This window comes from Dermacentor albipictus, chromosome 8 (assembly GCF_038994185.2).
Source record: "Dermacentor albipictus isolate Rhodes 1998 colony chromosome 8, USDA_Dalb.pri_finalv2, whole genome shotgun sequence".
NCBI classification, from domain to species: domain Eukaryota; kingdom Metazoa; phylum Arthropoda; class Arachnida; order Ixodida; family Ixodidae; genus Dermacentor; species Dermacentor albipictus.
The window spans coordinates 52,533,478-52,772,830 of NC_091828.1; the positions used below are offsets into that span (position 1 = coordinate 52,533,478).

Sequence of the window (239,353 nt, forward strand, 5' to 3'; positions counted from 1 at the left end):
TTGTGCCAGGCATGCAGAGAAGATGGCTTCGTAATCAGGATGAATTTGTGGTTTTGCATGCGTTTCTAGCAGCTTATTCTGGCTCTGCTCTGGTGCCCCGACAGTGATAGTTTCATGGATTTGTCCATGAATACGTGCACCTTCATTTGCTGAGAGTGAGGCGGGGACAGACTGACCTGTAATTTTGCTGACTCGCATTCGCGTGTTCTAGCGCTTCGCTGTTAGCCACCTTGACGACATTAGCAAAGGCATGTTTGCCGTGGTCGAAAAGCGGTTTATTTTCCGGCGGTATCGCAGGAGTTGATGGAGCGCGGGGAGGCCCAGTGTAAGAGTTGTGTCTCAGGGTCACTGTCTTTTGAGGGCGCTCATGAACTTGCGGTTGTCACCCCATGGAGTTCTGGCTTTGCTTCTGAGGGCGTTTTGACTTCACGCGCAGCTGTTTGTTGATCTTTATGCGCTGAGGGCAGTCTTGAGCCGTTGCAAAGTATTTACCCCCCCCCCCCATTTGCGGCATTTCGGCCCCTGGTTGGGACAGACCTCGCCACTGCCATGCAGCTTTCCGCCAGCCACATGTGGCACAACGCGGTCAAAATTCGGACAATGCTGTTTTCCGTGTCCTAATTTGTGGCACGTCTAACCAGTGTAGACCTGCGACTTGAGAGGATAGACTAGTATTCTGAAACACTTGGGCCCGATTTTGTAGGGAAGGCTAGTCCCTTTAAAAGTGACTGCAGCGGTGCCTTTCTCCCCAATGGGGCGAGCGCTGATAATGTCGCACTTCCGGCAGTGCAGGTTCATGGTAAGCTGCTCGGCAGTCATTCCTCCTGCGTTGCGGATAATGCCCCACATTTGATCCTCTTCTATGGCCTCGTATGCTTGAAATACAGTTGGCTTGCCATTTATTGGAAGCTGTATTAAAGACAGAAGGGCATTTCGTGTCGCGATCATCGATGTCAACAACTACTTGATTACTCCTGTCCAAATATCTGACCTGAACGATCGGGTCACCTTCCCTTCAATGTTTTGAGGGAGCATTCTGCATGTGTATCCAAAGTGCCTCAACAATAACAATGAAATTTTTATTTATGATTCTGCATGGCAATTGAGGTTTTAGGATCACAGTGTGAGCATATGAACGACGTGTAGTGAGCGTTCGCTTGTTTCTTCGCTGGATCGGGGCGTTTATATGTAACGGTTTTCCATGCTCCTTGTTCGCTGTCATCTTCGCGAGTAGACACCGAGTTCGAGTCATACGCATTAAACTATGGCGTTGCGTTGCCGTTGTAGTGAGAGACGCCATGACGAAACGCAGCCTTGGGTTTAGCTGCTGCAGCTATCGTGGACAGTGTTGCGCGTTTCTGCCCATGCTTGGCGGTGGGTACAATGATTAGGTTTGAGACGAGTAAATCATCGTACTTGCCTTTGCGCCCTCTTGGTGGCTCAGGATCAGCAAGTGAAGCGAATGGATTCACGTATGGACGCAGCGGCGTCTTTCTCGGAGCGGTGGTGTTCACCATGGCGTCGGTCGAGGTGCTCGTTACGGTTGGCGCATTCTCTGGCGTGAGGGCGTCCTCAAACTGCTGTAACTCCATGTCCTCGGGTAATGGGACATTCAAAGCTGCCTCTTGGTCATCCATGACCACGGTCGATGCGACTTTTGGGCCCTAAGGCCCAAAGTAACAGGACGAAGACAGTGACTGTCGGAGATGAAAATGCACACGTCTGTTCAACTCGGCCACCCGGTGGCGAGTCTCCTATGCCCATGGGGGTGACATTTATCATACTTTTGCTTCAGTTTGAGGTTTATTTCTGTAAACGTATTGATTTAAGTGTTCGAAGGCTATTAGAATATAGTTGTATTGACAAAGTGCCTGCTTTAACGTATCAAACATTTGCACGCCCTTAATCGAAACAGTGAACACTTGTATTTATTATCTCAAAAGCATGTCCTGTACACAATTTTGTCGGTGAGGAAATTCCTGATGAGAGACTAGTACAACTGCAATGCAGAAAGCATCTTTTTCAAATTTCGAAAAACAGGATTGCCTCAATTTCATGGCTTCTGCACACAAATGTATTACACAGTGCAGGCTTATATTTATAAGCCCAATTCAATATATAATGTTTATACAAATATTTCTACAAATATATGTAGCACTAGTCAGGCACGTACCCAGGATTTTTTTTCGGAAGAGGGGGGGGGGCACCACCTCCATCATCATCATCATCCTGTTTTATGTCCACTGCAGGACGAAGGCCTCTCCCTGCGATCTCCAATTACCCCTGTCCTGCGCCAACCGATTCCAACTAGCGCCCGCGAATTTCCTAATTTCATCGCTCCACCCAGTGTTTTGTCGTCCTCGATTGCGTTTTCCTTCTCTTGGTACCCATTCTGTAACCCTAATGGTCCAACGGTTATCTAACCGGCGCATTACATGGCCTGCCCAGCTACATTTTTTCCTCGTCATGTCAATTAGAATATCGTCTATACCCGTTCGCTCTCTGATCCAAACCGCTCTCTTTCTCTGTCTTAACGCTATGCCTAGCAATCTTCGTTCGATCGCTCTTTGCGCGGTCCTTAACTTGCTCTCATGTCTCTGCCCATATGTCAGCTCTGGCAAAATGCACTGATTGCATGCACACCTTACTTTTCAATAATAATGGTAAGCTTCCAGTCAGGAGCTGGCAATGCCTGCCGTATGCGATCCAACTTATTTTTATTCTTCTGTGAATTTCCTTCCGATGATCAGCGTTCCCTGTGATTAATTGACCTAGGTAAACGTACTCCTTCACAGTCTCTAGTGGCCGACTGGCGATCCTGATCTCTTGTTCCTTTGCTCGGCTATTTATCATTATCTTCATCTTCTGCATATTAATATTCAACCCCACTCTTACACTCTCTCTGTTAAGGTCTCCAATCATTTGTTGTAACTCGTCTGCATTGTATTGAATAGAACAATGTCATCAACAAACCGAAGGTTGCTGAGAGTTTTGCCGTCGATCTTTACTCCTAAGCCTGTTAGATATGGCGCCGTTTCCTGAGGCTACTTCGAGTTCCCCAGACCACATCGAATCGCAGCACAGCTAATTGAGGAATGCAGAAGCAGGAAAGCACATTCCAGAGGAGCGCACGAGCCAACAAGTTCACGTGCCAACAAGGCCGTACGCCGCCGGGATTAGAAGGGGCCCTCAGACAATAGAGCCCAATCGTCACCCCCCTTCGCCTTTGAAGAAGGCATTTACCACCACTGCGGGGCCGTAGCACCGGGAGCAGGTGGGCACTCGGACAATGGAGCATGAGCACCCCCCCATTCTCCGCCTTGGAAGAAGCGCATTGCACGTCTGCGAGGCAAGACCGCAGAGAGCCGCCGGGTGTGAAAACGCGGTACGGGCGCCAACGATTGGCCGAAAATGGCGTCATCTGAGCGGACTCTCCCATTGGTCAAACATGACGCGACTTCCAGTGCTCGAACGGTTTATAAGAAGCATTCCAGAGAGACCAGAGCATTCCCTGATTCACCTCTCTCGAACTTCTTGCAACGGGCCGCAGCGTCCGAGTTGCTGCCGGCCCGTAATGACTGTACGACTGTTATTTGAGTCTCACCTCTCTGTATATAATGTAAAATAAATACTCCCAAGTTTGGTTTTCATCCCGAAGTCCGTCCCTCAACCCCTACAAGCCTTCCCAGTTTATTGGCTTGAATTCTTCTAAGCATGTAGTGACTATAGCTTTGGAGAAATTGTGTCTCCCTGTATGACCCCTTTCTCTATAGGTATCTCCCTGCTTTTCTTGCGTAGAATTAAGGTAGCTGTAGAACCTCTGTAGATATTCTTACGCGAAGGATGATTCAATAAGACGAGAAACTATTTTCATATTATATTTACAACAACGGTTGCAGCGAAGACCGGTCAGATTCAAAGCGCGAGCCCAGTTCATTCTTCCTCCTCTTTTCTGGAGTGATGGCGCCCCCGGGCCTCGTTCAAACAAACAAATACCACACGCATGTAGCAATATTTTCCAAGCTTTTTACGTAAGCGTTCTGTACTCCTTGATTACGTAGTGCCTCTATGACCGCTGGTATCTCTACTGAATCAAATGCATTTTCGTAATCTATGTAAGCCACATAGAGAGGCTTATTGTACTCTGCAAATTTCGCGATAATCTGATTGATGACATGGATGTGATTCATTGTAAAGTTTCTCTTCCGGAAGCCAGCCTATTCCCTTGGTTGACAAAATCGAGTGTTGCTCTTATTCTATTGGAGATTATTTTGGTAAATATATTACATAATACTGGGAGTAAGCTAATGGGCCTATAATTTTTCAATTCTTTAATGTTTCGTTTTTTGTGGATTAGTATAATGTCTGCATTCTTCCAGTTTTCTGGGACCCTTGCAGTCGATAGACACTTCGTATAAAGAGCCGCCAGTTTTCCAAACATTATGTCGCCTCCATCTTTGAATCAAACGATATATTTATTCCACCTTCTCCTCCCACACTTCATGTTTCATGTCTTGCAGGGCACTTCTGACCTCATCGCTAGTTATAGGAAAATTTCTGTGTCCTTTTCATTACTGTTTCTAAGTGAGGTATCGTGACTCCACTGGGTACTATAAACAGGTCAGCTTAGAATTTTTCCGCTGCTTCTACTATATCTTCGAGATTGCTGATGATATTATCCTTATCTTTTAGTGCTACATCATGGTTTGTCCGATGCCATGTTTCTTTTTTACTGATTTCAGGCTGCGTTCATTTTTTACGGCTTCTTTAGTCTTTCTCATGTTATAGTTTCGAATATCAGTTATTTTCGCCTTGTTGATCAGTTTTGACAGTTCCGCGAATTGCGCAGCGCTGTGCGGCCGCCAGTCCCAGACAACCGCGTAGAGCGCAGGACTCTGCGATTCTAGACGTACTGCGCTCACCGCGAAAGGTTAAAAAACACCCACATAAGCACAGCAGAGAAGTGGCTACGTGAGGCGTTTTCTCTACTACCTTTCTAAATAAAAAGATGTTGATCCATAAATATTCTCATAAACAACGGTTAGCTTTTTTACTATTCGCTTTTGCTTGCAGTTTGGTTGTTGCCTTGGCTCTGTCTCTTAGTAGATCGTTTAATTTCTCAACTCCTTGCGATTTTTGTTTCCAGTTTCCAATTTGGCACGAAAAGTGCTTTAGTATTAGAGAAAAACAGACGAGGTAACGGACGACAGTCATCTTGCTTATGGGCTTAAGGGTTATTTGCAGGGTTTCATGATGGACGTTCTTTCACATTATTTTATTTCCCACCTTATCTAACCCATATCACGTGTATATGGTTCCGGGTACCTGCCAGCGTCGCGGCGAGCCGTAACTCAAGTAAATAATGAAGCAAAAGGAAAAATTAAACGCAATTGGCGTTTTCTCCGGCCGCAACTCCTTCCACGAGAGTACAGACCAGCTGAGTAACAGCCGCATCCGCATCCCTCTCCTGGTCCCAGGATCAGCCTAAACAAAGAAGGTTGAACTAACAAAAGTAACAGCTATGCGTGTGACGGCTGATTAGATGGTGACAAATGAACGCATCTCGAGTTAATAGCGCGGGTGCGGAATCTATGAGAAAACTGTCCTTCACATTACAAGAGATGCCGATAACTACCGCCATCTAAAAGGAGTGAAAAAGGCAGCATAATGCTGACTGATGAACAGCTGCCAAGTCTCAACATTGATCTGGCGGCGCTTCAGGAATGTGTGAGGAGTGGTGGCGTGGGTGGGGAGGAGGGGTGGTATGCCATTTGATATCGGGGGGGGGGGGCGGGCCCCTCCGCCCCCCCTGGGTACGTGCTTGGCACTAGTGCTTATAGAAATGCTGGTACATTAGTTGAAATAAAATGTAGGAATGATTAAATATGATGGACTTGACATTCGACTCAAACATTAGGCTACTCATCTATGTTGCTTATAACAGGTTCCTTCTGTGTTAATAATGAAGTTCCAACTGCCGTCATTCAACTTCTCTTTCAGCCGCAGATACAATAGAATGCTACCATCCCTATATTGCATGCCGTCAATAAATTATTGAAATATCGAGAACAGACAACGAATACTCACCAAACACTGGCATTTATTTGATGCTCTAATGAAACAGACAGTGGAAAGCTAGCTTACTGAACAATCAATTCCTCTAAAGAAGTACATATTTGTAAAAAAAAAGAAAGGAACGAACAGAATAAGATCAAGAGAATCCACAATGAACCATGTAGACCAGAACCAAGAGGCAACAAATACATGAATTGGTCTAAGAGAACAAGTTCATATGTAACAAAGAGAAGACTGAAAAAAAACAGAGCCTTAAGAACACATCATTCAGACATCTGTAGTGTAACAATTATTACAACAAACATACATAGTTTGTTGGGGCATGCAAACAGTAATTTTTGAGACACGAATGAACATCAATTACTTTTCGAATAATGAAAAGCCACAATATAACAAAGCAAATAGCTGTTTTTGCCGACTTCTTTTCATTAAAGTTTAACTGTATCTTGACTTTTTTCTCAGCTACAGCGGCTTTATGTCGGTTAGTTCTCGTAAATCCTTTTGCTCTATGTTCCATAACGTGTTAAAAAAAGATCTAGAGAAAATATGCTAACCCCGCAAAAGTGTTTTAGAGACCCTTTAAGAGCAAGCTTCAGCTTGGGGGCTGCCATCTACATACATGGGAAAGGAGATCATTTTTCTTGACAACTACTGCACGAAACCAGATGAAGTTTGTTGCATATAAAAGAAATAGAATGTAGTGACTGTTGGTAGTGAATTTTTGATTTAGGCCATCAATCTTCTAATAACAGTTGTTGAAAATCACGAATTTTCAGAAAACGAAACTATCAAATTTACAACTCTGGTAACTCAGCAATGAAAAATATTGCGATTCTGTAAAATGCTCCAAACAGGACACCTAAAGCGGACAATATTTAGGTATTAAACAAAGCGTTAAAATATGCCACTAATAAATGATTAGGACATCTGCAAAGTCCCTGTATGCAGTATAACAAGTTAGAAAAATATACATTGGTACATCAAATTTGTCTGCTTTGGAAGATCTAGCGTATGCAGTTTACAGAGCTACGACATCTATTCCAGGTGCAGAGTTAAAAATTTATAAAGTTCTTGTTCCAATTCTTTAAGATGAAAAATCTTCGTATATTCCTGTTATAACATTCAGGATTCAAACTAAATTATGCTTCCAGAAGTCACCAGAATTTAGCTTTTTCTCTCAAATGTAACAAATTTCGTCACAATCGGCCCACTGGTTATTTCAGAAAAGCATTTATGCGTTTTACATGTATTTGAATAGGCGGCATCGAAGTTGGGCCCGAGTTAAAGCTTGCTCTCAGGAACATGTGGAAACACTTGTGCTACCTGATGCACTAGAACACTACGTAACATCCTACACGAATGCAGATTTTTATTTCAGACTCGAGTTCAACAAGATTGATAAAATACCCTACAGTATCATGGTGCTGTGCCCTCCAAGTCTGTTCAAGTGATGAGGACCTGAAGCAGGCAATGCAACTATATGGCCGGTGACTTGTATGAATGCACCGGTGTATCTTCAGGGCATTCTTCAACTAGAATGGCTGAAGGCAGAGTGGGCAATGAAATGGCTTCTCGCCTCATGTGTTTCCTAAGGTTGCTCTTTTGTGAGAATCTCCGAGAGCATGAAGGGCACTCATATGGCTTCTCGCCTGTGTGGGTGCGCAGGTGGGCTTTCAGGTGACCCTTGATTGAGAAGCTCCGAGAGCATGAAGGGCACTCATATGGCTTCTCGCCGGTGTGGGTGCGCAGGTGGAGTTTCAGGCTGCCCTTATGTGAGAAGCTCTGAGAGCATGAAGGGCACTGATATGGCTTCTCGCCTGTGTGGGTGCGCAGGTGGAGTTTCAGGCTGCCCTTATGTGAGAAGCTCTGAGAGCATGAAGGGCACTGATATGGCTTCTCGCCTGTGTGGGTGCGCAGGTGGACTTTCAAGTACCACTTGCTTGAGAAGCTCTGAGAGCATGAAGGGCACTGATATGGCTTCTCGCCTGTGTGGGTGCGCAGGTGGACTTTCAAGTACCACTTGCTTGAGAAGCTCTGAGAGCATGAAGGGCACTGATATGGCTTCTCGCCTGTGTGGGTGCGAAGGTGGGCTTTCAGGCTGCCCTTATGTGAGAAGCTCTGAGAGCATGAAGGGCACTGATATGGCTTCTCGCCTGTGTGGGTGCGCAGGTGGACTTTCACGTACCGCTTGCTTGAGAAGCTCTGAGAGCATGAAGGGCACTGATATGGCTTCTCGCCTGAGTGGGTGAGCAGGTGAGCTTTCAGGTTGCCCGGTAGTGAGAAGCTTCGAGAGCACGAAGGGCAGTCAAATGGCTTCTCACCTGTGTGAGTCCGCAGGTGGTTTTTCAAGTGTTGTTTTCCTGAGAAGCTCCGAGAGCATGAAGGGCACTGATATGGCTTCTCGCCTGTGTGGATGCGCAGGTGGCATTTCAGGTCGCTCTTCTGTGAGAAGCTCCTAGTGCATGAAGGGCACTGATATGGCTTCTCGCCTGTGTGGGTGCGCAGGTGGAATTTCAGGATGCTCTTCTGTGAGAAGCTCCGAGAGCATGAAGGGCACTCAAATGGCTTCTCACCTGTGTGGGTGCGCAGGTGCGCTTTCAGGTGGGGCTTTCGTGAGAAGCTCCGAGAGCATGAAGGGCAGTCAAATGGCTTCTCGCCTGTGTGGGTGCGAAGGTGGGCTTTCAGGCTGCCCTTTTCTGAGAAACTCCGAGAGCATGAAGGGCAGTCAAATGGCCTCTCGCCTGTGTGAGTCCGCAAATGGACATTCAGATAACACTTGTGTGAGAAGCTCCGAGAGCATAAAGGGCAATGAAATGGCTTCTCGCCAGTATGGATGCTGGCATGTGCCTCCAGAAGAAATAGCTCATCAGCCACATAGTCACATAGCTGACATCGGTGGATGCATCCTTGCTTTGAGTCTTCACATTTGGCAGTTGACGCAGAAATTGAAGGCCTCGATGCTGCAGAAATAAAAAAGTAAATAAGAGTTTTTAGGAAATGCCAAAAAAGAACACATGCTAACTTTAATGACAAGCTATCTTTTTCATTTTATTTGGGAGATCTTCAGGGTGACCTTAAGTATGATGAAACAAAGAACTAATGGTCATTTTTATTTACTCAATATTTCTGCATTTTAATGCTTCATGATGACCCTGTTTGTGAAGTCCACTTATAAAAGGGATTTTTCAGAAAGCTAAGAATTACAAAGTGACAGAATGTGGAGTGCTTAACTACTCTATACTATGACCCTTAGAGAACACTTCAAAAATGCTTTGACCAAGTCTGCTCTCATATCCTCAATGATCACTTGACGCCCAGTAATCACATTAGGCACTTGCAAAATTTATGATTCGCTGACACAACCAATTTGTTTTATACGAGACTTCATCAGCGAGTTTCTTCTTGACCACACATTGAACATTGCCAATGTTATCGTAAGTCGAGATTGCAAGGAGCAGGCTAGGAAATTCCGCAGTTTTCCTCACATAACCTGCCAACACCTACTACCCACATCCTCTTTCAGAACAGCCCAGAAAGAAAAAAAGAATAATATGCGTCTATAACCCACGGTAACAACTGCATACGCAACCCCTAGATATTTACAAAACAGCATCCATTTGGGGATAAACCACTTGTGCGTGTGGTATATTCAGCCAATGACCCTGCTTTCCTGTTTCCAGAGACGGGAGCTGGGCCGTTGAGCACGGCTTATCGTGACCTAAGTTCAACTTTGCTAGCACCATGTGCACTATTCACTAACTACTAAATGCAAAATGGCGACCCACACAGAGGAGGAAAATGACCGACCGTGCACGAGAGAAGGGAGCTTCAACACAAAGGGGTGGAAAAAGAGTGGGATTCCCCAGGAGATAGCAAAAGTGTGAGCACTCGAGAACCTTGCCCTGAAGTGTGGCTTTGGGGCTGTGCACGCTGTGTTGTCATGGAGTAAAACTTCAAATACTAATTCCAGTAGTTCATACCCCGATCCTGACCTTACAGTAAATTTTTCACGATGTTTGGTGCGGCATAGAGGTGCAAAAATACGGCAACTTCTTTTGGAGTGCGCTCTGCACCTTGTGCCCTGCCATCACAAAATATTGGCAAATGATTGCTGGAACCGACAAGGAATGGTATGCTCCCTTTGCAAAGCGCAGTGCATTTTAACACACTAGTGGGTGAAGGTACTGTATTATGTGCGAATGGAGGCACCAAGCACCATCGGGGGCTCCGAAAGAATGACACACACACTAGTTTCATATCGCGCCCAACTTACCCCTCGGTTGCAGTGAGGCTGGTTATATATATATATATATAAATATATATATATATATGTGTGTATATATATACATATACATATATATATCATTTAACAGGCATGTTCGTCTCAGCAACATGGGCACGGCGTTTGGAAAAGGGCCACTAACACAAGGCAGCCAGATTGAAAAACTGAGTGAGACACACACACGAACGTCAACTTCTTCCTCCGTGCTGGCACAGAACTGGCGCCGAAGTGCCCCGTACAACACACTTTGGAACGGGGCGGTGGGTTGCGCCACCAACCTTTTGCTATTTTAATGCCCAATGTCCTACCTATGAATTCCAATAAACAAACTTCATGAAACTCTATTGTGAACATTGCTTTGTACGCCCTTGTTTCTAGTTTACCTAACTTTTTTGAAGCTTCAAGTCGCCTTTTACTAATCTTCATTGCGGACATGGTTATTTTCACCATGCTCTTGATGAACCCAAGGGCTTCAAAGACGCTTGTGATTCCTAAATCGACCGCTGGGCAGATATCTTCACATTCTAATATACCATGCTCCATTGCTCCATTCCTCTCCTTGCTCCCCTCACCAGCGGCACCTCCGCTCCTTGCTCCGGAGGAAAGGAGGCGGTGGGTTGCACCACCAAGCTCTTGCTACTATACTGCTTAATATTCTATCTAGGTTAAAAAAGAAAAAAAAACGATTTCCCACAACCAAATTCTCTGACCCCCTATTGTGAACTGCGCTTTTGTACGTCTCCGTTTTTTGTCGTTTCCCTACTTTTCTTCCACCAATTTTCCTACCACCTCTTACTAATCTCTATTGCGGACGTGTGTACTTTTCACTTGCTCTCGCTGAACCCAAGGGCTTCAAGGCCAGTGGTGGCTACGTCAACCGCTGGGAAGATGTCTTCACATTCAAACACTAAAAAACACGCTCTATCGTTTCCCTACTGTACCGCAGCAAGCACATGCTTCTTCTTCCTTCTTATATCTCACTTTATAAGTGCGTGTTCCAAGGCATTCTGATCTCGCTTTAAAATGTAATGAGCTTCCCTTTGAGTTATCATAAATTGTTTCTTTTCTGATTTAGTTTTTTCCTCTTACGCAGTTACTCATGGTAGGTTTCTTTTTTTCATTGCCGCCACCCATGAGATTATTTCAGCCTCTGACTTTTCGTTTGATGTTCTTTGTTGCTGTGTTGCTCACCACACAGGCCGCATACTTGCTGGTAAGCTTCCTTGTTCTTTGCCTCCACTATGCATGAATGTTATTCTTGTACAAACACCTGAACACTCTCCCAGTCTATTCACTTTATTCTATATTCCTCAGTCGTTATTCATGATTAATTTGTCTGTGAGCTTCCCTCACCTCAAAACTTCTGCAGCCCATATCACTCTGGATAGCTTCATTTATAGTCTTCCCGTGAGTGCCCAATGCGAGGCGTCCTGCTCACCTTTGGTTTCAGTCGAGTCCCAATTGTATCCCTGATTTCAAGCAAACAAGCGCATTTCGAAATGTAAGTCTTGGAACCATTAGATCTTTCCACATACCCCAAAGCAGCTCGCACCTATTGTATCTCCCTAGTGCTCTGTGTTTCATTATGGCCGCATTTCTCTTCCCCTTAACTTTATTCTTTTTTCCTGTGTCTCCATATATTTATTGCCTTAATTTATCTGTATACCAAGGTGTTTATATTCTTTTACGCAAATGTTTCCTGGCGCTGTATTGTCACTGTGTGTTCGCTGTTTTCAATTAATACCATTGCACCTCATTTTTTAACACTACATTTCAGACCTAACTTATGGCCTTCCTGTCCACAGAATTAGCCAGACAATGCATGTCACTATGCGTGTTAGCTAGCAACACAATGTCGTCCGCATAAAATAAACCTGGAAGCTGCTGCTCTACTACTGTACCGGCCTGTTTGTATGAGAGATTTAACCTAATATTACTTCCTTCTAGCCCCTTTCCCTCCTCACCATGAACATCATAAACAGCAGTGGGGATAACGGCCACCCCCGCCTCAGTCACTTGTTGATATCAACCTTCTCCTCGCTCCTCATCCCTTCCCATTCATCGCAAACTGTATTTTCTAGGTAAATACTGTGATAAGCTGTAGACAGTCGTCGCCTATGCCTTCCTTTTTTGGGGCTCAACCGGCACCCCGCGTGCGATCATTCTGAATATGCTGGCTCGAGGCTTGTTTGGAACCGCTGGTCGCTTCAATTGGATTGGTGTCGCAGCTAGGTGGCATGAGCCGCCACCCGATTTCAAGGGTTAAGCCTTATCCATCCATCTATCGTGAACGGTTACCATTGCCACTTGTGTGCAGCCTGCTTGTCTCCCGGGATATTCTCGCCTTTCGGAAGTGAATTTTTGCTGTCTGTTTTCGACACTATGGCCTCGCCTCATGCCTCTCCGCCAAACTTTGCAAAGAAAAAACGCGGTAACTACACCCACCTTAACTTTGGAAAAGAAAGCTGCGATCATTGAACTCATGGAGAAAGGACGGACGCAAGCTGACGTGGCGAAGCAGTTCCAGCTGTCCAAGTGAGCAGTTTCAGATTACATCCGCAAAAAGAGCAAGATATTGCCTGCCTTCGAGAATTCACTCGAAAGAGAAAAAAAACGGACCGCAAGGGTGAACATCTGCAGCTGGAAGACGCATTTAAATTGTGGCTTAAAGGGGTCCTGACAAAGAATATCCCAGTTTCTGGTGACACGCTTAAACAGAAGGCCATAGATCTCGCCATCAAGATTAACATAGAGAACTTCAAGTTCACTGACGGATGGCTCCGCAGCTTTAAGAAAAGGCATGGAGTATCCTTTAAGAAGATGTGCGGTGACAGTTGAGCCGTCAAACAGGCTGTGGTGGCAGAATACTGCAGCAATGATTTGATCTTTGTCCTGCAAAACTACAGCCCTGAGGACATTTTTAATTGCGATGAAACGGTTTTATTCTTTAGGATGCTGCTGGACCGTTTGCTGCATTTCTCAGGTGATCCAAGTACCGGAGGGCGGCACAGCAAAGAAATAATTACAGTTATGGTCGGTGCGAACGCGACCGGTACCGAGAAAATTCCACTTCTTGTGATTGGAAAGTCGCAAAACCACAGGTGCTTCAAGGGCCCCAGAAACCTGATAGTATGGTACATGAGAAATTTAAAGGCATGGATTACGCAATCATCATTCGAGGGTTACCTGCGCCGCATGGACGGAATGTTTCGATCCCAGCAATGCCAAGTGGTGAATTTTGTCGACAAATGTGCAGCCCATGGTGCTGTAGACAACCTCCAGGCCATCCGACTGGAATTTTTGCCGCCGAATACCACGAGTGTGCTACACCCCATGGGCCAGCGCGAGATACAAAATCTTAAAAGCGCTCTACCGAGCCAGTCTGCTTCGCCGCACAATCCTGTGCATCGACAACGAAAAAGTGCACACCGTGAACCTCTTCACGGCAGTCTGCATGCTTGCCGATTCGTGGAAGGCCGCTCAGCCAGCAACGATAGCAAATAGGCACGCTGGATTTTGTGCTGCTGAACCTTGAATTGTGCGCAGAGCCTACTCACCACGAGATCGTGACACAGGTGCTTACGTTTCAAAGTGATTCTGGATCCGATGCTTCAGCTGTCCTCAACCAACGACATCGGACATTAACAGTGCACGGATGTTGCTGTCAAATGTGTACGACGAGAGGTCGACCCTCGCGAAAATACAAGCGGATGTTGTCACAAGCAGGTGAAAAATGAGGCAAGGCACAGTCCGTAACTATGTCAAGGTTGATTCGCAAATATAAAGTTCACTTTTCCTATTCACAAGTTTTTTCGGACTGTTACATTTTTCTCATCCCAATGTAGTCTGAGAAATCGGTCGGTGACTAATATAACTGAGTGCAGCATTTCGACAATATTTCACATATTGCTGTAGTTATTCGCAATATACATATATATATGTATATATATATATATATATATATATATATATATATGCTTTCCCCCCACTCAATGAGACATAGTTGGTATACCACTTTTACCACTTCCATCCTGCTGGTGTCGGTGATGTTTGCGGCAGATGGACGTGTTTTTCCAGGGCCCCGTGGCATCAACGAAAACATGGCGAGTTTTTTGTACATGCTTTGAGCTTGCTTCTGATTTTTTAGCCTTTAAATAGTAATTGACTAGTTTTATTTTTGTGTATTTATGTGTGTGAGTGTGGTTTGTGCATATTTAGTTCTGCCGGATAGCCACAGCATCCATTTACGAAACGTGTTTCAACACGTGCAACCGTTTTGGGACGTTAGCCTTTGTAGCTTTTAAATAGTAGTTTGGAAGTCGCAATACCATTAGCTATTAGTGGTTGCAGTCTGTGTGCATTGGTATCGGTAGTACTGCTTTGGTAGGACAGTGAGGGCGTGTTTGAACACGTGTGAATACGTGTCGTACCTTAAGTCTGTGTGGCATTCATTGCTTTTAAATCATTGGTGATAACAACTTTGCAGCATTTTAAGGATCTAGATTCTGTGCGTACAGGCCTCTGCTAGAAGGCACATGCTCTGAAAGCTTCGGTGCTTGTATTAGAAAAAGCAAAGTGCAACACATGGCAAGAAAGATGGTAAAACGTGCAGCGTACAGGAAGTCCCCCAAGGTAGACAAGGGGCCGGATAAGAACAGGGAGGAAATCAAGTCAATCGCCTGATACTGTGATGTCAATGCTAGGCTGAACAAAATGGAGGCTTTCCAAGATGAGCTTGAGAAACAGGTCAAAGAGCTGGAGCGTGATGGACAGAAGGTGGTGGAAAAAAGGCCAAGCCGCCGAAGAAAAGCTGTACAGGGCCGCCATCATGAAGGAGAATGGTCGCGACAATGCAAAGCAGTCTGCCAACATGACAGGAGAGGGAGTGTCAACAAAGCACGTGGAAGGTATGCAAAGTAGGGCGCGAGTACCTGGAAAGAGCTTCACCTATCTTGATGTGACCACAAATGAAAAGCAGGAACGCAGAGGTCAATGGCCCTTGTCAAGTCCAAACCACACGGAAACTTTCCCCTTCCCACTTTCAATAATGTTTACCACCACCACGACCACAAAAGCATGACAAAGGGAAGCAGGGAGAGGCCTCGGCAGTAGGAGAGAGTGAAAGGATGATTATCGCCGGCGACTCAAACCTGGCTAGGTGCTCAGAGGCAACTGTAGAGAGGGTGAAAGCTGAAGAAAGAGTGGCGGTAGGAATATTTCCAAGAGTGGCATTAGTAGACACTGCCATGGAGCAAGCAAAAGCAAAGCTTGAGGGAATAGCCCACGGACGCGACCTTGTCGTAGTCACAGGTGGGCTAACTAACGTCCCAAACAAAAAAGACAGGACTAGCCCAGCCGTTGGCGAAGGAGGCAAACAACTTCCGTGAGCTGTCGCCACAGGTGCAGATCGTGGTGTGCACAGTGCCGGATGTGCCTGTACCTGACAGTAACGTACAAAGAGCCATAGTGGCTACTAATGAGGCTATATGGACTTTGAGCCGAGAGAAAGGTTTCGACGTTGTACTGGATGTCTACAAAGTTGACATCTCCAAATTCCCTGAGTTTCCAGGTTTTCCCTGAGTGCCTTTGCAAGATTCCCAGAGTGATGCAGAACTATGTTTTATGTCAAGACAAGCTGAAACCATATCACTTGACACTGTCACTCTCTAGTAAGCATATGAAAATTTTTTAAAGAACGACTTAATTAAGTTTGAATACTTAGGAGTAGTGTTTATGTAATGCAAAAAGAGAATACCCGGGAGGGGTTAGTAAAAAGCACAGCAAATGAAACGTCTGTGAAAAAAATTGCAAATCAAGTCGAACATTCTCAAATATGGATGAAAAGGAGATGCATAGAGAAGCAAATATTTTCGAATATGAGTTATTTCTATCAATTGATAGCAAGCTCTGTGGTATGAGGCCCGAACTTTATCACAATTTCGATTCTCTCTCAACAGCTCGTAAGTCAACCTCAACTGTTCTAAAATACTCTCAGCCCACGCATGACGCCTAAGTGTTGTGTTTCACTGCTTTAAAGAGTTTATTTTGGCTTGGATGAGGGACACCTGCATCTCAGAAACAGCCAACAATGTTTTTTGAGCTCAAGCTCCTTCAAAACAGCGGAAGCACGCTTCCTTTCCCGTTCTTTCCTCACTGCATAGGTCCTTTCTGTTCTTGTCCTCATTCCGCCACTCGTTCGCCCTACAGACCATTTGAAGCATCATCTTGGTCAATTGCACAGTCCACGTCCGATTTTCCGAACTCCCTAGGGGCCGGCAAAACGTTCGAAAAATTGGCCAGTTGGAAAAAATAAATGCATATCATTTACTGCCCTTAATGGCTCAAACCACCATAGGCACATTCAAAAACGCTCTGAAGGCCTGTCGGTACACGTATTAGGCTTATCGGTGCTCGTACTGTGACAGGGGAGACCGGGTGCAAGCGCGTATAATTCAGGAATACATACTGTGTCCGGTGGCATAGCCGCTTCCCACGCTTGTTATGCTTCACTGCAATACTTTTACGTATGCTTCACCAAGTAACGTTTCCGTACGGAGGCGAAGCTGACTCTCGGGAACCGGCACATGCCGGCATTATGCAACGCACTGTGCTTTCCAAGCTTCTAAGCTAATCGCGAAGACCACAAAGGCAGAGTCCGTGCCATTGCTGATAGCAGCGAATTCTTTCAATAAGAAACATGGCACCCAATGGCAAGAAGCTTCATAACGAACGTCGAAGCAGCTAGGCCTAGCGTGGCTGCAGTGGTGGCTACGGCTGCCAGCGGATCTGCATGCGAGAGCGCTGGCACGAGGCGGCGAGGTAATCAAAATGGCAGCGGTGGTGGCTTCGATTAACGCCGTTTCGGACCTGGGGTTAAAGCAAAACGTCCGGAAAATCGGACGTCGAAGAGTTCTTGCGTCCGAAATTTTTGACGTTCTGATACATTGACACTATGGGCTACGTGGTGGTGCCGCGAATCCATCCGAATTATCGGGAATCCTGAAGGTCGGTTGTTGACGGTACACTGGCAACTCCTCCAGCCGACGGCAGACAATGACGATTCATTACGATTCCTGTCTGTTACTCGCGCCAGCATTACCATGACTTTCGACCCTTTCAATAATATTACAGCAAATTTTCCATGATAGAGGCACAAATTCCCAGAGTTTTTCCAGACTACTCAAAATCCCTGAGAATTCCTGGTTTTCCAGGTTGGTAGACACCCTGTTGTAAAGTAAACAGGGAAGTGAAAAGGTGTGGTGGTTTCTAACGAAAGGGGGTCTACTTCAACCACAGGCATGGACGAGAAGTGAACTGGTGACCTGCTGGTCGTGCGGTTGCTTGCTTAAGGGGCCCACGGACGATCAGGAGGCCAGTGTAAGTAGTGATGAGGAAGGTCCCCCTAAAGAAACCTCGGAATAGCATGATTGTAAAATAAAAGCAAAAGGAGGAAAATAAGAAAGAGAGCTCGCCATGCAAAGGCTACATAAACATGCAGGTCGGCAGAAGAAAGGAGACGTGGGAAGAGAGTGAGGAGCAGTTAAATAAGGAATGAATAGGGGTGTATTCGGTTTCAGAAACACACCAATTAGAGAATCGAAAGAGCCGCCAGTGATTGAGAATTATGTTTGGGAAGGGTGCAATTGAAATAAATCTGAAAGAAAGGGAGAGGCAGTCGGAACACTCATCGATCAGGGAGCCAAATGGAAAATAATAAATTCAAGATGTCAAGAGCATCTAAGTTTGTCATGTACAATGAGGGGAAAGAAAACTTAGCTGCAGGCGTAACGTACTTGTGGATTGTAAATAATTGCAGAGAGAAGAATCAAGAGTTAGTGGAATGTCTAAATGCCGATATCAAGGATTTCGGGAATGGTGCCGAAATTATTCCATTAGGTGACATGAATGCCCACATACAGGATCTATATGGCTATACCAACAACAATGGGAAGTCAATGCTAGATCTTTGTAAGCAACATAACCTCGTTATCATGATTATAGGCCTAAGTATGACAGGCAGACCACGTGGGAAGTGGAAAACCGCCATTCGGCAATTGATTACAACCGGATGATAGAAGGAATTCATGATTAGTTGAGAGAAATGGTCATTGACGAGGAAGGGTATAGTAGCATAGGCAGCGACAGTAAACGCGTTATTTTCAAGGTGGTTAGTTAATTCGGGTTTAATGGCGCAAGCGCGACTAAGGCCATGCTGCGCAAAAAAAAACAAGATATTGTTACGTCTGATAAAACACAGATGATAGAGGCTATATACAGGGAATTTACACAGGAGCCAGATAACCAGGCAGACACTCGCCCGTGCCAAGGGCACAGACCCACTTCGTCGTCGTTGATATCGTAATACTACCCCCCGGCGGCAAAAGCGCCGTCACGGTGCCGTTAAACATCCAAGGGGCGCGGAGAGTCGAAGGTTTTGAGTCGGGCGACATGGACAATGTCAGTGGTTGTCACAGCGGAGGACGTGCGGACGTAGTGGGCGTGTCTAGAGCGATTTCGTAGGTGACATCAGTTACTTGGCGAAGCACCCGATATGGGCCTGTGCAGCAGGAAAGCAGTTTTTAACAAAGGCCAACTTTACGCGATGGTGACCAAAGCAACACGAGGGCGCCGGGCACAAAATCGACATCAGGATGACGGAAGTCGTAGCGTTGCTTTTGTTTGCCTTGAGAGACTTGTCAGGTGCGCGCAAGTTGGCGAGCATGGTCAGCATGGGCGATAACATCACGGGCATAAGCGCTAGTTGAACCTGTGATGGACGGAAGCACAGTGTTCAGTGGTAGCGTCGGTTCACGGCTATACAAGAGGTAAAAAGGCGAAAAGCCAGCAGTTTCGAGACGGGAAGAGTTATACGCAAATGTAATGCGAGGTAGAGCCTCGTCCCAGTCACTGTGGTCGTCTCAAGCGTATTTAGATAGCATGTCTGTAAGGGTGCGGTTCAAACGCTCACTGTGGCCGTTCGTTTGAGGGTGGTAGGAGGTGGTAAAATTATGCTGTATTGAGCAGGCACGCATGATGTCATCAATGACTTTGGCTAAGAACGTACGGCCACGGTCTGTTAGCAATTGATGCGGAGCCCCATGAATCAAAATGATATCATGCAGGAGGAAGTCCGCAACATCAGTTGCGCAACTGGACAGTAGAGCGCGGGCTACGGCGTAGCGGGTCGCGTAGTCCGCCGCGACGGTAACCCACTTGTTTCCTGATGTAGATTCCGGAAATGGGCCGAGAAGGTCTAAGCCGACACAATGGAAGGGCTCGGCAGGGATGTCGAGCGGCTGCAGGTAACCAGCGGGGGGGCTGGGAAGGCTTCTTGCGTCGTTGGCAAAGTTCACAAGCGGCGACGTAATGTCGTACAGAACGGGCAAGGCCCGGCCAGAAAAAACGGCGCCGTACACGGTCACAGGTTCGAGATACGGCGAAGTGTCCTGCCGTTGGTGCGTCGTGGAGCTCTTCTACAACGGTTGAGCGCAGGTGTTTAGGTATGACAAGTAGGAACTCAGAGCCGTCCGGATGAAGGTTACGACGGTACAGAGTACCGTCGCGGAGGGCGAAGAGGCGTAGAGTGGCATCGGCCAGAGAGTGTTCAAAATGGTCTATGAGTGCTCTGATGTAGGCGTCACGACGTTGCTCGTCGGCGAAATGAAGCAGCTGCGACACACAGAATACACAAGCAGCACTGGTAATATTGGAGGAGTCAGGGTCGTCAACAGGGTAACGCAACAAGCTGTCAGCGTCTTGGTGCAGGCGGCCAGACTTGTAGACCACGGAATATGAAAATTCTTGTAGTCTCAACCCCCATCGACAGAGCCAGCCTGTAGGATCCTTTAGGAATGAGAGCCAGCAGAGAGCATAATGGTCAGTGACTACGGAAAAGGGGCGACCGTAGAGGTAAAGACGGAACTTCGCAACCGCCCAGGCTACAGCAAGGCATTCTTGTTCCGTAATGGAATTGTTGCGCTCCGATGGTGTGAGGAGGCGGCTCGCATAAGCAATAACGCAATCCTGGCCACGCTGACGCTGGGCTAAGACGGCACCTACGCCATGACCGCTGGCATCTGTACGCAATTCTGTAGGGGCATCAGGGTCGAAGTGGGCGAGAATGGGTGGTGAGGAGAGAAGAGTGACGAGACGAGAGAAGGCGGCGGCTTCTGCAGTACCCCACGAGAATTGTAGGCCTTTCTTCAAAAGATTAGTGAGGGGACTAGAAATTGCCGCAACATCTTGAACAAAACGACGAAAGCACGAGCATAGCCCGACAAAACTTCGAACGTCTGCGGCTGTCTTCTGAACCGGAAAATCTCGGACGGCGCGAGTTTTGTCGGGATCAGGCTGTACTCCGGAAGCGTCAACGAGGTGGCCCAGAACAGTAGTTTGGCAGCGACCGAAACGACATTTCGACGAGTTAAGTTGCAGTTTCGCCTTTCGAAATACATCAAGTATAGCTGTTAGACGCTCGAGGTGAGTGTCGAACGTGGGCGAGAAGACGATGACGTCGTCGAGGTAGCAGAGACATGCGGACCATTTGAAACCAGGGAGCAAGGAGTACATCATACGCTCAAAGGTGGCAGGGGCATTGCATAATCCAGACGGCATTACTTTAAATTGGTATAGGCCATCAGGCGTGATGAACGCGGTTTTTTCTCTGTCCATATCGTCAACAGCAACCTGCCAGTATCCAGAACGAAGATTAATAGAAGAGAAATAGCTGGAACCGTGGAAGCAGTCAAGGGCGTCGTCTATACGTGGGAGCGGGTAGACGTCCTTCTTAGTAATATAGTTCAGATGGCGGTAGTCTACACAGAAGCGCCACGTGCCATCCTTCTTCTTAGCCAACACTACAGGTGACGCCCAGGGACTCGAAGAAGGCTCAATAATGTTTTTGTCTAGCACTTTGTTGACTCCACTTTGAATTACTCGGCGTTCCGACGCAGAAACTCGATAAGGTTATCGGTGAATAGGAGTAGCAGTAGCCAGTAGGAATCCGATGCTTGACCGCGAGCGTCTCGCCTAAAGGCCGATCGTCAAAGTCGAAAATATCTCTGTAGGACGATAATAGTTGGTAAAGCCTGCGCAGAAGACAGGTCCGTCGCAACCATTTTCTGTATCTTAGGATCGGCGGCCGAGGCTGGCACGATGGGCCTGCTAAGCTCGCAAACATCGGTCGATAAAGTTGCACGTGATGGTCGCCGAGACATCAACGTTGGCAAGGCTTGCCAACGTTGATGTCTCGCAAGATTCTACCGCAAGGCAAATACCTTGCGGTAGAATTTGCTTTGCCAATCCAAAGTTAAAGGTAGGCATGAAAGTGCGGTTCGCAGTAATAGTAAGTATACTGTGAGGCACGTTATACCGTGCCTCGCAGTATACTGTACCGTGCCGTGCCCGTGCCGTGCACAGTATACCGTGCCTACTGTAGTGGAATGTTGGGCAGAGGAGTGACGAGGTACTCGCCATCAGGGACTGGTGGGGAAGACAAGAGTTCAATATAGGCTATTGATTTTGGCAGCAGGTGAATAAAGCCGGTGGGGCGTAGGCGGCACTGGGGTGTGTCAAAAGGTTCTGTGACAATCGGCAACTCAAGGCGAAGAGTACTGGAAGAGCAGGCAATAAGAGCAGAATGCGTGGAGAGAAAATCGAGGCTGAGAATAAGGTCATGGGGGCAGCGAGCAATCACGGTGAACAGGACAGGAATGTGGCGACCGGTGATGCTGACACGTGCCGTACACATGCTGATGATAGGCACAGTACCGCCATCCGTAACGCGGACGACGCGTGCCAACGCTGGGGTGAGGAGCTTGTTCAGTCGTCGTCGGAACTCAGCACTCCTAATAGAAAGATGGGCACCTGTATCGATGAGTACCATGACAAAATAGCCATCCGTCAACGTCAAGAAGGTTTTGGTTCGTGCGTAACGTGAGCAGAGGATTTGAAGGCAGGGTGGACAACGCAGCTTCACCTCCAGAAGCTGCAGTACCTAGTTTTCCGGCTGGATCCGGGAGGCGATAGGCGACGGAGAGAAGCGACGGGGTTGCGGCGAACGAGACTGATGGCGTCGAGGTGAGGGAGAGCGGCTGTAGCGAAGGTTCGGTGCAGGAGCATCAGCGGCAATGGGTTCAACAGAAGGTCCAAAGGGGCGGGAATGAGCAGCGGTGTATATCTGAGGAGGTGGTGGCCATCGGTTGTGGCAGTGACGAGTGACGTGGCCGATGCGAAAGCAGTGGAAGATCGGCCTGTCATCAGGGGTACGCCATTCGGGCGGGTTGCGGCGAGATGTGGCAGAAAAGGACTGCCGGGGACGAGGAGGGCTGCTAGAGAACTGGGGAACCGTGGGTGGAGACGATGAACAGACGGAGTTGAGACCCATGTTCACAAATTCCTGTCTGACGACGGCCTGAATCAGCGCAATCATGGTTGCTGGTGGATCGGGAGGAGTCACGGAGAAAGATGGCAAACAGGCGGCCTCGAGCTCGCGGCGAACAATACGGGTTACATCGTCACTGGGTGTGGTCTGACGCGGTCGACCCTCACATGTCGACGTAGCAGCAGTGTTGGGTAGCCGCGTGATGTGATGTGTGATACGGCGACTCTTAGCTTGTTGAAGGCGACGGTATTCTTTGATGATGGCGTCGATAGTCCAGACGTGACCGAAAACAAGCAAATTGAAAGCATCGTCGGCGATGCCTTTTAGCACATGCGACACTTTATATGGTTCAGACATCGTATCGTTAGCTTTGTGGCAGAGAGCCAAGACATCGGATGTACGAAACGTACGGCTCTGTAGATGTCTGAACACAAGACGCAAGAGCCTTTCTCGCGGCAGCCTTGCGCCCAGTGGGGTCGCCGAACAGTTCCCTGAGCTTTTCATTGAAACTGTCCCAACTATTTATCTCGTCCTCATGCGTTTGGTGCCACACGCGTAGGGTGCCGCCGAGATAAAAGATGACTTTGGCGAGCATGATCGTTGGATCCCAGCTGTTATTAGCACTGGCGTGTTCATAGAGCTTGATCCATTGGCAAACGTCCTCTCCCTCGAGGCCAGAGAACACACCAGGGTCGCGATGTTGGCAACCATGATGATTGGAGCAGTCGGACAAGCCGAAGCCGTTGCTGAGGCGGGCTCGTCACCGGGAGGCATGGTGACAAGCTCGATGTGCCGACCCCTCCGAAGTTCCGTGGTGAGGACGGGGATCACTGACCTCCACCAGAATGTTACATGTGGAAAAACACAGATGAAAGAGGCTATATACAGTGTATCTACTCAGGAACCAGGCCACCAGGCCGACACTCGCCCGCGCCAAGGACACAGACCTACTTCGTTGTCGTTCTCGCGGCGGCTCGTCCCTTGAGCATCGCTCGATGATATCATAATAATATTAAGAAATCAAATGTTCAAGCAACAAAAGCTGCATTACTTTATAGTCTGTGCAAAAACAGGTTTCTTCTAAAAAGCTCACCAAATCAGTGAAGGGCACTAGCGGATCATCTCCGAATATTGAGGCGGGGTGTAAAGGTAAGTGTAATTTATAGAGATTCTGTAAAAGCTTCCGTCTCTGTGCTTCAGTATGTGGACATGGATAATAATGTGCATTACTGCAAGCGGTTCATGGCACTTCTCGCAAGTTAGCGGGTTTTCGTTTTGAAGTAGAAAATTGTGCGTCACATGTGTATGCCCAATTCGGAGTCTGCATAGGATCATCTCACAGAAACGTTGCTGGTGACTGCATGACTTCTACTCGCCAAGCAAAGGTTTTATTGTGAGTAACTTGTTATTTATTCAAAAGTCCCATTCTAGTTGCCACTTTGACGCCAGGGCCTTATGAATCGCTTGGATACTGTCTCTGTGTGGAAGTGTTGTATGTCTTATGCCTTCTTGTGCTGCATTGAATGCGCATCTATCTGCGGCTTCATTCCTTGGTATCCCAACATGGCTGGGGATCCAGCGGAATCGTATGGTTCTTCCATATTTATTATAGGCCACAATGTTTAGGGTATCGCCAAGCAGGGGTTCAGACACGGAGTTAAGGTTTAGGGCTCTGAGTGTGCTCAGCGAATCGCTATATATGATAGCATTCATCTGCTTGTCGGCGGTAAATTTTTTTACTGCCATCCATATCACATAATCTTCAGAAGTAAAGACTGAAGAAAGTTTATTTATCCGAATGCTATTTTCCAAATATTTTGTTATGATTCCAACACCTACGTATTGTCGTGTTTTAGAGCCATCAGTGTAAAATTCTGTGTAAATTTAATATTTTTCTTGAATAGCTCGGAACTCTTGGATTATGTGCAACGTCCTTTTTCTTTAAATGTGTTAGTGTCCAGTCACATAGCTGTGAAAAGTTGTACCATGGGGGCAATCTTGGTGGCCTTTCAGAAGCCTGAAGGACCTGATGAGGAACATCATAAGTCTGACAGTATTCTTCGTGTCGTAAGACAAGTGGCCGAACCGTGTTGGGTTGGTTTCTGTATTGTACCCGTAATTTTCACTGTGTTACGATGCTGTAGCATATATGTTGTGGTGATGACCAAATTCTCAGTACATAGGAAAGTGTAAGTAGTGCTCTGCAGTGCTGTAAGGAATGCTCATTGCAGTCAACGTACCGTATTTACTCGCATAATGATCACACTTTTTTGTCAAGAATTTTGACGCAAATTCATGGATGCGAACATTATGCGGGTTAAATGCCCCGTGAAAAGAAACATTTTCTTTTTTCATCCCGCATTTGCTGCGGGATAACAACGGGTCAACAAGCAGGTTGCTGCCGCTGTCAGTGTGGGACATCAAAACAAAAATGGCGGCCGCCAGAGCAAGCCGAACGCGCCGAACACAATTATTTTTCTTCTCTTAAGTACATTATGTGCATTGAAACAGTTTGTTCCATATCAGTAATGAATAATATCGTTCATACCGGCAAGTTTGCAACAATAACACAGCCGTGTCCACTTTGAGTGGACAGAAACAGAGATGGGCGCGCTTAGCTGACAGAAACCCATGGTGGGCATGCGGCGGAAACTGCAGCATTTGCCTTCAATGCTATCCTAATAAGGTAGGTTTCTGCTAAGGGTGGGTGAATATCTTAGCTGTGCTACAAGTGTCAGCCTTCTAACGTATCAGTGCAAACGTGGCCACTATCGTTGCCCCTTGCGATTTCTTGCGTGCCCACGAGTGTACACGAGAAGAATTGAAAGGTGCCTTTTATGTTGGTGTTGTTGACCAAAACCATTATGATGCCTACAAATAATAAAGCTGAGGCATGTTTGGTTGTAGCCTTTTCTTCCATAAAAGTGCGGAAAGTGATGAAAGGAATGAAATGGGGCATCTGCTTAAGAATGTTTGGTGCGTGCAGACCGCTTGATAAGTCTTCATTTCGTTCGTGTAGCATTCGACAGATAGCAAGCACGATCATCATTAGCTAGACTTGGCACATGACATATCGCTGCAACAAGTTCGGGGTGCGATCATTACATGGGAAAGAAAAAAATCTGAATTTTGACGACAAAATTAATGGTGCGATCACTACGCAAGTGCAGCCATTATGCAAGTAAATACGGTATAAACATTGGACAGACGATGTACTGTAGGGATGCTTGCCAGTCGTGGGTGGAAATTATGAACTGGATCAAGTCACTTGATGTATGACTGCCTAGCTGCACCATAAACCACAATACCGTAGTCGAGGATGCTACGTGTAAGGGACTGGCATATGTGTAGTAGACAAGTTTGGTCAGAACCCCAGTGCTTGTGCGATAACACCTTGAGGATATTTAGTGCTTTATTTGCTTGAATTTTAGTTGTGTTAGTGTGGGCTAGGAATTTCAGCTTTGTGTCAAACGTTAGGCTTAAAAACTTGTGGTCTTCTTTGACTGGCAACGCTGTACCATCCGATGTGAGAACTGGATTGCAGTGTAACCCTCCCTTCTGGGAGGAGAGAACTGTAACAGTTTTGTCTGCTGAAAAACGAAATCCATTTTTGTTAGCCCATTGTGTGAGTTTATTTATCATTAATTGTAGTTGTCTTTCACAAGTGAGTAGATTTGAGGCGCGGCAAGCCACTTGCAAGTCATCGACACATATTGAGGGCATAAAAGAGGATGGGATGATCTTATTAGCAGACTTCATTTTGAGTATGAAGAGTGTCGTGCTCAGAATGCAACACTGTGGAACGCCAGCTGCCTATGTAAATGTGCATGAAAGTATTGTGCCGAGACGCACCTGAAATCTTCTATTTGTCATAAAATCAGACACAGTTTAGCTTTCTGCCATGAACTCCCAAGTCAGCCAGGTCTCTTAAAATTCCATACCGCCACATGGTATCATACACTTTTTCTAAATCGAGGAAAACTGCGAGACAGTGTTGTTTGTGTAGAAACCCGTTACGTACTTCATGTTCTAGTCGTACTAGGTGGTCAGTTGTCGAGCAGCCCTTTCCGTAGCCGCACTGGTGCATGTCTAAGAGGGTTCTTGATTCAAGGATGAATGTGAGTTATGTTTATGATACTCTTGTAGGGTTTAGCTAGACAACTTGTTCGTGCAATGGGTCTGTAGCTGCTTGGGGATATTGCGGGTTTACCTCATTTCAAAAAAGGCACTACTACTGCTTTTTTTTCAATCTGCAGGCATTACTCCAAATTCCCATATTTTGCTGAAAAATTTAAGAAGTGTTTCTACTGATGCTTGAGATACGTGTGTCAGCATTGTGTAGTGGACGTGGTCAAAACCTGTTGCCGTTTTCTTACAGGCAAGGAGAACTCTGTTCACTTCTTGCAATGTGAGGGCATTATGAATTACACATGAAGCCCCTGTATTGGGCAGTCTCTGTTTCTCCGCCAAATCTTTATATTTAAAGAATGCATTTGAGTAGTTTGCTGAGCTGGAGACATAAAAGTGTTTGCCTAATAAGTTGGCCTGGTCGTGTAGTATTCTTTGTGTGCCTGGACATGTAAGTAGTGGTACTGTGTATGATGTGTACTCTCCTTTAAATTTCCTCACCTGGTCCAACATTCATTTTGATTTCACTGTACTATTGATTGAAGATATGTATTTCTGCCATGATGATTTCTCTGCCTTTCTTCAAATAAATTGTGCTTTGGCTTTGGCCTGTTTGAAATTTAAAAGGCTGCTATAAGTGGGGTACTTCCGTAGGATTCTCCAGGCCTTATTTTGTTCTTCTTTGCCTTCGGTACACTCGTTTGTCCACCAGAGATTTAGTCTTTTGCGCACAACACCAGATGACTGGTGTATTGCCTTTTCTGCCGCTGAGATTATGATATCAGTGATTTCTTTGTTAAATTTCTCAATGCTTAGCTCTGGCAAAAAGACTTCCAGTTTTGCGTTCTCCATGAAAACCGACCACTCAGCGAGCTGTAATTTCCACCGGCGTGGCCTAGTGACTAAGGTTGGTGGTGATGATAAAAGTTTGATAACTGCGGGCAAGTGATCACTACCATAAGACACACGTGTTGAGGGCTTCCCATCATTAAAAAGAGATGGTGAGCCAGAAGCTAAATCATAACAACTAAAGGTGTGGGAAGTCGGTGAAAAATATGGTGCACCTGAATTTAAAAAGCAGACATCATTTGACAGACTCAAATCTTCAACCAGCTACCCTCTCTGGCCAGTTTTGATAGTGCCCCAAAGAGTGCAGTGAGCATTGAAGTCCCCTACTAAAAAAAATGGCTCCAGTAATTCACCTGTTAAATTTTCTAAATGTTTAGTAGTAAAATGGATGTAAAGCGGAATATACAGTGAACAAATGGTGATGGTTTTGTGAGCTATAACAGTGACAGCAACGCCTTCTATGTGACTGTTAATGGGAACTTCTCTAGCTGCAATACCGCCCTGCAGAACAATGGCTACACCACCCGAAAGCCGGTTCACCTGAGTACTGTCGCGCCATACAACAGTGAAACCTTTTAAAATATTTTTTGTTTTTCGTATAGGTTTGTTTCCTGTAAGCATAAGGTTACAAGAGAGAAGTTAAATAACAGGTCTTTGATGTCACCTAAGTTATGTAAGGCACCTGTGCAATTCAAGTGCATAATGAAAGACATTATGAAATTTAAAGGTAAAAAATGGCATTCCGAGTGAATAGGAGATAAAGATGTTAGGTAAGATGGATCTAAAGAAGGCTGATACAAACGAATGACAAACTTTAGGTTATCACTTTCTTATTTAGAGTGGCTATTGGGACTTTGTCCAAGTTTAGCTGCTCGAGAGAGCGCTTGTCCTTCGGCGTCGATGACACCGGGGTTCTTGGGTCGACCTCCATCACTCTCTCTGAAGCGCTGGAGGACCGAGAGTTGGGCGTTGAAACACGTGTCTCGGGCCTTGGGGTTCGTTTGATTTTATGGCCCTGCTGAAGTAGTGTCTACAGGCCCTTCGACGATGATGGAGCAGCACTGATTGCTTCCACCATGGGGGTGGGAGGGGTCACTATGGGACCACTGTGCATGGGCTCAGAGGACTTCTGAGGCCTCTGTGATGCTGCCCCCACCTTCATCACATTGGCATAACCACGTCGCAAAAGGTACGATAGTCGCTTTCTGGCTTCAAAGAACGAGATTTTTTCTTTCACAATTAGTGCAATTCTTTTTCCTTTTTCCAGCAAGGGCAAGACTGAGTAAGCTGGATGGTCTCCTTTGCAGCTAATGCAATGTGGGGAACAAGTGCAGTTGTCAGATTGGTGATCACTGGAGCTGCATTTAGCAAAGGTTGTTTGGCCTCGGCATGCATGTGAAGCATGTCTGAACCTTTGGCACTTGAAACATCTGGGGTTCGGGATATATGGTCTGACATTTACTATTACGTACCCTGCATCCAGCAAGGTAGGCATTACAATCGTTCCAAAGGTAAGCATAAAATGTTTTGTCGGGATTTCTTGGTCGTTTCTGCGGATGACAATTCTTTGTACTTTGGTAACATTTTGTTCGTGGAAACCTTCCAGCATTTCCTCATCGCTCAAGCCAATAAGGTTTTCCACTGATATCACACCCCTGCTTGTATTTAGTGTTCTGTGTGGTGAAATTGTCCCTGTCGCGTCGCCAATACTAGTAAGTGCCGAGAGCTTTCGCGCTTGATCTTTGTCATTTAGTTCTAGGAGGACATCTCTGCTAGACATTTTTGAGACATTGTACGTATGTCCGATTTCGTCTTTTAGACACTTGGCCACTAGGAATGGGGAGAACTTTCTTACTGGTATGTTGTTTTCGCTGTGGACAACATAGTACTTGGGAAATGATTGGGCATTGCTCTGAAAAGAGAACTGGAATGGTTCGGCATCATTTAAGACACCGATCATAGACAGAAGTTTGCGCAGCCATAAGAAAATGTATTTGTTCGGCAATAGTGCTAACTGCCCACCACGGAGCCCAACGAGGTAACGCGGCAGAGTTTGTGTTCAAGCCGGCTCGATGCCAGCCGTATGCCACCACTATAACCAAATATAAATACCCACGGTAGGATAGCAACACAAACTTAACCGTCACCACCGTGGAGAAAGGAAGTAAATGGAAGAGAGAAGAAGACAGAAAAGTTTAAAAAGTGAGAGAGAAAGACAAAGATTTGAGGAGAGAGAGAAAGGAAAAGGCAACTGCCAATTTACGGCGGGTGGCCCAGTCCGGGGGTGCCGTCTATGTGAAGGAGAGGCGAAAGAGGTGTGTTGCCTCTGCCAGGGAGCCTTAAAGGTCCGAATACATGCGGGAGGGTCCAACCCTCCTGTGCTCGCATACGTGGTGTCGCAACACAACAAACGCCTGCTGACGCAGATGCCCCTGCGGGAATATTGAAACTGGATATGTAGTTGCGAAACAGAGCAAGGAGCAGAAAATGGCCACTCCAATTTTTAACGCTGAACAAATAACAGATATAGTCACAAGAGTTGAGGAAGAACTGCGCAAATGGTGAAGCAAAAATTGGGAATATGGTGAGCTTCTAAGTGTAGTAACGACAGAAATACGGAAAGAGAAGCAACATGTTCGTTGGAAAGGAAAAAAGAAACGCAAAAGCTGGCGGAACAGGGAGATCCGAAAAGTGGGCGTCGAACAACAGAAAGCAATCCGAGAGCACAGGCAAGAAAAGAAAAGCACAGTTGAGGCAGGATGAAGAAGCCAGGAAATGGGAAATATACCAGGAGAAAAATTCTATGGCTCAAATACTGGTTCAAGCAAAGATAAAAGCTCAAAGTGACCATTAGTTGTCAGAAATACATGAGAAAAAGAAGGCTGCACCTAGAAAACTTTGGAACCACATAAACTTATTCGGCAGGATGTCTGGAACAATACAACATATTCAAGATGAAGACGGAAGAAAAATTGAACGAGGAAACAGCAATAAATTACATCCAGAATAAACAACCGGATCTTTTCAAGGCAATGATGAGATTTTACTTGAGGAAAGAAACAGCATGAAAGAGAACCAGATGGAAAAGGAGCTGGTGGTCACAAATTTCAACTGCAAGAAAAACGAAGAGAAAATCCCGAAGTGGACATCCACAGGGCTAGACGAAGTTCCCGTTAGGCTGTATAATAAACTAGGTCGAAAAGGTAAAGAAGCAATGTTGAAAGGAGTAGAAAAATGTCCGAAAGATAGACGAATACCAGACAGTTGGCCACAAAGTAGAATGAACATAATTTATAGTGGTAAGAGGCAGAAAGATAGAATTCACTCATATAGACCGTTGACCATTACATCAGTAATATAAAGGTTAGCAATGCAGGCAATTAAAGCTACAACAATGGGCAGAAAATAATGGCATTTTGGGGGACCATCAGGATGGCTTCAGTATAGGTAGACATCTGGATGATGATTTTTTGGCCTTACTCAATCTATTGAAATATTCAGAGTAGAAAATAAACCAATATATGCAGCTTTTTTAGACATTACAGGAGCACATGACAATTTGGACAGCAACATTTTGTAAGATATTCTGGAAGAGGAAGGCTTAAGTGACGATCGTATACAGCTTTTGAGAAAGGTTTACCTAGAAAATACAGTTTGTGTTGAATTAGAAGAGATGAGGAGCGAGGATAAAGTTGATATCAACAAGGGTCTGAGGCAGGGGTGTCCTTTGTCCCCACTGCTGTTTATGATGTGTGGCAACGACGGAAAGAACGCTGGAAGGAAGTTATATTGGGTTTAATCTCTAATACAAACATGCAAGTACAGTAGTAGAGCAGAAGCTTCCAGGATTGTTTTATGCGGACGACATTGTGTAGCTAGCTAACATGCAAAGTGATATGCAACGTCTGTCTAATATCTCTGCACAGGACGGCGAGAATCTAGGTCTGAAATTTATCGTAAAAAAATCAAGTGTTATGGCACTCAATGAAAACAGTGCACAGACAGTGACAATACAGAGACAGAATATACCTCGGGTAACAGAATATAAATACCTTGGTATATGGCTAAACCAAGGCTATCATATATGGAACTACAGAAAAAAAAATACAGGGGAAGACAATTGCGGCCATAATGAAACACAGAGAGCGATGGGGATACAATAGGTACGAGGTGCTGTGGCGTATGTGGAAAGGTGTAACGGTTCGAAGACTTACATTTGGAAATTTGTTTGTTTGCTAGAAATCAGGGGTACAATCAGGACTCGATGGCAACCAAAGGTCAGCGGGACACCTCACATTGGACACTCACAGGAAGCCTATAAATTAAGCTGTGCAGGGTGATATGGGCTGCACAAGATTTGAAGTGAGGGAAGGTCACAGTAAAATTGATTCTGAAGAGCGACTGAGGATTGTGGAAAAAAGTAAATGGGCTGCGAGAGTGTTCAGGTATATGTACAGGTAAAACATTGATTCACAGTGGAGGAAAAGAAGTAGGGAGGTTACCAGCAAGTATGCAACCTCTATGGTGAGCAACATGGCAACAAACAGCGTCAAGCGGAAAGTCAGAGAGACGAGATAATCTCATGGGCGGTGGCAATAGAAAGGAAACCTGCTATGAGTAACTACTAAAAATAAAAAAAAAACAAATTAGGAAAGAAACAATTTATGATAACTCAAAGGGAAGCTCATTACTTTTTGAAGTGAGATCACGATGCCTTAGTATACGCACTTATAAAGCGAGATATAAGAAGGAAGAAGAAACATGCGCTTGCTGTGGAAAAGTTAAGGAAATGATGGAGCATGTTTTTATGAGAATATGAAGATATCTGCCCAGCAGTTGATTTAGGCACCACTGGCCTCCTTGAAGCTATTTGTTTGAGAGAGAGCTGGGGAAAAGGAAAGATGTCTGCAATAGAGATTAGTAAGAGGCGATTGGAAGATTGGTGAAAGTAGGAAAACTACAAACAACAGACGCATACGAAACCAAAGTTCACAACAGTGGTTCAGAAAGTTTGGTTATGGGAATTCATTAAGGTGTTTTTCTCATTCCTTTCTTTTCTTTTTTTAACATAGGTAGGACATGAGGCAATATATGAGCTTGGTGGCACAACCCTCCATCAAGTTTCAAAGGGGACACTCATCGTATACATCCATCCATCCATCCATTCTCGTTCACTATGGCCTCCCTGTTCAACTTTTCTTCGGCTGCTTAAAGTCTTTTTTCGACCGCTTTTCGTGCATCGCACTCCATATTTAGCTAATTCTTGAGCTCTTTGACCTGTTTAACAAGCTCATGCTGGAAATCCTCGATTTTCTTGAGCTTAGCATCGACATCACAATGTCTGGCGATTGACTCGACTTCCTCCCTGTACTCACCTGGCACCTCCTCTACCTTGAGGGACCTCCCACACACTGCACGCTTTGCCTTCTCTCTCGCCATGTGTTGCACTTGGCTTTTTCTAACGGAAACTCCAATGCTTTCAGAGCATGTGCTTTTAAGCAAAAGCCGAAACGAACAGTATCTAAATTTTTTTAAATACTGCACAGTAATTATCACCAATGTTTTAGAAGCAATAAATGGAACCTCGTATTGCCTGACTTGTACGCATGGTTCTGTCCCCTTTCTTCTGTTCACAACACGCTGCTACGTGCAAGGAAATTGACAAGTCGGACAATTATGAAATGCTGCTTCTATTTGATGTTCTTCAGTTAGCTATGGATGAGGAAGTCATTGGCATTGTCCAGATTTTCTCGGTGGCTCCTTTAAGCGCATTGTCCTTACGGAGTACTTCAGCTGCTAGCAGTCGAATCAGTGCAAGTTGTACCTGCTGACTTTGTCACTTTCCGAGTCTGCAACAGGCTAACACGCTCGCTGCGGCAGCAACTACGGTTGATACTCGCATCCCACCAGGCTGGAAGGGAAGCCCAGGAATCACCTGACAACGTCTTAGCAGCCGCAGAGTCGTCAGAGGGGTTTGTTTTTTTTTCTTTTTGGACGAGTTCATCAATAGCAATTTGCCCATGCCGTTCTTGTTCTCGATTTAGGCGCCAGCAAGGTGTTCGCTGATATACCAGCATGACGATCTGCTGTACATCATGACTGTGTCGCAGCACTTTCCATCGAACTTGACTTAAGTCGTCTAATGTTGAGTCATTGGGTGCCTTCGGCGATAGCGGACTCTTCCGTGTAGTTCCCGGAAAATATCTCTGCTCGTCGATGAAGGTAAGCCTTTTGGCTCACGCGGGTTTGTTCGAAACTGGGCTGGCTGCTAGCAGCGGTCTTTTTCAGTGGTAACGTAGTCATTCGTGCGACGGTGTTTGTAGCAGCTTGTGTCCTTTTTGTGGTTGTGCATGGTCTTAGGAGGCCTTGGCTCTGTCGTCGATATGTTGTACCCATGCTTGTGCTTCCAAACACTGCTTCGCCAGTGTTGTTCGTTGTCCTTGCTGCGGTGGCGGTGGTGGGAGGATCATGTGTTGTAGCATGATGGCCACTGGACAGGCTCCGAATCTGCCACAGCCTTCGCACAATGTAGGGCAAGTGGGCAGGTGTGTATGAATCATGGGCTAACTTGGGTTATAGCATTCGGCTGGTCACTGACATCTGTTCCCCGCACGTTGCATGGTGTGGGGATTGACGTGCCTTCTTGTGCCTCGTCCCCCAACTCCTGCGCTGTGTTTAGCTTGATCTCCGGGAACTGCCATCGTAAAGGCAACATGGCTGACACAACTAGCGTGCCGAAGCTAATTTCTTGCACAAACCGTGCTTATCCCTCCCAGGGTCGAATCACCGCGTGAGCTAGTGTCACCAAGATGCGCCCCAATTGGCCTCCCGAGTGGCGGGCCCCGGGCACCTCTTCACCCGAGCTCTCTTTCGCTGAGCGCTTCATTGCCACGGCAGATGCTCATAGGCCTGCACCTAGGTGGTTACAAGGACCTTTGCTCCCGCAATTCTTTCGTTTTCACACTTGGTGGGCCGCTTCGCAGTTAGCCCTAGCGCAGCGACACGCATACTCGATCGGTCTTGCGGTGAGCCTTTTCCCATAAGTGCCGTGACTGTCACACTGTGCTGTGTCTTGGTTGAATAAACCTATGCTTGTTGGCGATCTGATTCTGAAGCCTTCTCTGTGCCATGTCAGACTCAATGAACCTTGCCCAAGTGTTTTTGTGTGTTGCGGAGTGGAGGAGTGCCGTGCCCTTCCCTGAACATCGCTCGCAGGGTGTGCCTTGTGCAAACCCACCTCCATATAACTGCCACCCAACTTGGTTTCAGCATGTCATCACTGCAGACCCCTTTTCAGCCCTCGTTCCTGCTTGATCCCCTAGCCATGGACTTAATTTCCTTCAACGCAGATGACACCTACAGCATGAGGTACCTACCCTCTGCTTTTGGCCACCAGGAGCAATCCCTTCTTTGGAAACCCCTTTCGTCACGTCGACCACCTACAGGTGTACCCTAGTCCTAGGCGTGCCAGTTTTGGGTTTGCTCAACTCTTTGAGACGCACGTGAAACAGGTGCTTACTAGCACCCCCCATGCTCTGTTCCCGCTCGCTGCCTGCTTTTCGTCCCGAGTGCAGTTGAGTACCCCAGGTGCGACGATGGAGCCACCCTGCTTGAGTGTCCACACTAACTCACTAACTGGCCTCTCTTTGTCTTGAGCACCTTTCTCTGACGAATTCGCCGTAGACCAGACAGAGTCATGTGTCACTATGCGTGACGTTACAGCAGTACAATGTACGTAGGCGCACTTGTGAGAAATATGTCAACTCTCCTGATGGGAGCACAAAGCTCGCAAGAAGAGCAAACGGCATTTGGTTTGAAATTTCAGCTCTTTCCATGGCCCATAGCGATGTAATACTTAGCAGACACGATCGCTAGCATGCATTGTATAACAAGGTCCTTGGCTCAAAATGGCCACACCTGGTGAGAGGCCCCTTAACATTTTGGACCCAGCCATCACTAAGTTGAAAATCCTCAATGTTCATATGAAGCGCTACGGCTTCTGCCTTTTAATTTAAAACATCACCGGACACCAGCACTGGCATGGCTATCATGGCTTTCAGTCACATTAGAATAGCTTCAAGTTTTGGGTGGGCACGATGGCTGACATTCTTCTGTCGAGATCGGGAAGATTTCTCAGCGGCTTCCAAAATCTTTACCTTCTTGTTTATGTAGACTGATATTGTCTGCTTCGAGAGTTCTGATTCTTTTGCGACGTGTGATTGCGACAAGCCCCTTTGCACTTTCCTGATAACGGTGGTCTTCTTTTCCATCGTCACTATGCTATGATTTCCTCACTTCAAAGCCTTTGTCGGAAGGCGGCGGATGACAAAGCCAGTGTCGGCACCATTGTTAACAACTGGCGATGAAACCACAGAATAGAATCGGTTGTTGAAGTGGCTAAGCCTAGCATCACAGTATGCAGCTGAATTAAACCACAATGCACATGAGTGGCGATACAAAGAGTACCACTGGCCATATGCGACTGACGAGTGCCGACAGCAATGAGAGCACAAAGGAACGTAGGAGAGTGCATCAAGCGGTGCCTATTGAGGCTGTACCTGAAATGGTAGCTCTGAATTGGCATGCAAGATGTGTGCAACGCTGCTTTGAGGCTGCAGGAAAACAAAATGACAGCGATGTTGTTTGCATTTTCGGTAGTGTCAAACTTGCGATCGGGAGAAAAATTCAGAAAAATTAAACGAGAACACTTCGAAACATTCAAAGTTTACGTTATTATTATACATAACTATATGGAACAGATTGGCAATAATATTGCAGAATTAAAATATTCTGGCCGGCCCAGAAAATAGGCCATCCAAAAAAATCAGTCGGCGATTGTGTCATTATTATGCTGTGAAAAAAAAACATATTCAAATTCGACTTCATGTTATTAAACATGTTGTAAACCATTCTGCTAATCTTACACTGCAACTGTACGCACCTGAATTACCAAGGACAGGTTGGGTTTTGGTCAGTTGTCGCAGAATAACTAGCACGATCTTCCTGTGTCTGTCATGTAGTATACTGTGAAACAAAATAAATTTTTCTTGTTTGCAGTTGTCAAAGTGGAGAAAGGATCATAGTTTTTGTCATTATTGTGGCAAACATGCCAAATTTGCAAACTTTGTCCAAACACGAGTTGTGCAAAAATAACATGTCAGGGCTTTATAAGTGCGTCTGAAAACGTGATAAAATGGGTGGAAGCGCGAAGCAAGATTGTGGCAGTGCGTCATATGGTTTTATATGAATAGAAAGTAAAACAGAGCAAATGTCGATTTCCATTGGAGGCTTTGTTGTGCAATGGCTACCCTGTTGACAGTGAACTTGAAGATACTGCAATGGAATTTTCTTGTGAGCACTGCGGACCAGTTCTCCTGATGACAGCAGATTCAATTCATTGCAAAGGCATTTGAATTGCTCACCAGTGCCTCATTTATCCGAGGGAAAAGGCATCACTCTTCGCATCAGCAAAGCTAGATAACACGTCGTAACAAGGGTGCTGAGATGGAATAACTATCCACTGGCACAAACAGGTGGTATAAAAGAGGTCCCGTCGGCCACTGCAGGCTGTAAACATGGAAAAAAAGAACCTGAAGCTGCTATCGATGGGAGAGGACTAAAACCATCTCAAGATGCGTGCAGGTCATCTGAAGCGATTGCTGGCGTGCAACTCAGGAGCCCAGTGCATGCTGCTCATTGCCTGAGGGCAGTGTTGCACATGCGTAGTCCCGCTTAGTCATCACCAATGATGTGCTCTGGGATGTTGTGACCGAAACCTGTCCCAAGACAAGAATCCTTACAGTTCCCGTGCCGTATTCAGCTCGCTCAATGAATGAGCATATTGAAAAAACAAGGCATGTATTATAGTTGACTGCATTAAAGAATTTTGTTTGAATTTTATTCACATCAAACTCAGAGGTCAACTTACATTCCGCATAGATCTATATTCATGGTCATACACTCCTACACCTATCTATACATAGCTAAGAGACTCACTGGGTGTAAGGTCATCATAAAGCAATGTAAGGGCTGCAACAACACCAGCTCAACACGGCTCTGCATTAAGCTCTGCAATCTAAGGTGCTTCAGTGTGCTAGCATTATTTTCGCATTTTGCCTCAATCAGTATGCAGACAAGAATAAAAAACCTGTTAATTTGTCATCAGCAGCAGAACGTTACACACACTTGAGCAAGTTGTGCCCAAGCTAGGCAGGCTTGGCCATTTACCACACACACACAAGCAAGCAAACGTAAGAGAAGTGCCGGTCACTGCCCACCTGAGGTGGAGCTTAACTGTTCCACAGCCTCCGTAGTCTGCACGCTCCTAGACTCGCTCCCTGGTTTGAACGAGCACCCAACAGACTTGTCAGCCAGAGGCAAGCTGCACTGCATGCCAACCTCGACCTGACCACCGATCTTTGAAGGGGCATGGCATGCCATTTTGGCAGTGATGGTTTCAGCTAGGCTCATCGCATTTGTGAGGCCTGCAGAAAATAAGTGAGGCGATTGCAGTCCTGTTACAGCATCAAGAACAAGAGGTAAAATACAATAGAATAAATACAGGAGCATAGCCAAGGAACAAAAAATAACCCTTCCAGTTCAGTATTCCTACAGGGCTACAAAGGACAATCCACACTCAATACTCGAATGCAGGGCAACCTCTTCTTTGTGGAAGGCTTATGACAGCACAACCTATTTAAGACACTTTTTCATCTCATGCGTTATAAAGCTATTCGTGTAGTCCAAGTAATGAAAAGTTATTGCACCATCCTAAGGTCACTGACATCAGCATATTTAATGTCAACTGTAGGATCTCCTGTCACACCATGCCTTGTGCCAGATGATACTGACACATGACCTCGTTTATTTTTTACGGGTGAGCGCTTTTACCATCTACAAAGTGTTATCGCTCAGCGCAGGACGCATCTACATGTATCGGAAGTTTTTAAAATGTTATCGATGCTTCTATCCGCTGTCTGTTGTCGCCAAACCTTGCATAAGCTGGGTGCATGTATGCACGACACAAATGGTGTAGAACTTTGTGGAAGGTACGCAGGTCCCAGTGGCTACTCTGGAACATTTGACGACTGATCGATAAAAGCCGACGTGCTTGACCCACTGTTCAGATTTTCACCGATCACGGACTGTGTTTGCCACTATCACTGTTCTCTGAGTATAACATGTTTTTTGAGGGCACAAGTTGACCCAATAAAACGCTAGTTTTCTCACGTTTAGTATTGCTGCTTTACTCACCGTCACTACTACGTGACAATACCATGCCGTGCTTGCAAATTTTCTATTTCATCACTCTACCTGTCTGCTGTCCAGGATTGCACGTCAGTTCGATTGATAACAATTCAGTAACCCTGATAGGCCACCGGTTACCCGCCCTACACATTACATTGCTGGTGCACAGTTCATTTTCAATGCAAAAGCATTCTTTAGGACTTTACCCACTTAGCGGTAGATCTGTACGTATGTATGTATGACTGCACATAACCTCTTTCCTGCCAACTTGTGTTTTTGTGTAGTCTATGATCAAATGGGTAGAGCATTTGGTCGCTGTGCTGTTAATGGGAACTGGGTTCAAAACTAACTGCCGGCCCAACTTCGGTCGCTCAGCATGTAACAATGAGCACGTGCTGCTATTCAACAAACTTCTTTGATGCCAAGTTGGGTCACTGGGTATGTGGTACTTATTATGTGCCACTGTTCAATGAGCAGCCTCTCCCAGTGATCTCCAATCACCCCTGTCTTGTCATCTACCTTTACCCCGACTGTGTCTAGGTTGGCGGGCCTGCTCCCTCCCAACTAATTTGGTCTTTCTCTCTTCAAATTGAGAACAATCCTAGACCTCTCCAACCTAGGATCACTACTATTTACCCGACCTCACACTTCTACAACTTGCACTTTGCTAGGGTCGGCACAATGTATGAAATCTATTTCATTTCTTGTGTCCCCATTACGACTTTTCCAGGCCCACTTCCTGCCATTCCGCTTCCAGAAGAAGGTATTCATATCTCAGGGACAATTTATTTCCATGAAGTCTGCCACATCTTTCATCTTCTAATTCTAGAGTTCATGACATAGTTGCCAGTAACCTGTTCCACCACCCAATTTTCCCCCACTTTCGCATTAAAGGGCCCCTTGAGGTCTGGCCATTTTGAGCTGACAAGCACAGTGCATACAATGCGGACTCATAATCAAGGATGCTAAAATTACATCAGTACACACCGCGGAAACAGCTAAAATTTCGAACTTAAGACCGTTCACTCTTTTCCTCACGGGCCTGCGCTCCAAGATGAGGGGATGACTTATATCAACAAAAGCGCCTACGTACATGTGTATGCTGTGATGTTGCTCATAGTGACATGTGACACTTTAAGAATTATTCAAGGCAACATGTGTTATTTGTGTAATCTGCTGTTTCAAGAGACGAATTAAAGTTTAGAGAAATAATATAACATGCAGACTCCGTCTGCATGTTATATTATTTTGTTATACGGAGTCTGCATGCATATAACATGCAGACTCCGTCTGCATGTTATATGCATGCTGCTTGAGCAGACATGATGCTCAAGCAGCTGTCTCCCCAAGCATCCCTGCTCGTGACTCTTCGACAATGACGACCACGATTCATCAAAAGTCTCCACACCACTGTCCAATGACTACATCCCGCAGGCATCCAGCTCGGCGCTGTTCATCGACTCGTCCACTTCAACCTTTGCTGCAGAACATGATCAAAGCACCTTGCTTCAGCCGTTTGAAGTATTGTACTTCATCGATATGCCAACTGAGGGAAAGGGGAAAGTAGGGAAAGGAGGAGGCAAAGGTAGGGAAGAGGTATTTCAGCAGTCAGCAGGCTTTGTTTCCATTACTCACAAATTATGCTTCAGGGATGCACGACAAGATCGCGATAATCATTACCTTGCAGAAATTTCGACTATAACTTGAGAACTTTTCCTGACAGGGGGTTTCCTTTCAAGCAGTTTGGCGGCAACATTCCTGTCAGCCACTCCTTGAGCAAAATTTTTAAAAGGCGGCCTGATAAACTTCCTGGAACTTAGAAGCAGCAGCAGCTCTTTGCGGTGGTCAGTGTCGTTCCACAGCTCATCACTGGTAGGCTCATGGGCTCTTGCACAATCCTCTGTGCGTAAAGTTCAAGGGCTTCGCGACGGGCCTCTAATGAGGAAGCACACAATCCACGAATCTCCGAAGACCTACGAGCAGATTCAGCAGTTCCCGAGATCGATAAAACAGGCCACCACAGTCTCGATGAGCGATGGGCCTGTGTTTAGGAGTGCTGCTTTTTGCTCGCCGTAGGAAGCCTATACGGCCTGCACAGGGAATGTGCTCACTCGCCGCATGCACAGTGTATTTGTCAATCATGGCCACGCTGGCGATCTGAAGGGTGGAGACAAATGGTCGCGCTGAAAGGCAGTTCAGGACCTTATGAAAGGTGCTTGTCGCACCATGCAATTCCTGTTGAATAAGAAGATGCTGCGATGAGAATGTGGCCAAGCTCTTAACATTGCTTTCAGTTGAAGTTGCCACGATTCTGGTCTTCAGCATCTTTGCACTCTGCACTCTGCACTTTGCACATGCTGCACTCTTTACGTCTAGCATGTCATTGTACCCGGCAATGCGGCTCAGAAAGCCAAACATTGGCTCGATCGGGTCGCTGGACATTTTCCGAGTCAGGATGAACTGGAAACTTTTTTCGCTGTAAGTAGATGATGGATGCAGGCAACTTTCGATTTTGTTGGAAAAATCAGTGAGATAAATTTTCTTGCTTAAAAGGACACTAAAGGTTGCCAGAAACTCAAGTTAAAGTGGTAGTGCAATGTTCTAGAACGTCTAAGGCGTCAATTTAATCGCGAACAGAGCTTTAGTAACCGAGAAATTGAGGTAAATGCATGACACGATTTGAGACCCCCCAGCGACGATCCTCGTATTAAAAATATCATTTCATTTGATTATAAGACGGCAAAAAATGCTGCATGTCTACGTCTATTCGATTCTAAGAAAAAGTAACATTTTGACATTGCCCTTCAGTAATATGGGTGTTCGAAAGGTTTCGTTTTCGCTCGACTCTGCATGCTCGAATCTGCGCCGCACACGCTTTGGAGTTTCAGTACTTTCATTATCGCATCGTGCTGTGAGGGTTCTGCTGGCTCGCAAAACTTTCAATGCCACGTCCATGTGATGTCGTGGGAAGCCCTCGTTGCTTTCCCACTCCGGAGAGCCGGTGTCGAGGCCACCGTCGTAGTACTCAACGACGCCGGCAGTGCGAGCCCTCAGCAGCAGGTCGCGCTCGTCGGTGCTCAAATCGCTGAAGTTGAGCCCACCATCGCGAGCCAATCTGTCGGTGTCAGGGTCCATTGCGACAAGCGTCGAAGTTTGCGTCATAGAATGAAGTACCAGCTTATGGGCGTATTGCGCTGGAGTTTGAGGTATAGTAGCGGCGCCTGGTGGCGGTGCGGGAAACCACATCTGGGTCATGCCAGCTTGGCTGTCACGAAGCACGTTTCTAGGACGAGTTTTGCGTCGATTCGCACTTTTTTATGCCCTGTTGCGAGTGCAAAAAGGCTCACAGACCACGCCGACCCGCTGCGAGCTCGCCGCAGCCTATAGTTTAACGATAACGGACTCTCCGTGTGCCGTGGGATGTAATTCGTTTCTCCTTCCGCTAGCCACCATACTCCCGCTTTCGCTCTGCTGTCGGCTCTGTCTTGGCTCTGTTTCTGGCCGCGCGTTTGCGTTTTGTGCAGAAAAGTCGTAGCGCCGTCTGCGGACGCCGTTCTACTCACCGATGGCGCAACGTCACTATGAGAACATGATGTCAGTACTCCTCGATCGGAGGGCGGGCGATTTGAACTGCGCAAGAGGTACGCGGACGCTTCAGAACGCATTTTCTCTTAAAATAAGTCTCTCCTTGGCACGAAACAAGCGTTTCGAGGTTTCTGTGATGGTATTTCAACAGTCCACGTTGACTTAATAGTAACCTTTAGTGTCCCTTTAAAGGGCCCCTGAAACGGTTCGGACAAATTTCATAGACGCGTGGAGTACAGCTTAAGTAGAACATTCGCACCACAATTTCAGCTTAAGTAGAACATTCGCACCACAATTTAAGTGAAGCGTTACGTATTAATGGAGCTACAAGCTATTAGAAGTTACCCTCCTCCCCAGCCATGCTTTTCGTCCTCAACTCGTTCGCCGAGCGAGTGGGGCTAAGCTCCGCCTTCACTGGTCCTGCGTCACGATGCAACGTCACATCGTCCACTTCCGGTGTTTTTGAGCCCGCCCCTGCCCGCGCGAAACCTCTCTGCTAGCCGCTTGGCTGTCGACCCCAAGCGAGAGCTATCAAAGCAGCGTGCGTTGCGAGCATTCTGTCGTAGCGCCGAACATGTCTGGTATTCCGTTAACCACAGGCAAGCTGGTCATTTCGGCAAATGACTGGAGGCATAAACTCAAACTGATGAAGGAACTTTGGCGTAGACGTACGTGAGCGGCCTGATCGGTCTGCACGGTCCAGACACTTGTTGGCGCAGCGCTTAACCAGCCAAACAAAGCGCCAATATTGCTCCAACCAAGTGTAAAATATTTTAACCATTTATAAAAACAATGTGTTGATGATTACACTCCTGCAAAATATAAGCACCAGGAGCAAAAAAGAATACGCTTCATTGCCGCTACTGTGTATGGTTGAGCTCTATGCCACCAGGTGGCTGCACCGTGCAGACCATTCACATTTGCCCTTCTGCTCATCTCGGCTCATCCCGTTACGGCTTACGTTTGCCATAATACGGGACTCGCGAAACGCTATTGCGTTAGTAATCTTCCGGTGTAAAGTGACGGCCACAAACGCGCAAATCCTGGCGCCGATCGGATAGTGGCAGTCCGATGCGCAGCAGCCAGTTCTCTCGTAAGCTGCCTTGCAGAGGGACACGATGTCGCAGCTTGACATATTGCCAGTCGCTACATTTGCAGTCCACAAGGCAACAAAGTCGAATCATAGTGCTCACGAAAAGACTGAGACCAACTCTGATTGCGGAGCTCTCATCAAAATGGAGTACGTTGTAACACAAGCAGACGACACTTGCTGTGTGCCGGAAGTGCGTAAGTGTACTGAAAAATTGTTCTTGTGCATTCTCTTTATGCTACTCTCTTTTTATAAAAAGAAATTAACTAACATTCCAACTATTACGAAGATCATTTGTTTATCATAAAGTTGGAAAAATTATCACGCGCCCTGGTCAGCCAATCGGATAGCTCGCCCCACTGACGTCATATGGGTGATTTCGGTCATATGGGTAGGGGCGGCTTAAAATCCCGCCGAGCAGTGCACTGCGATCGGCAGCGATGTGCATTTTTAAAACCTTATAGTAAATTACACGCTTTATGCAGAGCACTTAGATGTGTCAATTAATGATCAGAAGGACCTACTCTAACGACTCAGTACGTCTGTAGAAAATCGTCAAAAGCGTTTCAAGGTCCCTTTAAAGGGCCCCTCACCAGGTCTGGCCATGTTGAGCTGACAAGCGCAGAGCATACAGTATGTGATAAAAATTGTGCCTGCAAAGTATTTCATTGCCATGTGCCGCGGAAAGATCCGAAATTTAAACCGAACGCTGTTTTTCCTTCTCGCAGCCGCCACGCTCCAAGCCGGAGGATGATATACTCCCGTCCCTGCACCTACGTAGTCGTGTCTGCAGTGTGACGTAGCTCGTGGCGACACGTGACTTTGAGAATTATTGGAGGCACCATCTGTTATTTGCGAGATCTGTTGCTTGAATTGACGAATTGAAGTTTACAGAAAAAAATAAAACACACAAACGGAATGTCTACGTGTTTTTGTTTTACTTCGCACCAAACCAAGAGAGAGCTACTTCTGTTTCGGCTGCTTCTTCCCACGGTCGTGCGGTCACGTGCGCAGGTACCGAAACTGTGCCATGTTCTACTGTGTTCCAGCGCGTGATCATGCCCTGCAATCCGCTTGTTCTGCCTCAGTATTAGCATAGCAGTGAATTATGCCACTAGTACGGTTTCCCTGCACACAGCGTGGAAAATTTGTGCGCTTCACGAACAACAGAACAGCTCGCGCGCGTTGTTGTCACGGAAGTGCATAGCAGTGAAAAAAAAAGTGAGAAAAATGTATGCGTCACGCGATCCTCGAGGTCCGGTATGGGAGAATGCAGGGAAGGAATTTTGCTTGTGGAGGCTAGACAGGGCGAGTAGAGAGACTGTCTTGCTTTGCAGTAGAGCCCGCCTGCAGAAATCATGAGTTTGTGGCACTGAAATATTTATATATCGGCTATTATTGAGCCCATTTGAAAATTTTCTGCAGCAGAATGCTCCTTAGAGGAAACGTAACAACTTCCAGCATATAGCAAAAGTTTGCTATGGGGCCTGGTGAGGGTCCCTTTAAGGTGCCAACCGTAAGCTGCAGTGCAAGCTGGGCACGGAGAACAATCGCGCCCCCGACAACCTATTCCAGCAGCGCATCAGACATTGCAGTTACAGCGGCATCATCTCGCATTGTTCTCTATGAATAAAGAGTGCTAAGGTGATGCTAAAGGTTTGGAGAGGCTGCGAGCTAAAAAGGACGGACATGCGAAAGCAGACGTCTCAACACCAGCTGCCCTTTTCACTAGTTGGCACTGGTCCGCGTTACTGAACCAAAGCCATGCTTCATTTTATTGTGTCCACAACTAAAAATTGCCGACAAAAAAAAAAGAAAAGGAAAAAAAAAACATCGGGTTCTGGTTCCTTCACACTGCAGCGCTTTGATGACTTGCGGCCATGCACTACTGCACGACAGCGCGCTGAACTACTCGCAAATCTACTGGCATTTTACTGCTGGCGAAACTACTAGCATTCACGCGTCCCTTCGTCCCGACCGTCAGTAGCAGAAAGGCCGAATGCCACACTTGAAATTCATTAAGCATGACAAGCACGTGCGCGAAAACAAGGGTGCGGAGACGAAGTTTGACATCACTCTGGGTACTCTCATCCTGAGCGCGCGATAACAGCGCCATGGTGCGGCCCTGCAGCTGCTCCAGCCGCCTAAGCCGTGATCCATTTCAATCTGTGGTCAACTGTACATGCTGCCCTTCACTTTGATGCCAAGTTGGGTCATTGTGCATGTGCCAGTATTGAAACTCTTTGACACCACTACCAACACTACCCCTACCACTACCGTATATAACAATTGTGCACCAATCATAAGATTGCTAATGACACTAAGGTCAACAATCTAAAAAAAAATGGATGCACCACCAATTTGCTTCTTCTTAACCCCATTAGGGCCTATTTTTCTTTCTCCAAGTGCGACCCCCCAGCGTTGAGTTCTTATTTATAGCAGGTTTACCATCGTCAAACTGACCTATATTGCAAAAAAGTTAACACATTTTTCTCAGTGACTATAAAGTGGCAATTATTATTTTTCGTAGAAAAACATGCATTGTTCATTTTTCAATACAGATACAGATGGGTTGCATAACTACTTAGAAGAATAAAATAGTAGATACACCGAAATAGATACGTTCCAATTCGGCACTCACCCACGCCTTGTTCAGTTGCTTCGCAGCCGCACTCGGTACGTGCTGCTCTTTACTAAACCACTTTGACGCCAAATTGAATCCCAGGTGTGAGCACTTTTTATATTACTTATCATACAAATCATACAATCAATAATCGTGCACCACTCATCGGACTGCTAATGACATTGAAGTCGCCAATCATCTCTAAATAATCAATGCACCCCCAATTTTCTTAAACCATCGAGAGTATTTTTCCCCCAAATGTGAACCCTCAGTGTTGAATATTTTTACTGTAGATTTAAAATCTTGAGACTAACAAATTTTGCAGAAAAGTTATCTCAACTTTTTCAGAGCGACAATAAAGTGACCAAACATACTTTCTGCAGGTAAACATGCATTTTTTATTCATGAATACAGATGGGCTTGCATTACCACTTATCAGATTTTTTTTTTTTAATACAGAGAGGCTAGAAAGCAACACAGAGGCTAGAAACAGTGACGTGCTCCCAGGGCTCGGTTATGTTAGCAGCTTCCGCCATTATGCTATCACTACCATTGGGGTTTTGCTCCAGTGCATAAAGCCAGCCTTTTTGAAACAGCAGTTCATGGTGAAAAAGGGTCCCTAACACTTTTTCCATTATTAGGCACGGCCACTGGATACAACCTTCATGATGACAAAACTCCCAGTTTTCAGAGTCATAAATATTGTTACGAACAAATAGTTACGATAAAGAAGAGGCCAGCACTGTGAAGGTGACGACAATAATTAGAGGCTACTAGTATGGGCTGTTGTCTTTTGGCAAAGTGCAGTGTACTCATTTTGTAAATAAACTTGTATGTCGCTTCTTGTCTTTGACTTCCCAAGTAACATATTTGGTGGAGGTAGACATGCCCTGTCCTCGTCATGGGGCTCGCAGTGGATGGTACATCGAGCCTTCCGTCAAGGCTCCCGGAGATGACAGTTCGACTCAACCGGCTCTGACACATGCTGCTACTCCGACGAGCCACATCGCACGCTCCACTCCACGTGATCCTGGCGTATTCATGGAGAAAGATAGGGAAGACGTCGATGACTGGATCAGCCTGTACCAACGCGTCAACACCAATAACCAGTGTGACTCAACCGTCATGCTTGCCTACATATTATTTTACCTCGGTGGGTTGCACAGCTCAAGTATGGCTTAGGACACACGCAGACGAGCTCACCAGTTGAGATACACTTAAACAAAAGCTGCTGCAGAACTTGTTTGGCAACCCTTACGGTCACCATCTTGCTGCTGTTGTGCCTGACAATCGATCAGAACAAAGGATGATTCACCTGCAGACATGCAGCAATCACAGGTGCTGATCCCACCTCATTGTTCACTCAAGGAAGCTGAATCAGCATCACGAGTCTTACAGACAGGTAGTCACGTTCCAGATCTTTGGCTTTCGAGCACCCAGAAATGACAGCTCGCTTCAAGTTAACAATGGCACCTTCTCCTGACCATCACGAAGAGGTCACTGATTGATGAGAGGGTCATTGACTAGAACTACCAATAAAGGCATCAATGGCCGGTTCAGTTTGCCATGTGGAAGCCGCCTTGTATTGTGCAACGTTGGGAGCAGGATATGGTGAATGGTAAGGCGTTTGTGATTGTCCTGTGAAATCCCTTGACGAGAGAATGAGGGAAATAAATGGCATAAAAAAAAAGTGGACTGGGATGGATGCGAGAAGGAAGAAGCTCTGACATACACACTCTAGCATGAAATACGCTCTTAAAGTTAAGAACCGTGTGTATAAAACTCAACCATGCATTTCTGAATATAAAACCTTTTCTCGTTCTCGTAACTGTCGCTCAGAACCCTTCTTTTTGCCGGCACCAGGCACGGCACCATACATGGAACCGACTTCACAATACAGGCCGGCAGCTTATGAGATCGATTCGCATTGGCTACATTGGTGTGGTGAGTGCTACGTGTTTGCTTCTCTTTTCCCAAGACTCATAGCGCAGGTAATCCATAATAGTGTTTGGTGTTGTTAGTTAAATAATTACATACATCAAGAATATAGTGTCTCGTGGGCTGATTGCTAGTGGGGAAGGAACACAGGGTGCTTTGTGAGCATGGAGATGTTGCATATCCAAGAACTCCTTGAAAGTCATGAGCAGATGAACATTTCGGTTGGCCCTGCGAAAGGCAAAATGTAGCAATTAGAGCTTCTGCAGAATGAGGAGAGGAGTTGGGAGGAGGCTGGTGAGGCAAGGAAAATTGCTTTGTAAAAAAGAGCACGAAGAACAAGAAATTCTGCAGTCTCCTAATAGTGACAAGGATGGACTAGCTATGGCCTGATGTTTGCTCTTCGTGTCACCAGAACTCTTGCTAGTACAAGTAAGCAGATGCTAGGAGGGTACGTTTGTGTTTTCTAGTGGGGATCATTTTACTCATTCACCTTCTTTAAATAGCAAACTTCAGTTTTAAGGAAGGGTGAATTTTGAAGGCTAACGAATTCGCCATGGAAAAATTCAAAGCGCAGGACCTCCTTCTATTTGCAAAGAGTTGGGCATTCTCGCCAGCTCCACAACAACACAAGAAGCAGTTCTCGACGTCATGAACGCAGAAGATGTGACAGTCCAGGAAGCTGAAGAGGCTTGGGAAACCATTGTTGAAAGAAAGCAAACGGCAGAGGAGTGCAAGAGGTGCAAGCGTGAAGCAGGAGAGAGGCGAGAGGTGCAAATGTGAAGAAGAAGAGGCGTGCGAGGCGTCAGCATGAAGAGGCAGAAAGGCGCAAGCGTGAAGCAGAGAGGCGCGAGCATGAAGAGGCAAAAAGATGCAAACTTGAAGCAGAAACACGCCAGAGGCATGTGCAGGAGGCAGCACAATGGCATGTTCTTGGAATGGAAGAGCTTGAGCAGGAAAGTCAGATACTTAGATGGCAAATAGCGCGATTCCTGCTCCATACTTTCAGGGCAGAAGAGGATATAGTTCATATCCTCGCCGGTTTTGAAAAAGTGTGCGTCGTATTTTCCTTTTGTGGTGTGTCTCAGGTGTTTGTGCTGTAAGTTTAAGTTCAGAATTATGTACCAACTAGGCCCAAATGAAGTTTTACTGAGAAAGAGGGTGTCAGCCGGGACTTGTGGACCAAGATATTACCAGCACTAATCCTGTTCAGTATTGCTGTTTCATGAACTACTTCTCTGAGGACAAAGTGTGAGACTACAATAGGGCTACGGATTTCTTTAGATCCTTCTGTATAGCATTTCAAACCGACTTTGAAGGGCAAAAAGAGAGAGCAGCAGAACTCGCCAAGCATTACCGCCCGCTCCGAAGTTTTCGAAGTAAGCCGTGACAATCAGAAACAAACGACAAAGCAGGATATGGTTCCCGGAAGCCAAAGGGTAACAAGTATTTCCGTAGGAATTTTAAACCGGAGACTTCTAATCCCCCCAGCACAAATCAGGAGAAAGAGGGTGACACACCTAAAGTAGCAGAAGCAACGAAGATGCTCCCGCTGATGGTGCACACACATTGCAGGCACGGAAGATCGTTGTGTATTACAACTGCGGAGGAAAAAACCACACAGCCGGGAGCTGTGATAAGTGGGTGGTATTTGTCATAATTCAGGACTCCAATAAGAGCATGCAGCCATATATGGGACAGCTTTCACTGAACGGCCAGGTGTGTACGGAGGCGGCAATTTCGGCCAGCCTGCCAGAGCAAGTAACCTACTGATCGGCGAATAGGCCAGAGCAGGCACTGACGGAACGAGGAGAACCCTTCTCCAATATGGGAGCTTTCAGGGCAAAAACATGGGAGGAGGCTCAGAGACTGATAGGCGCATTCCCTATTGCGCAGCAGTCAGAGGACCATGAAATGATTCTTGAGGCAGCTGAGCACAGTGATGAGTCAATCATGCTGGTAGCTGGAAGCGAGGGGAAGGCAGTAGACAGCGGCGTTTTTTTCTGCGCAAGAAACGGAGGGTCCATTACTCCAAGTGTGTACGTAGGCGGCAAGCTCGGCCAGCCTGCCAGGAAAAGTTGCCTATGGCTGTTTGCATTCGTCAGAGCAGATGGTGAAGCAAAGGGATAGGCCTAAGATGAGAAAGGCAGATGGGGTAAGGAGCATGGAACCAAACATGTGAAGCGACAAGGCCACACAGGCAAATGCACGAAGGTCAGGATCCGGCCGGAGACTGTGAAAAAGGCAAAGGACGGTAAATGCCCAGCTTAGGCGTTTCCAGAGATCGACGTGACACATGTTGCAATAACGAGAGCTTCATGAAGATTCAGACGTAGTAACAGTCACCTAACAGCACTGCAGCCGTCTCTTCATAAGCAGAGGGACAAAGGCAAGCATCCTGTAGGCTGCTACAAGAGCCGGTCACTCACAGGGGCAAAGAAAGGCAAATGCCTAGCACCTAAGGGAACAGTGCGTGTGTGGGTTTGTAAATGTAATCTTCTCTCAGTACTTGGAGGCTGCTGTCCTAAAGTTGTAGCTACGAGGTGCGTCAGGAAATTAGAGGCTTTTGCCTGCTTCAAGACTGCAACTTGCAAAAGCCGTGAAATGCATCACCCACTCCAGCTCGTCTGAAATCTGAAATCAGGCAGACAGGTTTGCAAATTGTTTTGTTCTTTTGATTCGTGTTGTAATTAGCTTAGTTGAACGATGAATGTTTAAGAAGCATAAGGAATACCACAAAATTTTGTTAGGTGGTTAGCATTTTCGGCTCACGTTAGATCTCCAATTACAAACAAAGTTTATGTCACAACACACGTAGAATTGCCAGCCAAACGAGGTTAGTGTTGCACACAGTTTGGAACATCCTTTCTGCGTGTGGTAGAAAGGATGACCCAGATTCGCTGCCAAAGCTTGCGAGTGGTGGCACAGGCGAACATTCCAGAGGTTAGTTCTTGTAGTAACACATGAATGCCCAAGTATATGGATGGGGAAACCGCGTCGCGGTAGCTGAATGGATTAGAGCATTGCACGTGTAACGCAAAGACGTGGGATTGTTCCCCACCTGCGGCAAGTTGTTTTTTCATCCACTTTCATTGCCTTTAATTTATCATTTCTTTAATTCAACTAGTAAATAAAAGTTTTTTTTCCCACATGTTTCCTTGGTGTCTCTGTTTGTGGGCTTCTCAAGGTATGATTAACAAAAACTGGGCCCATCGCTTAACCCCCTTTCTTCTCATTCTTACATAATGAGGGTCTTGAATCCGACAACATTGATGCCTTCAGGTAGCATGTGCAGGTTTATTGACCAGGTGCCTGCACCCTGAAAAATCATGTACTTACGCTGCCTGCGGCAGAAAGGATGTTTGACATCCGCCGACAAGGCTTGAGAGTGGGGGTGCTGGCTAACACTCCCAAGGTTAATTCTCATAGTAACACATAAATACCCAAGAAAGTGGATGGGGAAACCATGCCGCAGTAGCTCAATTGGTTAGAGCATCGCACGCATAAAGCAAAGACGTGGGATCGTTCCCCACCTGTAGCAAGTTGTTTTTTCATCTACTTTCATTGCCATTATTTTTCTTAATTTCAATTAATAGGTATTTACCCAATGTTTTCCTTGGTTTCCCTGTTTGTTGGCTTCTCATGATATGATTAATAAGAACTAGGCCCCTCAGTTGACCCCCTTTCTTCTCATTCATACAGTTTGGAAGCTCACATGCAAGTTGCGCAAGTGGATAAGTTATGGTTTTGCAGGAGTTCATACAAGTCATAACGTGCAGGAGTGTTTTTAGGCACGTTTTGTAGATTGCGCACAAAAACTTCAATTTCTTCAACAATACTAAATTTTGAACGTTTTAGGAGCTTTTGTCAAACACAGGACATTGTTGGTCTGTTCTGCTCAAGGTATGGCAGACTTTCTTTAGTTAGTTTAATTACTTCCTTGAAAAATCAGATAATTAAACACTCAAGAAAGGAAAGCGTCAGTGAAGATAAAAGGCCTCAGTGTAATTGCTTGTAACTTGCTTTCGATAGTTTGCATGATTTGTTGGAAGTTCTTTTTTTACAGGTCAGAATTGGTGATTTATTCTAATCACGCTGCATCGTATTATCCAAAGGTACGTCACATAAATATGGCCACCTGTTCGGGTAGGGCGTAGCCTTACAGTAGCACAATTAAAAGTGAACTAGAAGAAAGGCAAAATAAATCAGGCCTTCTGAGCCAATTTTTAAGTGATAAGGCTTGTAGATGGTTTACACATTTGTTTATTTCGCAATTTGGCATCATGTCATGATCATGTAGCTATCTTGTACTAAGTGTTACAGATATCAATCAATCAAAGTCAGTTCTCCCTTCATCTTCCTGATCTGTAAAAGCTCTAATTCATGATTACTTAGCTTCATTACATAAGCTTCGTTTGTGCCTATTTGCACGGAGACATAGTTGAAAGTTTCCTCGTGCTTGTCCAGATTAATGTGAACCGTGTGTTTCATGGTTTCCCTTCAGATAGGGGGTTGTCAGATTATTTCAACTTGTACAGGCTGGCAATGAGTGGCCTGCATGTGGCGCTTGCGGCATTGTGCAGGGCTGACAAAGGTCGTTCCGTGGAGCTTGTCATCTTGCATCTATACAGTCAAGTCAGAGCCCACCTATTAGGATGCCTTTGGCCAGAAGATCTTAATTCTTGGAACCTGCATCCCAATGGCTTTGAGAAATGCAAGCATCAAGCCAGCCGAGCTGCATCGAACAACTCAACGTCCTGATGCGCCGTCTGGTGGCAGGGGTGTTGTGCCTGACAATCCCTCAGAAAAAAGATGCTTCACCGGCAGACATGTGGCTATCATGGGCACTGATCACGTCTCATCGTTCACTCAAGGAAGCTCAATCAGCGTTGCCTGAGTAGTAGAACAGGCAGTCAGGCTCGAGATCTTCAGCTTTTCAAGCACCCAGAAATGACAGCTCATTTCAAGATAACAATGTCACCCTCTCCTGAACGTCACAAAGAGACCACTGATTGATGACGGCGTCATTTTCGAGAACTTACAGGGAAAGGCGCGATCCTTCTGCACCTACCTAAGTCCATACCTATGCCAGCAGCCCCCGGAATCAGTGCAGTACTGGCACAACGCCAGCACAGCAACGACCATATTACCACTTATGCCAGCAGACACCTTACAACCTTCAAGCATGACCATTCCATCATTGAGCTCGAGTATCTGGCACTAGTTTGGGCAGTTGCAAAGCTATGTCTATAATTATATGGCCAACCCTTTTCAGTCATCACACACCAGAACGGACATTGCTGGTTGTGCTCACAGAAAGACCCTACAGGTCTACTTCCTCACTGGGCGTGACGCTGACAAGGACATTCGTATTCTGTCATTTACAAATCTGGCTGTCTCCACAAGAACACTGATTGCCTGTCTCGTTACCCAGTCAACGAGCCTGATGACACTGTCTGTAACACCGCCAATGGCATTTTCTCTGTGTCTGCCTTCCCTAACAACGCCGTTGAGCAGTACTGAGACCTATAACTTCGAGCAATCATTGAGCATCTGCACTCTTCACCTAACAATGCCTCTCTTCGCCGATATGTCCTCCAGGTTGGCATTCTCTAACGAGGGAACTTCTACCATGGCGGGTCTGATTATATCTTCTTGTCGTGCCCAAACTTCTACAACGCACTCTGCTCTTTGAGTTCTATGATGAATCTACTGCAGGACACCTTGGGGTATCTCTCAGGTACAACCCCATCCGCCACTGCTTATTCTGGTCTGGTGTCGCTCAGCTCATCCGATAACATGTTGCTGCCTGTGATTTCTGCCAGCACCAGAAAGAGCCTCAGGCGCTACATGCTGATCACCGTCCCTGCAGAACAATTCTTCCATGCTAGATTAGAGCTCCTCAGCCCTTTTACCATGCCATCCACTAGAAACAAATGGGTAGCCGTTGCAAATGATTACGCCACCTACTAAGGGTGGCGCCAATCACACGGGCTCTCCTGACGAGTTGGGCCACTGACGTTGCACTTTTTCTTCTATGACATTACCTTGCTCCACGGCGCCCCGTGACAGATTTTTACTGATAGTGGTCACAACTTTTTGTCAAAAATTATCACCGACATCTTGCGTTCCTGCTCCACACAACACAAGCTGACCACCTCACATCATCCTCAAACCAACAGACCGACGAAGCGGTTGAACCGTACTCTCACAGATATGCTGTCCATGTACGTTTTGAAGAACTGCTATGCTTGGGACGTTGCCCTTCCTTACATTTGCCTATAATTCTTCTCGGCATGACGCTGCCACAATTTTTCTATTTATTGTAGGGTCGCAACCCAACCTTGCCCCTGGATACTACATTTCTCTCTGAACCTCCTCGACAGGCGAGTATGCGCAGTGCCATCGCCTTGGCCTACCAAGCTTGCCAACTTGCCCGTGGTCGACTGACGGCATCGCAAACCACTCAGCAGCAACTCTACAATGCCTGCCACTGTAACAGACAATTTTTCCTTGGTGTGCACATGTTCCTGCGGTAACCCTCTCGTCATGCTCGACTTTCAGAGAAGCTCCTTTCCTGATAGACAAGGTCCTGCCGCATGCTCCACCAGGTGACACCAGTGATCTACGAAATTGCTCCCGTCAGCTCAATGTCACCCTCTACTAGATCATCCAGTGATGTTGTGCATGTCAGTAGGCTCAAGGCCTACTACAGTGCTTCCAAGCCAGGCCTTTAGTTGGACCGGGTTGGCACTTTTACCGACGAGGGTAGTGCTATGGACCAGTAGTTACGATGCAGAAGAGGCCAGCGGTGTGAAGACAATGATTAAAGGCTAGCTCGGGCTGTTGCTTTTGGTGAAGTGCAGCGTATTCATTTTGTAAATATACGTGCATATAGCTTCTCATTTGCATTTTCCCCTGTAACAATATCATTGAATGCGAGCTCATACTTCTTCCAGTCTTCCAAATTTGCAGTTACGTGTCAAGCAACACAGTGTTGCACTCTGTTAGCACCACGGAGTAAGACATTTCGGAGGTGAAACTCCTGTCAGCGCGAGCGAGCGCGGGCGACCAGATAAGGTCACAATTGTTGCATGCGCCAACGAGACCGTATGCAGTGGCGGCGCCATGCGGCGGGTCTTAGAAGCCACAGCGAAAAAAAAAGAATGCAGCGCGCGCGCATGCGGCTTTGGTGCGCTCTTTGGCCACTTCTTCCGTGCCAGGCGTGCGCAGCTGAACGGGAGCAACACGCTCGGCTGGTTGCCCTGGCAACCGAAACGGTGGTAATTTCTATCCAGGCCGCCAGCACGAAAATGGTTCCGCGGGCTTGTGACCTTTTCTGGTCGCCGCAAACAGTGGAGTTTCCACTCTTAAAATGTTTCTTGCTCCGTGGTCAGCACTATCATTTACAAATTGGCTGTCTGCTGCTTTGTGCTGCTTCTACAGCAAATTTTCCACATTGTTTCCGCGCTTACCTAGAGAGAGAAATGGCAGAAAGGGGGGTGTTAAGGCGCCACTTCACCTTTCACTTATAGCCCTTTTTCTTTCATACTCTCTATCTCTCTCCAGATCCATATGAAGTACCATTATGAGTGGTGCAGATGCAATGCAGCTGGCGCCTCTTGCGCCAAGCTGCGATGCCCTCCGTGGCTTTGTGAGATGCACTGCGCGGAAATGGTGGCACATTCGAAGTCTCATAGGTAACCTTTCCACCCTGCCTTAACACTGTTCGTTTAAAGGGAACTTAGCAATGGAAATGTCAAGCACAGTATGAAAACACCATCCTGAAGACATAACTGATGGTTGTGTCTAACATGCTATGATAACATGTCATTTTATATGGATTCTTAAACGTAATCTTTCCTTGCATGTTTGTTCGAATTTTTTACTGCTGCTACTGCCTTACAAGCCGCTTCAGGCAGTGGATAAAAGTGTGCATGTACATGGCAGGAGTGAGGTAGAGAGGAAAGGTGATGCAAGAGGCTCGTTTCATTTTTTTCCATCCTGCTGCATTTGCCAAAGACCCTCAGGGTAGTCACCAGATAAGCCTCTTGACAGCTGTAGTTATCCGTGAGCCTCCCCCAAAATCATTGCAGAAACTGCAGCGCTTTTTACTCTTCTATTAATGTGCTAGTCTCGAGGGGAGATAATACAGAATGCAGAGGATGGGTAGAACCTACGCAGTTGTGAAATGAGTGAACAGTCTTGCCCCTCCCACTTTCCATACAGAGTGGGGAGAGGAAGGTGGGAGAGGGAAAAGGTGACATAAGAAACAAAAAAAGACCACATGCTCTCAAACTAAAGGTGCAATACATTAAATTTCTGCTATATCTAAAATATAGACAACACACAAATTTGCCAAGTGGACAACTGGCGTGGGGTGCGTACATGCCAAGCTTCATTACATCACCGTATGGTCTAGGCGACAAAACAGAAGAAGCAGCATGTGAAATCGACCCTTCTGTGCTCACAGCGGCAGCTTTGCGGCTATAGTCAAGGTCGCAGGTTCAATCCTGACTGCAGCAGCCGCATTTCGACCAGAGTGAAATGCAAAAACGCTTCTGCATTTAGATATAAGTGCACGTTAAAGAGACCCTGAAAGAATTTTGACAATTTTGTAGAAATGTACTGAGTTGTTAGAGTTGGTACTTGTGATAATTAGGTGACAAAAAGCGGGTAATTTATTATAAGGTTTTAAAAGCGTACTATCACGCTCAGTATAATCTACAACACGCGACGCTTCGCCATGCACTTTTGTGTTGTAGCTCATTCTGAGCGTGATTGTACATCACTACCAATCGCAGCACGCCACTCCTCCGAGTTTTCAACCTCCCCTGGCCAAGTGACTTGAGGTGACCACATGACGTCAGTAGGGCGAGCTGTCCGATTCGCTGCTCAGGGCGCATTATCGATACTTTTCCCTACTTTATGGTGAACAAATGTGGTTTGTAATAGTTGAAATGTAAGTTAACGTGTTTCTACACAAAAAGAAAGTACCAGAAAGAGAATGCACAAGGACAATTTATCGCTACACATAAGCACTTCCGGCATACAATAAATGTTGTCTGCTTGTGTTACAACATGCTCCATTATGATGTGAGCGGCGCAGTCGTTATTGGTCTCGATCTGTGTTTCCGCGAGCAATACAGATTGCCCTTGGACTGTGGGCTGCAAACCTAGCGATTGGCAACATGTCAAGCTGCAATATCATGTTCCTCGGCAAGGCAAACATGTGAGCAAAGTGGCTGCAGCGCTCGTCGGCATCGAATCAGCACCAGGATCTGCGCATTTGCGGCCGGCACGCCACACTGAAGGATTACCATATACAGTCAACGACTGAATTTTCGGACGCCCAAATTTTCGGACATGCCTGATATTTCGGACGTCTTCGCGGCACCGTCACGAACCCCATAGAATCAATGTATAAGGACATCTGAAGTTTCGGACGCTCGAACCCCCCGCCGTCCAATTTTCCGGACTTTTTGACGGACGGAAGGACTTTTGGCTCCTCGCACAGCGCCCTTGTGAAGGAAATCGACTTGCAGCCGAAGCATATCACCGCTCTGAACCACAACTAGCCGAATCTAGCCGTCACACATTGATTTGGTCTGGCCACGCTGGCTATGTTCATCGCCGCACTTCCGCCTTAGGCGGAGTTTCCGGAGCGGCGCCATTTTGTTTGTTTGTTTGCACAGGCCACGTTTTGGCTAGCGTGGTGTGTGGTTGTGCTGTTGTGTCAAATATGCTCTGCGACGCTAGGCCTAGGTGCTTCGACGCTCGTCAGCGAACTCCACTGTTCGCAACTAGAGGATTTCGCTCGTCTTCGATGGCGGCCACTCCGTCTTCGTCGTCCTCGCCGATGGCATCGAAGCGCGGAAAGCAGTAGTACCGTCGGACGACGTGATCAACGACCTCCGCTCTGCTGGGGTTTCCATACCCACGGAAGTAACTTTTTAACAGTTTGTTGACGCTGACAATGAGCTCAACTTCTCCGCAGAACTCACTGACGAGGGAATAGTCCGTCAGGTTGTGGGGGATTCAGAAGACTCCCATGTTGAAAATGAGGAGCCAGTGCCTGCGCCGCCTACAAGCGCCGAGTTGACGCGAGCACTGTTGACTCTTATCGGTGTACAGTGCTGATATGACCCTTGCTCAGATCGAGGCGAATATGATCGCATGCAACCAGAACGCCGTCAAAACAACAATCAACAAGTTCTTCAAGCCACTGCAGCAATAACACCGGCTGCTCGACGATGCACATGTACATAATAAACCGGCTGCATACATAGTTTTGCATACAGCAAGTCGTCTGCATACAGAGTTTTTGAACGCCTCTTTTTATTGCCACTTCACTGATGCTGTGGCAGGGTTTCGGAAGCCTGTTACTTCACCCTTTACCTCTAGATCTGAGAAAAAAAGAAAACGGGTGCGTTTTTTTGCATGCATTCATTTTTTCGGACTGCCTGAATTTTCGGACGTTTTTACGTTCCCTAGAGGGTCCGAAAAATTGGTCGTTGACTGTACCCCAACAGTGTCTCGCATGTGCAACCTTTCAAGTAAACCCAAGCACAAGCGGACTGGGCCTGGGTGTTTTATGGGATGAGTGGAAGTGCAAATGTGAACGCCCTACAGGTGCAGCCACTTGGTGGCAGACTGCTCAACCACAGAACTAATATAGCAGTAAACAAGTGCATTGTATTTTCCTGCCGGTGTAAATTTTTGATAGGAACTTAGCCATGAACATGTCTTTCTAAACGTTTAAAATTGTTTAGGCTTGGTTACAACTATATTAGCTCTTCGTTTCGCTGGTTAACCTCTGCACCACCAGTTGCTTGGACCACGTAGACCGATCAGGCCGCTCACATACGTCTAGGCTAAAACTCCATTACAGCAACAGTAGTATGGGGAGGGGCTTTAGTTTAGGCCTCCACCCACCCGTCAAAGCATCCAGCTCACCTGTGCTTACTGGAATATCGGACACACTTGCTGCTGCTACAGAATGCTCACAACGTACACTGCTTCGCACACTGGCTCCAAGACAACCACAAGTAGACAACACGACATCCCATCATGAGGCAAAGCCAGTGGAGGTGGAGCTTAATCCCGATCACTCGGCAAATGGGTTTAGGAGAAAATGCATGGCTATGGAGGAGGGTAACTTGTAATTGTCTCTAGCTCTCTTAATATGAGATGCTTCACAGAAATTGTGGTACGAATATTTACTGTACCCTACGCGTCTACAAAACTTTTTTGAACCATTGAAAAAAGATTAAACTGTGTTTTTACGAGCCAACACCTAGATCTGATTACAAGGCACACTGCAGTGGGTAACTTCGAAAATATGGAACACCTGGGGTTCTTTAACATGCACCTAAAACATGGGTGTTTTCGAATTTCGATCCCATTAAAATGTGGCCAGGATTCAATCCCAGGACCTCATGTGCAGCAGCCCAACAGCATAGCCACTAAGAAACCAGAGCGGATCCTGAACCGTTTCAGCGACCCTTTAAAGGACACAAAGGTGTCAAAATCCGTAGTCTGCCATTATGGCATGCTTCATAATTTGAGTGTAGCGTTGACACATACAACCCCATAATTATATTTATGTTTAACACATCTGCCACGATACAATGTGCCATGAGAGGGAATGACAATACTCAACCCTCTTGTAAGTCATGAACAATGACGTACAACTCCTCAAGAAATGGGTTCCTGTAGTAACGGAGGTGTGACAAAACTTTATCAAAGGTGTGCAATGTTAGCAAGCAAGAGTGCAAGCCCTAAACCCTTGTTGGTAAGATTGCTGGCAAATTAGAGCATGAACTTGTGTGAAGAAAATGTGTAGGGACCATAGATGATGACTATCAATGTAAGCGAATAGCCTATAGGAATGTGAACAAACAAAAGAACAAGAAAGAGCGAACGAATGTTTTCCTTGCAGAGTCCAACCACCAACCATTACACACCTCCAACTAACAACAAAAATGGTCGAAAGAGCCAAAGAAATTCCCTTCAAAAGATTTCGTCGCAGCCACACGTCCATGTCAGAATGAAATGCAGAGTACACCACACTGCTACACATAAAGCCCAGAGCAAGTGGCAAAGTTTCAATAATATACCACCATAAGGACGGTTGCCGATCACAACTCAGACAAAGACCGAGACATCTAAGCATAACTGCAGCCTTGCAGAACTATTTCTGATGCTGAAAAAATTTAAGCGATTGTTTTGGCCAACTGACATTTCCCATGTACAAGACCTGATCTATACTAACACTTTTGCCATTACTCGCAGGCATCGCTTGTGGCGCAGCAACTGCATTGTACAGATAGGCACAGTCTTATGACAATGAGTCAGACATTGAGGATGCAACTGCCAAGTGATAGTGCACCTGCCTCAAAAGACCTTGAAAAGTAACAATATTCCCACAAGGAAATTACTCACAGCTGCGGACGTATAGTCGCAGTTTGCAACACAATTATCTCTGTATGATTTATTGTCTCGGGGCAGCTGGGCACAAATTTTCCGGATTCATCTATTGTTTCTTTTGTGATGACATCAGGCACGAAGGGCACCACAGTATCATAAGAGTTCTGGCCTAGACAAGTTTATATGCGCATTTAATGCATTTTGGGAATTTTTAACAGGTAACTGGCCGGCCTTACTGGCCTAGATCTGAAAATGCCTTGCCACCTGTATAGCACAACAGAGATAGAGTGTCACGCATCACTCAAATGACATTTAATTCAATCTTCCTTTACCGGAGCAGCTCAAGTAAGAGAAGCATCAGCATGCCTTGAGCAAGAGAATATACATACCAGATTATAGACTGAGCAACCACCAGCAATCAGCGCTTGCAGCTAATTGTTGTCAACGGTGCAGAGTTAGGCTAGACCTTGACGGGCCCAACTAACATCAGAAGAAGCTGTAACGACAGCAGTAGCACAGTAAAACAAATTAGACAAATGACAGTACAACCATCCTGGGATATGTGCCTTGAGCACTTCACCGCGTAACTGTTGCAAAGCGAAAAAATGTGCTCCTCGCGCAACAAGGAAAAATGTTCTTTTAGCTGTAAACTCTCGAATGCGTAGCGTTCGTCCGGGTAGCGCGTTATAGATGTCCTAAAAACAGCAGACAAGATTAAGGCAGACAGACTACCTGTGTCACATACCGTATTTGTGTTACTACAATGTCGACCTCGGTTGCAAAGTTACGCGCATGACATATTGTTACAAGGCGGGAGACGTCTATTTAGAAGGCTCGGCACTAAAGGACTGGATGGAGCGAGGCCGCTACAGCAAAAACAAAATCCTGTTCACCCGCTCCTTTTCTTCTTTGTGTGTACAAGCGTGCCGCTACACTATAAACAAAGAAAGCAACGGACGTAGGTATAATGAGCTGATTCGTGCACTCATCCATGTTTACCTTTGGAGGTGGTCGTAAGCGACAGCAGCAGGGAAGTTTGTTTACCTGCCCGCTCACCACGTGCATAAGCCCATAGAGTTTCTTACAAAAATTCCTAGAGGGAACTCTCGCGCTAGTGTCTACGGGAGCTGCAATGGGAGACGAGACGGTCATTTGCGGAATCGCCAGTTCACGGGATTGGCCAGTCGTTTCAGCGGGTGCAAGAGAGAAAATCTGGGGGCGTTTGCGCCTTAAATTTCTCCCTTTACCTAGGTACCACGGAGGAGCAGTTTCTTTGCTCGTTCTGTCCCTAGGCGTGCCTTGGCGTGGCGGCATTTTGCCGTGTGTCGGCTGGCGATCCGTGCGTCGTGTACAAGTTTTCCTCGTGCGTCTCCTTGGGTGTTGCTGGCACAGTGCACTGGCGCGAGCAATTGTTGTCGTTTGGTCAGTGGTCTCCCGTGAAGGCGAGTATGATATGGCGTTGCCCTGTCACTACCAGTGTCACACGTATACTTCTGATCGCGATCGGCACCGATCCGGATCGAAATTCTCGACTGTGATTGGGTCTCTCGCTCATTTTGTCCAAAGGAGGCAATCACGACCGCGAAATTCGATCAGGATCGGGCGTGATCGCGATCAGCGGTGAGCCAGAACACAAGATACACACACAGCGCACACTGTCAACAATTTCATTGCGAAAGCATTGCGACCTTTGAAGATTAGAGCATGGCACTAGTCACTTGATAGATATAGCATATATTACATATATAGCAAAATATATAGCATCTTTACAGTTTGCCCTGTGTGCGCGTTTTCGTTCCTTGCTTGTGCCTCTGTCACACTGGTATCTTACCATCCTCGTGAATTTTTCCATGCGTCGAACGCTTCGAGAGGGCTCAGTTGCGCGTTATTCAATTGCCATAATTTAAACTTTAAAATACTACTAACTTGTAGCGTGGGGTCCTTTTTTTCACGTTTCTGTGTCTTCGTCCGCTTCCGCTGCTGCCTTAGTATGTCAAACGGCAAACTTCTGACTGCTGTTGCAGAAGTCTTGGCGTCACAAGTTGGCGGCTGGACGTAATAATATTTATTTTAAGTCCAGCACGCTTAGGCCTCCGCCACTCCAATCTACGGACTATCCTGCTTCCAGCTTTGATCTCCCCACTACCCCTTGGGTGCCCTGGGGATCCTGCGCCGCCTGCTTTATTATAACCTCAGGTCCTCTCCTGAGGCCTCCGGTTGCATGTGCCCTCCTGGAGCAGTGCTTGTAAAAAATCCAATCTATCGTCGCGACTTAAAAAGCGACCTGCGACTTATACAACACCAGTCAGAACCTTGCCTGTCGAACCAAGTCATTCTCACCTAATTATTTAAATGATTAAGCAACTTCTGTAGGTGTCGGTCAATGTCATATTAGGCGACTGGTGAATTTGTTCTCTTTACTGGACGGATCCTGCATCTCGGCATGTATTTTGTAGCTGTGTATTCGTATAGATGTAGGAGCTCGGTGGGAGATCTATCAGTGCAGGCAGCATGTGCTAACACCATGTGGCAGATACTGCTTGATGATTTCTAGTATATCATACCCGCGCGCAGCTATCGTGTGCGCCACAGCCCTTATAAGTTATTTGGCTCAGCCATAAGTTCCAGCTTTGCTCCGACACCACTTAAGTGCTGGTTTCCCATGTCTGTCTGTCCACCCAGTTCTTTAAGCTGACAATGGCCGCTGTCATATTAATTTTCATTTTTCGTTGCCAGGATCGTGATCCCCAACTTCACATTGCATTAGTACAAATAATAAGAAAACTTTGACCACTATTGTCACCGCTTTGATTAAAGTTCAGGTCCTTGCAATAATGTGCATTTCACTGTTCAGTGAAAAAGCGCTGATCAGACTTGAGTGCCCGACTATAGACATCCTACACCTAAGTTCTCTCTCTCTCTCTTTCACTCCCCATTCCCCTCCCCACATGTAGGGTAGCAAACTGGACTCAGTCTGGTTAACCTCCCTGCCTTTCCGTCTTCCCTTCTCTCTCTCTCTCACTGTTCAGCTACCCCAGCACTAGCTATTAAGCACTTTTGCTCCATTCTATATCTATCATGAAAAACTAGCATCAACATACATAATTACGGACACTATGATTCAATTATGCACTCAGCATCTCTGTAAACTTGCAACATTCACCCTCTCACGCATAAAGCGCACTCTCAAGGGCCATCATAAAACAATATCTATACATTTCTTTTCTTGGTAGTTCTTTGAAAGTATATTTTTTTCACTAGAAGGTTGGTAACAATGAGCACCTCACAGTCATGGGCTACCAGTTTGGTGCAATGTCCCACTCATTATAAAAATCTTATACTAGATGGATCGTCATTTGAAGAAAACCAATTCTTTAACAAATGGTCCATTCTGCGTTATGGTTCTACCTACCTGTCTTCTACAAGCAATGCATTCACATATCTAAGAACTGTATATAATGATAGTGATGAAGCAGTGCATCTGAAATAACCTTTGACATCATCACAGGAACTTGGAAACAGGTACCACATAGTGATAACTTTGATAATCATTAATCATGTCTTATACATGGCTGGACATGTTTTCGTTCGCTTCTGGCCTTCCTTGGGTCACATGATATTTTCTTTACCTCACAATGAGACCTTGAAGCATAGGCATCTAAGGCTTTCACCTTAAAATGGAAGGATGCAAAATTGATTGCTTCAGTGTTGCTTCCCCTGAAAATGAACTACTTGTACTTTGTTTAATTTATTCACTTGAGAAATGCACATATAATACCATCCATGTTAACATAGCAGCATAGGCGGAGACTATGTGGGGGGCTCAGGGGCCCGAGCCCCCTCCGGAGATTTCCCGGGGGAGGGGGGGGGGGGGCTGAGCCCCCCACCCTAGGCGAAGCCAATGCCTCCCCCCCCTTCCCCCCCCCCCACACACACACCTAAAGTGCCAATACCAGTGCTTTGTCACCCACATCATTTGAGGTTTCTTTTCACTTTCCTCGACTTTTTCCCTTGAAATTTTACTGAGGCTAATAGCTTACTGCATCCTTGTTGGCGCAGACTTGAACAGCTTTTAATTAATATTTTCGATTATTTCTGCAAAAAAGAATGTTAAATTATGCGGTTTTATTTGCCGAAACCACGATCTCATTGTGAGGCACCGCATAGTGGGGGACTCCGGAAACTTGGACCACGGGGGGCTCTTTAACATGTACCTAAATCTAAGTACATTGGTGTTTTCACATTTCGCCCCCATCGAAATGCGGCCGTCGTGGCCGGGATTAGATGTGGCGATATCGAGCTTAGCAGCCATATTATCTCGAGCTTAACACGAGATAACATGGCTGTTAAGCTCGAGATCTGGCGATCTCGAGCTTAACACCATAGCCACAAAGCAACCACGGCGGGTCACTTTATTTCTTCAAATCCTGACAATAGGGGGACACGGCCATCAGAAGCACTCGCGGTGGCTGCCTTATCCATACTTTCTCACTTCAACATTATTTTAAATTTCCACTGTAAACACCATGCACATATGCAATATATTTAAATATACACACAGGACAAAGTTTATAATATTTTTGAAAGAGATGGAGGCAGCCAATCAAGAATTATTTATAACGGTATGGATAGCCTATGTCTAGAGAATGAATATGTTGTTGTATGCTCACGACGCTTCAAATTGTTTTGCGTGCTTTTTTGATCATGAATGAAACCTATAAACTTCACTGACCCCGTCAGCAGACTCTTTTATCAACGGCGTATGAAATGCACGTGAATGTTGTGTGTCTCGGTGTTGCTTCTTTTTACAGTAAGTAATGTCAACGACTCATGAAAAAAAGAACATTTCTAATAACTTACAACATTTATTACGGATGGTAACATCATCACTTACATGCAAACGTAAATATATACAGAGTGTCCCAATTAATTATAATGCACCAAGATTTAAAAAGAGAGCAATGCGTTACTCGAAGAAAACCTAGCGAATATTGTTTACAGTACATTGCAGTAGCTGCTAGTAATTTTTTCGTTACAGATTTAATTTGATCATTTAATTAATTATCTAAGTCGACATGTACTATCCTAATTATCAAATTATAAATGAGGCATCTAAAGGCACAGCCAAGGGACATCTAACTGCGATATTTTCAGCGACGTACTAATTGCGTACTAATTTTTTATGATAGATAAATAAACCCTGTGAAATATGGAGAATACCACATGACTGTGCTCCCACTCGCATCATAAAGCAGCGCCCTCGAACATGCTCCCTCTGAGTAGTCCAGGATGCAATAAAGGAAATAAAGAAAAACATTGTGATCGACCTAATGCCTCATCTGCCGCATCCCTGCTAAAGTAACACGTCTCGTTTCGTGTTATCTGGAAAAAAGTTGTGATAGCTGTTGTTTTAGCGTAGATAAAGTGCACGGATTTTTTTTTTTTTGCTACAGAACCTGTCACCACAAAAGTGAATTGACGTCAGTGCAAAGATTTAAAGGTACGTTTTGTTCCATCCCATTTGCCATGTGTTTCTCTAATGAGCACCCAGTAAGCATGATCCTCGCCTTGCCATCTGCAAATGGCAACAAGAGGAAGACTGCAAATATGTATATCACTAATGGAAGTGTGGCGGTAGACCAAATGCATCGACTATCATCAGAAGTTGTGAAAACCTGAGACAAACCGGCAGCTTCAACAAACCGGCTGAGGACTCCACGTTTGAGTCCTAGCCTACGCAGGGATGTTCTAGCATTTATGGCCTCAAATCCTCATGCTAGCATGCGGAACGTGGCCGCCCAGGTACCAATTTCCAAGTCAGTTTGGAGAATTCTAAATGACAGCCTTTCACCCGTCCCACCTTAACCAGCAACAATGCTTGGAAGATAGGGACCCGTAGAATCGTTTAAATTTCTCGCAAAAGCCCATGAGTCATCATACCTTTTGAGCAACATCATGTGCACAGATGAAGCCAATTTTCGCCGAAACGCCTAGGTACATTTGCATAATGCGCACTAGTGGAGGGACTCCAATGCACGCTGTGTGAAGTGCAATAGGCACCAGTACCAGTAGTTGCCCAAATTGTGATTCAGAATTTATGCTGGTGCTATAATCGGTCCCATCTTCTTTGATCACATACTCACTGGACAGTGTTACATCAACAAAATCCTTGAAGGAGTGGTGGATGAGTTTCTCTGTGAAGTCCCGCTGTCACCTCTTCCGCTTCTGTGGTATCAGCAAGATAGGGCACCCGCACACAGCAGCAGCCAAGCACGAAACTGGCTGGATGCGACTTTCAGTGCGCAATAGATTGGAAGGCACAGGCCTGTGAATTGGCCCGCTAGGTCATGTGACCTCTCTCCACTCGATTTCTTTCTTTGGGGTTATTTATGTGAATGATCTTGCTTACGTAATTGAGATAGAGTCAGATTAGTTCAAGGCAAGGATAACGGATGTCTGCCGTAGAACTCCGGCGTCGGTCATCAAGAAAGCCACTGAAGATGTTTCATATTTAAAACAGCACCAAAAAACACGGACAAGGAAGGACACAGAACGAGCGCTGACTGCCGACAACACCTTTATTGAAGTGTGCACAAATATATACAATTCGCAATGGGCATAAAGAGAGTAAAAGAAGAAAGGGAAGGCGAGTCATTGTCGTTCAACTCCTGCTGCGCATGCGTCAATAACATTAAACTTGAGCAAGGTTTGTGACATGTTAGTCGCACATTCAGCCACACAAACTATAAACAAAAATACTAGTGACCTATTTCACTAAGTGCCCCTTAATTCATAGAATAAGGGTTCTCTCTTCTTTAACATGTCCAGCCTGCTCAATTGTTAGCGGCGGTGTGGTGTACAATCTTTACAACGAAGTGACCAGTATTACGAACGATTTTGGAGGTCCCAGGCACTTTCTTATGTCTTTGACTGTACATGTACAATGCAATGCCCATGTATCTGTAACCCTGAAGGTCCAAGCCAAGTAGGTACACTTGCTAAGTTTCTGTTACTGAGTAAGATGCATGCTAATCCCATTTTTTTTAAGACTTGCATGCCAAAGAACCAGCAATAAGTGCAACATTTTTGCTCAAAGTATAGATCAGAAGACACTTCTTGAAGCAAACCAGCTTGGTGCCTTTGTACAAATGCTGCTTAGTCACTAAAAGTCGTACCATAACATGTTTGAGGAAAATCGATGAGAACATTGATGCTTTAATGCAGTGCTGCTGTCGTGCTTAACACCGCACTGTAAGTCAATTAGAACACAGTATTTTCTCATTCCAGTTACAGTGGAATCTTGCTAATCCCAGTGGTTCTGAGGCACCACAATGCATTATTGCTGTAAAAATTTTGCAAAGCCTTTGCCAGTAGGCATTGAGCTGTCATGCTCATTTCAATATGCCTTTGTCTTCTTCACAACCTTGTGTTATACTGTGAGATGTGGATCCTTCAAATATTACAGGAACTTGCATGGCTTGTGTACAGGATACAACATTTCTTGGGAGTGTTCTCAGCCTAGGTTGTGAAAGACTGCTTTAAACTCATGGGGACAACTGAGAGTGACAAGAGGCATTATTTTGTTGAGGTAAGCAATCCTTAGGCTAAACCAAGAGGTAGTATGCATGATTGGAACTGAACTTTCATATTGAGTGAGCAATCCTCTAGCAGCACTGGCACGATGCTTAGATCTCTGTGCTTCATGCAGTTCTTTTTCTTTGCCTTGTTGTTGCCACAGTGTTCGACTTTCCTGCATTCTTGTCATTGACTCTTGCTAAGCTTGTTCAATTTTTCCTCCATGCAAGCATGGACTGATTTATCTTCTGTTTGGGAAACAGTCATAGTTTGTCCAGTGACCCACTGGGCTATGTGAATAATGTACACAATGATACCATTTCAGACTTTTCAATCATCATGATGTCGATGGCACTGTCTACAAAAATCACCACTGGATTGCCCCTCTTCAGCGGGCAAGGCAGCAGCAGCACCAATAGGTGTGGTACCATGATAATGCTTACTGCATATGTTCTGACCATCCCTTCATTGCTTCATAGCTTAATTGCCCACATAGTCGGTGCCTTAATTTTATTCCTACATTTGCCCAGGCGGTGTCCCAATCCTGTAACCCTCTGGTGAGTGGGGATATTGAGATGAACCATCGCCCTATTAGACCAACTAAATGTACACAGGATAAAAATTGTAATCTTTGTCCCCCACTTGATTAATGGCTAATGTCATGACTATTGTAGGGTTGATAGCTCAGATATGTTGAAATAATTTTTGCTCTTCAAAATGAGAAAACACATGACATTGCTGAACTGTGGCTGTTCATCAACTCTTGATATTAAACAATAAAAAATCTTACCGCCCTCAAATAGTTTGTGCGCGGTTTACAAGCTGGAACATACATTCAACAAACTTTCTCCTCAAGACTTAATAACCGCTTCTCAGAATTACAATATTGAAAATTGTTCATGGCAGAACAGCTCTTTTTGCATCATTTTGTGGAGTCTTGATAACAGCAATCCCTTGCTATTGAAAGTTGTAACATTCTTTTCATTAACAGTGAAGTTCGAATTCTTTCAAGTCCTTTTAAATAAAAAAAAAATATATAGGAGGCTTGGGACATATTGTGATATAGGGCCTATGCAGGCATTTTTATACTACTGGAATAACAAGTTAACATTCACGAATGCTTGTACTGAGAAATAGGTACTGAGTTCGATTTATCTAAGCAGTGGTTCATACACACCTCTAACACCACCCCAGGAGGAGCCAAACACTGCCAAACTTTTTCCAATATACCCCCCCCCCTCCCCCTCCTTACTTTCTCCCGCACGCAAGAGGTATTTGCCAAATGCCAGTTAGGTCAGAAGAGACAAAATAGAAAGGTGTCTTTTTGCACCTCTTGTTCATCGAGCAATGTTTAAGAAAAAATGAGGACATACAAGGCACTGTTTCCAAGTAAATTTTTTATCCAAGAAAACCAATATACAGTAAACTACCACTTGAACGTCACTTGAACAAATTATTCAGCTGTACGAACTTTTTTATATCCCCCATCGAAACGCCATTCAACCCAATGCAAATGCCTTTCAGTTTAACAAAATTCAGTACAGTGGCATTTCACTTCTGTGAACATATTCTGCTACATCATCATCATCATCATAATTTTTATTTTCACCACTGGATACAAGGTGAAAAAGGGAGAGCCGGAAAAAAAGCCGAATTCTCTTCGGCTTGACAAAGTTCCGGTCTCCCAGACAGGCACGGAAGCAGCTGGTGTAGCAATACAATTACGGATAAAGTGTGGATATAAGAGTTTTTAAGCGCAAATACATATAGAAATTTTCATGTTATTACATGGAAACTAGTTGTAATACAGTTGTGTCAAATGACTCCCAGTATACAATTATAATCTGTTATCTTGCATATTATTATTTAACACAGGCTCAGTTGCATATATCATAGTGGACTTGGAAGCACCAAACGAGCGCGGATGCTGATCAAATTTTTTCTGATCGCACAGATCGTGCTGTCGAGGACCGGATTCGTCGACGCAGGGTCTGAGCATGCGCTGCATCAGGCCTATCTACTGCTACCTCTGGCTGTCTGCCCTGCTGGCTTCATCGGACGAAACAAGTCGCAGGAAGCTGTACCACGTGCACTGCACTGGGACCACCTGACCAGCACGGTGACGTCGACAGAGACACCATGGCACCCGGATAAAAGCAGCAGCCTTTTCGACGTTACCTTCAGTGGACTTGGAAGCACTGAACGAGTACGGATGCTGATCGAATTTTTTCTGATCGCACAGGTTAGTGACCAGCATTTAGTCTCTTCAACTAGAGACAATGACGTAACGTTAATGGTGCTCCAAAGTCCACAATGCTGTGTTGCTATTTTGCAAGATTGTTTTAATGTTGTCTGCTTAATGTTACTAACATTCGGAGACGTTGAACAAAATCCAGGTCCTGACTCTGATTCAGATGAATGTTCGCAGCGGGAACTAATGAAACGCATTCTAACAGAACAAAAGGAAACGAACAAAACACTGAAACAACTGTCTACAAATATCAAGCACGTGGAGACAATAGTTGCAGATTTGCAAGAAAGAATGACAGTTATTGAGAATGAAAGGGGATTATGGAAAGAATGCGAAGACAAGATAGTACACTGCGAGGAATCTTGTAAATCTACCATGACGCAAGTAGAATTTCTGGCATCGAAGGTCGATGATCTAGAAAATAGAAGTAGACGGAATAACCTAGTAATTTATGGATTAAGAGAGAGCTCTGCTGAAGATGTTAAAACACTTGAAGAAGAAGTGCGAGACGGTATATTTAGGAAGATCCTAGGAATAGAAGTTAACTCAATAGAACGACTTCACAAAATTGGTACAAAGCAAAGCCAAAGGACACGCCCCGTTATTATCAGGCTATTCAACTTCGCTGAGAAAAACAAAATATTATCCAGCTGCTTCTAGCTGAAAAACACCCAGATTTCAATATCCGAAGATTTCTCAAAGAAAGTACGCGACACACTTGCTAAATTATGGCATTCTGCAGTAAGTGACAAGGCGAAAGGGGCAAAGGTATCTCTGGCATTTGATAAACTAAAAATAAATGGCAAAACCTTCATATGGAATGAGTGTGAGGACAGAAGAATTGAACTATCTAAACCGATAACTTCTGCACATGCTGGCTCAGCAGCTCGCGATTGCACGTGACAACAATGTACGAAATGTATCAGAGTGTTATCACTGAATGCACGCAGCGTAGTCAATAACTTCAGCCTACCTGAAAGCATAGTTGCAGCCCACCACCCACACGTTATAGTCATCATGGAAACCTGGCTTCACGAAAGCGTCCAGGATTCCGAAGTGTTTCCGCCTTATCGGCTCATACGGAAAGACAGAGAATCGCGGGGGGGAGGTGTTGCTGTCGCAATTAAATCTAACATAAAATTCACAGTTTTAAACAGCATACCTGACCATGAAAGCGTATGGTGTAAACTTACATTTAATGGAAAAAGCATATTTCTGGGTGGCCTATATCGACCTCCGAATGCGCCCCCTGTATACCTAGACATTATGCACAATTACATTGCACAACAACACACTAATTCACGTTCCAATATTATCATCACAGGTGATTTCAATTTACCAGGAATCAACTGGTCTAATCTTTCGCACAACAGCTGTGACGCAAAAAGTGCTGAATCTCTGTTGTTCATGTCATTTACCTTTTCTTTAGACCAGCTAGTTTCCGAACCAACTAGAATAGCTGGTCCATCATGTTCTGTGCTTAATCTGATGTTCGTAAGCAGTCTATTTCAAAATAACACATTAAACGTTGAAAATAGCATTTCGGACCATAAAATGATTGTATTCTCCTGTCCAATTTTAGGAAACCGTGAACGCGTTAAGCCATCGATTGCTGTTATCAGGGATTACTCAAGAGCGGATGACAATGCTATCTCAGAATATTTAACCGCCTGCTTTCTGCAGTTTTCATTACTTCATGACGTAAATTAATTGTGGTTATGTTTTTAGCGTATTGTGCACTTTTGTGAAGAAAACTACATTCCCTCCAGAAAGAAACGAGTGAACAGAGAACATCCTTGGGTATCGCGCGAAGTAATACATTTAAAACGAAAAATTAAGAGGAAGCACAGAAAGAAAACCACACGTGACCTTCAAGATCTCATACGCTTACTACAATATAAGATCCATATGGCCAAGGAGCGTTTTTTCACTGTTACTCTGCCTTCTTACCTGACGAATAAACCACAAAAATTCTGGCGCTACCTATCGAGGGAGCGGCACACCGTATTGCAGATTACTGTTTCGAACGAGACAGTTGTTCAACCTGACGTCATAGCAAGCAAATTTAATGAATTTTTTCAATCTGTATTTAACAGAACTACCTTTAACGGTCCCTCTCCACAGTATCAGTTCGAGAATCCAATGCCTGAAATAGATATTGACCAACAAGGAATTTTTTTACTCTTACAAAAACTGGATGTAAAGTATCCCTGTGGCTCTGATCTTATATCAAATGCTTTTTTGCAAAAACATGCAGTTTGGACGTCAAAATACTTACACGTAATTTACAGGCAATCTTTGGAAACTTCAGTGATACCTGATGACTGGCGAAGGGCCAAAGTAATACCTGTGCACAAATCTGGCTCTAAACTCGACGTAACTATAGACCTGTTTCATTAACATGTACATCCAGTAAATTGTTCGAACATATTATTTATAAGGCCATAATATTGCACTTAGAGAATAATAACCTACAATACAGCCGGCAACATGGATTCTGTTCAAGTCTAAGTACTATTACTCAGCTGAGTTAACCCATGATGTAGCTACATCAATAAATAACAGAAGCCAAATAGATGCCATTTTCTTAGATATTTCAAAGGCCTTTGATGTTATTCTTCATCCAGATCTTATTACTAAACTAATTGCCATTGGTGTACACGAGAAAACAGTATCGTGGATCAAGAACTATCACGAAAACCGAAAGCAATGCGTAGCTGTGAATGATATTACATCTGATTACATCAACGTTTTTTTTCTGGTGTTCCACAACGCTCGGTTCTTGCGCCCCTCCTATTTCTGATCTACATCAATGATATTCGTTCATGCGCTCAGCCGCCTATTCAAATGCGCCTATTCGCCGATTAACGCGTAGTGTACACAACAGTGAATACTGTAGCACGGCTGAATCTGCAGTCGTCACGGCGCACCAGTAATCCCGTGATCTGTTACCTCACGTAGGCTTCACTATATATGTAACTTGCGCAACCGCAATAAAGTTGTTGCTCGCCCAACTGCTGGCCTGGCTACATGGTAGCAGCGGTGGCAGCGAAACCCAGCCAATATGTCGATGGCGTCCGCGCTACTACCGCCCCCGAAGCCTATGGATCCGTCGCACGACCCTTGGATTGCCTGGAAAACTTGGAAAAGTGAGTTTCTGCTGTTTTCCATTGTTACGCAATTGAACAAGCAGCCAAAAGACGTTCAAGCAGCCACGTTGCTAGTTACCATAGGCGAAGAGGCTAGGAAGTCGTACAGTACCTTCAAGTTCGATGAAGCGGAAGACAGGAATGACGTTGAAGTTCTGATTAAGAAATTTGAGGATCATTACAAGCCTGCAATGAACTTAACATTCCAAGAATTCCGTTTCGGTTCAAGGAACCAAAAAGAAGGCGAGATGTTTAACGAGTGGCTAACAGAACTGCGTGTGTTAGCGAAGAACTGTGAATTTGGGGACGCACCAGTGATCCCGTGATCTGTTACGTCACGTAGGCTTCACTATATATGTAACTTGCGCAACCGCAATAAAGTTGTTGTTCGCCCAGCTGCTGGCCTGGCTACAAATACCAGAGAGGATCAGGTAAAACTAAATGATTCGTTAGCTGCTGTACAAAATTGGTGCAACATTTGTGGTGTGACGAAGAAGATCGGCAGGCTGAAAAGTCCCGTTGCCATCGCATGGCACGTACCCAGTTCGTTCGCTGGCTGCGCCCTACCTGCTGGTGCTGAGTTTGTCGCTGCTGCTCTACGAGCCGAATAAACCCCCTTTACAATTGGTGGAGGTGCTGGGTACGTGCCACGCGATGGCAACGGGGCTTTTCAGCCTGCCGATCTTCTTCGTCACAATCACCTACTCACGTCTCCGCCAATCTTGCGGCATTTTGATCCCAGCGCACCTACAGAACTTCACACTGACGCCAGTGGTGTCGGCCTTGGTGCCGTGCTCGCACAACGCAAGAACACTAATGCCGAATACGTAGTCACCTATGCCAGTCGTGCCCTCACGAAACCTGAGGCCAATTACTCAGTAACAGAAAAAGAGTGCCTGGCTATCGTATGGGCTCTTCAAAAATTTCGTCCATATGTCTACGGTCGATGCTTTGATGTGGTGACGGATTATCACGCTCTTAGCTGGTTGTCCAACCTAAAAGACCCGTCGGGCCGCCTCGCTTGGTGGGCCCTCCGAATCCAGGAATATGATATCCGTGTCGTTTATCGCTCTGGACGCAAACACGCTGACGCCGATGCCCTCTCGCGCTTTCCAGTGACTTCAGACAGCAGCACTTCTACCGACAGACATGACATCTCACCACTTGACATCCTGGACATGGCATCGGAGCAACAAAAAGACCCATGGATCGTCATGGTGTTCGACTTTTTGTCAAATCCTCCGGCAACTTCGGCACCTCGAGCGCTACGCCGACAGGTGCAGCATTTCACAGTTCAGGATGGACTTTTATACCACCGCAACTACCACAATGAGGGCTGCAAATGGCTTTTAGTAGTGCCTCGCCACCTACGACAAGAGTTCTGCTCCGCTTTTCATTCTGACCCACAGTGTGGTCACGGCGGAGTGTCAAAAACTTGCACACGGCTTTGCCTACAATATTATTAGCGAGGGATGTACACCTTCGTCCACAAATATTTACGCTCCTGCATTGCCTGCCAGCAATGCCAATGTGTCCCGCATCTCTCCACCACATCTCTCCAACCACTTCCCTGCCCAGCTCAGCCATTTGACCGTGTCGGCATTGATATCTATGGGCCTCTTCCATCTACTGGCGCGGGCAACCGATGGATTGTTGTCGCCGTAGATCATTTGACACGGTATGCTGAAACCGCCGCCTTGCCTGCCGCATCAGCAAAAAACATCGCCTCGTTCATTATAAACAACTTCGTTCTCCGCCATGGCACACCATGTGAACTGTTGAGCGATCGGGGCTGCGTATTCCTCTCAGATGTCCTGCAGTCACTCTTATCTGAATGCCAAATTATTCACCGCACTACTACTGCTTATCATCCACGGACCAATGGCTTAACAGAACGATTCAACAGAACTCTTGGTGACATGCTATCAATTTATGTTGCATCTGACCACTCCAACTGGGACCTTGTACTTCCGTTCGTCACTTACGCATATAACACTGCCTCTCAAGCCACCACCGGATTCTCACCATTTTTTCTGCTTTACGGCCGGCCGCCATTCCTCCAGCACCATTGATACAGTTCTCCCGTACCGGCTGGACCCTGCTGAATGCTCACCTGTTTCTACGGTTGCTCAGCACGCCGAGAAATGCCACCAACTGGCCCGTTCGTTGACGTCTGCTCAACAGTGCCGCCAAAAAGAATGCCATGACCTCAATCCTCCCCCTCACCCCTTCCCCGTCGACTCACTCGTGTGGCTTTGGGTCCCGCCTGTTGCTGCTCCTGGCTTTTCGTCCAAGCTCCTCCCGAAGTACCACGGGCCCTACCGCGTAGTTGCACAAACATCACCAATGAACTACGTGGTTGAACCCGTATTGCCATCTTCCGATCTGCGTCGTCGGGGGCGAGAGACTGTGCACATTGACCGGCTGAAGCAGTATTACGATCCGCCCACCTCTTCCTAGGTTGCCAGGATGGCTACTCTTCAATTCCGGGGGGGATTGTGACGAAGAAGATCGGCAGGCTGAAAAGCCCCGTTGCCACCACGTAGCACGTACCCAGTTCGTTCACTGGCTGCGCCCTACCTGCTGGTGCTGAGTTTGTCGCTGCTGCTCTACGAGCCGAATAAACCCCCCTTACAGGGGGATGAAACTGAATGCATCAAAAACTACCAGTATCTCCTTCACTCACAAGAAAAATGCGCTTCAGTTTACATACACAATAAACAATATATCACTAAGAAAAAAACTGGAGGACGCTTAAGTTTCGCCTTCAAGAGTGGAACGCGACAGCGTTCCCGTCGACCCGCCAAGGGATGTAAGACAGTGGGCTTCGGCGCAGCGACTACGCGCCCCGCATCGGACGCGGTGAGCGTCGAGCAACGCAGCGTTCGGCGCGGCAACGAAATGTGCGCCTGAGCAAGCGACGCACGCCTCCAAGGCAACACCGCATTCACTAGAGACGCGTTTGTACCGCTTTGAAGCATGGAACCCGTGGCTCAGTGGTAGCGCCTCCGTCTCACACTCCGGAGACCCTGGTTCGATTCCCACCCAGCCCATCTTGGAAGTTGCTTTTTATTTATGGAGTGCCTGCCGTGATTTATCACTCACGGTCAACGCCGGGCGCAAACGCCGACACCGACGCCGACGACACCGGCTTTTCTGCGACACGAGCTCCTTAACGCTATCACGTTAATACGAGGAGGTCACATATCTCGGGGTCACTCCTACAATGAAATTAGATTGGGAAACTCATATAAATAATATGTATGACAAGGCCCTAGGTAAACTACATTTCTTGAGAAGAAAAGTTAGAAACACACCTCCTAGTGTTAAATGCATACAGAACCCTCATTAGACCCTCTTTAGAGTATGCTGACATTATTTGGGCCCCACACCAGAAGTATTTAACCGAGAAACTAGAACGCATAAAGAACTTAGCATTGAGATTTATATATTCACAATATTCACGTCAAACGAGCATTACAAACCTGCGCGTCAAGGCTAACGTTCAATCACTGGCTCAACGTAGAATGATTTCCAGATTAAAATTTCTATGCTTACTTTATCACGGCTCCTATTGAGTACCACAAGTAACATACATTCAAGCGCCATTCAGACTTTCTGCCTGAACCAACCATAATAAATCAATACGACACCATCCCAGCCATAATAACACTCACAAGTACTCTTTATTCCCACATGCCATTTCCCATTGGAACATACTACCCTCTAGAGCCGTAAATTGCCCATCTGCCAACGCAATTATTGACAGTATTGAGAATCTGGAATTCGAATGGTGATATTACCTGTATTTCATATGCAGCCTCTGTAGATGCATTCTTATGGTAAACGCTGTTTCGCCTGCTTCCCGGACGGCTCATTTAAACTGTATATATTTATTGAGTATGTTCATTTTTGTGTGTGCTAATGCTCTTTGTTTTGGATACACTAGTTTAAGTTTATTCTTTTTTTTGTACTGTATTCCATGTTGTAACCACTCCTGCATGGGCCCGACGATGGCCTGCAGTATTGTAAAATAAATAAATAAATAAGAATGCAAAAACAATATATGTATACATATATACACATATATACATACACACACATACATATATAGATATAACAAATTTCACAGAAGTTTACAATAAACACAAGTTACCATCAGGAAACGTTCTTTTTTTTTAGAAATTATTTTACATACTTGCAAATATATATGTGCATCTATGTTAAAAAACATAAAAAAAGAAAAATCTGCATATAGGCTGCTGCTTTCGCGACAGACATCTCGGCAACGTAGCCCAGTGCGTCGTCACATCCTTGAATTTTAACAAACGTGAAGACGCCCTTTGCAGCATCCAGTTTACGACACGAAACCCTGCCACGTGGTTCGGGCACAATCACTGCCGTGGAAACCTGGATTCTAGGAATAGTAGTTACTAGTGTGAACGTATAAACAAAATGAGAATATATGACAAGTTCTACGGAACTGTTGGAGCAGTTGACAATACACATCTATAAGAACAGATCCAATATTTTAGTTATGTTTAGAGATAACACATCAACATGTTGGTTAAAATAGTTAAGTAGGGAAGGTAGTGTATGTTTAAGGCATTGGCAGCCATATTTAGTATGTGAAAAAGGGATCTGCCATGGTGCCTGGTGACGATATGAATATGCACTTCTATTTTGTTGTAGAGTTGCCGGGGCTAGGAATGAATCGAGTTTTCCCAGCATAGCATTTCCATAGCTTAGTAATGTTTTGAATTTATATATGTCACGGGCTCTGATTATTCTGTTTTGTTGGAAAAGCTCTTGCGTATGCTCGAAAAAACAAACGTTCGCTATTGCCCGAATTGCTTTCTCATGAAGTATTTCCAGCATTTGAATATTTTGCGCTGTAGTGATACCCTATATAAGTGAACAGTAACTGAGGTGTGGATGGAGAAGAGCATGATAAATGAGACGCTTAACTTGAAAAGGTAATGCACTTCAATTGCAATTTAACACACCAACAACTTTTCATACCTTTGAGCAAATATGACTAACGTGTTCATTCCAGGACATATGCTCTGTGAGTATTATGCCTAGGGTTTTTATGGATGACGTAATGTTAATTTTATACAGACCCCACACAATATTATCTGACAATGTAGTAAAACTTCCCAGAGCATGAAAAACAACGCATTTTGTTTTGGTTTCATTGAGGATGAGGCCGTTTGCCTTAGACCATGCTCGAAGTCCATAACAAACGGAGCTTGCTATAGGTGTTATTTCTTTTAAATCTTTACCTGTAAAGAAAACAGAGCAATCATCTGCATACGGACAAATTTACACATATCGCTCACTTGTACAATATCACTAATGTAATACAGGAAAAGTATCAGGCCAAGAATGCTACCTTGGGGCACACCCGCTGTCAAAGATATTATCTGCGATCTGTTCTCATTAATTTCAGCAAACTGACGTCGGCTTTCTAAATAAGATCAGATAAGTTCAAATGTTATTCCTCGGAAGCCATATGTTTCCAGCTTTATCAGCAGCAATTTCTGGTTGACCCTATCAAAGGCTTTGCTGAAGTCTAAGTATAACCCTAAAGTCAGAAAATTTTTTTCAGTGTTCTCTAGAATAAGCTTCTTCTGTATACTTAAAGCAGTTTCCGTAGACCGCTTTTTCTTAAACCCGTGTTGACAGTCGGTTAGCAGGCTATGTCTTTGCGAAAAATTATCGATATGAAAGTTAAAAATTTTTTCGAGTCCCTTTGATAGCACAGGAAGTATAGATACTGGCCGATAATTGCCCATATTATTTTTGTCACCTCCTTTGTGAACTATTACTCTCGCTACCTGCATATTACGCAGGAAAACTCCGGTTGACAGGAAAATATTAAAAATGTACATTACTGCAGTTGCAAGTAAGTCTACGACGTACTTAATTGGCCTAATTTCTAAATCATCGACGTATCGACTATGGCTATTCTTCAAGGATGGAAATGTTGTAATCATCTCAGGGATGCTAGTAGGCTTTAGGAATAAAGATTCTCTTAATGAAGCGGCATGCATTGTATCTTGAATGTCGTGATCTATGCATCCTACTTTAACAAAAAAATTGTTAAAATGGTCTGCAAGTTCTGTACCACCTACAAAAGTGCAATCAATGTTCAACGTATCTGTTTGTGTATCGACTGACTTCCGATTTAGTGCTTCGTTTATTTTCTTCCATACTTTGACACTTCTGCTATTACCTCCATGGAGTTGTTAGTTGAGTTTTCTTCTCTATTAGTTGCAGGTGTGCCTAATACAGTGTTTTCACTTTAACCTCCTTATTTGCCTTTCTTCACTCTTATTTCCACTCGAAAATTTTGAACTTTGAGTGCCTATAACCTATATTAGGAAGTAGCCACTAGCAACACTTGGGGAAGCAGTGTTCTTTTTTATTTTAAGCATGAATGACATTGTCATTCACTGAATTTTGTGTGTAGTGCACAAAGCATCACATGGCAATAATTTCTTTGTTAAAAGAACTATAAAAGACAGACTGGCAAAGATTACTGCATATTTCATTTGGGATAAGTAAGTTGAAAACCTGTATTGTTTTAGAATGCTTTTCTTCCCAATTAGATGTTTTACAGGAAAACATTTTGCAGCAGAAAATATGTTCCTGTGTCGTTCTTCCAAAAGACATAGTGAAACTTGTGATCCCACTTAGTGTCTGCAAAACTGAATGAATTGGTTTTATGTGTAAGATTAAATTGCCCAAATTATATGGAATTTTTAATGTTAATTATTAAGCTCAAGGATGTAATTAATGCTTTGAAACATTTGTTCTATGCTTCCATATATGTAAATGTAAGCTTTCACACAGTGAACACACTAAATTAGAAATATGCCTGCTATCCATGCTTTTTGCGCGTTGAAGGAACTTGCATGCTTTTGCATGTTTAGGAAATTGCCTTTCATTCTGTTTATACGGCATAATTTTCTCACCTATACTAGTAGCTACAGTGTACTGAGGTTGAGTGCCAAGACAAGGAACCCAGAAGTTTTATGGGAATAACTACCCAAAATTACTGTCGATGGATCTGGCAGTGGGGGTGGTTCAGGAAGTGCACTGAAACTTGGAAATTAATGTTCAGTGTGACCTGCAGCATTCTGGAGTGAGGGTCTGCGCTGGAAGGAAACTATGAAATATGTTAGCAACTAGTCAAACATTGTTTTAACTCCAATGAGTGCTTTTAATGGTGCACAATGGGAAAGGACAACCAGTGACATCGATGCGAGCCTTCCGACTCTAAAGTTTGCTCTATGCATTCCTCTGTGTCGTTTCATCAATGGCAACAGGGCAGGCGCGTACGCTGTAATTTTTTTCGAGGGGGGGGGGGACAACCTTAGGTCTCCTTCCTATGCAAATTAGGGGAAGGGTACCTTTATTATACAAATATGAATAATGCCCACCATTCACCATAAAGACACATAAGGCCCGTGAGATGCACCTCTCCTTTACATGGCAAACAAGGAACCACATCAAATGGACTCACGCTGGAAAGAACTGCAGGAAGAACTCTACCAAGAACAAGTAAACAAGTGAAAATGTAAATTAAAGATTTCTATAGTAGAATACATAGCAGCCATGGCACGTGAACCGCGCGGGGTTGTGTTGCTTAGCCAGCCAATCACAAAAGCAAACAAAATCATCGTCATGTGGCCTTTTCAACAATGCATCCTACTTGATAGATCCGGAGAGTCTGCTGTTCTTGAAGAGCCTTTTCATCGGCGGAAGCAGTGAGGTGTGCAACAGGCATGGACAAAGTGTATGGAGTCTGAGCATTTCACTCTTCAAAAGTCTGCGGTACAGTTCATTTCACTGCTGAACCCGTTTTACTCATGAAACTTCACTGCCAACTGCACTGAAACTTGAAAACAAATAGTTGCAGCAAAGCAAGCATTTTATAATTTTCAGTTCGAAAAGAATTCGACTTGCGCCATTATACTTTAATAAGCGAGGGAAAATGTATAAAATTTTGCGCTAATAATTTTATTTTTGTGGTCACCGCCTTATTTGCCTAACAGGAAATGTTTGAAGTATGAATTATTTGCAGCCTCGCAGAGGAACAGTGGCTGGCGGTTATGAGGCCATGGGCGGGGCTTCGCTGCATACTTAAGTTGCATCCGACTATAGTTTCGTTTTTTGAATTACCTCTAGAAGAATGATAGAGAAATATATATTTGCGGAACATATTTGCGGAACAATCACATTTTTTTTTGATCCCTCGTATACTGCTCTACTAAGTGCCAAACTGACTCTTATTGTTATTTGGGAAGTTGTGTAACGATGCGTGGCCACCAGTCCCGTGCAACAGGATAGACCGCAGGACGCTGTGGTTCTGGACATGCTGCACCCACTGTGAAAGGTTAGAAAAAAGCCCACATAAGCACAGCAGAGAAGTGGCAACATTAGGCGGTTTGACTGATAACTGTACAAGCGTCATTCAAGACACACGGAATTGTTCCTCACTTCTGGCGGCGTTTACAGTAACGAACGGCACACGCGTTATCAGCATGATAGCATTGCCTGTTACTTTCCTGTCGGGAATGATAACGCGCATGCCGTTCGTTACTGGAAAGTACCGGGCTCGCCGCGTTAAAGAAAGGAAATGCGGACAAGCAGATGACGATTATCGTTGTGTGGCAAGAGGGTATAATTATGCTTAAGAGTGTATGCTAGCCACCATACCCTTAATATAAACATATCTTCTCTGTAAAAAAAAAAGATTAACACAGTGATTTTTGTCTGGCGACAAAAAAAAAGAAGAAAGTTGCTTCCAAAGGTTGTGCGCATCTATTAGCGGCGAGAATTAGGAGTGGCGCCCTCTCGCGAGTGACGTCACGGCCAAGACGCCGCTCGCTCCGGCTCGCTCGGCTGCCGCGCGCGCTCATTCCCTTCGTGTATGCTTGAGGTATGGGTGGCTCGAGCCGTACGTATTGAAGAATACGTCGGCTTCTTTCAGCTGCCATACCTTAACCACAGTTTCCTCTTCAAAGGCGTGTGAGTCGAGAAACTTTGCGGCTTGGATATCGCAAGCTAAGTAGCGTTAAAGGGGTCTACTAGGTTTTGCAACGCATATATGCGCCGTGTCTGTCGGTAGATTTTGACTAAAAAAAGAATATCTGCAAATTCAACGCGCGAAGTTGTGTATGATGCTTCGCTAAACACTTAACATTCATTTAGTATTTAGCTATGAGATAAGAAAAATTTGGTAATTGGCGTCAACATGTTATCCGATGTTAGAAAGACACTGCCCAGCGAAGCTGTCATCACGATTCCTATTACTCTGGTGTGTTGTTCTATTCAAATATAGCCATTCATTGTTGCGTAAAAAATTAGGCGCGCATTTCTTATGAAAAAGTTTGCTGCTACTTTCATCCCCCTCTGAAACAGGCCTCCAAAAAACGAATTGCTCATGGCTGCTAACACGACGGCGCGTCATGTAGAGTATTTACATAGTTAATTCACAAACACCATAGTAGCAATCACCTGAGAGAAAAGTTTCGTTGTTAAGATCGAGAGCCACTCAATTGAAAGTGATGAAATGTTTCATAGTGGCCCTCAGTAGCCTTTATCGACAATATGGCACACCCCTGATCACGTAACGGTAGCAATCGACTGTCCGTATGGCGAGGCACGCTATGTTCGCGAAACCCATCAGTTCACTACAACTTCGAATTAAAACCATAAAGCATTTTTTTACAGCGCCAACTGGAATGGCTAAAGTATTCTCGAGCTACTACACCGCAGCTTAGATTGCCTACAAAAGGAAAATTCAAGCACCTTCTGTCTCACAATGTCTCGATCCAGCGTTATTTAATTATACAAACGGATAACAATTCGCTTCGTCGGTACATAAATTAAGGCTAAATTAAGTTTGCTCCAATCCAATCGCAAACATTCATAAAGAAAGCACCACAAGCCTTGCATATACTTTCACTTGATTTCTGACCCTCCACCGGGGGAATTTCGATATCTTGAATATGTCCCATACTACTAGTCATTGACGCTTCGACGTCTTTCTGGCTGCAGCTATGCGGTCCAGCAGGCATGCTTCACTAAAAAAATTGGGCCGAGCAGCCTGTGTCTGTTTGCCAAACAGATTCGTCATGTATATTCCTCAAGCAACAAGCACCAGTAAATTTCTCAAGTGAGTTTGATTTGATTTATTAATTTCCATTTACACACACACATGTACAGCGGAGTGGTAAATGGAGGTGGATGAGGGAAAAAAGCCGCACAGACGTGGCTTGAGGTAACCTCACCCCCTTAGGTACGATATGGCTGCATGGGGTAACACATCAAGCACCATATAAATTACATTTATTTAGTGGCCATAAAACATTGCAGTTATACAATATATGAAAGAACAGTAAAATATTTCCACAATAACAATGCAAAACACACTGCGGCATTGAAATAAATAAATGATATACACTAGGTAACATAGACAAAAAAAGAGGAACATAACATACATTATTAATCATTAGCAAACGCGCTCTAAAGAGGCGAGTTGAACGTGTAGCACGGAAAAGGGAATATATATTGGTACATTCCTATTTGTACTCTGTAAATAGCTGTAAGCCTTCATTAACTTTACTTCAAGTTTCCGCCGCTTAAAAAAAATAAACATGTGAAGAACCGCCTAATGTTGACAAGCAGGTAAAGAAGCAAGTGAGGCGTGTAGAATCTAAGCTCCAGTATTAGTCAAGTCCCCGTGCTACTGCCGAGCGTTTCTGTGAGGAAATGCAAAAATTCGATATTATACTATGAACTACTCGTCGTGAGCAAACCTGTTTTAGCGGAATAAAATCAACGTGACTGCTGTAGAAGTCATATATAGCCAGCTTTGTGACATACTTGTTGCACCGCGGCAGGTATGGTATCATAACTGGATTCCTATAGGCTATGCTTTTGTGATTGTCTATCCGCGTATGAAAAACCCGCAATGGGCTGGTCTGCGTCGCTTCGGCTGGCACTGTAGCGTTGCCTTCGAGAGCTGCATTGTTGTCTAAGAACTTAGCTCTTTGAATAAATGTTCGCAAAGGAAGACGTCGTAAAAATATATTTGAGACGACCACCATAAGTATACAAGCAGAGAGAACGAGGGCGAACAAACGAAAACACCGCAGAAAGCGGCCGGAGAAAGCCCGAACTGTAGCAGACGACAGGCGCGAGTCCGTGCCCTGACGTCACGCGAGCGGCGCTCGCAGCGCCGCTCGTGTTCGTTCTCGGGGCTAATAGCCAAGCCGATCCACGCCTAAAACTTCCCAAAATGGCCGACTGCATCGTCGACGTCGTTAATACACTCTAATCGTTCACTTGATTTTTCGCTGCATTGGAAATGCAAGCGGTTAATTTCGCCGAATGAAATGTCTCGACGCTTTTCAGCGCCCGTCTCGTGCTTCTGAAAAGAGCTTGCGGTATTGGCGTGAACAGACAGGCAAGTGGACGTATTTATTCTACAGTTATTGAACAGTTACTTATCGATGCATCTTGAAGTTAGCCTAGAAGCTGTCGTTAAAAGTTCCGTCTTTCAGTAGACCTTGTGCAGCGTACTCTCAGCTCAATACGAAATTCTTTACTGCGTTCTCGAGTTTTGTTTAACGGTAATTAGAAGGAGTTAGATAATGCACATAGGCAAGGTTTTGTCTGGTCTTGCAGGAGTCCCAGGTGCTTTTTGCGCCGCGTACACTGTCGCAATCGTTACACGTCTGAGGAACCAGACTGGCGGCGCAAAGGTAAAGCCGGCTGCCAGTGCAAGCCGCAGTCCCCTACATTGTCGCTATAAAGAGGAAATTTGTACGTGTACTAAGGGTACGCAACGTTTCTTTGTTCAGTATAATTTGGCGGTGCCTCCAGCAGAGAAAATGTGGATCCCGTACTGCTCCTTCGGTTTGGGCTCGGCAATGCCTCCGCGTGGCGGGCGCGTTTAAGAGGACGTTTTAGCTCGGGTGTTCCAATCTAAATACATGTAAACGGAGTATTCGTTTTTCTCGGCAACCACTGCACCAAATTTGACGAGGTTTGTTACATTTAAAACAAAAGCTTAGAATCTAGAATTTCTGCTGGGTACACAAAAGATTTAAGCGAAACAATTAAAGCAGAGCGGGGCATGGTGCTTTCAGTGCCCAATTTTTTATACCATGTAGTATGCGTCAGTCTGATAAAAAGGTCAACAAAGAGTGATACTGCACTAAATCAAGTATCTTGAAATTGGGAGACATACTAGGGATGCTTCTGCAGCAGACATGATTGGCCAGAGAGGTTAACAATGTACAGCTGCTTGCAGTGACCAAATGCACAGCACCATCAGTTTTGTGCCATGCTATAGTTCTATCAAAACCGCCTAAAATTCTTGCAGCTATTTAGGAAAGGATTAGTGGCACATAACAGTGTGCCTATTTTTCCTGTTTTTTGAATGTATATTTTGCTCCCACGTAGCTGATGTGACTCAAAGGTTTATAGTCCTGAAAGCTTGTTTGCTTTGTTATGAATGTTACCAAAAACTTACGTGTGCAAGCTTACCCCTGCCCACACTAACGCAGACCCAGTGAGTTTATTTAGTATGGAAAGCTAAAACAATGTAGTGGCTGCACTATTGTTATGAATCTGTTGTAATGATAGATGTTGCTGATTTTATGGAGTGCTTGTTTTCATCACTCAGGATATCACCCAAAATGCTAGGAGGCAGAAAAAAAAAAAAAGATGTATATATTGTTCACAAGATATGGTTGAGTAGAGACTGGGTGGTGGCAACTGATTGAGGGAACGAGCTCACCTGCGGATCTTGCGACCACAAGAGGTTCAAGTAGATTTTATCGCATTAAAGTGCAACAAGTGACTAGAAAAAAAAAGACTGGGCATGTCATCAAAAGATACCGTTGGGAACAAAAGTCTATGGATCTACACGCACCATGAAATACCCAAATTTCTTTTCTTACTTCCCATGTTGGCATACACTGGTCCACAGTAAAGTTGCAAAATGGGGCGGGCCCTCCATTTCATTCCTACTTGACAAAGTTGAGATTTCTTAATTCCACTCTTTTTAACTCCCCAGAATGCCAAGAGTTGTACTATTTCTCTAACTTTAAATGAAATTCTTACTATAGTTGTTTACTAGTTGTGCCTTTCAACAAAAAACTTATTTTTGAAGTTCTAACAACATTGCAGATAATGTTATGCTTCTTTAACAAGAACATATTTGCTTTGTGACCTTTCATTTTTGCAGTGCGTTGCGAGCTGTATAATCTCTCTCATATCTACTCTTCTTGACAGTACATGCATGTTACCTGCGCAAGTGTAATTTATGAATAAATAATGTGATTGCAGAATATATTCAGTAATGTTAATCTATAATGGCATCAATTGGGCAGATGTAGTTGGAATGGAACTGGCACAGTCCTGTAGTGCTAAACCTTCACTAGTATAAGACTGCAAAAACAGGTTTGCCAATTACTCTAAACTAGACTAGGCCAAATTTTTTTACATTGATAAGTTTTTACTGAATACTGGCTCTTTCATTATCTACCTATAGGTCACTATCTCTGCCGTGGTACTTACCAACAAAATGATATTCTACTTATCGTGAAATTCTGAAGTCCTGGAGACTGTTCCAATGAGGAGCTTTAATTGAACTTAAACACTAACCTTTAGTTGCCAAGAATGATTCTATTTAGCAAGAGCATGCTTGGACTATGACACAAGGATGGAGACCAAAAAAGTTACTGCCCTTCCACTGCTGTGAAGCGGGGTGCAAGCGAAGCTTGGGATCTGAGGCTCTTTGTAACGCCTCACGGCGAGGGCGGCACGTCAACGTCGACCCCTTTCTCGAATGAGTTCCCGGTGCCATCAATCAAACACTGCCTGTTCTTTGGCCAAACGCACAACACGTGGCCTGCTCCCACTGCCATTCCTTCAATGCAGCCTGCTCTTTGGCAGAACAGACCAAACGCGGCCTTCCCATCTGACTGCTGGGCCTGAACTGGTGTGGGAAACTGCGGGTGTAGGGCGAGCAAACACGCGAACACACCCTTTCCCTCCTCTGGAAGAAGGGGATGCCCATGATTGGCTCATGCCTTGCGCTGCTTCTACTTACCCACCTTAAAGGCAGCGTTTGATGAACTGACAGTGGCTGAATCGGTTAGCGTGGTGGTCTCGCGATCCGGAGGTCGGTGGTTCGAATCCGCAGCCTGATAAGCAATTTCTATTTTTGCGCAGCTTGGGTTTTTTCGCGCGGTAACACCGACACCAGTGAGGCAATACAAGCTTCTGTTAGAAAGGTCGCAAATGGTTGCATCTTATGCCCGTTCCTGTTGATGTGGACATTCAGTGTTATTTCTCACTGTCAGAAGTATCCTTGAAGAAAGGGGGGGGGGGGTCAACAAAGTATCAGCACTAAAGAAGCAACGTCGACGTACATGGTAGTTGAAATAAATCGATGATTAAATGTTGATTATGCTGTCATGTACGACGCACGTTGTTAGATGGATCTGGCGAGCTTCAAGCTCACGTGTCAGCACTCTCATTGGCCTGTTGAGCATGTTGAGCCGACGCCGCTATGACAATGGGACGCTCACCGCTTCTGTTGTAACAGTTCCTCCTGCTCGGGCTGACCTGCCGGCCTCCCGTCATTCTGGAACTTGGCTCCGTGGGTGTGTCACGTACCTTGGACGCGCATGCGTGGTCCCCTTGGCCGAGCCCTGTCAACAATGGTATCGTCGATCTACCGCAGAACGAGGGAGCGCCTACGTGCGGCACCAGCTTTGGCGGATGACGGAATCATCACCTGGCAACGCGGGCAATGCACCAGCACGAACATCGGATCCGGCGCGCAATATAAAAGCCCGCCACAACTGCTCTCTGCTGGGCACAACGCCGCTACGACAATGGGACGCTCACCGCTTCTGTTGTTACAGGTTAGTTACCTGGACAATACCAGTGGCTATAAGTGCAATAATCGCTGTCTAATAGCAGTGTCGTGCCCGATTGAGCTCTATGACAGTGTCAAACGCGCACTCTGCTGCTTTGTGCGACTTGTTGCGATTGATGCTGTCTGGGGATGTCGAACTTAATCCTGGACCTGAAGATTCTGTTTTAGACATTGTACGCAGGATAGCAGCAGGCCAAACTGCAATTTTGGTGGAGCTTAAGGGGATAAAAGAGAAGCAGGACGCCACAGACGTTGAGGTGAAATGCCTTAAGGACAGAGTCGCAACTCTCAAGTCCACCCTTAGCCTACGCGAAACCTTTGGGACAGACATACCTGACGGCATCCAGTCATTTTCACGCCAGTTAAAAACCATAGCTTCAAGGTGCGAGGACGCCGAAAACAGATTACGTCGATCAAATTTACTGTTTTTTGGCATCAGCGATGAGTCCGGTGAAGATTGGACGACTTCAGAGCAAAACGTCGTCAAACTCTGCGCTGAAAGGCTGGGGCTTACTTTATCAAGCGACCAGTTTGAACGAGTGCACAGAATTGGTCGATTCGCTCATGACAAATGCAGGCCAATAATCGCTAAGCTTGTCACATTTAAAGACAAACAGAATATTTTGGCTTCTGCAAGGAAGCTAAAAGGCTCCCGCTGATCTGTCCGCGAGGATTTCGCGCCAAGCACTCACTTAGCAAGAAAAAAGCTGTTAGAATATGCAAGAGCACAGGACAAACCCTGCAAACTTTCACTTGACAAGATGCGCATTAACAACAAGGAATACATGTACAATGTTGATAGAGACACCGTCGTATTATGTAACAGATAGCTAAAGAAATCTACGGGGGCGCAGGTCCCTAAACTTCCCTCTTCTACTGAATCATCTCGTTTGCTCACAATATCGTACACTAACATACGCAGCATACTAAATAAGCGCGATATATTTTGTTCCTTTATAGAAGATAGCAAACCCGACGTTCTAGCTCTAACAGAAACATGGCTACACCACGATGTTTCAGATAGTGAAATTTTGATAGAAAGTGACATATTCAGCATTTATCGGCATGACCACAATGATAAAAAGGGCGGTGGTGTCTTACTTGCAATATATAAAAGGATTTCTTCTTATGAAGTTGACACCTCATCACTTGAGATTATCTGGGCTGCCTGTCAAACCATTTGTGGAAACATATTAGTTGGTGTCTGTTACCGCCCCCCTGAAGTGTCCCTTCCATTTGTTGATAAACTACGCGAAAGCATTGTTACTGCCATGCAGAAATGTTCAACTAGTTATGTTTATCTGCTTGGCGATTTCAATTTTCCCCAAATCAATTGGCCATGCTTGTCATCGTCATGCAAGCACGCAACCGATTTCATTGAATAAACCTTGGACTTAAATCTTTCTCAGGTAATCAATCAACCCACCCGTGACAATAACCTCTTAGATTTGGCACTAACTACCGCACCTGAAACCGTGTGTCCTGTGTTAATTTCTGACGGTTTCAGTGACCATAAGCTGCTTCAGCTGACGCTCCGAATTCCCATGTTATTCACTGGGTTTCAACATAAAAAAATTCGGGATTACAACAAAGCCAACTACATTTCCATCAACAGTGACTCATTCTTTCCGTCTTTTTCCCAACGTTCCGTTAACGAAAACTGGATACTTTACAAAGACAAATATATTCCGTACGTTTCGGCAGCGAACGACAAATCTAAACCATGGTTCAATAAAAAACTTCGAACACTACGTAATAAAAAAAAAAAAACGTCTGTACCGCAATGCTATAAATCGGGAGAGTCCTCATGGAGCAAGTACAAAAATTTCCTTAGTGAGTACACTTTAGCCTTACGCACTTCTAAAGACAAGTACTTCGCTCACGACTTACCTTCTCTCCTGAAGACTAATCCGCAAAAATTTTGGCAACCGTTAATACCCGGTCACACTTCTGATATTTCTCTGCTAGACGACAAACAACAACCTCTTTCAGACGGGGAATGTTCATCACTATTTAATGCATATTTTTCTTTTGTTTTTACGAGGGAAGACCATTCTGATATTCCAGTGGTTCCGGATTATGATTACCCATTTATGGCACCCATAAATATCTCAACTGAAGGCATTGTTAGCCTCATTAACGGACTTAAAACCACATCTGCTTGTGGTATTGACAATATTAACACTAAGCTATTAAAAAACACAGTATCTACTTCAAGTGTCATCCTATATCATATCTTTAAGCAGTCCTTGTCGTCTGGTGTCTTGCCCGTTGACTGGAAGATTGCGAAGGTTGTCCCCATTTTTAAAACTGGAGATAGACATAGGCCTGAAAACTATCGCCCAATATCGCTAACATCTGTGTAATGCAAACTATTTGAACACATAATCGCCTCGCACATTTACACGCACCTAGAAAAAAATAACTTTTTCTTTCAGAAACAGCATGGCTTCAGGAAAGGTCCATCTTGTGAAACACAGTTACTAGAATTTACCACCGATCTACATAGCAGTATGAACAACAGTCAACAAATAGACGCCATTTTCCTGGACTTTTCAAAAGCATTTGATCGCGTTGCCCATTGCTGGCTCATTTATAAGATATCTCATCTAGGTATCGACTCACTAACCCTTTCTTGGCTTAGAAACTTTTTCTCCTTCTCCTGTCACTGAGGTCACGTCTGGTGTACCACAGGGGAGTGTGTTAGGGCCTCTGCTTTTCCTAATATTTATTAACGACCTACCTTCAAACATTTCCTCCTGCATACGACTGTTTACCGACAAATTAATTCTATTAACGATCATACTGCCTTGCAGCATGACCTTCACATTATTACCGACTGGTGTAATATATGGAAAATGTCTCTTAACCCTTACAAATGTAATAATATATCATTCTCACGCAAGTGCACTAGCTCCATATTCACATACACCATAAATAACACGTACCTGTCACGTACCACTACTTACAAATACCTTGTGTAAACCTCACTAGTAACCTTTCTTGGTCTCCGCATATCACTACAATTTGCGCAACTGCATCTAAAACCCTTGGCTTTCTGAGGCGCAACTTGCAAAATTCATCTGCTGACGTGCATAAATTAGCATACCTGACATTTGTACGCCCGCAATTAGAATTTGCATCAGCTGTATGGTCACCACACCAAGAATATTCAATAACCATGCTGGAACGCATCCAGAACAGAGCTGCCCGACATATAACTCGGAATTTTGATCGAAAGTCAAGTATAACGCAGATCAAGCTCAATATTTCTTTACAGCCCCTAGACATCCGCCGGAAGATTGCTTTGCTCTGTCTATTTCACAAATATGTTCATTCCGATAAGCCATGCATATTACCCCTCAAAACCCCCGTCCGTACGTCTTCAAGATTACATAATCATTTTAGCTTCTAGCGCATTTTCGGTAAAACCACTGCTTTCAATTTATCTGCTGTACCTCGTGGCATATCCACTGGAATGGTCTTTCCGATGATATCGTCACGATAACTGATCGTAAAATATTTCGTGAACGCCTGTGCATGCTTTTTACATAATCTCCTTCCTTTTATATATCCGCTATGCTTGATCATGCTGTGCTTTGTTTTGTTCTTAGTTCAGCCACTGTACAGTCGTCTTAGGTTTATTTTTGAGTTGTTTCCATTGTACTTAAAGGGCCCCTGAAACGGTTCGGACAAATTTTGTAGACGCGTAGGGTACAGCTTAAGTAGAACATTCACACCACAATTTAAGTGAAGCGTTACGTATTAATGGAGCTACAAGCGATTATAAGTTACCCTCCTCCCCAGCCATGCTTTTCCTCCTCAACTCGTCCGCCGAGCGAGCGGGGCTAAGCTCCGCCTTCACTGGTCCTACGTCACGATGCGACGTCACATCGTCGACTTCCGGGTGTTTTGGAGCCCGCCCCCGCCCGCGCGAAACCTCTCCGCTAGCTGCTTGGCTGTCGACCCCAAGCGAGAGCTATCGAAGCAGCGTGCGTTGCGAGCATTCTGTCGTAGCGCCGAACGTGTCTGGTATTCCGTTAACCACAGGCAAGCTGGTCATTTCGGCAAATGACTGGAGGCATAAACTCAAGCTGATGACGGAACTTTGGCGTAGACGTACGTGAGCGGCCTGATCAGTCTGCATGGTCCAGACACTTGTTGGCGCAGCGCTTAACCAGTCAAACAAAGCGCTAATATTGCTCTAACGAAGTGTAAAACATTTTAAACATTTATAAAAACAACGTGTTGATGACTACACTCCTGCGAAAAGTACGCACCAGCAGCAAAGAAGGAAACGCTTCGTTGCTGCTACTGTGTATGGTTGAGCTCTATGCCACCAGGTGGCTGCACCGTGCAGACCATTCACATTTGCCCTTCTGCTCATTTCGGCTCATCCCGTTACGGCACAGTCAAGCGGCCAGATCATGTCCCCTAGCGCTTACGTTTGCCTTAATACGGGACTCGCGAAACGCTATTGCGTTAGTAATCTTCCGGTGTAAAGTGACGGCCACAAACGCGCAAATCCTGCGCAGAAGCCAGTTCGCTCGTACGCTGCCTGGCAGAGGGACACGATGTCGCAGCTTGACATATTGCCAGTCGCTACGTTTGCAGCCCACAAGGCAACAAAGTCGAATCATAGCGCTCGCGAAAAGACTGACACCAACTCTGACCGCGGAGCTCTCGTCAAAATGGAGTACGTTGTAACACAAGCAGACGACACTTGCTGTGTGCCGGAAGTGCTTAAGTGTACTGAAAAATTGTTCTTGTGCATTCTCTTTATGCTACTTTCTTTTTATGAAAACAAATTAACTAACATTCCAACTATTACGAAGATCATTTGTTTACTATGAAGTTGGAAAAATTATCGACCACTCGCCCTGGTCAGCCAATCAGATAGCTCGCCCATGTGACGTAATATGGGTTATTTGCATCATATGGGTAGGGGCGGCTTAAAATTCCACCGAGCAGTGCGCTGCGATCGACAGCGATGTGCATTTTTAAAACCTTATAATAAATTACACGCTTTACGCACGGCACTTAGATGTGTCAATTAATGATCAGAAGGACCTACTCTAACGACTCAGTACGTTTGTAGAAAATCGCCAAAATCGTTTCAGGGTCCCTTTAACAGTTCTTTGTTACATTGCCCCCCTTACTCAATACCCGACAGGGCCTGTAAGGTGTTTTCTAAATAAATAAATAAATAAAAAATGTGCAGCGTCGGTAAGATTAGCATTTCCTCTCTTCATGGTGGATCTACACGACGGACGGCGCATCACGTGACTACGCGTCACGGATTTGTGCCGTCCGCGCGTCATCCGCGACCCCCACGGACAACAAGGGCGCGATCTTGTACGCGTTCCAAACTCGAACGGAGGCGGTCCGTTCTTTCCGTCGCGAAATTGGCGGTCCGTTCCGTTGCGTTTGTCCGATAGCAGACAACACGGAATGATTGACAGCAGATATCACTTCACAATTGACGTCATGGCGTTCTTCACCGTTCAAACTGACCAACCATGTGCGGCTCGGTAGAACGGACCGCCTCCGTTCTATTTTGGAACGCGTACAAGATCGCACCCCAAATGCCGTGCTATTTTTCGCATCCGGATTTTGGGAGTCGAATGCTGCGGATTTAGCCTAGCATGCTCTACAGTCTGGCAACAAGCGCGGCTTTGGGATCTTTCTGAAACAGCTTCATCGCTGCTGACACCATTCGTGTCTGTTCGCGAGCGTGCGATTCGCACAAGAGCGACTGAAATGAACCTGAATGGATGAGGTAACTTTGTTCTTACATCTCGTGGAGCAGTTCGCCGCGTTGTGGGACATGGCTCTCACCGATTACGCGGACACGAGAGCATAACAAGACCTCTTTCGATGAAACAAGCACTCGTCATCATCCAATTCGGACAAAACGACAGCCATTGCGGCCAACCGTCGTTTCCTTTCGATTGCCATTTTCATTCAGAGTGAAAAACACGTATGACAAAGTCTTTGTTACACCGATGGCGCCATCTAGAGTGAGTAGAAACAAGCAATCATAATAACTTACGTCCACTGAGATCCGCCCGGGCCGCCACAACATCGTCGAGGCCATGTTCAGCCATACAGCCACTCTAAGCCTACACGCAGAGAATCTGAGTCTCTCTTTCGGAAACGGTGCCCACTCATCACGAATAGATTGCTGTTGAAGCTTCTGGGCACAAATATAAACCAAATACAAGCCTCAGTTTGAAAATTATGGGTCACACAGTGGACGATGACGACTTGACAGGTTCGAGGCGGACGGCAGTCGCTTCGGGTGGTGCCGCCATGTTTATTTTTCCGGCGCGGTCGTCTGCTCAGTACGTCCGTCGTCTGGATGGGCTTCGCAGCCAGACGGGCGGCGGATTAAGCGTCCGCGGCACAGATTTGCACGGAGCCGTCCGGCGTGTGGATACACTATCAGCGTTGACTGCTGCATTGTGGCGTGGTGGAGCACTGCCATTACGAATCCCCTCACAAACTATGAGCTACCAAGCTGCACTAAGACCAGTGCACCAGTTTCAAGGATTACAGCACGCATGCATGCGTACTCAGATGTGCATACATACAAATTCTTGATTACGTCTCTCATTGTACTGTTACACTAAGGTACGTTTTAATACTGGATAAAATTGCTGCTTACTTTGCACATCACATAGCATTAATTATAAAAAATTCAGCATGTGCATATTATAGCCGGCTATAAAAAAAAAGTTACGGGGCTCCTTCCAACACATCATGCTATGTTTCACAAGCTGTTCCAACAATTAAATAGATGATTACACAATGGTGGCCGCTTTTCATAAGTTAGCTTCGCTGGAATACATCCGTGTTAGTGGCAAAGCATACGAATTTGGTTTCGTGTCTTGGTGAACTGTGCAAGCTATTTCCGGCCCAAATTTCTTTTTAAAGAGTTGCACGCATTCACCATCATCATCATCCTACCTTAAAGTTCAATGCAGAACGAAGGAGCCTCCCTGCAATTATCATTGTCTTGCACTAGCTGATGCGAACTTGTGCTTTCAAATTTCATCATCTCACCTAGTTTTCTGTCATCCTTGGCGCCCATTCTGCAACTCTAATGGTTCTCTGGTTATCTACCCTATGCATTACATGGCCTGCCCAGCTTCATTTTTTCCTCTTAATGTCTACTAGAATATCGACCATCCCTATTTGCTCTCTGATCCACACCGCTCTCTTCCTGTCTCTTAACATTTATCATTGCATTGCTCTTTGTACGGTCCTTAACGTGTTCTCGAGATTCTTCGTTAACCTCCAGGCTTATGTGCCATACTGCATGCTTAGAAGAACAATGTATCCAAGTTGACATTTTCAAATTCCCCGATTTTTTTCAGGTTTTCACCAAGTTTCACGTCAAGATGGGCTGACACCATGTCACCTGATGCTGTCACTCTCTGGTAAGCATGTTAAAAAAATAAAAACAATGCAGTTTGAACAGTAAGGAGTAGTGTTTATTTTATTCAAAATAGAAAACTGAAACAAGGGGTTTGTAAAATGCACAGCTACTAAAATATCTTCGAAAGAAACTCGGTGCCCTTTTACTCTGTGAAGGCTGACCAGCGGAGCTGCGTATGTGGGCCCCTTAATGGTGAACTGCACTTCTGCCGCAGGTCAGCCTGGTATTGCACTACCTATGGGATTGGCCCATGTGTGCGGAGTGCTTAAAGCCTGCTTCATCTCCGCTGCAGGTTGGACTGGCATTTCACGACCTTCGGGATCAGCCCACATATGGGGAGTGCTTAATGCTTGCTTTACTTCTGCCTCGGGTTGGCATGGTATTGCACTTTCTTCGGGATCGGCCCATCGTATGAAAAATTGTTGGTCTATGCGCGGATGCGATCTGCCAGATCTTAGCAATAGACAGCTTCACTGTAAAAAAAAAAAGTGGTCTAGCTCACGGCCAATAGTCAAACATTTTAAAATGCAAATAAAAAGAGATGCATACAAAAGCAAATAGAGCTATTTGTATCAACTGATAGCAAGCTCATTGGTATTATGCCCGAACTTTGTCACATATCAGATTCTCCAAGCAACTGGAAAGTCAACCTCAACTGTCCTGAGATACTCTCAGACTGCGCATAATGCTTCAGTGTTGCATTTCACTGCTTTAAGGGGTTTATTTTGGTGTGGATGTGGGTAACCTGCATCTTAGTGTAAGCCAACACTTTGCTTTTTGAGCTCAAGCTCCTTCAAAGAGGCGGCGGCACAGTTCCTTTCCCAGTCATTCCTCAATGCAATGGTCCTTCCTATTCTTGTCCTCGTTCCGCTGCGTGTTCGCCCCATGGACCATTTGAAGCATCCTTTTGGTCAGTTGTACAGTCCGATTTTTCAGAGTCCCTAAGGGCCGCTACAATGTCCAAAAAAAATGAATGCATGTCTTTTACTGCCCTTAAGGGCCCAAATCGCCACAGGCACGTCCAAAAAAGCTCTGGTCTGCCAGTACACTGATTAAGAGTGTCTCAAGAGTGTCTTGCTTCAATCTTGAGCAGCACTTACTGACTGCACAGTAATAACAAGCTCCACCAAAGGGCTAGATTACTTCTGTACTACTCCAAGTGTTCCAAAAAAACTTTTGGAACACGAAGTAGAAAAAAAAATTCTAATCCTAAACTGTCTTGACCACCACCACTGAGGGGTTAATCTTCAACATCACTTACGTACGTAAGATAAAATCTTAAGTAACACTTACTGGTTGTCTAAACATTTTGAAATGGTTTCACAGGTTCTAATTTAACACTTCTTATATGCACTTTTTAAAACATAACAGTGAATAACGATTTTGGTATTAATTTCGGTAACATATTTCAGTATTCTGCAGTTGATTTGGAGGATTATGCGTCATCACTGGTCTGCAATTATGGAAGTTTAGAGATAAAAAAGTGGGGGCAAGAATGCAGACGTTTTACACATTGTCGTTGTACAGAACAAAACCTATGCAACTTGCTATAAAACTTGTTTATATAGTATTTGAAATTACCCTAAGAGAGTATGTAAACAGCTGGGGTTTCATAGTTCTAGGTTCTTATGTTTTCGACTAGCACCTCCCTTTAAATGGCAGTAAAAGGCATGCATTAATTTTTTTTTTTTGGACTGCCTGATTTTCTAAATGTTTTGTTTTTGCAGTCCTCAGGGAACCACCCCTTGCCGCCAAGAAAAAGCACCTTTGACTGTAGCAGTAATCAGTGATTCGCCTAATTGGCAAACAGTTCAGTATGCCAAACAGCCTCGAGACAGCTGTACCTCTGACAGAAGGCACTAATACACAGTGCAATGCACTGTTTCTGCACCCTAGACTGTGGGATTCTCATCCCGTACTCTTGGGTCAAAGGAACGACAATACAGTAGTGCAAACAATCACAAAGGCATTTATTGCACCTTTCATTGATCAATGCCTGCTAGCCAAGTTGCTATCCACAAAACATGCCAATGGGCGCGCGACAAATCGCGGAAGTCCGACTCACCGTGACCGGATAGCGAGCGAATATGTTCGCCCCTTGCTGGATCCCAACGCCTGGTTGTTCGCGTGTACGGTCACGCGAACGGTCATATAAGGCCTCACGAGACGGTCTTGCAGAAGCATGGATCGGTGCACGCCTGGCACGTCCGCGCTGCTTGCCGTCCCGAACCAAAGAGGAAGCGTGTTCTCCCTTGCGCCCCCAAGTAACCCTGCCGTGAGGCGGCGTTGGCAGCGCAACACTCGCGCCATCTCTCGCATGGCCTGGGGCCCGCGGCGAAGCCGCAATGCAGGAGACGGAAGCTATACAGGAAAAACAACATATCAGGGGACGTGCGACAGTCGCGCATCCCCACAAGACAAATGTGATAAGAGCTATATTATGTGACCTATCATAACTGCGTGGTGCCAATACAGACAGGATATGCAGGGCATGTAGCGATGTGGACAGTAGCAATGGAATGATATCACCAGTGTACAGAGCGATGAATTCATTCTTTCTCTGTTACTGATAATCGAGAACCGCGTCAATTAAAAAATGTGAGAAAAATTAAGAGAAAAATCGTGTGAAGGAATACTACTCATCATATCTATTGCAATTATTCTCAGACAGCATTCCCTCTTTTTTGCTTTTATTATTAGTGCATTTATATAGTACTGCTCACCTGCTGTTCCATGTGTTCCATCGACACATACACGATCAGTTCCAAGCCTCTTGAAAAGCTCCTGTTGTGGTGTGGTCATGATGACTAGCATAAAATATGTCATCCAAAAGGTCCTCATTTTTTCTCTAAAAGAATGTCACTTTTTGGTGTTTAAAGAAGAGCAATGGGTTCTCCTTTTCACTATGCATCCTCTCAACCCAGAGTTGCACGCTCACATAGTCATTATCATGCAGCCGCTCGGTCTTTGAGACTCTGGCATCCCTCATTATGTTGCGGAGACCCTGCTTGCTTAACAGGTTGATGCGGTGCAATGTCTCATCCACGTTGGACCGCACATTATCCAGTACTGCATCAATGGACACGCCTTCTCGCAGCTCGTCTTGAGAGAGTAGAGAAAAAGTGTATATTAGTTGAAGCATAAATAACTATTACCGAGCACGCAAGGAAGTGAAATGGGCACTGATGAACATTTTTTAATATCATTATTTAGAATTCCTTTAATTGAATAATGAGTTACATTGACTTACAAAAACCTTTTGCAATGGTGGGTGTTAAATAGTTCAAGCTGTCGCAATTTTTGTTCTTTTTAGGCCAGCTCTTTGCAAGGACATGGTGCTATGCAGCCTTCAGCTGCTGAAGAGGCAAAATTACATTTCTGAATTACACTACACGGTTACATTACATTTGAAGAGGCAAGATTACATATTTAAGTGTTTCAATGTTTGGTGTCATTGATAAACCGTCATAGGGATTATCTGCACCAGTGTTATCAGGTACGTAAGTGAAGAAATTTATTGTGTGTACCAAGTTTACAGCTAGGCTGCCAATTTCATCCTTCACTGTTGGTAACCTTGTTCGCACAAAAGACATTACTGAAGCATTGTGAAAGCATTGCACTGGACTGGACATGTGAAGATTGTGGTTCATATCCTACCCAGGGCAAAAATGTCTTCCACTTTTATTGCCATTATTTACAATTTCTATCCTTCAGTTAGGACTTCATTTTCCAATTGCATTCCATAGCAGAAGTTATTGCCACTTCCATAGTGGCATGCCACCATAGAAGGGCAAAACAGAGTCGGCAATCGAAAACGTGCAGCATTTCCAGATTAACTTAAATATAAACATCACTATTACTGACTGCATTGATGGACATAATTTCATTAATGTCAATATAAAAACTCAATTAAAGCTTTCAGCAATTATTTATATAGTTGATTTATCTGTCATTCATCCATATTTACGGAGCAGACACACCTGTGAATGTATGCTTTGAAGGCTATGCAGTCATGTGGGTTTTTGAGTTAAAGGTATTATTTCAGTCAAGTAGACTGGACACTTGAAGCTGTTTTACGAGTTCACGTCTAATACTCAGGGTGTCTACCAAGTTGACATTTCGAAATTCCCCAAGTTTTCCAGGTTTTCCCTGAGTGATGCAGAACTATGTTTTATATCAACACGGGCTGAAACCATATCGCCTGATGCTGTCACTCTCTAGTAAGCACATGAAAAAAAAGCAACTTAATCCAATTTGAATACTAAGGAGCAGTGTTTATGTTATTCAAAAAGAGAATAGACGGCAGGGGTTAGTAAAATGCACAGCAAATAAAGTGTCTTCGAAAACAATTGCAAATAAGGTCGGACATTATCAAATACGAATAAAAAGGAGATGCATACAAAGGCAAATATTTTCTAATATGAGCTATTTCTATCAACTGATAGCAACCTCAGTGGCATGAGGCCTGAACTCTGTCACAATTGAGATTCTCTCTCAACAGCTCGTATGTCAACCTCAATAGTCCTAACATACTCTCAGCCCACGCACGATGCCAGAGTGTTGTGTTGCACTGCTTCAAAGAGTGTATTTTGGTTTGAATGAGGGACACCTGCATCTCGGCATCAGCCAAAACTTTACTTTTTGAGCTCAAGCTCTTTCAAAACGGCGGCAACAAGCTTCCTTTCTCATTTATTCCTCAATGCGTAGGTCACTTCTGTTCTTGTCCGCCTTCCGCCACTCGTACGCCCCAAGAACCATTTGAAGCATCTTGATCAGTTGCACAGTCCACGACCGATTTTTCGAGCTCCCTAGGGGCCGCGAAAACGTCCGAAAAATCGGCCAGTTGGAAAAAAATAAATGCGTGTCATTTACTGCCCTTAGGGGCTCAAACCACCACAGGCACATTCGAAAACGCTCTGAAGGCCTGTCGGTACAGATATTAGGCATACCTGTGCTCGTACTGTGACAGGGAATGCCGGGTGCCCGCGTGCATAATTAAGATATACATACTGTATTCCGTGGCGCCCCTTCCCACGCTTGTTATGCTTCACTGCAATACTTTTCCGTAAGCTTTACCGAGTAACATTTCTGTACAGTGGCGAAGCTGACTTTCACGAACCGGCATTATGCAACACACCGTGTTTTCCAAGTTTCTAAGCCAATCGCAAGGACCACAAAGGTGGAGTCCGTGCCATTGATGACAGCAGCGAATTCTTTCAATAAAAAGTTCGGCACCCAATGGCAAGAAGCTTCGTAGCGAACGTCGAAGCAGCTAGGCCTAGCGTTGCCGCAGTGGTGGCAACGGGTGCCAGCGGATCTGCATGCGAGTGCCAGTTCGAGGCGGCGAAGTAATGAAAACGGCAGCGGTGGTGCCTTTGATTAATGCCGTTTCGAACCTGCGGTCGCGGCAAAACGTCCGGAAAATCTAACGGCAAGGAGTTCTTGCGTCGGAAATTTCACACGTTCTGATACGTTGACATTATAGGGTACGAGGTGGCGCCGCGAAGCCGTCCAAATTATCAGGAATCTGGAAAGTCGCTCGTTGACTGTACACTGGCAACTCCTCCTGCCAACGACGAGTCATTACGATTCCTGTCTGCTACTCGAGCCAGCATATTACCGCGACTTTCGACCCTTTCAATAAAATTGCCGCTAATTTTCCCTGATAGAGGCCCAAATTCCCTGAGTTTTCCCTGACTTTTTCCAGACTACTCAAAATCCCTGAGAATTCCCAGTTTTCCCGGTTGGTAGGCACCCTGAATACCCCTGTCACACGGCAAATCTAATGTCATTTACAACGAATGACATTTGCTGATAATGCCATTTCTTTAGTGTCACACGGTAAAACATAAGGACATTTTCGTATATGACATTTACAAACAAATGAGTTCGCCAAACTCATTTGCATTAGTTTGGAACTGAATGTGTATCCTCAACACCACAAGTTTACCAGTGTTTTGCAAACAGTACATGCTTCTTTGTTGTTTTAACAAAAAATCACTGTTATTCTATCCATTTTATTACCTAATTATTGCTTTAACGACGTTAAAGTCCATCACGTGCGTAAATACAGAAAACTACTCTCAGTCCGGTGACCAGACAGCCGTCTTTAGCTTTCGCTGCAGCAGTTGTGTTGGTTCTCACCGGAGCATCGGCCGCGGCCACTTCAATTGACTTGGCATAAAAGCGTGCGCGTGTTTACCTGTGGCACGCGCCAAGAATGAGGATATTAGAAGCTCGCATGCACATCAGAACGGCGATGACATGCAACTGCCCTTCTCTTACCACTTTAGCAGATGTAGCGGACGCACGTATCGTTCTCTTCGCCCTGTTGCTTGCCTTAGCTCGACTCGACTTCGTTGGCAATGTCGACAAGTTAGTGATCGAACGCTACGGTTTGAAAGCAACGATCACGTATTCTAGTGGAATTTAGCATATTGGAAAATAATTATTGGACAAAAGTGAGTTTGAGGCGTGTCTTTTTTTTTTTACTATCGTCATTGTCATCATTTTCAAATGACAGTTTTCGCCTTGTGGCAGCGTGCTGCAATAATGACATTAATCGCAAGAAATGTCATTTGTTGGAAATGACATTAGATTTGCCGTGTGACAGGGGTATAAGCCTAATTATCGTGATCGTTCCAATCATGTTTCATTCACATAGCTGATTCATGAGCATTCAAAATATTTATGTACCATATTTTCCAAACCATAGGTGCCACTATTCTTTTCATTTTCGTCCAAGCGTATTATACAACAGTGTAACTTATATATGCAAGACCAACATGAGACACTCTTTTTCTCCAGCAATGTACTTGCAGTTTATTTTACCTGCTAGAATGTGCGGCCCATGAAATTTTTTTTTTACTGAAGTTTAGTGCCCTGAAATAGGTAAGTACGACATATTAGGATAAGTGTATAAACATGCACAATCGCATTTCACGATGCTGACCCAAGTTAAGATAGATGCATCTTATACAATGAGTTATATACACAATTTTTCTTTGAAGGTTGTGAAAAGAGGGGGAAAGGGGGTGACTTGTACAACAGTTCAAATTATAGTCCAGAAAGTATGGCACATGGTTTGTGAGCCCTACATATAGTAGAGTAAAATACAACTTGAGCTGATGAAAGTTTCACATGGAAAGCACATCTGCTGTGGATGACCTACAGTAGTGGTGAGAGGTCGCAGTTTCATCGATGTCTGTAATACTTGCACATCAGTTTCGGCAAAATGGCAGACATAATTATGTACAATGCACCTTAAGTAATCCCAAGTGGAAATTATTCCCGCTTACTGCTATTTTGAGACACTGAATCCCACTAGGATCATAAGTCATACCAATCCAGTTAACTGCAAGCCTGAAAAATAAAGCAGAAAGAGAAAAAGCCACAGTCTGCTGCGTGGCCTACAGTGCACCAGGAGGCACTACACCTTCCTGCTTGGTACATGAAATGATGCAAACAAGTATAACTAAAGTTGTTGCCTGCAATAAGAATAGCCATATAGGTCAAATATAGGCCACTGGCTCTGCCAAGGTAGTTGTTACCACTGTGAAATTGGAGAACGGTTCCCTTTTTTCTCTCTCTCTCTGAACTCTTCAGGCATTGATACAATGTAGCAAAATGATAAACATGTTTATGATGTCATTAACTATAATGCCCTGCAGTCAGTAAAGGTGGCCTCGAATGATGTGGAAATCATGAATTTCAAGCGCACTAACATGTGCTCCAAGTTCACTGCATGGTCTGGCATGAGTATTGCCTTGTATTTGGGGTGTTGAAAACTCAACAACCACTCTTTATGTATTATAAAGCAGAGCAAAAGTGGTTTCTTACCAGCAATAGCAGCTCATTCCGACTTGGACAGAAAAACACGACCCAGTTCAAAGTCGTGGCCTCTGTGCTTGAATTGGAAAACCACATACATACCTGTGTTGTCTTCGGTCACAGCCATTGCCGCAAAACATCTTTTTCCACACTTAACACTTGAAGGCCGCTTCAGCTTTTGTTTACTGTAGCTGTGGAAAAAGATAACCGGGTGGTTTATTCTAATTTAAGCACTGGACTTCCAACACATGCTTAATGGTGGTTCTACTACACCATTTACACCATTTAGCTACTATTCAACTTGCCTGAAACCTGGCTACGTGAACTGCGCAAAGGTGCAGTATTTTCACGCTTTCAGGGCAACGCAGCGTTTTCAGCAGGGGTATGAGAAGAAGACTTAAATATAGGAAACAAATAGTGAACGTGCAAGTAATTCAGTTTGAGATGGATCATCTACTAGACTTTTCAAATATTGAGTAATATTTGCAGTAATGCAATGGATTGCCTGAAGTCAATGCATTGCATGCAGCATTTCAAGGGCACTTGGTTTGTCTCTAAACAAGAACACAAAACAAATCTGCGTTTTTACATGCCAATACCACGATCTGATTATCAGGCATGCCTCTCTTAGTAAAAGTCTCGTCCTGGCTGTCAACACCAATCGAAGGAATTACTATATGCAATGCTAACAGGGTACGGTGACAAAATCAGCATTCATAGCAAGCACAAGGCATGCGCTAAGACCCATTGACCACTGGAAGGCACACAGTTTGCATTGCATACATGTATTCTTGCATGTGGTTCAGAACTGTATGGCAATTTTCACTCAGCTGCTTTCATTAGCCCACAAAAGTTTTATTTAACTATTTACAAAGGCTTTCTACCTACTCAAATAAAAGTACTTGCAACATACTGGCATGGTACCAATTGGCTGGTTCTGGGTGTTAAAATTTTCTTAAATGTGTAAGCATCTCTATGCTTACCAAACGTCCATCACGCAAGATAAAAATGTGGGCCGATCCCAGAGATAGTGCAATACTGGGCCAACCCACGGCGGAGGTGAACAGCATTCAAGCACTAAACAAAGTGAAAAGTGCACACAATATAGATAGAGCATGCAGCAGCGAGTGGCTTTACCTTTGTTCTGCCTGTCGCTACCACGAGATCGCTCGCAAATCTCTCAGCATACACCGCACCCTGCCCCTTTCGCAGATCGCTTTCAAGATATGGGCCCGCTCTTCAAGGCAAAGCGACGAGAACACGGCGTTCAAGATATGGTCCACGCAACGCATAGTGGTTTGACGTAGATGGATAAGGCACTAAAGAGCAGTATCAGCTTATAATGATCAGAACGTCATCAGCACACCTGGCGCTGCCGTCTGCAGCAGTCCGTGTTGCTGCGACGCTGCTGTTTATACCGGTCATATTAACTTCCATAACACTTTTTTTTTGTTCAAGTACTCTAAAGAGCCCAGGAGGCATAGGGGTGGGGGATGTTACGATTGGCTAGCGGGGATAGTGACCTTCTGGCTTCGCTGCAATGAATCGCTTCGTGAAGCCAACAACATACCCCCTTCGAATAGCCCTTCGGAGCCAGTAAGGCTAGACACGTTTGGCGGACAGGATTGTTAGCTGGTTCGCTGTCACCTTCAGGGACCAATTGGAGCAAGAAAACTCCTGGAAATGTTTGTTCTATGGCGTTCTCCCATGTACTCTGGTAAAAGTCACAGTCATGACAGATTCAGCAGCTAACTGCAGAGTCAGCTCAGGAAACAAGACGTGCCAGCTTGAGTCAAACGTGACAACACCTGTCTATGAGGCCCCACTCATTTTGGTGTGTTCAGTAAAACAAAAGTGCAAGAGTGTGTGAACCTTCGCCCTCAAAGGCGGGTACTTCGACGACTTTGGACGCTTTGGTTGGATGAAGGTTGGATGGCAGCTTTTCCTGGCCTAGGGATCTAGTAAGGGCAGAGAGTGTTTAAGCAGACATTTTCGGCTGTTCAGTGTGCATCTCAGTCATGCTAGACTGATCAGATGTAATGTTCTCCACTCTTCATGTAGATATTGTAAATAAATCCCCTACTCCTCATTCTTAACGAGAACAAGTTCCTCCCTTCAACAACATCCTTAGCATGAATGAGTCGAACAATGGTATGGGCCAGGTACCCTTTTCATGGCAGACACCAACTCTTACAGGGATTACAATGAAAGGAGCAAAAAATACCAAAAGTACACAACTAAACAAGAAATATGAATTGGAACAACATGAATTAGTGTACCCGTCGTGGTTGCTCAGTGGCTATGGTGTTGGGCTGCTGAGCACGAGGTCGCGGGATCGAATCCCGGCCACGGCGGCCGCAATTCGATGGGGGCGAAATGCGAAAACACCCGTGTGCTTAGATTTAGGTGCACGTTAAAGAACCCCAGGTGGTCAAAATTTCCGGAGTCCTCCACTACGGCGTGCCTCATAATCAGAAAGTGGTTTTGGCACGTAAAACCCCAAATATTATTATTATGAATTAGTGCAAAAAAATGACTTATTACAGGGTATATACAATGTGTGAAAAAAACATAGTGATGACAAGGGTCAAGGTTCCTAAAATACTTATCACAATGAGCTGTTTCACATTACAAAACAATGGAAAAAAATTTAAGTATAGATTACTAAACAGGAAAGCAAAATTGCATATTAAATAAGAACATCAAGAAATGCAACTGGAACAGAACAGCAAGGTAAGAGGTAGTTCAGATTTCTAGGAACAACTTCAAATTATGTACAAATGAGTCGTGTCAGATAGCGAGAAGGAGAGGTGAGTGGAAAATCGGATTAGTGTGGGCGAAGATGGGTGCGATTTTAAGTTGGTGATCAAGCCGTCAAGACACACGTCACAAGCTAGTCTGATATTTAGAGTAACGTGGGATAACCGGTTGGAGTAAATGAAAGAAGGACAATAGTGTCAGAAGCCTGCGTATATTGAGAGGAGCTAAATTAATTTAATATTTGATTTCCGTAACTCTAGATGTATGCGAGTAGTTTCTTGTGATGAAGCGAGCAACCTTATTTTGCAAAAGACTCGAGTTTGTGCTCGAGGTAGGCCTCGACACAAACTAGAGTCAGCGTCAATTAAGTAATTAACTAAGACACAAACTAGAGTCAGAGTCAATTAAGTAAGCGAGAAATTTTGTCTTGGAGTTAGCCGAGTGCAAATAGTGCCTTATGAAGCCAAGAGATGTGGTTGCTTTAGTAGAGTTTGCCGTTTTTACACTCTGCTAAGCAGCTGAGCGGAGCGGATGTGCGAATGCACATGCGCCCTCCGCTTAGCTGCAAGCGGGCTGGCGGAGTCAGAAACACGGTCCGCTTACAAGCTGCCTGAACAGAAGGTTGCTGCCATTTTTTCCTAGCAAGGTGGTCGATGCACACACCCACTCTGGCTTGTGCATCGAGGCACCTTGCCTGCCTTGCTCTTTACAAGATAGATTTGCACAGATGAAGACTTATGTCTGCTAGAAGGTGTGCATGCTGACCCATTTGAAAACCTCGCAGCGCGGGAGTATGTGATGCACGCTGTGCAGCATGTTAGCATCAGAAAGGATCAGATTGTATGCAAAATGCAAGCTCGCTGGCTATCACGTGGCATTCCCCAAGATGGGGCTTTATTTTCCACTGGATAAAATGGACCGGTAACACATTACAAGTTCATGTTTAGATGCTTTATGGACAAATAAGCTATATGTATTTGTTTTACTTACAAAAGTTTTACTTTTATAGCTTTATGGACAAATAAGCTATATGTATTTGTTTTACTTACAAAAGTTTTACTTTTATAGGTGCTTTTATTTTGTTTCATTACCCTGAATTCGGCCAGAAGGCACTGCAAATACGAAAGGAACATCAAGCGGAAAGCCAGAGAAGCCGAGATAATCTCGTGGGTGGCGGCAATGGAAAATAAACCTGCTATGAGTAACTACTGAAGAGGAAATAAGGATATCGGGAAAGAAACAATCTATTATAACTCAAAGGGAAGTTTATTACTTTCTGAAACGAGCTCAGGATGCCTTAGAACACGCACTTATACAGCAAAATATAAGAAGGAAGAAGCATGTGCTTGCTGCGGTAAAGCTAGGGAAACAATAGAGCATGCTTTACTAGAATGTGAAATATCTCCCCAGCAGTAGATTTAGGCACCACTGGCCTATACACCATTAATAAAATGTATCCAGAGAGGGAGATTAAGATGGACTGCAATGATTGTAATGGCATCATTGGAATCGGACATATGCTGGCGGGGTGTCCTGCGACTCTCCCCAACCTTGTTGTAGAATGGACACAGTGGGAGAGAAGGATACAAAGCGCATTGTTTCAGGACCAACTAAGGGCAGTCCAGGGGGCCCATGATGTTGCTGAAAGGCTTGGCCTGACAGTGCCAACGTGGGAGCGGCCCGCCTTGGCTTGAGAAGTCAAGCCTCTGGACCTCATTACAATAAAAGTTTTCACACACACACACACCATTGGCCTGCTTGAAGCCCTTGGGTTCAGCAAGAGCAGGGGGAAAGTAAAAATGTATGCAGTAAAGATTGGTAAGCAGCGAATGGAAGATTGGTGGACAAAAAGTATGGAAACGACAAACAACAGAGGCTTGCAAAGACAAAGTTCAGAAAGTTTGGTTATGGGAAGTCATCGTGGGTTTTTTTTTTCTTCGTTAACATAGGTCGAACATTAGGCAATACAAGAGCTTCATGGCGCAACCCACACCTCTTTCCAAAGGGGACACTCGTAGCACCTATCCATCCATCCCTCTGTTCCGCTAGGCTAGACATACAACTAAAACGTGCAATCACCCACCACTCCACCATGTGGCTAAGCGGGGAAACTTGGAGCGGGGAGAACTGTAAAGACACTAAACTAAAACATTCTAGTGAAAATCGCATCTACGCAAATGTTCCATGACAGATCGAATGACAAATGCACACCCAGATATTGTGAATACCAAGGCTACGGGCATGTTTTATAATTTTGTAATTACATAACACGGGTTTAGCTGTAGTCCTGAATCTGATAGCTTTTGTAATATTAATGTTGATTTCCGCTTGCTTACTGCCCCACTTACAGAGATTGTCTAGGTAAGATAGAAGGTAGCAGGTATCCTCAGGGTTACTAGATCACGCAATCATCAGCAAATAGTCTATGACCATAAACGCCTACCATTACTAATATCGTTAATGTAATCTAAAAACAAAATAGGCCTGAGCATGGAACCTTGCGGTACTCCAGATTTGACATGATTTAATGGAGACAAATGGTCATTGATGAAAACTGATTGCTACCGGTTAGTTAAAAAGTTGGTAGTCCACCTAGTTATTCTCACATGTATGTTAAGATCTGTCAGTTTATGAATAAGCCACAATTGAGGAACCTTGCCAAAAGCCTTCGCAAAGTCCACAGATATTACATTGATTCGATAAAAAAGATAATCAATCGTGTAAAAGTCCATGCTGATTGATAAAGAAAAAGTTTTGTTCTGTAAGAAACTTCATTAGAGCAGATGAAATGATGAGTTTGCAGTACATGCTGGTAAAGAAATTAGTCTGTAATTTGATGGGTTAGACGAATCACCAGATTTAAATATGAGAATTATGCAAGCTGCTTTCCAATCATTTGGGACGCATCCCGTGTCAATACATTGCTGAAAAAGCTTGGCTAAAATGCGACATATTGCAGGTTTGGATATCTTAAGAAGTTTAGGGCAGATGCCATCACAACCAGGAGCAGAGTTAGTTGGAAGACAATCGATACAGGACTGTACTACTTCAGAAGCGATATTAATGTTGTGCATGCTTGAATGCAAAATAGGGGCCTGAAAGCTTCTAGGTACACCAGTCTCATCTGTGAAAACGGATGAAAAAAACTTGAATTCAATAGCAACACGTGCCGGAGAAAGAATGTTACCATCCTTAGATAACGGTACCGTCAAGTTCGATAATTTGGGTTTCCTAAATTTTTGTGTCATTGCTAAGCATGTCTGAAATGTCATGGTTGAAAAATTTATCTTTGGCTGTTGTTGTTACAGTCCTGCATAAGTGTGCGTGCTCACGATAGGGCCTCCAATCTTCCACAGATGCTCATAGTTTAGCTCTGCAATATAATGGTTTCACATGCGTCACAAACCAAGTGCTTTCTGTGCAGGCTGTTATTTTGAATTTCGGAATATGCTTTGCTTTTAAGTGTGATCAGCCCATCATGAAGTACCCAGTTTGTGGCCGTATCCTTGAAAAGGGGTTGATAATGACATTCGGCTGCGTGGAGATGAGCAAGTGGTACAATGCTTAAGCGTACTTAAGTCCCAGAGGAGTTTCTGCATGAATTTTTCAATTGGTTATGAAGGTTTCTTACCTATTCAAAGGAAAGTGTTTGCAACATACTGATGTGGTACTAATTGGCTGCTGCTGGCTGTTGGCCTTGGTATCTTCCTTTGCTGTTGAGCAGCATTTACTGAGTGCGCAGTAATAATGAGCTGCACCAAATGGCTACACATTACTGCTGTACTACTCCAACTATTCCAAAAGGACCAATTTTTCTGCTCCAAAATGCACCACGACTACTTATTTCCTAGTCCAAATCCTTAACTGGCTAGGCCACCACTACATGCTGACACACCACCCACTGTGGGTGTGGGCTGTATTAGCCAAGTCTCAGTAAGACAAAAATAACTGTGGCACTGTTCTTTTTGAGCTTTGTTACTTAATGAAAAGGCTTTGAATTCAGGCCACCAGTGCTGCAATAAAGTATTCCTATTCCAGCCGCCCCACTTGTTAAGAGCTGCATGCCACCTGCATTACTGGCTGGGCCAGTCACTTGAAATCGGTGAACTATAAGGTTAGAGTAGAATCAAACAGAAGAATTTTTTTCATATACTGGCTTTGGACGTCCCCAAATTTTTGGGATGGGCCTGCTATAAATTTTACGTATTCATAACATAGGAAGGTTATGACGACATGTAACCCAGGCAGGCAATGCTTTTGGAAACGAACTTTAAACTTTGCCACTCCGACAGTGGTGAATAGAGTGATCTGTTGTCATGTTTAGCAGTACTACTTGCATCTGACCGCTGGATGTATTGTGTCACTGTTCATTATTTATTACATGTGCTTATACCATGTGCTCCAAAAAGATGTTCCAATCATTGGTGCAATCTACTAATACCAGCTACGTACTTTCGCAATGTCTCTGTAGGCATCTCTTTAAATCTTTTTATGTCTAACACGATACACAAGGACTCCCCTGTAATCACTGACACAGAAATAGTACAGTGTAGTTCTAAAACAAATGTGCTTAACTCATATTGGTGACAACAAATAGTTTAACATTGGTGCTGTCATAGGTCTGGTTTGCGATTACAGCCGACGTCTTGTGGTTGATTAAAGGAGTTCTTTAACAGCAAGGTCCAGCATTACCAGAGCCTGATGGCTTGTAGACCCACCATGTTGTATTAGTGGTTTTGGTGTTGCGCTGCGAAAGTGAGGTTGTGGGGCCACATTTCGACGGGGTTCGATGAGGTAAAAATGCAATGCCCGTGTACCGTACGTTGAATGCACGTTAACGAATCCCGCGAGGTGAAAATTAATCCGCAGCTCACCGCTACAGTGTGCCTCATCAGATCTTGGCTTTGGCACGTGAAGTGTCAAAATTTGAATGTTTTATTAACCGCAGGTACGGTGGCTGCCTAGTTCCTGCGTCATTTTAGATTACCTTTATCGTTAATTTCTACCTCCGTTTCCTCTGTTTGGGCTCCCTGGGACTAGGCCATAGTGGCTATGGCTAGACGCACCAATGAAAAAATCTACAAGTCTAGAAGCGTTGCAAATTTCGGTTCCTTAAAGTCAACTTTGCCATCATACACTGCAGTGAAGTATACCACGAATGCAAAGGGGCCACTGTGAGGGGACACAGCACGAATTCCTTCATTATACACATGCATTCCAGTTTTCTGTCACAGTATGAGCACGGAGACAACTAATAATCAGAACTTTATTTCTAAGAAGTCGTTACAATTTGTTGGGGTCCGTCAAGCGAGAAGCTGTTGCAAACAGCTTGAAAGTGCTTGACAGCACAGCAGTCAGTGTAGAAGAAAATAAAGCACGCATATAATTATATATTATATATTGACACGTGTATACATACATTTATTGGGCGACCACGTTTTGCCGCCTAACAAATCTTATCGCACAGCGCGGCACGCGCCTGCATGTATCCGAAGTTTCTGGAAAGCTATCGATGCTTCTATCCGCTGTCTGTTGTCGCTGAACCTTGTGTTATCTGATTTCATCGCGTGACGCGAATGGTGTAGAACTTTGTGGAAGGCACACGAGCCCCAACAAGTCTGGAACATTCGATGACTACTGTATAAAAGCTGACACGCTGGACCAGCTGATCAGATTTTCGACGATTGCCGACTGTGTTCGCTGCTATCATTGTGCTTTAAGTGTAGGCTGTTTTGTGTGCACAGGTTCGCCCAATAAAAGCTAGTTTTGTCTTTCACAGTACTGCTGCTGTGTTCTTTAACGTCGCTACCACGTGACAATATAGTGATATACTACATGCTATATTAGCTCGTGCTTAACAATGGTAATTGCACAGTTATAAAATAGTAAAGAGTGGTGGACAGTGCAACTGTATGTCCCAACCGAAACTAACATGAACACTGTGTGTACAATATATATATACATATATACACTGTGTTCATGTTATGTCATGTTCATGTGTGTGTGTGTCTGTGTGTGTATATATATATATATACATATAGAGAGAGAGAGAGAGAAAGAACAGCGCATTAGTAACTTCCAGTGACAGATATCCATACATTTGTTCCTGCGTGCAGGCATCATGTAATGAATGATTCTAGACCAAAAATTATTTCGCGTTTCCAGATAAAGACATGAACATTAATAATGCCTTGGTTTTCATACTTATTTAGAAGTTAAGGAACATTACAGGTTAGCGATTGCATTAGATAAATTGTTAGCCTTTTTGGCACGAGCCATCTATCCTGGCTGTAGTCCCGACAGTAATTTTACAAGTGAAGAGACTTTGTTAGAGGAAAAAATATGAATACAGTAAAGGAAGGCCATTCACATCTGGCAGTTTGAAAAGTGGTGATGTTGTGTGGAGGTATGGAATGTTAGAAATAATTCCGACGAGCACGTTTCTGAAGAAAAAGCTTGTGTTAGTGTTCACGGTGGTGCCCCACACACGCATGCAGTAGTTAATGTGAGACGCAAATAGTGCTGGGTAAATTTGTAATTTCAACAGTTCTGGAAAGAAATAATATTTTTAAGGCTGTTGTGGCTGGACCATCCCAATGAAGTGGAAAGGAGCGCGTTCGCTTTAGGAATGACATCGCAAGCCTCCAGACCAGAGACAAACAGGCTGGTATCATCCACATATAGAATGGTTGTTGCCTCAGTTTCTGCGAGGGTTCATCGAGCAATAAGGTTCCCAAAGAGCTCCAGCCCCATGGGAAGGTGCGAGGTGAAGTCCGGCAACACTCATGCACGCGGCTGTTCCCCCACTCTCCATTCCCCCCAGCTGCGCTTTGCTTCGCTGCACCGCTCATTCTTGGCTCAGCAGCCGTCCGACATGGAGGTTCCCATTGTTGATCCCGCCAAGTACGAGATTCGTTCCGTAATTCGCTTTTTGCACGCCAAAGTGACTCCACCCGTGGATATTCATCATCAGTTGACAGAGGTGTATGGCGACAAGTGCATGTCCGTTCAACACGTCCGAAAGTGGTTCAGGGAGTTTAGTGCTGGTTGAAAGAAAGTCCACGATGAAGAACAGAGTGGAAGACCGTCAGTTTCGAAGGTGGTTATCAAGATGGCCCAACGCAAAATGCTTCAATCGAGGAGGATCAACATCCGTGAACTTATTGCTCAAATTCCTGGAAGTTCTTACGGTACAGTGGAAAGAGCTTTGACTAAAGTATTGGGGTATCAGAAGTGTTGTGCTCAATGGATACCGCAGCTATTGACATCAGACTACGAGGAGAAACGCCTTGACTGTGCTCGCCAGTTTCTTCAAAATTGTCAAGAAGATAAGGAAGGATTGTTGGACTCCATTTTTATGGGAGACAAAAAGTGGGTGTTTCATTTCACTCCTAATATGAAATAAAAATCCAAAGAGTGGCGTCACCCAGAGTCACCAGTCGCAAAGAAGTTCAAGCTCCTTCTGCTGGCAAAGTCATGGCCACTGTTTTTTGGGATCATAAGGGGGTACTGCTGATCGATTTAACGGAATGTGGGACAACAATGAACTCTGAGAGCTATTGTGCAACACTATGAAAACTCAGGCAAGCTATCCAGAACTGCCGGCGAGAACGACTGGCAGCCAGTGTAACACTGCTTCACGACAACGCTTGACCTGACATCTCCTGTCAAACCCAGGAACTTTTGACAAACTTTGGGTCGACTGTCATGCCCCACCCACCTTACAGTCCGGACCTCGCACCTAGTGATTATCACTTGTTCCCCAAGCTAAAGGAACATTTGAGTGGCCAACGCTTCCGGAGCGATGAAGAAGTCGGAAGAGGTGAAATGCTTCCTCAACGGGTCGGCGGCAGACTTCTATGACACTGGGATACAGAAATTGGAGCACTGTATACAAAAATGCGTAGAAAAAGATGCCGATTATGTAAGTTTCATCTTTCCAATAATGTAAATTTCTATGAGAATAAACAATGTTGTCTATTTCTAAAACTGATGGGAACCTTATTTCTGGATCAACCCTCGTATGTCTATCATGTCATTAACGTAAATGTCGAAGGGGACCTAAAATGCTGCCCTGTGGGACACCGAACAATATTGCCCTGTCGGAGGAAATACTATTTCCAATGACAATGTATTGCCTGCAATCAAGCAGATACGAACACAACAAAATGTGTCATTCCGTGTACACCGTTGGCAGTCAACTCTGTTAATAGAATCTTGTGTTGCATTGTCAAAAGCCTTGCTGTAGTCAATAAATATCCGGACTACTAGGTTTCATTTTTCTAGCTTCTTGATTACCGCCTGTTGAACAAGCAGTGCAGTTTCGGTAGAGCAGGTCATCAAAGCTGTTTCTCCATCGCCAGGGTTCGTGTCATGCTCTCCAACCATGATTCCTCTCTCCTTTGTGCCCTCCAGAGGGGCATGATCATGGATCCCCAAACAAGGGGCTTAAATCACCACAGCAATTAAACTGCAATTTTTCGCTTTTAATATGCTTCAATGCAATACACTGCATAAGCTTCCTTGCTTAACTCAACTGTAATGCGGCAGAGGTGACTTTAGGAACACTTTCTAGACATACCAAACATTATGTGCATTCTGGTCGGAACTACACCTGACTTAACATTCCGACACGTCGGCATATGGATGGCCCTTGTGCAGTTTAAGAGCACGAATACGCATGCTGGTTGTGGCTTGAGGAAATGTGATTGCTTAAACAAGTTTCAATGCCAATGCCCTAGACTGAGCTTCACCACAATGCAGTTGTGTTATGCACTGGAGCTTCCGTTATGTATTGCGGTCCATCACTGCAGCAACGTCAGAACCAGCTTTGAATGGGTGTCAGGTGAGTTATTAGATGTCTCGGTGCTCATACTGTGACAGATGACGGCACATGTGCGCATGTATAGTCAGGAACATGTGCAAGGCTGTGTTGCAGTCTCGTATACGGAGCTTGCAAGATGGGCGAAGCAAGGGCCCAAATCACCACAACCCTGCCGGAAATAGCTCTAAATCCCTGCTTGTACACTTCTTAGGGTCTCGGTGCTTTTACCGTAACCGGAGATTGCACATATAATAGTATATTTTCAAAACTGAGCTCATTGGAACATCTTCCTGTTCATGCTACGCACACAAAAATGAGGAAAAAGAGAAAAATTATGCAGATCCCACACCCTGTGGGAATTGATGTAAGTCAAGCTTTCCATGCTGGATGCTCTGATTGATGATAATTAGCAGTGTTGACGGCTAAAGCTTAATTTCTTCAACATTTAGGCTAACATGAGATTGGTGAATTGATGTTAAACGTTACCTTGTGGGTACCACTGCTGTTTGCCTGCGTAATAGGCAGAACACACAGGGAGAGGTGTTTGCATGAGGCATTTTAGTGGGCCATATCTTATAACCCCTGAGAGGGTTGAGTGTTGTCATTTCCTCATATGGCACATCGCGTTATGGCAGAAGTATTAAACTTGAATTGGATTATGGGGCTGTACGTGCCAAAACGACACTCAGATTATGAAGCACGGCATAGTGGCAGACTCCAGATTAATTTTGGCACCGTGATGTTCTTCAATGTGTCCCAAAATCTAAGTGCACATGGGTTTTCTATTTCGCCCCCGTCGAAATGTGGCTCCCACGATTGGGATCAAATCCATGACCTCTCGCAATGCCATAGCAGCAAAGCTAATGCGGCAGGCACAGAAGTGTTGATTTGACGGTCAACCACTTCTGTAGTGTTTCCTGGACGCTGCGGTGCATTTTAATTAATGCGGCTCTGCTTCTGCACGCCCTGTGCGAGTTGCCCGCTTGACATATTTGCATGGTGTTTATTTTTTCAGAAATAGCAGCAACATATTGCACTGTGCCTTGAACATAAGCACCCTACAACCGCTGTTGTATGTTAGTGGAGTTTCCTTGCCTTCTCATGTCACTTCCCCCATCTTATACGGGAACTGCCTCTTCTCCTCCCTCTTCTCTCTACAGTTCTATCTGTGTCCCCTCTCGCCTCGCACGTAAGCGCTGCAGTTTCTTCTGTGCTTCCGAAAGGAGTCACGGATAATTGCAGCTGTCAGGTGGCTAATGTGACAACGGCCGGGGAGCTCCAGAGGGCATTGTGCACATTCGATGCAGTGGGGTGAAAACAAGCTTCTCCCATCTCCTTTCCTCTCTTACTTGTGCCTGTCATGTATATACACACTCTGAACACCCCCCCCCCCCCCCCCTTCCCGACGTGGCATGTGTGACATTAGCAGCTGGAGTGGGAAAGTCAAAGGAAGAGACACATGCGTAAAGGATTCTATGCTTACCCAATGAGGAAACCCGTCCGTCACGTAAGACGATTGCTTTCAAGATAAGGCCGGCATGAGCGAGCGAATTGTAAGATCAGGCCTGCGCAGCCGCGCCATAAGCAGCGGCCGCTGATGTACAGTTGATAATGGTTTGCATCGGGAGGAGGCAGCATCATTGACCACATCTACGTATGACGTCTACCTAACGTGACACTGTTCAATTACGTCACGTAGAACAGCATGCATTGGCCAGAGCTCATCTTCCATGAAGCAGCAACATCATCCAAACGCACCATGATATAAAAGGAGTGAACAGTGCTACTACTGGCCTCTGCTTCATACTCATGCTGGTCTTGGTTTAACATTTTGGTGTTGCATCTGCGCTTCTCCATTTCATGATTTTTTCGTGGCATTTCTCGCAATTATATGAAACGCAGCAGCATATGATGACAAAACAGTAGGTGATCAGTAGCAAATGCTTATGCATCATTTAGATAACTCCGACAGGATACTCTGCATGTAATTTTATCTTTTTCCACTTTCAGTATGCTTCAGCGCTATGGTATGCTTGACCGCGTAACCTTGCTATGTCCAGTGTTTGTGACCCTTTCCCACTGTTGGTATACTTCATCACAATGCTAAGTGCATAGTTGAATGCGTAACACCACTGTATTGGGATGAGGCTAACTTATGGGTCTGACATTAGACAGCTTTAATTTAGCGTACGCAGCTGTAGCGTATGCCATAGTATATATAGCGTATGCTAATCAGCACACATTTTTTTTAGTTTTAGTTGGCCTGTGAGATGTTCAGATCTCAGAGGCCATGTGCCGTCATTGCGGCTATCTCCCGACTGTAGCTATAGGTGGTGCTAACATGTCGGATGTTTCTTTCGTTAGGCTTCGACTCACTCGAAACGAGAAGCGATCTCGAAAACACTACAAGGTTATCCATAATACTCTGTCATCGTTGCAGCCTGAGACTAAGCGAAAGCCATTTACACAGTCAGTTGCTAAGAACGAAGTCCATATACAAAAGCAACGCCAAATTCAATTCGAAGCTGGCAGCCGGGGCCGCCGCCATGTTTCACGCAAATTCCGCAAACCACACAAAGACGCTAATGCTAAATCTGAGAAATAGGGTGTGTACGCTATATGCAATGGGTCGTTTAGCGTTCTGCGCATGCGCAGTGATGTACGCTAAACTAAAACTGTCTATTATGCAGCACATTTTAGATGCTTGCTGGTTTTAAAGTCCGAAAGCTGAGATAGAACAGCGTCACACACTATCACGTGAGGAAAACGAACCGCTGCATGCAGCAAGTAGCGTCAGCATAAGCACTAGATTACAATCGAACAGCTCTACAATGAAGACCACAATTAATTTGCCTGTGAAACAAAGAAACTTATGCGTCCCTGGCGGCTGATTTATGTTTATAAAACGAATGCCGCAGCAGTGCCGCCACTGCCCCGCGAAGATGTCACCAGGGTAAGCTGTGCCCTAGCGCTAACAGCAGTGTATTTGAAGAGCGTGCTGATATTACTAGTTCCGTTGCTCTGCCCCAGGATTCACTCACCTCATATGCTACTTGTAACGGACCAACGGCTGACGAATGCATGGATAGGCCGCGAATGTCAACGAAGGCGACCAAAAATTTTGTAGCAAGGGAGGCTTAGGGGCACTAGACAATCGGGGGCTTAGCTTTGCATGGTTCCTGCATTTGTTTGGAGAGCAAGCCGGGAACCTCAATGGAGCACAGCGTGGCTACAGTAGAACATGCTGTCAAGGATATTTTGCAGAGAAAGATTAGCGGTCTATTTCATTAAGTCTCTCTTGAATTCTTGTTAAAGATTTTCTTTTGTTGAAAGTGCTTAGCTATTGTGAGCAGTGAGCTGCGCAACCTTTAAAACAAAGTGACCTGCATAGCGAAGGATTTTGAAGGTGCGAGCACTTTGTTAAAAAGGCTTTGACTACATAGATACATTCAGAGCAGCGCTTTCTGCCCTTTAGCCCATGCAGAATTTGTAGGTCCTATTTGCGCCACCAGGATCTGCCAATGTACTGCAGTGAAGCCTTTAATATGTGTCCCAATGTCCAATGCTGCGGAGTTCAATATATCCATTTACTGTCTGAGCAAGTTTGATGTATGAAGTTTCATATACATGTAATTCTCTTGGTGATTCACCACCTGTTATTTAAGCAATAATTCTATTTATAATTGTTTCATACAACAAGGTTCAATTGTAATGAATTATTGCTATATGACATTCTTCCCATTATTATAACTAGTACTCTCAAGCTTCGAACCTCCCAGCTTCCTCATACAGTTGGCCAATGTGACAGTACACCTGACACAACAAGCCATGTCATACACTTACTCTGTGCATATTCACAGCCCATGCAAGCTTGTGCTGAAAGCTTGTTGCTGCTTGCAGAGGTAAACATTTCACTTGACTGTTGTAATGATCTCGCTGACTATGTGACAGAATAAACAATTACTCCACAATAAAACATAGTATGAGGCCATTTTGTAAACATGAGTTTGAAGTAAAACTGTGCCATGCATCGTCGAAAAAGGAAAACAACATTACAGGGATGAGCATAGTTATCGTGGGCTTGTCTCTATAGCTTTTATGTCTTGCTTTGTCCACATTATGCTGCACAGTTTTAGTTGAAGCGGTTATTGGCTGGCAGACGTCTTCCCATCATGTTACTACGAGTTTTGATGAAAGCAGTCTTGGCTAGCCTCTCTAGCCCTGGTTCTCTGGCTTAGGTGCTGGTGCCTCCAGTAGTTCAGATTTGAATGGGTGCAAATTAATTTTCCCTCTCAGTGAAATCAGGGGAGGCGCTGCGATCGCCGAGGAGTGTAGACGTGCTCGCGTCGGCTCTGTGTTCGTGAAATGATTTTGCAGCATTTTCTTGCGAATTGTGGCCTAATTTTTACACCAGTCGATCCGTGAAGATACCAGGACTCCGTAGACGCCTCATTTTCAGGTGGAACACTCGATTTCCCTGTGCTACGGACATTTTCCTGTGCTGCGAACGTTTTTGTGAATCGCCCACACCGCCGCCGCACGTGCACGCCGGGCGCACCGGATGCGCGGCGCGCACTCGAGCGAGTTCCGTATCGCCGATCAAGTTTCTCTGCCCCAGCAACGAGCATGGAGCTCGAAGTGGCCGCCGAGACGGGCTGGCGAACAACTCGCCTTCGCCAACCGGCGAAGCTGAGGGACGACTCTTCACCCCAAAATGACTCTACCCAAACCTCAAGCACTCGTTCTCGTTCCAAGACCAGGCCACCAGTCAAGGCACAAGTTCTAAAGGCTGGACGCATGCCTCCGCTACCTTCCAACCAAATCAAAATTATCATTCGCCCCAAGGGAGCCCTCAACATTGCCAAAATTGGTAGTCCTACCGTGACTACAGCCGTTCTCCAAGCCGCACAGCTCAGCCCAGCAGATATTCAGCAAGACACGGTGTGCCCCAACACCCAACAAAACATTGTCGTTGTAAGTACGCCAAGTCTGCAGAACGCCGACCGGTATGTCTGCATAAAATCAATTCAAGTCAATGGGGTCACGCACGATGTTAACGCGTATGAGACGGCCGCCGAGGACACCACGAAGGGAGTCATCTGCGGAATCCCCCTCTCCGATACCCCACAGCAAGTCAACGCCAATATCATCAATACCCACAACCCCCTCGCACTAGCCGCAAAATGCATTGGAACAACAACCACCGTTGTTATCGCCTTCAGTGGCCCCGACGTGCCATATCTGGTCTGTTACGGAGCTACCTTAATCCCATGCTCATTATTCCGCAAGCAAATAGAAATTTGCTACCAATGCGGCCGCCTCGGACATCGCATGGATGTCTGCCCTTTTCCCAATAACAAGATCTGCAGAGGTTGTGGAGCCCGCAACCCACCTCCCGATCACACGTGTAACCCCAAATGGTCACTGTGCGGCGGCCCTCATCTTACAGCGGACAAATCATGTACGGCTCGCTGCAAGACACCATACGTTATTCGCAAGCGCGTTGGGGAACGCCGAGCTGCAATGCAAGCCACCCTTCAAGAAAGCGACTTCCCGCCCTTGAACTCCAAGCCCCGCTCCAGATCTCGGACTCCATCACGCTCGAGGCAACATTGTTCCCGGACCCCTTCACGTTCGAGACAGCGCCGTTCCCGATCCAGATCTACCTATACCCCACCCGCCAAGTCTCCTACTAACAAGGTGAGCTTTGCAGAAGCCCTTAAGGGCACCTCGCGAGAGGGTCGCAACACACCTTCTCCACAGTCCACGAGCACCAATGATAACGCAGAGATAGCTCACCTCAAAAAAGAAAATGCCATTATGCGCGACCTAATTCACAAGCTCTCGCAAGAGGTTCGCGATCTTAAACAATCCAAGACACCTGCTCCTACACCACCCACCAAAGCGTCCCACTCCTCTAGCCACGACGCTCTACTGACACCAGCCCCCAAAAAGCGGGCCCTCCAAGAGGGAGCCACAGGCCAAGTGCGCTCAGAGGTTAAGGACATGCTAGTCTCACTTCAAAGCACGATGACTGCACTCCAGAACGCAGTCAAATCCATGCAACACGCCGTTCTCGCACTGGCACAGTGCGTCACAAACATTGAAACCCATGTACAAACTCTCCCCGTGCCCGCTCATCCTACCCTCCAAACCCCCCGCACTGCCCCTGACGGCATCCCCCAATCCCCATCATGGCCCACACTAACAGAGATACACTTATCTGGCAGTGGAACTGCCGAGGCTATCTCCGCAAACAGCCAGTCATCCGTCAACACCTTCGTACCCTCACCCGGCAACCGGACGTCATCATGATTCAGGAAACCCATACCGATTCGGTCACCCTCCCAGGTTACCAACCTTTCATCCCGATACATGCTTCTCGCCGCCTCTGCACTTTCGTCCACAAGAGAATCACCGCCATCGAACACAATCTCCACGACCGAAACATCGAACACCTTCTCGTTGAACTTATCCCCACCAGGAGATGTAAGGAAAGTATTTTTCTCCTTAACGTGTACAGCTATCCCTCTGCCAAAGTTCGAGGCCGTTTTCTCACCCTCTTCCAGAAGGCCCTTAACGTAGCTGGCACCAACCCCCTCGTTATTGGTGGAGACTTCCATCTCCCCCACACGGTATGGGGATATGGCTACTCGACGACGGCGGCTCAAAACCTTTGGAAAGACTCCCAAGACCTCGGCCTCACTTTCATTACAGACCCCACGTTCCCCACACGCCTCGGTAGCTCCACTTCCCGCGACACGACCCCCGACCTGACATTTACCAAGAACGTCACCAACGCTCAATGGAGCAACACACAACATGATCTCAGTAGTGACCATTCCATCATTGCCATACTTATCCCTCGGATAGCTGCAGTTACTGCCAAACCCCGTGAGTTCACTTGGGTTGACTGGGATGCATTTCGCAAGCATCGATCCGCTGACCAGCACGCAGAACGCATAGAGGACATTGATGCATGGACCCGAAATCTCCACTCCGATACCAATGTAGCCACGCGCACCGTTACAACCGATGCCCCCGTCAAGCGCATGGACAGTAGATTGGCCCATCTCCTCGCGGCTAAAACATCAATCCTATCCCGCTGGAAAGGGCAACGTCTCAACAGGCGCCTCCGCGCTAAAATAGCCCTCCTCAATAAGGAAATCGAAGCCCATTGCCTCACTCTGAGCCGTCAGCAGTGGACTGAACTGTGCAATACTGCTGACGGACAGATCCATTGTCCCTCTTCTTGGAAGCTTCTCAAACACCTCCTCGATAGCCAAGCCACCCGCTCTTCCCAACAAGATCGCCTCACTAAACTTCTCTATACAGAAAGGAAGAAACGGCCGCGCCCAAGTCTTAGACTACCTCACCAACAAGTATCTCCCCGTGGGCCCAGTGCAATCTCGCGGCTCCTACACCGGGGCCCCCAACCCCCCACTGGACGAAGACTTTAGTGTCGCTGAGATCCAAGCCACCCTGCATAAATTAAACAGCCGTTCTGCCCCTGGGCCCGATGGGGTCACTAACAAAGCCCTCCGTAATCTGGATGATGCCTCCATCACCCACCTGACAGATTATATCAATGACTGCTGGCGTAATGGTGCCATTCCGCCGGCCTGGAAAACAGCAAAGGTCATCCTTATTCCCAAACCTGGCAAACCTTCTAGCCTCGATCATCTTCGTCCCATCTCACTAACCTCATGCGTGGGAAAGGTTATGGAGCATGCCTTCCTCACGCAAATCAACACCCATCTGGAAGACACTGCAGCGTATCCTCACTCTGTCATTGGCTTCCGGGCCCACCTGTCGACCCAAGACGCCATGCTACAACTGAAGTACCATATACTAGAAGATAGAACACGTAGTACTAAAGCTATACTCGGCCTCGACCTCGAAAAAGCATTTGACAGCATAGCCCATTTCACCATTCTTGACCGCATCTCACGCCTTAATATCGGTGCGCGCGCTTATAATTACGTCAGAGACTTTCTCTCTAATTGCACAGCCTTCCTTTCGGTGGGGGATCTCCGCTCTGACGCCCAGACTTTGGGCAGCGCGGAAACCCCCCAGGGCTCCGTTATCTCCCCAATGCTTTTTAATCTTGTCATGATCGATCTTGCCAAGGAGTTGCAGCAAGTGGACGGTGTCACCCACACCATATACGCTGACGATATAACCATCTGGGCCCACAAAGGCAGTGACGGCGAAATAGAAACGGCGCTACAATCCGCCAAGAGGAGAATCTGCTCCGGTTAATCCAGTCGTTCGTAATTTGCCACATCACCTACGTTGCTGCGTATCTAAACTGGTACAAGGCTGAACAAACCAAGCTCAACATCCTCCTACGCGGTGTCTATAAACAAGCCCTCGGCCTCCCCGGTTGCACCAGCACTGACCTCCTCCTTCAACTAGGCGTCCATAACACACTGGACGAGCTCATCGAGGCCCAACGTCGCTCTCAGCTGGAGAGACTCACTCTCACAGCCACGGGTCGCCATATCCTCACCTCGCACGGCATCACCTACCACCATCAACACGGCCATAAGCACTAGATCCCCTCCACCATACGAGCTTGGATTCACGCCGATCCTATCCCCAGAAACATGCACCCCAAATACAACCACGCACGTCGCACAGCACGTGCCACGGTTCTCACCAAATCGCTTACTCGCCACGACGGTGTGAGTTTCGTCAACGCTGCCGAATATCCCCACGGTACCCGCTTTGTAGCCATCACCACGCGTGAAGGGTCTCTCCAACATGCTATCAGCCTAGTAACCCCACACGCTGAGGAAGCTGAAGAAGTGGCCATCGCGCTAGCCACCCTAGACCCAACATGCCATACCATTGTCTCTGACTCCCGCTCCGCCGTTATCAACTATATCAACGGCCGTATTTCACACCAAGCCTTGCGCATCTTGCAACAAGAGCCCCGCTCAACCGACCATCAGGTTACACTCGTCTGGTTCCCGGCTCATGCAGGCACCGTCCACCCGCACCTCCCCAACCTCAACGAGGTTACCCACTCCCTAGCGCGAGGCCTAGTTGACTGCGCGGGAGAAGGGGAGGCTGCCCCCACCGGTAGGGATCGCCTGACACGCTACAATGATCTTGTGAAGTCCTTCTACTTAGAGCGTAGAACCTTCCCCCGCCCACACAACAAACTATCCCGAGCGCAGGCTACAACTTTCCGCCTGCTACAAACCAATACTTACCCCTCATTACAACTTTATAACAAGATTTACCCAGACATTTACCCCAATCCCACGTGCCATATCTGCAAGACACAGCCAGCCACACTTCCACACATGCTTTGGGACTGTAGGCACCAATACCCCGACACTAACCCCACGACCCTCTCGTCGAGATGGCACGCTGCCCTGCGTAGCCCCAACCTTGACGACCAACTCTGGGCGACCCAGCAGGCCTGCGAGGCGGCGAAGAGGCAACACCTCGACGTCCCCATGTGGGAGGCCTAGGCCCAGTCACCATCTCTTGCTGGTTTCAATAAAGTTTATTCAGTCAGTCAGTCAGTGAAATAATACCAACTTTCCCTGGTTACCGGGCTTCTACAATTCCTCCTGAGATGGACTTGTTCAACAGCTCTACCGAGTACTTTAAGTAGGCAGTGTATTCTATGTCGTAGGGCAAACAGAAAATTAGCATAAGCACTCTTGCTTTCAGGCTGCCATAGACTTCGAGTTAAAAGTGCAGTCCAGATCAACATGCCCGACCTTGATCCCTCCAGCCTATGTGCCAGCCTTCCCTATGAGCCAATACTTGTGCAGGTGAACATACCTTCTTTGTTCCATGCAAAACATTTTGTTAACTGTTTCCAGGAAAAAGTAGTTCAAGCATAAATGGCTAACACATGCTCTTCATACCAGGTTGCCATGGATAATGGAGACGATAGGAAAGTACAGGCCAGCGTCGCTGTCCCAGATCCATCCGGCAGCTTCTCTGTCTCTGTGTCCTAACTGCTGGTCTTCAATGGGAGTTGACACTGTCTCCTTCTATAGGGGCATTTTCTGACACGCTCTTCTGTGGGAGAATGCCCCATTCATAAAAAGAAACAACAAAGATTGGACACGAAATGGTGCAGCTCAAAAAAAAATTACTTGTTGGGTTCGCCACCGGGCCATATGCGTCGGCGCTCGTGACTCGACAAAAAGCAGCCGCAGCGGCACGCGCAAGCTCAGGCTTCACATAGTTTTGCGCCCATCGCAAGAGAGGCACCTCACGGCTACATTCGGATATTGCCAGCGCACAAGGAGGAAGTGCAGAAACATGCACGCTTGCAATCTCGGAGGGATGCGCATGCGTGCAAACTCGATACCATGGGTGCACAGCTAGAAGGGGAGAAGGGTCGTTTTGCCACACGTTCGCACACCCTGTAATATTTTGGGGGCAAGTGTACATACTAGACATATTGTCTGTAGTGCTTATTTTTGAAATGTGATATTTTGGGACATATAATACATATAATATGCATCTTGGCTTTGTTGCACATTAAGAATTTATTTTATAAGTACTATATAATTATCTGAAAAGATGAATGTTTCTTTAGATTTCACACATTTCTTTTGCTACATTGTAAATGTATATCCTGATAGATTAATGTTTGGTATGTTATATGTTTGCCGATAGGAGACTTACTGCTGCCATGCGAGGGCCTTCAGGCACATTAAAGCTGTATGTTGCAGCTTTTCGCCTGGAGGACAGCCAACAAAGTTTGTTGGAAATAAAACCATTTCTGGTACGACAAGTTGAAAATTCTATTTGAAGTCGCTGCCTCTAGACCCTTCGTGCCAACCGCCATTTCGGCAAGGCTGTGTGATGTCTGGGAATAAGGCTGCTTCGTTGGATTTCAAGACCAGATAGCAGCCTTCCTTCACACACTCTGGCACCAAAAAGGGCAGCACAGGTGTCAGTGTTACTTGTGCTACAATTCCTTCACTTGTGCTATAAATAGCAGCAGCAAACTGCCAAGATGCAAAAGCAAAACAATGAATGAGGGCCATAACGTATTTCCCAGCTCCTGAAATCAGTTCCAGTTTTTGCAGTAGACCAAAGCATGGCCTTCAAGATCAGCTTAGATTACCAGTGGGAACAGTTTCCGAGGCTGCCAATTCATTTCATCAAGACTCAGTGTTGCCACACTGCTTTTGATTCAAGTGTGAGAAAAAAAATTGAAGTGAACATTTTCTAACACATTGAATGCAGTCAAATTTTCTTTCTGTTATGCTTTCCTCTTATTTCAAAGCAAAAAAAAAACCAAAAAATCTAAGAAAACAAGAAGCAAAACAGAAAGAAAAATATCTCAGTATAGGGCAAACATCATTGCACATTGTGAAACCAGATGTGCATGCCTGTGAGGGTGATGATTGAAGTGTGTGCACTATACATTCAGTGATGCTACAGGCACGCACTGTGCTGTTTGCATTTCATTTGATGGTGATAGTACATCCACACAATGTAGCCACAGGGACAAGTGAGCAGTCAAGTGAAGCTTTTTGAGATCATGTTTAGTTGGATCATGCAAATAAAATGCATTAATTAATCATATGCCATGGAAGAATCAAGCACAAGTACACAAATTACTGTGCATGACAGGAGTGGCTGCGAAGATGTATAAGGCTCACACAAAGGACGGACAGCAGACAAGGGACGATGATATTTAACTAATTTCGCCATGGAAAATGACTTCAAAGTTTGTGCATTAAGTACGAAGAAAATCCGAGGACACCTAAGCACTTCTTATGAGTTGTGAATACTTTAATGTCCAACTGAACGCCACTGAGCAGGCCAAGATATGAACTCCTCGCAGGCAAGCGGGCACGTTAAGACGCTTGGCATATATTGATTTAGCCTTACCGAGGCGCAGTTAGAACACACACAAGAGCTTGAGTAGACAAGGAACAGGTGGTAACACAGGCTTGCGAGAGGGAAGGTGATGTGTTGTCGTAGCAATGCACTCTCCCCTCGCGAAGTAGCGCAGCAGCAGATGTTCCCCTTCGCTCGCGTTCCTCTGCTGAGACACGAGCCAGCAAGTGCAAGCTTTCCCGTTGACTGTGACACATGGTGTCACAGTCAACGGGAAAGTAGGCACCGTTTTGCTGCTACAGATGCTGCCGGCTTTTTCACTGAAAGAACCATTTAACTCTTGCATAAAAAAAAATCCTGTCACTGACCACACAAATGGTTTTTATAAACGGTAACCTATCAAGTCCCCTCCCAGTAACCTCTGGCACGCCCCAAGGATCTGTTCTTGGTCCCCTGTTATTTTTAATATATATATTAATGATTTACCTCAGTGTGTCTCCAGTAATATACGCATGTTTGCAGACGACTGCGTCATCTACCGCTCTATCTATAACTCATCTGACCATACTACACTCCAAAATGATCTTAACAGTGTTTTAGAATGGTGCAGCAATTCGCTGATGACCCTTAACGCCAAGAAATGTAAATTCGTGTCCTTCTCCCGCCGTCACAACCCTTCCTTCTTCCCATATGAAATAAATACCACACCATTAGAATCAGTACAATCCTATAAATATCTAGGTGTAACCCTGTCTCACGATTTGTCTTGGCGCGCACATGTCACTAGCATTATCTCTGCAGCTAACAAAACCTTAGGTTTTCTAAATCGGAACCTACGGCAGGTCCCATCAGATTTAAAATTACTAGCATATAAGTCACTTGTCAGGCCGAAACTGGAGTACGCGTCAGCTATCTGGAACCCGCATCAAGCATATCTCACCGACGCATTAGAATCAGTTCAAAATCGTGCTGTTAGATTCATTCATACCTCATATTCATACGACGTCAGCGTTTCATCACTGAAATCAGAATCGGGCTTGTCAATGCTTTCATGTCGACGTCGCATTTCCAGTCTTTCCCTGTACCACAAGTTCTTCTTTTCTTCCCTTAATCAAGAGCCTTACATAACAGCAGCAGCACGCATATCTCACCGCACCAGCCATCCACTTCAAGTGGCACGCCCACGTGCACGGACAACCACCTTCGCAGCCTCCTTTTTCTTCCGTACCGCCACAGACTGGAATGGCCTTCCCGCCAACATCGCTAATACGACTTGTCCATCTTCGTTCACACAACTTATAACCGACCATTTTGTTAAATAATTATTTATGACGATGTTTTGCTATCTTATAAAAACCCACCCCTTATGTAATGCCCCTACGGGGGACCTTTAAGGTAATAAACTGAACTGAACTGAACTGAATAAACAGCAATAAAGAAATTCCATTAAAAGTATTGCATCAAACCAGCTCAGAGCACAAAAAATTTACCAGAACTGTCAGGCTTGGCTGCTGAAAATTAATGTCTTGTAGCAAGGTTTAACGAGCACAAATGATATGCAAGAATACTCAGAATGATGCGAATGCTCAGATGCTAAGCGCTGCTCTTGTGCAGGAGCTTGGCAATGCAGCTGGCATAAATGCCAGTCTTCTGACTACTACACTGGTTTCATGAAAAGTAGGTTATTCTGGCAAGAGTATCACTGCAACATCACTGCACTACACTTTTACTTCACTGTGTCAGATAAACAAGTCAACAGACGTCTGAAGTGGTTCAACCACAATTCACAGCTGGAGAACAGGATAGCATCCATAGAATTTGGCGAGATTATTAGACAACAGGCAAAGGAGAGTGGACAAAAGTTGGAGGTGAAAGCTGTTCTGTTTGACTGTGACGAGGTGTATTGGAGTCGTCAAGCAACAGGCAATAGCGATGGTGCTTCCTAGCGTGCCGATATTGTTCTGGCTTCAAGGCACATAATGGTGATTATTGCATTTTATAGTGTCCCATTCTTCTTTAGATGACAAAGTATTTAAATCTGTGTATTGGTTACATTTGCAGTGACGTCCAAAATCTAGATTTGTACTGGGCAAAGACAATACTTAAAAATTAAGCTCAGTGGTTTTACATGCCAAAATCACTAAATGATGATGAGGGATGCAATAGTGAGAAACTCTGGATTAATTCTGAGCGCCTGGGTTTAACGTGCACCCAATACATGGCGCACAGCATTTTTTGCATTTTGCCCCGATCGAAATGTGGCCGCAGGGGCTTGGATTTGATCCCACGGCCTTGGGTTTCGCAGCCAACACCAAAGCCACAGCACCAGTAACATTAAAACAAAGCAGTGATTTGATAAAGCGTGTAAGAGCACAACAGTTTTTAAGCATTGCTTCATGCTAAGGTCTAAGTCATTAGCTCGGTACCGTCACACAACAGCCACATTAACGAGATGAACAACGGGGATAAAATGCCAAATTAAGCTGCAAAAGCCTTTGAAGCTGTGAAGTTCTTTAGGAACTTGGAAGGTGTGGACATTTGGACATGCAAAGGATGCAGTCTTTGGAAACAACTTGCCAAGTTAATTAGTTGTTTTTTACCAAAGCAATATTTCATCACAAAGCAAATAGCTATAATTTAAATATGCTCCAAGATTGAATGCCCTATGATAAAAATTTCTATTGCATTTTTAGCAAGTTATATGGAGCAACCAAAGGTAAGAGACATTTGATGCTAGTGTTCAATAAATTTCAGTTATTAGAAAGCCCTCGTCCTGTGCCCTTCTGTGTATCTTCCGTTATTTCCGCACTGATTAGTAAGTATGACGCTAGTGACTGCAATAGAATACGTGAAGGCCGAGAAAATAGCAATGGCAATGAAGAGCTATTGCTTGAACAACGACAAAAAAAGCTTAGGTGTAGTGACAAAGCAGAAAGGAGAACATGAACGAAAAGTATGTGCAAAGTCATACATGACAAGAGAAACCCAGCAGGCAAGATGTGGTGAGCAGGGGGGTGGGGTGGAGTATTCCGTAAGAGCCGACCTAGTGGACTGTCCATTTTGGCCGCTACTGATTGGCTAGGGCTGCTGGTCTCCTCCTCTCACAGCTGAATCCAATCAGCAGTGGCCGAAATGGACAGCCCACTAGGTGTACTCTTACAGAATACCCCCCCCCCCCCCCCCCCCCGCAGGAGAAAATGATGAGATGGATTCTTGCCTTGTGAAGTGCAGCAACTGTTTTTTTTTCTGTTCAGAGCGAACGTGAGTGAGACTGGAGATGTAAAGGCTTTGATGTGGAGATAAGCTATGGTCTGGGATGAAGCACAATATTGGTTTCCAGGAGACCCTGCAGATAAAAGTTTTTTTAGCAATTAATAATTCACGTATCTGGCGAAGGAAATCATTACAGTGAACATGCGGCATAAGCAATAGACAGCCAGGCACATATAGCAAAAGACAGTGCCACTGTAGAGGAATGGCGACAGGGAAGAGCAACAAAAAGTGATCAAGCATGTGCAGGGAGAAGGGTACAGAAAAAGTACAAGGGATCACACAAAGGAGATCAGTTTGACAGTGACAACAAGAGCAGCAATTATGAGCACAAATTTCAGAAGAAAGTAGCAAATTAATTGGGTCATCAGTTGCCAAAGAGCAAGCATTTTCTGTCACGAATGCTACTGATGCCAAGCATCAGTCCTGGCGCTGTTAAAGAAGTGAACGCGCAGTTGTGGCAAGGGATAGCAGCAGCAGGTGTCTCATAAAAATGGCAGTAATAGGCTGGTACACTTGGCTACAGTGAGCCAAGTGTACCAGCCAGTGCTTCTGGAAATCTGTGACCTATGTCGAGTTGAAATGTACTGCTAAAGTGGGTGTACGTCGGAAAGACTTTCTCGCCCGTGCGGCGCTCGTGCCGAGTTGGTGATGGCGGATTATTGATTTAATGAGCCATCTTTCGTCACATTAAAGATGTTTTGTGTCTCTTCCAGGGCGAGGAGTAGGGGCCATAGTGTAGACCACTGGCATATCCCCTTCGATATAAATAAAGGTTCTTCAGCAAAACCATGTGCAATAAATCGGTAAGCGGGAGCCGCAGAGCTAGCGAAGCAGGCACGTCGGACGTACAGCCTCCCTGATTTTTAATAATATAGCGCGAGCGTCGACTGAACTGCTTATAACTGCTTATAACGGCGATAAGCGTGCAACAAGGCGAGAGTTCGCGCACGAGCCTTGTTGCCTTGTTGCACTCGCCTTGTTGCACGCTCTTTTTGCACGCTTATCGCCGTTTTAAAGCGCTCACCAGCAGTTCAGTCGACGCTCGCGCTATATTATTAAAAATCAGGGAGGCTGTACATTTAAATTAAAGTATGGGGTTTTACGCGCCAAAACCACTTTCTGATTATGAGGCACGCTGTAGTGGAGGACTCCGTAAATTTCGACCACCTGGGGTTCTTTAACGTGCACCTAAATCTAAGCACACGGGTGTTTTCGCATTTCGCCCCCATCGAAATGCAGCCGCCGTGGCCAGGATCGGACGTACATTTAGACAGATCGTCATTGTAAGCTCAGGTGCTCTCGTGAGGGCTCCGTTTGCCGGTGACGTATACCGTCCTATCGCAGTACTGGTGAAAATCCATTATATCGTCGGGACGAAAAAACCACCCCGCCACTTCTATAACACCAGTCGGAACACTGCGGCCGCCATCACCTTTTAGAGTGGTCTACGACCATAAATTGCATAACGACTTTCGCTTTTCCTAGCTACAGGGTGCTAAATATGTTTCAACATGCAGACATGCATGTTCACGCGAATCTCTTGAAGGGTACAGTATGCACTGACAACCAAAAACGCATGATGGACACGGCGAAATGCTATGGCATTAAAGTTGTCCGATTGATCCTCGATATCACAGGTTCACTGATCAATGATTCACTGATCCCGTCGCACGTTCCGCATGTTACCGTTGCGACAAAAAGTGCAACAAACCTACCAGCAACATCCACGGAGACGCAGGAGGAGAACTTGTGGACGACGCACGGCACGCACGGCTTCGTCAAGAACACAGACATCGACGTGAAGGAATCGCCAGCCGACACATGGCAGAATGCCGGCTCGCCTAGGGACAAACGCATACAAAACGAGCAAAGAAACTTCTCCTCCGTGGTACCTAGGCAAAGGGAGAAACTTAGGGCGCAAACGCCCCCAGATTTTCTCTCTCGCAGCTGGCGATTCCGCAAATGACCGTCTCGTCAATGGGAGTGGTTGTACCCACGACCTACTGGAACTGCAGACCTGCACAGATGTCCCACTTCTTTGGGAGCAGCTTGCCCACACTTTCGTTCAACCGATGGCCGTAGGTGGCGCTTTTATAACCAACTGTCTGGTAGACGAATACCAGACAGTTGGCGACAAAGTAGAATGAATTTAATTTATAAAGGTAAGGGGGAGAAAGACAGAATTCACTCGTATAGACCAGAACACGCTAGTCTCGCACCCAGACTAACCGAACGCATACTCTCGCACCCGGGTTGCCCGGTCGACCGGCGCCGTTTTGTACTGGGCTGCCAAAGTGTGTTCGCCGGCGACCAGTAGACATGGCAAGCGCCAGCTCTAGGGCTCCAAAGTGCGGAAATGTGCCCGTTCACACGGATCCAAAGTACAAGAAGTCATCTGGGCATCATTGCGTCGTGTTTGGATGCCAAAACAACCAGCGGAAAAGGAGCAGGTTGCTTAGCGCTGTTTGCGAAGAGCACAACACACGTAGGGAATCGTGCCGGTGCGGTGTTTTCAGCCTGCACCGATTTCCATCCGCAACGAAGAATGCCAAGCTGCGCCACCGGTGGATAGCTGCAGTGAATAGGAAGAACTACCAACCCAGTGAAAATGCACGAGTGAGTATTCGATCTGTGTATATTTTGGTGCCACGTTCAACTTTGCGCCCTACAAACGTAATACGCAGGTTTCCTCCGAGCACTTTCTGGGCAACAAGCCTACAGAGCAGAATCCCGCGCCGGTGCTTCGCCTTGGCTATAACAAAAAGGCAAGCCTTATCGTGTTTTCATTCAGGCAGAGCTCCCGACGGTTAAACGGAACAGTTGAGTTTGCGGTTAGCGATACTTGAAGCTGGTGCACGGAATGACCATTAAGCGTGAACGACAAGTTGTAGGCCTTGCTGGTGAGCGTTATTGCTAATGAAAGTAAACCGAAGTCTGCTCGTCACATAGCATGCGTCCACAAAAACGTAAACGACGACTACTCGTCGCCGAAGGTGTTCTTGCAGCGCACCTACCTTTACGAGCTGGTGTTGCAGGTGTCATTCGTAACGAATTCATTTGAGCCTCCTGAGCTCTAAAGTGCGTGCGGGCTGTTATGCGGGGCAAAGCGCAAAATATTTCCGTTCATATGGCGAGGAAAATAAGGTGCTTAATTATTCTTGTATTTTGTAACAAAATTTTGATCGTTCTCACTAGTTTTTTTTACTGTTTTTTTTTTCTAAGGGAGCGCCAACAATCCGATGGTCTCGCACAATCGAAACAGGTCTGGTACCAGGTAGCTGCAGTTGGTGGGGCAAATTTCTTGGAATGCAGGTGCGGTTGTTGTCTTGTACCAAAGGGGTCCTGATGATGCAGCTTTAAGTAGGGATCGTAATTTTACGTGCCCTGTCATGGTTTGTGCAACTGTACAACACCTGCATCTGTCATGCTCACCCTGTTATACGGGCTTTGACTGCACATGTAGTTGAACATTATAACTACTGTAGTTCCTCATTTTCCAATGAGTGCAGGTTTAGCATCATATGCTGCTTGTTCGAGTGCTGTAGGCTTTTGTTCTGAATGCTGTACTCTTAAGTGGTTGCACGATACAATTGGCCTGGTGTATTTTCTATTTCATTTTGAGAGGACTTTATATCTTCGCAACAGTGATGGCATGGGAAAGAACTACAGCCCTTCTTACTATGACATCTATTTTGTTTTCAATGTGCAGGTGGTGAAGGGCAGGCGTCTGCAAACCAGGCAGTCAAACGACCTCGCCAGTTGGTTGCCAAACGCGGCCAACCCAGTACAGACCATGACAAACAAGACCAAACTGAAAGTGCAGATGACAGTGTTCTGCGTGCTTTAATAATATATGGCACCAACACAGTGCTGTAAATTCCTTCACAGGTTACGTGCCAAAAAGATCACACGTGTTCTAGCATATAGCGCGCGGTTTGTACAAACGTAATAGCGTACCTACCCGATGTATTCGCTTCTGCAGTCTGCACATCACTCAGTGTGGCCATTGCGGACTTGCATGAGGTCTTGAAGTTTGATTGAATCCAGACAGCGAAAATGACAGGTTAGAAAAAACGCGAAACACGCCTTCCGGCCAGGTAAAACGCCCAAGTTTCGCTTTCGCGCCGGGTCGCATCTCCCGGCGTGGCAGCCCAGGCCTGCTACTTCGCGGCGCTTGGGATAGATGGCGCGACCGGCGCTCATCAATATGGCGGCGCCCTTTGAATTCACGGTGTTCTGGTGTATAGACCGTTGACCATTACATCGGTAATATACAGGCTAGCAATGCAGGCAATCAAATTAAAGCTTCAAGCATGGGCAGAAAATAATGACATTTTGGGAGAGCTTCAGAATGGCTTTAGAATAGGTATAAACTTTTTTAAAAACAGGGTTGAAGTGCCTCAGACAGGCTGGCCAACGTTTCGATAGGTGGACCTATCTTCGTCAAAGGCGGCCTCGTCATCCTCGGCGTGTTAGTTTTAAATGGTTTTAAAGGGTTAGTGCAGTGACGTCACGTGCGGGTGTTGTTGCTGGCGGCTGGTTTTAAAGAGAGAGATTACAAGAGGGGACAGGCGCTGTCGTCCGACGTCTGTGAGCCTCATTCTCAAGACGAAGGGACAAGAGCGTGAGAGTGGGCACGCGGGGAGGAAAGAAAAGAAATAGAAGCAGAAAAAAGGGGGGGGAAAAGCAGGGGGGTGCCCGGGCCGTACCAAGACACAAAAAGGGGGGGGGGAGTGAAAGAAAAAGAAAGAGAAAAATGAAATCTTTAAGAAATATGGGGGCTTGGGAGCGTGTTGGGGATGCGAACGGTTAGGAGGTAATCCGGGGTAGTCGTTGGCGGCATGTTTTTGAGGCATTAGAACGGCCGGTCAAGCAATAGGTCGAGTAATTTTGAAATAGTTAAGGTGGCGACGGGGAGTCTGCGGTGCAATGTGTGGGGTGAATGAAAGGCAGCGCCATGGTCTTTCAAGGGGCACTGCCCCACGCGCTTAACGTAGGTGTCGTTACGGCGGCATCCAGAAGGCGATGGTTGAGGCGCCGAAAAAGGCATATTGACTTCGGAATGTGTTGTCGAGGGGGTTTCAAAAAAAAAAGGACTAAAAAAGGGGTTAAGGGGGAAGGGGGGGGGGGGCGAAATCGGTATAGCAAACAGGAGGGCGACGCGTGCAGAAGCGGGCGCGGGCAATTGTACATGGAAGAAGGGGATCGTACACTTGGTATAGACGTAAAATCCTGAAAGAGTACATTAAATTGAGTAGTAAGCAGGATTTTTTTTTTCCTTCTCTTTTTCTCTTCTTCCTCTCTCCCGCTCGATGTTAACCGCTCCAATGTTATAGACATTTCTAAAACATTAAGTCAAAAAGAAATAGCCGTACTCAGCAAGGGCTTAAACTTTTGCCCCACGAACAACACAATAAATGAATTCGAGCTTCACAAGGACCTCTCAGAATTCTCCCGACGAATGCGTATCCGACACTTTTTTGCAGACACACCAGACACCGGGACGACACCCCTTAGAGCCCAATCCACTTGGACTCCCGAACCAGAACAAGCCATAGAACTTGACATATACCTTAAAACTATCACTAAAGAAATTATAAGCCAATCCAAGACATCTAAGCGACCTAAAAACATAACTGCGTCGGAGAGTCATATCATTTCAAATCTGAGCTGCCGGAATGACATTGTTATTACGGAAGCAGATAAGGGTGGAAGTATAGTTATTTGGCCAATAGAAAAATACAAGCACGAGGCTTACAGACAACTAAACAACCCAGAACATTACCGCAAACTAGATAACGATCCGACATTGTCCTACACAGTGACAATTACCAACAGGCTGAAATCACTTTTGGCTGATGAATTGATAACACCATCTGAATACAAATTTCTTAAACCAAACAACAAAACTGCCGGACGTTTCTACCTCCTTCCGAAAATTCATAAAATTCCATCCGCTGAACTATACACTGCTATTATACCAGGCCGTCCGACAGTATCAAACAACAACACCCCGACAGAGAACATCTCCACATTCCTTAACCACTACCTTGGTAACTTGCCGAAAACACTTCCGTCATTTGTACAAGATACGCCCCACCTGCTGAGAATTATAGAAGACATTAATACTAAAGGCACACTACCCCACAACACAATTCTCGCAACACTAGACGTCACGGCGCTGTACACCAACATTCCAATCCCTGATGGTTTATCTTCGATAAAACAAACGCTGTCTAAACACAGTGCACAACACTCTACTGAAGTTTACCTGTCTCTCCTTGAATTAGTTCTCACACATAACTACTTCGAATTTGAAGAGAGTTACTACCTACAGATACATGGTACAAGAGAGAGAGAGAGAGAGAAACAACTTTACTGGTCCATTATGAACTGAAACGCGTTAAGCGTCTGATGGGGTGGCTCCCTCTTCGCGGGCTCCATATGCTTCCAGGGCCGCCTGGCCCCTGTGGATCAGTCGAAGCTGGTCTTCCAGGGCGGGGCTGGACAGCATGATCTCCCATCGCTCGTAAAGGGTGGGGATAGCAGGGGGGTTAGTTATGGGTATAAGTGGGGGGTGGTCTATGGAAAAATTGCACTCTCCTATGACGTGCCGAAGGGTGCCTAATGCATTGCAATGAGGACATGTGTTCTTATATCTCTCTGGGTATATTTTGTTCTGGAGGCAGGGGTGGGGAAAGGATCCTGCCTGGATTTGCCTGTATATTGTTTGTTCGGCTCTGGTCAAGGAGTGGTGGGGATGCGGGAAGGTCTTCCTGCCTTCCCTGTAATATTTGACTATATCTCTGTAATTTGTGATGGGTTGCCATCCCCTTGCCTCCTCCTCGTTGGCCCGGGAGTTTAGCGCTCGGGCCTGTTGATGAGCATATTCATTGCCCTCAACTGAGGAGTGAGCCGGGACCCAAACTAATTCTATTGCTTGTTTAGGAGGCGTAGCTTTACCAAGAATTTTTAGTGCCACAAGGGACACCCAGCCAGATCTGTAGTTCTTGTATGCAGCTTGTGAGTCCGTGACGATCTTGGTGACGTTTGGTTGCAGGAGTGCGAGAGCTATCGCTGCTTCTTCTGCTTCCTCTGAAGACGGAGTGTAGATTGATGCGCAGGTGACCAGCTTTTCTAGCCCGGTGACCACGACTGTTGCCCTCGTGGAGCGTTTCGATATAGAGGCGTCTGTATATAAGACAGTGTCGTCTTCCTCCAGGGTCCTGGAGATGGCTCTTGCCCGGGCGTCGCGTCGTCCGGCATGCCTTGTGGGGTTCATGTTGCGTGGTAGTGGTTTGCATTCCAACTTCTCACTCAACTTTTCGGGTAATTGGTCGTGGCGGGTGTAGTGTGATTCTTGCCATCCTAGCTTGCGGAGGACGCTTCTGCCCGCCTTGGTCTGGCTAAGGCGTACCCTTTGATTGGATAGGTGGGCTTCTACGAGCTCGGCTACTGTGTTGTGGACTCCCATTTGAAGTAATTTTGTCGTAGATGAATTTATGGGAATACCCAGGGCCTGCTTCGTGGCTTTCCTGATTATTGCGTCAAGTTGTAAGACGTCCTTCTTGAGGAGCTGCAGGTACGGCGCTGCATAGACGATTCGTGAGATAACAAAGGCCTCAACGAGGCGCAAGGTGTCCGATTCCTTGAGACCCCTCTGCCTGTTGGCCACTCGTCTGATCATGTTCAAGATTTGGTCTGACGTGAGCTTGATTTTTCTAATCATGGCTGTTGCCTTGCCGTCTGCCTGGATCAAGAGGCCCAGGATCCTGAGTTGAGGTACCGGGAGGACCCGGCTTCCTTCCAAAGTGATTTCTATGTTATCTGCTTGTGTCCTTGATGCACGTGGTCTGACAATGATCAACTCCGATTTTTGAGGCGAACAGCAAAGGCCACATGTCTTCACATAGCTGTTGATCGTGTCAGCCGCTTTTTGGAGCGTGGTTTCCATCCAGCCATCCGACCCTGCCCTCGCAGTCCAGAGGGTGATGTCGTCGGCATATAATGCGTGGCCCAGACCATCTATTGATTCGAGAAGCTTCGGCAACGGCAGGAGAGCCATGTTAAATAGGAGGGGGGAAAGGACCGAACCTTGCGGTGTTCCTCGATCCCCCAGGGAGATCGGTTGGGATGTCTCCTCTCCTATTCTGATCCTTGCCGTTCGGTTACGAAGAAAGTCTCGGACGTAGTTGTAAGTTTTCACTCCACAACCCGTGTTGCGCAGGTTGCGGAGGACACTTTCATGTGTGACGTTATCAAAGGCACCTGTGAGGTCTAGCGCTAGTATCGCTCGCGGCGCCTGCTTCGTTGCTCGCTTAATTACCAGTTCGCTGAGTTGTACGAGAACATCCTGGGTGCCCAGGTGTTGCCTAAAGCCATACATTGTCTCTGGCATCTGATCGGTGGCATCAAGATGTCGCTGCAACCTCTTAAGTACCATGCGTTCCATGACTTTCCCCACGCAGGACGTGAGGGATATCGGTCGCATGTTGTCGATGTGAGGTGTCTTCCCAGGCTTGGGTATGAAGCGGATTTCTGCCTCTTTCCATTCGTGTGGAAGTTTGCCAGACTCCCAGACCCTGTTCATATACTCGAGCAGCTGTCTGCGGGCCTTGTGCTGGAGGTTGTTAAGTAACTTGTAGGTGATGGTATCGGGTCCCGGCGCGCTGCCGCTGTTGCTCTCGGATATTGCCGAGATCAACTCGATGTCAGTGAATGGCTTGTCTAACGCTTCATTGGTAGGTCCTGCGTAGTCGGGAGGTGCGATATCACCCTTCTCCGTTTTCAGGTACTTGGCCTTCAGGTCGTTGATGAGTTTGTCGGCACCCCCAGTATAGTTGTTGAGGGTGCGCGTGAGGCTTCGATTTGTGGCACTCTTGCTGCCGAGAGGATCGATCAGGTGACGAAGGAGGCACCACGTCTTCCTGGTAGAAAGGGTGCCTTGCAGTCCATCACACACGCTCAGCCAGTTCTCTCTGCACAGCTTGGACGCGTATTCAGCTGCTTTTTTGTTGAGATCATGGATGCGTTTGCGAAGTTTCTTGTTGTGTCGTTGTTTCTTCCAGCGTCTGGTGAGGCTGTGACGTGCTTCCCAAAGATGGGCAAGCTTTGCGTCCACACAGGGTGTCTGCAGTGTGGTCGCAATTTTCTGGGTGTATTTTTCTACCAGCTCGAGTTGATCCTTAGCCCATTCCCCATACGGTTTGGTGCTGTTCGTGTCCTCGTCTTCATCGGCTGCTTGGCTTTTTCGAAGTTTGTCCCAGTCAGTTATCTTTGTTGTACCCATTCGGGCCTTGAACGCGGGCCCCCTGATCGTAATATTGAGGATATCGTGGTCCGACCCCAGGTTCGCGCCTGTGTTCTGCCACGACACGTCCAAGGTTCCACTCAGCAGGGTAAGGTCTGGAGTGGTGTCCCGGGTCGTACTTGTGCCCATGCGGGTGGGAGTGTCTGGCTCGTTGAGTAGGGCTAATGTGTGCAGATCCATGAGGTTCGCCAGCACCCTGCCTCTCTTGGAGCAAAATTTGTAGCCCCATATTGTGTGAGGCGCATTGAAATCTCCTAATATCAATAAGGGTCGGCTGCCCGCCTCTCTCTTGCTGTCAAGTAATGTGCCCTCTATGTCGAGGTTCTTCTTGGAGGGCCGACAGTATGCGTTGAGTATAAAGATGTTGTCTTTGCTTCCTATGCCTCTGCTGTGAATTTCCATGAGAACGTGTTCACACCCTCTCTGGCTGGTAATGTGCTGCGTTGCAGCTATGTTGCTTCGGACTAGGATGGCTGTGCTTTTCTCACTGGGATCGGTGTATGTGACGTACCCCGCGAGTTTTGGTCGCGAGTTCGTTTCTTGAATTGCAATGATATCCGGTTTGTGTTCCGCATTATCTATGTATTGCTGTAATTCGCCTATTTTGTCCTTAATTCCTCGACAGTTCCATTGGGCTAAGATCGTTGTATTTTCCTTCCTATTTTTACGCCTGGCCGCCATCTTGGCTCAGGTTGGTAGTCGTGAGACTACTCGCCATGCACGGTTTTCCATACGGGGCTCCCTTTTTAGCTTTTTGAGTGGTTAGTATGAGCTGGTTGACATTAGCTTCTAGCGCGTCGAACTTGGCCATCTTCGACGTTATCAAGCCGATTTGGCTAGCAAGCTTCGTGACCATCTCGGTGAGGGCTTCAATGGGCTTGGCCCACGCCGGTTCCTCAGATGGACTCGATTCAATTTTCTCTGCCTCCATTGCTGTTACCGGGGGCTCCAGTTGAGCGTCCCTCTTGGCAATTTTGCGTTTTGTGACATCCTCGCTACTTTTCGATTTTTCTAATGCCTCCATGCGCGCAAGAAGCGCGCTGATTTGCTCATTTTGCTTAACAACAAGCGCTTTGAGTTGCATGCATTCCTCACAATCTTTCTTGGGAGTTTGGGGAAGCGGAGGGAAATCTTTGTTGCTAAGAGCGATAGGAGATCTAACTGCCCAGCCCACCTGTTTAGCGGCGTTCCTCGACGGTGTCTGGCTCCGGGTCTTCGACCTTGAGCGCGACTCCCGGCTGCGCCCGCTGCAGCTGCTGCCGGCCACGTCACCCGGCGACGACGCTCTCGAGCCCGGCTTTGACGCGCAGCTGCTGCTTCGCCCTCGTCCGCCTTCACGGGAAAGAGAGTGATTCCGGTACCCTGACGTAGCTGCTCCCTCCCGGCGTGGCGGTTTGGAGGCTTCTGCAGGCGTGTAGTTGGCATCTTTCCGCTCCCACCGGCGTTTCCGTACCACGTACGGGATCTTGAAGCGAGCTCTGCACACTTTGTCTGCAGTCAAATGTTCTCCTCCACAGAGGTCACACTTCGGGGTACACTTGTGCTGTTCATCGGGATTTCGAGCACCACATCCCCGGCAGATCCGGTCAGTTGGATTGGGGCAAACATCCATGCGGTGGCCCAGGCGACCGCACTGATAGCAGATATCTATCTGTTTTCTGTATAACGAGCATTTGGCGAGCAGGCCCCCGTAACGAACGTAGTTCGGCACTTTGGGTCCATTGAAAGCGATCACCACAGACGTCGTGTTAGCGATGCGGTTGGCCTCTACAGCAGCGGGATTATATTCGTTGACGATGTTCTCGTTGATTTCTTGAACCGTGTCTCCGAGGGGGACGCCTCGTATGACTCCCTTGGTCATGCCATGGGGGGCCGATTCGTAGGCGCTGACCTCGTGCTCATTTCCTTGGACGACAATCTTGGTGACTCCAACGTACCGGTTAGCATTTTCGCGCTTTGAAGTACTGATGACAACGATGTTTTGCTGGTAATTTGGGCATATCACGTCCCGGATCCATTCTTCTTTGGTGACTCCCGCCGCAGCATAAATGGCCCGGCCAACTTCCATATGGCCGACCTTGCTGATATTCAGACCCCCGCGTGGTCTCACCACGATCTTGGTATCGTCTCGGGGCAATGCAGGCATGCGCGCTCTCTTGATTAACGTATCTTTGGCGTTCTCGCGTCTATGACCGCCACCGGAGGGTTTTGATTGAAGTGCATTGGGTAGACCTAGGTCTCGCTGACGTGGTCGGGACTTGCGTTCACCGGCGATGCGCCAGCCCAGGGTCCTGGTTACTTCTTTGGGGTGAATATCCTCCCCCTCTATTTCAACACTCATGGGAGTGGCCATGATGCAGGTAGAGTTCGGAATAATGTTCCAGCAACGACCGCCCGTCGGCCGCGGCGGCTAGGCCAAGCGGTCGGCGAGCAAGCCTAGGCTTAGCGACGACTCGCCTTGGGTGGGCACACAATCGTCCTAAAGTCCCAAAAAATGGTCCCCTACCTTAAAGGTAGGTATCCTCGTGGTCCTGATGACTACACGGAACACTTGGTGCAAGAATTTTTGTAGCACAAGGTGATAATCCGGCACAGTCATCGAAAAACTGCGAAGCCGATGTGAAGCGCGTCCCACCGGTTATGCGCCTTCTTCTTCTTCCTACATGGTACAAGCATGGGTACGCCTTTTGCACCAACCTACGCGAACATATTTATGGGGATTCTAGAAACAGATTTCCTATCGCGCTACACTACCAAGTCCCACACATACCTACGATACATAGACGACATACTCATAATCTGGGGACAGGGCCAAGACAGTCTAGATAAATATGTATCCTTTCTAAATTCTGTTCACCCAACAATAAAATTCACATCAGAATCCTCAACTGAGCGCATAAACTTTCTGGACACAACAATATACATTGACAATGGTGAAATAAAGACAACGCTGTATAGGAAACCTTTCGACAAACAACAGTACCTAGAATATACCAGCCACCATCCCAGACATTGCAAACAAGGCATCTTTAAAGGCCAAGCCACACGACTACGTCGCATTTGCGTTGAAAACCAAGACTACATAGATAGACTCGATCACCTTAAAGAAACGCTATCAAACAGGAACCACCCAAACAGTGACCTTCAAACAGCTTACATCGCTGCAACCAAACTTGATCGAGCCGAGGTCCTCAAGCCCCGCCCGAAGATCACAAGAACAACAACGCCTCTTCTTACTACTAAATTCTCAAACGCACTCCCAAACGTGAATAACATCCTAAGTAAATACTACCCGATTCTCACCAGCAACCAGAAACTTAAGAAGATTTTTCCCGACCCTCCCAGAGTAGCCTTCAGACGCAACACTAATTTTAAAGATGTTCTTGTGCACGCCAAACTACAGAAAAAGAAGAAGTTGGGAACCAATCCCTGTGGTCGCCCCAGGTGCTCTACATGCAAACACATTCAATCCACCACTACAGTAAAAAGTACAGCGTCGAATTACACACACAAAGTAACTTCGGCTTTCACCTGCACATCAAGCAATGTAGTCTACTGTCTAGAATGCGCCGCTTGTAGCAAACAATACATAGGTGAGACCGGACAACAAATCAATACAAGACTCAATGGTCACCGCGCGGATACAAAACACAATTTACCCAAAGCAGTAGCCAGCCACTTTAATGAACATGGACATATGTTTGACAAAGCAAGGCTCTATATACTACAAACAAATTTCCGTTCCCCTCGCGAAAGAAAGTACACGGAATCATACCTCATACACAAGTTTAATTGCCTACACCCGACAGGAATTAATTTGGCACGCGGCAACTTAGAATCTTTAAAAGCTGTAACTTAAATCTGAAACTCTCATATCATCAACCAATACACAAAACACATTAGGCCACCAGCCAACTTTAATTCTTAACCTCACCTACTCTTTCACTTCGGAGGAAAAGGGGGGGGGAGAGGGGGGGAGAGAGGAAGAAGAGAAAAAGAGAAGGAAAAAAAAATCCTGCTTACTACTCAATTTAATGTACTCTTTCAGGATTTTACGTCTATACCAAGTGTACGATCCCCTTCTTCCATGTACAATTGCCCGCGCCCGCTTCTGCACGCGTCGCCCTCCTGTTTGCTATACCGATTTCGCCCCCCCCTTCCCCCTTAACCCTTTTTTAGTCCTTTTTTTTTTGAAACCCCCTCGACAACACATTCCGAAGTCAATATGCCTTTTTCGGCGCCTCAACCATCGCCTTCTGGATGCCGCCGTAACGACACCTACGTTAAGCGCGTGGGGCAGTGCCCCTTGAAAGACCATGGCGCTGCCTTTCATTCACCCCACACATTGCACCGCAGACTCCCCGTCGCCACCTTAACTATTTCAAAATTACTCGACCTATTGCTTGACCGGCCGTTCTAATGCCTCAAAAACATGCCGCCAACGACTACCCCGGATTACCTCCTAACCGTTCGCATCCCCAACACGCTCCCAAGCCCCCATATTTCTTAAAGATTTCATTTTTCTCTTTCTTTTTCTTTCACTCCCCCCCCCCCTTTTTTGTGTCTTGGTACGGCCCGGGCACCCCCCTGCTTTTTTCCCCCCCTTTTTTCTGCTTCTATTTCTTTTCTTTCCTCCCCGCGTGCCCACTCTCACGCTCTTGTCCCTTCGTCTTGAGAATGAGGCTCACAGACGTCGGACGACAGCGCCTGTCCCCTCTTGTAATCTCTCTCTTTAAAACCAGCCGCCAGCAACAACACCCGCACGTGACGTCACTGCACTAACCCTTTAAAACTAACACGCCGAGGATGACGAGGCCGCCTTTGACGAAGATAGGTCCACCTATCGAAACGTTGGCCAGCCTGTCTGAGGCACTTCAACCCTGTTTTTAAAAAAGTTTATACCACAGTGTGCCATTCCATCTGCCAGCCCCTTTCTTGTTTTTGGACTTTAGAATAGGTAGGCGTTTGGATGATAACTTGTTTGTTCTTACTCAGTGTATTGAAATATCAAAAGCAGAAAGCAGACCGTTGTATGTGGCCTTTTTGGACATTACAGGAGCATACGACAACGTAGACCGCAGCATTTTGTGGGATATTCTGGAAGGGGAAGGCTTAGGTAACGATTGTATACAGCTTTTGAGAGAGATTTACCTAGAAAATACTGTTTGCGTTGAATGGGAAGGGATGAGGAGCGCGGAGAAAGTTCATATCAACAAGGGACTGAGGCAGGGGTGCCCTTTATCCCCGCTGCTGTTTATGATGTACATGGTGAGGATGGAGAGGGCGCTAGAAGGAAGTAATATCGGGTTTAATCTCTCATACAAACAGGCAGGTACAGTAATAGAGCAGCAACTCCCAGGTTTATTTTATGCAGACGACATTGTGTTGCTCGCAAACAACCAAAGTGATTTGCAACGTCTGGCAAATATTTGTGGACAGGAAGGCAACAATTTAGGTTTGAAATTTAGTGTTAGAAAATCAGGTGTTATTGTATTCAATGAAAACAGTGAACAGACAGTGGAGATACAGGGCCAAGAAATACCTCGGGTAACAGAATATAAATACCTTGGTATATGGATAAACGAAGGCAACGGATATATGGAAACACAGGAAAAAACCATAACAGTCAAGGGGAAGAGAAATGCAGCCCTAATGAAGCACAGAGCGCTATGGGGATACAAGAGGTACGAGGTCCTCCGAGGTATGTGGAAAGGGGTAATGGTTCCAGGACTTACTTTTGCAAATGCGGTTGTTTGCTTTAAATCAGGGGTACAATCAGGACTCGACGGGAACCAAAGGTCAGTGGGTCGCCTCGCATTGGGCGCTCACGGGAAGACTACAAATGAAGCTGTGCAAGGGGATATGGGCTGGACTAGTTTTGAAGTGAGGGAAGCTCGCAGTAAAATTGAGTATGAAGAACGGCTGAGGAATATGGAGGAAAGTAAATGGGCTGGGAGAGTGTTCAGGTATCTGTACAGGCAAAACATTGATTCACAGTGGAGGAAAAGAACTAGGAAGCTTACCAGCAAGTATGCGGCCTGTGGGGTGGGCAACACAGCAACAAAGAAGGTCAAGCGGAAAGTCAGAGAGGCTGAATTAATCTCATGGGTGGCGGCAATGGAAAAGAAACCTGCCATGAGTAACTACTTAAGGGGAAAAAACGAAATTAGGAAAGAAACCATTTATGATAACTCACAGGGAAGCTCATTACTTTTCGAAGCGAGATCGGGATGCCTTAGAACACGCACGTATAAAGCGAGATATAAGAAGGAAGAAGAAGCATGTGCTTGCTGCGGTAAAGCTAGGGAAACGACGGAGCATATTTTATTAGAATGTGAAGACATCTATCCAGCGGTCGATTTAGGCACCACTGGCCTCCTTGAAGCCCTTGGGTACAGTGTACTAGAATAGGGTACCTTGGGTTCAGCGGGAGCCATAGAGTTTCTCACTATATTACAATATAGTGAGAAACTCTATGGCGGGAGCCTCCTTCCTCCGTGGCGGGAGCAGTGGAAAAGCAAACAGGTCCGCAATAGACATCAGTAAGAGGCGATTGGAGGATTGATGGAAGAAAAGTAGGGAAACGACAAAGGACGGAGACGTACAAAAGCACAGTTCGCAATAGGGTATCCGAAAATTTGGACGTGGTAGTTCATAGTGTGTTTTTTTTTTTCACATGGGTTAACCTAGGTAGGATATTAGGCAGCATAGTAGCAAGAGCTTGGTGGCGCAAGCCACCGCCCCGTTCCAAAGGGGACGCTCATAACATCCATCCATCCATCCATCGTCTGGTACGCGGTGGGCGGCTGTGCAACGAAATAATCCAAACGCCAGTGAATTTAATCCAGACACAACGGAATTCAAGAACTTTTGGATTTCAAGCCTTCTGAAAATTTGTGAACATATTATGAGTTAACACCTTGAAAATGAAAGAGCGAGGTGATAGATCAGTAGCTATCCTGCCACGGTACTGACGACAACTTTTGGAGGTTTTGAAGCGAAAAGCTTCAGCCGGCGTATGTCGGAATTGGCTCCGTAAGCATGTTCGGAGTCAAATTGGCTCCGTAAGCATGTTCGGAGTCGAATTGGCTCCGTAAGCGTGTTCGGAGGCGGCGCAGGTGGCCACTGCCGCGCGCTTGGCGTCATCGTTTGACGTTCGCCGCAAGCGCGTGTTTATCGCAGAGGCCGACTTATAACCGCTTGCCGGAGAATAGACGTGCGCATTCAACATGGAAGGAAAAGAGAGTGATACTACCGATACAGAAAGCTGTGTTTATGGCTGTACAGAAATCGCAAGACAATGTGCCCAACAATGATGAATAAAGAAGTTTAATAATCCTGCATAACTTATGGTATATATCATTGATAAGCAATTTGCATAACTAAACAAGGCACATATATAGCATAAACATAAGCTAACCAAAGCATATCCATAAGTGAAACCGTGAGCATAACCATAGGCTAAACCGTAAGCATATCCATAATTTAAGCCATCAGCATATTCATAAGTTAAACCGTAAGCATATCCATAGGCTAAATCATAAAGCATAACCATAAACTAAACCTTTAGCATAAAGGCTAAATCATAAAGCATAACCGTAAGCTAAATCATTCGCATCACCGAACCTTTTCCCTTTGAGAAATCCAGGCTTAACTTTTGCTAAGCCCCAGCCATTTTTTTTTATTTTCTACTTCGTTATGAGAATGACACAGCAGATGATAATTCTCGAAATTAATTGAGAGGAAACGTCAGCATGAGTACGTCGAGTTAATGGTACACATGCGATTTCGTCATGGCTATCAAACGAAGCAATAAAGGTTGATTCGATGATAATCACGAGGCCCTTGCCAGGAGGCTTCGGTGGCTAGCGAATACGATTCACTATTCTACTGCCATATCCGCATCCTCCAATCAAAGACCTAGTCATCAGTACCATTAAAACAGTCATGAATACCACTTAATTGCATAACTGATATGGTCGAGTCACTAGTGATCACAAGTGAAATACAATGTGCAGTTCGGGGTTCTTGGTGTTTCGCGCAACATAACGTCATTTACATGCGATGAAATACCATAACACGAGTGACTCACTATGCCTATATAAACTCGTATTCTTAAGTCACTGGCGAATATTATTCGCTTATTTTACTATCCCTGAGACAGCTTTCCCTCGTGAGTGCCGTCAGTTATCAATGAAACTGCAAAAGGACGAGCATTCTTGCGTTACCACTGCCAACTAATACCGCCGAGTTTTTATCATCACTAGTGATGCGCTCATTGCGATGTTCTCGAATTTTCATGCTGAATAGCGTCATAGATATAAAATGAAATGTCATTCAGACGGCTATTCACTAACTATAATTTATTAACTATAGGAGATTCTAAGATTGATTCACTCTAGTGATAAATAATCACTTTGTGTAGTTTGATGGTCACAGCCATCATATATGCACGCCGTCAATAGCATAAATTAAAGTCTCAATAAATGATAGTTTTAATGAGTCAACATTGCTAGCTGGCATTGCAGAGCCATTAATGATCACTAGCAATAAGCTCTGTTCGGTGTTCTTGCACATTTATGATGCATAGCGTTATGCATGTCAAATGAAACTTTCAAACAATAACCCACTTACGATCATTTACGATCAGTGAGCATTTGGTCTGCTACCATTGCTACCTGATAGTGAACAAGGATTTGTGATCACTAGTGACACAATGTTGTGCCACTAGTGATCACTAGCGACTAGTGACGTTACGTTGCGCAAAACACCAAGACCCCCGAACTGCACATTGTATTTCACTTGTGATCACTAGTGATTCGACCATATCAGTTATGCAATTAAATGGTATTCATGACTGTTTTAACGGTACTGATGACTAGGTCTTCGATTGGAGGCTGCGGATACGGCAGTAGAATAGTGAATCGTATTCGCTAGCCACCGAAGCCTCCTGGCGAGGGCCTCGTGATTATCATCGAATCAACCTTTATTGCTTCGTTTGACAGCCATGACCAAATCGCATGTATACCATTAACTCGACGTACTCATGCTGACGTTTCCTCTCAATTAATTTCGAGAATTGTCATATGCTGTGTCATTCTCATAACGAAGTAGAAAATAAAAATGGCTGGGGCTTAGCAAAGGTTAAGCCTGGATATCTCAAAGGGAAAAGGTTCGGTGATGCGAATGATTTAGCTTACGGTTATGCTTTATGATTTAGCCTATGGATATGCTTACGGTTTAACTTGTGAATATGCTGATGGCTTAAATTATGGATATGCTTACGGTTTAGCCTATGGTTATGCTCACGGTTTCACTTATGGATATGCTTTGGTTAGCTTATGTTTATGCTATATATGTGCCTTGTTTAGTTATGCAAATTGCTTATCAATGATATATACCATAAGTTATGCAGGATTATTAAACTTCTTTATTCATCATTGTTGGGCACATTGTCTTGCGATTTCTGTACAGCCATAAACACAGCTTTCTGTATCGGTAGTATCACTCTCTTTTCCTTCCATGTTGAATGCGCACGTCTATTCTCCGGCAAGCGGTTATAAGTCGGCCTCTGCGATAAACACGCGCTTGCGGCGAACGTCAAACGATGACGCCAAGCGCGCGGCAGTGGCCACCTGCGCCGCCTCCGAACACGCTTACGGAGCCAATTCGACTCCGAACATGCTTACGGAGCCAATTTGACTCCGAACATGCTTACGGAGCCAATTCCGGCATACGCCGGCTGAAGCTTTTCGCTTCAAAACCTCCAAAAGTTGTCGTCAGACCCGTGGCGGGATAGCTACTGATCTATCACCTCGCTCTTTCATTTTCAAGGTGTTAACTCATAATATGTTCACAAAGTTTCAGAAGGCTTGAAATCCAAAGCTTCTTGAATTCCGTTGTGTCTGGATTAAATTCACTGGCGTTTGGATTATTTCGGCTGGCGTTCGGATTAAATTGAGTGGCGTTTGGATTAAATTGAGTGGCGCTCGGATTAAAATCACTGGCACTTGGATTAAATTGACTGGCGCTTAGATTAAATTGACTGGCGCTCAGATTAAATTGACTGGCGCTTGGATTAAATTGAGCGGGAAAACCTGTAGTACGGCAGCTGTTGTGTTGTGACGAACTGCTTGTCTAGTTGATGATTTTTGCTAACACAGTGACTGTGATATCACAAGGCTTTGATCGGTCACTTCGCTCCAAAAGCTGACTGCCCGAACCTAAAAAATGTCGGAGCGTGTAGTCCGCGCGCTGCTCTCTAAAATAGCGTTAAATACCCGCTCATATTGCCTTTTTCAAGCAGATTATTATATCACATTGTGTATAGAGTTCGCAAAGTACTCAACAGTTTCATTGTACACGTTGTAAAATTCGCTTCTGTCCTCTTTAGAAACTTGAAACCACCGTAATGTTCGACGAGAGAATGATTACCACTCATTTGAACTCTTAAAAGTTGTCCGTGAATGCGTCGCGAGTTGGAAAAGTGAATTACGCACGGAGCAATACGTATGCAGAATTGACCCAAGTACTGGTGGAGGTGACTCACCAGCTCGCAAGTTTTCCAATTTGGCAATGCATCACCACTCAAGCACAGTTTCATTGACTGAGTGCTTAGCACTAGGCTACACTTGATGTCACCACCCAAAAAGTGAGGGCAATAATGGTACTGAGTTGTCTTATTTCAATCCAAATACTTAAATTGTGCAAGCATGTAATCCAGCTACAGTAACAAATCTCTAAATTGGTCGCAGCTCTCTCTTCTCAGTTCTTCAGAGATCCTTCCATAAACATGGAATTTTTTAGCTCCTGCTGTATGGCACCGTATAGCACCAATAAAACAATAAAGCTTTGGAGAAGTAACCATGTAGCTATGAACGAGAAATCAGTCTCTCTAGAGGCCACTGTGCGACTATGATGTTCAGAGCAATGAAGAATGGGTCACCATCATCATCCCGTTTACAACATTAAATATTTTCCTATTTTTGCACACTTCTCCACTTTACACAAAGGACAGCCTTATATGAAAGCTATGACATCCTGCCACACTTAATCATCTAAGAAAGCTAATGAATATTACAGACAGCATCAAAGAGAAGAAAAATTGAGACATGGAAACTATGGGAATGCTGATGTCTACTTTTGAGCTCTCATTTATTGTAAGGATACTCTAGGTTCACACGTGATGTCTGTGATGAGAAAGGAAGTAGTTGGGCAAGGATGTCAGCTGCTATGGGGTGCGATTTATTAGAAAGTATAGACTGCATTAGTATCTATGCGAGTAGTGTGCTCCCTGAACAGCGAAGCTATTTTAGCCTACAAAAGCTGCGTTCAGGATATTTCTTTTGCTTCAATTGTTCGTTTATTATGTAATTATATGTTCCTGTTACTTTGACTGTGCTAAGGCAGTCAGTGGGTGGTAATACAACTTTATGAATGCTTGTGCCTATATTTTATAATGAAAATAGTGCTTTGGTTGTAAAGATGCATATTCGCATATTAACGCCGTCACATACATTAAAAGAAGGTCCCACTGCGAACGATACTCTTGCTTGTGATTTTGAGGCATCAGTGAAGAACTCGCTAGTTCTAGATAATGCAGTTCTATATAGGCACACCAAGCACATGCTTGGAAGTTTTAGGTGTTGCACTCTCTGCCCTGCCAGGTGCAAGGTGAATTTGGAAACTGCTTAGAAGGGGTCACTAACCGATTTTCAAGGCTTGATATGTCCAATATCTAGCAGCAATGGTCCCAACAGGTATTGTTAATGGCAGTCTCCATGTTGGCCGTGTAAGCAAAAAAAAGAAAGACTTGCAAAAAGTCTCAACATGTTGAAAAGTTCAAGCACACTACTGTAACTGTCGCTTCGATCAAGAAAGCATGGTGCCGACACTAGCGATCAAACTCCATGTCAGCACTATGCTTCGGTTCAAACAAAGGTTGTCTCGAACGAAGCAAAACCGTCAAAGCCATCACCCGATGTCCCAAGAGGTCCACGTTGGGCAGCTAGATGTGGGCTCTCACACATGGCCTCGGGAGAAAGTAATGACAACACTGGTCGTGCAAATAATCACAATAGTACTTATTGCACCTTTCATACACTAATTCCTGCTTGCCGAATTGTTACCCACAGAATATGCCGATGGACATGCGACAAAACTAGGAAGTCAGACTCACCATGACTGGATATGGAACGAAAATGTTCACCCCATACTGACAACCAAGGCCTGGTTGTTCACGTGTAGTCATGCGAATGATGGCACATGCGAACAAACACGGAACGGTGCTGCTGCGCCGGCGTGTGAGCGCCTCATGCAGGGCCAAATTTGAACCAGCGGGTGTATATCTCTCCAATCTCTGCTTCACACCACATGTGTTTGCGCAGGTTTCGCACAGCATGCATGTGTGTCTGTGTATGGACGTCTCACTCGAAGGACAAGTGCACGATGCACACACTTCAATCTGCCTTTAAGCTCTGTGCAGCTGACGAATATTTTCGTGGCTGCAATGTCGCAGAAGGGCAGAGACTTCTTAGCCATGTAGGTGACGTGGAGCAGTTTTAAGGAAATGAAATCGTATGTGCCACCAGAAAAATCGTCGGCATACATTGTGTGTTGGCTGAAGTCCTTCTTGCAGTTTTCTGCAAAATGTTTGCTATAAGTCCGTGTTGTCTCTATTGGCAACCAACAGACTTCCATCAGCACTGTGCTGAAGTAAGCAAATTATATCGCCACATGGCACAAATATGACAAGCGTATACAACTTTAATTAGTACATGCCCTATAACGTAGAATAGAGGCAGCAGCGTAAATAGCTTGGCAATATTTTAACAGTGGTCAAGAGACAGGAGTTGAATGATTTCTGCTTCAGCAATGCCAAAGCGACCAAGATGCGGGCGTGTATCTCCCACTAACTCGGTTGAGTTGTGCAGTTGTGATGCAGGAATGAACTCCCCTCATGGCCAAGGCATCGTGCACATATTCAATTTCTCGGCACACGTTAACCTCGACCACTGCTAGCGCATGCAATGGAAGTTGTTTCCATTCTTGGGCAGCTAGTGCACACCCAAACAAAACACGAGAAAGAAGACAGGACAAGCGTTGATCTAACAAATGAAAGTTTTTATTTGAAGAAAATGATTATATACCCTGTATTCATGAAATTCATGTGAATAACCAGTAAAAATCATCATACACTCAAGAGTGATCAATGAACGAGATCGTTTCATTTGCCAGTTGTTTACTTACTTTGTTCAGCACGCCCCAGTAATCCATGTGTGTCGCCTGCCTTTTTCATACTATTTTCATGGAATAGGTAGAATTTCACTGTTGGCATTAACCCTTTCATGATGTTTACTTTGCTCTTGTGGCAGTTGATAAAGCAATATTAATTGGGTGTGTAATTGGGATAATTGTGTTTCAAACTGCGACTATACGTCCGCAGCTGTGAGTAATTTCCTTGTGGGAATATTAATTTCCAGTCTTTGCAAAGGGCGCAAACAAGAGACCTTACGCACGCAGCGCAAGCGAAGTGCGAGCACAGAGGAGAGGTGCTGGCGAGCACGACCTCGAAGGGAAGTGACGTAAACGTACACCCGTGGGAGGCGAAATTCTTCTGCCAGGTGAGAAATGAGCGCTCGCGTATAGGATGAAACTTGACGTGGGGACGTCTATTCCAGTGTGATGCTGCTATAGTAGGGTAAAACTTTAAAAAGAAGGGGAGGCCTCACCCAGATGACCGAAGCGCGGCAGCCAATTTCCTCCACGAGTAAAGTAGTTCTGCTCAAAAAATTGTGCTGCGAAAACGCGCAATACTCCGTATAAATAAAGACTTTTGTATTTTGATGACTGGCTTGGTAGAGCTCTTATGATTGGAAAGCAACAGGACACGTTGGATTGCGAGAGAAAGATAACCCTGTGCCTTCTACAATGCTGCACATCGTCTGCTTATTAGCTTCACTGCAAGAGATAAAAGTAGAAAGGGCACTTCTGCGTGGCCTTCGCCCTGGTTTACATGTACATAGTCCATCGTCCGCTAACCCTCAGTTAGTGTCTTGGAATTCCAGTTTTCTTTCTTTGCGTTCCCAATTCGTATGCTATGATTCTGCGGATTCGTCTGCAGTCGACGTCACCTCAGGAGTCCCACAGGGATCCGTCCTTGGCCCTCTAGTATTCTTATTGCTTATTAACGACCTTTTAGACCATGTTACTTCAAAAATACGCCTCTATGCAGATGATTGTGTTATGTACAGCCCAGCTGACTCACTCGCTGATCAACAGCACCTTAAAGATGTCTTTTTTTCTTTTTGTGACTGGTGTGCTACTTGGAAAATGAGCATAAATTTTGATAAAACTGTTATGTCTTTTACTAACAGACACATGCCCGTATGTTATGATTATATATGCAACGGTGTGCCACTAACACGAGTTTTTCAATACAAATATTTAGCCGTCATTTTTACACCCACCTTGTCTTGGTCTAAACATATAGATTACATTTGTAGTAAAGCGTTAAAAATACTTGGTTACATCCGCCGGACGTTGTCTCCTGCTCCGAGGGACACTAAATTAGTAGCATGCAAAACACTGAATCGGCCAATTTTATAATATGCTTCCTCCGTATGGAACCCATATAAACAATTTGAAATTAATTGTATTGAGTCGGTCCACAGGAAGGCTATTCGTTTTGTTTACCGTCGCTTCGACCGAGACTTTTCACCGTCAGCTGCTCTTACGGAATTACACCTCCAGTTTCTTTCTAGATGGCAGCACATCGAATCTCTGAAGATTTGCTATTCTTATAAGAACTCTCTTTCTCACCTATCTGTCACCCTTTTAACGCCTGCTTGCACAACTTCAACTAGAACTTAGCATGCCTCTAATATCAGACCACTCCATCCACGCACTAACACTTTCAAATAGTTTCTTCCCCCGCATGATTGAACAGTGGAATTCATTACCTGCCGAAGTTCGTTTGTTACCCATATCTCAATTTTTAAATGCTATTACTGATGTACAGTTCCTTCACATTTTATATTTCTATGCTCTTCTTTCTGCATATCATAATCAGTTTTCCTCGCATGCACACCCACTCCTGCCATAGCCCTAACGAGCTGCAGTATGTATAAATAAATAAAAGTAAATTAATTTACTACTCCTTTTCCAAGCTTAACGTGGATCAGTTGCTAATTACCAATTAGTTTTAAAAAATGCATTTATCGAGACCATTACAAACCTGGGCCGAGAATACTCTATCGATAGAGGCAGGAAAGATACAAAAATGCTTCATTCATAACTTTATATAGGTACTCTTGGTTTTAAATACCATAAGATTTGAATTTTTTGTTTTGTGTTTTCACAAACTTATTTTCAAGAATGTGATAGGTTTCTTTTTTTTATTCGTTGTCAGTTTTTTTTTTTTGCAAGCCTGCAGTCTTGCTAGTTCACGTAGCGCAGCATCAGCGATGCTCACTCCAGACTTCATTCGGCGGATCACTGCTCAACATAAACGCACATGGCACAAATCGTGCATCATAAGCTCACAATAATTTTTCCAGCATAATAGACCACAACAAACAGTTTAGGAATTCACTCCAACGATGGGCAGAGACACACAACTGATGCGATTTGGCCTTTCGAAGTGCAGGCGGTCATCTTCGCTCTCCATTACCGGCGTTAATGCCCGTTCGGCTCGTAATGCCAGTCTAGAGTGCACGCCCCTTTTTTCTGAAGTTGTACCCGACTATAGGCCTCGCAACAGTCTCACACAAGCATGGATCGGCGCGCGCGCGCACAGGACATCCACCCCGCTCGCCGAGCCCGGGCCAAAGAGGAACAGCCTTCTCCCTTTTGTGCCCAAGTAACCCCGCCATTAGGTGGCGTTGGCAGCGCAACACTCGTCCCATCTCTCGTACTACTCTGCAACCACACCAAGCTCTGCCGTAAAGCCAGGCAGCGAAGTCGGATTACAGAAGCCACGCAGGGAAAACAATATCAGGGGATGTATGAGAGTCTCATCTCCACGAATTGTTCACATTGAATGGAATATGAATCGAAAAGAGCCAGAAATTGTTTTCAAAAGAAGAACTATTATCAAAATATGCATTAAAGTATGTGCAAATCCTTGTGTTCATAAGATTGGCAAGTTCCCATCGTTCCGCTGCCTGTTAAGAAGCATCGTTTACTAAAAGCACAAACGGAGCATACGGAAAAAATGGGGAATTTGCTCGCACACAAAGGCTCTTTGGAAAGTGCAAATGATCCCTGTAGTCGAGACGGGACGGTCTAGCTCCCTGAGCAACGTATACAGCCTCTACAACGCAAGTCCTCACATTTCATGTCTATACTATGCCCACAGGGTAGACATTCATCATACTTTTGCTTCCATTTGAGGTTTATTTGTGCGCAGGTACTGTTTTAAGTGTTCAAAGGCTATTCGAAAAATATTTTTACTTACTAAGCGCCTATTCAAAAGCATCAAATATTCACACACCCTTAATCAAAACAGTTAATTCTTGGATATATTATCTTAAAAACATGCCCTGTGCACAATTTTGTTGGTGAGGAAATCCCTTATGAGAGACTGGCACAGCTGCAATTAAAAAGGTTTCCAAATGTTGAAAAAAAGGATTGACCAAATTCCTTGCCTTCTGTGCACAAATGTACTATACAGTGAAGGTATTATTGTATGTTCGATTCAAAGTGTAAATTTTATACAAATATTCCTGCAGATATATGTCGCATTAGTGCTTATAGGAATGCTAATACATTAGTTGAAATAAAATGTAGGAATTAATTAGGCATGGGAAACTCAAGAAAAATTACTCATGTATATTAATTACAAGTGCCTTCTGTGCTAATAATGAACTGCCAACTATCATCACTGAACTTCTCTCACGTCGTTCGATACAATAAAATGATAGCATAACTATATTACATAACTATACTGAAATACCGAGAACAGACACTGAATACTCAACACAGGCATTTCTTTGGTGCTTTGATGAAACAGACAATGGAAAGTGCTGGCTGCACTGTTTTTATCATGGAAAAAAATATAAAATATTCAATTGCTTTTAAAATGTGCCAATCTATCAAATGTGGTGCGAGTAGAATCAGAAAAGACTCTTCAGGATGAACCACGTATACAAGAACCTAGAGGCAATAAATACATGAATAGGTCTAACAAAACAAGTTCATATGTGCCAAAAAACAATGGTGAAAAAAATACAGAACTTAGGAAGTAGATTATTCAGACATCTGTAATGTAATAAGTATTACAATGAACATGCATATTTTGTAGGGGCATGCAAACAGCAATTTTTGAGATCGAAACAAATATTGAATACTTTTCAAATAATGAAAAGTCACAACATAAAAAGCAAATAGCTAATTTTACTGTCTTCATGATATTGAGTTTTAATTGTATCTTAAATATTTTCTCAGTTGTAACAGCTTTGTTTCGGTCAGTTTTCATCATTTCTTTTGCTCTATGTTCTATGACATACTCAGAAAAGATCTAGAGAAAAGATTGTGACCGAAAAAAAGTGCTTCTTTCAGGGACCATTTAGGAGCACATGGAAACACTTTTGCTAACTAATGCAGCAGAACACTATGCAACATGCAACGCGTCCGCAATTTTTAAAAGTCACTCTAGTTCAACGTGGTTGTTGACCTACCCTACACTAGTGTGGTGATGTGCTCTCTTATGTGCGCTCAAGTGATGAGACCGCGTAAAGGACTTGAAGCAGATGGGGCAACTGTATGGCCGGTCACCTGTATGAACACGCTGGTGTACATTCAGGGCATTCTTCAATGAAAACCTCCGAGGGCACGAAGGGCAACGAAATGGCTTCTCGGTTCTGTGGGAGTGCAGGTGGGCTTTCAGGCCGCTCTTCTGCGAGAAGCTCCGAGTGCATGAAGGGCAGTCAAATGGCTTCTTGCCTGTGGGTGTGCAGGTGGGCTTCCAGGTGGGCCTTTTGTGAGAAGCTCCGAGAGTACGAAGGGCAGTCAAATGGCTTCTCGCCTGTGTGGGTGCGCAGGTGGATTTTCACGTCTTTTTTTCGTGAGAAGCCCTGAGAGCATGAAGGGCACTGATATGGTTTCTCGCCTATTTGGGTGCGCAGGTGGGCTTTCAGGCCACTCTTCTGTGAGAAGCTCCGAGTGCATGAAGGGTAGTCAAATGGCTTCTTGCCTGTGGGTGAGCAGGTGAGCTTTCAGGTTGCCCTTTATTGAGAAGCTTCGAGAGCACGAAGGGCAGTCAAATGGCTTCTCGCCTGTGTGAGTCCGCAGGTGGATTTTCAAGTCTTGTTTTCCTGGGAAGCCCTGAGAGCATGAAGGGCACTGATATGGCTTCTCGCCTGTGTGGCTGCACAGGTGGGCTTTGAGGCCGCTCTTCTGTGAGAAGCTCCGAGTGCATGAAGGGCAGTGAAATGGCTTCTCGCCTGTGTGGGTGCGCAGGTGGGCTTTCAGGACGCTCTTCTGCGAGAAGCTCCGAGTGCATGAAGGGCAGTCAAATGGCTTCTCGCCTGTATGAGTCCGCAGGTGGATTTTCACGTCATTTTTTCGTGAGAAGCCCCGAGAGCATGAAGGGCACTGATATGGCTTCTCGCCTGTGTGGGTGCGCAGGTGGCATTTCAGGTCGCTCTTCTGTGAGAAGCTCCGAGTGCATGAAGGGCACTGATATGGCTTCTCGCCTGTGTGGGTGCGCAGGTGGCATTTCAGGTCGCCCTTCTGTGAGAAGCTCCGAGTGCATGAAGGGCACTGATTTGGCTTCTCGCCTGTGTGGGTGCGCAGGTGGATTTTCACGTCTTTTTTTCGTGAGAAGCCCCGAGAGCATGAAGGGCACTGATATGGCTTCTCGCCTGTGTGGGTGTGCAGGTGGACTTTCAGGCCGCTCTTCTCTGAGAAGCTCCGAGTGCATGAAGGGCAGTCAAATGGCTTCTCGCCTGTGTGGGTGCGCAGGTGGGCTTTCAGGTGGGCCTTTTGTGAGAAGCTCCGAGTGCATGAAGGGCAGTCAAATGGCTTCTCGCCTGTGTGGGTGCGCAGGTGGGCTTTCAGGTGGGCCTTTTGTGAGAAGCTCCGAGTGCATGAAGGGTAGTCAAATGGCTTCTCGCCTGTGTGGGTGCGCAGGTGGGCTTTCAGGCTGCCCCTTTGTGAGAAGCTCCGAGAGCATGAAGGGCACTGATATGGCTTCTCGCCTGTGTGGGTGCGCAGGTGGATTTTCACGTCTCTTTTTCGTGAGAAGCGCCGAGAGCATGAAGGGCACTGATATGGCTTCTCGCCTGTGTGGGTGTGCAGGTGGACTTTCAGGCCGCTCTTCTCTGAGAAGCTCCGAGTGCATGAAGGGCAGTCAAATGGCTTCTCGCCTGTGTGGGTGTGCAGGTGGGCTTCCAGGAGGGCCTTTCGTGAGAAGCTCCGAGAGCATGAAGGGCAGTCAAATGGCTTCTCGCCTGTATGAGACCGTAGGTGGACATTCAGATAACACTTGTGTGAGAAGCTCCGAGAGCACGAAGGGCATTTAAATGGCTTCTCGCCAGTATGGATGCTGGCATGTGCTTCCAGAAGAAATAGTTCATCAGCCACATAGTCACATAGCTGACATCGGTGGAAGCATCCTTGCTTTAAGTTGTCACATTCGGCAGTTGATGGAGAAATAGAAGGCCTCGATGCTGCACAAGTAAAACAAAAATAAATAAAAGTTATGAAATGCCAAAAAGAAACACAAATGCTAAGTTTAATGACAAGCTTTTTTTATTGATTTGGGAAATCTTGAGGGTGATTTTAAGTACAATGAAACAAAGAACTGCTAATGGTCCTTTTTAATTTAAAAAATATTTCTGCATTTGAATGCCTCATGACCCCCTTTGTGACGTCCACCTATTAAAATTATGTTTCGGAAACGCAAAAGATTCCAAAGTGAGAGAATGTGGAATGCTTGAAGACGTTCACAAATTTGTTGTACCTTAGGGAACAGTTTAAAAGTACTTTGACCCAGCTTGCTCTCTGATCCTTAATGAGCACTCACATAATAGCCTGGCCTGAGAGGTGGCCTTCAAAGCTGTGCTTGTGCAAAAAGCTCTGATAGCAGAAGTGCCAATCAAGTGGCTTCTCCTCCATGTGGTCAATTAGGAGAGTGTGTTCTTTGGCTCTGACGTATGCCACCGCGTTTCCTGCCAGGGGCTCATGCCCCGGAGTCCAGAGTGTGTATGTCTGAGAAGTATTTGCAGCTAGAAATGCATTTTAAAGCCGTAAAACAGACATTTGGAGCAGGTTTTCAAAGCAATTGCAAACTATACTAAACACAGTTTTTACAATGTGAAAGAAGTAAGTGGTCACTACGCAATCCAAACACTAAAAACAACCCACCCCCTTATTGCAGTGCTCGCTGTAGACTGACAAAGCGGTGTTGCCTAAGATGTGCTTGAAAACCACTTCAGTGGCTTAGAAAAGCATGAAAGCACTTAGACATGTCACCAGCAGACTTCAGAGAAGTTTTTAGAACATTCACCATGACCTTGCTGCTATACATGTATTCTTTAATATGGAGATATTTGTGAAAATCAACCATGCTAATAATACAGCACACTCTAAATAAAGGCACACCCTCCTTCTTTACCTTTCTACATGGAATTGGCTAATCTTTCTTTCTTTCTTTTTTTTGCGCTCCCACAAGGCCGTTATTTCCACTCTATACAAGTTTTTAATAGTTCAAGTATGGGTAATTTTGTTAAAACAAATGCTGTCCATGCAAATAGTTGCTTGCATAGGTAGTTTATCTGCTCTGGCAGACAACTTTTCAGACAGAGCTGGCAAACAAAAATGTTTTCTTTTTTATTTGACGATTTATGGCATATATATGTTAACATTAAATATTTGAGTGATCATGTTGAAAAAAAAAACGACATTTTGTTGAAAAAAAAAACGACATACTGACACACTACACGAAACAAAGAGAAGCATACCCACAACCCCACAAACAACTCGACAGGTCTCAAGAAACAGATTGGAGAAGATTGCAAACCAGAACGTTCCGAAACCCAGTACACTTAAACAGAATAAATTCAACACAATATCCAGACGCAAGCTGCAAGCTCTGCAAACACGAACACGCAGACTTGGCACACATCTTGTGGAAGTGCACACAGATCGGTTCAGTATACGTAGAGGACAAGATAGAACCGGACCTTCTCGAGGAGCGATGGCTAAGCGCTCTGACTAGCTCAGAACTACACGACCAATTATGGGCTATCCAGCGGGCCCGGGCAGTGGTGGAAAGGCTATGCCTCACCGCACACAATGCCCGGGTGGCCTGAGCCCGGGCTGGCAACCTCGCAGGTCCTTTTTCCATTAAAGTTTTTTCCGTCCGTCCGTTTGATTCTTCAAGAACAGTTCCATTCCAAGATAATTATCAAATTTGACACTCAGTAGGATAATTCTGGATTCATAGGCTGGAGCCTACCAAAAAAGGCACAACGATCCACACAAAGATCCCCACAATTGGCATCGCTTATTAAGGGGATAGGGCGTCTGATGGAGGGCAGTAGTGCAACTACCACAAGCTATGCCAGAGTTCTAGGCTGGCGTGCTACATAATCACCCATGTCACATGGAGGGTTTGTAAGTGTCGGCACTTTCACCGTTGAATGTTAAATTAGCGTACCAAGTAATCGACCAGAATTTTGAATTTCTTGCAAGAACATCCGAATGCATGGGCATTTTGAAAACAACTACATTAGTAGGGAAAATAATTTAACTGCTTTTACAGCACCAGCAGTATGAAAAATTTACTTAATTTTGCCCTGTGCTGTGCTCGACTCATATGCTGCACGACTGAAATTCTGCTATGGTGGACACCAAGGAGGCACTTCACTTTTGATTTTATTGTAGCTCGTCGCACACCCTCGCATACCATCTTAAAATGTACATATATGTTCCCAAGCGTGGACTCTGCAATGCCGTCCAATTAGGCTTTGATGCCCGAGTTCAGCTTCGTGAAATCATTCACAGTAGTTGCCAACATGTCATCCACAGACCCATCTTAGCGTCTGGCCAAAAGACTAGTGCGTAATCTCAAAACCAATCATCGAGGTGCTTTACTGGTTTGAACAAACTAGAGGCCACCTATCTGTCACAACCTTCTGCCCAGCCACCACCACCTTGGCTGACAGTGAATTTTAGAGCCCAGCTCTGAGGCGCTTGGTCCTGCAGCAAGTGTCGGCGTCAGCGTCCTACCTCGTAACTGAGCGAACGAAGCGAATGGCGAAGATTACAAACGTGGTGTTGGTGCCATTGCTGACAGCGGCGAATTCTTTCGATAAAAAACAAGGCACATCCAGAAAAGAGTGAGGAGCAGGCGCTTGTTGAAAAGAGAGCATATGAGAAAAAGGTGGCTTCACGCTCTGCTTGTGAGCTACATGTACTGTGCACAACTGTGAAATTTGGCTGAGATGTTCACAGTAGTGTGTATGCTATCCGCAAACTGTATTTCTTTCTCCAAGCCCAAGGGGTTGTTAGGGCCCCTTTAATGTTAATGTACTTACCCAATGGTACCACATTACACAAAATCTGAAAAAGATGGCTGCATTGTTGGGATTTTGGAGTCATTGCACTGAACAAACTAGCAGAACAGGTAACTGCGAGCAAATTGTTAGGAATAAAGTTTTTCATTTCGAGCAATTTTTAAGTTTTGTTTGAAAAACGTCTAGATTTATTGCATTTGTGTACTTACCTGTATGGGCACAGAAATTAATATGCATGCATATGCTATTAAAGCTAAGCTTAATGTTGCAGCGTGTTTCAAGCATTCCTGATGATATAACATGGGTAGTCAATCGGATCGCTCATCCAAGTTACATCACTCACCCATTCTACGTGGCGTGGGAAAGGGTGGCTAAAAACTTGAGAGAGGAGCTGCTGTGATTGGCAGCAATGTACATTTTTAAAATCTTATAATAAATTACATGCTCTACGTAAAGTGCTTAAATATTTCTCAATAGTCAGAAAGAATTGCCCTAGTGACTCAGCACATTCGTACACAATCGTCAAAATTGTTTCAGGGTCACTTTAACTCTTTCCTTACTACGAGAAAAATTAAATTTTCAGAGACAAAACATATTTTAAACAAACATTATATATTATACAAACAAAACATTATATATTATGTAATGCAGCATTATAAATTATAGAAAATTCATGTTTTCAAGTAGATATGTTGCAATAAATACATCTTTTATAGGGAAAGAAATATTTACTGAGTTTATGTGGCCACTTTAAAAAAATTAAACGCGACAATATTGATATACTATCTACAAAAAAAATGTAAGGAATTGAAAATTTACATTTTGGTCATAAATGTACCAAAAGTACTTTCATGAAAATAATTGGCACTTAACTGTTCTTCGCGTCCAAAACACAAAAAGGTTCATCTTTCCGGTGCTGTGCTGCACAAGGATAATGTTCAACTTCATGAGGCAAAGGTGGACTGCATTTCTTGCAGCAATTTTTTTTCTTTGTACTCCAGATAGCACAGCTTATAGCTTCACCTCTTCTGCATTTTGCTGGGTTGGTGTTGAAGTTCTGGTACTGGTTTTCGAGTTGGAAAGTCTTTGCAATTTTCTCTGTCAAATCCCAGTAGTTTGAACGAGCTGTTTTAAAACTGGCCAAAGTTGGCACTTCTCTGAAACTGCAACTGTTATAAACATCTTGAAATGCCCAGTTCTGCATGTTCAGCATGCCAACTTTTTCATGTTGCATGTTCAACTGCTGCCAACTTTTCCATCCAATTATCATTGCCCTTTAGAACTGGGAAATTGCAAACATGTCAATGTGATATTGTCCTCCAACTTAATTCTGGTACTCCGATCATAAATTCTGATGCTGATATGTCGTGATCACTAGTGGCACTTCATCATCATCATCATCAACATTATTAAGTAATAATGATAACAATAATAATAAGTCCCAAAGAGCAATAGCCACACTAAGTTTTGCTACAATGTGAATGCCCTAATTTATCAAAAGTTATGTCAAAAGTCAGTTTTGCTGCACAAACTGTTTCTGAAAGCCCTTTTTCTGGCTGCCTACCAGATAATGTTATGTATCTAAGGAACAGTTTTGGCGTGCTGAAATCGGTGATTAAAATTGTTGGTCACCAGTAATAGATTTGAATAGATGTAACGAAAGGGTTAAGGTTAAATTATTAATGCATGAAGCATGGATGTAAGCCTGGATGAAGCAGGTGTAATGTATGTGGTATGAATGGTATTTCTGATATGTCATATGTAATCACAAGTGGCATGTCTCTCCCTTTTTTTTATTATGAAAATGCACGAAATTTCATTTTTTCATGCATTTTATACTTAAAGGGTCTCTGATATGGTTTGGACAAATTTTGTACATTTGTAAGCTACAGCTACAGTAAAACATTCGTGCCATAATGTAAGTGAAGCATCTCGTATTAAGAGAGTTAGGGAGGATTACAAGTAACCCTTCTTCATAGCCATATTTTTTCTCCTGAACTCGTTAACAGAGTGATTGGGGCTAAGCTCCGCCTTCAATGGCTATGTGTCATGATGTGACGTCGTGTCGTCTACTTCCGCGGTCTTAGAGCCAGCGTGCGAAGTCTCTTCAACCTCTGTGCTAGCCACTTGGCCCTTGATTCCAAGCAAGAGAAATCCAAGCAGCACGTGTTCCAAGTGTTCTGTGCTGCGCCAAGCATGTCTGGTATTCCGGTAAACGCAGATAAGTTGGGTATTTTTACTGATGGGCGGCGGCACAAACTACCCACTGTGATAAAGGGGATTTAGCGTTACGTAGCGATATATGTACAGTATATGTGAACGGGGTGCAGCGGTGGCGTAGAGGTAGAACAACCGCCTCGCGTGCAAGAGGTTCATGGTTCGAATCCCGGTGCCGGCAATTTTCCACCGGATTAAACAAAAAATCCGCGTGTTGATAAAATTGCATAAACAGGCCTGGAGTGTGGCCTGATCCCGGTGACCAGAACCGGTAACGCACTCCCTCACCAGAGCAGGATTGGCCACCCTGGTGCAGTACTTGGCCACAACCTCCTATATGAACACAACAATCAAACCCCGGCCCTCAGTCCCCAGCCGCTGCGCAGCAACTGACCACGGCGGCGGTCAGACCTGCGACATAGGAGAGGGTGCTAAGAATCACTGGCTCCGGACAGGCCGCCATTGGAATATGAACCTGGCAACGTTTAACGCTAGAATGTTATCTAGTGAAGCGATTCTAGCAGTGCTATTGAAGGAATTAGAGGGCAGTAAATGGGATATAATAGGGCTCAGTGAAGTTAGGAGGCCAAAAGAAGCATATACAGTGCTAAAAAGCGGGCACGTCCTGTGCTACCGGGGCTTAGCGGAGAGAAGGGAACTAGGAGTCGGATTCCTGATTAATAAGAATATAGCTGGTAACATACAGGAATTCTATAGCATTAACGAGAGGGTGGCACGTCTTGTTGTGAAACTTAATAAGAGGTACAGAATGAAGATTGTACAGGTCTACGCCCCTACATCCAGTCATGATGACCAGGAAGTCGAAAGCTTCTATGAAGACGTGGAATCGGCGATGGGTAGAGTGAAAACCAAATACACTATACTAATGGGCGACTTTATTGCCAAGGTAGGCAAGAAGCAGGCTCGAGACAAAGCAGTGGGGGAATATGGCATAGGCACTAGGTATAACAGGGAAGAGTTATTAATAGAGTTTACAGAACAGAATAATATGAGGATAATGAATACCTTCTTCCGCAAGCGGGATAGCCGAAAGTGGACGTGGAGGAGCCCGAACGGCGAGACTAGAAATGAAATAGACTTCATACTCTACGCTAACCCTGGCATCATACAAGATGTGGACGTGCTCGGCAAGATGCGCTGCAGTGACCACAGGATGGTAAGAACTCGAATTAGCCTAGACCTGAGAAGGGAACGGAAGAAACTGGTACATAAGAAGCCGATCAATGAGTTAGTAGTAAGAGGGAAAATAGAGGAATTCCAGATCAAGCAAAAGAACAGGTACTCGTCTTTAACTCAGGCAGAGCAAGTTAGTGTTGAAGCAATGAACGACAATCTTGTGGGCATCATTAAGGAGTGTGCAATGGAAGTCGGTGGCAACTCCATTAGGCAGGATACCAGTGAACTATCACAGGAGACGAAAGATCTGATCAAGAAACGCCAATGTATGAAAGCCTCTAACCCTACAGCTAGAATAGAACTGGCAGAACTTTCGAAGTTAATCAACAAGCATAAAAAAGCTGACATAAGTAAGTATGATATGGATAGAATTGGACATGCCCTCAGACATGTCCAATTGCAGTGAAGAAACTAGGAATTGGCAAGAATCAGATGTATGCGTTAAGAGACAAAGCCGGCAATATCATAACTAATATGGATGAGTTAGTTCAAGTGGCTGAGGAGTTCTATAGAGATTATACAGTACCAGTGGCACCCACGACGATAATCGAAGAGAAAATAGTCTAGAGGAATTCGAAATCACAAAGGTAACGCCGGAAGAAGTAAAGAAGCCTTAGGAAATATGCAAAGGGGGAAGGCAGCTGGGGAGGATCAGGTAACAGCAGATTTGTTCAAGGATGGTGGGCAGATTGTTATAGAGAAACTGGCCACCCTGTATACGCAATGCCTCATGACCTCGAGCGTACCGGAATCTTGGAAGAACGCTAACATTATCCTAATCCATAAGAAAGGGGACGCCAAAGACTTGAAAACTTATAGACTGATCAGCTTACTGTCCGTTGCGTACAAACTATTCACTAAGGTAATCGCAAAGAGAATCAGGAACACCTTAGACTTCTGTCAAGCAAAGGACCAGACACTATCAATCAGGTAATAGAGAAATGTGCGGAATATAACCAACCCTTATATATAGCTTTCATTGATTACGAGAAAGCGTTTGATTCTGTCGAAACCTCAGCAGTCATGGAGGCATTACGGAATCAGGGTGTAGACGAGCCGTATGTAAAAATACTGAAAGATATCTATAGCGGCTCCACAGCCACCATCGTCCTCCATAAAGAAAGCAACAAAATCCGAATAAAGAAAGGCGTCAGGCAGGGAGATACAATCTCTCCAATGCTATTCACCGTGTGTTTACAGGAGGTATTCAGAGACCTGGATTGGGAAGAATTGGGGATAAAAGTTAATGGAGAATACCTTAGTAACTTGCGATTCGCTGATGATATTGCCTTGCTTAGTAACTCAGGGGACCAATTGCAAGGCATGCTCACTGACCTGGAGAGGCAAAGCAGAAAAGTGGGTTTAAAAATTAATATGCAGAAAACTAAAGTAATGTTTAACAGTCTCGGAAGAGAACAGCAATTTACAATAGGCAGCAAGGCACTGGAAGTAGTAAGGGAATACATCTACTTAGGGCAGGTAGTGACGGCAGATCCGGATCATGAGCCAGAGATAATCAGAAGAATAAGAATGGGCTGGGGTACGTTTGGCAGGCATTCTCAGATCATGAACAGCAGGTTGCCATTATCCCTCAAGAGGAAAGTGTATAATAGCTGCGTCTTAACAGTACTCACCTACGGGGCAGAAACCTGGAGGCTTACGAAAAGGGTTCTACTCAAATTGAGGACGACGCAACGAGCTATGGAAAGAAGAATGATAGGTGTAACGTTAAGGGATAAGAAAAGAGCACATTGGGTGAGGGAACAAACGCGAGTTAATGACATCTTAGTTGAAATCAAGAAAAAGAAATGGGCATGGGCAGGACATGTAATGAGGAGGGAGGATAACCGATGGTCATTAAGGGTTATGGACTGGATCCCAAGGGAAGGGAAGCGTAGCAGGGGGCGGCAGAAAGTTAGGTGGGCGGATAAGTTAAAGAAGTTTGCAGGGACGGCATGGTCACAATTAGTACATGACCGGGGTTGTTGGAGAAGTATAGGAGAGGCCTTTGCCCTGCAGTGGGCGTAACCAGGCTGATGATGATGATGACCGCACGGCAAGAAGCTTAACAGCAAATGTAGAAGCAGCTAGTCTAATGTTGCCGTAGTGGTGGCTATGGCTACCGGCGGATCTCCGTACGATAGTGCCAGTTCGAGGCGGCGAGATAATCAAAATGGCAGCGGTGGCGGCTTTGATTATTGCCCTTTCAGACCTGCAGTCAGGGCAATATACATTGACTATATGGAGTACGTGGTGGTGGCGCAAAGCCGTGCAAATTATCGGGTATGTCCGTAAAAGCGTCAGGAAAATTGGTCGTTAACTACTCTGGCAATACATCGTGCCGATGACATGGCGCCAATGACGATTCGTTGCAAATCCTCTTTTACTGTAGCCAGCTTTAACACGACTTTCGTTCCCTTTCAATAAAGTTACAGAAAATTTTCTCTGATAGAAGCACTAATTCCCCGAGTTTTCCCTGAGTTTTTTCAGACTTCCAATTCCCTGAGAATTCCCGGTTTTCCCGGTTGGTAGACACCCTGCTAGCCCTAGTGATTCATATATAAAGGGCAAAGGAATCTCCACATGTGTCACTGGTGTACCAAATGGATAATAAAATGTTACACTGAGAAGTGTAAAACAATGTGCTTATCACCTACTGTGAAAAATGGGAATCAGTATAGATACAGACTGAATAACACTTTGCTATCATCAGTTAACACCCAGAAATATCTTGACCTTCGCGTAACTAATGATCTGTCTGGGAATATGCATCTTAATTGTTTCACTACAAATGCTAATCGCACAATAAAATATCTTGGTTGTAGTTTTACCGCCTCTTCTGCAAAAACTGACACTCTACGAACCCCTAGTTTGCTCAAATCTGGAATATGTACACATCTACCATTTGGGATAAAAATTGAACATCACTCAAACTGGCACTTAAGCGAGTGAAAATCGAGCAGTTGGCTTTATTTTATCTAACTACTATTGCCGCCATTCCATTGTAACATGCATGAAAAAAGAAACTGAATCTGCCATATGTCATAATGTTGCAAATGTACCTGCCTTTTCCTATCCCACAAGGTTTATCACTGAAACCATGTGGTGAAGAAACAACAGACAACACAACCTTTCCTTGTTTTATTAAGATCTGACCAGACATAATACTGGCGTACCAGCTGCCAAAGCAGGTACCTGTTACATCGGGGTTTCAGTTTCGAGACCGAAACTTACTCGCCCTCAGGGGCCGCTGTGATAGCGACGCTGAGCCTATTTACGGTGCTGCACTTTCAATAAACTGGCTCTCAGCCTCGGTCTCCGGCTGCGTCCGTGTCTCTCTTCAGGCCGCCGTCCCAGTGTGCCCAATGCATGGCGATCATGGCGGCTACACTGATGTAACATTGGCGACGAGAATCAACTTTCTGTGCGGCTGCACATTGTCAACTGCTTCCACAATGCCCACAAGTATTGACGAATCTGCAATTTTGCTGCCGCGGATGCCGGAGCCAACGCTACTAGCGCTGCACCAGCGCACACGTTCTGTTGTCATTCGTGACATAACATTGGCGTCGAGGATAATCCACATACATTGCGCCTACATGTGAGTAACGACTCCCAACATGCTTCTTCACCGCATCTTCTACTTCCGCTGCCCACCTTGCAAGCAGTAGTTCTGCACTTTCTGCTTTTTGACGCGACTGTGACGTCATTTGCTTGACCTTCCACACTACTGCAGCGTCTGCAGCAGTCTACATGCCTCAAACCTACCTCCTACTACTTCAGCTTGATTGCAGCAATTTGCCCCCCCCCCCTTCTTGTCATGTCCCGGGGTACCAGCTATTGCTTGGCTCAAATGGCGACCTGTTTTGCAGGCATACGTCGACGCCGACGCCAAGCCCGCTACGCCGGACCACAAGAAGGCCCTCCTCAACACACTGGGGGTGGAAGGCGTCAGTATTCACTACAACCTCATCGAGGCTGAGATGCAGGCCGGAGCCAACGAAGGGACAGGGGACTCCAAGGCAATTGACGTATACGAAGCGGTGCTTCAAGTGCTCAACAAGCACTTTCGTTAAGAAGAGGACGAATTTTGCAGTCGCATCTATTTCAAACGCAGAGTACAGAGTCCTGCGGAGCCAACTACAGATTCCTTTCAAGATGTTCAACGGCTCGAAGCACAGAAAAAATCATGCCAACACCTAATGTACAATAGCTTCGAACGGCAAGCCTCGCGTTTAAGCTGCGCTGGTTACCCGAGCCACGTGCTTGTGTCAGTCGCAGGACTGCTTAAGAAGGCGCAGCAAAGCAGTTCGGAGCAGGTGCACGTGTCGAGCACTGACATAAACAAAGGAAAGGCTGCCGTCACCCCCTACATACACGGATTCTCCCATAGAATAAAAAAGATTGCTGGAAGGATCGGCTTTAACGTTGTGTTTTCAGCACCTAATAAATTGGTCAGCCTCTGTAAAACCACAAGGCAGGAAAGAATCCCACGTAGCGCATGTGAAAAAGAAAATAAAAACAAATTCATTGATTGCATTGCCGGCGTGGTATACCGTATTCCTCTACGCTGTGGACAATCCTACATCGGTCAAACAGGTAGATGCATAAATGACAGGCTACGAGAACATAGTAACAAAGTTAACAACGTGGCCGCTGACGGCTTTCTTGCCATCCATTGCCAGAGATGCAAGTGCAAACCAAGATTTAAAGAAACAGTGATCATGAGTAGAAGCAGGTGTGAAATGACGCGCTTGATAATAGAAGCCAGACACATAGCAACATTCGGCGATGCATGCGTCAGTAAAACTTCCGTTTCATTATCATCAAAAGAGCTGAATTATCTTTGTTCGTGTTGAACGTGTGCATCTCTTTGAATATGTGAATCAAGACACTGCCTACATGTGGTTCCCAGTTTATATCTTTTGTTTATTTTTCCAAAAATGTTACACGTGGTGTATGACGGGTCAAGGGTGTATATAGAGCGACGAGAACGAGAAATAAACCTGTTGTTGAAAGTAGCGCTGTGTGTGTCAGATGTGCCTTCTTTTGTCCTTGTCAAGCTTGCGCTATAACAAAATAAGATCGCCAAATCGGGTAAGTTTGGCACCGCTACCGACCTCATGGTTCAAGACCAAGTCCTTTGCGGCTTGCAGTCGCATCAGTATCGCCGCCGCTTCATTGAACTTGGAGCGTTTGTTACCATCAAGAAAGCAATGGAAATTGCCCAGGAAGAGGAACGCACCGATACAACAATGCAGCAGCTCAGCGTTCTACAAGTAGACGGCGTTTCACAGTGTTGCCAAGGAGAGGTTGGGCCTTGGGCATGTGTTGCAAGATACCTTTGGCACAATCTTTCTGTTTGCCATGTAGTATACTGTAAAACAAAATAAAGTTTTCTTGTTTGTAGTTGTAAAAAAAATGAGACAGCATCATCGTTTTTGTCGTTATTATGGCAAACATGCCAACATGTCAGGGCTTGACTTTATAACTGCATTTGAAAATAATGTGATAAAATAGGTGGTATTGTACAGCAGGATTGTAGCCGTGCATTCTGTGAATAGAAAGTAAAACAGTGCAACAGTCAATTTTTCCTGTAAGTTTTCTTATGCAATGGCTGCCCTGTTGATGGTGAATTTAAAGATATTGTGATTGAATTTGTTTTGCAAGTGCCATGCGAAGCTTCAATTCATTGCAAACGCAATTGAATTACTCACTAGTGTCTCGTTTCGCAAAGGAAAAAGGATTGACATTTTGCATCAGCAAAAGTGGATGAACATTGTAACAAGAGTGCTTGGTAAGAATAACTATCCGCTGGGACAAACTAGTGATATGGAAGATGTCCCGTCAGCCACTGCAGTCTGCAAACACTGGACATTATACCTGAAGCTGCTATCGATGGGAGAGCATCAAAACAAGTGTATGGCCAGCAGTCACCTAAAGATGCCTACAAGTCGACTGAAGTAATTCCTGGCATACACAACAGGTGCCCAGTACATGCTGCTGAATGCCTGATGACAGTGTTCTGAATGACAGTTCTGACAGTTCAATGCGGTTTTTGTCCCTCTCAGTCAATTATATTGCTATACCAAAATGAAGTATACTTGTAGTTAGAGCATTTAAAACTTGTTGTTCCAATATTATTCACCTCAAACATAAGGGTCGACTCACATTCTTACACCTAGATTTAGGCCTCACTAAGAGGGTCACTGGGGTTAACGTTATCGTAAAACAATGTAAGGGCTACTACTACAGGCATCAGGGCAAGTGTGCTCTGGTTTAAATATACCATCTGAGGTGCTTGAAAGTGTTCAGTAGAGCAGTATTTTTGCATTTTGCTCCAATCAGTATTCAGACAAGAATCACAAACTAGGTAGTTTGTCCTCGGCAGCAGAATGTCACACACTTGAGCAAGTCGTACCAAGCTAGGCAGACTCGGCCATTTACAACTCACACAAGCAAGCAAAAGTATGAGAAGTGCCAGTCACTGTGCCCACCTGAGGTGGAGCTTAAATGATCCACAGTCTCCATAGTCTGCATGCTGCTCGACACGCTCCATGCTTTGAAGGAGCACCCGACAGACTTGTCAGCCAGAGGCAAGCTGAACTGCATGCCAACCTCGACCTGCCCAACGACATTGGAAGGGACGAGGCATTCCGTTTGGGCAGCAATACTTTCACCTAGGCTCATTGCATTTGTGAGGCCTGCAAAAAATAATTGGGATGATTGCAGTTCTGTGACAGCACTAAGAACAAGAGGTAAATACAACAATATAATAAGAACAGGGGCACTTTAAAATGCATAGCCCTGGAACATAAAATAAGCCGTTCGGTTCAGTTATTATGAATACTTGAAAGCAGGGCAACCTCATTTTTGTGGAAGGCTTATGATGGCAGAACGTATCTCAGACACTTTTCCATCTGATACATTTTAAAGCTATTGGTGTAGTCCAACTAATGACGTTGTAGTGACGGTGAACAACTAAAGTGGCACAACGCATTGGACAAACCTGTACCCAGCAAGACAAGTAACACTCAACACAATGATAGCAGCAAGCAGACTCATCGATTGTCGAAAGATAATCTCTGGATCAAGAAAATCAGCTTTCATAAATGACTCGTTGAAGGTTCCACCATAATCGCTGGCGCTTTCATGGCTTCCAGAAAGTACTACACAATTCATGTCACACATACTATCTGCTTATACCAGGTTCAATGACAAGAGACAACGGATAGAATCAGCGATAACACTAGATATCTGATACAGAAAGGTGTCTCTTAATCTGAGTGACAACACTGTAACAGAGATTGGCCCGTACAAAATTTTCGTCAAAAACAAACTATTTACATGCAAGTCAATACTGTCAAATTCATGAATGTTGCCCACTATGTCCTTATGAATCAGAAGCCCTATCCTATATGCCCACTTATCTTGAAGACCTCTGAAGCAGAGGACGTGGCCATTACTCAGCTCTGTATAAGCTTCCTGTTTTTGAAACCTCACTACAGCCAATGATATTGCTACAGGGTAGTATTCCCAATGACGAAGAGCCGAGCAGGAAGAAGATGAAGACGACGATTGGAAGCTAGCGCGGGCTGTTGCCTCTTGGTCAACTGCGGCGTATTTCCTTGTAAATATACTTGTAAATAGCTTTTCGTCGGTGTCTTCCTACGTAACATATTTGGTGGAGGTGGACGTTCCCTGTACCTCGTCACGGAGCTTCGCAGTGGACGGTACGTCGAGCCTACCTTCATGGCTCCCGGCGACGCCAACCCGACTCCACCAGCTCCGACACCTGCTGCCACTTCGACGACCTACATCACCCTCTCCGCTCCCCGTGATCCTGGCGTATTCTCGGCAGAAGATGGGGAAGACGTCGAGGACTGGATCAGCCTTTACGAACACGTCAGCCACAATAACCGGTGGGACCCAACTATCATGCTCGCCAACGTCGTCTTTTACCTCGGTGGCACACCTCGAGTTTGGTATCGGACGCACGAAGATGAGCTGACCAGTTGGGATTCGCTTAAGCAAAAGCTTTGAGACTTGTTCGGCAACCCCTACGGTCACCAACTTGCCGCGCAGGAGGCGCTTTCCGGTCGTGTGCAGACGTCAACGGAGCCCTACGTCACGTACATTCAGGACGTCTTGGCTCTATGCCGCAAAGTTGACGCACACATGACTGAGTCCGACAAGGTCTCCCACATCCTCAAAGGCATTGCCGATGACGCTTTCAACTTGCTCGTATTTAACAACGTCGCGACGGTGGATGCAGTTATAAAGGAGTGCCGCCGCCTGGAATTCGCTAAAAGCCGACGTATCGACCAACAGTTTGCCCGTCTGCCCAACACCCCAGCGACATCTTCCTGTGCCGACGCTCCTCGTCCCAACAACACTGGCGATGTTACCAGGATTGTCCGGCGTGAGATCGAGGCCGCCTATCCGGCTGCGTTCGACTCCAGCCCTTCCAATGCACCTGCAGTCACTGTTTCCCTGATCCAGGCAGTTGTCCGCCAGGAGTTCGCCAACATGGGTATTCACACCATCTGCTCGGCCCATCGCCCTGATCCCCACCCGGCATCTTGGATTCCTCCCCGTACCGCACCTTCTTACCCACCACGTTTCCGCAACCCCTCTGAATGGCGCACTGCAGACGACAAGCCAATTTGTTTTCACTGCCATCGAATTGGGCACATTTCTCGGCACTGCCGCAGTCGCTGGAGTTCCCTGAACCAGTCTACATATACTGCCTACTTTCGCCCTCCAGGTGGCCAGGTGGCATTTGTCGGTAATGAGTGCGGATCTTCGTAACCGGCTGAGGAAAATAATCACGCCCGCCACGACGCCTGTTGTCCGTGTCGCCGATGGCGGAACAGCCCCCGTAATTGGTATGTGTGCCGCCCGCGTCTCCTTCGCCGATCGCTCCACTACCGTGCTATTCACAGTCATCGCTCACTGTCCCCACGACATCATCCTCGGCCTCGACTTCCTCTCTGCACATTCTGCTCTCATCGATTGCTCCGCCAGTACTCTCCGCCTCGACCTGCCTTTTGTGGATCCCGCTGAGGAACACCATCCTCGCCTCAGTTCCGTCGACTTCGTTCGCTTGCCACCTTCGGCACTGACTTACGTTGACTTCGTATCATCCCCACCAGTGCCCGACGGTCACTACATCGTGGCTCCTATGCAAGACGTCCTCCTTACACACGGGATCACACTACCTCATAATATTTTATCTATTACGGCGAATTGTGTCTGCCTGCCAGTGGTCAATTTTGCCTTGACGACACAAGTGCTGCCACGCGGGATGTCTCTGGCCCAACTTTGCTCATTCGAGGATCACTCTGTAGCATCGATTTCAGTAGACGACAATTCAACCGATCCTCCTCTACCATTGCAGTCGGCAAGTTGTACCATCGCCAACTTGCAGAAAATGATTGCACCCGACATGCCGTCCGAGCCTGCTCGTGCGCTCTACTGCGTTCTGATTTCCTACCAAGATATTTTTGACTTTAACGATCGTCCTTTGGCCCAAACAACAGCTGTTAAACATCGCATTAATACCGGAGATGCCCCTCCTATTCATCGCCGCCCGTATCGAGTATCACCGGCTGAGCGTCAAGTGATTCACACCGAAGTTCGCAAAATGCTTGCCAAGAACATTATTGAACCGTCATGTAGTCCATGGGCGTCACCGGTTGTGCTGGTAAAAAAGAAGGATGGCTCATGGCGCTTTTACGTGGATTATCAGCACCTTAACAAGTTTACCAAAAAGGACGTGTATCCCCTACCTCGGATTGATGACGCCCTTGACTGCCTCCACGGTGCTCGCAATTTCTCCTCTATTGACCTTCGCTCCAGCTATCGGCAAATTGCCGCGGACGATCTCGACCGCGAGAAGACTGCCTTTGTAACACCCGACGGTCTTTATCAATTCAAGGTGATGCCGTTCGGCCTATGTAACACTCCTGCCACTTTTGAACGCATGATGGACTCCCATCTTCACGATTTCAAATGGTCCACGTGCTTGTGCTACTTGGACGACGTTATCGTATTCTCCCCTACGTTCGCTACGCACTTCGAGCGCCTCTCAGCAGTCCTGGACGTTTTTCGGCGAGCCGGTCTGCAACTCAACGCATTGAAGTGCCAATTCGGCCGTCGCCAGATTACCGTCCTGGGACATCTCGTTGACGCGAACGGAGTGCAACCGGACCCAGGCAAGATCCATGCTGTTACGCACTTCCCTGTTCCGAAGTGTGTCAAGGATGTGCGCAGCTTCATCGGCCTTTGCTCGTACTTCCGCCGTTTCGTCAAAAATTTCGTGGCCATAGTACGACCACTAACCGAGCTTTTCAAAAAAGACGCCCCTTTCCAGTGGGGCGATAACGAGGCCTCTGCATTCTCGCTTCTCATCGACCTTCTCACAACGCCTCCCGTTCTGGCCCATTTCGATCCTTCTGCGCCTACCGAAGTCCGTACTGATGCCAGCGGTCACGGAATTGGCGCAGTACTGGCACAACGCCAGCGTGGCCACGACCGTGTTATCGCTTACGCCAGCAGGCTCCTCTCGCCCGCGGAGCGCAACTATTCCATCACTGAGCGTGAGTGTCTGGCCCTAGTTTTGGCGGTTGCGAAGTTCCGCCCATACTTATATGGCCGACCCTTTTCCGTTATCACAGACCATCACGCGCTTTGTTGGTTATGCTCATTGAAAGACCCTTCAGGAAGACTTGGTCGCTGGGCCTTACGCCTCCAAGAATATTCGTTCTCTGTCACCTACAAATCTGGCCGACTACACAAGGACGCTGACTGCATGTCTCACTACCCGGTAGACGAGCCTGATGACGCCGACAGTAGTACCGCCGACGGCATTTTCTCTGTGTCTGCCTTCGCTAACATCGCCGATGAGCAGTACTGAGACCTATCGCTGCGAGTACTCATCGAACGTCTGCGCTCTACACCTACCGATGCATCCGTTCGCCGATATGTCCTCCAGGGCGGCATTCCGCACCGAAGGAGCTTTCTCCCTGATGGCCCTGATCTTCTTCTTGTCGTGCCAAAACATCTACGACAGACTGTGCTCTTTCAGATGCATGACGCACCCACTCCAGGACATCTTGGCGTAACCCGCACGTACGACCGCGTCCGCCGCCGCTTCTATTGGCCTGGTCTTGCTCGCTCCGTCCGACGCTATGTTGCTGCCTGTGATCCCTGCCAGCGTCGAAAAACGCCTCAGGTGCTACCTTCCGGTCACCTCCAGCCAATCACCGTCCCTGTGGAACCGTTTTTTCGTGTTGGATTAGACCTCCTCGGTCCCTTTCCCACGACATCCTCTGAGAACAAATGGGTAGCCGTCGCAACTGATTACGCCACCCGATACGCTATCACGCGGGCTCTACCTACCAGCTGCGCCACTGACGTCGCGGACTTTCTCTTGCGTGACATTATCTTAGTGCATGGCGCCCCAAGACAGCTGCTTACTTACCGTGGTCGTAACTTCCTCTCGAAAGTTATCGCCGACATTGTGCGTTCCTTCTCTATTCAACACAAGCTGACTACCTCATACCATCCTCAAACCAATGGCCTGACAGAGCGCTTAAACCGTACTCTTACCGACGTGCTGTCCAAGTACGTTTCGAAGGACCACCACGACTGGGACGTTGCCCTTCCTTACGTCACCTTTGCTTACAATTCTTCCCGGCACGACACCGCCGGATTTTCTCCATTTTATCTACTCTACGGTCGCGAACCGACCTTGCCCCTTGACATGGTACTTCCTCCTGCTACGACCTCAACAACCGAGTACGCGCGCGACGCCATCGCCCTCGCCGATCATGCACGCCAGCTTGCCCATGCTCGACTGACGGACTCGCAAACTACGCAGCAGCGTCAGTACAACGCCCGCCACCGTGACGTACAGTTTTCGCCTGGTGCACTCGTGCTCCTGTGGTCGCCCTGTCGTCACGTTCGACTTTCCGACTTCGCGATACACAGGGCCCTACCGCGTGCTGCGCCAGGTGACGCCTGTGACTTATGAAATTGCTCCTGTGAGCTCAACCTCGTCATCTACTCTGGCGTCTAGTGATGTCGTACACGTCAGTAGGCTCAAGGCCTACTACACTGCTTCCGAGTCCAGCCTTTAGTCGCTCCGGGACGGCGCTTTTGCCGCTGGGGGTAGTGCTACGGGGTAGTATTCCCAATGACGAAGAGCCGAGCAGGAAGAAGACGAAGACGACGATTGGAAGCTAGCGCGGGCTGTTGCCTCTTGGTCAACTGCGCCGTATTGCCTTGTAAATATACTTGTAAATAGCCTTTCGTCGGTGTCTTCCTACGTAACATATTCGTAACAATATCTTGGGCAAATGCCTCATAATACCTCAAAGAGCTAGCCAGGTTCAAGTTCCAGTGGCGGCCTGTACAGATACAGAGATTCTGAGCACCCTGTTCCATTTTACAGGTGTGACCGCTGCTTTGGTCAGGTGCTCCGCAGCCGCAGTGGCCTACTTGAAGACTTTCATGCCAACTTGGGTTACTGTGCATGTTCCGCATCGAAAGAAACTCTTTGACACCAACTTGGGTCACATGGTATGTGCCACTCGGTACGTTTCATATTATTCATCATATAAAACACATAAGCAACAATTGTGCACCAATCATAAGACTGCGAATGACAAAGTAGCCAATCATCTCTAAAGAACGGATGCACCACCACTTTGCTTCATCTTAAACCTTTCAGTCTTTTTCTCCAAATGCGACCCCTCAGGGTCGAGTTTATTTTATTGCAGATTTAAAATTTTTAGACTATCCTATTTTGCAAAAAGTTACCGCAGCTTCCTTAGAGCGACAATAAAGTGACAAAAACAATTTTCCATAGGTAAAAATGCATTATTTATTCAGGAATAGAGACGGACTTGCATATATACTTATAATTAAAAAGTAGATACACCAAAACATATATGTTCCAATTCAGCACTTGGGGAGTAGTCGGCATCGAAGGAATCACTACTCGACTCGCTTGCACCAGGGCAACCAGTGCACGCACCAATATCGTAATCAAACCGCGCATATGAGCGCACACAAGAAACCCCAATGCTTTTTGGCCACTAGATATTTTGAAGGGAAAACATCAAATGGCACAATATTCAAAATCATTATTAGGAAATTCAGATATTTACCCGACACTAGCATGTGTACTGATCCTTGACCTAGGAGCACTTGCCAGCGCCCCTCAGAAGTATGAAGGAAGATTTGAGGGTTTGTTTCAGCCATAGGGGTTACAGTGCAGTGAAGTTATGACAGTATCAAAAAGGTCAATCTTACAACCAATCATTGCTATATCTGGACTGCTGTACAAAGAAAAAGACCTGCCAAACATACCTTTGTAGCTCAGAACACAAATGTGCCAGTTGTGCTAAATATAGACATTGTAGAAAGTAGGCTTTGAATAATATAATGTTTGTTTATAGCATGTCAGAAATAGTCAGAAATCCACCTGCTTCTGCACTAGTTTCATGTTTACCACTGCAGTCAGAATGAAATCCAGCAGCTGTGCATACACTGGTGGCAATCTTTAAGAGTGTGCGAAATCAATGAGGGACTTGATTGATGACAGTGCATTTTGCATGATCAAGGTCGAAACCAAAGTTAGGCCATCATCAACCTCGTTGCCACTGCGGCTGCTGTCCTCACGCAACGTCGCCATTCGTAGCGACAATGATCACCTTGTAGTAGATCTCTTTGCCAGACGAGGCAGCTCTATCTGCACTCAGAAGCTCCTCCATTGAAGCATCACGTGTTTCACCATCAGTAGCAATATAGAGGCTAGAAACAGCGACGCACTTCCAGAGCTCAGTTGTGTCAGTGGCTTCCACCGTGTTAGTATCACTACCATAGGGGTTTTGCTACGGTGAAGAAAACTCACCTTTTTTGAAACAAACAAGAAGATGGGGGTTAACTGAGGGGCCCGATTTTTATTTGTCATATCATGAGAAGCCAACACACTGACACCAAGGTCAACATAGGGAAAATTAACTGTGCTAAATAAATGAAATAAAGAAACGATAAATTAATGGAAATTAAAGTGGATAGAACTTGCAGGAAGTGGGCAACGATCCCACAACCTTCGTTCACATCAGATACCGTTGACTTAGAAGCCTCGGCCATAGCCTACTCTATGCTTGGGAGTGCCTGCTCAAAGGTAGGGGAAGCGCTGTAGGTTGGCAACGTTGCTCTGCCGGCTTTTTCCACGTGGTAGTGCCACCAGCCCTGGGCAACAGTAGCCAGGCGGCTAGGCTGGCGAGCCAGTTCAACCTTCGTTTGATCGACACTAGCTGTACTCGCGGTTCTGCGCTTCAAGCTCGCATGTGTTTTGCCCCATCATGGCCTACTGTTTTGTGCCGAAGTGTAAATCGGACTTGAAACAGAAAGTTCCAGGCATTTCTTTTCATGAAATCCCTTCTGATGAAAAGCTACAAGAAAGTTAGTTAAGGGTAACCGCAAGAAAGGACTGGTGACCGAATACAACGTCACATTATTCGGTAGTTTGTAGCCAGCACTTCATCGCTACAGACTACAAAGAAGGATGCAAGACTTGCAAGCTGAAAAGGGGTGCTAATCCCAGTGCCTTCGACGACTACCCGGAGTACATGCAGCCCGCTGCAAAGAAACCACGGAGCAACTCTGCTGTGCGGAAACGGGAAGCTGCAGTTCGTCGCAGTGCATCTGCCACCCCTGCCGTGTCTGCTGCCAATCAACTGACCACAGACAGCCTTGCCCAGAGTGGTAAAATGGACGAATTCACCACTCCAGCAGCAGGTATTTCTTCTCTAGATGCGAACAGCGAAGTTGTCTTTGTCTGTGACTCTCAGCACGAAATTGAGCTGGATGTGCCTGCCACACTTATGACACAAAGGCACGAAAGTATCCAGGTTGATGTGCATAGTGCTATTTCGGTAGTAGAACGTCAGAGGTGGTAATGAAGAGAGCGTGACCTAAAGGCCAAGATTGAGCGAATGAAGCAGACTGTTATAAACAGGCATTGCTACAGTCAAAATAAGACAGCTACTTGACTGCTTTTTCCAGTGTCGTGGAAGCAGTAAACGAAAAGCACTTGGGTGCTAGTGCACTTGGACCAAGTAATGAACTTCTCAATTTGGCCAACGTGGTCGGAAATAACAGTGCGTCATTCCATGGTGCTAAGGAACCTTTCAATGCGAGCCTACAAACACATCCGAAAAGAGGGAATCCTGAAGCTTCCAAGCCGAGCTACTTTGCAGAGATTTCTTGGAGTAACATCAGATGAAGTGGGATTTACATTGTTAGTCCAGCAGCGGCTTCAAACAGAGGTGGGAAACCTTACAAGCATACAGGCCAAAACTTGCTCCTTGGTAGTTGCTGAAATGAGGATAAACAACGACTCTAATACAACAAACAGTGAGATGCATTTGTTGGAGAGGTGGACAGTGGAAAGCGCCTCCCAACGACAAGCACTGCCGAACCACTGCTGGCCAATTCCTTGTTTTGTACTTTCTGGTCTTTCAGTGCATATTCGAATACCTGTAGGGTATTTCTTAACCAAGAACTGCACTGGACGCCAGCTGTTTGTGCTAATTCAGTATGCAATTAGGTAAGCAGGTCGAAGCAGCAGGCTTTGTCGTGGTGCTCATAGTAACTGACAATCACAAGATCAACTTTCTTGCCACGGAACTCCTGTGCAATGGAAACCTCACGCAATGCATTCAGCATCCCGAGAATCCGGCATGAAAGCTGTTTCTTGCATTTGACTATCAAAAACGTTGATCATCAAAATGATCAAAAACGTTAGGTCAGATTTCTAGCCGGAGACCTTGGAGAGAGCGGTGAGGTTTCGTCCACTCATCTGAAACAACTATACCGCATGCAGGAAGGAAACATAGTGAATCCTGTAAGATTTCTCACAAGAAAGCACGTATATCCATCAAATATTGAGAAAATGAACGCGTCTAGGGCAGCTCAAGTCTTCTTGCCACCGGTCACAGCAGCACTTAAGGTGCTGAAAGAGCAAGCAGGCCATACAGCTGACATACGTTTAGCAGGGGTGGGTCCCACAGTTCAGTTTATGGAAAATGTGCACGGCTGGTTCCTGTTGATGGACATCAGTAACTGTGTCCAGCACACTCACCAAAAGTTGCCAGACAGAAACAGTACGAGACCGCTGACGACATCCGCCTGACATGGCTCTTGACATCTTTTCTTGAATATCTTGAAGAGATGAAGAACAAGTGCACAGAAAAGCAGTTCCTGAGCAAGGAAACGCACCATGCACTGGTAATGACCACCAAGTCGAATGTGGAATGTGTGAAGTACCTGCTGTAAACTTCCAAATTCAAGTTCGCTCTGACACGCAAGCTTTCATCAGACCCAATGTCCTTTCTTGGATGGCTACAAAGATCTGCTGGCAGCAATGACCAGACAAATGGCCAAGCTGTTCTTTCTGGGATTCAAAGGTGCTGAAGACTGGTAATATTTCAGTTTCTTAATGCAGCTATGTGGTTGACACCACAAGTCATGCATCAGGGGCACTGCATAACGCTGCTAAATCAAGACACGATCACTCAGGCCACTTTCCAGCAGAAGCAATAAGGCTGCTTGAAGATCGGCTGAAAAAAACAGCCAGCCTTCTTCCAACGGTAGATATGGCAGCCATCTCGATGGTAGGAGGCTACCTGGCTTGTGCCGTTCAAGAACAGATTGACTGCAGCAGCTGTATTTCGCTTGTGTCAAAGCCATCTTTTGCTTCACCAAGCGACAGTCTGATCTGACATCAGCACAAAGGAGGGCTCCTGTACCCTTCACATTAACTTGTACACGTGCTGCATGCCTTGAAAATGTATGTTGAGGTGATCCTGAGCAAGAGAAGAAACCTTGCAAAGCCACTGCAAGAAGCCGTCGAGAATGCTGTATCTGTACTGGCAGACAGTGGAGTTTTGAAGTGTACTTGCCCTGAGGACCACCTGCAGCTTTTGAAGATTGTCTGCACGAAATATTTCAGGCCGATATTCACCAATTATGCATTGTTTGTAACAGACAAGAATGACATAGTAGAGACATTCTTTGTGAAGCCACTCTCCCGGAAACAACTAAAGCTTTAAGTGAAGCCCGACATGGTAATAAAGTTTGATGTGCATCAGCATGTTTGCACTTCTTTCTTTTGGCATATTAACGCTGTGCTGTGCTCACAGGCAGTAACTGAGCTGGAAAATAATTGCATGTTGAGCGCATATAAAATGACAGACCTGTATCAACAATTAAAGAGAGGCTGAGAAAGAATTGTACAGAAACCTCGAAATAGAGGGACGATGCGCAGTTCAGTTGTTTTTGCGGCTTCCACTTCTAAAAAAATGAAGTGAGCCGGAAGCAATGCAATTAGCATGAATCGTGGTCAGTAAGTTGGGCAACTAGTGACAATTTTGCAATGAGAAAAGCTGCCTGTACTCACACAAAAGTTACCGTGACATTAGATACTTGTTAAGTGCAACGACGTACTGCTGCTCCGTGAAAAGATTTGAAAGCAAGTTTAAACTAATGAATATCAGGGAACAATCAATCAAAGAACCAGGCACAAGAGAACCTTACAAATGTAATGCACTTCTACCTCACAATAGAACAATATATATATATATATATATATATATATATATATATATATATATATATATATATATATATATATATATATATATTCTTTTGCTTTATTAAGTGCATTGCAGCTAGTGCCTCAGCAGAATACGGTGCTATGCACAGCGACTTTGTCGTCTGCTCCGAATGGATGTTATGGGCGTCCCCTTAGGAATGGGCTGGTGGGTTGCGCTACCAAGCTCTTCCAGGGCTGCTGGCGCCACCCATTGGCGGATCCTTGAACTAGCCTCGACGTCGCTAAATAATGGCGCGCCGCATAATCGAGCAGGCACTGAAAGTATAGAGGAGGCTATGCCTCGGCGCTAAAGCATGGCTAAAGCACTGGATGGGGCGAGGCCGCCAAACCAAAAGCAAAGTCCTCCTCTTCCCCCTCTCCTGTTCTTCTTCGTGTGTACAAACGTACCGTTACAACATAAACAAGGAAAGCAACGAACGTGGGTATAATGAGCTGATTCGTGCGCTCATCCGTGTTTACCTTTGAAGGTGCTCGTAAGCAGCAGCAGCAAGGAAGCGAGTTTGTTTACCTGCTCGCTCACTATGTGCATATAGCATGACGCAACTCCACAACTCACACGTAAGAGCTGCTAACAAATTTTTATGTGCACAAAATGCACTGTCACTATCTGAGAGCAGCAAACGGAAGGTGCTGCCACTTCAGCCGGAGTGGTCAGCGCAAGCAGTGAAGAAGGGAAAGAAATGCAGGCATGTCGTGCGTGACCACTGATAAGCACAATAGCACAGCAATCCCATGACACCCGCGTGAGAGACGCATAGCCTATTGGCCTCGAGATCGAACAGAGTCGGCTCCTGGCGGCGAGGTGACGAAGCTCCCAAGTGTGGATGCCAGTGGCCCGTCGCCGCTCCAGCCGCGGTGTGCAGCGATCGTAGTTCGCGAAATCACGATGGATGTTGACGAGGACGGTTTGTTAGATGGTTAGTAACCTCTCAACCTGTTATTCTTTCATTTTTGTAACGGAAATTCGTAAAGTAAATCGCTGTACGTTTTTTAGTGTACTGATGCGAAAAGCATTTGCTTAACGCGACCACACCATGTACGCTCGTCTCCTTTCAACGTGTTGTGAGGTTAACATGCGTTCTTTTTCCGTTTTACAGCACCCTTGCCTCTAAGCACAATTCACAACCATGTTAGGGACGGTGTCAGGTGTCTTGTCGAAGGCGACCAAGTCGTTGCGGCCGGCCACATCATCGAATGTAGTGCCGTCGCTTCCACCTGCTGCTCTGACGGTCCTGTGCACGTTATCGCATTCGTGCTGCAGTCGTCCGCGCTTAGTAAAGACCCACACCGAGTCGACCTGAATTTGACCGACGAGACAAAAATAACAGAATTGAACTGCACACGCCCTGCAGGGTAAAGCATTGCCTCAAGTTGTTCGGATGTAGTTGGTCGCGGCGCGTATCGCAATTTGTTTACATTACATCATACTAAGCTGACTCGCTGATTTGCGATGTGTTTACGTTATGCGATAAATTTAGAGAACTTATGTTGCTTTATCAATTTTTGTTTTTAGCCAGACCTACGAAATCGCAAGTTAGTTTCAGAGTGTTACTGCCATTGTAAAATGTTTTCGAGTCGCTTTATAACCAGTTGCAACCGTTACACGAAGCTCAAATAAAGCATGCAACGCATAATTTATGTTGTATCATAATCATTAGATCCCTTTAATTACTTTCGCATGCAGGCACTTGAATTTGCGGTGGTGCTTGAATGCAGTGCATCGGACTTCAATTTTTTCCGCCCCCCTATAAAAGAGAGAAACAAATATATCAATATGAACAGTAGCAATAAATTCGCTCGCGCATGTTCGTTCATCGCTTAATGGGCCATCCGCTGTTGGCTCGCGAAACGACACTGTTTAATCTGTACGAGATCATGCGTACACACTTGCCGTGTTTCGATGCTCGTATTTACACTTCTGAACACAGAGAACAGTTCCCGTGGCTGAGGCCGAGGAAAGAACACGGAAAACGTGAGTAATAGTCACGCTCGGTGACGGTCGTTTAAACGGACTCGCAGCTGAGCGCGAACCTTGAATTCACTGCGCAGGCGGCGCATGAAGTTTATAAAATAAATTGCACCCGTGGACACACAGTTAATTTATTTGCGCAAGTATATAAAAGCACAGGCAACTCATTACTGGCATCCCAGGCCACGCTGACACGAACTTTCGCGGACTGCAACGATCTTCACACGCACAGCAACCACACAGCAACTGCGCATGCAGCAAACATTAATGCCCAGATTGCTAATTAGGATTCCCAAACGTGATATCATATTGGACTATTCGCCATCCTTTTTCGTCAAAGAACGCTTGAACGCACCATCGTCGAAGTGCTTACTGCACACCATCGCATACTTGGAAGGCGCCTTGCCGTTCCGAAGCCTGACGAGCCATTCTCGGCAACGTGCCGCGTCAACGGGATAGTAGTGAAAGCTTATCCCTGGCTTTGTGCAATATGTGCTGCATTGCGGAACCGAACAAAATCTCACGATGGTAAATGAAGCGTTTTCTGCGGGCACGGAGCACAGAATCGCGAAATGAAAAAGCTCCCTACACTTGCACACACCGCACGGGCGACGCATCCACACTAACGCGGCGACGGTGCTGCCACCTATAGGTCGATCTCGCGGCCAATAAGGCAGGTTGCGAACATAGTTCCCGCACCTACTAAGGCACCCCTCACGGCGGCGAGCGGGGAACCGGCAGGATACGTCTGGCCCGCTCACGTTCGGAAAGCCTGTCTGTGCACTGTTTCGGGCGTAGCTGTTGCCTTTTCTGAGCAATGCCGAAGTGCAACCCGAGCTGTTGTGTAGTGGGCTGCAACAGCACGTACACCAACTCACGAGGAACAAAGTTTTACAGGTTTTCAAGCCGACCGTATGAAGCAGAACGGCGCCAACACTGGATAGCGCTCGTCCGACGGCATAAGCTGTTTTATGTCTAGGCGTTATGCCAAGTGCCTTAATGCTGAATTCTTTGCTTTTACAGCAATTATGGCAGCAACGGGACACCTGCAGTGCGTACCAGGATATGCAGCAAACAAAGTAGTTTGTTTGCATACTGTACCGCAGTAAAGTTGTGGAACTCTTTCCCATTCCTCTTCCATTCAAACAGCGCTAGGGCTTGCTGAGAGAATTGAGAGGTTGCAGCTGTTTGACATGGCATACACCCTTCTGCGCCCAGCATATCAACTAAGGGGCCGTTGAGATCACCAACATTTCTGAAGACGTGGTTTATTGGAACCTCCTTTGCACGCACTGAAAAATCACAACATAAAAGTATCGCACTTTCAGTAACATGGGCGAAAATATTTTCCCAGCGTAGTCTAACACAACTGGCAAGTTCCTCCCCTTTATTTATGTTTAGGGAGAGCAACGTTATAATACCTCGGGTAGGTCTTACGAGTCGTTCGTACGCGCCACCTCCTGGAAGATATGTTTTGGATTCGCATTTGCCGTCCTGTATGTACAGGGAAACTACCGCGGCATCCTTGTACTTCCCTGCGAAGCCAGCACGGCAATCGCAGCTCCCCGCTAGGATTTGTCTGCTGTCACCGATCTTCAAGAATCAATGTCACCTATAATTTCATCTGTTCACACCATAGATAACGAAGTAACTTACGCTGAGCTTCACGCATCTCGCTGGTGCTTTATGTTTCGTTTGCGGAATACACCTAGCAGTCACTTCGATCAGTGCGAGTTCAACACTTTCGTCATGCGTAGACATGCCCCACTTCAAATTGACGACTTCCTATCTCTAAATTCTTCGCACGAAAAAAGCTGTCAAGATCTTGTAATTCCCGAAACCCGGTTAAAATTAATATCGGCACGCTGTTTGCGCGCCGTCGCTACTGTTTGACAGGGCGCCAAACACGCAGCGCAAGCTGCTGACGCCGTGAGTAATCCTACCGCATTCGCGCAACTATTCGTCAGATGGCGCTAGGGGTCGGAAAGACAGGGCGCCGCCTAGCACTTGCAACGTGCCCATAGTCATCTGATAAAGGTGGACCCATTCGACAGCATAAAAGACCCATGCGACAGCATTCGCAGCACTGACACTTCAGTGCATATGCATGTGTTGGCGAGTATGGCACTTTTTTCACATCGCAACTAAACCCACGCTGGTTGCGCGTTGCCAACAGTGGCACTCTACTGTTTCAACTAGGGGCAGCGCATAGAAATTGCTGAAGTGCTCATACAAGGCACCTTGTGATCTCTGCGAGTGCAGCAACCGCTGCGCGCTAGCTGAAATTTCGGGACCGCGTTATACCGCACGAATTCGAAAACGCGGTTGCACCTACAAAGAGCAGGTAACTGTGCCAAACTACAAGAAGTACTCTGACCTTTGTGCAAGGTATAATCGAAAAGACCCGAACGATGGCATAGAATAAAGAACCATCATTAGAGGAGGCGAATTGTACCTTTCGCAGTGGTACCAGAAGACATTCTGCTCCGTCTCGTAGTTTGTGTGAACTCTTGAGCTGTTGTATGAGCATGTAATGTACCACAGAATATTGCAGCAAAGCTTTTACAATTACGGACGATCTCGATAAACGTAAACTGCGCCTGACGCTAGACCGTTAACGCCCGCGCTTACAAGCGGGGCGGCAGAAGTGAAAGACGGCTTCGAGTTCGTCTGCCTTGACTCCGTGTGACCGTATTCCCGCCTCTCTTGGGGAGGCATCGCGCCATGTTTGCTTTCTTGGATAGCTGGATGGATGGATGGCGGCTATACCATTTGTAACGGGCGGTGGCTGGCGCCACCTAGCCTTTTGCTCCCCCTCCTATTTTACCATTATTCTTTTTTTTTCTTTTCTTTATATCCTCTTTTCTATAACCTAGTTTTCACTCCCCTCCTCCCTCCAAAATAATTTTGTATCTAAAACAGTAGAGGAAACATTATCTCCCGATTTATGGTATTATCTATCCCTTGACTTCCTCCACCAATCCTCTAGCCTCCCCTTCGTTACTGCCACTCTTGTCTATTTGCCCTTGTTCCCCGGGAAAACCTAATGCCCCTTCCATATCTGCCACTGTTCCCTCTGCCAGGGTTGGGCGAAGGTCTGTGCATCTCAGCACTACATGCTCAGTGGTCTCCATTTCGGCTCCGCAAGCTGTGCACCGAAGGTCCACGTCTTCAAATTTAGCCCTGTATGTTTTCGTTCTCAAAACCCCCGTCGTAGCTTCGAATAATAGTGAGCTGCCCTACGAGTTATCAAATAAGAGCTCTCTCTTAATCTCCTGTTTTTGTGACCTGCACATTGACAGCGCTGGCTTTCCGAGCATTCTTTCTTCCCACATTTTTCTTTCCGTCTCCTTCACCTCCTTTCCCACACTGGAACCATGTTGGACCCCCTCCCTCGGCTGTAGATATCTATTCCTCGGCTTCCTCGTTTTTTTTCCTCGCTTCCCCACCTTTTTTCCTCCAGTGCTGGGAGTCTCTGTCCAAATTTTAGTTTACTTTTATACCCCTGTCAAGCGGGCAAGTTAAGTGCACTTACTGAGAGTGCACTTCGGGACCTTGAGTCACACTTTAGGCAATGCGCTTCTTAACGGGAAAACAGAGTGCACTCCCAGTAAAAAAAAAAAATGGCAACAGAATAAGAGCGCGTTTTTAAAGATGTAAATTAACAAGAGAAAGCTGCTAAAAAGCGATTGTTTCAAGTAGAATTATATATAAAAACAAACTTCATCTATTTGTCTCAACAAAAAACGCAGACGTTTTTATTATAAATGTGTTGCAAGTCAATGCTAGCCGAGACGAATACCTAGCAAATCCAAAACAACATGGCGGCGTGCGGCGAGGCGGCAGTTGATCCTGCTAGAACAGAATATGAGCGAGTATATATGAGCAAAGACGGCGAGTTCGATATTTAGCTACACTGCAAAATGCCACACACACGGCTCACAGCACGACCGGCATGGTCAGCACGCTTTCACACTAAAATAAACACGAACTGAATGAACATGGCGGCGCCGCAGTGCCGCAGCATTCTGGCGCCGTTAGTTGCGTACATGGTAAATTCGTTTCTTTATTGTGCTGTTTCGCTTCTCGCTAAACACAAATTATATTGTTAAAAGCTGTTCACTACTGAAATTATTTCTGTGTCCTTTTTCTTTATTGTGCTGTTTCGCTTCTCGCTAAACACAAATTATATTGTTAAAAGCTGTTCACTAACTGAAATGAATTTCTGTCCTTTTTCTATGCATTACATTTTGCGTCGTTGAAAGCGTTGGCGGCGAGGCTAGGCACTCCTTCAAACCGTTGGCGGAGAGGCTACGTACTCGGCCAGCAAAGTGCGTTCCGTGAACGTACTCCGACTTGAGTGCACTCATCTGAAAGTACACTCCGCTGTGACGTTAAGATTTGGGAAAGTGGTTTTAAAAACCGAGTGCATTCGCCTAAGTGCACTTAACTTGCCCGCTTGACAGGGGCATTATTGCCTCTCTACCTTCGAATGACGTCCACCCCATGTCCCCCTGCACTCCCTCATTAGGGGTGTTCCCGTGTGCTCCTAAGGCCAACCTGCCTATACTTCTCTGTCGCATTTCCATGCATGCCTGAACTTCCGATTTCATGCACAGTACTTAATTTCCTAATGTAAGGCCAGGTACCATAACCCCTTTCTATACGCCTCTATAACCACCTCGTACCTATTATAGTTCCAAAGTGCCTTGTGTTTCATAACAGCTGAATTCCTTTTCACTTTTCACTTTTTCCTGTTCTTCCTAGTACTTTTTGCCCTCGTTTAGCCATATGCCTAAATACTTGTATTAAGCGAAGCATACTAGCCGCACAACCACGCTCTTACTTGCAGCGCCGCGCACGGCCGCGTAGCTACCATATGACGTCATAACAGCTGCAAAGCAGACGCTTAAGCTTCGCCTTCAAGAGTGGAACGCGACAGCATTCCCGTCGACCCGCCAAGGGGTGTAAGACAATGGGCTACGGCGCTGCGACTACGCGCCCCGCATCGGACACGGTGAGCGTCGAGCAACGCAGCGTTCGGCGCGACAACGAAATGTGCGCCTGAGCAAGCGACGCACGCCTGAGCCTTAGAAACAGCTCGTTTCTAAGGCAACACCGCGTTCACTAGAGGCGCTTTTGTACCGCTTTGAAGCATCGAACTCGTGGCTCATTAAAATAAAGAAAAAAACTCGTGGCTCAGTGGTAACGCCTCCGTCTCATACTCCGGAGACCCTGGTTCGATTCCCACCCAGCCCATCCTGCAAGTTGTTTTTTATTGATGAAGTGCCTGCTGGGATTTATCACTCACGGCCAACGCCGCAGACACCGACGACACTGGCTTTTCTGCGACACGAGCTCCTTAACGATGTCGCATTAAAATAAAGGATAGTATGCTTCGCATTCTGCGCGTTAATCCCAGGATGCTAAGCCACAGCTATTATTCTTCAACATGATCAATCTTAGTGCTTTGTATTTGAAATGGTTCCCCCCTTTCTTCATTGTATACTATTATCCCAGACTTCTCTCTACTGTATTGCAGTCCCAATTTTTCTCCCTCCTCTCCACATGTGCTCATTAGTTCCTGTAGCCCTACTCGGGTGTCAGCAAGCAGTATAATATCATCTGCATACATCAGTCCTGCTAGTACTTGAGCTACCTTCTGCCCTTCCAGCATATAGCTTATATCAGTTCCTATTGTACTCTGTTCTAGTCTCTTTTCCATTTGGCTCAGGTAGATTATAAAAAGCAGAGGCGACAATGGACAGCCCTGCTTGAGACCTCTTCTTATTTTAGCTGGCTTTGTAGTTTCCCCCTCCCATGTTATCTCTACCTCATTATCTGTATAAACCTGTTGTAGGAACTCAATCATCTTTCTATCTAGACCATATTCCCTCAACTTGCACCATAACTTTTCTCGGTTTACATTATCATAGGCTCCTCTAATGTCTAAAAAAGCTATCCATAGCGGTTTCTGCCTGGCTGTCGCTATCTCTATGCACTGTGTTATAACAAATAAATTATCATCTAGCCTTCTGTTCCTTCTAAATCCATTCTGCAGTTCTCCCAAGATCTCTTCACGTTCTACCCATTCCTCCATTCTCTTTTTCACTATCTGCATTGCTACTCTGTATATGACTGATGTGACAGTTAATGGCCTGTAGGATTTAATGTTGTCCTTGCTTCCCTTACCTTTGTAAACTAATATCATTCTGCTTGATTTCCAGTCCTGTGGAACATCTCCCCCTACTATTATTTGTTCAATAAGTTGTCGTAATTTTAATTTACTTTTCTGGCCTAATATGCTTATAAATTTCATAGGTATGCCATCAGGTCCTGTCGCTGTTCCCACAGGGGCCTTGTGTTCAATTCTGTCCCATTCCTTACTTGCCATCCTTCTGTACTCCTCCTCTAATTCTGTCCTGCTGCTGTCATTGTTCTCCATTTCGCTACCCACTGGCTCTGCAAATGCTGCCTCTATTGTTAACCTAATATATTCCTGAGCTTCCTCTCCCTCTAGCTTTGTTCCTTCTGGTGCGGTCAGTGAGTGCTGAACCACCTCTGTCTTCTTACTCTGTTGCCTTATGTGTTCCCAAAATTTCTTAGAGGCATTTCTGTCTTTATTTCGTATCTCTAACATCCACTGTACCCCAACTTTTGCTATCTTGGTTTGAATTAATGCCAATGCTTCTCTTTTCATTGCAAGGTAATCCTCCCATTTTGTCTCCACCTCTTCTGGTGTGGCTCCCCTTTTCTTCGCTGCTCTGTGTTTTCTGCACGCATCTTTGCGTTGCTCTATGGCCTCCTTAACTTCTCGGTCCCACCAGCTTTTCGGTTTATATTTTCCCTGCTTACTTCCTAGTTTCCTAATCTGTCCCTTCTCTAGCTCTCGTTTAAACATATCTATTAACTCGTCGTATGTCCATGCCATTTGCGGTTGCTTGGATACCATGCTTTCAATGTTTTTCGCCACTTCTTGTAGCTGCCTGTCATTCAATTTGCTCATACCTTTTCTGTCTTTAGTTTCTACCAGTGGTACTATCCTTCCAAAATTGATTTTGATTCGTTTGCGATCACTCCCCAGGCTTTTTGCACCTTCCTCATCAATTTCCATACATCCCAACCGTTCATACAGCTTGTGGGACATTAGGCAGTAGTCAATTGTCAAGTGGGTGTTATTTCTTTCCCATGTTATTTTCCTCTCGCATTTCATTTCAGTATTAACTATCACAAAAACATGAGCTTCACAAAAATCTACTAACATCTGCCCTGTTGCACCTGTTGCCCCGTCAAAGTATTCCAAATGTGAATTCATGTCCCCTAGGTTGATTATCTCCCTTGTCATAGCTAACTCCCTGATGTCCTTGGCCATACATTTGAAATGTTTTGCGTTCTCCTCTTTCGACTCATTCCCCGTTTTCAGATACACAACTCCCAGGATTGCCTCAACATTCCCTACGGTGCCCTTGAGCCACATGTGCTCACTGCAGCTCTCCCCTACCCTTCCCCAGTCCTGTCCCTTCACTAGCGCCCACAGGCCTCCCCCTCTGCCTTATTTCCTTTTTCTGTTGCACCCAATCCAGGTGTATCCTGCAATGAATGGTGGCTGTTCCTCCTCTCTTAAATGGGTTTTGGCAACTCAATATACCTGAAAATTTCCGTTTGTAACTGTTCTTCTATTTCGTCCCACTTAATGCGATTTCTTCCCCCCTGCATGTTGATGAACCCCACATTTACTGCCTTCTTCCTTTTCCGTGCTCCTGTCCTGCCCCCCCCCCCCCCTCCCCTGTCCATCTTTTACGTTTTGGCTTGCAGGGTCACCCTGCGCGCCTGCAAAAAAGCCTGAGCCCCACGACCCACCTTCGTTCCTACCTGCCATCCTGCTGGTGTAGTGTAGTGAATGCCATCCGGGCCGAAAGGGGGAAGTTTTTCCCCCCAATCATTCTGTTCACCTCCACCACATCACATTTGAGGGCTCGCCCCAACTCCCTAATCACTACATTTGCCGCCACTACCTGCTCTTCAATGAAAGGGCCCTGTCTCCTGACCTCTGGGACAGTACACAGGGCAATTTGCACCGCCTCAGAGGTCGCCCTTAATTTCGCCACCCCCCTTGAATCTGCCTGCAGTAGGGGTCGAAGGACGGACTTCGGGATGGAAACCCAAACTTGGGAGGGATTTATTCTACATTATCTACAAGGAGGTGAGCGACAAGTAACATTTGTACAGTCATTACGGGCCGGCAGCAACTCGGACGCTGCGGCCCGCGGCAAGAAGTTCAAGAGAGGTGAATCAGGGAATCAGGGCACTCCGGAAGGCTTCTTATAAACCCTTCGAGCACTGTAAGTTGCGTCATCTTTGACCAATAGGAGAGTCTGCTCCGATGACGCCACTTTCAGCCAATGGTAGGCGCCCGTGTCGCGGTGTCACACCTGGCGGCTCTCTGCGGTCTTGCCTCACAGACTGGCAATGCACTTCTAACGAGGAGAAGGGAGGGCTGCTCATGCTCCATTGTCCGAGGCCTTCAACTTGTTTGCCTGGGCGCTCCTTTGGAATGTGCTTTTCCTGCTTCTGCATTCCTCAATTAGCTGTGCTGCGTTTCGAAGTGGTTTGGGGAACTCGAAGTAATCGCAGGAAACAGCTCCATATCTAACAGCTCGTCCTCGCCCCGGTTGTTCTGAATGGCCAGTGAACTCAATTCGCTGGCCATGAGGAACGCTGAAAGAAGCTGCAGGGCACTGGGGTCGAGCCTCGTTTGACAACCTTCGGGATCCTGGGCCCTGGAGAACATACGTCAAACAAACCAAACAACACAGCGCTGCACCACGCGTAAGCGCAGGCTCTTCACCCCTGACTCGCCAGGCTATTACTGAGTCAAAATCAACCCTGATCTTTTAGTTCCCCAATTTTGACAAAACAGTTGTAACCACCCTTCCAAACAGCCATAAATTTCTCCTCGAATGCCGACAAGACCAGAGTACTATTGTTGTTGCAAAACAAAAGGGTCGTTGAATATGCAAACAACAAATGAAAACAGCCGAACATAACTTAAGTGGCCTAACAACACGAACAGCATGTTTCCAATCTATCGCAGTGGCGTACTTATCGCACGTATTGGTGCCACTGAACAATCTGGTCAACCTCACAAGTACGTAATCACAAGCGCACTAGCCTTGTGGTCACTAAAGAGAACGCGTACTTGCGTTGTAGGCAAACTTTGCATTCACGCTTACTCACGTTTCTTCCCTGAAAGTCCTACAGGACACGTGACATAAACGAACAATTAAACTTGCGAGACTTACACACTCCGCAGAACTCTTAATATAATGCGTCTTTTGTTAACTCGTTCCACGCATACTCACTAAAGAAGTCAGAATACGGCTGCCCTCCACACTCACTAGCAACCCAGTCATAAAGTCTGCTTCCTTCCGTCCACACAGGACACGCGCTAATGGAACTAAGAACGCTTCTCCGTGCAAATCATGCACTCACTCAAATCTACGCGCTTAACCTTACAAAATTCAAAAACGCTTAAAAAGAAGGTTAAACTACACACGCGCTTTACCATAGGTCTTTCGACGATAACCTTGACCTTCAGGTTACTCACACACACACACAATAAAAAAAAAGCCTATCTACTTATTAATGAGCATCTCGCGAGACTACATGTTCACACAAATGCGTCTTTCAAATCTCGGAGCTTTCTCAAACCAAAACATAAACAAAGCTCATACCTTACACCTTGAAAGAAATCCTAGTCTCAAATCACGAAAATTTTCCGATGCTCAAAAATAAAAACAACACACTTCATTTCTACGGAAGGGCTCTTGGCCTCCCGTTTCAAACGTTTTTAACTGACTCATACTTTGAGCCGTACTCGGGGTGGGCGTGGTCTGAAAGCTACTCTGGCTGCCGAGAGACAACAAAAGGGCTGATTCACTATCAGCTCCCCCAAGACGTTATGGTCTCCTGCCAATTTGCGTCCTCCCGCCCCGCTTTCAACAGGACCTCGACTGACCGCGTCGCTACTCCCCACCTGGTCTCGTCCTGCCACCTTGCGTTTCTTCGAACTGCACGCTGAGCTGTGAAAAGAACTACGGAACGACGAGCAGTTTAACAGCCTCGTGCCCTTTGTCCGCGCAGAACATGCTTCGCGGTCTCCTTTTGACCGGTGGCTCAAATGTTTTCGATGCGTCAACATCGTCAGTGACGACCGCACCTTTCTTTTCCTTGCGCCCTGCCCTTATGGGTTTCTTGCCATCTTTGGCGGCGCTACATTAGTTACCGACTTTCGGTCTTTACCGCGCTTCTTTTTTTGGCGCTTTCTCTTTGCACTCGCTTTTATGTCGCCTCGTGCCTCGTGCTGGCCGGTACACATTTCGTCGGCCCGGATCGGTCTCTTACCCGCACAGTCTGAGTGATTTACATTTAAATCTACTCTCACTTTGCCTCGACTGGCGGACAGCCCAACCGACTCTGGCACAATGCAGCAGGCTTTACCCGAGTAAGACAACTCGCACTCTTGCAAACTGCCCTCTACTACATTGCCCAGCTCACGCTGTGCATCAGCACACAGCCCGTCGCTATCGATCGCTGTCTCCCGCGCACAGTCCGAATGATTAACAACTGAATCATCCCTATCTAGGCCATCTAGACTGGCGGAGAGCCGCACCGATCCCTGAACAATGCAGCTGTTCTCTCGTGAGCTACGGAGCTCGCCACCCCGAGAACTATTCTCAACTGCATCGTCCAGCTCGCACTTCACTTCTGCACGCAGATCTGACCTGACATGGGTGCCCGCGTCTGTCGCGTCAACAGTACCCTTTTCTTCGCTAGCAACCTCGCTAACATTACCAGCGACGCACACGCGCGGTAACTGTGCCAATTTGTTCGCAGCTGGCCTAGCTGTCTCCACAGTCTTAATCTGTTGGCACAGCACCTCGTCACTCTCCTTGCGACCTTTAACGGCCTCTGTTGCCATTAAGGCATCGTTAGCAGCTAGCCTTTTCCCTTCACTTAGGAATCTGCAGCCAGTCTCACAGGCACTACTCTTTTCGTCGGCTTCTGGCAAAAATCTGCTAGATGCTTCCTCATTCTTTCGCTCTGTACTACTTACAGAATTCTCAGACAGCCGTTGTCTCTGTGCCAATAACTGATCACAATGCTGTATCTCTTTGATCAGTGCTGCCTTCTCTCTCTCATACTTTTGCTCACGCTCAAGCTTACGTTCCTGATACTCACGTTCGCGTTCATTCTCACGTTCGTGACGCTGACACCTAACAGTAAGTTCTTGAAGCTCCTGCTTCCGTTCATTCTCGCATTCTTCACACTTACTCTGACTCTTAAGTTCACGACGCTCTCGCAAACGTACACGACGCACACGCTCCCGTGGCTCCTGTATCACCTCCCAAGCAAGCTCAATGCTTTTCTCATCATTGCCACTATCGTTAATCGCCTTTATGATAGCTGGCGTCTTCATCCGTTCGTCCGCCTCAACTCCCAAATCGTCGCACACCAACAACAAGTCTAACCTCGTCAACCTTCTAAGATCCATGGCAGCTGCCCCGACAGGTGGTTAAAACTGTTTTCCTTAATTAATTTGTGCAAACACACAATGCATCAAACTCCCGATTCCCAGAACTATCAAAATGAACACACAACATTTGAGTCTGGCGAATCAAAAGGAAAAAAACCACGCGCTCACTTACGGTTGCAGCACCCTGCCATCCGGTTCATTCGTCCGCTGTTCCCGGTTCCTCCGGACTCCCTGGGTCGAAGGCTCGCTCCTTCTTCGATACTCCCAATTTCTTCGGACCTCTTTCGACGAAGGCTCACTCTTCTTCGCTCTTTCCGGTTCCTTATGATCTCTCTCGACGAAAGTTGATCCGTAGCGCTGCCACCAGCTGATGCATTCAGAGGCGATCCTACCGCTGCCAACCAGATGTAGGGGTTGAAGGACGGACTTCGGGATGGAAACCCAAACTTGGGAGGGATTTATTCAACATTATCTACAAGGAGGTGAGCGACAAGTAACATTTGTACAGTCATTACGGGCCGGCAGCAACTCGGACGCTGCAGCCCGCGGCAAGAAGTTCGAGAGAGGTGAATCAGGGAATCAGGGCACTCCGGAAGGCTTCTTATAAACCCTTCGAGCACTGTAAGTCACGTCATGTTTGACCAATAGGAGAGTCCGCTCCGATGACGCCACTTTCAGCCAATGGTAGGCGCCTGTGTCGCGGTGTCACACCTGGCGGCTCTCTGCGGTCTTGCCTCGCAGACTGGCAATGCACTTCTAACGAGAAGGGGGGGGCTGCTCATGCTCCATTGTCCAAGGCCTTCAACTTGTTTGCCTGGGCGCTCCTCTGGAATGTTCTTTTCCTGCTTCTGCATTCCTCAATTAGCTGTGCTGCGTTTCGAAGTGGTTTGGGGAACTTGAAGTAATCGCAGGAAACAGCTCCATATCTAACACTGCCCAGCATTCGCCCCCTATTCTGCAGGACGTCATTCACCCCAGCGTGCAAAATTACCAGGTTTCTTCCCTCTCTGTTTTCATTCAGTTTGCTTTTGGCTCTCTCTGCCACAGCTTCGAATCGAGCCCCCTGCATGCATTCGACCTTCACCCATCTGTCATACTGCACTGTTCTGAGGAGTGCTGTTTGCATGCGCGATACATTGGAGCTTCCAATGACCCAGACCTTTCTGTCTTCAAGCAAGTCTTGCCTCCCTCCTGTCTCTGTCGGCTGGGTCTTCCCTGCCTCCTCTCCTTCTCTGAGTCCTGTCGTCTCATCCCTCTGTACCTGTGTCTCCCGTGGTCCCCATGTTATCGTGTCCGCCGCCAATTCCGCTCCACTGGGTGATCCTCCTGCTTCCTTTTCCTTCAGTTCCTGCTGTGCCTCCCTCTCGGCTTCTCTCGCTCTCATCTCTTTCAATTGTTTTTCCAATTGCTGCCCTTTCTCTCGCTCCTCACTCCATTTCCGTTCTACAGCCTCCATTCTTGAGGTCCACTCCCTCTCGACCCTTTCCTCAAACTCTGCGCATTTCGTTTTTTCTTTCTTGAGTTCCTCCTTTGATCGCGCCATTTCACTCTTTCGCTGCTCCTCCAAATTCTCAATCACCTTACACAGCCTGCACACGAAGCCGTTCCCTACCGCCTCCGCCACGGTCTTGAATGTCGTTTCATCCAAACACCATCGTTCACACCTCTCACACTGGACGAGGTCCCCACCTTCCTCCTTGGCTTTTCTAGCCGGCCGTCCCATGAATTCTCTTGTCCTACTGTTATTTAACAGTGTAAAAGCGAGGAAAAAAATTAACTATAATAATGACCACTGGGAATCTCTATAAGAATAGAGAGAGCTAGTAAAATAGCCAAACCAATAACCAGGGGAAAGAAGGACAAAAGAAACACACTTTTAGCCCTTACTATTAAACCTTTAGTCATAACTGTTATGTATTGGCCACGACCTACTTTATCGCCCTACTTTGGTTAAGTGTTCTCCTGGCTTAGCAGTACTCCAATTCTCTGCAACCTACATTTCTATGCTGGCCCTAACTCCATTCAGATTTCCCGCTGCTGCAATTAGAAATAAAAATAGAAATAGAACTTAGCTGTCGGCACCCGTCCGTCTCAGCCAACGTTACTAGATTACTACTGCACCCCTCGCTAGGGTGGTTAGACCCTCGCACTGGCTCCGTTTGCATTTCCGGCAGCGCATGAAACTTCCTTAGGTGGACGCCAGATGGCGCTAGCTTGAAGTGAGGGACGCTCGGAGTAAAATTGATTATGAATTACAACTGAGGAATATGGAAGTAAATGGGTTGGGAGAGTGTTGAGGTATCTGTGCAGGAAACACATTGACTCACAGTGGAGAAATAGAACTAGGAAGCTTACCAGCAAGTATGCGGCCTGTATGGTGAGCAACACAGCGGAAAGTCTATAAGGCTAAAATAATCTCATGGGTGGCGGCAATGGTAAAGAAACCTGCAATGAGTAACTACTTAAGAGAAAAAAAAACAAATTAGGAAAGAAACAATTTATGATAACTCAAGGGAAGCTCGTTACTTCTCCACCTGTAAAGCGAGATATAAGAAGGAAGAAGAAGCATGTGCTTGGCGAGGTAAAGATAGGGAAACGATGGAGCATGTTTTATTAGAACGTGAAGACACCTGCCCAGCGCCTCCACCTGTAAAGCGAGATATAAGAAGGAAGAAGAAGCATGTTCTTGCTGCGGTAAAGATAGGGAAACGATGGAGCATGTTTTATTAGAATGTGAAGACACCTGCCCAGCACTCAATTTAGGCACCACTAGCCTCCTTGAAGCCCTTGGTTTCAGCAAGAGCAGTGGAAAAGTAAACAGGTCCGAGATTGGTAAGAGGCGATTGAAAGATTGGTGGAAGTAGGGAAACGACAAAAAAACGGAGAAGTACAAAGCAAAGTTCGCAATAGGGGATAAGAAAATTTGGTTAAGAAAATAGCGCTCAGTATCATCGATTTTCCGTGCGACCTCGGGCACGTATTAAAAAGTTTTACCGGTATTTTCTAGTGCACGGTAGCACGGATTCATTCATTCGTACACAAGACTGGTGATTCTTTGTTGCTAAAACTAGTTTATTGCGCTTCAATGTCTCGCATTATTTAACTTGGGGTGAAGTGTTCACAAACGAACATGTAAGCCCGAAAGCTACGCTTCAGTCGTGAGCCATGCGTCTGCATTAAAACAGGAACCGTATTCTGCGACTGAGGACAGCAGTACCGGTGAGTCGTTTATTAATCGCTGCATGAGTCATTATGTAATATTGCTCTCGTTAACTTACAGGTGGAGACAAGTTAACGAACTAGATGCTGCATTACATATGGGCAGTCGGGACCCTTCGTTGCTGTTTCCGAAATAAACTTTTAGTTGCGAGGCCATCATTATGCACACATGCACGAAAGAGAAAGCGACATCGGAATGCGCGTCATTTTTCATCTCGCTGTACCGTAACTATGGGCGACTGAGTGACCTTACCAATATTTTTTTTCGAGTCCACCTGCAAGTTCTTACAACACAGAGAACCTAATAACCCTTTGATAAACCGAAGTACTGAATTTAATGTATTAAACAGTTGCACGCATAATTCACCCATATTTCGTACCTGTCGGTTCCAAATGTTCTTGCTGTTGAGTTTGCTTTACTTGAGGGCATTTACTTTTTGTAGTAGTGAAGCGGTACATCATGTTCATACAGAGAAAAAATGCATCATTTCTAATAGCTTCATGTCCTTCATGCATTTGCTTGCGAAACCAGCAGTGCGATTTCTTCTAATGTATAAATGAACGCACAAATGCTCTCATTTGTGATCTTAATAATACTTAGGCTATTGACATGCGTTCTAGTTAGGCAGACGTCAATTTTATGGAGAGTAGCAATATTTACTTACCATGCTGCTTGAGCACCCTAGAACAAACCGTGTACATTTGCATGTGTTCTGTAGTTGCACCTCTTTGCATTTCCTATTGCAAAATTGTGCTTATTCAATTTCTGATGCAGCCAAAATGTTCCAGACATGCAGTAATGAGGACGGCACCAGTATAAAGCAACACACTCCACGCACTAAAGAGAAGCTGCTGCCTGCTAGAGGGCCATTGTGTGGACTTTGGCTGCCACAAGGTAAACAAAACCAGGTTCAGAAATAAATCTGCTTGATATATGCTATATTGGCTTGGTAGCCTTGAGATACATGTCATTTGTTTGTAGCAGATGATACGAATGTTTGTTCATATTTACAGTTCAACATAATTGGTTCAAACATCAAATAAAACACACCAGTTTGGATAATTTCTGCTGTATCTCATGTGCCACTGTTCTGCCCCAACAGAGTCTGTGCCATGTACATCTTGGTTATCACAGGAGCCCCCATCTACACCAACAGAAAGGGGCTGGAGCAGAATTCGCAAGGTTTTACACCACGAACAAAAAAGCCATTCCAGAAGTATTTGGATCAAGAGCGAGAAGAGCCTCTGCCATCATTCCACCAGCACGGATATAGGACGAGTCAACCAGCTACCTCAACAACAAAAATTCTGCATCTTCAGATGTACCTAGAACCTCTGAGCAAGCACAGGCGACGCTGGCCAAGAGTTCAGTCAGCTTGCCCTTCCTTAATGAGCTTCCTGGCCTTGCCAAATACCATTCGTGCCAATTATAAATTATTTTCAATGGATGCAAGCTCTTTCATTCCATATTCTTGTTAGAGATCATTCCCCTTCCTCACCCAAACATTACAGCTCAACATTCTTTGCTCACACATAATGCCAGTCACTGTCTTGCAGCATAAATAAACAATAAACAATAAATTCTGATTCTGATAACATTTCTGTAGCAGTATTTTCCAGTTTATGTTGCCATATGCAATTCCTCTCCTGAAATAGCTGATGTGGCATTGGTGTGCGCCTTTGCACCGTGTGCTGTGTAGCCTTGAACTTTTCTTAATGTTTTTGACTTTCAGTGCTTGCAAGGTAGCTTCTTTTTTGAATGCAAGCTTTCTCATTCCCATATTTATTTCCTAGTCTCAATCAGGATTGCTATTCTTGCTTGACAGTATACATTTTTGCACAACCTACATTGAAGCAACCGATTGCAGAATCTGGTTTCTCTGCCGACTTCGTACTCATCACTGTATCACATTCCTCGGATGTGGTGGCCTGGTCAGTTGCATTGGGCAACAGCCTCTCAAGGTAAGCACCTGCTCCTGCAGTCCACTGGCAACATAGGCTCCCTGTTCCTACCTGCCAGCCCTCCAGATTCGCCGAGGAGACTCCCGCCTTTTTACTGAACTTTCCAAATGTACATCACTGTCTTATATCTCCCGAAGAGTGGTCTCTGTCCGTGCAATAATGGTTATTGCAAAACCGGCACTGCGGAATCTACAGCCACGTCATAATCGTCAGCATCACCAACAACCGCCGCACTAGCACCATTGGCATCATCGACTAAGCAGCCGAATATGCCAAGTAAGCCGACCAAATCCAGAGTTAATGTAGCTCTTGCATTTCATGCATGCCTTCGTGCACCTTGTTGCTGCTGCTTGGTTCTTTATTCTATGCCGCTTGTGTGTATTAGTGCTGGCTAGGCCATGTGTGTGCAGTGCACCGTGTAAGGTTACAAGCCTCGTGTTCTTGATGCCATGGCGCTATCAAAGCCCAAGAAAAGGTATTTGCAGAAGTTTTTGCGATCTTATACATCTGAATTGCAGTGTTTTCTTGACATCAAGAAAAGGAGAACATTTTAAATTTTGTATAATGTGTGGATGCGACGTCAGCATGTCTCAGGGTGGCAAAGGCGACTTGAAACTGCCCGTTTCCATGGCGAAGCATCAAAGCTATGCTCGCACAGCTGAGCAGCAAGACAGCATAGTGAACTTTCTCTGGAACAACTGCGACGACAGTGTTATACGTGTAGAGTGCCTGTTTACGGGATTATTCGTCAAACACGACCTACCCCTTAGTGTCAGCGACCACGTTGCGGCTCTTCTACGAAAAATATTTTCGAAATGCGACAAGGCGAAGCACTATGGATGTGGACGCAACTCTTAAGAATGCGGAGGTGGCCAACTTGAAATTTATTTCACAGGCATCGCTCTCGAGTCTGTTTCTTTATTCAGCGTTTCCCTTAGCTGCTGCCCCAAGATTCCAATGAATCTGTTAAACACGCTTTAGATGCTCTCGAAGCTGAGCTTACCACACTACAGGCGTACGGTCTTCAACAGGACATTCTGAATGGAGAAAGGTGGGACGTGCAGTGGTCTTTGGTTGGAAAAATGAAAAACACTGATGGAAAACATGTTTCACGGAGTTGCTAAGGTGATGCTCAATTTACTCATGATACCGCATAGTGAGAGGATCTTTAGCACAGCATGAACTAGGACTGAATTTCACTCGTCAACGTGCAACCCTCCAACACAGGCTGCTAATGAAGGGCAATCAGTCTGCACCATGTTTTAATAAGCAAAGCTACTCGAACAAATTTTTGAAGTGAGAAAAGCCTGCTACAAGGTCCCCGCAAAAGAACTCTTCGAACACTGCCTGAAAGTTTGAACAAAACCTGGTTCCGCGACGTAGAAAATCTTGTCAGTGACGCAGAACAGGCGACTTGTCATACGGCAAGAGTCACCGGCCACTATCAGCGACTCTGTGGCATGTTTCCCTGCTGCAAAGGGAATGGCACTGACGTGCACTGGCACCGAATTTTTTGCGATACCAGCAGTATGCACTGCGACGAGGGCCAGTATGGAAGCTGAACCAAGGAGGGAATCTGGAATGGCAATCGCAGTCATGCTAGTGACAATGGAGTGATGACCGTGGTACCGTAGTGCAGTGATGGTATCAGCATGTTCGTCGACCATTTGCTCAAGGCAAGAATGCTGATCTGCGAGGCGTGACAGCAGAACGGCCATCGTTGCCACGGTACGTCTTGCTGATAGCAATGCGGTCGGCCAGTTTGGCAAGATTGCACGGCCATGTCTTCTGGTGTGGTAGTCAAGGTGACCACCAGATCCTGCGGCAGTTCATGCTGCGGCGGGCTGTTTGCACCCAACCTATAGCCACCGAGAAGCCACCACATACGACGTAGAAATTCTAACAGTTGATGGCTACCGAACTCCTCTTTGTTGAGAAGCTGCTGGAGGCACCTGAGCACAGACAGAAACTTGTAGCACCATTGTTTTGGATGGTGTCATGGGTACATCCAGAGCGTCTTGGAACTCGCTGACTACCTCTGCAAATAGCGCCATGACAGCGTGGAAGAACCTCCCATGCTGCGAGGTAATGCGCCAAAGGTCAAAGATAGCCCCCACATAAATAAACCAGGCTGCAGGATTTTGTGGTCAATAGCACAGCAGGTGAACTTGCACCAGAGCAGGGCCTTCTGTGCTAGTCGTCAGTCTCTTGTTCATGGCCTCATCCACGACATCATGCCCTCCGTACAATCACGTCCAGTCACCACATTACAGGAACCAAGGGTAGGCAGACTCCAATAATGCGCAAGTCGGCAAGCGAAAGACCCAGACCCGAGAACCGTTCGGACCAACGACAGGAGCCCAAAAAATGTTTTATTCAATTCTCTCGCAGCAAGAGGCACATGCGCCAGTGCACACCGTGTATAAAAGGCAGCTGAGGAAGCGGATGGTGGCTGCTAGAGTACCATAATCTAATGCACCCCTGCAAGAGAATGAATGCTCAGAGCTACATTTTCTTGTTTCTTGGAAAGTGCACATGATTTCACCGCAGTCCATTATTTGGGACTGTCAGTTCCATTTGATCAAGCAGTTTATAAGCCACTTCACAGTGCTATGCCATGCCATCTTGTTTTATTCATTTTTGTACTTCCCCGCGTTGGACGGTGTGAATTGATATGGGAAACATCTCAATTTCCCAATTTTGTGGGCATAGCAGCAGCGCAGTGTTGCTGCTCAGTGACCTCTTCTGTGGGCATGCACTTCCTCTTGGGGTACTGAGGCATCTTGCTTTAGTGTAGTTTTATATTTTTTGAAATTCGAGGGGTAAAATATTTGGCCTTATATTTAAAAAGAAAATCCAGGGAGAAATTGGGATTTTATTGCCAGCAGCAAGAAGTTAGAAAATTTCCTGGTAACTCCCGAAAACGGCTAATGCAGACAGTGATCTCACTCTCGGGAACATATGACAAGGAAAGCTGCTCGCAAGTCATGCAATGAAAGCATCTATGCAAATCCTCATGCTTCTCAACAAAATGACATAAGCAAAAACAACAGCTGGGCGATCCCTTGGTTCTTTGCATTTTGAACAGAAAAGAAAAAAATGACTGCCCTTCCACTACAGTCAAGAGGGGTGCAAGCCAAGCTTCTCACAAGGCTTCTCACAAGACAAGGCTTCTCACATTCTCACCGTGTCGCCGATGGCACTTTCCACTTGCTCGTCTTCAACATGTCGATTGTGGACGCATTTATCAAAGAGTGCTGCTGCTTGGAGCTCGCAAAAAGCCAACAAAACAACCAACAGTTTGCCTGTCTACCAAACATGGCAGCAACATCTGGTTGTGCTGCCGCTCCCCATCCCAACAACACTCGCAATGTTACCCGGACCATCCAGCAAGGCAATGAGGCCACCTTTGAATCCAGCTCCTTCAACACACCTGCAGTCATGGTTTCCCTAATTCTGGCAGTTGCCCGTCAAGAGTTCGCCTACGTGGGTCGTCTTCACTCAGTCTGCTCTGCTCATCGTCATGACGCCCCATCAGATATTCTCCCCATATAACATCTTATTACCCATCAAGTTTCCATAACTAGTCTGAATGGCACACTGCTGGCGACAAATCAATTTGTTCTCAATGTCATCAAATCGGGCACATTTCTCGCCACTGTCACAGTCGCTGGCGTTCCCAGCCCAGACTGCCAATACTGTTTACTCTCACCCAAGAAGTCTTTCTCGCCGCTGTGTTGCACAGTCCAATAATGCTACCACTGAATCCCTTGCACTGAACCGCCCCGATTCATGGTCACATCCGCCCTAATGCTGACAATGTCACTCGCCCGTTGCTCATGATCTCCGACTCCCTATGGATGCTGCATGCTGGAAAACTATATGATTCAGTGCCTTAACATGATGCTGTATTGCTCTCTGTGCCGCCAAATCTCCTACTGACACTACCCAATCATATCAACCTTCTTGAAGTGCAAGTCAACGGCGTCCCTGTGCCTGCTCTTATTCACACTGGGGCGCATTTATCTGTCATGAGCGCCAAGCTCTGTAAACAGCCTGAAGAAAATAACACTCGCCACGATGCTTGTTGTCCATGTCACTGACGGTGGAACAGCTCCCATAATTGGTACATGTGCCGCCCAAGTTTCCGTCACTGGTTGCTCCACTATCGTTCTCTGCACCGTCGTAGCCCTCAGTACTATGTTATTCTTGGCCTGTATTTCCTCTCCATGCATTTTGCTTCTATAGTCTATTCAGCCAGTACTCTCTACCTTGAGCTGCCTGTACTGGATCCCGCTGAATCACCCCCCAATCACCTCTGTTCCGTACATTTCGTTCGCTTGCCCCCTTCGGCACTGACTTAAGTTTACTTTGTGTCATTCACAATTTCTTCAAGCCTACTGCCGAGCTCGAATACCTGCATGGAAATAAAGGATTTCATTTTTTTTTCTTAATCTGCTTTTTCAGGCACCTGTTTATTCGGACATTTCCGCAGTTCCTGTGAGGTCCGAATAAACGATCGGTGACTGTATATTCTTGTCATGCCCAAACTTCTACAATGCACTCTGCTCTTTGAGTCCTATGATGAATCTACTGCAGGACACCTTGGGTTATCTCTCAGGTACAACCCCATCCGCCGCCGCTTATACTGGTCTGGTGTCGCTCACTCCATCCGGTAACATGTTTCTGCCTGTGATTTCTGCCAGCACCAGAAAGAGCCTCAGGCGCTACATGCTGATCACCGTCCCTGCAGAACAATTCTTCCATGCTAGATTAGAGCTCCTCAGCCCTTTTACCACGCCATCCACTAGCAACAAATGGGTAGCCGTTGAAACTGATTACGCCACCTGCTACTGGTGGCGCCAATCACACGGGCTCGCCTGACCAGTTGGGCCACTGACGTCACACTTTTTCTTGCATGACATTATCTTGCTCCACGGTGCCCTGCAACATATTTTACTGATAGTGGTCATAACATTTTGTCGAAAGTTATCACCGACATTGTGTGTTCCTGCTCCACACAACACAAGCTGACCACCTCACATCATCCTCAAACCAACAGACCGACGGAGTGGTTGAACCGTACCCTCACAGATATGCTGTCCGTGTACGTCTTGAAGGACTGCTACGCTTGGGGCATTGCCCTTCCTTACATTACATTTGCCTATAATTCTTCTAGGCATGACGCTGCCACAACTTCTCTATTTATTGTAGGGTCGCAAACCAACCTTGCCCCTGGATACTGCATTTCTTTCTGAACCTCCTCGACAGGAGAGTATGCGCAGTGCCATCGCCTTGGCCAACCAAGCTTGCCAACTTGCCTGTGCTCAAATGATGGCATCGCAAACCACTCAGCAGCAACTGTACAATGCCTGCCACCGTAACGCACAGTTTTTCCTTGGTGTGCACGTGTTCCTGTGGTCACCCTCTTGTCATGCTGGACTTTCAGAGAAGCTCCTTTCCTGATAGACAAGGTCCTGCCGCATGCTCCACCAGGTGATGCCAGTGATCTACGAAATTGCTCCCGTCAGCTCAACGTCACCTTCTACTAGGTCATCCAGTGATGTTGTGCATGTCAGTAGGCTCAAGGCCTACTACAGTGCTTCCAAGCCAGGCCTTTAGCTGCACCGGGTTGGCACTTTTACCGACAAGGGTAGTGCTATGGACCAGTAGTTACGATGCAGAAGAGGCCAGCAGTGCGAAGACGATGATTAAAGGGATACGGACACAAAATCTGAACATTTTACGATAATATAGAAAATGAGTCCTCAGTGTGCGAGTACATTGAAAACAAGTAGTCACTTCACTCATTTTTCAGCGGATGGCTTTATTTTTGGCGTTTTTGTGAGTGCGCGCAATGCCGCCCGGCCCAAGCGAGTAGGAAGGCATGACGTCACGACAACCTCGTCAGATAGGCAGCCGGCCGCGGTCATTCGAGGCGCGCCGCCGCCGCCATCGCGAGCATGGATTCGGGTTCTGGTGCCTCCACCAGCGATGAGTACACGTCTGTAGATGAGGACCGTTCCAACTTAGCAAGAAATATATCCGCTTACGGTTACGAGCCTTACGCGTCAAGCGGCGAAGAGCAGGCAGCCTTGAATGTGCCGGTCAGGCAGTCCGGGCCAGCAACATGGCAATTCTTTTTCCTAGTAAACTTGAAGTGCAGCGGCCGCAGTTTGTAAAGTTATGTTACGCAGGATGCAAAATTTACGTAGGATGCAAAGTTTCGTGACCCGCGTCGAGGCAGAATGGCAGCTATTACGGCTGAATCGTAGGAAGCGTAGCTCGTTGCTTTGTGCTTACCTACGCTGTCGGCTTTCGACCGCTGCACACTTCGTTTTTACGCGACGAGGCACGGCATGTGTAGAATTTTCCAGCCGTTTTATAGCCCTGTGTTTACGGCTACTATCACATTCACCCCTTTAGAAGCCATTTACTGGCTGAACTCGTTGAGATGGACGGCTGCGCTAGGGACCCGTCGACCAGATCACTTAGCTACATCGATTCTGTGGCCATAAAGAAAGGAAAGTCTTTGGCTGTGACATTTACTAGGGAAATGCTGCGCGAACAACCAAGTCATGAAACCAAACGCATGATCATGCAGTGACCAATGAAAATCCGTAATTTTTTTACTTGAGGTTGAAAAGCAACTTGTGAAAAGGCAATGTAGATAAATGTGCTGCGCAATTTAGATTACTACACATGCATGCTGTTGTCTGGCATTCATTCACTGGCTGTGTTTCGTGTATTTGATCAATTAAAAGAGCGCTCGTATGGTGTCGTTCAATATTAGACACAGCGAAAGTGTATACAACATGACTATTTTGTTTTGTGACAACAACATGCATCCGCAGGGTAACCAATTTCTGTCACAACCCGAGAATATCTGTTCTTGCACAGCCAATGAAAGGGTAATTTCCCTTCTTTCAACAAACGCTCCTGCGGTCACCGCTGCGGCTACATGCATACAGAAAGAGAGAGGGTCTGTTGCCAGAACAACAAAAGGTGGCTAAAACAGCTGACAGTTACGGATGCATCCCTAAGCACCCGCTCTTTGAATTGTATTGCCTCAACAGGAGCCTTTTGAGCGGCATGCCAAGGCTTTTGAGCACAGCCGGGCGGTCGCATAATCATCGTCGATGAAGTGGCCCGCGCAAATGAAGCAATTTTTTAGAAGTCTCCATGCTGGGTGTGGTGGCTGACAGGCACGTATGCAAAGTTTACGCACCTTCTCGTCTCTGGGAAACGTGTGCGATGGTGTGTCACAACCGATAATGCTGTTATAACAGCCGTGGGCGCAGTAATGTCTGGGCATTTTCTTCCGCCGCGACGAACGCGTCAATAGCGATCGACGACCGTGCGAGCACGCGTGTAAGACGCACCACCTGCATGGAGCGCTGACGGGGATAATGTTTCAGACAGACCACGTGCGATCATAGCCGACAGCGATAAACAAACGCTGCAAGGGACCGACACTTCGGAAAGACTGCGCCGGCTGTAGCTGACCTTGGCCGCGCGTGCGGGGGTGTCATGACATCAAATTTCAGCTTCTCCCGGTGGCTGCTTGGAGGCAAGGTGCAACAGAAAATCGCAAAATAAAGCTGTTTCTCGTTCCTGTTTTCTAAGCAGCTTGTTGTATTCATCATTTTCAACAGTTCAACATTTGTTCTGATGCAAAAAAAACACCCACCAACTTTTGTGTCCGTTTCCTTTAAAGGCTAGCTCGGGCTGTTGCCTTTTGGTGAAGTGCAGCGTATTCATTTTGTAAATATACGTGCATATAGCTTCTTGTCTGCATTTTCCCGTGTAACAATATCATTGAATGCGCGCTCATACTTCTTCCAGTCTTCCAAATTTGCAGCTTCGTCTCAAGCAACACAGTGTTGTGCTCTGTCAGCACTATCATTTACAAACTGGGCTGTCTGCTGCTTTGGGCTGCTTCTACAGCAAATTATCTACATTGTTTCCGCGCTCACCCAGAGAGAGAAATGGCAGAACGGGGGGTGCCAAGGCGCCACTTCACCTTTCACTTATAGCCCTTTTTCTTTCATTCTCTCTATCTCTCTCCGGATTCATATGAAGTACCATTATGAGTGGTGCAGATGCAATGCAGCCGGCGCCTCTTGCGCCAAGCTGCGATGCCCTCCGTGGCTTTGCGAGATGCACTGCGCGGAAATGGTGGCACATTCAAAGTCTAATAAGGCAACCTTTCCACCCTGCCTTAACACTGTTTGTTTAAAGGGAACTTAGCAATGTCAAGCACAGTCTGAAAACACCATCCAGAAGACATAACTGATGGTTGTGTCTAACGTGCTATGATAATAACATGTCGTTATATATGGATTCTTAAAGCTAAGCTTTCTTTGCATGTTCCTTCGAATTTTTTACTGCTGCTGCTGCCTTACAAGCTGCTTCAGGCAGTGGATGAAAGTGTGCATGTACATGGCAGGAGTGAGGTAGAGAGGAAAGGTGATGCAAGAGGCTCGTTTCAATTTTTCCATTCTGCCGCATTTGCCAAACACACTCTGGGTCATCACCAGATAAGCCTCCTGACAGCTTTAGTTATCCGTGAGCTGCCCGAAAATCATTGCAGAAACTGCAGCACTTTTTACTCTTCTATTAACTCAAGGGGAGATATACAGCATGCAGAGGATGGGTAGAATCTACACAGTTGTGAAATGAGTGAATAACAGCCTTGCCCCTCCCACTTTCCATACAGAGTGGGGAGAGGAAGGTGGGAGAGAGAAAAGGTGACATAAGAAAAAAAAAGACAGCACATGCTCGCAAACTAAAGGTGCAATACATTAAATTTCTGCTATATCTGAAATATAGACAACACGCATATTTGCCAAGTGGACAACTGGCGTGGGGTGCCTACACGCCAAGCTTCATTACATCACCATAGGGTCTAGGCGACAAAACAGAAGCAGCAACATGTGAAATCGACCCTTCTGTGCTCGCAGCGGCAGCTTTGCGGCTATAGTCAAGGTCGCAGGTTCAATCCCGACTGCAGCAGCCGCATTTCGACCAGAGTGAAATGCAAAAAACGCTTCTGCATTTCAATATAAGTGCACATTAAAGAAACCCTGAAAGAATTTTGACAATTTTGTAGAAATGTACTGAGTTGCAGAGTTGGCACTAGTGATAATTAAGTGACAAAAAGCGGGAAATTTATTATAAGGTTTTAAAAGTGTAATATCACGCTCAGTATAATATACAACACGCGACGCATCGCCATGCGCTTTTGTATAGTAGCTCATTCTGAGCGTGATTGTACATCACTACCAATCGCAGCACACCACTCCTCCGAAATTTCAACCTCCCCTGACTAAGTGACTTCAGGTGACCACATGACGCCAGTAGGGCGAGCTATCCGATTCGCTGCTCAGGGCGCATTATCGATACTTTTCCCAACTCTATCGCGAACAAATGTGGTTTGTAATAGTTGAAATGTAAGTTAACGTGTTTCTACAAAAAAGAAAATACCAGAAAGAGAATGCACAAGGACAACTTATCGCTACACTCAAGCACTTCCGGCATACAATAAATGTTGTCTGCTTGTGTTACAACATGCCCCATTATGACGTGAGCGGCGCAGTCGTTATTGGTCTCGATCTGTGTTTCCGCGAGCAATACAGATTGCCCTTGGACTGTGGGCTGCAAACCTAGCGATTGGCAACATGTCAAGGTGCAATATCATGTTCCTCGGCAAGGCAAACGTGAGCAAAGTGGCTGCAGCGCTCGTCGGTATCCAATCGGCACCAGGGTCTGCGCATTTGCGGCCGTCACGCCACACTGAAGGATTACCATATACCACAACAGTGTCTCGCATGCGCGACATTTCAAGTAAACCCAAGCACAAGCAGACTGGGCCTGGGCGTTTTATGGGACGAGTGGAAGTGCAAATGTGAACGTTCTGCATGGTGCAGCCACTTGGTGGTAGAGTGCTCAACCACAGAACTAATATAGCAGTAACCAAGTGCATTGTATTTTCCTGCCGGTGTAAATTTTTGGTAGGAACTTAGCCATGAACATGTTTTTCTAAATGTTTAAAATTTCTTTGGGCTTGGTTACAGCAATATTCTTCGTTTCGCTGGTTAACCTCTGCACCACCAGTTACCTGGACCATGTAGACCGATCAGGCCGCTCACATACATCTAGGCTAAAACTCCTTCATTACAGCAATAGTAGTATCGGGAGGGGCTTTAGTTTAGGCCTCCACCCACCCATCAAAGCATCCAGCTCACCTGTGGTTACCGAAATATCGGACACACTTGGTGTTGGAACAGAATGCTCACAACGTACACTGCTTCAATAGCTCGCGTTTGGAACTGACTGCCAGGCGGCTGGTAGAGAGGTTGTAGAGGCTTCGCACACTGGCTCCAAGACAACCAGAAGTAGACAATATGATGTCCCATCATGAGGCAAAGCCAGTGGAGGTGGAGCTTAAGCCCGATCACTCGGCAAATGAGTTTAGGAGAAAATGCATGGCCATGGAGGAGGGTAACTTGTAATTGTCTGTAGCTCCCTTAATATGAGATGCTTCACACAAATTGTGGTACGAATGTTTACCGAACCTTACGCGAGCCAACACGAGTCAACACCTAGATCTGATTGCAAGGCACACTGCAGTGGGCAACTCCGAAAATATGGAACACCTGGGGTTCTTTAACATGCACCTAAAACATTGAGGTTTTCGAATTTCAATCCCATCAAAATGTGGCCAGGATTCAATCCCAGGACCTCATGTGCAGCAGCCCAACACTTTAGTCACTAAGCAACTACAGCGGGTCCTGAACCGTTTCAGCGACCCTTTAATGAACAAAAAGGTGTCAAACTCCGTAGTCAGCCACTATGGCGTGCTTCATAATCTGATTGTAGCGTTGACACATACAACCCCATAATTATATTTATGTTTAACACATCTGCTATGAGAGGGAATGACAATACTCAACCCTCTTGTAAGTCATGAACAATGACGTACAACTCCTCAAGAAATGGGTTCCTGTAGTAACGGAGGTGTGACAAAACTTTATCAAAGTTGTGCAATGTTAGTAAGCAATAGTGCAAACCCTAAGCCCTTGTTGGTAAGATTGCTGGCAAATTAGAGCATGAACTTGTGTGAAGAAAACGTGCAGGGAACATAGATGATGACTATCAATGTAAGTGAATAGCCTAAAGGAATGTGAAAAAACAAAAGAACAAGCAAATAAAGAACAAGAAAGAGCGAACGAATGTTTACCTTGCTGAGTCCAACCACCAACCATTACACACCTCCAACTAACAACGAAAATCATCGGAAGAGCCAAAGAAATTCACTTCAATATATTTCATTGCAGCCACACGTTCACGTCAGAATGAAATGCAGAGTACACCACACTGCTACACATAAAGCCCAGAGCAAGTGGCAAAGTTTCAATAATATACCACCATAAGGGCGGCTGCCAATCACAACTCAGACAAACACCGAGACATCTAAGCATAACTGCAGCCTTGCAGAGCTATTTCTGATGCTGAAACAATTTAAGCAATTGTTTCAGCTGACTGACATTTCCCATGTAGAAGACCTGATCTATACTAACACTTTCGCCATTACTCACAGGCATCGCTTGTGGCGCAGCAACTGCATTGTACAGATAAACACAGCCTTATGACAATGAGTCAGACATTGAGGATGCAACTGCCAAGTGATAGTGCACCTGCCACAAAAGACCTTGAAAAGTAACAATATTCCCACAAGGAAATGACTCACAGCTGAGGACGTTCAGTCGCAGTTTGCAGCACAATTATCTCTGTATGATTTATTGTCTCGGGGCAGCTGGGCACAAATTTTCTGGATTCTTCTACTGTTTCTTTTGCGATGACATCAGGCACGATGGGCACCACAGTACCATAAGAGTTCTGGCCTAGACAATTTTATATGCGCATTTAATGCATTTTGGGAATTTCTAACAGGTAACTGGCCAGCTTTACTGGCCTAGATCTGAAAATGCCTTGCCACCTGTATAGCACAACAGTGATAGAGTGTCACGCATCACTCAAATGACATTTAATTCAATCTTCCTTTACCGGAGCAGCTCAAGTAAGAGAAGCATCAGCATGCCTTGAGCAAGAGAATATACATACCAGATTCTAGACTGAGCAACCAGCAGCAATCAGCGCTTGCAGCTAATTGTTGTCAACGGTGCAGAGTTAGGCTAGACCTTGACGGGCCCAACTAACTTCAGCAGAAGCTGCAACGACAGCAGTAGCACAGTAAAACAAATTAGACAAATGACGGTACAACCATCCTGGGATATGTGCCTTGCGCACTTCACCGCGTAACTGTTACAAAGTGAAAAAAAGTGCTCCTCGCGAAACAAGGAAAAATGTTTTAGCTGTAAACTCTCGAATGTGTGGCGTTCGTCCGGGTAGCTCGTAATAGATGTCCTAAAAACAGCAGACAAAATTAAGGCATACAGACTACCTGTGTAATATACCGTATTTGTGTTACTACAATATCGACCACGGATGCAAAGTTACGCGCATGACATACTTTCAAGGCGGGAGACGTCTATTCAGAAGGCTCGGCACTAAAGGACTGGATGGAGCGATGCCGCTACAGCAAAAACAAAGTCCTGTTCACCGCTCCTTTTCTTCTTTGTGTGTACAAGCGTGCCGCTACAATATGAACAAAGAAAGCAACGGACGTAAGTATAATGAGCTGATGCGTGCACTCATCCATGTTTACCTTTGGAGGTGGTCGTAAGCGACAGCAGCAGGGAAGTGTTTACCTGCCCGCTCACCACGTGTGTAAACCTATAAAGAGGGAAGGATGGATGGATGGATGGATGATTGTGGCTCAACCCTTTGAATCGGGCGGCGGCGACGCGCGCCACCTAGCCTTTAATCGTTCTATATGCATGCATACCTATGTATTTACTCCTTTACTTTTGCGTTGATATTGTCCACCAATCAGATAGCCTCCGCTTAGTTATTTCTACCTGTTCAAAGTCTATTCTACTTTCACTGTCTTTAAAACCCAAGGCTTTGAATAGTTCCCCGTTAGATTCAACTGCAGGGTGAAGTTGTTTACAAGCAAGTATAAGGTGTTCCGCCGTTTCCTCCTCCTCTCTACACGCCTCGCATACCAAATCTATCTCCTGGTATCTGGCTCGGTACGTTTTAGTCCTCAGTACACCTGTCCTGGCTTCGAACAACAATGAGCTTCCCTTAGAGTTATCGTAAATATTTTCTTTGGCTATTTCTTGCTTAAACGTCCTGTATGTCTCCAATGCCGATTTGGTTTGCATCTCTGTACTCCACATACCCCTCTCTGCCTCCTTAACCTTTTTCTTGACAGATGATTCCTTACTTGTTCCCCCGCTACTGCCCAAGTATTTGCTTGCCAATTTTCTAGTTCGCTTCCTCCACCTCGTGTCAACATTCCTCGTGTATAAGTAACTGAAAACCTTCCTAGCCCACCGAATTTCCCCCATTTTTCTCAATCGCTCCTCAAAGGCTATCTTGCTACTAGCCTCTCTGCCCTCGAAAGAAGACCATCCCAGATCCCCCTGCACTCCAAGATTTGGTGTCTTGCCATGTGCTCCCAGAGCGAGCCTACCTACCCCACGTTTACATAGAACCGCATTGGCAAAAGTCAGGCCTGGTACCATTGCCCCCTTCCATATCCCTCGTACTACCTCGTACCTATTGTAGTTCCACAGTGCCCTACTCTTCATAATCGCTGCACTTCTGTTACCTTTAGTCGTTAGATATTTTTCGTACTCTGTCAGATACTCAATGCCATTATTTATCCACACCCCAAGGTACTTGTATTTATCGACTATCTCCAGCGTGGCCTCCTGTATCTTATGCTCGCCGCAACTGTTATCATTAAAAATAATGATTGCTGATTTTTCTTTGCTAAACTTCAAGCCTAATCTGTCTCCTCCTGTACCACATATGTCCATTAATTCCTGCAGATCTTCTGCATTGTCAGCCATTAATACAATATTATCCGCGTACATCAGTCCTGGTAATGACTGTTCAATCAATTTTCCTTGCTTGAGAAATGATAGGTTGAAGCCGAGTCCGCTTTGCTGTATTTTGGCCTCTAGACCTTGTAGGTACAGCATAAACATCAGAGGCGACAATGGGCACCCCTGCCTAAGCCCCCGCCGAATCATTACAGGCTCCGAAACCTGCTTTTCCCATTGTATAATCACCCGGTTACCTTTGTAGATATCTTTTAAGAAATTGGTTACTCCATCTTGCACTCCTAAAGTTTCCAGAATGCCCCACAAGCCCTCTTGAAGTACACTGTCATAGGCTCCCTTGATGTCCAAGAAAGCCAGCCATAGGGGTCTGTGTTCCTTTTCAGCTATTTCAATGCACTGTGTTAGCCAGAACAGATTGTCCTCTAGCCTCCTATGCTTCCGGAACCCATTTTGTAGCTCTCCAAGTACCCCCTCGTTCTCTACCCATGCCTGCAGTCTGTCCTTTATAATCTGCATAACCACCCTGTAAACCACTGACGTCACTGTTATAGGCCGGTAGTTATTTATGTCAGCTTTGTCCCCCTTTCACTTATATATCATTCTCATCCTACTTAGCCTCCATTCGTCAGGTACTTTACCATCCACTAGCATTTTGCTCACCACCTCCCTCAATGCTTTCTTAGATTTCGGGCCCAATTTCTTTATTAACATAATTGGAATACCATCGGGGCCTGCCGATGTGCTACTTGGTACCCTCTTCTCCGCCCTTTCCCACTCTTTTTGTCCAAGCGAAAGCAGTGGGTTGACCGGGCTATCCCTCTTCGACGTACTGCATGTACCATTTGTCTGTTTTGTAAATTTTTCCCTCATCATGGTTCCTATATGCTCCATTGCCCCCTCTCCTTCTAACCGAGTACCTTGAGCTGTTACTATATACCTCTGCTCTAGGCTTGTCCTATTACCCAAGGAGTTCAGATGTTGCCAGAATTTCCTAGCTGTCTGTTTATCTTTTTTATTGCTTATTTTTGACATCCATTGGAACCCTTTTTTCCATTTGACATCCATTGGAACTCTGGCGCCATTAGCGCCACCGTGGAGTTTCTTGTTTGCGAGGCTTGTGTTGGCTGGTGTTGTAAGAGGCTTCGTCTAGGACGTGGATATGGCTGCAAAAACCAAGATTCATAGAACAATTTATGCGCAAAAGGCCTGAAATGTTTCATAATAAATGTTATGTACACTTTTATGCTTACCGACAATTCGAAATGAAGACAACGCGAGAAGTTAGTAAAAGAAAAATTTGACCTGCGCTTTGTTAGAGCACGACTTATTTGTTTCTCTTCCAGATTTAGCCATGCGCCGGTAAAGTTATTTAGCATTTAATAATTATACCTCGTGTTCCTTGTGTTTGCCATGTTATTAATTAGCATTTGAAATAATGCAAAGTAGTTGATTCGATACGATGTATTGTTTGTGCGATAAGAAAGTCGAGTTTCTCTCGTCTGCTCCAGTATGTGCCCGCGCAAAGTGCCGGTACTTGAACCGCCGTAAGGATGTGCTGGCGTTGCGCTTACTTGTTTTGCTTGCAAAAGTACGAACCTGGAAGGGGAAAGGCGTCGTACCACAGGTGAGCGATAGAGAATGCCTCATCGGGCAGGTTGCCTCGGATACTAGAAAGAAAACGGAGCAAAGTGCTGAATGCGACGAAGGAGCGAAAGCGCTAATTGTTCAGTGTTCCCCTGTCATTAACCACTGTTCGCGCAGTTTTATTTTTCCGAAGTCACGGTATTCCTGTTGCATTAACTAAACTTTAAATAAATATTTGCCGAGACGCAATCACAAGCGCTACAAGATAAGTGTCAGACAGAAAACGTATTCTGTGAAACCATTTCCGAATGTTGAGCAAAGTCACTCGCTTAGCCAGCATTCGCATAAGGGTGAAAAAAAAAAAAAAAGACTGAGTGCCCTTCCGCTCTGTGAAGCATGACCAGCGAAGCTGTGCATGACGAACTGCACCTCCGCCGCGGCTCGGGCCGGAATTGCACTGTCTCCGCGGGTCGGCCCACGTATGGGGCTTTTTTGCTTACCACGACACGAAAATTTCCTTGGACGGTAGAGGTATACAGCTTCGCTGTAAAAGCAGCGAAGAGGAAGCACAATCACAGTGCGTCAACATCTATTCTATTGCGGCTTTATTTGGACTTTTTTCGCTTAATACATGCAGGTTTCCTCTGGAAAACCCAGCTCTCTTGCAGAAATGGCTTGAAGCAATGGGAGAACCTGATTTCAAACCTTTAGGTCACCACCTGCTGTGCTCCACACACTTCAAGCCAGCCGACTTCAGGAGTGGCCTGCGTAAACGCCTGCTGCTTGAAGGCGCTGTTCCATCGTAGTTTGAACGTCCAAATGTCACTGAAAGCACACACGTATGCTCACATATGTAATACCTTTTTTGAAACCCAGGAGCAGGCATTTTAGATGAACAATACTGGCCTAATTATAATGTTACACAAATATTGCAAAGCAACATAAGGATAGAAGTATGTGTGTAACGTGTGCAAGGACATAAAGAATAGCATAAAGAAAAAGATGCAGAATGCTCATCATTTTCGATATAATTTCAATGGCGAGGGTGCTAGCTTGAGCTCGTTTACAGATTAGTATGTTCATAGCATAGATGAAAAGGACACAATATGAATGTCAATTTTGCCAAACGGGAAAGAGGAAACATTCAGAGAGAATGTACAGTGCTGAAAGTAAAGAAGCCAGGTGGAAGTGGGACATCATTTAGGAAAGATTTTTTTTTTTTCTGACAGGGACATAATGTTCCCGGACAGCATACCCATTCTTCTTACCTCTTTCTCCTTCAGTGATCAGCCACATGAGATTTTCTTCATGCCTGGACCGAACGAGGCATTTTTCAAGTGGGGGCTTGCATCCACATGTCATAGTGGAGGGGTAGCCATCCGGAATGCACTTACTTTTGTGAATTGTTGCAGTGTATACGGGTTCTGTAATTTCAACCAACAAAAAAAGACATAATTCCACCATCTGTGCATGTGCTGTGCATGTCAGAAAAAAAGAATTATATTTCCTGAATCATGTCCAGTTAGCTTGCACACCCACGGCTTGAAGCAGTGTTTCTGAATAGATATGTTTGTATGATCCAATTAACCTATCCATTGTTGTGGTAAGTTTCTGTACTGCACATCTGCATTTGTGCTAAAAACTTTAAAATGTATTGGTATGGTTTTGATGTAGCCTTTGTGTCTAGTGTAAAGTATGTGCATGAAGTTGAAGGTAGAATGTGTAATCTGTCTAGGCTGCAATATGCTCCCTTGCGCACATAAAGAAAGTTTTATCATCCCTTCTAGGATGTGCCACGGTCCAACAGCCATGCAGTCCTGGCTAAGCAAGCGTTTCCAACAAGCAGTGATCATTCACCAAAGCTATCACGCAGTGTTCCAGCTACAGCACCCAGCACCTTCGACCATGAGTACTACTCGCAAGATTGCCTGGAAACAAAAGCGATGAGGCTGGGAGACATGCTGACAACCGCTAGAAAAAGGATAAAGGCACTTGGCATGAGGACAGCTCGAGTCAAAGAGAAAAATGAGAGCCTGCAGAGTATCATAGCTAACATGAAAGAGAGGAACATTCTCTAAGATTAAGCAGAAAGGAAACTGGAATAATTAGAAAACCTACCGTTGGAAATTATACACAGCTGGAGTAAAAATGTTGCAGAACAGCCTCGTGGGAGAAGGTACAGTGATGAGATGAAGAACATTGCATCAACAGTGCACTGCTACTCTCCACGAGCATACGTGTACCTGAGCACATTGTTTCCCATGCCAAGTGTACAGGCCATGAGGAAGTGGCTCAGGGTGGCCAGGCTTCACAGCTGAAGTTTTGGAAGACTTGAAGGTTTGTCACAAAAATGATGCCCCAAGAGAGCGCCTGTGTAGCATCGTGTTCGATGGCATGAGCATAAAGAAAGCTTGCGAGCTTGACATTGCAACTGGCCGCCTCATTGGCTTTGTTGAGCTGGGTCATAGCCAAGAGCCCAGTGATGCAGATGATGTGCCATTGGCCACTGACGCACTTGTCTTCATGGTGGTCGGACTTGCAGCACCCTGGAAGATGCCATTTGGTTATTTTCTGACTGCTGGTCTCTCTGGATAAGTGCTCAAGAACCTGTTAATTGAAGCAATCCATTGCATCAGTGAATGTGGGCTGCAAGTTGTGGCTGTTGTATGCGACTGCCTTACCGCTAATGTGGCTATGGCAAAGCTACTCGGCTTCCGCGTGCACGAGCAGTCATTCAAGGCACTCAAGACTTTTTCCCGACATCCAAGCAATGCAAAGGACATCATCTTCATGATTTTTGATGCCTGCCATGGGCTAAAGCTTCTGCGGAACCTCCTTGGGGACAAAGGTGCTCTCTTGAGCAGCACGTGCAGGGTCTTTAAGAAATGTCACTTTTCACGTAGGTGCTGTAAAAAAATGCACCCATCGATGAAAGGCTCCATTTCACTGATAAATCTTACTCATCATGGTTGCTTAGTGGCTACGGTGTTAGGCTGCTAAGTACGAGGTCGCGGGACCGAATCTTGGCCATGGTGGCCGCATTTCGGTGGGTGCAAAATGCAAAAACACCCGTGTACTTAGATTTAGGTGCGCGTTAAAGAACCTCAGGGGGTCCAAATTTCCAGAGTTCCCCACTACGGCTTGCCTCATAATCAGAAGGTGGTTTTGGCATGTAAAGCCCCATAATGTGATAAATCTTGTTTTTTCCACGCATGTTTGTGTTTAAACGAGGTTTATTCGGGTTTAAAATTTCTACCTTAGGTGCGGCATAATACATGCTGCATTGACATCGCGGTTTCTCTTAACACATGCTTTTCAAAAATCTCCCGGCTCGGCAATCATGCTTTTTAAAATGCGGCTAATCTTTTTATTAGTAGTTTAGGAAATACCTTACTCACAGTATTAGGACCACGATAACATACTCAGACAAGCCATTATTTTGTATCTTTTAGACAAACAACTATCTTTCTGAACTGTTCGCTATTCTGCTATTGCTGGCTTAATGTAGTTATAGACTTTATTAATATCTAACTAGTTTCATATGTTAAATTCGAAAGCCATTTAGACAAATTACCTCATAGGTAGATGCTGTGCAGTTTTAAAAACTACTAAGCAGTAGTTGTGTACACTCAGTTTGTCAAATATTACTAGTAGTCTTTACTTTTTTTCACTGTTCATCACTGCTGAAGTGCTGACGATGCATTGACACAACCACCATGATACCTCCTTAAACTGGTTAGTAACCTAGCGCAGCGTGGAGAAAGTGAGCGACAATGATTGTTAGGGGTGGAGCATTTTTGCTTGCGTCACTAAAGGCTTCCCTTCCTACTTTCGGGAACCAGAGGCTGAGGCAGCATCCCACTTGGCTTCTCATTTGAAGCAGTACTGAAGGAAGCAAGTGTAGTAACACCAGAATGCTTGTTAGAAGCTTAACTGCATGTTGCATGTGGTTGCTGACCTAGTCCTGCAAATATTAGACAATGCTAACAAGAACGAAGTGCACTTTGTGCCAATGCAACAAACAAGGTGGTAGGTTGTATGTAACTGTACAGGACAATTATAGAAGGAACTCCAAATGTGATACGATTCACACAATGACACCAACAGCATCAAGTCTGGCTTTCCATTAAGTCTATACATACACACTAGACGATATATCAGAAGAGACACATGGATTTCTAATGTCAGAAGCACTACTACCAAATAAAACACTGAAGTAGATGAAGACAGAAAGGCACTGTACTATCAGAATAAGAATCAGCTTTTATTATGCATCAGATATGTTACATCTACATGGTATTTACAGTTATCTATCACTTGCAGCATCTATGGTCCAAATAAACAAGCAATAAGAACATGTCAATGGTACTTAATTACAGAATTACAGAAGTCAAAGAAAAACAAGAACGTTGTGTTAAAACATGTTATTAGTGCAGGGTTAATTAAGGTAATGTGGCAACAAAATCTAGAACTTACAAAAAACTTAGCAGAATAGTTGCTATAGTTAGTCTCAGCCATAAGAAGCAAACAGTTACTATAGGAAGCAAGTCGCATGGACCTCGAATGGGGAAGGTGCTTTTCCTGTAATAATTTCAGATGAACCTTTCTGTTGTAGAATTTGTTCACCAGAACACCGAGTGAGCATCTGTGAGGCTTTTTGCGCAGATATGCTGTGAATGTGTAGATGTAAGCAGACATACTTAGCTGTCAGACTAATATCTCAGGGTTAGCAAAGAAGCAATTGCATTGCTAGATCCTTTTACAGAGAGTGCTGAGGAAGCACGTCAAGGCGCTGCAAGAGCTGCAGGAGAAGGAAGGCCTGCGTGCAGCTCACAAGCTGTCAAAGGCGCACATCAATTACTACCAACAGGTGATGCAACCCTAAAATAATTGCATGTATAACTTCTGCAGATCTTCCTTCTTTGCTTCCAACAGGTCATGAAAGTGAAGTTGGTGGCGCAGGCATTCAGCAGCTCTGTCAGCAAGGCGCTGGAGTTCGCTTCTTTGCTGAAGCTGCCAGGCTTTGGCAACTGCATGGGCACTGCCAACTTCATAGCCATGGTGGACCGGTAAGGGTACTAATGAAGCACTTTGCCTGCATGCTATCTTCATTTCAGTAAATATGCTGTCCTAATATTAGCTAGAATGAATGTGCTAGGCAAGCATTTCACAAAATCACATGTAGATTTCTAATGGCATAGGTTGCGGTTTTCACAAACTATACGATGCTTTATGAAGTGATGCATGCAGCTCGTGACACAAATAACTCATTAGGTGCTTTTTCCTCTCAATATGAAAACCTGCCTTATTCACACAGCCAAACATATAAATATTAATACATGTACCTGAAACAATGGTGCAGTAGGCCATGTAAGCTTAGCGTGCAAAACGAAGCAAGGCCTTGAGTATATAATGCTGCCTTCAGTAGCCTTCAGCTTTCATGTGAGTACATGCTTGAATAATAATATCATGTGACTGTTTCTATGTTAGCATTTGTATGTAGCATTTGAATGTTAGCATTTCACTGTACTAGCAGTTCTTTTCCATAAACTACAATTTTAAATATGGAGTCACAACCTGTTTAGAACATAACATAACACGACATTTTTAACAATAAGCACATTTATAGGCACAGAAAAGAGAGGCCAGGCCCGAACTGTAACTAGAGATGAAATTTGGATGGCTTTGCAAAATATATTGGAGAGAAGAGAATGGTACAACAGTGGACTTGATGAACCAACTGAGATACTGTACATAAAATGCCAGTAATCATGCACATGCACACTACGCAATTTCAAATGCACCAGAAATCTAAAGGGACGCTTACATAGTACTACACCATAATCAATAATGTTCGTTGTCCATAAAGAAAGAAAGAAAAACAATGACACAATAATTTGCTGTCTGTATTACACATAATCACTGTGATGATAAGAGAGAAGCAGAGAGACATGCTAAGTAAGACGCACAGTGCTGACCAAGGCAATGTATTAGATGAAAAGATGTTTCAGTTCCCCCGTGAGAACCTTGTACGCAATTACCAGCTGTTCACAATGACTCGATTATGACCCTGTGAACGACGACCTAGTCAATGTGAACAAGGCACCCATGGGAGGGTCGAAGCGAATTTTATTGTAATACATATTGCCTTGGTTGTCACTGTGCTTATTATGTAGCATTATGTCCCCCTACTTATTTCGTATCACCATAGCGAATGTTTTGTTTACAGACAGCAAATTAATGCATCATTGGTATTTTTTAATTATGGACAACCAACATTACTGACCAATAAGAACAGTATCAAACAACCAATGTAAGTTGGAAATGTGTTGTTCTGTTGCTTGAAGAAGGATAGGACATGTACCTCTTAATTTTACGTGCATTTATGGCTACTTTATGTCACACCATGACCTAATTTTACTGATGGTGTCCATGCTTATACATGTCCATTCCCTCACTCAATAAAAGGCATTTGATGTAAGAAGCCAACAAAGACACCAAAGACTGCATACACGAAATTACATGAACTTAATTGAATTAAAGAAATGATTTCATCGAAACGAAAAGGATGTTCCACACCCGCCGTCAAGGCGGTGAGGTGTGGCACTGGCTAACACTCCCAGCTTTTGTTCTAGTAGGTAGACATAAATCCCCCAGGAAATAAATGGCAAAACGGCACCACAGTAGCTCAAATGGTAACAGTATTGCAGGCGTAATGAGGAGACGTGGATTCGTGCACCACTTATGGCCAGTTCTTTCTTCGTCCACTTTCATTTCCATTAATTTATCATTTATTTTATCTAATTAATAAGCACATGTAGTTTCCACTATGCTGCCGTTGGTCTCTTTGTTTGTTGGCTTCTCGTGACATATGAATGCCTAACCCTGAGAATTATTCATGAAAAAAACTACTCATGTGCAGTGTATGCTGCATTACAGATGTAAGCACATACAATACTTGCATCATTCACAGAATATGGAGATAACATCCAAGCAATAAGTGCAGCAAAAATGTTGCATTTAAATGACTAGAAAAGTGCTTCATTTTGACAAAAAAAATTATAAACAAATAAAAAGAGCAACAAACTTATCCTTTCAAGGGACTTGTTTGTGTTCCGTAGCTGAGCGTGGTGCTTATATGTCTGTTAGGGACACCATAACAGCAAGTGCATTTTCACAAACAAACCCATACATGTAACAAATGTTGTAGGCATCATGAATACCTTGTGGACAATGTGCTTGTGTAGAAAGCATCTTTCAGAAATTGCTTGGTCATGTAATCTGATGCTACAGTTACCACTTCTTTTCCAGTGAATTCGACCTGCCGAACTCCAGCAACCCTGTCGCCACTGGCCTCAAGGCTCCACTGTGGCCATCAGCGTTCGCTTGCCAGAGAGAGACCATGGAGGCCGCTGGCTTACCACTGATACAGCTGCGACTGGCCAATGAAAGGCTAGTCGCCCAGGATGGCAGGCGAATGTCTGTGATTGCACTGGCATTCACACTCAGGAGTGTCTTCCAGCTGGCAGAAAGGCTCTTCGATGCTGACCTGTGCAAGTAAGTGCATAGGTAGTGTAGTGCACAGGTGGCAATGTTTGATAGAATTTCAATGTATGAGGCCAAGACCCAGCAAAACACATGTAGTAGATAACGAGTACAGATTTGTACTCTGTTCTGGAGTATGTTCTTTTTAGGCACACAACACCCTCATAATGTGGGCAACAATATGTGTTTATTTCATTCACAAAAGTAATAAACGTTCGTTTCATGCCAACCCTCACAAGTTTAATTTGCGTTACCACAGCTAAACAATTTGTGGCAGCAATATAGGAGCACACCATTAAGCTGTGCATTGAACCAAACCTAATGGTATCCAGTGAAGCCTTGGAGCACAATAATTGAATAACCCAAGAAATATGCTTTGCTGAATTGGCATGCATTGCTATAAAAGGCAGTTCACTGAAACGTTGTTGCACATTTTTCCTTATTGTGGTTCACAGCACACCCAGTAATGTGAGAAATAGGTATGTAAAGCTTCACTACAAAATGTTTATTATTAACAAAAGGTACACCTTTTCGCGTATGGAACAATTGCCCAAAAGAAAAATAGGTTTTACGAATATAATTCTTAACTTTCAAAGAACTGCATAGCACACAAAAAAGATTCAGGATAGATAATATCACCCATATTAGTAACTTGTCTTGCCCTGGCTCTTGTTGTTGTCTGCTTTTGGTTATGTGGCATATCATACTTTTTGGTCAAGCCTGGTTTAAAGGCTCAGTATTGTGGTGCCAGGTGCACAATGCACTGTGACATATGTGTGTTAATACATTTCTTTTCCTCCCCACTGTGCTCTGAACATCCCCATATTATGCCTACCAGTATGTAAGAGACAACAGCATGTAAACACAGCTGAACAAGAAAATCCTGATTTTGTGACGTCTACGAACAACCTCCAGGACATAAACTAGATGAAAAATGTCAACGAGAAAAGTGTAGAGCAACATGAGAAACTCCCAATACACCTTTCTGTTGCTCAATAAATGCTTTTTATAAGTGTTTTTTCGTGTGAAAAAAGCCTGCGAATACACATGAATGGGTGCTCAAGGCATTTTGCATATATTCGCAGGCTTCTTTCACACTCGAAAAAACACTTATAAGTAGCATTTATTGAGCAACAGAAAGGTCTATTGGGAGTTTCTCATGTCGCTCTACACTTTTCTCGTTGACACTTTTCATCTAGTTGTAATATTTCAGAAGTTGGTTATTTCATTAATACAGACTAATTATGTAATTAGGCAGAATGCAAATACTCCTAGTATCTCCAAGTAACGGCAAACAACATTACATTGGTCCTATCCAGCTACGTGGAATTTGCAGCTTCTTAAATTTTGGTGATGGTAGTTGGGACACTATATTTTGTGCACTCATACAGCAACTGATTTTCGGTCGCTTTACAGCCATGTTAAACTTATCCATAGAATGTGACATCTCCTTTGCAACTGACAACCACTTTATTGGTGCTGTTTGCTGATATGCACCCCTTGAACCACAAAATCAAAGCATATTTATTTACACAGGAAAGATTTCACAAATGCTCTCATAGTCACTCATAACAAACAGAAGATGGCACCAGATTTTATTCGATGTACCTAGTATTTTATCGTATTTCAGGTTGACTATTCTCGCTTCTTGTTTAGTCTGATTTCAGACATCATTTGTAATGGTGTTATCATGAACAGAAAAAGCTAATTAACCTGCTAGGTGCAAAAGCCAATCATTATAAAAAATGTGTTAGCAATCATTACTCTCAATTGAAGACACCACATTATTATATTGCCATTTGAGAAGAAAGTGATATCACATGAAAACATAAGGACCACACTTACAAAACAACCCAATCATATATTTGCCTGATGTATACATATTGCACACATGGGACCTGCTATTATGAAATGCATATATTTATTGCTTGCTGTCCTCAAATGTGAATGCTTGGCTTTGCTATGACAAAAGCCTGGCATAGAAAAAAACTGCTTCACATGCACGTTATTGGGCCAGTTGCATTTAAAGAAAGTACAGTGCTCACGGAATGAAACACGACACGGAGCATTTAGTAGAACCCTGCATATGTGCAAAGTACGCGAGAGCACCATGTCATGTCGCAAGAAATTTGGTCGCCAAGGGTAACTCCGGTATAGGTGTACGCACCAAAATTACGTCGATGTGGCACGAAGTGCAGCCGCTGGTAACGAAAGTATGCGCATTGCTTAGCCCTAAATTGACGCGTTTCATTCCGTGAGCACTGTACAAGGAAGCACGGAATAGGGAAAGCGTTTGTACAAGATCAAGAAGTGCTGCTTTGCTCAGGTGCCAATTCAACAAGTATCAGAACCGTAAGCCCAATGCCAGAAGAAATGAAAGAATGAATACCTTGGCTGTGGTGAAGATATGGGTTCGCAGCCCAAAGCAAATGGTAGTTCAGAATATGTGTTGTTGGAAAAAAATAAAGAACACATTTTCCAATTACAACACATACATTTGGTGGCTCACAAACTGCATAATTACAAACAAATATTTTCCTGACTAGTTTTAAGTGTGCGGCATAAAGCAGCAAGGCACTAACTTGCCTGTTTTTGCAGGTACATCTGCACGAGAAACCTGAAGCAGGACCCCTTGGAAATGTACTTTCGTTGCATAAGGCAGAGAGGTGGCTGGAATAACAACCCATCAGCGGTGCAATTCCGGCATGCCTACAGGCAGACAGTATATGCAGCTGTTCTCGGCTCAAAGAATACCAACATCACTGCACAGACTGAGGGGATATGCCTTTCAAGAAGCCAGAGGCAACCCAGCAGCAATTCGAGCGACAGCTATGAAGAGCAGTCAGCTGCAACAGTGGATGCTCTGCTCGAGCATGACTATTTTGCACCGAGCGAATAAGCCAGTGAAGTAGTCCGCTACATCGGTGGCTTCGTGGTTAGGGCAACCAGCAAACACCTTCACTGTGTGGACTGTGCAGCAATGCTCACCAATGACACTGTGACTAGCTTGCTCACATTCATAAAGGACAATGGTGGTCTTATAGAACCATCGCACTTTGTGCATGCAGTAATGTGTGCAGCGGAGACAGTACTACGCCAAGGCACCACGACAGGAGACAATATTCACAAGATAACTCTTAGGGCCTTCCAAGAATTTGTTAAGCAACATGAAGTCATGCTTCACGATTGCACACACTACTCTGAGGACCCACAGCATGTGATAAGGCTCACAAAAGTGCTCCAAAAAAAGTATATCACTCTCCGAATTAAAGAAATCAGCAGGCACTGCACTGAGCAGGAGCGCGGTGCATACCTCAGACATGTTCTCACAAAGCGTGTGCTATTTTCTCACCAGTGATTGACCAAGCAAGTCAATCTGAGTGGAGAGATCCTACATTGCGCACACAAATCATATAATCTTTTGTGGCAAGACAGCTCCTGCAAAGACTGCAAGAGTTGTTGCTTTTGTGTAGTTAAGATACACGACTTCTGCGATGCCACAGCTCCTGCGAACAATGCAACAGCTGCCACTTTTGTGTAGTATAAGGGTCCATGAATGTTGTGACAACACAGCTCCTGCAAGGACTGCAAGAGTTGTTGCTTTTGCGTAGTTACAGTACTCCACTTCTGCGATGCCACAGCTCCTGCAAACACTGCAACAGCTGCCACTTTTGTGTAGCATAAGGGTCCTGAGTGTTGTAATGAGACAGCTCCTGCAAAGACTGCAAAGGTTGTAGCTTTTGCGCAGTTACAGTGCCCCACTTCTGCGATGCCACAGCTCCTGCAAACACTGCAACAGCTGCCACTTTTGTGCTGTATAAGGGTCCCGAGTGTTGTGACGAGACAGCTCCTGAAAAGACTGCAAGAGTTGTTGCTTTTATGTAGTTACAGTGCCCCACTTCTGCGATGCCGCAGCTCCTGCAAACACTGCAACAGCTGCCACTTTTGTGCAGTATACGGGTCCTGAGTGTTGTGACGAGACAGCTCCTGAAAAGACTGCAAGAGTTGTTGCTTTTATGTAGTTATGGTACCCCACTTCTGCGATGCCACAGCTCCTGCAAACACTGCAACAGCTGCCACTTTTGTGCAGTATAAGGGTCCCGAGTGTTGTGACGAGACAGCTCCTGCAAAGACTGCAAGAGTTGTTGCTTTTGTGAAGTTACAGTACCCCACTTCTGCAATGCCACAGCTCCTGCAAACACTGCAGCAGCTGCCACTTTTGTGTAGCATAAGGGTCCCGAGTGTTGTAACGAGACAGCTCCTGTCAAAGGAGTCATTGATCCTGCAAAGACTGCAAGAGTTGTTGCTTTTGTGTAGTACTGACTATGACGCTAGCACCCCAAGTGGATTGGCTTGGCTTGCAAAGTCTCTCTCCTACCGCTGGTTTTAGCATTCTCATTCCCAGTAAATGTGGCATTACAATGCACCAGTTCTGCAAGGAGCGGTGTAGAAACGAAAATTCCCCGAGCGCGCTGCCAGAGTTGCATCTAACGTCCATCGCACACTTCGTGCCCTCTGAATCAGTCGTTGTCCGCAGCCCTTATCGCACGTTCCTGCTAAGCTTTTTTTCTGTGAGATCACCCTCAAGTCGTATGTGAGGTATAAACGCGAATTTATAGGCTCGCTTTACAGATGCACACTAGGGACATTCGAAAAAGTCGTACGCAATGCGCAGATTATGGCGGATAATTGAAGCTGCACGCTTCACATCATAGCTACTATTTATGCTGTAAGGGCTACCGTCAAAATAAACTTACACATCACAACATTGACCTCGGAAAAGCACCTATGCCTGAGAAAATGCGAGTCCAGTAAGAAGTTTCCTTGCCTCTCTACAAAATTCAACATCTTAGTGCATAAAGTTTCATCAAACCATGCGATTTTATTACAACCCCATGAAGCATCACATCGCTACCCAAGCAGTGCAGTAAAACCCATGGCAGAGATAGGGCATCACAAATCAAATGTATGCATGCACAGTGCGCTTCTGTATATGGTGAATGTAACCATTTGGCACCGCCCCGCACACGATTCATTCTCAGAGCGCGAAATTGATACCATATCGCGCGACGTTGTTAAAGATTCGTGAAACTTCACCGCACTGCTCAAGCATTGCGGTAAAGCCTGCGGCAGACATAAGACATCACGAAATTAAATAAACGCCTGCATAGTGCGCTGTACATAATGCGAATGTAGCCATTCGCTACCACTCCGCAATAAATTCAGCCTCGGAGCGTGCAATTTTACCATATCGTGCGTTGTCGTTACAATTTTGTCTAACTTCACCGCACCGCGACACGCGTTGCGGTGAAGCATGCGGCAGAGGTAGGCCTGCATGAAATCGCATGAATGCACAGAGGGCGCTCTTGCGCGCGACGTGCAATGAAAACATTCACTGCCACTCTACACAATTATGTCTCAATGCATCTATTTCCAGGATTTTGCTTCAACTCCATCAAGCTTCACAACACTATGCAGCATTGCCATAAAGCTTCCAGCAGCTGAGGTTTTTAGGAAATTTAATGAATGCGTGTACAGCACTCAAGCGGCCGCAGGTGAATGCAAACATTCGTTCTACTCTTTGCACGAAAGTGTTGATATAGGTGTGTGAAAAGAAGGAAGCGCTGTGCGGTGCAATAAGCTATTTCAACATATACACACTTATATAGCAACATTTAAGGATTCTAAAGCCAGTTCACTATAGTTGAAAGACAAAAAAATATTGAATCAATAACAAATGGTTTTGATCACGATATGAATGAAAACATTCCTTAGCTTTTTGCACACAATTCACCGCACTGTTAAGAAAAGCTGGAAATTTCAAGGAAACCCTCGTAGATATATGCAACCTTCAGATAATAGCATATATATGCCGAACACAGGATCAGCTGTGAAAATTAAGACATATTCCTCAATTTCTTAGTCTGTCACTCCTTTTGTTCTGGAATATTCAAAGCACGCGAGTCTGCTGCATCCTTCGTGACACAATGCTCCTCCACCACATCGTCAATGCCATTGTGAAGAAAAAAATAACACGTAGCCAGTTTTATACCCCAGCTTGACATTAGACATCATCACTATTTGGGTACCCCCAATTATTGGCATGATGTTAAGCAAACTACACTTCTCGAACTGTTCCCTGCACCCAAGCAATCCTTTTACAATTTTTTTCCTCATAATGTAAGCATAGAAGTTATGCACAACATATGTAGGCTCCATTTAGAATGGATAAGTGAATAGTGGCTCATGCACTGAAACCTAAGCTTCTTATTGTTGCAGTTTCAACATCGAATAGGCTTGTTTGAATAGCGAAATTGTATGACCAAATCAATATTCAAGAAAAATTACCTGTGCAATATCGGATTATATATTGAACATTCCAAAATTCTAAAATACTGAACTGAAAAGTACATAAGAGTTCGTTCGGCAATCAAAGGCTTGTTTCCGTTATTTGATATGTGTAAGGCCATTAACAATTGGATGTCAGTCAACTAAGGAGCTAGCAAATGAGAAACAAAGGAAAGTACGATCATATCTTGTGCATTATGATAATGACACTAATAAAAAAATGAACAGCATGTCCCAGAAATGTGTAGTTGAGTATAGAGCTCAGTAAAAAAGCTAACGCCAATACTGCTCCCCCACATACTGTTTTGAAGGAATCGAAACATATGGTGAGACTGACCAAACAAAAATTGCTTTGTCTAATGAGACACAGCAAAGACAATGCCTGCCTAAAGCAAGACATGCTTACCCAACTATAGTGCACAAAAAACCTTCTCCACATCTTTGTTCAGAAATGGGATCACCTGTGCAACGACAACAGTTCTGCACCAGAATCATTCAATGAGTCTCCATTTATATCAATCTTTCTCCTTGTAGGCTGCAAAAACTACTCTTGCGCCTTACAATAATAAAACAAAACAAACATTGCTATTTGACAACTTCAAATAGTCAATTATCGAACAATTCAACAGCAAAGTCTATACGATTCATGTTTAAAATTTTGAATATTTGCACAATCGCAGTATGAAATCGTAAAGATTTGCTTGTAATCTCACCATATAGCAAATCTTTTAAAAAATTTTGGGTAGCACCTGCCTGCATCTCATTTCACAGCCAGTCAACCATCACTTATTTTCCTTGTATTGCTACTGTACCCTACGTGCTTTATAGAGTGCCACATTTGCCCTGAAAATAGACAGAAAAATTTGATGTGCAGAATCACGTATAGCATGCTCTACATTAACAAGGAATATATGAAGTTTGAAATTACAATTCAACACATATAATCTGCAAAATGGTTAATTGATGATCTATTAGAGTACAAATACGGGTGCCAAAAGAAAGGAGGGCAGTAACGTGCAGCAGAGGATTAGGAGGTGTAATTTGAGATTACATAATTCATTGGGATAGAATGGAGTAAACTAATGCAAGACAGGAGTATGACTGAAGGTTGCAGTACTGCAACAGATGGAAATGTGTCGATGAAGATAACGCTAACCATGTACACATTTTACAAAACATGGCAGCTTGAGCATAGCAATTAAAAAGTACTCACCGCAATGTATTAAGATTGAACTTAGACGCAGAGGACGGCCTTGCTACCCTGCCAGATGGTGTCCCTATTATCTCCCCTGACAGCCACTAGGTTCAGACAGTGGTGGCAACTGGTACAGTCAATGCATACAACCAATGCAGAACATAATTCTAGGTAATTTTTTAAACCTGAAAGACTTTTGTCTACCACAGCAGATAACAAAAGTGGTGCACATATTTTTGTGTCTGGGAAAAATTTCTGTGCATGGTGCATTGTTTTCACATTGGATCCTAGCTGCACTTCAAACCACGGTGTGCCACATGGTTCTATTCTGGCCCTGTTGCTGTTTATCATTCGTCCTGCATGGAGGTTACAAGACATCACAAACACAGAGTCCTTGATCTATGCTGATGACATGACAATCTTATCAATGTATGGGAATCTTGACACGAGTGTAAACAGCTACAAAATATTCTTGATGTACTCGTCAGTGTGCACAGACTGTTGGTCCCAAACTTTCAATAGGAAAGTCCTGCTGCATTCATGTTACAAACAATAAAGATAAGGAAAATTCAGTCTTAAAAACTGACTTCAAGCTAGGAATCAACCCATCACTCATGCTACAAATGAAAGAGCAAAAGAGCAACCTTTCTGAGCCTTGAAATACATCATCCAGGTTCAGGGCTGAACTGGCCTACGCCAGTCCAGAAGTCATTGGCCTTGACTCTGCACTACGTATGCAGAATTGAGCCAAGTACAGGTGGAGGTGACTCACCAGCTCGCAAGTTTTACAATTTGGCAATGCATCACCTATCAAGCGCAGTTTCATTGACTGAGTGCTTAGCACTAGGCTAGACTTGATGTCACCATCCAAAAAGTGAGGGCAATAATGGTACTGAGTTGTCTTATCTCAATCCAAATACTTAAATTGTGCAAGCATGTAATTCAGCTACAGTAACAAATCTCCAAATTGGTCGCAGCTCTCTCTTCTCAGTTCTTCAGAGATCCTTCCATAAACATGGAATTTTTTTAGCTCCTGCTGTATGGCACCGTACAGTACCAATAAAACAATAAAGCTTTGCAGAAGTAACCATGTAGCCATGAACGAGAAATCAGTCTCTCTAGAGGACACTGTGCGACTATGATGTTCAAAGCAATGAAGAATGGGTCACCACCATCATCATCCCGTTTACAACATTAATTATTTTCCTATTTTTTGTACACTTCTCCACTTTACCCAAAGCAAAGCCTTATATGAAAGCTATGACATCCTGCCACACTTAATCATCTAGGAAAGCTAATGAATATTACAGACAGCATCAAAGAGAAGAAAAATTGAGACATGGAAACTATGGGAATGCTGATGTGTACTTTTGAGCTCTCATTTATTGTAAGGATACTCTAGGTTCACACGTGATGTCTGTGATGAGAAAGAAAGTAGTTGGACAAGGACGTCAGCTGCTATGCGGTGCGATTTATTAGAAAGTATAGACTGCATTAGCATCTGTGCGAGTAGTGTGCTCCCGGAACAGCGAAGCTATTTTAGCCTACAAAAGCTGCCTTCAGGGTATTTCTTTTGCTTCAATTGTTCGTTAATTATGTAATTATATGTTTCCGTTACTTTGACATTGCTAAGGCCGTCAGTGTGTAGTAATACAACTTTATGAATGCTGGTGCCTATATTTTATAATGAAAATAGTGCTTTGGTTGTAAAGATGCTTGTTTGCATATTAACGCCCTCACATACATTAAAAGAAGGTCCCACTGCGAACGATACTCTTGCTTGTGATTTTGAGGCATCAGTGAGGAACTACATAGTTCTAGATAATGCAGTTGTATATAGGCACACTTAGCACATGCTTGGAAGTTTTAGGTGTTGCACTCTCTGCCCTGCCAGGTGCAAGGTGAAGGTGGAAACTGCTTAGAAGGGGTCACTAAATGATTTTCAAGGCTTGATATGTCCAATATCTAGCAGCAATGGTCCCAACAGGTATTGTTAATGGCAGTCTCCATGTTGGCCGTGTGAGCAAAAAAAAAAGAAACACTTGCACAAAGTCTTAACATGTTGAAAAGTTCAAACACACTACTGTAACTGTCGCCTCGCTCAAGAAAGCATGGTGCCAGCATGGTGCAGGTTGTCTCGACTGAAGCAAAACCGTCAAAGCCATCACCCGATGTCCCAAGAGGTCCACGTTGGGCAGCCAGATGTGGAGTTTCACACGTGGCCTCGGGAGAAAGTAATGACAACAGTGGTAGGGCAAACAATCACAAAGGTATTTATTGCACCTTTCATACACTAATCCCTGCTAGCCGCATTGCTACCCACAGAATATGCCGATGGAGATGCGACAAAACTAGGAAGTCAGACTCACCGTGACTGGATATGAACGAATATGTTCACCCCATACTGACAACCAAGGCCTGGTTGTTCACGTGTACGGTCATGCGAATGATGGTGCATTTGAACAAACACAGAGCGGTGCTGCCGCGCCACATGCAGGGCCAAATTTGAACCACCGGGTGTACATCTCTCCAATCTCTGCTTCACACCACACGTGTTTGCGCAGGTTTCACACAGCATGCATGTGTGTCTGTGTATGGACGTCTCACTCGAAGGACAAGTGCACGATGCACACACTTCAATCTGCCTTTAAGGTCTGTGCAGCCGACGAATATTCTCGTGGCTGCAATGTGGCAGAAGGGCAGAGACTTCTTAGCCATGTAGGTGACGTGGAGCAGTTATACGGAAATGAAATTGTATGTGCCACCAGAAAAATCGTCGGCATATATTGTGTGTTTGTCGACCACAGACTTCCATCGGCACTGCGCTGAAGTATGCAAATTATATCGCCACATGGCACAAATATGACAAGCGTATACAACTTTAATTAGTACATGCCCTATAACGTAGAATAGAGGCAGCAGCGTATATTGCTTGGCAATATTTTAACAGTGGTCAAGAGACAGGAGTTGAATCATTTCTGCTTCAGCAATGCCAAAGCGACCAAGATGTGGGCGTGTATCTTCCACTAACACGGTTGAGTTGTGCAGTGGTGATGCAGGAATGAACTCCTTTCATGGCCAAGGCATCGTGCACATATTCAATTTCTCAGCATACGTTAACCTCGACCACTGCTAGCGCATGCAATGGAAGTTGTTTCCATTCTTGGGCAGCTAGTGCACACACAAACGAAACACGAGAAAGAAGACAGGACAAGCGTTGATCTAACAAATGAAAGTTTTTATTTGAAGAAAATGAATATATACCCTGTATTCATGAAATTCATGTGAATGACCAGTAAAAATCATCATACACTCACGAGCGATCAATGAATGAGATCGTTTCATTTGTCAGCTGTTTACTTTGTTCGGTACGCCCCAGTAATCCATGTGTGTCGCCTGCCTTTTTCATACCATTTTCATGGAATAGGTAAAATTTTACTGGTGGCATTAACCCTTTCATGTTTACTTTGCTCCTGTGGCAGTTGATAAAGCAATATTAATTTCCAGTCTTCCGGGAAGGGTGCCAACAAGAGACCTTATGCATGCAGCGCAAGCTAAGCGCGAGCGAGCACGACCTTGAAGGGAAGGGACGAAAACGTACACCCATGGGAGGTGAAATTCTTCTGCCAGGTGAGAAATGAGCGCTGGAGTCTAGGATGAAACTTGATGTGGGTACGTCTATTCCAGTGTGATGCTGCTATAGTATGGTAAAACTTAAGAAAGAAGGGGAGGCCTCACCCAGATGACCGAAGCGCGACAGCCAATTTCCTCCATGAGTAAAGTAGTCCCACTTTAAAAAAAATTGTGCAGCGAAAACGCGTAATTCTTCGTATAAATAAAGACTTTTGTATTTTGATGACTGGCTTGGTAGAGCTCTTATGATTGGAATGCTGCAGGACACGTTGGATTGCGAGAGAAAAATAACCCTGTGCCTTCTACAATGCTGCACATCGTCTGCTTTTTAGCTTCACTGCAAGGGATAAAAGTAGAAAGAGCAGCTCTGCGTGGCCTTTGCCCTGGTTTACATGTACATAGTCCATCGTCCGCTAACCCTCAGTTAGTTCAGTTAGTGTCTTGGAATTCCAGTTTTCTTTCTTTGCGTTCCCAATTCGTATGCTATGATTCTGCGGATTCGTCTGCAGTCGACGTCACCTCAGGAGTCCCACAGGGATCTGTCCTTGGCCCTCTAGTATTCTTATTGCTTATTAACGACCTTTTAGACCATGTTACTTCAAAAATACGCCTCTATGCAGATGATTGTGTTATGTACAGCCCAGCTGACTCACTCGCTGATCATCAGCACCTTAAAGATGTCTTTGTTTCTTTTTGTGACTGGTGTGCTACTTGGAAAATGAGCATAAATTTTGATAAAACAGTTATGTCTTTTACTAACAGACACATGCCCGTATGTTATGATTATATATGCAACGGTGTGCCACTAACACGAGTTTTTCAATACAAATATTTAGGCGTCATTTTTACACCCACCTTGTCTTGGTCTAAACATATAGATTACACTTGTAGTAAAGCATTAAAAAAACTTGGTTACATCCGCCGGACGTTGTCTACTGGTCCGAGGGACACTAAATTAGTAGCATACAAAACACTGAATCGCCCAATTTTAGAATATGCTTCCTCCGTATGGAACCCATATAAACAATGTGAAATTAATTGTATTGAGTCGGTCCAGAGGAAGGCTATTTGTTTTGTTTACCGTCGCTTCGACCGACACTTTTCACCATCCAGCTGCTCTCACGGAATTAAACCTCCAGTTTCTTTCTAGATGGCGGCACGTAGAATCTCTGAAGATTTGCTATTCTTATAAGAACTCTCTTTGTCACCTATCTGATCCCTCCCTTTTTCACGCCTGCTTGCCCAACTTCAGCTAGAGCTTATCATGCCTCTAATATCAGACCACTCCATCCACGCACTAACACTTTCAAATAGTTTCTTCCCCCGCATGATTGAACAGTGGAATTCATTACCTGCCGAAGTTCGTTTGTTACCCATATCTCAATTTTTAAATGCTATTACTGATGTATAGTTCCTTCACATTTTATATTTCTATGTTCTTGTTTCTGCATATCATAATCAGGTTTCCTCGCATGCACACCCACTCCTGCCATAGCCTTAATGGGCTACAGTATGTATAAATGGATAAAAATAAATAAATTTACTACTCCTTTTCCAAGCTTAAAGTGGATCAGTTGCTAATTACCAATTACTTTTAAAAAATGCATTTATCGGGACCATTGCAAACCTGGGGCGAGAAGACGATAGAGGCAGGAAAGATACAAAAATGCTTCATTCATAACTTTATATAGGTACTCTTGGTTTTAAATACCATAAGATTTGAATTTTTTGTTTTGTGTTTTCACAAACTTATTTTCAAGAATGTGATAGGTTTCTTTTTTTATTCGTTGTCAGTTTTTTTTTTGCAAGCCTGCAGTCTTGCTAGTTCACGTAGCGCAGCATCAGCGATGCTCACTGCAGACTTCATTCGGCGGATCACTGCTCAACATAAGCGCACATGGCACAAATCGTGCATCATAAGCTCACAATAATATTTCCAGCATAATAGACCACAACAAACAGTTTGGGAATTCACTCCAACGATGGGCAGAGACACACAACTGATGCGATTTGGCCTTTCGAAGTGCAGGCGGTCATCTTCTCTCTCCATTACCGGCGAGTGCAAGCCCCTTTTTTTCTGAAGTTGTACCCGACTATAGGCCTCGCAAGTCTCACACAAGCATGGATCGGCGCGCGCGCGCACAGAACATCCACGCCGCTCGCCGAGCCCGGGCCAAAGAGGAACAGCCTTCTCCCTTTTGTGCCCAAGTAACCCCGCCATTAGGTGGCGTTGGCAGCGCAACACTCGTCCCATCTCTCGTACTACTCTGCAACCACACCAAGCTCTGCCGTAAAGCCAGGCAGCGAAGTCAGATTACAAAAGCCATACAGGGAAAACAATATCAGGGGATGTATGAGAGTCTCATCTCCACAAATTGTTCACATTGAATGGAATATGAATCGAAAAGAGCCAGAAATTGTTTTCAAAAGAAGAACTATTATCAAAATATGCATTAAAATATGTGCAAATCCTTGTGTTCATAAGATTGGCAAGTTCCTGTCATTCCGACGCATGTTAAGAAGCATCGTTTACTAAAAGCACAAATGGAGCATACGGAACAAATTGGGAATTTGTTTGGAAACTGTGTTAAGTGTTCAAAGACTATTCGAAAAATATTTGTACTTGCTAAGCGCCTATTCAAAAGCATCAAATATTTGCACACCCTTAATCAAAACAGTTAATTCTTGGATATATTATCTTAAAAACATGTCCTGTGCACAATTTTGTTGGTGAGGAAATCCCTTATGAGAGACTGCCACAGCTGCAATTAAAAAGGTTTCCAAATGTTGAAAAACAGGATTGACCAAATTCCTTGCCTTCTGTGCACAAATGTACTATACAGTGAAGGTATTATTGTATGCTCGATTCAAAGTGTAAATTTTATACAAATATTCCTGCAGATATATGTCGCACTACTG

The 239,353-nt window shown here is 45.4% G+C and overlaps 2 protein-coding genes and 1 long non-coding RNA gene across 41 annotated transcripts; 1 reads left to right on the plus strand and 2 right to left on the minus strand.

Moving 5' to 3' along the window:
- Positions 1-6,594: 6,594 nt before the first annotated feature.
- LOC139048782 (zinc finger protein 84-like) lies at positions 6,595-215,001 on the minus strand. 20 transcript variants are annotated; one of them, XM_070523408.1, is made up of 5 exons: positions 214,881-215,000; positions 214,277-214,383; positions 48,299-48,427; positions 37,994-38,200; positions 6,595-9,035 (listed from the first exon to the last, which is right to left on the minus strand). In XM_070523408.1, the coding sequence occupies exons 4-5, from the start codon at positions 38,184-38,186 to the stop codon at positions 7,552-7,554; spliced, it is 1,677 nt and encodes a 558-aa protein (XP_070379509.1). In that variant the 5' UTR covers positions 38,187-38,200; positions 48,299-48,427; positions 214,277-214,383; positions 214,881-215,000; the 3' UTR covers positions 6,595-7,551. The 20 variants fall into 20 exon arrangements, 19 of the variants coding, with proteins under 19 accessions (XP_070379509.1, XP_070379510.1, XP_070379514.1 ...); XM_070523409.1 differs by lacking the exons at positions 214,277-214,383; positions 214,881-215,000 and adding exons at positions 61,015-61,121; positions 61,625-61,775; XM_070523413.1 differs by lacking the exons at positions 214,277-214,383; positions 214,881-215,000 and adding exons at positions 61,015-61,121; positions 61,371-61,559.
- Positions 61,927-105,938, plus strand: LOC139048784 (uncharacterized). Of its 19 annotated transcripts, none has more exons than XR_011507919.1 (8): positions 61,927-62,067; positions 66,079-66,125; positions 68,114-68,213; positions 68,526-68,619; positions 70,155-70,442; positions 88,236-88,557; positions 95,951-96,013; positions 96,227-97,175. XR_011507919.1 is itself a non-coding variant. In XM_070523434.1 (8 exons), exons 4-8 carry the CDS (start codon positions 70,413-70,415, stop codon positions 96,279-96,281), a joined length of 390 nt encoding a protein of 129 aa, XP_070379535.1. In that variant the 5' UTR covers positions 66,093-66,125; positions 68,091-68,213; positions 68,526-68,619; positions 70,155-70,412; the 3' UTR covers positions 96,282-96,506. The 19 variants fall into 19 exon arrangements, 4 of the variants coding, with proteins under 4 accessions (XP_070379533.1, XP_070379534.1, XP_070379535.1 ...); XM_070523434.1 differs by lacking the exon at positions 61,927-62,067 and having other exon boundaries at positions 66,093-66,125; positions 68,091-68,213; positions 88,236-88,293; positions 88,374-88,557; positions 96,227-96,506; XM_070523432.1 differs by lacking the exons at positions 68,526-68,619; positions 70,155-70,442 and having other exon boundaries at positions 62,050-62,067; positions 68,091-68,213; positions 88,236-88,293; positions 88,374-88,557; positions 96,227-96,512.
- Positions 97,962-132,493, minus strand: LOC139048785 (uncharacterized). 2 transcript variants are annotated; one of them, XR_011507932.1, is made up of 4 exons: positions 132,244-132,493; positions 130,473-130,601; positions 102,844-104,033; positions 97,962-99,114 (listed from the first exon to the last, which is right to left on the minus strand). It is a non-coding gene; the product is annotated as an uncharacterized lncRNA (long non-coding RNA). The 2 variants fall into 2 exon arrangements; XR_011507931.1 differs by having other exon boundaries at positions 97,962-104,033.
- Positions 215,002-239,353: the final 24,352 nt, after the last annotated feature.

What these genes read in the sequence shown, in the direction of transcription:
- LOC139048782 (XM_070523402.1), bottom strand. Translation starts at nt 187,913, where the DNA reads ATGTCTTCTGGTACCACTGCGAAAG. An exon ending in TTCTGGTACCACTGCGAAAG is followed by an intron (nt 172,477 to 187,888) that starts GTACAATTCGCC and finishes TATTTTTTGCAG; the next exon opens with GCCTCACAAATGCAATGAGC. An exon ending in TCATTTAAGCTCCACCTCAG is followed by an intron (nt 159,509 to 172,269) that starts GTGGGCACAGTG and finishes TTACTTGTGCAG; the next exon opens with CATCGAGGCCTTCTATTTCT.
- LOC139048784 (XM_070523432.1), top strand. Translation starts at nt 68,172, where the DNA reads ATGGGGACAACTGAGAGTGACAAGAGGCATTATTTTGTTGAG. An exon ending in AGAGGCATTATTTTGTTGAG is followed by an intron (nt 68,214 to 88,235) that starts GTAAGCAATCCT and finishes CTGTTGTAACAG; the next exon opens with TTCCTCCTGCTCGGGCTGAC. An exon ending in CACCGCTTCTGTTGTTACAG is followed by an intron (nt 88,558 to 95,950) that starts GTTAGTTACCTG and finishes GATTTTTTTCAG; the next exon opens with GTTTTCACCAAGTTTCACGT.